The 243,793-nt window shown below is 41.1% G+C and overlaps 2 protein-coding genes across 2 annotated transcripts; one reads left to right on the top strand and one right to left on the bottom strand.

Annotated features, from left to right (window-relative positions):
- Positions 1-463: 463 nt before the first annotated feature.
- Positions 464-157,571, bottom strand: LOC124716820. Its single transcript, XM_047243371.1, has 19 exons — positions 157,498-157,571; positions 154,427-154,572; positions 153,880-154,093; positions 145,273-145,596; positions 135,331-135,894; positions 127,912-129,111; positions 120,059-122,774; positions 114,926-115,227; positions 93,254-93,427; positions 89,812-89,896; positions 88,260-88,553; positions 69,435-69,664; positions 63,254-63,564; positions 58,598-58,922; positions 50,209-50,500; positions 47,319-47,659; positions 32,773-33,125; positions 28,510-28,696; positions 464-3,966 (listed from the first exon to the last, which is right to left on the bottom strand). Exons 3-18 carry the CDS (start codon positions 154,063-154,065, stop codon positions 28,540-28,542), a joined length of 7,854 nt encoding a protein of 2,617 aa, XP_047099327.1. The 5' UTR covers positions 154,066-154,093; positions 154,427-154,572; positions 157,498-157,571; the 3' UTR covers positions 464-3,966; positions 28,510-28,539.
- A 19-nt stretch (positions 157,572-157,590) lies between these two features.
- Positions 157,591-159,970, top strand: LOC124716922 (probable 39S ribosomal protein L49, mitochondrial). The gene is made up of 4 exons (XM_047243495.1): positions 157,591-157,751; positions 157,929-158,112; positions 158,789-158,916; positions 159,615-159,970. The coding sequence occupies exons 1-4, from the start codon at positions 157,626-157,628 to the stop codon at positions 159,759-159,761; spliced, it is 585 nt and encodes a 194-aa protein (XP_047099451.1). The 5' UTR covers positions 157,591-157,625; the 3' UTR covers positions 159,762-159,970.
- Positions 159,971-243,793: the final 83,823 nt, after the last annotated feature.

The raw sequence follows: 243,793 nt of genomic DNA, 5'->3' as shown, positions 1-243,793 counted from the left end.
ACTACATGCAAAAATATAATTCTTTTTACAGGCATTTCGAAACAAGTGCACTTTTCATTGAACATAATTCTTAAGATGGTCAAAAAACTTTAAAAATAAAATAGGTATTTTCGGTTCATTTAACATCTGCCTGCAATAGCAATGGAACAACATGTGCAAATATTAATAAGTGATTATGCAGTCCTGGTACGTGGTACAAATAACAATGGTAAAAAAAAAGAAACATTATTTTAACTACCGGCTTTATGGAAATGGTAACCAACAGTAAAAAAACATATAATGAAACACACATTTACAACCCAATCTATCAACAGTCAGCTGGTATCTAAAATTAAGATTACTTAGCTTGTAACCCAATTTACTGAACAAATTTCATTATATAGATAAAATATTCCATAAAATTCTTTTTCTCTTTAAAAAAAAAAAAAAAAAAAAAAAAAAAAAAAAAAAAAAAAAAAAAAACTGAAATATTGTTCCTGAAGCTCACCCTGTAGAGATCATAGCACTTTGCTGCACTTCTTATTTCCATGACTGAATGGAAAGGGCATTTAATGCCCACAGTTGCAATTAGAAACAGTTTCCTTCTCATAGGTAGATTGAGTTGTACCATGTCTGTATTAACGTAACAAACCAGGTACGTCAATGCAGGCTGAGATATGTGTTAGCACAACTCTGTTCCATAGTTTTTAAAATATTATTTTATTAAATACATAAGTTACTGGCTGTTCTAGTTGCTATGGATATTTACCACTTTCTGACTCCAAATACTGCGGATTACAAGTAATGTATTGACTTGCCATATATTAGTAATTGCATGCTTCATCATATCGGTTTACTGTTAGGTACTTATTTTTAACTTCAAAGAAATTTTATATGAAATCTTCCTAAGCCTTCATAAATCTGTTTTAAATATGGACACAATAAGTGCTTTAGAAGGCTTTAACACACTTGTGTGTAAACAAAATTCACAAGGCACTTGCCTTAAGGAAGATACTTTGGAGATTATATACATATCATGGTAAGTTGTCACAAAAATATAAATACAGAATTTCCAGAACTATCAGTGTTTGGAGCCAAATGGCATTTCAGGCTGTCCTGGTCTTTAAAGCTGCCAGATAAACAAAGTCTTAGATGTTTGTGCTGACAACATCTATACTGAATAATTTCATTGGAAAATTCACACTGGAAGCCAGCTTAATAATACAAGTTTTGGACTGTATTCAGTGAGAGGACAATTTCAGTTAACAGTGCTTCCAATGGAAGGCTTCTGCTGTCTGCAAAGATGTACAAGTGAGATGGTGAGTACTCACACAAGTAAAGACTCAAAAGTTCTATGTGCACACATTTGCTCATAATATTCTAAAATGACTGATAATACAAATTTAGATTAACACAATATATTTTACACAGTAAAGTGAAGAAGTATTGGTATTATTAGCTGAAGGGCATCACTGTAAAAGGGGGAAACTACTTAGCAAAACCACTTCATCTCACATAGTAGTGTAATTTGATTCCTGTAGTAACTATTAACACTAGAAATTTCTGGTACGGCATGGTACTCCAACAGGATAGAAAGTCTGGTGACAACCTGATGCTATTACACAAAGTAACAAACATATACAGACTGACAAAATTTAAAGGAAGAGAAATGAAGTGGGGAGAAACACTTAACTGAAAATGACTTTCACTAACAAAGAGGTTTTACAAAGTGGAATTATGAAATATTAGAGAGATAAATAAATATGAAGCTTTTTAATTGCTTGTAACATTTCAAAATTCTACCACATTCCAGCAGCTTTACAGCCCAAAATGCCGACCTAGTTAAGACAAGATTTCAATGAATACCATTTCCCACAGGTCAAAAATAATGGTGCTACTACTCGACCGCAAATGCGGTTGGTGTATACGTACATATTTATATATTTACAAATCATTTTCATTGAAATGTATTTGATACTGCTCTTTAAAAAAAGTAAAGAGCTATTAACATTACCATTCTAATTCTTATACTGTATTTACATAACTCAGGATGATTTTTAACTATTGCTTGTTTGTTTTTACACACATTACTCCTCCTTATTGATACAAATTACAAAAACTGATGAATTAATCTTTTCTTGCCTTACTGAGTCTCATAGATTCCCAAAGATATGGGAGGAAATCTCAAATGTAGCACTACTTCACTGAGAAACAAGACACTGAAAAGAATCAATAGATTAGGAGTGACACTATGAGCTTACTTACTAAACAACTTTTTTTCTTTTTACAAGGAAACAGTACACACATCTGATGCTAACAAAATACAGATTCTTGAAAAACTGTTAAGAACAATCTTTGTAAGCCAAGAAAATACTTATTCATTAGTTTTACAATGTAATTACATCTGCCACTTTTATGAAAAGCTTTTTATTATTCAGACAGGACAAATGTAACATTTGAGCAAGCTACGTTTATAACTACAGCTCTCACATGTGACAAAAATATTTTCAGGCACAATGAAGACAAAGTGTTCTTCCAAAAAGACCTGACCCAAGATTTTTTTTTCCCTAGCCATCTGAAACAAGCATTAAAACAAGATTTCTCAGAAATTGTATTACTCACTGAAAAAATTAACTGCTCAAGGAGTCTGCCCAGAAGGAAAAAACTTTTAAATGATTTGTGTGTGACAGTGCTAAAATGTCACCAACTGTACGCATAAATAACTGTAGCCATGTTGTCAGTGATTTTCAGATTACAAGGAAAATGAATATGAAACTTTATTACAAGCAAGCTACAAATAATGCTTAAAATGTTTTCTTTTTGATTACACCAAAACTGTCTAGTACACAAACAAAACAGCATTAAAAAAAAAACGCATGGAATCTTTCCTGATTAATATCAACTTCTTGTATTCGACATTGGTTGAGAACCAAGCAAATGACACATATTTCAGTCTAAAATTACTTTCCTCTCATTTTAAAACAGTCTCTGCTATGACAACAAACAAACATATACAAGATATCAACAAATGTAAAAAATATCTTTTAGGAATCACAGCAACAAAATGCACCAACATCAATTAAATCTGTTGCAACCCCAATTCACAGCTGGAACCTTTGTATCCATATATGACGAGAAAAGGATTTTAAACATATGACAATTCACATTACTGACAAATATATTCACCAGTAGCAGCAGATCCAAAAAGACGGGCTGTAACTTTCCAGACACCTTCAAGAATCACGAAATTGAAGCAAATTCGAAGGAAATATTCACTAAAACTGATACCACAGTTCAAACAATGTCACAATTTAACATATCCTAGTTTGTTTATCACTTTTTGACTATATCAATACCTATGCGAGATTTTGCACATGTGCACACACTTAAGTACATCACTTTCTGCAATGCCCATGAGAATCATGGGCATCCACTGTACATGAAGAGACATTCTCTATACACACAAATTTCCTAAAACTGAATCAAATATTAACATCAGTCCATTCCACAGATATAAGTGAGTGAACAAGTTCTGTGATAAACCTCCTATGACAGTTTTAAAAAGCTAAAATGAATTGTCTCTATCAGAAATATCACATATAACAATGGTATCTTGTTATCTACCTGTAGTTACTTCAGTGCTTACAAACTGGCAATAATTCATAAAAATAATCTTACTCCACACCACTACAGGGCAAAATTTCAATAACAAGTCTTTACAGATATTGTCAAATACATGACAGGAAATAAAGGCACAAATGTGCCCACGACAGGTGAAAAGTGTATGAAGCATTTAAGCTCTGACAGAGCAACAGTTTACTAAATACCAGTGGATGAAAATCGGAGGCAAAGTGAGCAATGCTTTGCACAATTTTCATAAAACCATTTCACGCCAGTGCCTATGTTGTTGACAATCAGCTTCCATCTGATGTGTACGTTGGAACCAAGACTGCTGTAACGTAATAGCACTTTGATGTCATTGGTCACCTAGGATAAAAAGCAAATTTGGAGATGAGTTAGTTACACATTTTATACATCATGTGCATGTCATAAGTTAATGCTTAACACTAAATGTTTACATATTTGTGTGTGTGTGTGTGTGTGTGTGTGTGTGTGTGTGTGTGTGAGAGAGAGAGAGAGAGAGAGAGAGAGAGAGAGATTAATGACACAAATAGGGCAAATTACCTGACAACAGTAACTGTTACTAGTGACTTGAAATATTTGTTGTGACCAGATGTGTTGCATTTTTATCACAAACACCCTTATGAATAAACAAATTTTTGCAAATAAAGTGACCCCTACACGATACAAACAAGGATGGATGTTGAATATTGACTAATTTCAGGCTCTGCCCATTTCTGTACGTCACATATTTTGTATTTGGGGTATACTTGGTGTTGGCAGTTCTATTTATGTCATCACACTTCAGGTGTAGCTCAGATCTTCATTATCCAGCATGATCAGATTCATGTGAGTCATACTGGCTTATTTTATTGTAGGTGTTACAAATTTGGCAAATGTGTCCCAAATACAAAATATGAGGCTTGTGAAAATGGACAAAGCCAGAAACCAGTCAGCCAATATTTAAATAGAAAATTACATGCAAACAATATAAAAAATATGTTTTCTTCAATATGAGGGCTCCAAGACACGGCACCCTGAAAACTTTTATAAGGATGTGCGAAATATTTTCATAAGTTGGTGCTCTTTTCTGAGCTCATAATTGCTCGCTATAAATATTTGCAGAGGCTTCCAAATTGTGAGGGGCAATGACATGTAGTGTGAAGCTGGTGGCAAACTTACTATAATTGTGGGGCACACAACTGTGAATGTGGCCATCGCCTTCACTGATTCCGAGGGTTTCCCAACAGCCAGTGTAGAAGAAATGGTTACATGCAGCTTCCTTGCTGACAGTTAATATTTAATGGATGTTCTTACATTGTGAAAAACATTCAACTCGGTATCAGACAGGGAATATACGACCTGGGACAACTGGCAGATTTGGGAAAAACCTGGAAATTTTTTCATTTGGGAGAAAACCAGGAATTTTTTAGAATCCCAGGATTTTTTTGTTTTAGTTTTCAGTTAAATTTTCGTAATTTTGAGTGGTAAGAAATAATACTCAAAAAAGGATATTACTGTGTCCCGCTACTGCAGAATAATACTGTAGCAATTTAAAAAAAAATTAAGTTGCAAAGGAAATGTGTCAGATACAACAACAAAGAAACAGTACTCATACAAGTGTTTGCCAGCAGCAAAATGTGTCAAAGCCTTTAGGAAGACTATGCAATACTTCATAACAACAAATTGCCTCCGATGAGTATGACATCACAACTTTTTACATTAAATTTGTGCGTGCAGTTGCGAGCGGGCCCAAGCGCACGCGCTGTTGATCATTCATGTGTGGTATCTTCTCCTGCTTCGAGCTAGTGAATGTGGTTGTTAGCTGTATAAGCAGTAGCAGCAAGCAGCAAGATGCTTCCCAGAAAAATTTTACTGGCACGCACAAGCTGCCATATCCACTGGGAGCAAACCGAGGTATCTGCACCAGGCGGCAATTTCAGTCAAGCTTAATTGTCTTGCAGAATAATTAAGTTACTTTTGTCAATTTGCTAAAGTGATACGGTTTTTATTAATCTTTTCCGATAAGGCTGTCAATTTATTTGAAACGAAGTATTTAATTCAACACTACTGGCTAGTTTCAACTGTTCGCTGCATTTCAAAAGATCATGTTTTCATCTTCTAGCAAGTATGGCATTATACCAAATATTAGATAATACTGTATGGTACTCCAAGAAAATTTACAACCAAATCTGGACATACGAATGTGCACTTTAAGCTGAATTATGCATTTTAGCATGGTTCACGAAATTCCGATGCTCTTGGAATATCCTCTGATGTCTTGTTTCTTTTATGACATAATGTAAGATCTAATAATGTTTTACTCATATGAACCTAAGGGCTTCCTGCGTTATCATAGCTGCACAAGGGCGGTGATGCCTGTTATCTGGTGCTCTCTGGCAACTGCTAAAAGGAACTTCTTTCTAACTGGTCGCAGGAAAATATTGTGAATGATTGATTGAAAAGCGTTACTTTCAAAGTAAATTTCCTTTTACACAAGATGAACTGTGTGCGATGAATTTCTAAACTCTCAGAGCATTTGTCTCTCATTTAAAAATCAACTCTTCGAGGATGACCATTTAGAAAAATTTCGAACCCAGAAAATCGGACATTTATGTTGTTATTCAAATTTCACTGGCACATCTGTGTGATGTATCTTACAGTGTAACATGCGCAAAAAAGATCAATATTACACGTGAAAGTTTAGCTTCTCTTGCAGCTTATCAATCGTCGATAACAATATTATATGTGAAAGCTTTGCTTTTCTTGTAGCATCACTATGTATATTAATTTAAACCATTCACTTTTCCTATTTGAGTGTATGTACTACTTAACAGTGATAATGCTATTGGCTGACTACACCACGTGTCCTATGCTCTGAATATCTGCTGTATCGGGTGGCGAGATCATGTGACTTGAGGTATGACTGGCTTACAAAAGCACATCGCAATCTCTATTTAAATGCTTCGGAAAGTAACAGCATGTTTGGTGGAATCCAAATTTATACTTTTGTAATACGAAAATATGCAGCGGACACGTTGCTGCACATCAAAGATCTTTCCAAGAGTTGCAACCATAACCATTCAAAAGATTGACAAGTTTTACATTTCTGAGGAAAAGTATACTGTCACTTAACATGGAAAAAGTGTATTTTTAACCGGGAATTCGGTAATTTTCTTTCATTGTCCATTTATACACCCTGATCAGAGTTTGATGTATTAAACTGTTTCTGCACAGTTATGTAACTACACTCCTGGAAATGGAAAAAAGAACACATTGACACCGGTGTGTCAGACCCACCATACTTGCTCCGGACACTGCGAGAGGGCTGTACAAGCAATGATCACACGCACAGCACAGCGGACACACCAGGAACCGCGGTGTTGGCCGTCGAATGGCGCTAGCTGCGCAGCATTTGTGCACCGCCGCCGTCAGTGTCTGCCAGTTTGCCGTGGCATACGGAGCTCCATCGCAGTCTTTAACACTGGTAGCATGCCGCGACAGTGTGGACGTGAACCGTATGTGCAGTTGACGGACTTTGAGTGAGGGCGTATAGTGGGCATGCGGGAGGCCGGGTGGACGTACCGCCGAATTGCTCAACACGTGGGGCGTGAGGTCTCCACAGTACATCGATGTTGTCGCCAGTTGTCGGCGGAAGGTGCACGTGCCCGTCGACCTGGGACCGGACCGCAGCGATGCACGGATGCACGCCAAGACCGTAGGATCCTACGCAGTGCCGTAGGGGACCGCACCGCCACTTCCCAGCAAATTAGGGACACTGTTGCTCCTGGGGTATCGGCGAGGACCATTCGCAACCATCTCCATGAAGCTGGGCTACGGTCCCGCACACCGTTAGGCCGTCTTCCGCTCACGCCCCAACATCGTGCAGCCCGCCTCCAGTGGTGTCGCGACAGGCGTGAATGGAGGGACGAATGGAGACGTGTCGTCTTCAGCGATGAGAGTCGCTTCTGCCTTGGTGCCAATGATGGTCGTATGCGTGTTTGGCGCCGTGCAGGTGAGCGCCACAATCAGGACTGCATACGACCGAGGCACACAGGGCCAACACCCGGCATCATGGTGTGGGGAGCGATCTCCTACACTGGCCGTACACCACTGGTGATCGTCGAGGGGACACTGAATAGTGCACGGTACATCCAAACCGTCATCGAACCCATCGTTCTACCATTCCTAGATCGGCAAGGGAACTTGCTGTTCCAACAGGACAATGCACGTCCGCATGTATCCCGTGCCACCCAACGTGCTCTAGAAGGTGTAAGTCAACTACCCTGGCCAGCAAGATCTCCGGATCTGTCCCCCATTGAGCATGTTTGGGACTGGATGAAGCGTCGTCTCACGCGGTCTGCACGTCCAGCACGAACGCTGGTCCAACTGAGGCGCCAGGTGGAAATGGCATGGCAAGCCGTTCCACAGGACTACATCCAGCATCTCTACGATCGTCTCCATGGGAGAATAGCAGCCTGCATTGCTGCGAAAGGTGGATATACACTGTACTAGTGCCGACATTGTGCATGCTCTGTTGCCTGTGTCTATTTGCCTGTGGTTCTGTCAGTGTGATCATGTGATGTATCTGACTCCAGGAATGTGTCAATAAAGTTTCCCCTTCCTGGGACAATGAATTCACGGTGTTCTTATTTCAATTTCCAGGAGTGTATAATCTACTGTAGATACCTCAAACAAAAAACCATGCCCCATGGTTGCAAGAAAGCAAAGGTCACACCTGTCTACAAGAAGGGTAGCAGAAGTGATCCACAAAACTACATTCTAGTAACCTTGACATCCGTTTGTTGCAGAATCTTACAAAGAGAGGCCCCCAGTAATGGAATCATGGAATCACCTTTTGAAATCATCTATACAGTTATGTAGGTTATGGTCCAAGGTTCACACCCTGTAGCCATTCATTCTGATGGGCCCTCATTTGTGAGTAATCAACAAAACATTTTTTTTAGAATTCTGCATGATGCTCTGTAGCTTTAAAAAATAGAAACATTAAACAGACTGGTTGCAGAGCATAACAGTTAAAGGTAAATTCCTCACATGCTAAATGTTGTGGTTTGTATCTCTTCACATGCTTTGAAATTTGTTATCTCTAAATCTTTATCAAAATGAGGCTGATCGTTATTTTTATTCAGTTAATTGATGTTAATGTAATTTTTTTGTTTCTATTTGTTTGTCAGCTTTTATTTTTCTTCCTTTCGTTTATTTCCCACTTTTAATCTTTGGTCACATGATTTTAATTACTGTTATGTAATAACTTCACTTCAATTTACTCCATTTCATCATCTTATATTTTTGTCCATGTTACTGCATTCATGATGTTTTTCCTCATTTTACTGGGAATTCCTTTCTTTCATTTAACCCTTCTACATTATTTTGTCCATGGTACAATGAGAATTTATGTTTTAAATGTCTGTGTGAAGATTACCATAAAAATGTATATCTTGTGATGAGAAATACATATTTGGCACCATTGCAAGATCAATGTGAATACATTATTTCATCTTCTGTTTTTAACAGCTAGATCAGCATTTTCAAATGTTTAAATGTTATGAAAGATACATAAAAATAATTAAATTTGCAGGCACAAATATCACAAGTTAAAAGAAGAATAACAGGGAGAAAAAATGAGACCAAATTAAAAAGTTAATACAATGATTAATATGATGTGACAAAGGAATAGAAATAAAAAACCAATTAATTGAATAAAAATAATGATCAGTCATTTAAATAAAGTTTTTAAAACAGAAAATTTACAAATGCCTGAAGAGATGTGAACCCACAACCTTTCACATGTGAGGACTTCGTACCGTAACTGTTATATTACACAACCAGTCTGTTTAATGTTCTTATTTTTAAAGCTGTAGCGCATTACACAAAATTCTGAATTTTTTCTTCTTCCCACTGATTAAAAGCAAATGAGGGCTCACAAGTGTGAACGGGTGCAGGGTATGATACCTTGGACCCTAACCTACATCAACATATAGATGATTTAAAAAGAAAAGTCAGTTCCACTGATATGGCTGTCTCTTTGTAAGAACATATTCTGAACTTTCACATAATTAGGTATCTCGAGCAGACTGACTTCCTCCATGCCAACCAGCATGGATTCTGGAAACATCAATCGTATGAAACCCAACTCACCCTTTTCTCACATAACATACTGAAAGCCATGGATCAATGCAGCAGTTAGATGCAGTATTCCTCAATTTCTGTAAAACATTTGACCTGGTACAGCATCTACGCTTATTATCAAAAGTATGATCATATAGGGTACCAAGCAAAATTTGTGTCTAGGGAGAGCACAGCATGTCACCTGGGATGGGGAGTCATTGACAGGTGTAGAAGTAATTTCGGGTGTGCCTCTGGGAAGTATTTTGGAACCCCTACTGTTTATATTGTATATTAATGACTATATGGGCAATATTAATAGTAACTTCAGACTTTTCAGAGATGATGTATTGATCTGTAGTGAAATACTGATAGAAAGAAGCAACACAAATATTCAATTGGATTGTGATAAGATTTCAATGTTGTACAAAGATTTATGACTTGTTTTAAATATTCAGAAATTTAAAACTGTACACTTCAGAAAATGAGAAAACATTCTAGGACTACAATATCGATAATTCACAGGTGGAATTGGTCAATTCATATACATACCTATCTGTAACAATTAGTAGGAATATGAAAAGGTATGGTCAGAAAGTCTCGGTTGCTGGTAAAGTAGGTGGCAGACTGTGGTTCACTGGCACAATACTAGGGAAGGGAAGGCAGTCTGAAAAGGAGACTGCATGTCAAACACTCTTGAGACTCATCCTAGAACATTACTCAAGTGTGTAGGACCTGTACTAAATAGGACTAACAGGAGATACGGAATGTATACATGTAAGGGCAGCACGACTGGTCAAAAGTTAGTTTGACCATGGGAGAGTGTCATACGGATGGTGAAGAAACTGATCTGGCAGACTCTTTAAGACAGATGTAAACTATTCCAAGAAACCTATTCACAAAGTTTCAAGAACCAGATTTAAATAACAACTCTAGGAATATATTGTGTTGTCTTCAGCCAGGAGACTGGTTGGATGCAGCTCTCCACATTAGTCTATCCTGTGCAAGTCTTATCTCTGTGTAACTACCACAACTTATATCCATTTGAACCTGCTTACTGTACTCAGGCTTTAGTTCCCCATTATATTTTTTATCCCTTTCAAACAACAAATTGACAATGACTTAATGCTAAACCACGTGTCCTATTAACCAATCCCTTCTTTTGGTCAAGGTATGACATAAATTTCTCTTCTCTCCCATTCGATTCAGTACCTTCTCATTTGTTACTTAATCTACCCATCTGTTCTTCAGCATTCTTCTATATCACTGTATGTCAAATGCTTTTATTCTCTTCTTGTCTTAACTGCCTACTGACCACATTTCACCTCCATACAAGGCTGCACTCGAGAAAAATAACTTTCGAAAAGACTACAGCTGAATTTATATGAGATATTAAGAAATTCCTTTTTTCAGAAATGGTTTACTTGTTATTGCCAGTCTGCATTTTATATCTTCCCTACTTTGGCCATCATCAGTTATTTTGTTGCCCAAATAGCATAATGCAACTACTACTTTTAGTGTCTCCTTTCCTAATCTAAACTCCTTCGGCACTGACTGGTTAATTCACTTACATTCCATTAACGTAGTTTTATTTATGGTCATCTCATAGTCTCCTTTCAACACATCATCCATTACATTCTACTACTCTTCCAAGCCCTTAGCCATCTTTGACAGAATTAAAATGTCATCAGTAAACCAGAAAGTTTGTACTTCTGTTCCCTGAAATCTCAAATTTCCCCTGGTTTTCTTCACAAGTGGTTCAATGTGCAGACTGAATAACATTGGTGATAGGCTACAGCCCGGTATCACTCCCTTCTCAACTTCTGCTTTCCTTTCACTTCCTTTGACTCTTAAAACTGCAGTCTGGTTTCTGTGCAAATTGTACATAACCTTTAGGTATAAGTATTTAATCCCTGCTATCTTCAAAATTTCAGACAGTGTCATAAGCTTTCTCCACATCTCTAAATGTTATGAGTGTAGTTCTGCATTTCTTCAACCTATTTTCTAAGGTAAGTCTAAGGCTTGGTATTGCCTCACCTCTAGTTACATTTCTTCAGAATCCAAACTGATCATCCCAAAGGTCATATTATACCAGTTTTCTCCTATTCATAATGTGTGTCATTATTTTGCAACCCTGACTTATTAAACTGATGATTCCACAGTTTTCGTACCTGCAGCACTTCCCTGCTTAGGAAATAGAATTACTACATTTTCCCAAAGTTTGAGGTATTTTGCCCATCTTGAGGGATCTTGTTTCCACTTAGGTCTTTCTGTGCTCTATCAAATTATTGATGCAGTATCATTTCACCCATCTCACCTTCACCTACTTCCTCTTTCTATAACACTGTCATCAAGTTTGTTCCCTTTATATAGATGCTCTATTTCTTCCACCTTTCCATCTGAGCTCCTAATACTCAAACAGCTTCTTCTTTTATCTCTAACTACACTACAATAAACTAAACTAAATTCCACTGGGACAGGCCTTGGAAGGCCCAATAATACAAATCAATTACAGTGTCATTGGATGTGGATATGGAGGGGCGTGTATTCAGGACGCTCTCCTGACTGTTGCCAGCTTTCATGACCGGAGCCACTACTTCTCAATCAAGTAGCTCCTCAGCTGGTCTTAGAAGGGCTGAGTGGACCCTGCTTGTCAACAGAGTTGAGCAGACCCGGACAGTGCTGTCCGAGTGCTAGCCAAGCCCAACAGTATTCAACTTCGGTGATCTGATAGAAACCACTCTAACCATCGGTGCAAGGCCGTTGGTTTCTTATCTACATAGGCCTCCTTAATTTCCCTATATGTAGGATCTGCTTTTCCTCTAGCTATGCATGCTTCTAGGGGCTTGCATTTGTCCTTTAGTCTCTTCCAAAAATGATAGCCAAGGTCTTTGTGGCATGCTTCTTTTGATTTGTTGAGCAAGGTGATCTAATGCCACAGCATTGCCTGCTATTCTGTCCTCATTTTTGGGTCAGATATGGATATCTCATCACTCATCACAATTTTCTTCAGCTGACTATCTCCTGTCACATCGAACTCAAAACATTCTCTTAAATGTTGTAAACAGTTATGTCATCAACTAACAAAGACAACAAACATTTCTTTGCAAAACAGTGTCATACTTCAAATGAATGTCGAGCGTCTAGTGAAAACACTTCAGCTACAAAGGATTTGCAAGTAAAGAAATTCATCACAGAAATGTAAATGACTATTGCACCATCGGATTCTTCCGATGTAGATGATCCATAGGATGTAGGTAGGCTTCATGAAAATGATTTTAGAGTATTATTGGTTGTTTCAGCATTAAAAACTTTAGTGTAATTTTTGCATTAAAACACATTTCAGAAAGATGATAATGGTTATTTTTTGTAAAACTACTAAGAAACTCTGCTATTTTAAACTTAATATGTGAGTAAACATGAACCTACTCCCACTTTTTCATATAAAATGATTGTCCGCACAAATTTCACACACATGGCGATTCCACAGAGCGTAACTATCATCTGTAGCATGATTTACTTGTATGAAGAAAACCAGTGTGTCACTCCGTAATGTACCCTTGTAATCACTGTAACTTTAATTTTACAGTTTTCCTTATTTTACAATAAAATAATCATAATCCACACAAGCGGGTAAGTGCTGAAAGAGATCACTGATGTATTTAAATATTTTACGTCCTGCAATGTGAGGATGTGTTGGTTCGGCATGTGAGAAAGGAGAGGTAAGGGGGAGAAAGTGGCAAATTTTGCACAATGGATTCTTGGATGTCAATCACATGGCATAGGGCCATATGTAACGACTGGAAAATGTAACATTTTTGGTGAAACTCGCATCTCTTTTTGGGAAAATAAACATCTAATCTTTTGTGTTTTTACTTGATTAAGCATGCATATTAAAAGGTTGAGCATTGGGAAGCTTTCTGGCTGGAACGTTTGCTTTTGCAAAAACTTTAAGTATTTTATTTTATTTTTTAAAAATTGTCTTTGCTTGTTTTCTTCTTTTGGCTCTATTTAAGCTGTCAACAAGTGAGTGTTTCTGTTGAGTCCCTGCCCTGCAGTGTTTTCCTGCCACCAAACAGAGTGCTTCTCTTATTCAAGGTGTTTCTCAACATTATTTTGTATTTCCCACCCTATTCTATAATTACAAAACCTGCAGAATACTGCTTTAGATCTTTCGTGTGCATTATAGCCGTGCAACCCATACCTGATAATACTACATATAGAACAGACAGAAGGTACTTAGTGCAGAAGTAGGACCGGAATGGAAAATAACTGCATTCACACTTTTGGAGCAGACTTTCTGTCTGGTCGAAATGCAATGATGGGTTTCGTTTTCTGGTCACAATAGTGCAGGGTGTGGACACTAAACTTGCAGTGTGCTGTGAGCCTAAGCAAACTAAATTATGACCACCATAGGGGAGAGGAGTGGCGTGGGGAAGGTAGACCTGTCTCCCTCTCACAGGGCACACTGGTGTGCTGTGTTTCTGCAAAATCAGAACCAACACACTGTCACAGGGATAGCAAACTCGTGGTTTTTTGTAGGTTAACTGAACTCTGTTCTGGACCAGAGTGAATCTCTTCACTCATTTCGAAAAAAGAAAAGAAAACAATGAGCAACACAAAACACAAGATATCTGGTAATGACTATCACAAAACTGCTTGCTGAGGCTGGCAGTGTCATACACAATGTAGCTCAGGCCAGACCTCTACCCGTATTTGATGCAATCACAGTTCAAAACAGGCACCACTGGATACTGCCAGATTCAAGTGTCCCCACTGTATAAACTTTTGAACTTTAGCTAGCGGACAAACATACATGTTTCACTGTTGTAGAACGCTAAGTCCCATGGTTGAGTCCTACCTTGTACTGCTAATAAAGACAGTGTTCAAGCACCAACCATTAGTATGGCACCAGGGCATCAAGAGCACTGGTACATCATTGGGTTCATGCAATTTTTATTTTGCAAACAGGTTTTTGTGGAGCTTACCTTTACAAACCGGGGTTCATCAAATGAGATGATGTGCAATACCATACCCAAAAACTGGTTACATTTTCAATATTTATATGCAGAAAATAAAGCACTTTCAAATTGTGTCTGATAAAATAGTTCACCTGGATACAACTTGCTATGAAATAGCATTTATTAGGTATCTTGAGGCAGAATTTGCAGCTATATTTGCATTTAGTGCAGCAAATGCAATTCTTTTCTCATTGAAAGAAAAGATCAGTTGGTGGGACACACCCTGAGGCACCAGGGAATTATCAATTTGGTAATGGAGGGAAGTGTGGGGGTAAAAATTGTAGAGGGAGACATCGGCTAAGCAGGTTCAGATAGAAGTAGGTTGCTCTAGCTATGTAGAAATGGAGAGGCCTGGACAGGATAGACAAGTACAGGGAAATGCATCAAACCAATCTTCCTACTGAAGACCACAGCACTAACAGAGTCAACACTATTATTGATGTTTATGATTTTTTTCATTTCACACATCTGTATCAAATTTTAATCTTCGCGCAACCAGTAATTGAAAATAGCTTTTAATAAAAACAACATTTTAAGATTCAATAATTCTTAAATAGCATTTCCACTTGTTAATATGGAAAGCAATTAAAAAAAGAACAAGACTGAAGCTGTAAAATAAAAACTGCTGAAGGGATTGTGATGTCACTGCCTAAAGTGCAGTGCCTATAACAGCATTGAGGAACATGGGAACACACCCATGTGATGACAGAGTCAGTACATCACTGAAAATAGTGTAATGCAGGCTTCAAAAGAAGAGTAATAGAGCATAGTACACTTTCAGACTTCGGAAGGACTGCAGGGAATGAAAATTCATTAAAAAATAGCAAATGTATGAAGAGCATTGCATGTCTGTTGCAAGCGACAAGGCTCAGAACAAGTGATTCAAGGAAGGACAGATGTCGCTGACCGACAGAGCATGACCTGGAGTACTACACCTCAATACTGATGCCACTGTCGAGCAGTTAGATGCACTTGATAATAAAGACCAGTGAGTCACAGTGGCAGCTGTTGCGCCAGGGGTCAGACTGAGTTTTGAATTGCAATGGACACATAATGCTCTCCGTACATCTGTGTCTTTCTTCAGTGAATTTCTGTTCCCTGAACTTCTTCCGGAGTAACATCCCTTTGCTCTTAACAGAAGGTCCATTTATCTGTTTTCAGCACTACCGAGTCCAGTGGGTCAACACGTGCACGTGGTCGTTAATTGTCGAATGGGTGTGGCCATGTCCCTCTAGTGGCAAGTTTGAGGCCTCAGTGCTCTTATAGAGATGACACCTTTTTCTGTAGGCAACAGAATTACGCTTCACTTAGTGTTTTTCATTTTATGACCTCCAGCTTGTTGATTTTTCACAACAGCTAACTTCATTAAAATAATAATAATAATAATAATAACGTATAAGATCATGTCAAGAATACTATACAACCGCTGTAAAGATCAACTAGAACTGGAACTGGGAGAATATCAAGGAGGATTTAGATCCTGGAGAAGCTGCCCAGAACAGATAATCACCTTGATGTTAGTTATGGATGTCTACAAAAGAAGGCAAAAACAACTAGTCATAACCTTTGTAGATTTCAAAAAGGCGTATGATTGCATCCATAGATCTTCAATGATGAAAATATTAAGGAATTTTGGACTTCATCCTAAATTAATAAAAATGATACAGTTAACCTTAACAAACACCAAATCCAAAGTAAAATTTAGAGGAGAAATATCTGAACCATTTACGATTAAAACAGGGTTGAGACAGGGAGATTGTTTATCACCATTGCTATTCAATTGTGCTCTTGAATATGTAATGAGAGAATGGTACAAGGAAAATCCTATGAATATTAAAATTGGAACTAAGAAAGATAAAATAAACCTAAATTGCTTGGGATTTGCTGATGACCTAGCATTACTAGCTAATAATATTCAGGAAGCCACGAAACAAATAACAAGCTTACAAAATATAGCACAAAAATTAGGACTCCAGATATCATTTGAAAAGACTGAAATAATGGTAACGGATCCACTTGTAATAGATCACATCACAGTGAACAATAGGGAAATTAAAATAGTGAAACAATTTAAATACCTGGGTGAAATTATAACACATAAATTGGACGAGAAACCTGCATGGTGAGCAAGAACTAATAAAATGATAAAAGCTCAAAAACTAACATGGTCTACGTACAATAAAAAATGTCTATCAATTAAAACAAAATTAAAACATTACAAGACGGTGGTTCAACCAGAGGTTACATACGGAAGTGAAACTCTTTTTAAAGTCACCCAGAAAAACAGAATTGACAAAATTTTAAAAGTAGAGAGAAGAATTGCTAGAACATGCATAAATAAGAAATATCAAAAAGCTGGGCAATGGCGGATAGTTCCAAATGAAGTGGTATACAGAGAACTGGAGCCCATCACTGATACTATACGAAAGAAAAGGATCTCTTTTTGTGGTCACATTCTGAGGACACCAGAAACCAGATTATCAAGGAAAATTATTGAAAAACTCTGGAATTTGAAACAACAAGGAGGATGGCTTAAGGAAATAAGAGAGGATATGGAAGAACTGGAAATAACTCTGGATGATTTGCAGAACAAAACACCAAATTTAAAGAAGTTGAGGGACACAGAAATAAGATTTAAACCAAAAATTGACAAACGACATACAATGAAAAGGGTATTTACAGATAAGGAACGACGAAAAGCATCGGAACGAATGAAGAGATACTGGGCCACTCGGAAGGAGAAAATACCAAAGAAGAGGACCAGAAATGATTGACTGAAGTGGTCCAATGAGGCCGTAAAAGCAGAATAATAATAATAATAGTAATAATAATTAATAATAATAATAATACACACGAGCAGAGTGGTTGGCTATCCACATCCAATTCATGATTTGTTGTGTTAACGTAACGTATCATGAATTGGATGTGGATAGCCAACCACACTGCTCATTTGTAATTTCTTATGATTTGCAAATGAAGTTAGCTGGTATTGTGTTTCACTCCCAGCAATTCAAACTCAAGTATTAGCTTCCAGCCTAACCATAACATTGGAAATCGTGATACACTTGTAAAATAACAGCAAAATATTTGTGACAGATTGCATTATAAGACTAAACGATTCTCACAGGCTACCATATACTGTCATCCACTCAGCTGCGAACAATGATACTGAATCACCAACAGCAGCATGCAATGGAAAAGCTACAAACACTGTAAGTGTACTTTGGCCATGAAGAAAATCAACAAGAGCAAGTCTTCACAGTCCCCTTGCTAGACCATTCCAAATACTACAGTCTTCAGATATACATGGACATGCATATTTTCTGCTGTTAAGTGCCCACTTCCCATTAGGCAGTTGTCTCCAGATCCAACCACCTCCATTTAATTTTCATTATGGCCATAATTATGTATTCCACTGAAGTCCTGTCTGTCTGTTTTCCTGTCTCTCCCAGTAAATCCCAACACGCACATCTCTGCCGCTTGCTGGGCAGCCCACAGCTTTGTAATATTCTTTTTTGGATTAAAAATGTGTGTCAGACTGATTTAAACTGACACACTGCCTGGAAACTTTCCTCTTTGCACAGATCAGAAACTCAAGTTTTGAAAATCCAAATTTGTTTACCAAACGCACTCCAGGCCTGCTTATTCTTTATACCCCCCCGCCTCCCAAGTCCTTGGCTAACTTCCCTACAGACAAAAACTCGTCAACAGGTCCCAGTACTTAGTTGTTAACTCATACTAGATTCTTTTCAATGTACTGATAACACATTATTTTAGTCATATAATAACTGATTAACAAGCCTATTTTCAAACTCATTTTATGGAGTTCTTCCATTTGTAGTTGAACTTTTATATTGAGCTCAAGGACTTGGAACCATCAGTGTACAAAAATATGCTATTGGCAAGTTGTGAGCGAAGTTCGAGAAATTTGCAGCGATAGGTCAGCTTGAGAATTGAATCCTTCGGAAACGAGCTAAGGCCAAAATGAACAAAAACCTGTGCCTGAAGCTAAGGTGGTGAAGGGCTCTCACCTATTCAGAAAGAAGCAGGTGACGAAAGCGGACGCCGGAAGGCCGCAGAGAAGAAACGTACATGTCGTATTGGTGGTCAAGAATGTCATAAAAAAAAGGGTCAAAGGTGGGTGAGCTGTGCGTGGCTCGTGTTCATGTCATCTCTTATTAACATCCTGTTTTTGTTGTACTGCCACTATGTTATGTTAGTTTCAGTTACTTCTGTCACTGAGTTGCTGCCTTGCCTGTAAATGAGCGGCAGCAGTAGCGCTTATTCATATAAGCCCTGCCGTATTATCTTTGCTGGACTGCTATTACTTCCCGACCGTCGTGTGTCAACGAGTAGGTTGGAACGTGCCAGCAGTTAGTTTGGGCGTGGCAGCAGTGAGGTCCGGACTGCACTGACTCGCCCGACAGTTGCCGACACACATCATTTGAGTGGGACGATTTTGGTTGGTCGTCAGTTGGTCATCTTGTAGGACGATGTGTCTTTGGCCGGCGATCGCTTATGGTTTTGCTGTGTGTGCCGACTTGTGATTCGTCGCTGTTATTGTACTGTCTCGTCTAGGAGTACAATGTTATCAGCAAATTGAAAGTGGCTCAACTATCTGTTATTAATCTGTACTAGATCTTAGTTTTTACAGATCAATGTTTTGAAACATTTCTCTTGATCTGCAGGGGGTAATTTTTGTGATTTGGAATCTTTTGTGATTTGGAATCTCCCTGTCCAGCTCCTTTTTCAATTTTGAATTTCTCACTATCCCAAAGAAGTCTTATGAAACCTGTAGCCTCGGTGTTAGCACAGTCGACAAAAAAATTAGTCCTCTACAGGAGATATTGTGCTAATACTGTGTATAATAGCATTTAGCTTCAAGAATGGCCGTAAGTTTCTTCGGTCTACCATAATCAGCTAATGATTTCACTCTGTAGAGCTACAGTCTGTAAACCGACGAGTGAGCAACACTTGGTGGGGGACGTAGCCTTTCCCAGAAGAATGCTTTACCCGACATACAGGATGGCTAACAATCAGTTTCCAGCTAGCAGTACAGTGCAACAGTGGTGATTTACACAGATACTGATGATGAGTGTTTCTTGCTTTAGTTGTATCAGTTGCTAATTTCGGTATCCCAAATATACTGTTAGCACATTTAGTGGAAAATAAACATTCCTATGTATGCATAAGGATTTCGTTGTCATTCACTTCCACACTGTGGAAAGTCCAGTGTAACATTAGAAATCAGCCTGTAGTTTTTTTTTTCATTATTTTTGTGACTTAGCTGGGTACAGAGAGTGGGGACTGACTCGCTCCCATGTCAGTTTACCGAAGAACTGTACCAAACTGTGGGGATGTTGACTGCTACGTTTCACCTGCTGCTCATTCAGTTACAGACATTTTTTTATGGGGTTTAAGATAGGATGATTTAGCAGGCCAGTCAATGTGTGACAGGATGCACTGGTGTGGCCCTACGATCACAGCTGCTGTCGTCTTTGAAGACAGCAGTGTGCACAGCACTTCTCATGAGGGTGTGGAAGAAATGGCAATACTTGGTCAGTGGGAATGGTGAAACAAGCATCCTGGCTCATGCTCCACAGAAATATCAGTGATTGGGCCTAAGCTGCAGTAAGAAAAATATCGGCACAACTTCAAAGAAAAGCCCGTGATGATACACCAACAAACTGAAGAACTTCATTCACAATTTTGTCATGTGTTCCACCACAGAGCCCACTCTGACACCACCCTCTTCATCTTTGTGTACCCACAAACTAACTACAGCTGGGCCTCTCTCATTCTGGGGTCCGAGTGACTTGCCTTCCTTTTTAATCCTTCCCAACTTTTATCTGTCTCCTTCCTGAGGAAGGAAATATTAGTTTCAAAAACTAGGATGAGATGTAACTTTCATTTTCGTGTGTGCCTACTGGCAGTACTACACATTTCGCCTACTTAAGATAGGTAGTGAACAGTAATTCTGTCTCAAAAATAATTAGTATTCTCAACTGAACTTTCCTCTAATACAATCAAAGCCTATATTGTGCACCATAAACTCTCACATGGGGGGAGTAGAGTGGGAGGGGGAACATTCCCAGAGTTTCACGCTAAACAATTACTTGAATCGGTGTAGCTCATAGAATTTGTAGCCAAGGAACAAACACTTGAATAAAGTGTTACACTCTCTTCAGTTAAAACTTCCGGGCTGAGAGGCCATGGTTGATGTACAAAACTGCTTCCTGACTTGCCTCCAATTTTATGAGCCATCTTCTAAGGTAAAAAGGCTACTCCCACTAGGGTTTGAGGGCTCTTGCATTTATAGAGCACACAGAGAGCTCTGCCATATGTCACGTGATGCCAATTGTGCGACTGTCTCTGCATGGCATCATCATTCTCTATTAAAAATAATCGAGTGTCATTCTATTGGCGCAAAGTTTATGTCCATATTTTATCTAATTTAAAACCACCTCCTTTTATATTAAAATTATTAACAGTCATTTTTTGTTATGTCCCTAATGACAGTTCCTTTTGTATTTGGCTACAAAGGTGCTTTTCGTGGTTCCAATGTACATTTGTTCACAACTGCACAGAATTTTATATATCCAGATGTTGCTGGGGGTGCTGTGCACCTTTTGCCATTCTTAAATGTTCACTAATCTTCCTGGTGGGTCTACAGATCATTTCAGTCCCATGCTTGGCCAAAACTTTCATGATGTGATCCATAATTCTATTAATGGACAGGAGAAAAACTTTTCCAGATGATTGCCACTGTTGCCCGGTACTGCCGGCTTCTTCTCTTCTTAGATGGAGTGCTCAATCAATCTCCTTGCTAGCATATCCATTTTTATTGAAGACCAACTGTAAATGATTTAATTTATCCTGCACAGATGCACACAAAAGGATCTGTTGTTTGGGACATAACATAAATTGGTTGTAGCAGAACATGTTATGGAGATGGGAACCACAAAATAAAATTCAGTGAGATGAGTGTTTTGGTAAGGACACTGCATTATCATGTATGCTTGTATAGAGAAGCAATAGTAATTCATAAACACCAAAATACTTTTAACAGAAAAGAAGAATGTTTGAAGTTAGATAAAATATTGATGTTGAGTTTGTGCCAACAGAATGACAGTCAATCACTTTCAACTGAGGATCATGATGTGATGCAGAGATAGTCATACAGTCAGCACCACATGATATATGATGGAGCCCTCCATATGCTCTCTAAATGTGAGCGCTAGCGCTACAAGTAGCCAAATGATGAAACGTGTGAAATGTGAATTGACAAAGGTGTGAAGAAGATCACAACAATCATGAAATTATGCACGTGCAGTATGGTGTTTGGAATGGTTGTGATTGGTCATGATATTCCCATCAGCCACCACACCAAGTGGAGCTTGGCAGTGGTGGGAAGTACAACACGAGTTGCTCCAACTTTTACACGTTTACTGGTTGAACTCCGGCACCTTGGTGCCACGAAACTTAACCACATACCATATGTAAACACTGCTTGATGTCCAACATCATACCAGTGTCACTTTATGTCACTTTTTTCTTCACAAACATCTTTTTATAAAGCATAAATTGCGGGAAAATTATATAAATATGCTGACGCAAAATTGGGTGTGAATTAAGATTGTGGACGTAGGAAAGTTGATGGGAGTGATAAAAAATGTTGTAAATGGCGGGAAAACTTTAATTCCAGGAACATAAAAGTGGGGTTATACTGTACTCAGTTGCTGACTTTCTAATTGTAATCTGCGCATTTGCTGGCCGAACATTCATTTAAACCACTCATGCAAATGGTTCTAGGTTATTGCATGTGTGTGGGTCCCCTACCAAATAGGACTAACAGGGTATATTGAATCTTCTGCCAGAAGAAGGAGCCAATGGATCCAAATGCTTGCATACATAATACCTTTTATAAGTGTGTCTCCTACCATTGCTTGATGAGCAGATTGTTTTACCTGTCCAATTACATTGGGTTTCCAAAATCTCAAATTAATGTTATTAATTCAAAGTGTCTAATAATTAAACAGTACATTCTATCTTGGTACAGTCTCACTATGTCCCAGAAAGAATGAAAAATAAAATTAAGAGTACATAATCTAGAACTCATTAGTAAAAAATGCCGCTGTAAGCCATTTAGAGAAGCAAGATGTGAATTTGTATTCAAATTATCAGGGTAAAAAATCACAAAAAGTGTAAAACAATGGTTTCATTCAGAACACATGTAAAACATTTTTAGATGTGACAAAATTAAAGCTACAAATGACATAATATTCTGTAACATTGACAAAATCTTCTCGAGTGATCACCCAAATTATGGTGTCATCTTGTCACAATGTTTCAACGACTTTTGTACCAATCATCTGTGCGTGAAGTGTTGGACTATGCAATGCCAAGAGGCTCAAGAGGTGATACAAACATGGCGGCACAATGGCAGTGGCATCTGCAGATAGACTGGAGAAACACCAGGACGTGATGCCCGCACCAGGACCGTGTCCCCTGACCACCAGTGTGTCACCCTCTTCTTTTGGTGCACGAATGGCATGCCCACTGAAGAGGTCAGCAGTCCACCGGCTATACAGATATGCTGTACACAGCATCCTGATACTTCACCTGACAATGATGGGTATGAAACTCATCGAAACATTGCGATAAGACGACGACAGCACTAGGCTGATCACGTGATAAGATTTTGGAATATGCTCAGAAGGCCTGAAATCACATACTATTCAACATTCTTAATACACTTGATGCTTAAAAATATTTATGGATAAAAGTAGAATGAACATGAAGAAGCACATGCAAACTGAAGTTATAAAATTATGCAACTGAAAATGAATATTGTTTGTATAGATACCATATTTCAAGATACTAACATACATATTGTTCTTGAGTTTACAGCTGAATAATGTTGCTAAAAGTGCAGCTAGGACTTCTCTGTTACTGTAGATAAAAATGCAGTAGCAGAATTCCATCTATCCACCATGTACAAATTTATGTTAATTCCTTGTATGTCAGAACATTACTGTCTCTTTGCCATAAATGCAAGACTGCTTTATACACTCTTAAGATCTTTCATTCTTTGACATTATAGATGAAACTAGTAAAATGCTATCATCTGAGAAACACTTAGCCCAAATTAATAATGAAACAATAAATCTTTTTTAAACTGTGACTGCTTATAGTACTTTTTCTGTGTGTTACATCTCAAGGGCTTCATTTTCTTTTTGCAGTGTCTGACTACTGAATTGATTTTTTGATGAAATATTGCACACTTTTACCATTATTATTTGACTGAAAACCCGAAAAAAAATGTAATAAATTACTGAATTAAGGAAGTCTTAAGCCTACAAGAGAGGTTATGACTTACAAGGGAAGTCTATGACAAAAATTGGTGTTTCAAAGTGTGTGGAAAAAAGGGCATTTCTCGCCAGGTGTTTATTAAACTATTAAGTGGTCATTTAGGTGAACAAGAAAGTGTAAAAACATTTTTTCCATAGGATCTGTAGTTTATTTAACAAACTGCGTGTTTTGCAACTGCTGTGTCACCGGTGTTAACTTATTGATAAGATATGTGAGTCACACAGGGAGTGACTGCTCCCCCCCCCCCCCCCCCTTCCTAGTGGAAGGTAGCACGACGACTAAAACAAGCTAATACGATGCACCAGTCAGAGTATTTTATTATAAAATAAGGAAAACATATAATACATATGGATGACATTACTATTATTATTATTGCTGCAGCTCTCCACACTGGTCTCTCCTGTGTAAGCCTCTCCACCCACTTCAACACGCTTGCAAAATTTGAATCTGTCTCCCTGTATAATTTTATCCCCCCACCCTCACCCCAAAGAAAAATACACTTCCTTCCATAATAAAACTCATGATCCTTTTTTTCTGAGGATGGGACCTATCAGTCAATTCCTTCTTTTAGTCAGGATGTGCCATAAATTTCCTTTTTTCCCAAACTCAATTCAGCACTTGCTCATTAGTTATTGAGTCAGTCTACCTAATTACAATGTCACCACCAACCCTACAATGATTTATTTTTGTTTCACAAACTTTAATTCTCTTTCTAAATTTCTCCTTTGTTTCCTTCAAAGCTTGTGCAATGTTCAGTTTGAATAACATCAGGGAGAGCTACAACCCTGTCTCACTTCCTTCTCAACTACTGACTCTTTCTCATGTGCTTTGACTTTTACAATTGCAGTCTGATTTCTGTACAAGTTAATACTTCCTTGCAGATTAAAGCTGTGTGCTGGACCAGGACTCTAACTCGAGACAGCAGCCTTTCCCTGGCAACTGGTCCACCGACTGAGCTACCCAAGCAAGGCTCATGACCTGTCCTCACACCTTTACTTCTGCCAGTACCTCATCTCCTAATCTCTAAAGAAGTTTTAGAGCAGCACACATACTCCAGGCAAAGTGAAAATCTCATTTTCTGTACAAGTTGTACATAAACTTCAGATATCTGTATTTTACCCTTTGTACCTTCAGAATTCCAAAGACTGAATGCTAGTCAGCAATGTCAAAAGCTTTCCGTAACTCTCCAAATGTTATACACACAGGTCCTATGGTCAGTATTGCCTCATGTGTTCCTACATTTCTCTAGACCCCAAATTGATCTCCCTCAATATCAACTTCTACTAGTTTTTCCTTTCTTCTGTACATAATTTGAGTCAGTGTCTTGCAAAAATGACTTATTAAACCAATAGTTTGGTAGTGCTCTCACCTGTCAGCACCTGCCATTGCTGGAATTACAATTATGTTGTTTTGTGTCTCTCAAACACACCAGATGGAGTAGTTTTGTCATGACTGGCTCTGCCAAGAATCTCAATAATTCAGAGGGAATGCCATTTAATCCAAGTGTTTTGATCCAGTTTTGGTTTCTCAATGCTCTGCCAAATTCTTCTGGCAGTACTGTCCTCATCTTCACCTACTTGCTCTTTTTTTCTACAATTGTGTCCTCAAGCTCGTTTCCATTTTACAGCACTTCAATAGGTACTTTCTATCTATCAGCTTTCTCCTTTTGTTTACACATTTTCACTGCTATATGGCTCTGAGCACTATGGGACTTAACATCTATTGTCATCAGTCCCCTAGAACTTAGAACTACTTAAACCTAACCAACCTAAGGACATCACACAACACCCAGTCATCACGAGGCAGAGAAAATCCCTGACCCCGCTGGGAATCGAACCCGGGAACCCGAGCGTGGGAAGCGAGAATGCTACCGTACGACCACGAGCTGCGGACGTTCACTGCTATAGACATGCTCCCTCCATTCTGCACTGAGGGAGGTTTTGTTACGGGCCGTATTGCTCATCAAATACTGGTTACTGAGCAGAGAGAGAGCGTTCTGGCCAATATGAAATATTTATTAACTGATTTTCGAAAACTATTAAGTGAAAAAACTTTATTTTTGCACATCTTACAGTCTGATATTGTCACTTGATGTAGGACTGGATTTCTTTTTGTTACATGGGACAGTTACTGTGCTGCATCATGGTAAGTAAAACAAAGCGTGAAAATTTGAAGGTTTTGTAGAGGTAAAAACACATTGCATAAACTCTACATATAGTTGATTTTAGATCATACATTGCAGTAAATGAAATGTAGGTAATATGTCAAATATTATTTAAAATTAAGAGCAGGACGATATCTCATTTCGTTCTCGAGTTATTGGGTTTTGTATACGCCGAAAACCTAAGCGGCGCACATGTACACATCCACAGCAGCTGCGGAATGGCGCAGCAGGATTTGTACACACATCCACAGCAGTGAAAGAATTAACATAGGCTTGGAATATCACCTCTTTTTTCCATCTCTAATTTTGCTGTAAGTGACACCTGTCTTTTCCTTGGTCATGCATTTTTCTACAGCCTTGCATTTGTCCTCTAGCACATTTTGTACAATGTGTAAGTCTCATTTTTTAGTCACCAGTACGCCCTTTTACCTGCTGCAATTCTATATTTTCTCCTCACATCAGTTAAGTTCTATATCCTACATCTTGTCCAAGGATTTCTAATAGGCCTTGTCTGTTTACATACTTGATCCTATATTGCCTTCTCAGTAACATCTCTCACGGCTACAAATTTGTCTTCTGTTGTATTCCTTTCCCCCGTTTCAAACAGTCTTTGCCTAATGCTCCCTGTGTAACTCTCAAAAATGTCTGATTCTTTTAATTTAATCGAGTACTGTGTCCTCAACTCGTTTCAATACGAAGAACCACCAATAAGTTAAAGTCATAGTCCACTTCCGACCCTAGAAATATTTTGCAGTTTTAAAATTTAGTTTTGAAGTCTCTGTCTCACCATAAACTATTTATGTCTCTAGGCCTCTTCCACATGTACACCCTCCTTTAAAATTTAGTTTTGAAATCTCTCTCTCTCAGCATAACAATCTATGGGAAATCACATTGTGTCTCTACATCTCTTCCACATATACAACCCTCTCTCATGACTCTTAAACCAAGAGTTAGTAATACTATTATGATGCAATTGTTTTGTGTAAAAATAATATAACCTTACAGTTTACCCAAATCCTGTGCCTTTAATTTCTTCAGTTTTAATATGCAGTTCATAATCCATAAATTCTCATCTGCCCCAGTAAATGTTTTGCAGTTTAAGATTTGGTTTTAAAATCTCTGTCTTAGCGTTGTATAATCTGTCTGAAACCCTTCTTTTTCTCCAGTTCTCTCTCGTGTTTACAACCTCCTTTCATGATTCTTAAAGCAAATGTTGGCAATATTACCATAACGAAACTGTTCTATGTACAAATAATACAACCAAATAGAGGAGGAGGAGATTAGTGTTTAACGTCCCATCGACAACGAGGTCATTAGAGACGGAGCACAAGCTCGGGTTAGGGAAGGATGGGGAAGGAAATCGGCCGTGCCCTTTCAAAGGAACCATCCCGGCATTTGCCTGAAGTGATATAGGGAAATCACGGAAAACCTAAATCAGGATGGCCAGACGTGGGATTGAACTGTCGTCCTTCCGAATGCAAGTCCAGTGTGCTAACCACTGCGCCACCTCGCTCGGTACCAATTAGAGGCCATTAGGTGTGTCCATTGTTAACACAATGTGGTGACAAATTACACAACTTAATTTGGTAAACTAACTATCAATCCTAGACAAAAACATTATTGCACTTCTTTGTTCCTCTTGATGAACACTGCAAACACAAACATGTGTGTCTATGGCAAATTATAAACGTAAACCATTAAATATGTTTTGTAAACACACCATTATACTCCTGCCAGTTGTAGTCAACTACATGTGGTTTTCTTGCACACTTTGATACATGAGGTCCAATTTACAGACTTGCCTTGTTAGTCTTTCACATATATAAATCACTGAAGAGAGAAGGGAGCACAACTGAGACAGATGTGCTTTTAAGTTTAATTAAGGCATGCGCTAATAAGTTGAGTGAGAAAACAGAAAGTGGAATGTGCTTATAGGCACAGTGTTAATAGAGAAATAGACTGAATAGGAAATATAAGAGAATACACAAGCTATTTTAAATGCACTATCTGTTAAAATTTTGAAGCAGCCAACAGTTATGGTGGGAAAATAGAAAGCCAAATATCAGAAACATCCTGCAGTTAGAATAGAGTTCTGATGAACAAAGACTCTGAGGTACAGATTTTCAGGTTCACCCACAGTCCGCAGCCAGTGTCAGACAAGAAGAGCGACAAGAGAGTTATACACACATGCTGTTACACAATCTCTATTCTATCACTGACAATTACCTGAAAGTATAAACACACTTTTTTTTTTTTTTACTGCGGGGACACAGGTGACATGGTGACATCTAAGTTACGGCTCAGCACGATGCCAGTGGGTGTCACTATGGTGCTTGGTTTTGGACCAGGGACAGAACCTTTTGGCAAAGAGGTGCTTGTTGTACCACTCTTGGGCACAACTGTCACCGATAGCCTGTGGGCAAAGTCACTACAGTACAATCTAATGCTCACATTCTGGAACACTGACAACCACAACCCAAAATTACACAAAATTTTAATCTCCAAGTTCATATTACTATAATAAGTATCTGGCTGAACAACTTTTACACCCTGCACAATTTGTGAAAAAGGGTGCCCCCAATAAGAATGCAAAATTTAATTTTTGAATGAAGCACATTAGCTACTTGGAATGTTTTTATTTTAAGTTCATTAATGTACAAGGCACTTACATGTGGAAAATGACATCACACAAATGTCTGCAGAAACTTTGTTCAAAAATTCTCAAGTATTCTCGTTATCATAAATGTGACACTTCACTTCAGTGATGTAACCGTCCAGTTGGAAATGTACGTAACTGTTCACGCCGACATTCCTCACAAACATGACTTCACATAAAACCACGCAACGTGTTGCAAGCTCTCGGTGGCCAATTTCAGTCTCTGTTGGGTGAGTTAACACAAAAAATTTCTCTTGCAACAACGTGCACAATTCACATGCAGTGTAACAGGTGATGCCATCTTGCTGGAGCCACGAGTTTTTGCGGACTGCCCCGCCCCCCTAAACTGGGGAGGGCCAAGAAACTCATGTTGTGCCAAAATACAGCATCACCTGCAGCATTTCATTTGCTCAAAATCAGCACCAGACAGTGGCTCATTGCAGATGTACCAGTTGTCGAAGTGTTAGTCTAGGATTATTGTCATCTCAAATGTGATATTTATGCCTGTTGGTGAAGCTGTCCAGCTGGGAAAGTGCCATAATGATGACATTCCTTCCCAAATTGTGATCCACATTTTGGTTTTCCAACACCCAATTGGCAAATTCACTCTGATGCAAATGGTCAGCTGGCAGTAGTAAGTGCATCAGCTGATCCTTGTAGCTGTGTAGATGAATATAATTACTTAGAATTAACTGCACAAGTCTCCTTGAAATGTTCAGTTCTTGTGATCAATGGAGAATCGTGGTTCGATCACTGAGTTACACTCTGATTTGCTGAAGTAACATTTTCAGCATATTTGTTAGTTCGTCATTTTTGTAGCTTATCATCAGGAACTAAAGAATTTCTTTAAACTTTTCAATTACTAGTCAACTTGTCAAGAAACTGAAAACGCAATTTGCAGAGTGTCACAGAAGAACTTTCCCCATGTTTATAATACATTTTGACAGTGACCGTGTGTCGTTTGAGAGCAATTAAATTCATTTTCGTCATCTGCAATGTTTCTAGCTGACAAGTGAGCAATATCAAGCATTGCCAATTGATCAGAAAAAAAAAGGTTTGTAATTTAAATTGTGCATTCTTATTGGGCCACATTACCATATTTATTTTTTTGTGGGGTTTCACTGCCTCTTATGACAATCTCATAAGACGTGGTACACTAGTTTAACTGAATACAGATGGATTAAAGGAATATTGCAGTAGGAACTATTCCAGTATCAATCTGAAGGATAACGACCAACATGATGTAAGATGACTACAAATTACTGGACAAAGAGAAAACTGTATACTTTCACTAAGACTGAACATAAATACGTGATCTTACCACCATCTTAAAGACAGAACTTTTAATTTCTCACAGTGACGTGAGCCTTTTGCATAAAATGTCAAGACATTCCAAAGGAAATTCCATTTTCACAGAACCCTATCACATAGGTTTAGTGTCCCTCCCCCCCACAAGTAGCATCAGTTAACCGAAAGTGTTCCAGATGGCAAAATCAAATTTGCATGCGTACCACGTAGAAGTTCTCCTGCTGGCCAGTTCGATGATTTCCCCTGCCCTGCCAACTGTCATTGTTTCTGTTGTATGTTAACCACTGAATCCTTGCTTGTGACATATCATCCTGTTGTCATGCTGTTCACAATGCCAACAAAACATGAATGTGTTATTATTTGAGATTCTGATAAAGCAACAGACCAGTTGAAGAAAGGTGTTTGTGGATGAAGCTCAGCTCGAGAATATGGAGTTGGAAAAGAAGCAACCACATGCCTTACAAAGAGCACTGATAACATTGCAAAATTTGTGATTGTAGTTGACAATAAGATGGAAATTTGCACAGAAAAATAAGAAAATGGCAGGAAATGGGATTTAAGCACTGTATATATCTTCGAATACTTCCTTACTTTAGTTGGGTCTATTTTTGCACCTGAAGAACTATCAATGAATCAATTTTTATTTGAACTGACCAGTATGATTCTAAAATCTTGAGGATTTGAAGACTGTGAATGGGAAAATATTCAAGACTGGGTGGACTGTGGTGATGACAATAACTATCAATAACTGACAAATGATGAAACAGTTGCCATTGTCAATGATGAGCCAGTGAGGAAGCCTTTCACTAACTAGAGATGACAATGAAGTGCTTGCAACAACAAGAAAAATGTGGCATCCAACTGATGCCTTTAAAATGCTTGCAAAATCTAAGTAAAAGAAAAAAAACATATCTCAGCTCTCAATCAAAAAGAAATTTTGGCCTACTTTAATGGCCATTTTGAACTCTTCAAACAAGGATATGTAGTCAGTTTTTTTCTTTATAAGAAATGCGGTACAAAACATGAACCTACAGTTTTTTGTTTAATTTAGTGTTTATTTGTGTCATATTCTATGTACAGTTGAGAGGGAAGACATGCAATCTTGAGGTTTGCTGATGACATAGTTACTCTCTGTGAGACAGCAAAGGATTTGGATTGGTTGGGAGGAGGTGACCAACCAGTGAGGTCATCAGTCCCATCGGATTAGGGAAGAATGAGGAAGGAAGTCTGCCATGCCCTTTCAAAGGAACCATCCTGGCATTTGCCTATAACAGGGCAGCTGGACGTGGGTTTGAACAGTCGTCCTCCCGAATACGAGTCCACTGTGCTAGCCACTGTGCCACCTCGCTCTGTAGTGGATTTGGAAGAACAGTTGAATGAATTGGATAATGTCTTCAAGCTGTTATGAGAGGAACATCAACAAAAGTAAACCAAGGGTAAGGAAATGAAATGGATTAAATTAGGCGATGCAGACAGAATTAGACTAGGGAATAAGACACTTAAGCTAGTAGGTGTATTCTGCCATTTGGGCAGAAGAATAAGTGATGACTGCCTAACTAGATAGAAAATAAAATGCAGGCTGGCAATGCAAGAAAAGCATTTCTGAAAAACATAAATAAAAATTTAAATGTCAGGAAGAATTTTCTGAAGGTATTTCTATGGAGTGAAGTCTTACACACAACTGAAACACCAACAATAAATAACACAGAATGGAAGAATTTTAAATGTGGTGCTCCAGAAGAACAGTGAAAATTGGATGGGTGCAATGAGTAACTAATGATGAGGTGCTGGACTGAATTGTGAAAAAAGAAATTTATGGCACAGCTTGAGTAAAACACTGGATCAGTTGATATGAAACATCCTGCTGCTTCAATGAACAGTCAGTTTGGTTTAGGGTAACAGCTGTAGAGACTGACCAAAGCTTCAGTACTGTAAGCAGATTCAACTGGATTAGGTTGCACTAGTTATGCGGTGATGAAGGGGCTAGCAATGAGAAGACTAACATGCACCAAATCATTCTTTGGAATGAAGACCACCGCAACAAAAACAACAACAACAACAACAGCAACAACAACAATATTCCTAGGACCACTGGTACAATACATTTTCCGAAATGATCAGTTACGTGAAAAACCATTTACCTGAATGAGCAGCCCCACTGCAGTTGTTTCGGATAGTTGATGCTCTACTGTAACATCACTTTTGCTTCTTCAGTATGCGCTTAATAGAAAAATGTCAAGGACCAACAGTTTTATTTTGATGGGTCACATTTGAATACTACCATTCAAACAAAACAAGTTTCATGCAATGAAACCTACCAAAGTTCTCCAATAATATAACATTATATTTGTGCACTTAAATTAACTACATAACAGCAAAAAAATCTATTGTGTGAAATATGAAAAGAAGAACAACTAGCTTGTCTACATTTACAAATAAAACAATATTCACGAGTGCTAAGAAGCAGATACAAAAAGAAACCAAGATGACTCACAGAGACATTTTGGTACAGTGGACAGAATTACCTGGGCTGCGAAGACTTTGTCGTTACAGTCGTGGTGGCACTACTGCTGCTACTGCTTGAACCAGCCGCCCTGTCCCAGGCCCGTGGAGCTAGTGACCGCACACTGCTTATACGCGGGACAATTGGACTGCTGGCAGGGACGCTCGGAGATGTAACCAGCCGACCAGTAGAAGCTGCTGTCGCTGGAGCGGAGGCAGTGACTGCTACCCGCCGCGCGTTGCTCGCAGACGGGGGCGTGTACAAGTATGTCCTCCCACCCACTTGCATGACACTAGTCGGTACGAGCACGCCACCGCGGCCCATTGACAGCATGTAACCACCTGTGGGACTCGTAACCTTACCATCCAAGATAACCTGGAAAGAGTTAGGACAGCAACCTTAATTACTTGTTCTCTACTTAGAAACTACACAGGCTCACTGTGTGTGTATGCGCGCGCGCACACGCGTGCGTGTTTCAAGTTGACATAAATACAAACACAAATATGTTTTCTGGGAGCAGGTGTTGCACACCTACATTTCACAGTTTTTCTTTTTTGCTTCTAGAGTTGCTTAATGGTTCCAGTCCATTCTAAAATGCTTGTTGTACATGCAAACTACCCAACCGATTTCAGTCTAATGAGTGGTCCTTCTGCAGTGGCCCTCATCAGTATTTTTCATACATGTAAAATTGTAAAATTTGAAAGTCAGTGGCCAGCCACACAGAGGGTGGGGCAGAGAGAGAGAGAGAGAGAGAGAGAGAGAGAGAGAGAGAGAGAGAGAGAGAATGTGTTCAAAAAATCAATTTTTAAAAATATGATTTTTTTAGCTACACACTTTAATCGAAGTTGTATGTGAATCTTATTGTGATAGCAGCTTTAGAAATGCCTTTAAATTGTTTAACTTATTAACTCTGCACTGGCGGCCAATCCCACCTTTTCCGACATTTGGAAAACTGCTTGCTACAGCGGAATTTTTGTCAGTGTGAAGGCTATCTTCTTTCGATATCTTTGGCCGACATCTATGTCTTTGCCTGAAAACTTTCTTGCAGTGGTTTATTTACGTTTCAAGAATACTAATACATATTAGTAGGTTGAAGGTTGAATTCGCAAACCTTTATGTTGAAGTCAAGATTTATGCATAATGGGCGGTGGAAAAACAGTGTTTAGGAAACAGGGTTTCATGAAAATCAGTTTGCCAACAAAAAGGAGGAAGTAGCTTGAAATGAAGAACATAAGCATCGAAACGTGGGACAGGAGAATTGTACAGGTGCTTGAATGCTGTTGATATAGATTCCACTGAATTCAGACTTATTGATTTAGAGCTTCTCTGCCAGGCTATAAAGTTTTCATGTTCACGTGTTAGTTGTAAGAATACGGAATGGGTGATTGTTGTTGAAGAAAGAAGAGTGGGAACAGCTTGCGGTCTTAAAATAATTTGTAATTTGTGGGGCTATGAATTTTCACTTTCCTCCTAAAAAAAAAAAAAAAAAAAAAACACTGACTATGGTAGCCTATGAAAGCAATTTTAGGTTAACATATGTTTTGATATGCCTTGCAAACCTTGTGTAAGGTTTGAAAAAATAAATAAAGAAATGTCTGATGCTGTTCGCGATACTGTCGAAGTTTCTATGAAGAAAGCAGTGGAGGAATTGGTGGAAACAAACCAAAAAGAAATAGATCCTGGGGTAGATATTCATGACAGTGAATCTCCTACAAATGTTACTGACGTACGTGTGTGTGTGTGTGTGTGTGTGTGTGTGTGTGTAGATAGGACCTGAATGAAAAGGGGTCACATATCTCTGTATGGAGTTGCATCTGTTATTGGTGTTGACTCAGGTAAAGTTTTAGATGTAGAAATTATGTCTAAATACTGCCACCAGTGTGCAACAAGGAAAATGTCCAACAATGAAGACAGTGAGAAACTGTGGCAAGAAAAGCGTGCCGTAGCATGCTCTAAAAATTATTAGTGGCTCAAGTGGAGGCATGGAGGCTGCTGCAGTTGTGAGGATGTTCTCCAGATCCAAGGACCAGTATGGTGTTAGATATACTAAATACGTTGGTGATGGGAACTCCTCTTTGTTCAAAGATAAAGATCTGTACAATACAACAATAGAAAAGTTGGAATGTGTTGGCCACATCCAAAAGAGGCTTGGTGGTAGGCTTTATCGCTTGCTGAAGGAGAAGAAAGATGAAGTACCTGAGGATGGAAAACCACTAGGACAAAAAGACAGGTTTACTCTGAAAGAAACTGATTCTCTTCAGTTATTTTATGGGAGAGCTATCACGAAAAACACACACAATTTAGAGGCAATGAGGCATGCTGTTTTTCCACGAACTATCCACTGATCAAACACCAATGCACAATCTGTGTCCGAAAGACGGTTGGTGTAAGTTCAACAACGGAAATGAGACATAATCATATAAACACCCATTACCAGAAACTGTTATGAATGCGATGAAGCCCACATTCAGGTTTCTTACAAACTCTGATTTATTGATAAAGTGTCTTCATGGAAAGACACAAAATGAAATGAAAGCCTCTATAATTTAATTTGGATTAGATGCTCAAAAAGGACATTCTGTGGACTTTAAGTACTCAAAATAGGTGTCTATGATGCAGTTTTACAATAACGGAAATAATGGCAGAATTGAAGTGCTGAAGAGAGCTGGTATAGATCCTGGTGCGTGTACAACAAAAGCATTTTACACCATCAACAAGAGCAGGGTCAAGAAAGCTAACAGATCAATGTCTTACCTGCAAATACAGGCCAGGCAGATTCAAAGAGGAGAGAAGAGAAACCTGGAGGATGAAGAGTGCCAGTATGGAGGATTTTAAAATTGAGGTAAGCTTAGTACATGTAGGACTATGAGAAGCAAATCTTTGAACCTCATTTTTCCTGTTCTACATTTTTTATGTTATTAGTAGACTTTTCTCATGAAGTATATGCACTAATGCTATGAAATTTTCATGAACTGTTCGCAGAGTGTTGCTATCTCCCTGGAACTAAAAAATATGAGATTCTGCACTTACATTCTGATTTTTATATGATTGAATGTAGGAAACAAAAAGTTAATTCTGGATGTGCAAAATTAAAAACTCTGTTAATGATACAATTCGTACCACAAATTAATAACTATAGTTCAGTGGTCTTATAATCTTCTCAGGACACTACAATAATATTTTCAGATTAACTGCATGACTAGAATTTGAGTTATGGCTTCTTATAAAAAAGACAATTTAAAAATAATAATTCAAATTTCTGGCAAAATATTAATCCTGCATATTTTATTATATTTTTCTGTTAAAACACAGCTCTTTTGCTTTACACATGTAAAATTTTAGATTTGTACATTAATAAATATGCCTGTAATGATTCTTTAAATAAATGTTTATATTTTCCATTACATCCCCCCTTAAGCACAAAAAATTGCTCTCGTTTTACAAGATTCACTGGGACCTGAGCGCATTGCATGTAAGTCTTATAAATACAAGTTTGCTGGTTCGGTTCTTGTTACACATTTTTATTTTTATTTAAATTCTACATTTTGTATCAGAAGGAAATTTTTATTAACAAATACTGAATAATAATTTTATAACAAAAATATTTTTATTTTTGATTATTAATCATATGAAAACAAAATTTCTGCTACTTTTTTTTATTTTTAAATGATGAGTCAATATTTGTAACTAACATTTCTATTTGACAACATAAATAGAATCTATATAAAAGTAAAAAAATTGCCCTAGCTAGGTTCGAACCAGGGACCTCGTTGTTACACGACTTTTGCAGTATGCACTTGTCTGCCAGTAAGTTTGGTGAAGTAGTCTAAATGTTGATGTTGCACTTAACAGCTCCAGGATCATATATGAATGTGATTTTTTGGGTATTTTCTGAGAACTGAACCGTACTGCTTTAGAAACTTGACATCTGGACACGGACCTCCACACCCCAGAAGTATGGAGAAAATTGAGGAGTGCCTGTCCATAAAGTCCTGCTGTAAGTATGGCCAGTGCCACTACCAGCTTGTCTAATTACAAGAATGAGAGGTTAAGGAATGGGACTGTGCCCCCGGAACTAGTCACAAATACATATATACTTCATCAAAGCATTGTTCACAGTGTGCAGAACTGAGTGTGTGCACAGTGTGTTGTGTGCGTGTGGTATGAAGCTTGGCCTGTCCTGGTACTACTCGGTACATCTCGGCTTTGCTCAGTCCTCCTCTGAAGTACTTAGTTCAGCATGACATTGCATTTAGCAGACTTTTGTGGCATTTTTCAGTCAGCACAACATTCTTCAGTTGGCAGAATTGTGGTGTCATTGCTCTTTACCCTACAAAAGCAAGTTCACAGGTCCAGCTGCTCTTTGCATAAAAAGAGCAGTCTTGCGCTCAATTGCATATGCCTTTAACAATGAATGAGAATGACAGAAGAGAACAATCGGAATTCTCAATCTCTATTACGCTATTGCGTAACTCATATGTACCACAAATTTGCTATGGAAGGATATTACAAACCTGTGCAGAAAGATTTTAAAAAATTTTTTGGTGATGAAAGAACAAAAAATTACAATAATTGACAGACAATTTGTATGGGGTTCGTTGTTCTGTACATCTACAAGCACTTTGTGCTAAATTTGCAGGCATGGAGCACATGATGAAACTGGGTGTAGGAGTAGTAAATTTTCTCAAGTTGGACACATTATTACACCGCCATTTGCAAAATTTCTGATGGAACTGAATGGAGAGTATGTAGACTATACACAGGGTGAAACATCTAAAACTTGCACCGCAAATGCTGTGGAAATGGAAAGTGCCACTTATGTGCAGTTTTCACAGAATAGATTGGTGGTCAAGGGCTCTATTGTTAACAAATCAACAGATTCTAATAATACTTAGGAAGTGTGTATATTGTGAAAACATACTTTTTTAAATGGAACAATGCCTATTGATGTTGACAAAGTAAAAGTAGGGTAAATTAGAATGTCACTGGCATTTGTTGCAGGACTGTAGTGTGTCATTTATGAGATATATTTTATAAGTTCCAACACTTGTACAGAACCAATGATAGCACACAATAAAGAACAGCAAAAGTGCAGACACTAGTTATGTGGATTCTGACAAGTAACAGGACAGCTGACCATCGCGGGTTGTGTTCAAAATGGCCGACAGCAGTGGAAGCAATCATGCTTCCTGTCTGGTATGGAACAACTGCTGCACATGTGCTAGCATTTCAGCGATGATATCCAAGCATGCTGCAGTAACATACTGTTGCATATCATCGGGTGTAGTTGGTTATGTCCTTTTAGACAGTGTGTTTCAGCTTTCCCTAGTCTACAGATGTCAAATCTGGGGACTGAACTGTCCAAGATACAGGTCCCTTGCATTGAATCCAACAATTTGGAAACATTTTGTGAAGACATGCTGTAGTACTTTGTGCACTATAGGCTGGGCAGCCATAATGTTGGTACCACACATTCCTCCAAGTCTGCAGAGGAACGTCTTCTAGTGTCCATGGAAGGTGATCTGTTAGGAGGCTGTGATACTTGTGGGCGTTCAGTGTTCCATCTATGAAACACGGGCCTATGTGCTTGTTGTTCACAATCCCACACGCCATGGGCACAGACATTCCACCTGACGAAGGCAATGGGGATTGTCAACAGACCAATAATGCATGTTTTCGTAGTTTACCTGGCTGTGATTGGTAAATGTGGCTTCATCATTAAACAAGGTACGCGATACATCTGGAGTATACTGTCTTAATGCCCATGTACATAAGTTTACACGATTCTCATAATTTAAGGTTGATGTCTATTGGGATATCTTGCTGCATACACCGTACATGAACAAACTGCATTCTTCCTAAACTCTCCATAGACCATGAGCAGGTTGGCTTTTTCTGTGATGGTAATTCCCATCGTCCACTCACGACCTACTGCTCGGAATGTAACACACTAACTGAGTAGCAAGTCACAATGCACTCAAGGGACACACAGGGACACTGTAAGCAAATGTAACAACATCATAGCCAGCAACTACACAGGTTGAATGGTGCACACAAGTGCTGGTGTGAAACGTTTTCAAAATACAACACCTCGTAAACAACTTGCACAAGAATCCTGCAAGAAACACCGCTAACATTCTAATGTATCCTACTTTTAGTTTGTTAATGTCAACAGGCATTGTTCTCTGTTGACCCGGTCTGACAATTTGGACAACCCGGAAGAAGGCATGGATGTAGATGATAGCCACTAGGTGGCACCCCTATAATCTGTGAACGCTGCTGTCACTGCCACAGTGCTGTGCGTGGGCCACGCATGCCACGCCAGCCTCTCGGCACTCACGGGGGCCTATAAAGCCAGCAGCACAGGGGCTGCTCAGAAGTCAGTTGTGTTCTGACTGCATTCTATATCCTACGGCGAATCCATCATTGTTTGGTTCCTTGGACTTGCAAATTCTGCCGTATCCATCCATAACTGCTGTTGTCGTCTTCATTGTTATCCTTCTGTAGTTTTTGATGACTCACCATCAATGCCCTCGAGCAATTGGCCTGCACTGCCTGGTGGTGTTGGATTCCAGTTACAAGATGCTCCATTAAAAAGTGTATGTTTGCACAAAAAACACACTTTAAGTATTATTATTATTATTATTATTACAGTCTGTTTATTTCCTAACAACACGAGCTCCTGACTACCATTACAGTCTGAAAGCTGCACATTAGTAGCAATTTCCATTTCTACAACATATGCGGTGCATGTTTTAAGGGATTCACCCTGCATATTACTGCAGAGTACATTGGTCAAGTACAGGGGAACACCTGGATTGATTTTTCAATTTAAAACCAGCTATAGTTGAATTTATGTAGGAAGAAGCGAAGCAGGAATGGAAATTACAACATAGGGAACAGACTGTAGACCTCGCATTTTAAGTAGACTTGACTGCACACTGTGTGCAGTAAGACAATGCAAAGTAAGGAAAAATTAATTTCTGATTTGAAATTTAAAAAGAAAATGGGATTGTCAGGGAAAAATTGAAATGAGAGAGAGAGAGAGAGAGAGAGAGAGAGAGAGAGGATTGGGGGGGGGGGGGGGGGAGGCGGACAAACAAAGAACATCAGTCTTAAAGAAAATGTGAATTTTAAAGAATTCATTGTGGCACTGAAAGAATTTTCTAAACTTTTGCAGTCACTGACAACTTTTCCATCTGTTTTGAGACTATTTGCTGTTTCAGTTGAAAGTGCTCCTGCACATGTGCAAATGAAACTGATCAATCTGCAAATTCTTTTACCCGGAAACTGTCTAGGACAGTTTTCCTTGATAAGAGTTTCCACCTCCCCATAATGAGGTTGAAAATGTGATACTTTACTTCCATCCACATGTTTGTGTGGAAGGTTATTTTTATTATGAAATTAAATAAGTCATGATTACCTTAGTAATGAAAATGTGCAAAACTGTCTGTATCTGCCCATATGGTGACAGTTGGTACCAGATGAAAACTTTATTATATCTCCAGTACACCACAACTAATTAAATAATACCGAAAATTCGTTTTCTTTATAGTTTTGTGCTGTTGAGCATTGAAATATGAAACAAAGCCACTGCAAGCCGTTCACAGTTGCACCCCTCCCCATCAGACAGCATGGTGTGATAGTGGGGGAAGAGTGCACAGGTGTGCAGAATTCTTGGCCATCCCTCCATTATCACTTAATGACCCACAAACTAAATTCTCTTCCTAAAATATGCAGATCATGAAATGCACACAAATAGGCAATATGTGATGTTAATACAACACACATTAAAAAAAAAGTTTTGCATTATCCCAGTTCCCAGAACTCCTGAAGATAGACGTGGATATTGTATCACAGACACAGATCCTTTGATTATTCAGAGATCTAAACAACCATGCACGAGCAGCGCCTATTAGACGGAGAGGGTCCAACAGCTGATCAGTTCATCATTCCACCAGGAAAGAGGTACATGGCTCATGTTGTCTGTAAGTTCAACCATGCCTAGATGGTCAATATCGTTGTTCGACTGCATTCGCATTATTACTTTGTGCCAGGAAGGGCTCTCACCAAGGGAAGTGTCCAGGCGTCTCAGAGTGAAGCAAAGCAATGTTGTTCAGACATGGAGGAGATACAGAGAGACAGGAACTGTTGATGACATACCTCGCTCAGGCCGCCTAAAGGCTACTACTGCAATGGATGACCGGTACCTATGGATTATTGCTCGGAGGAACCCTGACAGCAACGCCACCATGTTGAGTAATGCTTTTCGTGCAGCCACAGGACGTCTTGTTATGATTCAAACTGTGCACAATAGGCTGCATGACGCTGATGCACAACTTTACTTCCGATGTCCATGGCGAGGTCTATCTTTGCAACCACAACACCATGCAGTGCAGTATAGATGGGCATCATGTTCTCTTCACCAATGAGTGTCGCATATGCTTCCAACCAGACAATCGTCATAGACGTGTTAGGAGGCAACCAGGTCAGGCTGAACGCCTTCACATGCTGTCCAGCGAGTGCAGCAAGGTGGAGGTACCCTGCTGTTTCGGAGTGGCATTATGTGGGGCCGACATACACCGCTGGTGGTCATGGAAGGGGCCGTAACAGCTGAACGATATGTGAATGCCATCCTCCGACCAATAGTGCGATCATATTGGTGAGGCATTCATCTTCATGGATGAGAAGTCACACCCCCACCATGCACATCTTGTGAACGACTTCCTTCAGGATAATGACATCGCTCGACTCAAGTGGCCAGCATGTTCTCCAGACGTGAAACTTATCAAACATGCCTGGGACAGATTGAAAAGGGCTGTTTATGGCCTACGTGACCCACCAACAACTCTGAGGGATCTACGCCGAATCACTGCTGAGGAGTGGGACAATCTGGACCAACAGTGCCCGATGAATTTATGTATAGTATGCCACGATGAATACAGGCACGCATCAATGCAAGAGGACATGCTACTGGGTATTAGAGGTACTGGTGTGTACAGCAATCTGGATCACCACCGCTGAAGGTCTCATGTATGGTGGTACAACATGCAATGTGTGGTTTTCGTGAGCAATAAAAAGGTTGGACATGATGTTTATGTTGATCTTTATTCCAATTTTCTGTACAGGTTCCGGAACTCTCAGAACAAAGGTGATGGAAAACTTTTTTTGATGTGTGTATTTTCTGCATGGGCTTGTAACAGTGTGTACAACCTTTTTTTGCGGGTAGAATGCTTTGCTTCCAGGCAGCCGGCCTTCAGACAAGAAGAAACATATACCTCACCTGTTGTTGTTGTTGTTGTGGTCTTCAGTCGTGAGACTGGTTTGATGCAGCTCTCCATGCTACTCTATCCTGTGCAAGCTTTTTCATCTCCCAGTACCTACTGCAACCTACATCCTTCTGAATCTGCTTAGTGTATTCATCTCTCGGTCTCCCTCTACGATTTTTACCCTCCACGCTGCCCTCCAATACTAAATTGGTGATCCCTTGATGCCTCAGAACATGTCCTACCAACCGATCCCTTCTTCTGGTCAAGTTGTGCCACAAACTTCTCTTCTCCCCAATCCTATTCAATACTTCCTCATTAGTTATGTGATCTACCCATCTAATCTTCAGCATTCTTCTGTAGCACCACATTTCGAAAGCTTCTATTCTCTTCTTGTCCAAACTATTTATCGTCCATGTTTCACTTCCATACATGGCTACACTCCATACGAATACTTTCAGAAATGACTTCCTGACACTTAAATCAATACTGGATGTTAACAAATTTCTCTTCTTCAGAAACGCTTTCCTTGCCATTGCCAGCCTACATTTTATATCCTCTCTACTTCGACCATCATCAGTTATTTTGCTCCCCAAATAGCAAAACTCCTTTACTACTTTAAGTGCCTCATTTCCTAATCTAATTCCCTCAGCATCACCCGAATTAATTAGACTACATTCCATTATCCTTGTTTTGCTTTTGTTGATGTTCATCTTATATCCTCCTTTCAAGACACTGTCCATTCCATTCAACTGCTCTTCCAAGTCCTTTGCTGTCTCTGACAGAATTACAATGTCATCGGCGAACCTCAAAGTTTTTACTTCTTCTCCATGAATTTTAATACCTACTCCGAATTTTTCTTTTGTTTCCTTTACTGCTTGCTCAATATACAGATTGAACAACATCGGGGAGAGGCTACAACCCTGTCTTACTCCCTTCCCAACCACTGCTTCCCTTTCATGTCCCTCGACTCTTGTAACTGCCATCTGGTTTCTGTACAAATTGTAAATAGCCTTTCGCTCCCTGTATTTTACCCCTGCCACCTTTAGAATTTGAAAGAGAGTATTCCAGTCAACATTGTCAAAAGCTTTCTCTAAGTCTACAAATGCTAGAAACGTAGGTTTGCCTTTCCTTAATCTTTCTTCTAAGATAAGTCGTAAGGTCAGTATTGCCTCACGTGTTCCAGTGTTTCTACGGAATCCAAACTGATCTTCCCCGAGGTTGGTTTCTACTAGTTTTTCCATTCGTCTGTAAAGAATTCGTGTTAGTATTTTGCAGCTGTGACTTATTAAGCTGATAGTTCGGTAATTTTCACATCTGTCAACACCTGCTTTCTTTGGGATTGGAATTATTATATTCTTCTTGAAGTCTGAGGGTATTTCGCCTGTTTCATACATCTTGCTCACCAGATGGTAGAGTTTTGTCAGGACTGGCTCTCCCACGGCCGTCAGTAGTTCCAATGGAATATTGTCTACTCCGGGAGCCTTGTTTCGACTCAGGTCTTTCAGTGCTCTGTCAAACTCTTCACGCAGTATCATATCTCCCATTTCATCTTCATCTACATCCTCTTCCATTTCCATAATATTGTCCTCAAGTACATCGCCCTTGTATAGACCCTCTATATACTCCTTCCACCTTTCTGCTTTCCCTTCTTTGGTTAGAACTGGGTTTCCACCTGAGCTCTTGATATTCATACAAGTCGTTCTCTTATCTCCGAAGGTCTCTTTAATTTTCCTGTAGGCGGTATCTATCTTACCCCTAGTGAGATAGGCCTCTACATCCTTACATTTGTCCTCTAGCCATCCCTGCTTAGCCATTTTGCACTTCCTGTCGATCTCATTTTTGAGACGTTTGTATTCCTTTTTGCCTGTTTCACTTACTGCATTTTTATATTTTCTCCTTTCATCAATTAAATTCAATATTTCTTCTGTTACCCAAGGATTACTACTAGCCCTCGTCTTTTTACCTACTTGATCCTCTGCTGCCTTCACTACTTCATCCCTCAAAGCTACCCATTCTTCTTCTACTGTATTTATTTCCCCCATTCCTGTCAATTGCTCCCTTATGCTCTCCCTGAATCTCTGTACAACCTCTGGTCCTTTTAGTTTATCCAGGTCCCATCTCCTTAAATTCCCACCTTTTTGCAGTTTCTTCAGTTTTAATCTACAGGTCATAACCAATAGATTGTGGTCAGAGTCCACATCTGCCCCTGGAAATGTCTTACAATTTAAAACCTGGTTCCTAAATCTCTGTCTTACCATTATATAATCTATCTGATACCTTTTAGTATCTCCAGGGTTCTTCCATGTATACAACCTTCTTTTATGGTTCTTAAACCAAGTATTAGCAATGATTAAGTTATGCTCTGCGCAGAATTCTACCAGGCGGCTTCCTCTTTCATTTCTTAGCCCCAATCCATATTCGCCTACTATGTTTGCTTCTCTCCTTTTTCCTACTGATGAGTTCCAGTCACCCATGACTATTAAATTTTCGTCTCCCTTCACAATCTGAATAATTTCTTTTATTTCATCATACATTTCTTCAATTTCTTCGTCATCTGCAGAGCTAGTTGGCATATAAACTTGTACTACTGTAGTAGGCGTGGGCTTCGTATCTATCTTGGCCACAATAATGCGTTCACTATGCTGTTTGTAGTAGCTTACCCGCATTCCTATTTTCCTATTCATTATTAAACCTACTCCTGCATTACCCCTATTTGATTTTGTGTTTATAACCCTGTAGTCACCTGACCAGAAGTCTTGTTCCTCCTGCCACCGAACTTCACTAATTCCCACTATATCTAACTTCAACCTATCCATTTCCCTTTTTAAATTTTCTAACCTACCTGCCCGATTAAGGGATCTGACATTCCACGCTCCGATCCGTAGAACGCCAGTTTTCTTTCTCCTGATAACGACATCCTCTTGAGTAGTCCCCGCCCGGAGATCCGAATGGGGGACTATTTTACCTCCGGAATATTTTACCCAAGAGGACGCCATCATCATGTAATCATACAGTAAAGCTGCATGCCCTCACCTGTATTAATTGTATATTGCTGAATTTTTTAGAACATTCTACCAATGTTGCTAACTTTTGAACAATGAATACTCCTCACTGAACGTACACTCTGTGGCATGGTGAACAAGAAAAGAAAGTAAAAGGTCAGCTTGTTGTCGGACTTCCAGACACCCCTGTTTCAAATCGGCAAGGGGTTAGAACATTAATCAAAAATTTTCAGGAAATGGTAACTGTATTGGTTGCCAGGAAAAGTAGTTGCCACTAGTACGTAATAATGATATACTTCAACATATACCAGGAATATAGCATCCAACAAGGACCTGGTATAAAATGGGAAAAGAATGAAACATTGCTGTAAAAACTGTATGAACAGCTGTTTGACGGAGACAAAGGTGTTTCTTTGTTTTTGTGAAGTTACGAGCAATTCAACAGTTATGGTGTTACATTCTCCTGCTTTTCCTTTGTCTGACAGTAAGTGTGCTGCATACATTGCCATACTTGGTCTGACATTATCCACAGGTTGTATAGTTCTGAACGGCAGTCAGACATCTTCCACAAATTCATGGAATGCTAATCAAGGACGAAAAAGCAATAATGTTTGGATTCTGCTGTACAAGATTCCTGGAAGTCATTACATGCAAAAGGGACTACCATCCTTTCCTCCTCAAGATTCAATCTTAATTTTAAAAAAATCAACAGAATGCTTATCACGGTGAAACTGAGAAATTTGAAATTGTATTCCAGATTTCACAGGGGATATTCCACACAAGAATATTCTTTGAGGGCCTTAGAGGAAAAAAATTCAGGGGAAATATTTACAACCACCACTAAAATGGAAAGTCAAAATTATTACTTCTTTTTGTGCTTGTACATGATGACTGTACTATCTCATCATCTACGTATTTGGCAGCATCAAACTTGAACATTCCCCTTTCCATTTTTCGCCGTAGGTGTAACTTCACCATACTGGTTAACTACTTCTGTTCCATTTATATTGAAATTAACTCTGTTGCCTTTTGTCATGAATTTGCTAAATGCTGCAATAAAGGAAGTCACTACTTAAGTGAGAAGAAATTAGTGTTGTTTGTAGTGAGAAACTTATGTTTCTGGTTCTCTCAGCATCGCCAGCTCTCCATGTAGAAAGCACAGGTTGTTCCTTCTGAGTTTTGTCTCAACTGAATTCTTTAACCCCACTGCTTAGAATTTTCAGTGCAAATGATTGGTCTGGCATGAAGATATTGCTGCAACTGATGCTCAGTGCTAACCTTTCACAGCCAATTCTAACACATGATTACTGTCGATCCAAACAATTATAGTTTTTTTTCCATACAGACTGATGAGCTGTAATAAATTATCTATACAACAGCAGTTTGTTGAGTTTAACATGAAGTTTAGAGAAAAGAGGAGGCAGCATCCTGACAGAGATAATTTTACCTAGTATACATCTACTATCGGCCTAAACATTTGAAAAGTCATTTCTAAGGTAAAGCTGCCATTAACCCAAACACTTATTTAGCACAATAGTGCTTTATTAGACGCTGTCCTTTTGTAGCTGATATGCCCTTTCCATTATCTGACTTACCAAGCTAGTTAAAGGGGACTACAGTAAATGAGAACTCTGAAGCAAAGAGCAACTTGACATATTTAACACTGATAAACACTGCCAGAGATAAAGGAAAGGCTAAGTGACAAATAAAAAACACTAGTCTTGACTGTGAATCGAAGCCGAGGCTTTTGGGTTGTAGTCTGGACAATAGTTCAAAATCTTCTATTTTGTTCTTGTCTGAATTGCTTATCATTCACATTAAACTTCCATATGAGGCACCACCCCAAACAAATTTTTCACAATAAACTTCCTATCACTTAAATTCAAATTGATATGAATAAGTGTGTCCTTTTTCAGAAATTCCTTTTGCTACTGATAGTCTGCATAGCAAAACTCGTGTACCGTGTCTCTAATCTCCCCCCCCATCCTCCCAGCACTGCTTAATTTGTTTTGAGTACATTCCATTACCCCAATTTTACATTTTTTTTCCATCGTATTATCTCTTTTCAAGACTCTACTCGTTGAAATCATATGCTGTTCCAAATCCTCTGCATTCTCTGACAGAATTACTGTGCTGTTGGAAAACCTCAAAGTTTTATTTCTTCTCCCTAAGCTTTAACTGTGTTCCCAAATTTCTTCCTGGCACCCTTTGTTGCTAGCTCAATGTACAGACTAAGGTCTATAACTACTGTACAACAAAACTACATGTCATAATACGATCAAAGAAGAAGCAATTACCTTGCGCATACCGCCGTTGGTGCCGGGGGATCGACTGACTATGTGCTGTCCCTGGACAGCTAATGGACTGGCTGTCGCAGGTGGTGAACGGAGTGGTAACTCTAAGACGTGGGGCTCTGGTTCACCGGACACTCCCACTGGAATAACCGAGACTGAGTTGGTTTCCGTTACCATCCCTCTGCGAGCCGCATCGGAAGCACTAGGCGACGATGTCATGGGCTTCTGCTGGGGACGACTGTTATTCTGAAGAGGATTGTAGTCGAAGGCACGGAGACGATGTTGGACGCTGGACACGTATGTAGCTGCTCGATGAGAAGCGCGCGGTGACAGGACCAGATCACCTGCAAAAAACAACACAATGATCAGCAAGATATTTCACAGGTGTGTATGAATACACTGTATTTGTCAGAGAGTAAGATCACCATGAAAATAAGACAACCATCTTTTTCAAGACACTCCCTCACAAAAAAAATTATTTTTTAACATATTCTTTCTAATCAAAATTATGAACTTTTATTGATGTAAGAGAACTGCCTAAAAAGTTAATGTTACACCTATTCTAAACTTATGCCATTTATTGGCTGTCCCCCATTCTGATAATACATGAAGAAATAAAACAAACAAAAATAATTGTTAACATTAATTTTTTATCTTCATTGCCTTTGTTTGTTTACTTATCCTGCCATCTGTGGTATCACTTGCTTATTCGAGGCATGCTGCCATGGAATGGTACGGCCACAACTGAGGAAACTGGATAACTTTTTAATTTCATCCGTCTCAATTGCACTGATTCAGCTGTAGTGGTTAGCAGTTTCAGGCTGACAAGCCCAGTCTCAAAACACACACCTTGCTATTAACCACAATTATTCACACAAGCTGGTGCCAAAAGGTACAGCAAACTATATAGTGGACAATAAGTATCCTCACTGATCTTAGTCTATGCGTATGTTGGTGGCGTCACTATTTGTAATCATCATCATCACCATCCTCAGAAGGCAGCTGCGAAACTTACCTTGTGTTGTCACAAATATTTGTCTGGTTAGAGATGGAACTGAGAACACAGCCTGTGGAAGAGCCCATAGGGGTAAGATCTGGAAAGTATGGAGGATGAGGCAGCACAGTGATTTTGTTTTTTGTTCAATAGTCATGCACCAACAGGGATGAATATGCAGGTGCGTAATTGTGATGCAAGAGCCATGAATTGTCTTGCCACATTTCAGGCTGTTTCCTTCTCACATTTTCTCGCAGGGGTCACAACATGGCCCTCAAAGTCAAAGAAAACTATCAGTATGGCTCTGAAATCTGACCTAACCGGATGAGCTTTTTTTGGTCTTGGAGACCCTCTCCCGACCCACTGTGAAGACAGTATGGCTTTGAAATCTGACCTAACTGGATGAGCTTTTTTTGGTCTTAGAGACCCTTTCCCGACCCACTGTGAAGACTGTACCTTGGTCTCAACATCTTAACCGTAGACCCACATTTCATCACTGGGCGAATCTCTTAAGGAACATTACATTCTCATCTGTGCGACCCGGAAGTTCTTCATATTTTGCTAGTTGAAGGTCTTTCTTCTCTTGACTCACGAGTCGTGGGATGAACTTGGCGGCAACACAATGTATTCCAAGATGCTGTGTCAGGATTTCATGACGTGATCCAACTGAAATACTACGTTCTTCTGCAATCTCTCTGACAGTCAGTCTTTGATTTGCAGGCAAAATTTCACTGACGTTCCTGAAATGAGCGTCTTCGGTAGATGTCAAAGGCCGTCCTGAACGAGGGTCATCTTTTATGTCCATCTAGCCATTTTTAAACTGCGTGACCATTCGTAACACTCGTCACCACACGTTTCCTGTGTCATTTGGTGTGCCCCTATAAACATTTTCTTGAGTTTCACAAAATATTTAATGCTGACACATTGTTCTTCTAACTCTTCCATCTCGAAATACACAAAGTGCATGACTCAGCATTCTACTCAATACAGCATTGAACAATAACTAACAGACACTGACAATTAAATTTTCAGCAGTTATACATTAAACACAGGTGTGTGCAGGGATGCCAACCACATTTTGCTCCAACATGTCACTGGCAGGAAGTTATGAATGTTCTGTAATTTTTTGAACAGACCTCATACAACAGGCTGACAGCAAGATCAACAGACACAGTAGCTTCTCTCCCAGTAAATTGTGAGACCCAACACTCAGCATTGGCTGAGAGCGACTGCTGTGCACAAAGAGGGCAGCAGAAGCACTGAGTGATGGGTTCACACTCGGCACTCAGCAACCACATCTCTTCCTACCACCACTCTATCTGGCATGCAGGTGGCTGGATAGTGAAGGAAGGGATTGGGGGAGGGGAGGGGGAAGGAGAGAAAGAGAAGTTTGAAGCAGGTGCTTCTCGCCATACAGTGGCGACACTGAGTCACAGATAGGCACAACAAAGAGACTGCTAAATCAGTAAGCTTTCGGCCTACTTACTAATTTAGTGGTCTACCTGTGACTCAACATCTCCACTATATGGTGAGAAGCTATCTATCTTTTCATAATATTGTCATTATTCGATACTGGATTTTTCGCTGTTTGATTTTGTATAAATAATTTTATATGAAGGAAGTGTGATGTAGCAAAGACGGTAGAAGCACTAAGCGACTGCGTTTCATGCAAGGCATTCTGTGGTCTTGTCCCCCTATCACTCTACCCAACACAACATGTGGCCAGGTAGTGAATAACGGGACGATGACTGAAGAGAGTATAAAGGAGTAGTGCTTTGGCAAAGACGCTCAATCTACAGGTATTACCTGAAGATGGAGGGTGCACTGTCAAAATATCAACTGCATCAGTTTGGATGCCTGAGAGGAATAAAAACAAATATAGCAATTGTCGACGGTCACCTTGTCGCCAGTATTTTTCCAAGAGTAGCAGGTGGCGCATGAAACTGGAGTGCGAGCCGTAGGGCCGCTGGAGAGTCTGGAAAAGGCGCTTGGTGTCAGCCGTGAACTGCAGGGATGCAGTGCACTGCTCCCACTCCCCACCTCCCCGTGGCGCACCGCCCGCACCATGGAACTCGAAGCTGGCCTGGACAGGTGGCGGCTGGTCCTCGTCGCCGGCATGGTGACTGCTACTCGCACCGGAGGACTGTCGTCTCCCACCGACTGGCCCGGTAGACGCAGGTATGGGGGTGACCTAAAAAAATATTTGTCTCCCTTGAATATTTTTTAAATGAGAAATGCAGCATTACTTGGCAATACAAACTGTGGTCCTGACTGAAGTAGGAACTAACTTTGTCACATGGTTAAACACAGTCACATTTTAGTTTCAAGCATTCAGTGGTGTTATCCAATAGCACAAAAACGAAAGTAATTATAGAGACTGTCCCGGCGAACCGGGACAGTGGCCTACTATTAATGCTTCAAGCCGGGAACCTCAGTATGTACTCAACAGCTGCGAGTGCCTGGTGATAATCCGGCGAAGTACTTGTATATTGTCACAAAATTGACACGGACATTCATATCCCTATCACTGGTCCTATCACTTGTAATGTCACATTTAGCTATGATTTGTAAGTTTACCGTAAAGTTTATAGATACAGTGTCTTCATGGAATTTTTATTTAATATGTTTAATTTTTCCTTCACAGAGATTTAGTTCTTACTTATTATTTACTTATTTTATCTGAGGTGAGTCAGCACTATCTTTACGAAGAAGAACCTTCAAGATGTGAAACGTAGAGAAAATGTACATTGTTACAACACAAGAAGCATCAAACACATATACACGCCTTACCACAGACTATCAAAATCAATAAATAGCTATGAAGTCACAGGGCACAAGCTATTTAATAAGCTGCCACATGCCATACAGGATCTTCCTGAACATACATTCAAAGAAAGACTGCATGAATGGTTTATTGCCCACCCATTCTATGATATCAATGAATTCTTCAACTGTAAAATGCAGTAATCTAACAGATGACCCACTGTACATTGATTGTAATATAAGCTAAAATATTTCAGTAGTCAATACCTTATCACACTGTATTATAAATTGTAACTTCATTTGACGTTGTCAATTGCTGTAATGGCCTAAAGACAATAAAATCTTTATTATTATTATTATTATTACTGTTGTGCCTGCAGTGCAGGCCAAAGACACTGAGAGGATGAATTCCATGACACTGCATGGACACCTTTCTTTTTTTAACAATAATTTATACCCTCCTTTCAAGACACTGTCCATTCCGTTCAACTGTTCTTCAAAGTCCTTTGCTGTCTCTGACTGAATTACAAAGTCATCAGCGAACCTCAAAGTTTTTATTTCACCTCCATGGATTTTAATACCTACTCCAAACTGTTCTTTTGTTTCCTTTACTGCTTGCTCAATATACAGACTGAATAACATCGGGGAGAGGCTACAACCCTGTCTCACTCCCTTCCCAACCACTGCTTCCCTTTCATGCCCCTCGACTCTTATAACTGCCATCTGGTTTCTGTACTAATTGTAAATAGCCTTTCGCTCCCTGTATTTTACCCCGGCCACCTTCAGAATCTGAAAGAGAGCATTCCAGGCAACATTGTCAAAAGCTTTCTCTAAGTCTACAAATGCTAGAAACATACGTTTGCCTTTCCTTAACCTATTTTCAAAGGTAAGTCGTATGGTCAGTATTGCCTCACGTGTTCCGACATCAACAAAAGCAAAACGAGGATAATGGAATGTAGTCGAATTAAGTCGCGTGACGCTGAGGGAATTAGATTAGGAAATGAGACACTTAAAGTAGTACAGGAGTTTTGCTATTTGGGGAGCAAAATAACTGATGATGGTCGAAGTAGAGAGGATATAAAATGTGGAATGGCTATGGCAAGGAAAGCGTTTCTGAAGAAGAAAAATTTGTTAACATCGGGTATAGATTTAAGTGTCAGGAAGTCGTTTCTGAAAGTATGTGTATATTTGTATGGAGTGTAGTCATGTATGGACATGAAACATGGACGATAAAAAGTTTGGACAAGAAGAGAATAGAAGCTTTCGAAATGTGGTGCTACAGAAGAATGCTGAAGATTAGATGGATAGATCACAGAACTAATGAGCAGGTATTGAATAGAATTGGGGAGAAGATGACTTTGTGGCACAACTTGACTAGAAGAAGGGATCGGTTGGTAGGACATGTTCTGAGGCATCAAGGGATCACCAATTTAGTATTAGAGGGCAGCGTGGAGGGTAAAAATCGAAGAGGGAGACCAAGAGATGAATACACTAAGCAGATTCAGAAGGATGTAGGCTGCAGTAGGTACTGGGAGATGAAGCAGCTTGCAGTCTCAGGACTGAAAACCACAACAACAACACTGTCAATTGTTTTTTTTTTCTTGTCTTATTGGGAGATGTTTTGTTAGTAGGGTATAGGGATATGTAAATTAACTTTGTTGAGCAGTAACATAGAAGAAGGAAATGTATTTATAACTAGTGAAAAACTTGACTGTATTTTATGATAGCTGTGAAAAATGAACTACAATTAAATTATTTTTCAAGTTAGCTTCCTGTTAGAAGGAAATAAAACTGTCACTGAACCTACTAGTTGGGGACAGTTACAGAGAGAGAGAGAGAGAGAGAGAGAGAGAGAGAGAGAGCGCATTACTGTACTTGCCAGCTGGTGTCTCACTGGTAAATTTGGTCCTCTGCCATGAGCAACACTACTTTGTTAATTAAGTGAGGCGTATCTGTGCTGATGGGCAATCTTTGCCAGGAAGTGAGGAAAACAGAAGAAATTGTGCAGTACAAATAGTTCTCGTTGAAAGAACAAACACATTTAAAGTGTTAGACGGAAATATTTAGAATGCTACTGAATATTTCAGAGCGGCAAAGAAATATGCACTTACAAAATTCCAGGCTGCAGCTCTTAACAGAACTGTGGAAAAATCACATGAGAAGACCAACTCAGTACTCTCTTTCTAAGAGTATACTACACTAAGTTCATTTTAAGTGATTGTGTGTGTTTTAAATGCAGTAATTGATGATTGTTAACAATTTCTGGAAGAATCATTAATTTTTAACAACTACCTTTTGTGTTAGAGTAATTTAAATAACATGCTGCATGGCTATAACAGAATGCTGTGTAAACAACCACCAGTCAGCAAGGAGCTATCACAAAAGCTACTGGTTTGAAGGGTTAATGTCATTAAATTTATTGACAGTAAGAAGTAAATAAAAGTAAACATGATATTAAATGCACATTCACAATAACAAGAAAAGCTTTACCACATAAGAAAAATCTGATGACATTCAACAGAAATTTAGCTGTTAGGAAATCTTTTCACGAAGTATTTTTTTTGTAGTGTAGCCTCATACACAAGTGAATTCAGATGAGAAGCGAACAAAAGCTTTTGAAACACGGTAGCGAAGAAGAATGCTGTCAATTGAATGAGTAGATCGAGAAACTAATGAGGAAGGGATTCACTGAATTGTGGAGACAAGAGCTTTTTGTCATAAAATAACTAAAAGACAGTATCAAACAATACACAATGAAATAATGACAATGTGAAAAGGATAGATTGCTACTCAACACAAAGAGGAGGCCCTGGGTTACTGGCAGGCACTGACTTTTTTGTCCAATAACTTAGACGTTTAAAAACCTCCTTCAATGTGCCTTCTGTGTCTCAACGTTTACTCTATGTGGTGAGCAGCAATTTATCCTTTTCATCTGAAAGAAAGTATTGGTTGAGAAGGCAAAAAGGAAAGTCAGTTTAGTAATGGAGGGAAGTGTGATGGTAAAAATTATAGAGGAAGACTGAGACCAGATACAGTAAGCAAGTTTATGTCGTGTGGACCACGGTACTCATGTAGAGATGAAGAGGCTTGCACAGAATACACCAGAGTTGCATCAAACAAGTGTTCAGACTGAAGACCACAAAAACATGCACAAAAGACCCACAGCACTAAGAGACAATGTAATTAGATTCCGAAAGACTGAAGTTGAATACTCTGGCAATGTATTTATTAGAGGAGGAGGAGGAGGACAAGGTACATAATGTCGAAGTGAGTAGGCTTTCAGGTCTCACTCTGAAAGAAAAGGAAGCAACATGTTCACAGAATTTTGTTAACAATATAGGTAAATGGGAGAATAAAAAACCCTTGCACAACCTTCACAGCTATTTATGGACACAACTATACATCTGATCGAGTGTTTACTATTTCTATTTGATGATGTGTAGCTACAATAAAATCTATGATATGATCTGAGGGAAGGACATTAGCATCTCTCTTCCTTTTTAAATATGTATCAGTGTTTTGTTTATGAGATTTTCTCCAACTTTCATGCTCTCCTTTGCACAGATCTATATGGAACCTACCTGCCAAAGAAACATTCAGAAAAAAATTATTCTACCTAGAGTAGAGGTTCCCAATCTTTCTGAGAACACTGTTCCCCAAGAACTACCAGATATTAGGTAATACCTGATGTCTACCTGATCATAGAAAAAGAATTTTCTTCAAACACTTGTTTCTAAAATGGTGAAATATAAATGACATTTAGCTTTTGTTTATTAAACAACAAACTAACGAGTCAATGACACAATTGGTACGGCTTATTATAACTAGTTTCTTTATAGAATGATGAAACAATTTTCAATGCATCACGAGTATTACCTACACTCCTCAGCAAAGAAAGCAAACTATACACACTTGATACAAAATACGCTTTCTCTGCACTACTCCTTCCCCATTGCAATACTTTGTTCACCCACAACCTGCACTCCCAATTAAAATCTACCAAATTAAGATGTGTCTGCAGCTCGTGGTCTCGTGGTAGTGTTCTCGCTTCCCGAGCACAGGTTCCCGGGTTCGATTCCCGGCGGGGTCAGGGATTTTCCCTGCCTCGATATGACTGGGTGCCGTCGTGTCGTCTTCATCATGATCATTCATCCCCATTATGGTCGGAGGAAGGCAATGGCAAACCACCTCCACTAGGACCTTGCCTAGTAAGGCGACGCGGGTCTCCCGCGTCGCTCCCCTACGCTTTGTAAAGGAGTATGGGACTCATCATCATCATCATCATCATCATCATCATCATCATCACACTATATTTATTGTCTGTAGATCACATAGTTGCTGGACTCCTTGCTCCTGAACTGGCAGGAAATGAAAAGACTTCACACTGCCAATGCTCTGTCTCTGGCCATCACCACCACCACCACCACCACCACCACCACCAACAACAACAACAACACTGAAGGTCCTGCAGCAGTGTATTAGCCATTACATAGTTACTGCTGTGTTATGCTGCGATGTCAATTAGTTTACTTGTTGTTGTGAAGTTAATAATGAAGCAGTTTCTGATCTATAGCATGAACAACCTACAACCCAGAGAAGACATTTTCATGAGACATATAAGCATATGTGATGTATCATATTTACGCGAGTGTAAGACAGCAACACCGTTTTTTAAGAGGCTCCTTGACAAAAATATTTTTTTAACGTATTCAGACTAATCAAAATTACAAACTCTCTTAATGAAAAAATATCTGCCTAAAAAGTTAACATTATTATATATATAGTACATCAGACAAATGTCTGCTTGTGTCTGTGTACGTGCGGTTGGATATGGGTGTGTGTGCGAATGTATACCTGTCCTTTTTTCCCCCTAAGGTAAGTCTTTCCGCTCCTGAGATTGGAATGACTCCTTACCCTCTCCCTTAAAACCCACATCCTTTCGTCTTTGCCTCTCCTTCCCTCTTTCCTGATGAAGCAACCGTTGGTTGCGAAAGCTTGAATTTTGTGTGGATGTTTGTGTTTGTTTGTGTGTCTATCGAACTGCCAGCGCTTTCGTTTGGTAAGTCTCATCATCTTAAACAAAGATTCCATGACTTACCAAACGGGAAAGCGCTGGTAGATAGACACAATAAAAAAACACACAAACACACACACAAAATTTCAAGCTTTCGCAACCAACGGTTGCTTCGTCAGGAAAGAGGGAAGGAGAGGGAAAGACGAAAGGATGTGGGTTTTAAGGGAGAGGGTAAGGAGTCATTCCAATCCCGGGAGCAGAAAGACTTACCTTAGGGGGAAAAAAGGACAGGTATACACTCGTGCACACACACACACACACACACACACACACACACACACACACACACACACACACACACATATAATCTGAACTTATGCCATCCATTGATTGTCTATATTCTGATAATACAAGGACAAATAAAAAGAAAAGGTTTATAATACTGTTTACCTTCATTACCGTTTTGCTTACTAAGGCTGTCGCCTGTGGTATCACTATTCTGAGTCACCACCACCATCATCCCAATAGCACAGCTGCAAAATTTATATTTCTGTTGCCACAAATATTTGGCCATTTCTTTCGAAAATGCTGCAACTTCTCAAAGTTGGGACCTGAGAACACAACTGTTTCTCTACCACCTCAGCTCCCATATACATAGTAGATTTCACTTCTATGCTGACATAAGAATGTAACAATGTCTCTCACTTCCAAACATATTGTATGCCTGCTGCACTCTCATTGGCCGCATAGAACCAGCTGCTGACAACCCCTTTTGTTCCCATCGTACCTCATGGCAATTGTTGATAACATTGCTGCACAAAACAGGTAAGTTTGGAACAGGCCCCTATCTAGAATTTTACCATATCCTGCAGAAATGTACACTATTGTTGAGTATTTGTGCAATTTTAAAGTAATTCAATTCTGACTACAAATGGATTCAGTTAAACTGCGGTTTAAGCATGGTAGAAGTCCATAAAAAACTGAAGTATGTGGCAAAGATTCCCACAGTTCTTAATTTCTCATGTATCCCTTGCACTAGTACCGTTCCAGTCAACTGTAACATAACTGTACCAGCACTGTCGATACCATATGAAGCACTTCACTTCACTGTATCTCGAACCCATTCAAATTTGAGTGTAATTTGCCCAGCTCTACCTTCCTGAATTTTTCAAAATAAATCTGCATGTGATCTCAATAGCGAAAGCTACGTCTGTAAATTTATGCCAACCCCAAAGCTTTATTTGTTAATTTAAGATGGACCCCATTTTATTAGTCTATTAAACAATTAAGAACATGGACTTCAGCAGCAGTAGTTTAATTTGTGAATATAAGACGACAATGTATTTTTCTGAATTTGGGAAAAAAATTCATTTTATAATAGGGTAAACACATGATGTGTCTCAATTTTCTTATCGTAAGATGCACGGTATGAAGTATGTGTGTAGTGGGGTGACAAAGTGAGGAAGATGATGTTCACACTTTCATCCCACAGGTTGTCAAACTCCACTACATTGTGTCATGCATTAAGGCTACTTTCTTTTTCAGCGAGGCACGCAGGGAGGAGGTGAGGCGGGAGGGGGGGGGGGGGGGGGGTTGTGTGTCTAATTATTGGTAACTTACATATTCAACATTACAATCTCACAAAAGTATTGTTAATAGTAATGATCTTTTGAAAATAATTTAGTTTTGTGACCAAAACACCATTGCACTTTGACTTTTACTTACTCAGAACGACAAGGAAGGCCAGGAATTTTTGAACTGCACTGTTACTGGTGATGAGACCTGGGCTTCCCTTTAAAATTTAGAAAGAAAAAGCCAGTAAACGAAGTGGCATCAGTCACAAAATGATGATGCCTCTGTGCTTTGAGATTGAAAGTGCCTCCTACTCATCGACTTTATGCCTGACGGAGAAATAGGCCTACTGTCAGACCCTTCACCAACTGTCGTGTACCATTAAAAAGAAAGTTTTTTCACAACATTCACTCACTTTATGCTGCGTTGATAAAGTATTTGCCTCCACAGTTTAAATGGGAAGTTTTTGAACATTTACCTTATAGCCAGGATTTGGCCCCAAGTTATTATGATCTTTATCTGATATTGGAGGATTTTTTGGGCACAAAGCCCTCTGGAAATGACAACGATATGACAGAGGACGTTGGTGAGTAATTTGATAACTATGCACCAACTTTGGAGGCAGAGGGCATTGGAAAGCTTGAGGAAGCCAAGATAAACTTTTAAATTTGAACAATGACTGCATGGGAAAAACAGTATGCTGTAAAACAAGTTATATTTCATTATTAGGAGAAACAAACCTTATTTAATTTTAGAATGACTCTCATATTTTCATCTCGTGTGCACAAGTCTGTGTGTATCTTTTTATTACAGCTCTATATTTTACACCAATCTGCTACTTTGTGTTTCAGCAGGATAGTTAACTACCATAAGTGGCATAATGGAAAGCACTCACTGGTATCAGGACAACATGAAGCTGCAATTTGTGTCGCCACTTACAGTGAGGTTGTTTCCAAACGTGGCCAGATTGCTGTAATCCATCATCACAGCCCCACTGCCTTGCTGGGCCGTACCATCCGTGATTCCATCACTGTCATCTAATCGTGTACTGTTGTTAGCTGTCGAATCTCCACTCTTCGGTGCAGTTTCCTGGGTCTCCTTCGTTGTCGAGCTGTCTGCCTTGGTGCGCCTGCGCTTTGGCTTTGGCTGGCCTGTCGACGAGGACTGTTGCTGCGCATTTTGCCCGCTTGATTCCTTAGATTGCTGAGGCCCCTCTTCATTTTCCGAGCCAGACGGCACCTCAATGTCGTGATACTGCAGTATCCTGTGTAAGAGATGAGTGATGTGTAGCTCGCTCAAATATGGCACCCTCATAAATACATATTAGAATTCAGCTGTTACCATGTAAAGCAACAAAAGCATAGTTTGGTATAAAAATTGTGAATTTAAGAATTTCCCTACAAAAAGCAGTTCAAAGTTCATTATTGTTGCTTGATAATCAGTATAATCTGAGGATTGGAATCTCTGAAATAAGTACAGACGTGAAAAGTAATAAGGGATGCACGAGCCTTCTTATATTCAGAGCTGAAAAGTATCTTATTCACCATTGCTTTCTCAACTGAAAACATAACAAGCAGGAGCAAATGTGCTGGATAAAGCACAAAAACATTATTTACTGATTCATTATTTATTTGGTTAACAATGCCACTGAATAAGTAGCATCTTTTGGAACAGAATTTTATTCTTTTATAACTAAAACAGTCAATATTCATCCAATGGTGAAGTAACTGCACAAAAGTGGTGTCTGGGCTGTAGAGACTCCTTTACATCATAATTATATGATATTTCTGTGCCTGGGTTGTTCAGAATTATGATGCCAAGTTCCTTTGGGACTACAATGACTACAGCCATTATGAAATATAGTATGACCCCTCTTTTATGTTCTCAGAATTAATGTTCCCCTGGATTTAAGACATTTCTTATGTTCAATCAAATTTCCTCTGTTCACAAAATTAACTTGCACCCAAGTTTACGTTAACAGATTGTAATTTTCCTGCTGTTTATACTTCATGAAAAAATGTTCATGGAGAAAAGAAAAGACATAACTGACGGCACTGGCCATAAAGCGGCGTTTACAAACATTATGTGGTTAAGTTTCTTGACACCAGCATGTTCTACTTGACAGATCTGAACCGGTAACTGGGTAAAAGTCTGAACAATTCACGTTTTATTTCCTGCTGCAAGTAACTGCCACTCAGCTTGGTGGCTGGTGGGAGTAATTAGGTTTGTTTGAATAAAGGTATCAGGACCCACCACAGTCATTTCCAAACTGTCTCTACAGCACATATGCATTTTCATGATTGTTGTCAACATCATGACACTTTTGTATTATTCGAATCATATTAGTGTGTTTTGTAGTTTGGCCACTTGTAGTGCTAGCTGACACCTTTGCTCACACTGCATTGTCAAGTTTTTGGTTTAAACACAGCATCAGTAATGTATTTGTTTGTACTCAGCATGATGTGTTTTGAGATTTTATTCTCGCTGTTGTGTGTGAATATTTACACATGTATTTTTTGCAATGTTTGACAAACAAGCAACATGATGATAGTTTGTGTGTGCATGGTTTTCTAGATAACTGAGGAAGCACAGTACCCGATAGCCTCAAAATGATGCAGAGCAACTCATATGCAAACACCAAACAAAATACTTGTGAAAATATTTGCACTTGACAACAAGAATAAATTCTTGAAATTTGTTGTGCTAAGCATGGGAAGAAAAAAAAAATTATAAGCAAGACCTTGACAAGTATTTTGATTCCTATTATGTACATATGTCATACATAAAGTGCGAAACTGCAAGGGGGGGGGGGGGGGGGATCCCATACATAGCTTTTACAGCTTAAACATTATTTCCCACATTTACATCATTTTTTCGAGTCTCTTGAAAGGTGTAAAAGTGGGATTTCATTGGAGATAAAAAAATATTTGCAGTTGTGAATATGGACAATCATCAGCCGTCTAATGGGATTATAACAATGAAAATGTGTGTCGGATCGTGACACGAGTCTAGATTTCCCACTTATTGTGGGTTTGAGCCCTGGTCTGGCACAAATTTTAACTGTCATCACCCATTATACAGCAGATCGTTGTCAATATTCACAACTGTGAATACACTTTTCATGTATTTTACGTAACAACTCTTCCGTTACTGTGTAGAGTTGATAACCTAACATCTTGCAGAAGCTTCTTCAGGGACTTAGGGACTCTTGTACTTTCATGTCAGTACATATACTCCCTAAAGGTATTTGTGGATAATAACAAGAGTTAATTTAGGATGAACTCGGCAATTCACAAACACAATACAAGAAGTGGAAATCATCTTCACAGTTAGTAAGCATCTCTGTCTATGATTCAGAATGGAGTCTTTAATATTCCAGGGCAAAAGTCTATAATAGGTTGCTGGTGGAAGTCAAGCACGAAACTGAAAACCCCAAATATTTAAAAACAAAGTAAATGTATGGTTCATTAGTCAGTCTTCCAATATATACAATCCATCCAAACAGTTCGAAGACTGATGTTATTCCCGGCATATGAGTGACATAAGCACAGTTACTACAGTGACAGCTTGAACTAAGAAGTGTGAAAAAGAAATGCGTATTCGACCACGCAGTGATGTGTGGCCGTAGCACGTCGTCGTAGTGTTGACATCTCTAAATCAAGTGTTCCAGACATTCTTCAGAATGTTTTGAAGAAAGTAAAAATCTGTGGAGTGGAATGTTTGTCGCACACACATCACCTCCTGAACAAAAACAATGGCCGTGGATGCCTGCGCAGCTCAACTGAAACGCAAAATGTGTACAATACTTTCCTGGCAAAAATCATTATGGTTAATAAGACTTGGTGCTGACAATGTAGACCTACCACAAAATGACGATGTGCAGAAATGCACATGGAGGATCAACATTTTGATGAAATAACCAACAGGAGAGTTGAACAATATTACGAAGCACTTTTCTGACATTTTAACATTGTTGTACGAATGATTTGTGTGTTGTATTCAAGTGGTGGGAGGCTATGTAGATCATATGACACATTAAAACCATTATTTTAATTTTTCTCCACTTTTTAATTGACCCTTTGACTGCTACAGATGTGCTCTCTACATTCTGTGATGAGCACGGCTTTTTTGTAATTGTTCTGCCTGCCTAATGCTGCTTTTTTGTAATTGTTCTGCCTGCCTAATGCTGTTACCTGTGCTGAGATGATGACGTTCTGGCTGCTATGAAATACTTGTCATTGGATTTTAAGAAAACTATTTGGTGAAAAGATTTGTGTTTTGTGCATCGTACAGTTCGATACCTTCACTCAATAAGGAACAAACTTATTTTCATTAGCATTGTGTATGACTAATTCTACCTTATACACTGCTGTGTATGAGATGTAGATAAGATGTAGAAATTTTATTTAAAATTGAGACCAGAACTACACATTTCAATCTCAAGTTACTGGTTTTTATATCCAGCAGATGTTCGAGCACAGTGCACCCAATTCCATTGCTGTGCATTGGGAATCATATGGTCATAACAACTGTCATATTTCGTAAACAGTTCAACATAATAAAAAGAGATTTTTGCAAATTGTAGCACTCAAAGAGGCACGTATGTTGCATGATAAATATTCAAAACTTTTTTATTCGCTGAGATACAGAATATCTCATCCATCGCAGTGAGACTGTTGGCGGAATGGAATGGGTAAACATGTCAAAACCACTTCAGGAAAACCTAGTGGCGACATTGGAACACGACCTCAGCAAGTGGGGAGCAGCAAAACATGACGAGTTAACCCATCCACAGTAGTCGTAATGTTAACTAATCTCTAAACTTCTTGGACTGGTGGCGTAGCTCAATATCTGGTCTCAGAATGTAAATTCTACCCAATTAATATTTATATCAGATAGATTCTGATTTTACCAGTATATAGAGAGCTGACAGTTGTCTATGTGAATAGAAAAAGGTTATTTGAAGTATGAGATGAAAAACAACAGATGAGAGGAGGAGGAGGAGGAGGAGGAGGAGGAGGAAGAGCAGTAGCTCATTCCAAAGTAGTTTTTTTTTCTCCTAATGTACTGATCTAGAAGTGTGAGTAGATTATCACTAGTCATATTTGTTGTTCGTGTACTTTACAGAAGCAGCCACCAGTTACTGCTTCTGCCTGTTAATGTGTAACTTCAGTTATTTCACATCCTCTTCAGGACAGGACTTACAGAAAATAATGAGTGAATGAATGAAATGAATGTATGGAGCTGTTTATTGTGCGGTAACTTGCTCCTTCATGAACAGAAACTACCCTCTGAATTAAAGAAAGATCTTATCTGCCAGATTTTGTTTGTTCTAAAATTCATAATAGTCTCATTAAGCAGAACATAAAATTGTGTAGCTTCTAAATTCCACTGGGGTAAGATTGGAAGGAGGGGGGCAACAAAGAAGAGCAAGCATACAGGAGGTAGAGGCATATACCATATACTGAAACTGAATTAGACGTAATTGTACTATCACGAAATTTCATATACATCTTAAAAAAAAACCTGAAATGCTCTTATCATAACTTCATGAATACACAATGAGAAAGAGAACAACAGAAAGCACACAATTACCTTTTCCTATAGCTATCGAAAAACATCTTTTGGTTGCCAGTGAGGTTACTTGGGTTACGACATTTGGCTCGCAGACTGGCATAGTACCGACACAGCTTGCACAGAAAGCGCTCTGAGCTGACACGCGCAGGAATGCCGTCTCGGGTCAGTGCCGCATTGAGTTCTCTGGCTTCCGCATTGCCCAAACCGTACATGTGAGCACGTACGAGCCTCCGATTGCAGATACCACACACCATGTAGAAGTCTACCCATGAGAAATGTTGCGAACAAAGTGCGAAGTGGGCCTGGGGCTTGTCCGTGTCAACAGGGACCTGTAGACAAATTATAACAAATCTTTATGGTACATATCTCCAATATCAGAAAATTTTACATCCAACTTATATCCAAACAGCACATGGGAATGCAGCCAACACAAAATAATCTTACCAGATGATATTTCAACAGGTAACCTCCATTATGGTTCTCAAAATGCTTAATGTAGTGTGACCTGACTGTGCTCTGCTATTTAAACCCAAATATATTCCCATAAACTATTTGAACAGTGTATATGATACGTAAAAAGTAGTTTTCACATTCTGCTTCTATTCATGAGAAAAGTGATAGGTACATGTAAAAGACTGAGGTGTCCAACTTTCATACTTCTCGATAGGGATTAGTAGCTATACTGATTGGTTAGTATTCTAGGTTTGGCTGTCCACCACTCGCAGTAATATTTTCTAGATGAATGTTGGTACAACTCAAGCCACAGTATGTTTTTTAAAAACACAAAGACAGCACTCTCATGACATATGAAAAACCATAAAAATAATAAATATCCTTCCTATAATTAACTATATGAAATCTGTACTGACACACATTAGCTAAAAGCTGTAATACATACATTAAGAAACTTCTATATTTACTAATAAATGGAAATGTTGATTAAATACTGAATCACTTTTTTAAATAAAAATAATGTTTATAATTTTCATTATCAGTCACTTGAAAAAGAGAGTATTTACATTAAATTATCATTGGGACAAAGATGAGAAATGTTATATAGAAAAGGAAATACTCTTTTGTATATTTCTTGTGTATGCTGTTCTGCAGCCTTAAGAAATTGTATGAATTGCATAGTATTGTAAATATTAATCCACCAGAGCTGCTTTTCTATATTTTATTTACTGCCATCAGTTTCGAGCAATAACTCATTCTCAAGTGTTCCTTTTGTCCTGAATTATCTGTCACCAATAAGAATTTTGTCTAAGTGCACAATACATTTTTTATTTCTAAGTTCTCTCTGCTCATTGAACATGTTATTCAGATTTCTTGTTAAATGTGTGTAGAGTTCTAGATGCTCACATACTGATCGTGCACTTTTACTTGGCCCCTGCCCAGAGGATGCCAGGAGCGGAAGCTTGTGATCAAATGGTTCAAATGGCTCTGAGCACTATGCGACTTAACTTCTGAGGTCATCAGTCGCTTAGAACTTAGAACTAATTAAACCTAACTAACCTAAGGACATCACACACATCCATGCCCGAGGCATGATTCGAACCTGCGACCGTAGCGGTCGCTCGGTTCCAGACTGTAGCGCCTAGAACCGCACGGCCACTCCGGCGGGCGCTTGTGATCAGCTCGTAGCACATTGGCTGCTGAGACAAGCCCTACCTCCCCCTCCCACAGTATGTAATGGGTTAATGTGTTATGGAAATGACACGAAAGTCACTAGAGGGACCAAGTACGGCTTCTTTGCTCATTTCATGTAAATAATATTAACTATCACAACATCGCAAAACACGGATCAACACTGTATCCACAATGGTTACTTATTGTTATGTTGCACAATTCTGTTACATAGCTGAGGCTGGCAACAAGCTTAAACATTCTGGAATGGAGGAGCAGAGTAAAAGTGTGCAACCAGTAGCTTCCTCCTTCAGGGCTCTATGAAGGATGGAAAGATTGACATACACTCCTGGAAATTGAAATAAGAACACCGTGAATTCATTGTCCCAGGAAGGGGAAACTTTATTGAGACATTCCTGGGGTCAGATACATCACATGATCACACTGACAGAACCACAGGCACATAGACACAGGCAACAGAGCATGCACAATGTCGGCACTAGTACAGTGTATATCCACCTTTCGCAGCAATGCAGGCTGCTATTCTCCCATGGAGACGATCGTAGAGATGCTGGATGTAGTCCTGTGGAGCGGCTTCCCATGCCATTTCCACCTGGCGCCTCAGTTGGACCAGCGTTCGGGCTGGACGTGCAGACCGCGTGAGACGACGCTTCATCCAGTCCCAAACATGCTCAATGGGGGACTGATCCGGAGATCTTGCTGGCCAGGGTAGTTGACTTACACCTTCTAGAGCACGTTGGGTGGCACGGGATACATGCGGATGTGCATTGTCCTGTTGGAACAGCAAGTTCCCTTGCCGGTCTAGGAATGGTAGAACGATGGGTTCGATGACGGTTTGGATGTACCGTGCACTATTCAGTGTCCCCTCGACGATCACCAGTGGTGTACGGCCAGTGTAGGAGATCGCTCCCCACACCATGATGCCGGGTGTTGGCCCTGTGTGCCTCGGTCGTATGCAGTCCTGATTGTGGCGCTCACCTGCACGGCGCCAAACACGCATACGACCATCATTGGCACCAAGGCAGAAGCGACTCTCATCGCTGAAGACGACACGTCTCCATTCGTCCCTCCATTCACGCCTGTCGCGACACCACTGGAGGCGGGCTGCACGATGTTGGGGCGTGAGCGGAAGACGGCCTAACGGTGTGCGGGACCGTAGCCCAGCTTCATGGAGACGGTTGCGAATGGTCCTCGCCGATACCCCAGGAGCAACAGTGTCCCTAATTTGCTGGGAAGTGGCGGTGCAGTCCCCTACGGCACTGCGTAGGATCCTACGGTCTTGGCGTGCATCCGTGCGTCGCTGCGGTCCGGTCCCAGGTCGACGGGCACGTGCACCTTCCGCCGACCACTGGCGACAACATCGATGTACTGTGGAGACCTCACGCCCCACGTGTTGAGCAATTCGGCGGTACGTCCACCCGGCCTCCCGCATGCCCACTATACGCCCTCGCTCAAAGTCCGTCAACTGCACATACGGTTCACGTCCACGCTGTCACGGCATGCTACCAGTGTTAAAGACTGCGATGGAGCTCCGTATGCCACGGCAAACTGGCTGACACTGACGGTGGCGGTGCACAAATGCTGCGCAGCTAGCGCCATTCGACGGCCAACACCGCGGTTCCTGGTGTGTCCGCTGTGCCGTGCGTGTGATCATTGCTTGTACAGCCCTCTCGCAGTGTCCGGATCAAGTATGGTGGGTCTGACACACCGGTGTCAATGTGTTCTTTTTTCCATTTCCAGGAGTGTACAAACTTTTTTCCTGCAGTACTTGGTCAACTGTACATGTCAACTGATGCTTTTCCTAATCACAAGGATGCCCTCACGAAAGTGAATTTAAGATAAGACTTTTGAGCAAAACACAGTAAGAGGATGTAGTGATGTGACCTGAGAGAAACTTTAATGTTTTCTTCGTGTTCTATAGGCTTAAAAATTACGCCACAAGTCAACAGCAAATGAAAATAGAGAGAACATACTATGAAGTGTATCAACACTGCACAGAGTCTTCCTTAAGATACGAGAAACTTCAATTTGAAGTGTCACATATAATATCATCATTAACGAAAAAACAACCCAGACAACAGTATTTTGCACACATTTATATTTTTAACCATTCCATCAAAATGAGTTTCTGGAACCTCTCTACATTATTTGTGCTGACTTCACCCCCTCCCTTTTTTATTTTTTTTAGAATGACAGTGTGTTATGTTCCTCAAAAAACATTTTTTACTTGATAAGCTATAATTGGTATGCTCTGGGTCTGACTAGAATCGTTTGGTTACTAAACTAAAGAAGGAAAGAAAATCAAGAATTTAACATACCGTAGGTATATAGTCATGAGCACAAGCTAAGGGACAACAATGGAACAAGGGGATAGGAAATTGGTGGTGACCTTCTCATAAGAACCATCGTTGCATTTACCTTAAGTGATTCAGAAAAAGCACAGGAAACTTAAATCTAAACAGTCAAACAGATATTTCAACCCCAGCACTCCAGAAACTCTCTACTATTCCCTCAGATAACATCAGTTCTTGCATGATTATCTTTTAAGCTAAAAACCATTTAACAGGAACAAGAAATACTCTATAATATCCAAATTTCACATTTTCTTACACATAAATACAAAACTGTTGTGCCAAATGAAAAGGAAGAGCACAAGCATCCAGCAGATGTCCGAGTGCGTCATATATGGGGAGAACCAGAACTACTCTCAACTGAATTTCAGAGATTTGTCAGGAATATTTTCTGCGTATTTCGGTATGAGGAGCCTCAAGTCTCCAGTAGCTCATTTTGGATTAATAACGTAATTATGGCTTATTTGATTTGTTGCCCTAATTACTTACACTATCTGCTCAAAAGTACCTGCATACCTATTAGTGAACATTTATATGCGGTGGGTCCGAGCCTTTATGATGGCTTGAAATCTGCTGGGGACATTCTCAATGAGCTGTCTGAATGTTTGTGGAGGAATTGCAGCCCATTCTTCTTGAAGAGCAGAAAGCAGAGAAGTTAGTGATGGGGCATGGAGCAAAGTTGATGGTCTAACTCATCCCAATGGTGTTCCTTGCATTTGGGTGAGGGCTGAGCAGACCAGTCCATCTCACGAATATTACTGGCCACAAACCATTGTCTCACAGATGCTGCTTTGTGATACGGTACACTTTCACGAAGATGAAAGAACAACCACCATCTCTAAACTGTTCCTTTACCACACGCAGTATAAAATGCTTTGAAATGTGTTCCTATATTTCTACATTTAGCATTCTCTAAAGCACTATAAAGGGACCACATCTTCATCACAAAAAGGATCCCCATACCTTAACATCACCTCTACTTACTTCAGTGTCGGCACTGAACATGACGGCAGGTAACATTGTTCGGGCATTCACCGAACCCAAACCATTTCATCAGAATGGCACAGGATATAACGTGAGCCGTCACTAAAAATTACTAGTTTTCAGTCATCCGCTGTACATTGGCATCACTCTTTACACCAACTCGAGCGTCGACTAGCATAGAAAAGGTAAATGGCGTGGCTTATGAGGGGCTGCTCCACCACTGTACCCCAATCTCTGCAATTCCCTATGTACACTCACTGTGCTGCCTCAACTGCTGGTAGCACTTTGGAACTCTCAAGTGATTCTTTCCACTGATTTCGTGTGATTTTTTGCAACCACCCTTGCAATGCTCAATGGTCCCTGTTTACCAGTACACCAAGTCAACTTGGTCCTGGTTTAGCTGTGGTTGGATGAGCTCCAGAGCAAACTGTTCTGGTGTTACTGCTTCTCTACTGACACCATAATACTCTGTCTTTTTAAACTCGTGAGTCTGCTTCGTGTGACATCTAATTGTCAATTCCACATTATGTACAGGTGTTCAGATAGTTCTGATCAGATAGTTCTGATCAGATAGTTCTGATCAGATAGTTCTGATCAGATAGTTCTGATCAGATAGTTCTGATCAGATAGTTCTGATCAGATAGTGTATATTTCTGTGAAAATACCTTCACAACAGTGGAAAAGCCAGTAGTATGAAATCACCAAGATGGAAAACACAAAACAAAGGCTAATGCAAGAACTGTAAAGTGACTTGTCTCTGAGTGAACAGCTTGGCAGTGTCATAGTATCATTCTTCCACTGCACTCATTCAACTAATATGCGAGATGGATATTGCCGAACACTTCGTCAATAAACAAATCCGTACAGCTACATATCGCTGTTTCAGTGGAGTCCGAGTTTGCCCTGTGTAACAAAAATAGCGTTGCAAACTTCCAGCCATTACGGCGAGACATACTATTCTCGGATCAGCTCCAGTTTTACCAATAGGTACTGTGGTTTTTGTTCTGTGGTGAAGACTGTTTTAAGCAACAGGCTGCAGAATGGCTGAATCATGTTTAGCAATCCCATTCGACAGCAGTGAAAATGCAACACTTCACATTTAACATCACTGAGGGATCACATTCTTACCTTATAATGATGTACATATTACAACGGGCTAGGTGGTTGAGGAAGGATCGAACAAGTAAAAGTCTGCCTCTGTGTGTGCTAAGTGTCAGTACCTTGTTCATGATGCTCCTCTTCAGCTTCAGGAGCCACTTCCGACGGACATGGTGCGATGCAGTCTGGTCACAACCCTGGGCCGCGCACATTGCAGTCGCTCCTCCGAGCCCTCCGCCAGTGCGGTGGTAACGCTTGCGGTTGTCTTTGTACGACGGACAGTTCGCCTTGCGGTCCACATGACGATAGCAGGCATCGCAGAGACAGGACTCGGCCGTGAGGTGCGTCTCGACTGTGATCGAAAAGACAATGGGTAACATTTTAAGAGAGAGAGAGAGAGAGAGAGAGAGAGAGAGAGAGAGAGAGAGAGAGAGAGAGAGAATTACTGGATTTATAAATGAGTGCACACTTTGGTTTTATACTTTTCAAGTGCAGGCACACATTTTACTATGTTATCAACTGCGTATATGTACTCCAAAACGAAACGATATTGGAACTTCTCTTTTATTACTTAATTCTGTAAATATACAGATATAATTTCACCTTGTAATCAATAAGAAAATATCCTCTATAATTTTCTTCATATTTTATTTTGAAGCTCAGCACCTGGACATCAAATTCCTAATTACACTATCCAGGAGGTGGAGGAGGAGATGGGGGGGGGGGGATGTATTTGCAAATTTTTTAATAAAAGTGAAATATTCTATGTTTAGTTACTAACCACATGAATATTTGAGTGTGCACAATAAAATCAAAACTTGGTGAAAAAAAATGAGAAACACCAGTTAGAAAATGAAACGTATTTATTACTTTTAGAGACGGAACAGTATTATTGATGCCTGTAATTTTTTTCATTTAACAACATGACATTTAACATGTCCTTATCAATCTTTGTTTTCATAACACTAGTAATAAAAAATGGTATTTTTAATAAAAAGTCATGATAAAATATTTGTTTAATGGCAACTCCATTTGATAATAAATGTAAATTTAAATAGAGATTAAAAAAAAAAGTTTCTCACCACTGACTTTGTGTTTACGGGACTCATACAATTTGCATTAAGCTATCAGTAATTACATTCATTAGGATACCATTTTGAACTTAACAACAATGGACGACTTGTAATCGTCAAATATGATTCCTCCCCCCCCCCCTCCCCCAAGTTTTTTTCGAGAACCCCATTGAGTAAGAATTTCGAGCAAATTGGTATAGAACTTTTGAGGTTTTTGCTAACAATGTTTACCCCGTAAGTTATAAATATATGCTTATAATCCACATATATTAAAAATTATAGTCTATGCCCATCCAACTGTTTATTTGAGTACCGTACATAAGAATTTGCATTAAATCGATCACGAATTTTTCGAGATTTTTGTTAACAAACTTTCCTCACATATATAATTACAAAAAATATGTGGCAATGTCCTTCAAAACATTTCTAAGAGAACTGTGTAAAAATGTGAAGTAAATCGGCCAAGAACATTGAGATTTTTGGTAACAGCTTGTCTTTATACAGAAGAGCAGATTATCATTACCATTTGATGACAAATACAAAACAGAAACAAAACTCACCAAAATAATTGCTATTAGTAAGATTCGTATCACAGACATTATGATTACATAATTTTTACTCTATTTACTCAGCTACAAATACACGTTAAATTGCTGGAAATTATTTGCTCTTAACAGTGTTCAGGAATAATCCAACATTTGAAGGCGGCGGGCTACTTAAAGGATTTTATCTCACTGCTTTAGAAAATTGATATGTGAATGTCAGATTTCAAATCCTGTTAAGTATGAAGAAAATCAAAGAGGGCCAGTCCATAACGTACCCCTGTAAGATTAACTTCTCCTCACTGTCACATAACCCAATGCAAAATATATGAGATAGTGCAGGGCATATACTATATGTGCATGAAAACATTTAAAAGTCAACCAAAATATGCTAGTAATGGACTGCATTCGAAACAACATTCATGACAATATAACGTAACAAGTTGTTCAAGGCATACAAAGATCATATAAAACCTGCACAACAGTCAGTGAAAATTCGACACACACAGTGTGCCGCAAGCACTAACCGAATACAACAGCTATGCAACACACTATAACAGCCATTACGATAAAGGTGAAAACCTTCACATTAAAAGAATGAAGACAAAAATGTTTAAGGAAGACTTCTAATTATGCTCTAAAAAGTTCTGTGAAACAATGAGATTGTTAAACAAGCACCTTTAAAATTTTATGGCTGAGGCTTGCTCAGCATTCACTGCTTATAATTGAGAGTAGTGCTAGAAATACTTAACACTGCCTACATTACTGGATGCAAATATGGAGCAAGGAGTGAAAATTACAAAAACAGAGAAAATACATTAAACAACCCCCCAAAAAAATTGTGTGCACATATTTTTAGTAAAACAAATTTTATAGTCATAGGTTCATGAATGACACAGTTTTCCATTTTTGAGTGTTGTAAGGAAGAGACTATTCCATAATATGCACAATACTTTCAGTGCAAACTTAATTGTCTCTAGGCACTGCAATCAGTATACTTAGGTATGAAGAGAGAGTGTACACATAACTCTTCTAACAATAATTCTATTCACAATATACATAAATGACCTTGTGGATCACATCAGAAGTTCACTGAGGCTTTTTGCGGATGATGCTGTGGTCTATCGAGAGGTTGTAACAATGGAAAATTGTACTGAAATGCAGGAGGATCTGCAGCGAATTGACGCATGGTGCAGGGAATGGCAATTGAATCTCAATGTAGACAAGTGTAATGTGAAACTTCCTGGCAGATTAAAACTGTGTGCCAGAGCCAGACTCGAACTCGGGACCTTTGCCTTTCTCGGGCAAGTGCTCTACCAACTGAGCTACCCAAGCACGACTCACGCCCCGTCCTCACAGCTTTATTTCTGCCAGTACCTCGTCTCCTACCTTCCAAACTTAGCAGAAGCTCTCCTGCGAAAGGCAAAGGTCCCGAGTTCGAGGCTCGGTCCAGCACACAGTTTTAATCTGCCAGGAAGTTTCATATCAGCGCACACTCTGCTGCAGAGTGAAAATCTCATTCTGGAAGTGTAATGTGCTGCGAATACATAGAAAGAAAGATCCCTTATCATTTAGCTACAATATAGAAGGTCAGCAACTGGAAGCAGTTAATTCCATAAATTATCTGGGAGTACGCATTAGGAGTGATTTAAAATGGAATGATCATATAAAGCTGATCGTCGGTAAAGCAGATGCCAGACTGAGATTCATTGGAAGAATCCTAAGGAAATGCAATCCGAAAACAAAGGAAGTAGGTTACAGTATGCTTGTTCGCCCACTGCTTGAATATTGCTCAGCAGTGTGGGATCTGTACCAGATAGGGTTGATAGAAGAGATAGAGAAGATTCAACGGAGAGCAGTGCGCTTCGTTACTGATCATTTAATAATCACGAAAGCGTTACAGAGGTGATAGATAAACTCCAGTGGAAGACACTGCAGGAGAGACGCTCAGTAGCTCGGTATGGGCTTTTGTTGAAGCTTCGAGAACATACCTTCACCGAGGAGTCAAGCAGTATACTGCTCCCTCCTACGTATATCTCGCGAAGAGACCATGAGGATAAAATCAGAGAGATTAGAGCCCACACAGAGGCATACCGACAACCCTTCTTTCCACGAACAATACGAGACTGGAATAGAAGGGAGAACCGATAGAGGTACTCAAGGTACCCTCCGCCACACACCGTCAGGTGGCTTGCGGAGTATGGATGTAGATAATGAACCACAAACCGTTTTGAGCACTGGAGCACTGAAGGTATGGTATAATCACTGAGGATGGCTGCACTGCAGGTATATTCTCCTGATTCAAAAATATTTTTGATACTGGTTGAAATATCACCACACTTTTGTCAAATTCTTTGTGACACTAATAGGAGCAGAAGCAGAGAAAGCCAGCAGGACCCAACACACACATTACTGCAAGGTAACGAACTGTGTAAGGGGAACAAGAATCAGCTTTTAATTACAAATACAGCAGCAGCCTGATATACTGCGGATTCGGGTATAATGTGATGTAAAGGTTGTCCCACAAAATACAATATTATTTATGAACGATTTTTATACTTTCACTATATTTTATAAGATTGAAAAAATCTTATTACAGTCTGCATGAAGCCTTTCTGCAGAATAATTTACTGCTACAACCTCCAAGTCCTCTAAATAACAACTACAATAGCTAGACGTAATTAAACTCAACCTCTGGTTTGTCTTATCAACAAACCAGGACTGTTACTGAACATAAGCTTCGAATATACATCCATCTCACTGTTAACATCATGATGCAGTCAACAAAGTGACTATGCAATAATGCTTGACAATGATCAAAATGAGCACAACCAACATGTGGATCATAAATTATTTATTCGTTGTCTAGATTTGTGTGCTTGTTACAATGTCACAGAAATTCTGTGAGTGATAAACTAAAAATTATTGATCACGTGAAGAATGATGTGTGCGGTGTACCTCAAGGAACAATCTGGGGATGGGAGAAAGGAGAGAAGACAATTTTTAATAAAGAGAAGTGAGGTGTGCCACTTTCAGAGTCAATTATTAAGCACAAGCTAAAAATTTTTGCTTTGATTTACATGACAACAAAGATTTTATAGCTTCCAATGAATGGTTTTCAAGATGCCACCACAGAATTTTCCAAGCCACCACTGAAGGGGAAGCAATGGCTTGTAACAGTGAATCTGCCTCAGTAGCCTGAATTTCTACACAAAGTAATGGTAGATAAAAATTTAAAAGAGCATCAAGTGTATAATTGTGATAAAACTGTGCTTTCTTATCAATTGCTCCCAACCAGAACTCTTTATTAAAATAATAATAATAATAATAATAATAATAAAGTCAAGAAATGAGAGTCCGCCCAGGTAGCTGAGTGGTCAGCGTGACAGACTGTCAATCCAAAGGGCCCGGGTTCGATTCCCGGCTGGGTAGGAGATTTTCTCCGCTCAGGGACTGGGTGTTGTATTGTCCTAATCATCATCATTTCATCCCCATCGACGCGCAGGTCGCCGAAGTGGCGTCAAATCGAAAGACCTGCACCAGGCGAACGGTCTACCCGACGGGAGGCCACAGCCACTAGCCACACACAAGAAATGAGACAGATCTGAAAATGGAGACATAATAATCCCCCTTTTTGCCACAAATAAATCAGGCAGCCACAAGCTGAAACCACTTCGTATAGGGAAAAGTAATAGACAGATGTGTCAAGCATATAAACATATCATTACTATTCACTTATAGGCATTCAAATAATGGTTAGATGATGTGTGACATCTCTACCTATTGGTTTCAAGAAGAGTTTGTTCTGTCAGTGTGACAGCACCTACGATCATTTAAGCTGAGAGAAGCAGTTCTACTAATCCTTGATCACTGTCCAGTTCATCCACCTGCTGACGTATTGCAATCAGGATGTGGAAAAATAAAAACTTTGTTTTTTCAACAACAAAAAAAAAACCAACAACAACAACAACAACAACAACAACAACGACAGCATTAATTCAGCTGCTGGATCAGGGCATCATACAAGCATTTGAAGCTAATTATTACCATGGACGGCTCACTTCAATGGCAAATTCAGATAAGGAAATGGAAATGTTCTCGTAATGTGTAAATCTTAAGAGTTGTGTATTCAGTACATCTGGCAAGGCAAAGCACTGGTCACACCACTACTAGGATTTGCTGCAACACGTGTTCTGTTGAAGAAAATATAACAGATGGACACTTCACTGACTTAGATTTCAACTGCAGTGACATTCAGTCTGCATGTGATGTTCTACAGTGCAATATTGATCTTGCAGACTTGAGGTAGTTGTTGGCAAAGAAGAACCGATTTCAGAGATTACAGATGACAATGACATTATTGATTCTGTTCGAAATGAGAGGAGTCAAGCAATCGAGGATGAGGATGATGTTCCTTGTACATGTGAAAAGACTGGATAATACAAAGAAAGTGATTATGTAGATGGAGCGACAAACTGAAGCAAACGAAATTGAGTTGTTGCAACTGACGAGCATAAATCAATACGCACTAGAGGAACTGTGTGAAATGACCTGCCAAATGAATCTGAGATACTTCACTAAAGAAGTAGAAAAATGATGTACTATAGCTTGCAGGCAGTTTTGTAAATTACCACAGAGTATTTGAAAGTGTACTTTATATACCATACAGAAGCTAGTGTTATGGTTTGGGCGACATTTCAGAGTAGTTTGACAAATTGCTCTACACTATTTGGTAAGTTTCTGAAATGTACTCCTAATGCTCTTTCAATTTAAATGCAGAATGCATAATTTTACATTTTGTGTTCTTCCTAACTTTCCATGCATAATTTGTCATTACATGTCACTTTCGATATACCATGGGTATGTTATAACATGAGAGTAAAGCATTCCTCCCCCCGACAACCACGTTATATCGACTGCTACTGTAACTTCATAAAAAAATGCATTCCAGCAACACAGTATCTTTTTAAACTACAACAATAGAAATGTTTACTTCTTTGGGACATAGTTCCAACATTTGGGGATACTTTATTTCAACATAGCTACCGTCTCTGGCCATAGTAACAGAGTTCTTATAGGGGGGGGGGGGAAATATCCATACATAAGATATTCCACCTGATTCTTCCCAAAGTCTCAAGGACTCATGTCTGTAAGTAGGCAGAATGGGGAATCACTTTTCAAATGTATTCACGAATTTTTGGTTACAATATGTCAGACGAGCAAGTGAATACTGTCATGGAAATGACATATAACCTCGAGCAACTGAAGTCATATGAAACTTTAGCACCTCCTGGTGTATCAAATAACTTAGAGGAATGCAGCCAGATAACAAACTTGACAATTGCCAATATTTACACATGTGAACAACCAGTCATTTCCAAGGCACAAATGACATGAAAGATTGCTGTGCATGGTAAATTAAACCCTCATTGGGTGGGGCTGTGCCAACCAGGAAACTAAAAGAGGAAATATGCACAAAAACAACCGAAATTATAAGTTAGTGCCTGCTTGCAACTGAAAATGTCAGACACTGTGACACTGGAATATTAACGAACAACAAATGATCATATAGTACTAACTCCATCCCTCTGTTGTTTGAACAGGGAGAAAGCAGGATTCCAAGCAGAAGTCAAACACAGATACCTGTACGTATTTTTATGTCATTTGCTAATTTTAATCTCATTAGTTTCCTTCATAACACTATACTACAAACTGAAAGCGCTCACCAGTAGCAACACAGAGAGTGTTGTTAAAGAAGTGGCTGAGATCAAACTAGCAAGTGACCTTAAGCTGTGTCTGCCACGAGAGAGAGTACATGGTCTCACACACAGGGCCACGGCAAGGCCAGTCTCCAGCATAGCACAATATATGAGGGCGTGCTGAAAAATAATGTGTCTGAATTTTTTATGTGAAAACTCTTCATGCTTTTTACATAATACAAATGTTATTAATATTGTAGATCTTCATTTTTCAAGTTTACATATTTATTTCTCAACTTAGTCACCCAAGTGACTAACACATTTCTCCCAACGAGATTCCAGTCTGCTGGTACCATCACTGTACAAAATATTTGACTTAGTTGACAGAGCCACAACCCCACCTCTGCTTGCACTGCTTCATAACTATCAAAAGTGACGTCCTCAAATGTGACCTCTTGGAAATAAGTGAAAATCGAATGTTGGGACTGCATGGAGGATGACAGACGACAGTGAATCAAAGATGTCTGAGTGTTGTAGATGTCACAGCACTTGTCTGTGGTCTGGCATTGTCACCGTGAAGGAGAGGATGCTCTGTGGGAGGATGAACTCTTTGAACACAAAACTCCATTACAGTACACTCTCATGCACCAACGTTTACATTATAAATCACCATGTTACACATTACTATTCATAGCTCCTAGAGGTACAGACATAAAGAACAAAGATGTAATATATTAATAACATTTGTTTTATTTACAAAGCTTTAAGAGTTTTTTCAAAAAACTTTGGAGGCACTGCTTTTCAGCCAGGCCTTGTAGTTATGGTCAGACACTGAATGGGCACACAAAACACACGCTCTATCATGCTTCTGCCTGACATTATGCAAACTGTTTTCTAATGAACATTCACTCACCAAGTGCAGATATAAGAGTGTGTGTGTGTGTGTGTGTGTGTGTGTGTGTGTGTGTGTGTGTGTGTGTGTACTGTAACTGAAGACAGCACGAGGACTTATCTAGTTTCCTTGCTGGGACAGCCCAGGCGGACAGTCTACTAGTTACATTAGTTATTGTTCACTGGGGTCAGAACTATTCCAGTGTTCATAGTTATACAACTCCGAGTCAACTGTCAACTTTTAACCACATTGCCACACCTCATCTTAATACTAAAGTTGGTAATTTCTTCAAAAATTATTGTTAAGTTTAGTTAATGGATGTCCCAACTTCTGCCCAAGCCTAGCTGGCCCTGCAACAGAGCTGTTTAGTTGCTGTGTTCTAGCAAGCCACCTCTATAACAGCAACTACTTTCTGTGGTAAGGTGTTCTCTTCCTGTCACATTTATTTTAGTCGCCAAGTGTATTTGGTGAGCTCAGCACACACAGTTGGAGGTTTGTTTCTAAATTATACTTGGAATTCTGTCCTGTCCCTCATCAAAAAACAGAAGAATAGAGTTAGTGCTACTCGCTCATCTGTTTCAGATTAATATTTCACTATCAACAATGTCTGACTATAATGTTAATTGGGCAGTGTTGCTACTTGTTTATGACATGTAACGTATTTCTGCATATGCCCTCCTTTGGTTTTTTTGTTTAGGTGCAGCCCTTCCCACCAAGGGTTTAAATTGGCATACAACTCATCTGTCAATATATCTGTAGTTATTGAGGGTGTTAATTGGCTGCATTTATAAAAGTTATGTGAACAACTGAGGTCATGTTTTGAGCATTTACCTGTGCAGTTTTTGCATGATGTTATGGTGATAAATTGCAGTGATACTTGTTCAACGTGGAAAGAGAATTATCAACAACAATCTACATAAAATTTTCATTACTGTCATCTCATCCTCAGCACTGCCGACGTGGAACCTTCATTCTTTCTTGTAAAAGAATTCACCCTTTTACACTGGCATATAATTCAAGACAAATATCAGTAAACACTAGTATTATGGCAGTATTTCTCGTTAGGAGAAATAGGTTTATTACTGCTCTTGAGGGGTGCATTTCTCTCCTGTGTAACTCCTTTTATATTTGGTCTCAGCAATGCTCAACACTTGCCATATATGGCAACAATAAAACTGTTAAAAGAATATTCGACATCATTTAAGACAGCACTGAATTGCACATAGGTTGGATTTCATATTTTCTTTTACAACATTCTAGAAACCTCACAATAATAAAATAAAACTGATCTTCTTATGCAATGATAATTTATTCCTTTGAGACAATCTTTAACAACTAAGCAGTACAGAACATTCTGTTGCAGATACACATGTAAGTAAACGAATATAGCAAACATAACCACAAAGCTCTGAACAGACAATGGCAACACTAAATGCCACAGCATTAACAACAAACAGGCACACTGCAGCCGGGACAACTAAAAAGCAGTAGGTATTCTTCTTGTGAAGAGATGCTGACTGACAACAAACATTCTGACGTACACAGGCTAATCTGAACTTAAAAGTACTGTTTTACATGTACAAAATGAAAGAAAATACTGTCAATTCCGAAGTTCTGCATAATATAATATTTTTGTTCCACTTACTTTTTTATTTCCATGTTCGTGCAACAAGCTACAATATATAGACGTCCATAACAGAAACTAACAATATTACGAAAGATTGGTGCCAATGAGAAAATAAAGCTGTTTGCATAAGGAAGGGACAGAATGCCATTAACAAGGTGACCTTACACACTGCCTTTTCAATTTTTTTCATAATACAGTATTTGAAGCTCAGTGCCCAAAACATTTCCTAATGGCAAGCCACTATGACGAAAACCATTTTTGGAGATTAGAATATTTCTGAGCATTATTAAGAACAAAATATTTCGAGATTATTAGCTATGTTGTTGGTAGCTATATCCCTAGAGTTAAAGGCTTACAATGGTTCGAATCTTACTAGCATCAATTTTTAAAATTTTTATTAAATTTCCTTATTTATTAACTATGGAAATATTAATTAACAAATATCAAATCTGAATTTTTAATAGAAATGCTGTTGTTTTTAATTATTGATTACATGAAAATGTAAGTTGTCACAACACATCAAAATTTGGACAAAAATGAGAAACATTAAATAGGAAATAAAATACTTTTTATTTATGAAGATTCAGCAGTTATTATTGGCATATACAATTCTTTTTTGTTTAACAATAAGGTACTCTGTAGGCCTGTATCAGATTGTTGTTATTTTGATTTAACCAGAAATTCAAAATAAAGAGGCAGAGTTTTTATTAAGAAATTATAATTAAATATTTATTCATTGACAATTCCATTTGATAATAAATATAGAATACAAATAAAAGTAAAAAAAGTTGCTAATAACAAGTACTGAACCGGAGACTTCACGATTACAAGACTTTTCCTCTGTGCACACAGCTACTGACGACATTGTTAACAAATTAGAAATGTTTTGTACTTAACAGTGCCCAGAAATATTTTACTCTTCAAAGGTTTTTTTTAAGAATTATGTCATAATGCTTTAGGAGCATTGGTGTTCAAGCACTGGCTTTCAAATCCTATAAGCATGAAAGAATCGAAGGAGGCAAGCCTGTAAAAGTCTCCTTATAAGAACCTGTACATCACCACTGGAAATGCATACGAGCAGCAGATTTTTTTTTTCTTTTTTCTTTTTTTTTTCAAGAATATTAACATGCACACAGTAGAGTTGGAAAAGTAGTTCACCTAAGTACACATAAATACAAGAGCCAAAACCTATATACACATGTAAAAGGAATTACATCTGACAGTACAGGATAACCACACAACTTACCCCACTGAGCACCTGAGATCCATAATGTGTCCACAGACAGCAGCACAATTTAGGAAGATGTGCTGAATGTAGATTCAATAAAATACAAGTAGTGTAACTTAATCATTACTAGTTTTATAGTCTCCAAGGTTAACAAAACAATAATAAGTCTTAAAAAAGAAAAAAAAAATTATCGACAGCTCTCAAGAAATTTCAGGAAAGCTGAATAATCCTATGTTACAAAAGGACAACAGCCATGCAAGTCTGAATTCTCTTTATAATAAACAAAAGGGAAGACAACACCAAAGTAGATTTCACTTCAATAAAACAAATTCTGCCATGTGACAGAGCAAGCAGGCAGGGAAAGAAAATATGTACTGGGGTTACAGCTTGCAATGCATTTTCCATTTCCAGTTTGAAAACAGGAATTACACCTTCAATATAAGCAAACTATTTTATTAAATATTCTGGTGTTCTTGCCTTCTAAAATTAGAGTAAAAAACTGAGCTTAATATGATTACTTATATGGTCTCCATTAGGAGCCATTGACTGTCACATTATTTATTCATTCCAAGAGGACTCCTGACACTGTGTTTGATGGGAGAAGCTGAACTGATTGAAATTAAAGGACACTGACTGATGCTGATTGCTTTGTTGTCACTGACAGTGTTAGTGCACAACACTTGTTAGGGCATCTACGTCTGTGGAACGAGAAGTGACATGTGGAATTAATGACTGCTGAAAAGTTGCGAGTCATAGAGTGTGAAACTATCTATTCAATCAAAAGTTTTAACAGGACAAAAACAAGACTCTCTAGAAATTACACAATGAATTTTTGTTTGAATTTTCATAGCCAAACAAAGGGGCATCCAGTTGAGCAGCATGAGGTCTAGTTTTTCAAAATGAGGTTTAACTGCTTGAAAGTAAACAAAGCACTTAAGAATGTTCAACTAGAATTTTAAAGAGTTCTACAGGGGCTTTGTTTGGCAGAATTTCACTCAGTCGTCTCCTTAATATCACTAATGTAAGAGCATCACAGCTGTTGTATATGAATTCAAGCTTCATAAAAGGCATGATAAATGTTTCTTTAATTTATTTTATTTCCTACTTTCAGAACAACCATTTCACAATCAATTTTTACTTTGTATCATTGTTATTATTTTAATGACATATCACATACGTTAAACACTGTGTCATCTGCTAGCTGTAGTTGGTAGCATCCGAAAAGGACTCAGAATCAGTCAATGGATTTCAATTTCATACCTGCCAACTTTTGAAAAGGGCTGTCAATCAAAATCACACACAACAAAAAAATCAAACTATTTTCGACATACTCCAACTTGACAAAAATCATATCACTTCTGGGCTACAAAATATAATAATTCATGCTTTGAACAGGAGGTTTCAATGAAATTTCATCTACTTACATCATAAGCCAAAGATTTGTGGACGAACATAACAATCATGGAGAAATCCATTTTAAACAGCAGCAGGCTTGGTGAATATTGGTTTGGAGCATAATAACAAGACTTCTTTGGTATATTAAGCAGATATGTGATAATTGAAAAAGACTTTATGCAATAAAATTTGTTTAACACAACACAGGCAAGAAATAACACAACACACACCGCAAATCACATGCTAGTTTGACTTTAAAATCATAGTAGTGGCCTTTTTAGTTTCCTGCAAAAAGTCTTGAGAAAACATTTTGTCGTAACAGGGACCACAAATCCTGGTCTTCAAAACAGAAATAGACACTAGAAATTCACTGTACATGGATGATCTGAACTTTGTTCTACGAGGCTGAAAACATGTTCACATTCTGTATTGCTATGGGGTATGGTGAGATTCTAAGTACATTACTATAGAAATTTGGTAATTTTTATGTAGTCCATTAGCTCCATGAATTCTTGATATCTGTGCCCAATTGGAATCACTTGCAGCAACTTGATTTACAGCCAAAGTGTCATCTACCTGAAGAGCTGTGAACAGGCTCTGAAGCTCATTCATTACTTAATCTGTAGTTTCATCCTCTTCCTTGTATAACATGCCAGAAAACTTTTCCGAGAAAAAAAACAAATGAAAAGAAATCTGTGCAGCTTCAATTTTATCTAACCTAGAAACTTGAGCATGCTTTAACACATCATTCTTCAGTGAAACCTTGTTGATGATGTAGTCACAGGCAGTACAAAAGTAGATTCTCACTAATGAAAAGAGAAGGCATTCATCTGTATCTTGGAGATCATTCACTACGTTTGAAGTCTGAATGACAACAACTAACTTATCATCAATTCTTTGGTTTTGAATCAAGTTGCACTCAACTTCAAGCAATGAGGAGCTTTTGACAATTTTGGGCTTAACGAACTTGGTGAACAATTGCTTTAGTAAATCCATTAGAAGTGTGAACTTTGGGGGGAAGATGTCTGAAGGGCAACACTCAATTTGTCAAATGCAAGAATAGTCACATGAAGGGAAGTGCAAAATGCCTTGTTCAAGTTTAAAGACAGGAACATGAACAATTTTTCCTCTCATGTTGTAGCAGAAATCTAACTTTTTAGAATGGGTTTGTCACATTTATTCTTTTAGGGGCATGTGTAGTAGCAGAACCAAGAATTATCTTCTTCTGATACTCTTTGGATCCACTTCATTAAACTCTAGGTATTCTGAAAGATGTTCACAGCTCGTGGTCTTGCGGTAGTGTTCTTGTTTCCCATGCATGGGGTCCCGGTGATGGCACATGTGTGCGGGCGTACACTGTCTTGATGGAAGATGACTTTCTTCCTTGCTAAGCCTGGCCTTTTTTTGCGTATCTTTTGTTGCAATTTGTCCAGAAGGTTAGCATAGTACTCTACAGCAATTGTTTGCCCAGTGGGGAGATAATCTACAAACAGAATCCCCTTCGCATCCCACTAAACACTAATGCCATGGCCTTTCCTGCCAAAGGAATTGTCTTTGCTTTCTTTGGTGGCGGAGAATCAGCATGTTTCCACTGCTTTGCCTGTTGTTTTGTCTCTGGGATATAAGAGTGCACCCAAGATCTTTTTGCTCCGGTTTGTGACCATATACCCTTTCAGACGACATCTGGCAAACGTGAGAAATTCCATGCACTTTCAATCGGCAATCCTCCATGACCATTCTGTGCACTTTTGAAATGATTTCTCGAGCAGTGACACATCTTGGCTGACCACTGAGTAGATCATTATCTAAGCTCTTCCAACCAAATTTAAATTCATTTGTCCACTTGGCAACAGTTGAATATGAAGGAGCACAGTCCCCCCAGTGTACTCTGGAAATCAGCATGAATGTCCTTTGTTTTCATACCTTTCTTTATGAAGTACTTAATCACTGAGCGAATCTCAATTTTTTCCATCTTTGCAAATCACTACGTGGGAACAACAACATAGCCATGTCACCGCCACAGCTCTCTTCCAAGACCACTGACGTGGCACATGTTTACAGACAACAGTCCAATGAATATCACAGGAACAATTTGTTGTGCTATTGCTGACCTCTCGTGGTGATTCTGATAACTTTTCAAACCACCCTCGTGTGAGGCACAAAATTGATAGAAATTTTTGAAGTAACAATGCCTGCATTTGGTGGTGGTGATTCATGGAAATTTCTGAAGACCAAGATATAGATGGTCTGATGAAACAGGGCCCTAAAATACTTGTTAGCATGATTAGGAGATACACAATGACCCAAATTCATACAATAGCAAGTGCTGATTTTTGCAGGCAAATTTCATGAGATTTAATGTGTGCAAGAAGGGATACCAAACTACTAACTTTTATTTTAAATGTGACTGTTATGAGCAAGGTTCACTTAGGATACAAAATTTTCACACTTTGCTTCATAGAAGTAAAAACTATACAGTATAAACTCATTTTTGCATTTCCAGAATTAATGTGTTCCCACTGTTTAACAACACGCATTTATTGGCTCCTTCAAATTTCCTACATTAACTATCTTAATTTGCACCAGCTTCAACATTAACATAATCATAAACTGCACAATGGGAAAAAAGGTTATGAAACAAAAGAAACCCCTGTGTAATTGACCTTTTAGGCACTGGCCTGGTGCTGATGTTCATATAGTGCTTATAAACATCCACCAGCAATGCAGGTGCCGTATATGCAGCCAATGCCAGGTCCGAATCGGTATGGTACTTCTCCAATTTTGTGGATAACCATACCCACATACAGGGCGTTATTATGATGGGGTCGCCATTTGCAAAGGCATTTTAAAAGCTACTGCCAGCTCCACTCCTTCCCACACCCCAGGAATCTATGTACTACTCCTGTCTGTATTCAATGTGTATCGCACAAGCAGATGTGATATCATTTCCCAAAGTGTTTGTGCATTGTGGAACTGAGCAGAACATGGGAACAGGCCCAGTCATTAGAGGTCATTACAAGTCTAAACACTTCATGATGCTAATGCTTTGTCTCATAACACTGTCACCCTAGTAATAACTAGGTTCTGCGTAGTCCCGTTCATAGCCGTTATGTTAGTGAATTAAGTGTTGTGTTTCGTTAAATTTCAGTATAACTCAGAACAGAAAGAAATTTGGTGGCAATTAACAAGAGCTACTACGGTGATATCTCTTCTCGAGAACACGTGAACTAGTTTCGAACTGTCGCAGATGTGGAGCCCCGTTTGGAAAATGTATCCGCTACAATGGATTTGTTGGAATATTATTTTGTTAAAAAAATGTACTACATTTGATTTTTGTGGAGCACTATCAAATTGTGGATTGAGTATGTTTTATATTTTTGAATATGTAAAATTTGACAAGGTGGTGTTTGGGTTGGCACCTACAGCACAGCTTATTGCTACTACTTCTGCCAGCCACTGTGGCCAAGCGGTTCTAGGCGCTTCAGTCCAGAACTGCGCTGCTGCTGCGGTCGCAGGTTCGAATCTTGCCTCGGGCATGGCTGTGTGTGATGTCCTTAGGTTATTTGGGTTGAAGTAGTTCAAAGTCTAGGGCACTGATGACCTCAGATGTTAAGTCCCATAGTGCTTAGAGCCATTTGAACATTTTTTTTTTTACTACTTACACAAATTGCACAGATATTTAGTTATTACTGTCACACCATTTCAGTGGTTCATTCAGAATGCAGGCAATTTCGAGGTGGTGTTTATTTTGGGACATGACAGCACAATTAAAATGTATCTGTGCATTTTACTCTACTTCATGCTCAAAGGAATTATATTTTGTTCTTCATAAAAGTAACAAAATGATTATGTTCATGGAAAGCTATTTTCTCATTCAGTCTGCTGTCTTACATAATAAGTCAGTTTCAGGTATTGTCACCTGTCACTCCACATCTTGCTCATTTTTCTCAGAAGTTTTTTAGATTTAGCTGTATCAGATGTTATAGTTTGAAGTAATGGGTATGCTCCTTGCCTACATGTTGGTAGCATATATTTGTAACAAATGTTCAGGTCTTGTAATCACTTTGAGAATTCTCCTAAAATTTTACCAAATGCAGTAGTGAATACAATAAAGAAACACACAGGGTGACACAGAATAACGGGAATGTTTGAAATGAGTAGTGGCAGCCATGGGCAGGTGGCAGCACTGCGGGTTCGTGACAGCGAGTAAATAGTCTGCCATTTTAGTAATCCTGGATCAGTGGTGGATAACAGTGTGCATTAGCCATAAAATTGTTTTATAAAAACAGTGATAGTTTGGTAGCGCCGCAGAGGGGTTTTCGACGTTTTTGTAATTTAGGATGCCATGATCCCATTCTGTTGAAACACACGATAAAAGTGTTGGAGTTTGAAGAGACTGGATCTGCCCTCAAGAAGAAACCAACAGGACAACTAAGAAGCGTGCATTCTCCAGTGAACATTGATGACATACGCGAGTCTGCCTTACAGAGCTCACGGCGTTAGATTTGTAAGCAAGTAGCAGTGGCTGGAATGTCCCGGGAGAGTGTTCGCACAATTGTTCATCTTGATTTAAAATTTCATCCATACAAATTACAGATGGTGCAACTACTGAAGGACAAGGTTAGGATTCTTGTCAACAAACGCTAACAAAAATAAACAATGACAATGAATATCTAAACAAGTTGCGGGCGTCAGATGAGGCACATTTTCATCTCACAGGTTATGTGAATAAACAGAACTACCGTTACTGACAAATAAGATTCTTAATGAGATTCATGAGCACCCTTTACACACTAGTAAAGTGACAGTATGGTGTGGTGTTTCATCACATGTGATTATCAGACCTTATTTTTCTGCAAATGAACTGAGAAACACAATAACTGTCAACGCAGATAGTTACGTGGAGATGTTACCAACTTTCGTTACACCTGCATTGAACAACTTTCCAAACATACAAGAAGCCTGGTTTCAACAGGATGGAGTGACGTCACACACTGCACAGCATCAATGGCATACGTGCGAGAATTGTTTGGCAACTGTGTGATCTCACAATTCGGTAACATTCCCTGGCACCCTAGATTGCCAGATTTATCTGTTTGTGATATTTTATTGTGGGATTATCTCAAGAGCAAAGTCTACATGACTTGACCAAGAACCTTAGACGAGTTAAAACAGAGAATTTGGGATGCAATTCACAGTATCCCAGCTGAGATGTTGCAGCTGTCAATGAGGAATCTCAACAGCAGATTTCACAAAATTAATCATACATGACGACGCTATCTAAAGGACGTAATCTTTAAGAAATGATAAATGCCATCAATGTTTCATAAATGGCATGGCAAAGTTGTAAGGTTTTGATTACTATGAATGTTATTTCTTTCCTTCATCACTTCTAGCTTTATTGGATTGTGGAAACAATCCTGTTTTTCCTATGTCACCCTGTACTTCTGCTGCATCACACCTTTTGAACCACATAACCAGATAGAAAAGATCTACCAGAAGGCATTGAAACAGACTGCAATTCTGAAGTTTTTGATAGACTAGCAGGAACTACAAATGTGCTCCTGAAATGTTTAACCTATGTAAAACCATGGGTCTCAAATTAAAGGTAAGAGCATTGAATGAATGGGCTCACTGGTGCTCTATCAAGTATGTGCATGAAAAGTAATTTTCACTATTTACATAATTTTTTAAAAGTCCCCTGAAAAGCATGGAAGCCACATTTCACTGTAGTCCATAAACAAAGCCTTCCTAGAAGGTAGGTCATAACGTTCAAGTCACCCAGAGGTTACTCAAGTACAGAGGAGATGCAACACAGCCAGTGATACATCTGCACCATGGAAAGTATGATGGCTGTTTTTATAACAGTGGGCTGTAGACACTTTTTTTTTCCTTTTTGCCCCAGAACACACAGTATCATATTACGAATAAATGTCAGTTTGAAATCCTTACTCCAAGAGTTTGCACAACACAATTATTAGCTCCCAGTCTTCGTTTCAAACAATTCCAGAAATGTAAATTTTTGACACCTTTGACGCTAAGGGGGATCCAAATATTTTACAAATATATTTAACATGGCATTCGTAATCTACTAAAATTGCTGCAAGATGATACTGCCATGGCACAATTAAAATTTTATTTGGTATAAAGTAACTACTGTTATCATGCACTAGTTGCAGTTATAGAATTTTAGAGTGATCAAATATAATTGTCAGTTGAGTAACTGAACCACTGTCCACAATCACATGATCAAGTAACAAAGAAAAAAATAGACACGAATAAATGGGTGTACGCACATTCACAGCAAAATGTATGCTTCCACAGATGTGTCACTGCATAATTTGTGATAATGAATTAATGTAGTTTGGTACAGTTTCAGTGCAAACAAGCAGGCATGTACAACACACACACACACACACACACACACACACACACACACACACACAAAGAAAAATCACACAGTAAATGAAAGCACTGTAGATAATACTCACTTTCCAGAACCTTCCGCTGTCGTTCAGCAGTTTTAAGCTGGGCTATGTGGCATGGGGTGTCCAGAGAACCAAACTTCCCAAAACAATATGAGCAGACATCTGAACAAAGTCGGCCAGGATGTATAGAAAATGATGCACTCTTCTCAGGTATGATGAGGTCTACTGGCGGCTTTGCAACATCATCCTTTCCTGGGGCTGCTCCATTTGACACCCCTTCAATACTACTGGTGCCCAGTGCAGCTGCTGGGGCCTCATCCTTGCCACCTGCGACATATGGTGAATTTGTACTGAGTTCTGGAAGAGAAAAAAATAGTATGTGTGATGATCAACATTTAATAAATGTTATGAACATTTTCAAAGTAAACACCACAAAAATGACTACCAATTAAGAAAACAAAGTTGAATAGGTTGCTATAACAGAGGTGATACAGGTTCAGTACATCACCTCTGTGATGGCAATGCACTCAGTGTTGTGCTTCATAAAAATTAGTGGTACAAATTGCTTGAGTTATCTGTAAATAGCCTAATTCAATGCCTGAAAGTAAGATAGCAGTTGATGATGTGAGGAGGAGAAATTATCTAATTGTTTATGTTCAATAATTCAAGATTCCTGTTAATAGCACAACAAAATAGCAATGCTCAGTGCAAACAAGCCAATACTCATAAAACTCTGAAATAGCTGGACCTCTGTAGTAAATATCAGTGTGTCATTTAAATATTGCACTAAAAACAGGACATAAGCATCAGTTATACAATTTGATTCAGGAAACAGTAGCTTTTTCCCCCAAAGTAATGCTTTTCCAGTTATTAATGTAGTTTTCTAACAACTATGTCATTTTTAAGGTATACCTCGACTTATTTCATGACTGTAAGGGTCAATGGGGATCTACGGAACATGATAAATGAATGAAACACAGGACAATTTGTTTAATGGGATTGAGAGACTATAAAATTGAATGAGCTGTAACAGAAATCAATTGACAGACTGGAGTTAGTTCAACCTCGGATTGAACTGCCAGCCAAGCCAAATGTTTATCCTCCCATTGTACACAGACTGTGGTAACATTTTCTAAACATAGAGCTACAGAGTGGTGCACAGTACAGTGTGAAAACCATGAGGGAATTGGATGACTGTAAAAGCATGAGACATTATTCCTTTCTGTCTTAACTGGTTGATAATGAGATATCCAGGCACTTGAAAAGAATTGATCATATAATGTAATTTGGAAATTAACACTGAATGCAGTTCATTTTAATTGCCAGTGTGAATATTTCCTTAAAAAAAAAAAAAAAAAAAATAACCAGCCTTTTAAATGCCATTTCAGGGCATGTTAGAAACGATTGTAATATTGCAACTTCTGAAGTAGTGTTCTGCAATTTATTGCCCGTACCTTTGTATGACAGTCAATTCACCACTTCTTTGATATTCCATAAATAACTTACAAAAACAGATATTTTCATGAAAATTACATTATTTCCATAGCTTCAATGATTTGGTAAATATTCACAGCTTTTAATAGAGAATATGACAGTTAAACAAATGAAATCTTACCATGAAAGGACTTATGGGATGAATTCTTAACCAGCTTCTTGTTATTCACACCAAAGTTGCTTGGGTCCCCAGTTAACAACTCATTCTGTAACACACAATAATTCGGTGTTATACGATGTTCTCACAGGAACCGCTAAGAAAATGATATATGAAACAACATTACTTTTATGTGAAATGATGACAGTTTTAAAAATTTTAGGTGCACTTAATTTCTTGTCAGAAATTACATGATGTGAAAAAAAAGAAGTTACACTTTTTTTCAACATAGTTACATCACTACTATGCACACATATTTAGGAAATCTGCACGTGCCTTTGTCTTTGCTCTAATGGGGCAATTGTGACCGACAGTGTGTTGTTTTAATAGCTCTCCCCCTTTCTTTGGGTGAATTTTACAATTCCATCAGCAGGCAATTTTAGCTTCATCAGTAAGTGTTATCCCAATAGATTACGCCAACACTGCTCTCTTTGAATAAAATTCTTTGGATATGCCATAATGCAAAATGATGAACTAATGTATTGTCCTATAATTCAAGTATGCAACACATAATGAAAGTTCAAAAACGGCCAACAGCAGATGATATGAAAAGAATAACACATGTGGATGATGTGATGATTTGGGAAGAAAATGAGCAGAAATTGGAAGTACAATTAAATACCTGACAGAGGGTAATTGAAGAAGCAGACATGGAAATAAGGTCAACAAAAAGTGATACAAAAATCATAACACATGCAGACAATGTGATGTTTGGGAAGAAAAGAGCAGAAATTGGAAGAACAACTAAATACCTGACAGAGTAGTTGATAAAGCAAGCATGGAAATAAGTTTAAAAAAAGAGAGGTAATGAAAATAAGCAGGAACAATGAAAAATGAAGGATGTAAGTTTTAATGGTACAAACATTAAAGCAGTAGATGTTTTCAAATTTCTAGGAAATTCGTCAACCAAGAAAGGAAACATCAATTATGAAATTTTGGAGATAATAGAAATTGTTCAAAATTTTATCATTGTGTATCAAAAATAATTAGAAAATACCTGCTACAGCAAAGAGTGTGGAGCACAAGTCATTATCTGCCAATTTTGACTTAAGGAGCATAATGTTGGACTTTGACAAAGAAACATCTGAGCAGAATACTAGCAAGAGATGCACTTACTACAAAGGATACTGGGTAAGACAGAAAGGGACAAGATAAAGACTGTGACAATATGAAGCACCCTTCAGATGAATCCCCTAAATGAAACTACGGAGAGAAATAGGCTTAAATGGGTTGACCAAGTTAAAAGAATGGGACAAGAAAGACTTCCAAGAAGAGCTTTAGCATGGACAGAATCTGGAAAAGACCAAATGGAAGGCCACAAATAAGATGGAGAGACTGTGTGAACTTAAGGCCATTGGAATGGGAGGAAATGCTAAAGTGCAGACCGTGGAAGAAAAGAGAAGCTTGGAAGTAACTCTGTGAATGACCTGCACAAGCAGAAACATTTCACAAAGAAGAAGAAGAAGAAGATTTTTCATAGTGACCACTTCACCAGATGATAGTCTGAAGAATTTTATGGAAGTGGTCTTTAGCTGTGAAAGCCTATGGACATATTACAAGATGATTAAAATTGAACATTCACTATTTGATACGATTCCCATGAAAAATGAGTGACTGTAGGACAATGAAACTTTGGGAAACATTTATAAGGACATACCAAAGAGAAATAAAAAATAAAACACTGAAAGAAGCACATTTTAATTCCCTCATGAGAGGGTAACATCTGCATATTTGCAGATCACGTGTGCTTTCCAGGTTACAAATGTTGCTCAATGTGAACACCACCTGCACCCACGACAGCCTGGAACTGCACTAGAGGTAGCTCTACCGTTGCCCGGAAAATCTCAGGTGAGATGTTGGCTACCTCCCTCAATATGCTCCTCTCAAACCTCCAATGTATGTGAGTGTCCCATTGATAAACCCTGCCTTTCAGGAGACCCAACCACACAGATTCAAATCTGGTGATCCTGGTGGCCATGCAGTTTGGAACTATTGGCCAACGATTCGGTTTTCTCCAAATGCGTTACAGTAACTGAAAGACCTCACGAGCAATGTGAGGTGGAGCTCCAACGTGCAGTTTGAAGAACCTCTCTCCGACAGTGTAGGGACCACATGTTGGTGATGCCGACCACAGTGACATGCACCATTGAAGCTCCACAACTTGGTCCCCAGGATCCGAGTTCCTCACAGAAAAATGGACAAAATATGAACTGTGCCGTGAAGCCACACCACACAGTGATGCATTCACTGTGCATGGGAACTTCACAAACAGTTGTTGACAGCAATTCCTAAATGTGACAATTGTGTGTGTTCACTGCCCACTGAGCACAAAGTGTGTTTCATCACTCTACAAAATGTTCGAAGGCCACACGTCGTGAACTTCAACATTCGAAAGAAATTTGAGTTGGCGAGTAATGTGAAGTTTGTACAAGTAACATTTCACCACTGTTAGCAGCATTTTTTGAAAGAATGTTCAGTTGTCGTAATACAGATCTTGCACTGCTTGTAGATCACATATTGCATCCGGCATTCTCAGTCATGGCAACAGAAACTTCAACAATTTGAGGCGCAATCAGCTATCCACACTGATGGTTATGTTTCAATCCTACATCGTCACACCAGTACCAGCGTCTAATGCCAAGCCATGACACTAACACTACTAACAACGCAATCCTGCAGCACACAGTCTGATCATTTCTATAAAATTGGTACCCATACTGTAAATAGTTTGCTGTCTACACAGGTTCATGTATGAGAAGTTTCATTATAACCACACTGTACACTAATCTTTTTTTGAAGAGGCCATTAACTCTTCCCTGCACTTGTAGAACTGTGTCTACATGGTCTTATTTAGTGTAATTAATTACTAGTTTGTCTTCCAGTACATGTTCACAAGTACTGGTACATAATGAAACAAAATGGCACAGTTCATTGATAACGTGGAGTACTGCGTGGTAATTCTTACAACATTTCCTCAAGCTCATATTGCCACATTTGTGAATATTGTAATTCATTTTTGGCAGCAGTGAAAATGTTGCCACTGTATCAGTTTAAATCAGACAGCTAAGAAATTCACATTTCTGCTGCCACCTAAAACAAATTACCGTCCATTTTATCAAATGACTGTACTCTTTTGTTTAGGGTCCTGCAGTGGTGTGTGACAGTGCTGGGGCAGAGGAATTCCAATATGTACCAGCATTGAAGATATGGACTCGTGAACAAACAAATAACTTTATTTTATAAGGCAATTATTAAAACTTTACAACCATACCTCATAATTATATTTTTACACCTAGAATGCAATAGCAACAAACAATATTCTATTTAGACATCATGGCTGCAAATTACAACCCGGAGGCATACCTATTAAATTAAAGGCCATGCAAGTATCTAGATATGAACACACCTCCTTGCAAATCCTGTATTCAACCTTCTCCTCCCCAGAGTCATGTCCTCCACCTTCACGCCTGCCGTTGGGTGCCGAGCCCTGCTTCAACACCATTTTCAGCGAACGGCGTCGTTTCTCTGGAGAAGTTCGCTGCACCTGCGGTTGCACAATATCATTGCAATTGGTACTTTCCTGTAGACAAGATTTCATCAAAAGTTTACAATTATTAATCACACTGGGGTACTAACTAAAATAGGCTTAGGAAAGAAGTCAATAAGAAAGGCTTTGTTTTAGATACAATTAAAATATGAAAGTAATCATTTCTCTCTCAAATGTGGAGGCACGATCCCATATTTGTCAATAAATACACACACACACACACACACACACACACACACACACTTCATTACGTTGACAAGGAAAGAAAAGTACAGGAAGACCTCAAGAACCTCACCATTAGTTTCTCTTCAGTTTACCTGATTGCTTTCAGACCAAGGGTTTATTTTTTATTGACAGGCAAACATGCTGCATCATGCCTTGTCTTTTACCTGCAATGGCATCTCCACAAAAAAATGTGTCACATTTACATAGTTAGTTGCAGTGTCTTAATTCCCCCCCCCCTCCCCCCCTTGCAAAATATGTACTCCTTAGTACCAAGGCAATTGTAAATGTGAATAGACACACAATGTCTACACAATGAGGGCGTACTGAAAAATAATGGCTCTGAATTTTTTAATGTGAAAACTAATTTTTTTTAACTTTCTATATCATTATTCTTAATGTCTACAAATTTATTTCTCAACATACTCAACCTGGCAACAAACACATGTCTTCCAAAAAGGCACTAGTTTGTTGACACTGTCGTTGTAAAAGTTTGACTTTGTTGGTGGAGCCACAGCTTCACCTCTGCTTGCACTGTTTCATAACTGTCAGAGTAAAGTTTTAAAAAATCTTGTTTAAGTATGCAAATGGATGAAAATCAGATAGGGCCAAGTCAGGACTTTATAAAAGGACGACTGATGATAGTGAACCCAAGGTATCAGACTGTTGCAGATGTAGCAGTGCTTGCATGGGGTCTGCATTGTCATGCTGAAGAAGAGGGTGCTCCATGTGTGGACAAACTCTTCAAATTCCAAAGTTGATTACACCATGTTGTTTCTCATACATCCACATCATTAAGTTACATGCTGGCATGTCACATGCTACAATCCAGAGCCCTCTAGCGGCGACTTGTGTCAGTGGAGAGGGAAAGTCAACCGAGTAATATGTGTAACATAAAATACCTCGACCAATATTTGGAAAAGAATAAGAAGATACTGAAACGTTACTTTTCAGCACACCATCGCACTGTTATCCAATATTTTATCAACAGCATACCATCAGAATGGTATGTAGTTGTTTCAGCTCACTTGTAACTTATATCAATGCACCCCCAGCACCTGTGCTTCTGAGCCTCCAATATTTAAACTAGCTTTCCAACACGTACTTTGCTACTTCCTGGTGTATTGAAACTGTGTCAGACCGGGACTTCTTTTTTTGAACCTGGGATCTTTGCCTTTTCTGAGCAAGTGTTCTACCAATTGAGCTATCTGATGATAACTCTCGACCAGCCCTCGGAGCTTTATTTTTGCCAGAAATGCTCTTGAGCAGGGTGGGGGGTTTGTCAGCCACGTTCAAAAACTTCAGTCAGTAGAGCACTTGCCGCCTGCAAAAGGCCAAGGTCCCAGATTAGAGCCCCACTCCAGCACACAGTTTTAGTCTGCCAGGAAGTTTCAAATCAGCATACGGACAGCTGCACTGTGAAATTCAGTCTGGATGTACTTTGCTCTTGCCAGCCCCGTCTCAAACCTCTTGACATTTCATCTATGCTCTTTCCACTATATCCGCAATCCCTTTCCTATTTACGGTCAGCATATTTACCACTCTCACACATTTTTCCAAACCGAAACAATACTTAAATTATCAACGTCTAAGCTCTTTTCGTTTATTTACTTTTTTGCCATGTGGTCTCACCACGCCATTAGTTACCGTTCATTTGCCTTTAGATCGGAAAGTGAGTATCTATGTCACCTATGGGAAGGAACTTTACTCAAAACCTAAGCTACTTTGCATTTTTTCTTCCACCCACTGCTTAATTTATTGGCTATTTGGCAAGTGGCTATTGTCATTTCCTATGAGTTGGGAAATTCAGAACTAGTGTAATAGTAGTAGTAGTAGTAGTAGGTGTGTGGTAATCAATGAAAGTAAATTGGTATGTCTGCATGCACAGCCTTGAAGTGGGAATCCCACATTACTATTTTGGATACAGTTCTTGAGGTGGTGGTTTGCTGTTGCCCCCATCTGGTCTGTTACAAATTGTAGGGGTGTACCTCCATCATGTGAATGACTAGTGAGTGCCATTATTATGGAGTACAGAAAAGAACGAAGGGGGAGAATCAAACCAGGTGACAATACTTAACCAATATCTCTATAATAGCTTAATGTTCTCATTAAATGGGATGAACCACCACAACAGTGAAATGTGATGTCATTCCTAAATATTCCATGCAAAAAATTTGGTTTTCACCTAGAATAGTCATAGTATGTCTGTTGGCCAGAAAATTATGCTATCAAGTCTGCCTCCTTCTATGACTGGGGAAGGAAATTGTCCTTTGCCTTAAGTGATTTAAGGAAATTGTGGAAAACCAAAATCTGAATCGGTAGACAGGGACTTTAACTGCCATTCTGCCAAATGTGAGTCCAATGTCTTAACTGCTGCACTTGGTGGAAACTACTCAACACAACAGTGAAACACACACAGTGGAGAAAGACAACCCAACAACACACTCTGAGAAGGTTACAGGAACTCAATTTGGGCAAAATTAGAAATGTGCTGTTGGGAGCTTAGGCTATAAACCTACAGCCAGTCACTGATGGGCGAGTGGAAGCACATTTATTCAAACTAACTCGTCCCTATTAACATATGTTATGCTGCAGAGCACAGTTAGTTATTCAATTAATTGAAGCGAATGGTTTCAGCTGAACAATCAAAGCAAGGGGTGGTTATATTAGGTGTAAATATTCATGGTTACATTGGATATAAATGCTAACAGCTACACTAGACATAAATACTCTGATGTTTACTGGATAAAGCTGGATTATTAAATACTAAATTAATTACATTAGAAATACCTTAGTTCCATTATTTTGTTAAGATAAAAGGCAGTACTGCACAATCAGCTCAGCAATAACATAGATGACATGTGATACTGCAGGGTGCAAAGTAGTTTAAATGAAATGTAAAGGGCACACATTTTAATTTTTGCTACTGAACAAAACACATGAATAAACTTTTAATCTAACAAGTGCAGTAGATTAGCAAGTGTAAACTACAACAAAGATGAAAAAGAAAACTGAAATTAAATTTAAAAAACTCTTATTTTTCTCAAATTAGCAAATCAAGTTAATTCCAGCCTCCAACATCACTATAAAGTTGGCATTGTCAAAGAAATAGCTGGCTTACCCTCTTGAAAAACTGCACTGCTGCACACATCCTAACACATTCGCTTACTGGAATAATTTCCATGCAATCATAGCTCCTTAACTGTGCATTTCTCGCTTAGGGTTTTACAGAAAATTCTGCTCGATTCAACGTCCTCTATTCCGTTCTGACCTTACTGTGTATGTTACGGCATGAAGTCCACATCGGCAAAAGTGGATACTTTTCAAATACACAGGTTTGGAAATACCATGTGATTATGGGCAATAAAGAAATACATTATAAAATGGCATTTTATTGTTTTCTAATGTTTATTAAACTGAAACCATACATTGGTAAATATAACTACAAAATTTTAAATTCCTCCAAATAGGCACCTTTTGCTTTAATCAGAGCCTTGCATACTCTCTGCATGCACAGGGTCGGTTTTCCCTGGGTTACAGTTGGAATTAGTCTCCATCCTCACTGCAGGACCTCCCACAGTAGTGTCCCATTCACGATTTCTTGTTTTCAAATCCTCTTTTCCAATCCATCTCCCACAGCACCTCGATTGGGGTACTACCTGGGACTGGGAAGGTCATTCCAACTTTTCAAAATTTTCTGAACCTCCAGAGACTTCACATAGTTCTGACACAAGCAAGATATATGTTTCAGGTCATTGTCATGCTGCGAAACAAACCCTTCCCCAACTAAATAAATCCCAGATGTCTTGGCATGTCACTGGAGAATGGCATGACAATCCTTGTGGTTCATGTTTCCACCTACTTCCATCAAATCACTGACTTTATTCCCTCCAAAAGATCCCCATACCACCACAGAATCCTCTCGATGCTTCACAGTTGGAATCACATATAAAGCTTCACAGGTTAAGTGCTGTACAAATTGATGACATTTATTCCGAAATATTTTGAACTTTGACTCGTCAGCGAGTAACACTTTTTCCCAACCTCCTGCTCTCCAATGTCAGTGTGTCATAGCCCACTGAAGTTCGCTCTTCTTCTTAACAGGGCACAACAATGGTTTCCTTCCTGCTACATAACCCTGGAAGCTGTTTTCTGCCAAGCGCCATCACACTGTTGACTCACTCACTTGTGTATCCCTAGTTGTGTTTAGTTGAGCAGTAATTCACGGACAGTTCTGAATCTATTATGCTTACTGGTCACTACCAAATACTTTTCCTGGCATCCATATTTTCCTGTGTGCTCCTGAGCAAAGACACCCATCACAGGAGCATGTACCTCCATGCTGGTGCATGGTCTTTACAACTCCTTTGATGAAACTTTACCAATTCTTTGATATTTCTTGGATACTATTGCCTTCTTGGTGCAAAGCGATTATCTTCATCTGTGAATCATAAGGAATCTGGCACTTTGGGAGCATTAGCAATTACTTTCACTGTGTGTACTACCTTCTTTCATGGCATATCATACCTTCATACAAATGGAAATACAACTGTCAGAACTGTCAAAAACGTACCTGTACATAGCTGTGCCATCAACTGGTGCAACCTGACATGTTTGTTGGAACTATTTGGACAGGTAAAGCCAGTTTATATAAAACTGAGGAATATCAATATTTACCAATATTTATGTGTATGTACAATTATCTGTATAATATGTGTCATTATTAATCATTATTTGAGCATACTACTCTGTATTCTAATTGGTAACTCACATAGATCTCTCCCATCTTGCTCTGTTGTAATGTGTAGCTTTGTTTTTCCAAACTTATGGAAGATAGTTTATCATCGTCTCATACAACCAAAATTACACATACCCATAATAGTTGCTGCGCATGAATGCTATATCAATTAATCTGGAACTAGGTGGTTCAAAACCTAATCACAGAAAAAAATGTTTGATTGCCAGTATTTTGGCAAGGGCAGGGAGGAGACATAGCGGCCTTTAAAGTTCCTGACAACTACACTTAACAGTTATGTTCTGGGTTGGATTACAATCTCTCCACAGTGCGGAAAGTGTGGTCTTCATTATTTATGACAATCAGTTTGACATGACTGTAAAACTCTGAGATTACGAAGTGCAGACCTGGAGCAGTAGACTGCCAGTCAGCAAGCAGATCACTAACTCCCCTCTTTTCAGTCACTACCCCTGAATAACAGCACAAACAAAACAAAACAAAACAATGCACTGCACAAGCTGTCATTACAATAATTCACACTTCACGAGTCTAACAAATGCAATTGTGAGGATCTAGTCCAGAACTGCATAACAAGATTCCCAAACTATTCCCACTGTTGACAAGCTGGGTGTTGGAACTGGCAAACTCTGACAGACAAACCTGCAATTCAGATTAATATGGTTCTGAGGGGAGTAGTGCAGCGCTTGTGGTTTAAACGAAAAAAACTGTTAAGGGAGCCCATCCATGACTAAACTGGATAACTCTTACATACTGAATAGTGACTTGCACAGTACAAATAAAGAGAGACAAACAACCATTAACATTACCATAAAAGAACAACAAAAACAAAACAAATTAAATTCTATAATTAACACCTGATCCTTAAACTTCAGATTAAAAAGTTTGGACCAACATTCTCAAGATACTAACCAGTGGTCTTTCAAACATCAGCTACACGATATACTGATGCCACTATCATCAAACATCTGTTTCTACAAATCTACAATTAAGTACAATTTTTCCCATATACAGACATTAGTCCATAAAACAGATGAACTGAACATACTTACATTTGAAGAACATCCAAAATGAGGAGCATGCAAGAAAAAAAGGTATTTTGCTAAATATAAAGTTTTGCTGTGAAAATTATTAACGTTAAGTTTAGTGCTATAACGTTACTTTAGTTCCAAAATAAACAAAAAATGCTGTTGATTTACATAATTGTATTTCATTTTTCCACACAGGACTAAGACTGATGTAAAAAAAGACAGACAGCTCCAATAATTAAGACAGTAATATATTGAAAAATGTTATTAAGTTGGCAACACATTAAAATGAAACAGTAACGTTAAGCGGTTGGTGATTACAATAACACAAGAGCAAACAGTAAAAATGGCGAAAGAATAGCAACATGTATGGGTAAAGAGTTGATGACTTGATGTTGCAGAACAACTGCATGAAAAAATGGGAGCTATCAACATTGCAGGCAAGTGGCATAAAGGAAAAGGTGAGTTGGTAGCGTTGGTGGTGGCAGGAATTGCAGAGTGGAAGAATTATGCTATCTGAAAGAAATATATTTCCTTCCCACACCATTTCAGCTCTGCAGCCTGGTGACACAGTTCTGTTTGTATCTGCCCACCCATGTCCTTATACTTTCTTTGCACTAATTTTGCAATTATAAGTTTTCTGTTTGTAATTTTTGATCTCCTCTAATACTGAGGAAAGGAAATCTATTTGAAATCAATATCAAATGTTGGCTTGTCTTCCTTATTGTGGTGTCACCGCCAGACACCACACTTGCTAGGTGGTAGCCTTTAAATCGGCCGCGGTCCGCTAGTATACGTCGGACCCGTGTGTCGCCACTGTCAGTGATTGCAGACCGAGCGCCGCCACACGGCAGGTCTAGAGAGACTTCCTAGCACTCGCCCCAGTTGTACAGCCGACTTTGCTAGCGATGGTTCACTGACAAATTACGCTCTCATTTGCCGAGACGATAGTTAGCATAGCCTTCAGCTATGTCATTTGCTACGACCTAGCAAGGCGCCATTATCATTTGCTATTTATCTTGTGATGCATGTACCATCAGACAGATGTTCACCAATTATTGATTAAAGTTAAGTATTCCAGAAGCTCCGTACTATTTTTGCTACTATAAAGACCTTGTCATTTTCCAGACCTCACACCAGCCTGCGTGAGCTTTAACGCGTGCCTTTCGGCTACCCGTCACAGTGGATTGGTTGTCTTGCCAGTCCACAAAACTTATCATTGTCATTGTCCTTGTCATTGTTGTTGTCGTCATTGTCATTGTCCATACCAGTTTTATTTTTCTGCTCTGACTCAAAACAGACAGGTCCAGTTTTTTTAGAGAGGTGCCGGCCTGTCTTAAACATCTGTCCAATAAAATTTCAGTATCATATTTTATGCATGTTTTGATGATTTTCTCAGATACTGGATCAACAGTTGCTACAAATTTTTGAATGACTGCTCCACGTCTGCAGCTAATGATTTTTATTTTATTTCTGTATTGTTGCAAAAGTAATAAGTAGCTGTAAAATAATATGATATTTTATTGTAACCTGTAGATTATATACTGGTAGAGCTGAAATGTCATTTAAGTTATTCACTCCATCATGTTCATAGGAAACATATTGAACATATGTGTTAGACACACATCTCATCTTTGTAAATACTGGGTGATTCAGCTGTCTCTACTGTGGCTGTTTTGTGCAACCCACACTTACATCTGGCCTTCAAAAACCATACAAGTGATTTTCACATTCTCGCTACATGCAAACTATTAATCCTAGAGAAAAAAATGAACAAGAATATGTTTTCAGTACAGGCTGTAGTTTTCAACTTACTCAAGGAAAACTTACAAAAGTGACCTTCAGACCCATCTCCACCCCCACACTCAGTATGTAATTCACGGCATTCCCTCCCAACATTGTACAAACATTTGCGAATGCGTAAATTACATCCTACAATGACTTTTTTTTCTTCACTGACTGGCCTTATTATGCCACCCACTCAGTCGAGCACTTACAAATTGTAAAACCGACAGTCATGTTTATTTCATCTACCAATTTTGTGAATTCTAGCAGCATAAAATAAACAATGGTGACTGGAATTCGATAGTAGGAAACGGGAGAGAAGGAAATGTAATAGGTGAATATGGATTGGGGGTAAGAAATGACAGAGGAAACTGCCTGGTAGAATTTTGCACAGAGCATAACTTAACCATAGCTAACATTTTGTTCAAGAATCATAAAAGAAGGTTGTATACATGGAAGAATTCTGGAGATACTATAAGGTATCAGATAGATAATATAATGGTAAGACAGAGATTTAGGAACCAGGTTTTAAATTGTAAGACATTTCCAGGGGTAGATGTGGACTCTGACCGCAATCTATTGGTTATGAACTGTAGATTAAAACTGAAGAAACTGCAAAAAGGTGGGAATTTAAGGAGACGGGATCTGGATAAACCGAAAGAACCAGAGGTAGCAGAGAGCTTCAGGGAAAGCATAAGGGAACAATTGACAGGAATGGGGGAAAGAAGTACAGTAGAAGAAAAATGGGTAGCTTTGAGGGATGAAGTAGTTAAGGCAGCAGAGGATCAAGTAGGTGAAAAGACGAGGGCTTGTAGAAATCCTTGGGTAACAGAAGAAATACTGAATTTAATTGATGAAAGGAGAAAATATAAAAATGCAGTAAATGAAGCAGGCAAAAAGGAATACAAACGTCTCAAAAATGAGATCGGCAGGAAGCGCAAAATGGCTAAGTAGGGATGGCTAAATGGACAAATATAAGGATGTAGAGGCTTATCTCACTAGGAGTAAGATAGATACTGCCTACAGGAAAATTAAAGAGACCTTCAGAGAAAAAAGAACCACTTTCATGAATATCAACAGCTCAGATGGAAACCCAGATGTAAGCAAAGAAGGGAAAGCAGAAAGGTGGAAGGAGTATATAGAGGGTCTATACACGGGCGATGTACTTGAGGACAATATTATGGGAATGGAAAAGGACATACATGAAGATAAAATGGGAGATATGTTACTGCATGAAGAGTCTGACAGAGTACTGAAAGACGTGAGTCGAAACAAGGCTCTGAGAGTAGACAACATTCCATTAGAATTACTGACAGCCTTGGGACAGCCAGTCCTGACAAAACTCTACCGTCTGGTGAGCAAGATGTATGAGACAGGCGAAATACCCTCAGACTTCAAGAAGAATATAATAATTCCAATCCCACAGAAAGCAGGTGTTGACAGATGTGAAAATTACCAAACTATCAGTTTAATAAGTCAACGCTGCAAAATACTAATGCCAATTCTTTACAGACGAATGGAAAGACTGGTAGAAGCCGACCAGAGGAAAGATCAGTTTGGACTACGTAGAAATATTGGAACACATGAGGCAATACTGACCCTATGGCTTATCTTCGAAAATAGATTAAGGAAAGGCAAACGTACGGTTCTAGCATTTGTAGACTTAAAGAAAGCTTTTGACAATGTTGACTAGAATACTCTCTTTCAAATTCTGAAGGTGGCAGGTGTAAAATACAGGGATCGAGAGGCTATTCACAATTTGCACAGAAACAAGATGGCAGTTATAAGAGTCGGGGGCATGAAAGGGAAGCAGTGGTTGGGAAGGGAGCGAGACAGGGTTGTAGCCTATCCCCGATGTTATTCAATCTGTATATTGAGCAAGCAGTAAAGGATACAAAAGAAAAATTCGGAGTAGGTATTAAAATCCATGGAGAAGGAATAAAAGCTCTGTGTTTCGCCAATGACATTGTAATTCTGTCAGAGACAGCAAAGAACTTGTAAGAGCAGTTGAACGGAATGGACAGTGTCTTGAAAGGAGGATATAAGACGAACATCAACAAAAGCAAAACGAGGATAATGGAATGTAGTCAAATTAAGTCGGGTGATGCTGTGGGAATTAGATTAGGAAATGAGACACTTCAAGTAGTAAGGGAGTTTTGCTATTTGGGGAGCAAAATAACTGATGATGGTCGAAGTGGAGAGGATATAAAATGTAGAATGGCTATGGCAAGGAAAGCGTTTCTGAAGAAGAGAAATTTGTTAACATCGAGTATAGATTTAAGTGTCAGGAAGTGTCGTGTCTGAAAGTATGTGTATATTTGTATGGAGTGTAGTCATGTATGGACATGAAACATGGACGATAAAAAGTTTGGACAAGAAGAGAATAGAAGCTTTCGAAATGTGGTGCTACAGAAGAATGCTGAAGATTAGATGGATAGATCACAGAACTAATGAGCAGGTATTGAATAGAATTGGGGAGAAGATGACTTTGTGGCACAACTTGACGAGAAGGAGGGATCGGTTGGTAGGACATGTTCTGTGGCATCAAGGGATCACCAATTTAGTACTGGAGGGCAGTGTGGAGGGTAAAAATCGTAGAGGGTGACCAAGAGATGAATACACTAAGCCGATTCAGAAGGATGTAGGCTGCAATAAGTACTGGGAGACGAAGAAGCTTGCATAGGCTAGAGTAGCATGGACAGCTGCATCAAACCAGTCTCATGACTGAAGACCACAACAACAACAACAACAACAACAAAATAAACAATTACAGCATTGTATTTTTCAAGTCTTCTCACTGCAAAACTACTGTGTGCGTAAGGGAAAGTTTGGACTGAATTGTAAATTTCATTAGTTTTAGTGTAGCGTTTACAAAAATCATCTCTTTCCTTATCCTCAGAGGCACATTTCAATTAATAGTGTTAATGAAAAGACTATGCTGGTGGCGTAACAGCCCCATCAAGAGAGACCAAAAATGGTCGAAAATCAGGACCAGTTAGTGAAGCTGGATATTTTGTAGAGTGGTAGGAGGGAATGCCACAAACAACATACTAGAAATCCTGACTGGTGAGGTATGAGTGTGGTAGTTGAGGTGCATTTGGAGGTCACTTTTGTATGTTTCTCTTGAGTAACGCAAAAACTGTGGCCTCTGTGAAAAAATATACCAGCACAAAATTTAACTATGTTACATTTCCTACAAAAACATCCTAGTCATTTTATCCTGCAGGACAACTAGTTTGCACACAGAGAGCAAAGAATACGAAAATCTTGGGTGTGGTTTTTGAAGGCGAGATATAATATTGTGGGTTTCATAAAACAACATTGGTAGGAGCAGCGGACGCATCCTGTACACAGTGTGAAGTTGGTGTAAGTTCTTTGTAACTTTCTGGTAACTTATATTCTATTTACTCACTGCTTTCCACTTTAACTTAAAGAACTCATGTGCTGAATATCTAATATACAAGGGGATTTTCAACAAGTAAAGCAACACCTTTTTTCTGGAAGCATTTCGGTGTTATACAGGATTCCCATAAACCATACTATTCTCCACTCTTTTGGCTAAAAAACTCTATTTGTCAACATAATGTCTGTTCAATGCGACGGCCTTTCACCACTTTATGGGAAGGCATGTATGCCCACATAGTACCATATCACTCTATGGTTGAAGTCGGAGGCAACATCTTGTTCTCCATCATCCACATACTGCTTCCTTCATTAGGCGAAATACTGCTTGCTGCAGAGTGCAACCTTCATTGGGCTAAAAGATGGTCCTTTGTTGCTCTTTATGGTCATCTGTTAGGCGGTGAGGAACCTAGTTGGCTAAAACCTTTGAGTATCTCAACCAGTGGACGAGAGTGAAAGCACTACCGACAGAGTCGTCCAGTTCACTGAGGGATTCGACTGATCTGTGTGGTTGACCAGCACACGTGTGTTCTTACAGGTTTGCACGACACTTGCAATAATGACAGACACCTTGCCCATTGATTCATTGTGCTTTTGTTGACTGCCAGGTCTCTGCAGAATACCTGCAATAATTTGGTTTGCCAGCAAATAAAACTCAATGACAGCACTTTGCTTGGAATGCACCTCCGTCACAGAAGCCATTTTGAAGGCTACATAAAGCAATGCCACTTATCAGAACTTTATGAAACTACAGAGGCTGAAGTGAGAGTATTCCACAATGTCCCACAACAAACCGTGCATTTGTTTTCCACCCGAAATTGACCGAGGAAAGAAATGTGTTGCATTACTTATTGAATGCCCCTTGTAGTTTCATATAAAGCTTTTAGAAGGGTATTTGAAAATTGCCCAAGGCCAAAACTGTATAACAGTGTGGAAATAAAATGAAAATTAACACCTGCAGGCATCAAGTATTAAAGAAATAAAAAAGTTGTGTGTATTGTTTCTCATCTGTTAACATTATGGGCATAAATATTCCTAAACACACATTAAAATCAAATGCAATGACATTATCAATCATAGTGAGATCTAGATTTCCCCGCAAACAGTCAACTGTCAGAGAAGAACCAATTTAAATGCTTAACAACTGTAAGGTAAAATTGCAAGATTTTGCTGCTGAGTTTGGAACTTTATAAACTTAACAGGCTGACAAGTCTGCCATAGCCTGAGTACAAATTTTGTCAATTTTCTATTAGAAATGAAATGTTATATGTACTGCTGCAGTAGGTTCTGTGTGACATGACGCCAGACAGTTTCTGTATGGTGGGCACAGCTGCTTCACGTCTACAATACGATTTTGTAAATGTCTCTATGGCACGTCTCTTTGTAGGTCTGTAGATGGTTATTGTTTTTGCCTACAGTCATTTGCACTTCACAGTTGAAAGCTCTCAAAAGTGCTGCGAGGTGCAGGGGATTTCCCTAAGCTGACAACTGTAGGAGTGTCTTTGCAGCAAAGAATAAATGTGTTACAACTTCACGCAAAATATGGTAGTTTTTCATGCATCCCACTGATTATGACCTCAAATCCCCCTAACTATGTTAAGTAGGTGTTTCTTACCCCCAGAGTGACTATTGCCTGGCAGTAAGGGATGTGTGTACCAAGTTTGGTTGACATCAGTCCAGTGGTTTGGGAGGAGATGTGAAACATCCATAGACACATACTTATATACATCCATTTTTATAACAAATATGGATTTTAGAATGATGATGATGATTCACAGTGCAACTAACTATGGGTCAAGAAATGGGCTGCCTAGGAAGGGAAACATATTTATTTCCCAGTTTACATACTATGTCTGTTTTCCATTTCTGTGTAGCAGATTTTTGAAGCACGAAGCAGGATTGTCACACTTCACTAAAATTATAGAGCAGCAATTTGTCATTGTGTTAAAGGTAGCAATGCTTGAACATTATTCCAGCATAAGAGCTTTACTGTGTCTAGCAGATTTATACATAATTCTAAGTCGGTGTCTATTTACCGAAAACATTTGGGTGGTCTCTCATATTTTGGCGGTAGTCAGATGTGAATTGCTCCAATGGGGTGAGGTGCTTCCATGATATCCACTCCAAATATACTTTTTGCCTTGATTCCGGGACTCTCCGAAGGAGCAATATTCAAGATAACTGACAATCCCTTCTTCAAGTTACCACAGACAAAGACTGCAGCAGTCTAACAAATATGAGCACACAGAGTATACTACAAATATGAGAAACATAATGGGACATGTGAGACAAGCACAGTACATGAAAGAATTGTCTGAAATGAAACTAGAAACAAAGACAGAAAAAAAAATTCCAGTCAAAACACAGCAGCAGCAGATCGAGAGAGGAAGGTTTCATGTTATCTATCTCTGTATCAGCCTACCTGGTTTGTGTCCCTTTGTTCATTATCCATAAATGTCCAACTCACCCCAAAACTCTCCTCTCCCTTTTTCCAGATAGGGATACGATGTGAGACAGATATATATACGGTGAATGAATTTTTTTGCAGCAACTGCTAGTGCTATTACTATTTGATGAAATTTGTTCGATAGCCTGATTTGCTGAGACAGGCAGCATCCAGTTTGAACACGTTCTGACTTGGTCACTTAGCTTCCAGAGACATCAGAGTGAGTTGGTGTTTACCATGTCTGTTGTGCATAATGGATTTTGAACACTGCTTGAACATTAAATTCTGTTTCAAGTTGCAAAATGTGCCAAAGAAACTCATAAAATGTAGAAATTGGTCTATGGTGATAACTAAAGACTGGATTATATGCATTTACATATTTGGTCCATTTCCACCGGTTATTACACATTTTAACTAAAAACTAGTTACGATGCATATTTTTGCTCTATGTTTACAATATTTTAAAAAATTAGATGGGTGGTCTCTAGCTCAATCTAATTTGGGTGTCTCACAGTTTGATGACAACCTAGAACTGCATGCAATCGCTAACCGAGAGGCCACTTCCTAGCGAAATTATTACAGAAGAGGAATAGGAATTGGCAGACAGAGCCCCCAGTTAATCCCCTCTGCTGTCACACCATATGCGGCAGCAACAATTAAATTAAACTATGCAAGCTTTCAGTCGCACATCCATTGTTTCAGTTTAGCTTTCAATTTACATGTACAGAGTTGAACGTGTTTACGACGTTTAGTGTGTTAACGTGTTGTGTGTAATGCCACCCGAAAAAATAAAAGTCATTTCGTGGATAGCTGATCATCCTGGAACATTTACATATGACACAATTGTTTTACATTGTCGATTTTGCGAGAAAAACGTTTCATGCAAAAAAAGTTTCAAATAGTCCAAAATGTCAAGACAAGTCTTCATATAGCAGGAATGTAGAAGAAAGGACCACGACAACAACAGACAAGAGCAAGTTGCAGTAGCAGGGATTTGTCCAAAGGTAACCAAAAAGTGAATTTAAAAATGGATCTCTGTGAAGCATTAATTGCAAGCAATATTCCTCTTCAGAAACTTACAAGCCCTATCCTCAAAGGCTTCCTGTGCAAATATTGCTAAAATACATCAGATGAACCAACACCGCGAAAATTACATACCGACGATTTATGTAAATGTTCTGGAAGAAATATGCAAAGAACTCAAGGACAGCACTATCTCAATTTCTGTTGGCGAAACTCCAGACACTTGTGGCCATTACATTGCAAATTTAATTGTTGGTGCTTTTAAAGAACAGCTTTCTCCTACCTATTCAGCAGTCTGCAAAGAACTTGAAAAAGTAAATCATTCTATGATTGCCAGATTTGTGAATGAGGGTATTAGAAAAATATATCCAGAATTTTCTGCAGATGAAAGGGTGTTTGTGTTTATTTCAGATGCTGCTGCGTATATGATCAAAGCAGGAAGAGCCATCCGAGTATTTTATCCCATTTTGATTTATGTGACATGCTTTGTTCATGGAGTACATCTCCTTGCTGAAGAAGTACATTCCACTTTTGTGAATGTAAATAAAATGACTTCGTCCACAAAGAAAGTGTTTCTAAAGGCTCCTGCTCACATCAGGACTTACAAAGAAAAACTATCGAATGTGCCTTTAGCTTCCGAACCAGTGGTAACTCGGGGTATGTGGGTCGAAGACGTGTCGTTTTACAATGAACATTTCGAGGCCATTAGAGGGAGAGTAAACGACTTCGATAGTGCAGAGGCTTTGGCAGTTTACCAGTGCAAGGAAGCTTTTAATGATTCCAGTATTAAAAAAGACATTGCTGTGATTAGCACTCATTTTTCCCACATACCTGCAAGTGTTAACAAGCTTGAAGCTCCATGTTTGGCATTGAATGAATCTATTCAGTTAATGAATAAAATTATTCCAGTGAATTCCTTATTGGCAGAGGTATTCCCAAGAAAACTTGAAGAAAAGCTTGAAAACATTTTAAACAATAACCCAAGCTCCGAACCCTTGTGCCAAATTGATAATTAATGGGACGGGTAAACTTTTACCAGAAACAATAAGTGCCAACATAGCACCCAAATTCAAATACTGCCCAGTTACCTCAGTTGATGTAGAATAGTGCTTTTCTGTTTATAAAAATGTGTTGAGTGATGGAAGACACAATCTTACTACTGAACATTTGGAACTGTACTTGGTCGTTTATGTTTACAATAGCAGAAAAATGTAAAATAAATTATACATGATGCTTTGGTCCAATAGCATTAATTAAAAGTTTACACTGTTCAAAAAAATTCATGATTGTATGTTGAAGCTTCCTAGCAGATTAAAACTGCGTGCCAGACCGAGACTCGAACTCGGGACCTTTGCCTTCACAGGAGAGCTTCTGTAAAGTCTGGAAGGTAGGAGATGAGGTACTGGCAGAAGTGAAGCTGTGAGGAGGGGGCGTGAGTCGTGCTTGGGTAGCTCAGTTGGTAAAGCATTTGCCCGCGTAAGGCAAAGGTCCCAAGGTTGGTCCGGCACACAGTTTTAATCTGGCAGGAAGTTTCATATCAGTGCACACTCCGCTGCAGAGTGAAAATCTCATTCATGATTGTATGTTGTTTTTTAAATAAAATATTATGCAGTTTTTGAGCGTGCCCCTAAAGTGCGTGCGATATTTCTCAAATTTGCTCCTGTACATATAGACTGCGGCTCACCCGCATCACATCGGCTTGTTACTGACAACAATAGCAAAGAAGGAACAATTCTTGAAACACGGTATGTATCCCCAATTTCCAACTTTTTAGACAATAATCCCAGAAAGCCCCCCTTCCTAACCTCTATCAGAAAGTATTCAGAAAATATCAGTGTTCTAAATGCACCGATTTTTTGTATGGCTGGTGCTCATCCTCATAATTGATAAGTACAGGTTCAACTTTCAGATATAATGCACGCAGCAACTACTATATTTTTTAATTATTTGATCTAGCATATTTCAACACTTTTCATGCATTTTAAAGTATTTTTCATGCATATTTTAAGGTTTTTATGATGCACATAATGCAGTCTCTAGTGATAATGCTGTAATTCTAAATATTATTAACAAGTAGTATGAGCAATTAAAAGTGGAAATGAGTTTCTAGAGGATGGGCAATATTAGGGACTTCATTGACCTCAAAAAACAGAAGAAAATTGGTAAAAACTGTTCATACAAGGCTGTGAAAAGCATTTTAACCAATAATTTGCAAATGAGATAAGTGCGTGCAAAATTTGTTTCCAGACTTTTGAGTGATGAACAGAAGGAGAAATCTTATGTCACTGTGCATGGATCTGAACGATCATCTCCATTCAGATCCAGGCTTCATGTCCAAAATCACAACTGGAGATGAAACTTGGGCCTGTGAATTCAATCCTGATACGAAAATTCAGAGTTCCCATGAAAAACTAGTGAATCTCACTGGCCTAAAAAGGCCCATCAGTCAAAATTGAATATCAAGGTCGTGCTCATTGATTTTTCCAATGCTGAGGGTATAATGGAATCAGAGTTTGTTCCAAGGGGAACAACTGTAAAGGCTGAATTTTACAAGGGCATACTACAATGTTTGTGAAACGATGTACGAAGGAAGAGACCAGAAAAATCGGGAAACAGCTTTCTTCTTCATCACGATAACAAGTCGTATCACATCTTGCTTTTCATTTGTAAATTTTTGGCTGGAAAAAGTGTTCCTGGCTATCAATGTACATCTTACTCAACAGATTTAACACCATGTGACTTCTGGTTCTTCCCAAAAACTAAAACCACACTTAAAGGAAAATGTTTGGATGCCATTCCTGACACTAAGAGGGCCAGGACAGAGCAGCTGAATGTCCTTCCAGCAAAAGCCTTCCAGAAATATTTTCAGTCATAGATTCAATGTTGGGATAATTGTATTGCAGGCCAAGGACAGTACTTTGAAGGAGATTCAATCAAATTCCATGTAAGCTTATTATTCTGTTTCTAACAACACCATTCACGGTATTTTTTTTATCACACCTTGTATGACACATCATAGAAGTTTATGAGACTTACACTGTTCTGGATGTAGATTTGCTGCAACATTTGAGTCCAAATTTTCCTCTATCTTTATTTGCTTACAAGGTAGCAACTAGACGATGGCATTACGCTGTAATGTAGAAACTTCAGTGATTGATATAGTCTAACTGTCTGAATAGTGCAGTCTAGAATACAATTTTATTTATTTTTGATGGCCAATTCCAGCCAGTATAGGCCCTTCACATCTACATACAACTATGGATGACCAACAAAATTTTTGGTACAGGGTGCAAGATTTAAAAAATTGCCAGTTTTGAAATAACTGATCCGGCTAGTTTGAAACTGAGCTTTGGTCCAAAAAGTAAACCAGACAAGAAGTATGCAAAGCTGTTTGTATCTCCAAGTGATTGTCAGTTATCCAATTGGTATATTTAAGGTAGAGCACATGTGATACTCAAAACAGTATGTATTTCTATAGCAGCCTACATACAAAGTACATCTTTTTGTGTTATTAAAATGAATATGCATGGGATCTTTTTGAAACAAACCATCGGAAATTACAACCTCATATGATTAAATCCAGGTATGCAAAAAGTTATTAAATAAAATTTGAAAATGTTCACAAACACTCCCTTAATGTTGGGTTGAAACTGAAAATTAAAAATCTGAAATAGGAGAAAAATACTGACAATTCAGAATTGTTGGATATCTCAAAATGGAGAAACAGGGAACACACATTTAAAAACAGTCTTACTCAACTTAATGCCACCTAAAAACTGCTTCTTACAGAATTTCACATCAGAGCACATTAATCGTTACTGTATTACTTTTACACTTTCTATACTTTTATTTTACGTTTCTCGCCACAGAGGAGGCACTGAGCTGTTATTCCATCCCGAACTTTCTCTTGTTTTATTTTATGTTTAATTGCGTCCTCAGTCCTGCACCATTTTAATGCTGACTGGCACAGCTGAAGTTGAAAATCAATTTGTTCTGAAAGAACATTTTTTGGGTTCGTTAACTAAACTGTAGCCCAGGGCCAATATACGACAAGATGAACATGGGATGTCTCCCAAAATTGCCCTTAAATTGGCCAGCATAACTGGCTTAATAGATTATGACTGAAGTAAGGTGGTCCTCGTCTCTCTAGCTTGACAAATTATTGTGCAGCTATGCCAACAGGGATGCATAATTCTTCGTTCTATGACTGCATACTGTACTGTATTACACGTCCCAAAGAGTTGTGAAAGCCCAAATTCATGGAGGAATATCTTTACAACTCTGAAATTTTACTGTGTTTACCCCTCTCTTCTAGTGCATAGAACGGCATTTTCTTTTAGTGATTGATTCATTTGGGGTCTTAGAATAAGTATAACTGTAGATATCTACATGGATGTATCTACAACATCTATTAAAACAGCTCTGATGGGTAATACTAAATGTAGAATGGGCAAGTCATGATAGACCTCGTTCATTCACAGAACCAGTAGAGCACTGTTGTGATTCCGTTGTGAAGCAAGGGGAGGGGACATCCTCAAGGGAATTGTGGAATGTTGATGGGCACATGTACTGCTGCCATTTTGTGAAGTGCTGGGAATCAGTATGTGAGTGTTTCGGATCAGTCCTTCCTGCAACTCAATAAGAGCAGTATGAGGAAGCCACAGAGAAAAGATTGAGGGCTTTACTTCATCACTATTCCATAAAGGATCACTTCCGTCTTGAAACTGCAGTCACACCAATGAATCTACATAATTTCCCATGAACTGTGTAACAACCAGAAAAAAAATAAACATATATAGTAATTGCACAAGCCACATTATTTCCTGTCATGTTCAACTACATTAAATTTACAGTTTTTGAGTAACAATCATTTCCAGAAATTCTTTAGTCAGTAAGAAGCCTGTATTCAGATACCAGGAGGGGGCAAAGTTTTCGTGTAACATGAGATTCTTCCAGATAGTGTGTTTCACTATTATTCTCTTAGGCCAACAAAAGATGTTTGTGTGAGTTGAAGACTTATTTTTAGGTAGTTAGTAAAGCGAGACCATCCCACTGTATGTGCTTTTGCTGAAATACGTGAAAAGATGATGAAAGAAGCGTGGGCACTGGGCACTGACAAAGCATGATGGTGATCAAGCATCTCCACCTGCTGTGCTTCAGCGTCATGGCTTGGCGCTGTTTTGGCAAGCAGAACAAGACACGGTCTACAGTGTCGACAGCAAAAAAGGCAACTGATATGTTCAGGTCTTAAATGTCTTTTCAATACATTCTCATACATGATGTTACGAAAGTCACTTGGTTTATGTTGTTCTGGCTTACGAAAGATCTTACGGGTCTCAACTTTCTGCGGAAGGAAATGATGTCTACGTGGCCAGGAAGAGAGGCAGGTTCACATCATCAAGAAATCTAGAAGAAGGTGACCATGAACATTGAAGAAGGTGGAGGGGACAGTTGCTGCAAAGAGTTTTTAGATCTGAAGGTGGTCTATACCAGCTGAAAAGCTTCATCGAAAATAAATGAAGTTTTGATTTAGACTGTGTTATTCAATCAAAGTAACAACTCTTCTTTACAATAGTAAATAGACATTTTAATACTTTTTAGGTGACACACACAGCACCCCTTCAGAAGGTGCGGATTCTACTGTCAAAAAATTGTCCAAACTAAGTATTAATTCACTGTGCTGCTATGGAGTACGTGCAAAGTAACAAGATATCAGGACAGATACTTGTTGGTAGCCTTTTTCTTCTTTTCTGGAGCACTGATATTTTACAAGGATATCCGTTTATAGATGTGATCTATGGATGAATATAGTATTTTGATGCAAACAAACAAAATACTGAGTTTCAACATAAAACATTTTTGTGGCTTCCTAGCTTTATACCCAAGGCTATAAAAATAAGAGAATTGTACATTTAAATTAATATAATATGTACAAAAATAGATGGACAACATAGTTAGCCTGATGGGCAATGAAGAATCTACTGCAATAAAATTTTCAAGAGCTATTTGCTGTACGTCCATGACATTTTGGAAAGCATGTGCCCACCTCCGGATTTCTGCTAATGCCTTCCAGAGGATGTAAGGAGAGTGTATGCCATATGAAATGATCAGAGCACACTACAAATTTTTGGCTAAGGGCATGCAAAAATTTTATTGTATTAATGTTTTGCAAAAACCTTCATCTGTATATAAAAGATCAATGACTATACTATGAAGCTTTTTTTAGTGCACAAAGCATCATGAACAGTACAACTGATCATTGCCAACAGTAACACATTGTGTGAATTCACAGCCATTTTTATATGTATGGCACGCTGTTTTGAGCAGATACACAACAACGGCTCTTTAAGTGAACAGTAGTTGTTCGACTTAGAAAAGATCTTCATAAATACAGCCCTAGTGGAAATGTGCCATCACTCAGTAAATTTACTGTTCCTCATAGAGTTATATTTTCATCACACACTTCATGCAAAAGCTAATAATGCTGTTTATTATGGTTTTAGCTGTCTGTTACGGTTATGTAAAATGCAGCTGCATGAGTGGTTGCCTATCTCCCCCGCTGTTCTTGTTACTGAAACTATACTGTTGCTCGATTTCACTCACATGTACACTACTTAATAAAATTAAATCGTTCAGAAATTGCCACACAATTCCACTGTCACATTTTTACATGCACCATAAACATGGTGCATACACAAAGAAAAAAGCAAAGCCAGGAGAAGTGAAGCACAAGGTGATTAACAGATAAGCAACGGACAATATCACAGTACATAAATACGCAGATACAATCAACAACACTCACTGAAAATGTAATTTATAAGGATGATCAAAAATAAACTTCACGAGGCACAACGTCTACAATCAGTACTCACTTTGATGACAGTCTTGAGCGTGCCAGTGTAAGGTGCCGACTTGGGCACTGGGGGTGGCGGGGGAACGGCGTGGCGCATCGTCAGGCCCAGTGCCCACAGGATAGACACTTTTTCTGCCTGCTCCTCTGGCGTCGCCTCAGGGAGCTTCACCGGTTCAGATACTTCGGGCGTGACAGTGGGTGTGTCCTCACTGATGGTAGCTGCCAAGTCTTCATCATTAGTAATTCCTCCAGATTCCTTTTTAGCAATGCGGTCCAGAATTTCTTCCAAGACGCACTTCACATCTGAGGAGAGCTGCTGTTCTGCTGATAAAAGATCCACGAGATGGCTTTAGGAATAAGAAATTCTAATAAGCTTTTACAGTTACTTTGTACACAACAGTATACATTTTGATTAATCATTTATTTATATTGGAAGATACTACTTCTTCCTTCGAGAAACTATATTTTGCAGAACATGTGCTGTGTTGGATGAGTGATAACTGAGTTTATTGCTTCCCCAAAATTTTCGTATTGTAACTGTGGGACATTAACTGTTATAAAATCTATCAGAGGATGTGTGAAGTTATTTGCTCCTACAATCAATCATGCCTAGTTCAAGCTCATTCAGTTCTCTCTACTGACTTATTCTGACAGAAAGCAAGTTTATGGTATTTTTATTCCTGTGTGTGTGTGTGTGTGTGTGTGTGTGTGTGTGTGTGTGTGTTTGCTCTAAGGAATTAGGAACTCTTGAGGCTTTTCCACAGTGTGATGAAAGGAGCTGCAGTTTTTAGTCCTAAAAAAATAAAATAAATAAAAATAAAAATAAATTAAAAAAAAAAAATCCAATCCAATATGCAGCTACTAAAAGTATTTAAGATGCAGACTTTTGAAAGCATCAGAACTTCATTTTCAATGCAAAACAAGAGGGGTACAGCTTGATCCTACGAGGAGAGTAATGAAGAAGTGCCCTTGAAAAATGCCAAACAATAATTCCATAGTGTGGTAAACTACACTTATCACTGCCTGTCACTCCACGCTGGCCACACAAGCAACTTGTTGCGCTGGCATGCCACAGACATTATTTCATGCCCTGAGCTAATGCTCGCTAGCCGTGGATGTGAGGACCGACACCAGACACTCCACCATCGGCCTACAGCTCTATCTACGACACCAACTAGCTGTGCCGACTCAAAACTAGTGCTGTCAATTCCAATGACATCTACGATTGTCTCCATCTAGGCTGACGTGAGCCTCCAGAAATCAGCCTACACCATATCATTAACTGTTAGCTATCAAGCAACCTCGAAGTTTGGACATGTTGTTATGCTACAGACTGTATCACTTCTCATTGTACTTCCATGTTATGCCATCATGCATTGTATCAAATAAACAAATTCAAAAGTAATTGTTTGTTTGTGTGGTCTGCCACAATACAGAGTGTCATCTGGTGTTCAAGTATGGTCATTTAATGTGCTTACTTCTTAAGTTTGTCACTGGCCATAAATGATTTTTCATATATTGGTATTATGTTGAATCATCACTTGCTATTTTAGAAGGATGCTATTCATGCCATTTTTCCGCTTTACCTCGGAGGATGTCTCCCACAGTCAGAGACAAAACGTCAGGGGAGAATTTTATTTATCAACCACAGCCTATCAGCCCTCAAGTTTTAAGTCAAGACCATAATGGCTGTGAAAGCCTACACTGTATGATCAATTACTGTGTAAGTCTATCCACCAATGGAAGATGCAAATGATGAAGACAAGGATGCTTTTTACGAGCAGTTGCACGATTTATTTGATGAAACAACCAGTCATGATGTTACACTTCTTATGAGTGATATGAAAGCATTACTTAGCAATGTTCGTAAAAGCATTCAATATGTTGGACCCTTTGCAACAGCACAATGCATTTATGATAACGGTTAATGTTTCAGATTAATCTATACCCTTCTGAGGTTCTGTATAGAACATAAAATGATACATAAGATAACCTGGCTTCACCTGACGGAGACACTTTAAATGAATTTGATTATATTTATATAAATAGTCAATCGACATCATCTTTGTGAGATAAATGAATCTACCATGCCGCAGATGTGGAGTCAGACCATTTCTTGGCCTGAGCAGACTTTAAACTGAAGTTCAAATCGCAGCAATGCTGGGTGTGTGTAATTCTGTTGTTAGTTTGCAATGAGTAATATCTTTTATTTGTCGAGACTAAGTTTCTGGCAACATCCATTATCAAACTTTGTGTCCGAAACTAATCATCGCAAATGAAGGATATTTCTTATTGCAACTTCGACAGTGCCACATGTGGTGTCACCGCCAGACACCACACTTGCTAGGTTGTAGTTTTAAATCGGCCGCGGTCCATTAGTACATGTCGGACCCGCGTGTCGCCACTGTGTGATCGCAGACCGAGCGCCACCACAAGGCAGGTCTCGAGATACGGACTAGCACTCGCCCCAGTTGTACGGACGACTTTGCTGGCGACTACATGGACGAAGCATTGCTCATTAGCCGAGCCAATAGTTAGAATAGCCTTCAGCTGAGTCCATGGCTACGACCTAGCAAGGCGCCATTAGTAACATTGCATGTATCTAAAGAGTCTCACTTGTATCGCCTGAATCTCCAGATGTACCAAAAGGATGGATTAAAGTTGAGTATTACAGAAGCTACGTACTTTTCTTTATAGCATTCATTACGTATCCTGTTTCAGACCTCATGCCATCCTGCTTTAACTTAGCGCGTGCCTTTCGGCTTCCTCTCATTGTGTCTAGGCTGTCTTGTCCAGCCACAACACCACAAATAGTAGTTTCTGCAAAATAAATTTCTGATCCGTTTCTCCTGCATCATGCTGGAGGTTCATAAACTGAAGTGACACTTTTAATGCAGCAAAGCCAAAAGACATGAAAGTAGAAAATTCATTCGTAATCTGCCTTAAAAATTGATTCCGGGCATTTCAAGATCTGACATCAAAATGGAATGTTTTAAATTCAAGAACTCTGTGAGATCATGTGCTGAAAAAACAATTGGATGACGAAGGGCAATGAAGATAGAGCAAAGGATTCAAAACAGAACTGGACATCTAATAGCAGAAAGAAAGATGGTAAAGCAACACTGTGAACAAGCAAAGATGAAGAAGAGCTTCAAATAGCTAAATGAAAATATACCAAAATAGACCACTGAGACAAAAGCGGTTGTAGAGCTGAGCAAGAGAGAGAGAGAGAGAGAGAGAGAGAGAGAGAGAGAGAGAGAGAGAGAGAGGTGGAGGGTGGGGGTTGAACAGAAAGGTAGAGGGACACAAAATGCGGCATCTCAAAATGACACCAGGAGGACATTCTATTGTATGAGATCACTGCTGGAAGAAGCCTGACGGTTGAAGCATTGTTCCAGATTGAAGAATCCCTGAATCGGCACTGTTGTGGAAACCAATGGATGGCTTCAAAAATAGATTAAGGCCTTGTAAAACCTGAAAAACTATTGCAAAGATCTTCAATGGAAGGACATCAACTGGACAGAAGCTGAAAAATTTTGCCTAGTATGCTACCCAGCACTGGAGGAACTAACTCCAAGTCTAGTGTGGTTTACACTTTTCGAATGATCACAGGTGAGTTTTTTGCTATAAAACCAGTTTACAAAAAATAAATTAAATAAATAAATAAATACTAATGGTACGTGCATAATGAGATTTTGATTTCCTTACCCAATTATGGTAGGATCAGTAAGCTGATTGTTGGCACACCAAGTAAAATATAGCCGTTAAAATTGTCTTATTTTTGAATATTACCCTTAAAAAGGTATGCTTTCAAACAGTAATTAATTTTGTCAGAATGATGTATTCAATTTAATAACTGGTCACGTGTAACAGAAATACCACCACATGTAAAGTTTTTGTTACTACATCACTGTAGTGCCATTTGACACTTCACACCATGAATAATATTGTGGCCAGCAACCAAAGACGTTGACAAGGGGATAATTTCATAACAAAATTGCAACCGAGGTTTGAGGAAGGCCGGCATGTACCAGATTCCGTGTCAATGTGGCAAGTCGTATATTGGTCAGACGATGCGTACCGTCGAGGATCGATGCCGTGAACACCAGAGGCACACTCGACTGATGTATCCGAGCAAGTCGGCGGTCGCTGAACATTGTTTGTTGGAAAATCACGCTATGGAGTATGACTGCACGAGGATTCTGGTACAGACGTCGAGATACTGGGACAGCGTTGTTTGAGAGGTCATCGAAATTCGCACATATGACGACCTCATAAACCGTGACTGTGGCTATAATCTTAGCAAGGCTTGGGAACCAGCGATTGGGTTAATCAAGAGTAAATCGAACAAACGTATAGTTGCGACGACCACGGCAGACAGAGCCATCACACCGACGTCATCTCAGACGCCGTCGCAATCTGTTCCACTGCGCGACCGTGGCGCGGGGCGCGGACGGCGGGTATTTAAATCGGCCGCCGCGACCGAACCCAGTTCCCTCTGAGCATCCATAGCGTACGGATCTCCGTGCCGGCACGTTCACCTGATGATGGCGACATGTATGATCGCCGAAATATTGTGCCCGTTGGGCACTATAGACCGGCAGCACACCCGTGGATATTTTGATTACGATACATTTAGTTTGTCCAGCATTTAATATTTGATTAATTGTCTCGATTGTTTTATCTTAATGTTGAAGTCATGTTTTCAAACAAGTGAATAGGGATTGAATTCTCATTTGCAACCTGTTTAGTCAATCATTACCGTCTCTCACGAGCAAATAAAACATTATACTGGGTTCAGTCAACTGACATTTTTTGAAGAATAACGTATCCCACTTTGCCTGTTACCTTGACTTAAAAATCAGCATAAATGTTTATACATACATATCAGTATTGTATGAGAACTCTTCTTGCAAATTGTTCAAACATGCACTAACAGTGGCACAAAAGTGCAGTAGTAGACACACATGACTGACATGTGCTATAACATCAGAATCAACTGTTATGTGAAACATTCAATCATATCATCAATTTTTTAAAAAAGGTTGCTGAAATGACTAGCTGAATACCAGAAACCCATCTAATATCAGCAAAATAACTGACTTTACAACAGTTCTGAGAATTGTTTTTATGATTGTAGAACACATTTTACCTTGCTCCGTTCCAGGTTCCGTGGTCGGTGCTGCGTTGCAAGTTACGGAACCAAAAGAAGCCAGCTCACCAGTTCGACACGATGACAGGGCCTCTATGTCCATAAACAGATCATCCGTCTTTACTGCCTCATCTCGCAATGTACTTTCTGCAGGAAGCTCCATGGACACATCCTCTGCAATGCTGTCTTCCACACACGCTGCACTCATGAGTGTCGCAGGTTCCACCGATTCACTTTCTGGAATACTCTTTTCCTCGACCACATCCATTCCTACCTTCCCTACAGTGTCCGAGGCACTTTCCGCACAGCTAGCATCTTGCTGCCCACATTTGCCAAAGGAAAAGGCATTATTAATTTCAACTTCAGACGGAGTCAAATCCGAGACCTGTCCCTCTACTGATGTGAGCGAGTTTTCTGTGTCTGTGATACTGTCTGTTATGTCCCCACAACCTTCCACACCAACCATATCACTTGTAACTGTATTTGCAAAGGTATCCATCGATTCTTCGATAACTTCAGGTGGGTCACTTCCCGGCCCCGGAACGACAGCTTCATCTCTGCTGGCAATTGAGGCCTCGTCTCCACTTTCTTTACTGCCCGAGGACTCATTAGCTGCCAAATCTGCAGTAGTGGTAGCTCTCACCTGATCAAATTCTACTTCCACTTCTGCAGGTACAGCTTCCGCACCGGATGTCGGTGTGGGATGTTCTATGATCTGAGCTGCTTGTACAGGCTCTTTTTTACTAGGAACAGGCACATCACTATCTGCTATCAGGTAGTTAGTTATACACATGTTTGCAACAGGAAAGTCTCCCTGTACTCTGCTCGCACTGCCGTGAGCAACCTTGTCGCCAGATTCGGCCCAGACACCAGTAGCTTTTCTACTGGTCGAATTGACCGCCGGTGATTTTTGCACCTTCTGAAGCAGTCGCAACCTCGCCCCTTCACTGAGGCTTCGCTTCCTGTGCAGTCTCATTTGTCCCAACCTGTCCTTGTACAGCAGCCTCTGTTTATTACAAGGATCCAAACTGCGCCGCCGATTAATACGCTTAACTGCCGCTCGATTTTGAAACCTGGAATGCTGAGTAAATTTCACAAAACTATTAGCAGGTCTCACAAGGACAGTACTAGCTGGTAGGGAAGTTCCTTTCGCAGTCACATCATCTACTGCCCTCACAACAGTACTACTGACTGGTACAGTAGGTAGCATACAGGAGATTTTGTTTTCTGTTGAGACAGTTTTAGCATTTTCCCCAGTAGTAGCCAGTAGGATGGTTCCTTTGGTCATCACATCATCTACTATCCTCACAACAGTGCTACTGACTGGTATAGCAGGTGGCACACTGGAGACTTTGCTTTCTTTCGGCACTGTTCTAACATTTTCCGCACTGTCACTTTCAGTCCTGTCACACGCCGATTCCAAATTAGACCCCTTCGAAACAGGGCCACTTGCCCCGACATCACATTTAGTTGCGGTCGGTGCAACTGCACTATCAAAATTACATTTGGCAGGGCTCGAACTTATCCTTTCTGATTTGAGATTCTGTTTTACTTCTGGAGTTTTCAAAGCTGCACCTTCATTAGTGTCAATACTTTTCTTCTCCACTATTGCCACAACAGTTTCACTTTGTACTGTCTCACCTTTATCATTAGTTGACTGTGTTGTCTGAGCATTATTGGCAGAATCAGCATTGGAGATTGGTGGGAGTTCAGTACATGCCATGTTCGTGACTGGAGGAAGTTCAGTACTGGAAGAATCTTTGGTATCATTAGCACAAGACGACACTCCTACGCTGTCACACACACTCTCACTACTTGCAGTCTTAATAGGTGAGTCTATAACATTATTATTCACAGGAGAATTTTCACAATTACTCTTTTCAGTCTCTTTCACCTCCATCTTTGGGGAGTGATCACACAGCACATCCATTCTTTCAACCTCCATCTTTTGGGAGTTATCACATACCACATCCATATTTACACAGTCTTCTCTAACATCACTCACTAAAGGCACATCAGCTTCTTTCATTACAATGTCCTCCACTTCTTTCATTACTACATCTTCCTTTTCTTTTACCACTACAGCTTCCACATCTTTGGTTGCAGCACCAGCCTCAGCCGCTGAATTTGCACAGCTTCTCTCGCTGTCATCTTTGGTATCAGTAACTTTATTACAAAACACAGTCTCTTTCTTCTCCAATTTTAAGGAACTTTCATCAGTAGCATATTTGGCTTCTTTACTGCAAGGCAACTTGCAGTCACACAACTCTTTGGCAGTAGCATTAACTTTTTTCACTAGCAATTTCCCGGTATCTAGCGAGTCCTCCAGTTTTACTTTACACGAGTCGGCATGCAGCTTGCTCGGTTTGCATTCATCCTTAAGGCACAGGTGATCAGACTCTTTAGAACTCTTCAGACTAACATGACTCTGATCTTCAACATCATTAACCAAGTTTTTAAGTTTGTATTTTGAGCCAGTGTCATCCTTTAGTTCTTTAATGTCAGCTTTGCTCTCCTTCGAAAGCTTCGATAGCTTATTCTTCAACTGATCTATCAGCGGTTTTCCTGGTGATAAATCACCATTTACGAGTTTTTCACTTTTGGTTTCCAACACACTGTCTGGAAGGTCTGTTTTTAGTTTGACACCTGTCTTTGGCATTGGCTTGCTATCAGCAGCCTCCTCAGCCTTCTTCACTGTAGTTCCGCTCTCCAGTTTCTGAAATGTGGGAAGATAAACGAATTAGCACTGATAAGTTAAATATTGCAATATGCTATTTTACCTCTCCACCGATTACAAAAGGCTTTTAATCCCCCGTTATGTAAAAATGTGTGTCTGTAGCATTAAGGCAATGATTTATACATAAAGTTACCAATAAAGTATTATAACAAGAGCAGAGTTCAAATAAAACTGCAAAGGTTAGCACAAAAATTTGCACCAAAATGCAACTTCAGCAACAATTTTTGTAACTCTAAAATACACAATTAGCAAACGAAGCTGGTAGGGTGAAGGAATAACAGCACCAAAGAACCTAAATTTTCCATGACTCCCAGGTGACATCTTTACAGATAGTTCAAGTAACAATATATTCTCACATATTATAGGTTCACTATGATTAATATTTTTGCTCAGGAATTAGAACATAGCTATTACTGTGGATACTTGTTACATTAAGCCAAAGATGTCCCGCGAATATAAACACATTACTGCACATAAACAAAAACTGAAGGCTATTGTATCCCTCGTATGGAACTGTAAAACTAAAATAATGTGCATACAAAATTTATAGTGTAAAATATTTCACATAGAGAAAATTCAAGAATGTAAGTTGCTATTTATTTGCACTTTACTGCTGTCAACTCTAATATTGTTGAACTACATATAATATGCTACTGCATACAGTTTATAGAACAAATGGCTTTCGGTTAGACTTTCAGAATGGTCGTAGCAACACATCATAGATTATAATAATGGAATTCCTAAACAAAGCAGTGTGGAAAATAAGGAAAGACAAGGCTATAGCTGAGTGGTTGCCTTTTCCTATTTCATGTATGTACATGTATACACATTAATAAATTAAAGTCTGCTGCAACATATTTCTGTTGGTATGTGGAGGCTCACTTCAGGAATTATTGTAGGGATTTTGTTATGGTTTTCACTAACAGATAATACTGTTTCTCAAGGAAGGTCTGCGTACATAATATATATGCAATGCCAAACATGTCACCCGGCAGTAGATACTTAGTGATACCCATGTGAAGCCAGAGTAGGTTGCTAGTAACACGTAAAGATATTACTAACTGCAATCATAGCGTAACCACAGGGGCTGAAAAATGGGAACACTGTGAGAAATGTCTGAACATAAATGCAGATGGTAACCAAGCCTGCAGGTTGCGCTGTTGGACCTGAATGTGAATGCTACCCTTGCGATGTACTCAATATGTTGCAAGTGTCAGTCATGATCAGAACACTGTTCTGTGTAGTTGCAAGTGCAATATATTGGAGCTAAGTCAACTTGAACATGGGTAAATTGCTGGCGCTCGTATGGTGGGTGCTTCCATAATCAAAGTAGCTGAAGTGTTTTATGCTTCAAGAGGCACCATACTGAAGATTTATACGGCTCACAGGGAAAGCAGAAAAACATCATCTGTTATGTGACAATGTGGAAGGAAGTGCATGTGGAGTGAGTGGAATGGATGACCACTGAAGAGGATTATGATTAAAACTAAGAGGATGACAACTGTTGAAGTCACCACAGAACTGAACGTCACACTCGTGAACCATCTCAGCACCAAAATGACACAAAGGGAACTCAATAAGTACGGCATTGCGAGGCGAGCTGTAATTCCAAAACCACTCAGCAGCTATGTAAATTCCTGTAACAGGAAAATGTGGTGCCACACCAAAAAAAATCTGGACTTTGGGGCAATGGAAGGAAGTAACTTGGTCAGATTGGTCACGATTCACACTGTTTCCAACTTTTGGTTGAGTTTACATTCGAAAAGTGAAAAATATGGTGGGAGTTACTGATGATTTGGCCAGCCACATCATGGTATTCCATGGGTCTCAAAGTTACTCTACAAGGTTGCATTACCACTACAGGTTATGTGACTATTTTGAATGATCAGGCGAAAGGCTGAAGATCGGAGTATCTGAAAAAGATCTATATGCAAAACTGCTGTAGCGAAGATCTTGGAGAATGTAAATACTATAGGATTATGAAAGACCACTTACTGAAAAGCAGAAGCATTGAGTTGTCAACAGGCACACACAAAAGAAGGCAAACTTGCTGGCTCTTAGAGTTATCTTTTGATGAGCTGGAGCGTGCGCACACACACGCATGCATGTACAAGTATGCTCCTACGTAGTATCACACGCACAAGTATGCCCCTACACAATATGGCTAGACTGGCAGTGCCATTGTTATTTTGCGGCAGATGTACTGGTTGTGGTGGGGGTAGTGTTGGGGGGGGGGGGGGGGGGGGAAGAGAGGGAAGCAGGGAGAGGGACTGTGGGTGGATGGCTTGTGGCTTGGAGGGAATCCTGTTTGCAGCCTAGGAATGCAGGAGGGAGGGGATGCAGGTATAGTTTTAGCAGCAGGTGGGAAGAAGCACACACTTAAGGTGACATGAATTGCAAGGAAGTGATGGGATGGAGGAAGGGGAAAGCTAATGGGAACAGTTGGTTACTTGAGATTGAGGCCAGGATGATTAAGAGAGTGGAACCTGTGTTTTAAGGATAACTCCCACATGTGCAGTTCAGAGAAACTCGTAGTGGAGGGAAGGATCCAGATGGCTCAATCTGTGAAGCAGCCATTGAAATTGAGCATGTTGTGCAACTATGTGGTCAACTTTGTTTTTGAAAACAGTTCAGCAGTGGCCAATCATCCTGCTGTACAGCTGGGTGGTAGTCATACCAACATAAAAGACTGTGCAGTGTTTGCAGCAGAGTTGGTATACGATATGGCTGCTTTCACAGGTGACCTGGCCTCTGTTGTGATAGGGTAAGCCTGTGACAGGACCGGCCTTCTAGAGGGAACCTTCCTAGCCCCCTGAAACTCCCAAGTCTAGTTCAGGTTCACTGATGATATCTTCATGATATGGACTCAGGCCCACGACACCCTATCCACATTAATTTACAACCTCAACACCTTTTCTCCGATCAGCTTCGCCAGGTTCTCCTCCACCCAAGATGCCACCTTCCTGGATATTGCCCTCCACTTCGCTGATGGCTCCACCCACACCTCTGTCCACATTAAACCCACTAACTACCAACATTAGCTGCATTTCGACAGATGCTATCTCCCTACCACATCAAAAAATCCCTCCCGTACAGCCTAGTCACCCGCAGATGATGTATCTGCAGTGATGAAAACTCCCTTGCCCAGTATGCTGAATTTCTCACAAAGGCCTTAACAGACACGCAATACCCTCCAAACCTAGTCCTCACATGCCCCAAAACCCTCCCACCACCCTCTAGAATCTGCTACAAAGGAGTGCCCCCCTTGTCATCTAATATCACCCTGGACTGGAACAACTGAACCATATCCTTCGCCCAGGTTATTATTCACTCCCATCCTGCACTGGTATGACAGACATCCCACCCAAGATTCTTCCTGACCCTCCTAACAACCTGCACAACATTTTAGCCTGTCCCTATGCCACTTCCACTCCCAACCCTTTGCCACATGGAGCATACCCCTGTGGTAGACCAAAGTGCCAGACTTGCCCAATCCATGCACCCAGTACCTTCTACTCCAGTCCTGTCACAGGCTTATTCCATCCCATCAGAGGCTGGGCCACCTATGAGAGCAGCCATGTCATATACCAACTCTGTTGCAAACAGTGCACAGCCTTTTATGTTGGTATAACTACCACCCAGCTGTCCAACAAGATGACTCATCACCAGACTGTTTCCAAGAACAAAGTCAAGGTGCAGCTGTGTACAATATGCTCAATTTCAATGGCTGCTTCACAATCTGAGCCATCTGGATCCCTCCCTCCACCACCATCTCTGAACTACACAGATGGGCGTTATCCTTACAACACGTCCTCCACTCCCATAATCATCTTGTCCTCAATCTTAGGTAATCTACTCTCCCTGCACCGTTTCCCCTTCCTTCATCCTGTAACCCCTTGCCAATTCATGGCCTCACATCACCTTCATAGTGTGTCACTTCCCACCGGCCACTACAACTACACCTGCACCTGCACCCCTACCTCCCTCCCGCATTCCTAGCCAGAAAATTGGCCTCCCTCTGAGCTGCTAGCCACTCACCTCCAGTCCCTCTTCCTGTCTCCCACTTCCTTCACCCTATCAGACACTACCCCCCACCACAACCAACCCACCTGCCATAAAATAACATTCGCACTGCTAGTCTAGCCAGCATCACATGGGGTACAGGTGTGTGTGTGTGTGTGTGTGTGTGTGTGTGTGTGTGTGTGTGTCCATGCACAATAGTGCATGCGCACTCACTGACTTTGGTTCGTAATCAAGCACTAGTTTCTGAAGGACAATATCTTTAACTTTGAATGTTACCTTTACTCAAAAAGCAGATGTATGTATACGGCACCCATACTTGCATGAGAACTATTATTGCAAACCTTTTCAAATACAACAAAAGTTTTTGAGTGATATAATTTATCGCTACAGTATTTCCCCGTGTTTCATAAAAATGCCAATTTTTTAGCAGAGCATCAGAATGTTGCAGTGGCTAGTTCATAGTTTCTCGAGTATCCCTTGCACTAGTGCCATGAGTCGACTGTCGCACGATTGTGTAAGGCCAATACTGTATCGAACACATCGGGAAATCTCAAGCCTACTGAAATAAAGCATTGTCTTCTAAGCCCTACCCTTCCAAATTCTTCAAGATAAATTGTTACAAAAACTCAACAGCCAAAACGTCATCTGTAAATGTAAGATGCCCCTGATATTAATCCACGAAACAATGTAAAAACATTGACCTCAGCAGCAATAGTTTAATCTGCGAACATAGTACGAACCCATATTATTCAAATGACGAATTTGGGAAAAAATCTCATCTTATAATCTGGTACATATGGTATATATCACATGTTCAGTTCAAACTTGGTAAGCATATTACATTCCAATTAAAATAACTCTGTGACTGACAGACATTTGTGGTGGGAAACTGAGTCGCTGATCCATGACATATTGCATGACTGACAGATGGTGTATTGTGACAACTATGTTAAATTTTTCTACTTTTACGTGTGCCTAGAGGCCATACTAGAATTTTGCATCCAGGTAGGCTCTGGCCAGCCATTAATTTTAAGTTCACATTTAAAAAAAGCTTTGAATACATCTACAAAAGATTACTGGAATATTAACTGACCTCTGGAGAAGTACTGGGGGTCCGCCTGACTGCCCGCATAGGTGTGGCAGCTCGGACGAATGGCCGGCCGCGAGCCCTCTTGATGACTGCTGATAGCCCTGTCCTCTTGATTACGCCCGACGGACCTGCTCTCACAAGCCGCTGCCTGCTGAGCCCACCCATCGCGGCGGCTGACACTGAAGACATCCGCTTCCTCTTGGCCACCCTCTCCCCGATCTCTAGGCCACCTGTCTTGCTGGCCTTCTTCTTTCGTGTTAAGCGCGAACCAAGTGGCACGGCAGTACCACCGAGAGGAACTCCCAGACCCTCTGAGACTTCCAGCCGCCGGATGGCCAGCTTCTTTGTCGGCTCCACGTGGCTCCGTGAGAATTTTGGCCGTGGGGTGTCCGGTCGGGGCATGCCTGGCCGTACGCGCCCCTCAGGCGGGAAGCTCGGCTCGCCTGGCTCCCCTTCCGTGTCTGTATCCTGGACGCTCTCCGTCTTCCCACTTCCCGAGATGGCTTTCGTACTGGGGCTGCGCGATTTCACGGGTGAAATCGGTTTCATAGTGCTTGCGAACACGGGAGTGTTTTCCTTCTGTTTGCAGTTCACTGTAGGACTTGCAGTCTTCACATTAGTTGCTGATGACACACTTTTGAGAGGCTGTGGTTTCACTTCCTTTACTGCCACCGGTGTCTTTGGAACATCTTTACCTTCTGTTTTAGCACTTGTTTCCTTTATTGCCATTGGTGACTTTGAAACATTTCTACTTTCTGTTTTAACATTTGCTTCCTTTACTGCCACCACTTTCTTTGGAACACCTTTACTCTCCATTTTAGCACTCGCTTCCTTCACTACCATTGGGGTCTTTGGAACATCTTTACCTTCTGCTTTAACACTTGCTTCTTTTACTGCTACCGTTGTCTTTGAAACACTTTTACCTTCTGCTCTAGCACTTGCTTCCTTTACTGTCACCAGAGTCTTTGAAATGCTTCTACCTTCTGATTTAGCACTTTCTTCCTTTGCTATCACTGGTGTCCTTGAAACATTTTTACCTTCTGTATTAGGAGGCACTTCTTTTACTGTAGTTGGTGTCTTTGGAACATCTTTACTTTCTGTTTTAGAGCTCACTTCCTTTACTGCCACTGGTGTCTTTGAAACATTTTTACCTTCCGTTTTAGCACTTGACTTCTGGTCCACCAAATTTGAAGTTTTCTGCCCCTGCAAAAAGAAAAAAAAATGTCGGTGCCTAATGCATTTCTGTTAACTTCTTGCAATGTGCATCCACAGCCTCTACAAATTCTTTACATGATGTCATGTTTGCACCTTCTGCTGTAATTATTTTTATATTGCTACTGCAATTTCAGCTTATGCATCATAGTCAAGCATCTACAAATACAGAATGAAAGTATGTTCATCAAATTTTCAGTATGTTACATTCACGTACTTACAACACTCAGTGCATATTATGATACAGAAACTTAGCTTATTTTCATCTGCTTATGACATATGACACTATATTCGGGAGTAGCTCCTTGAAGTCACAAAGGATATTTTTGACTCTGAAATAGACAGTTCAAGCAATATGCAGAGCAGGAGTCTGGGAATTCCGAAATTGGCCTCTCAATGTATATTTTCTTTGGTGTAATTTGTTGAGCTTATCACAGGAATTGGCAGCTTTGTCTCAGTTAATACTAGGCAGAGTCCAATCTGCATTTGGATCACACCTCCTTGACTCTTGTGCAAAAAGATCTATGACATTCCTCTGCATCCATTTTCAATAAGCTACCACAAAAATTGGAAAGAAAAAAAAATAAATAATCATGTTACTTATGACATTAGTAACAGCACTGACTAGTACCATCAAGGGTAATGCTGTCTTATAAGGACCTATAGCCATAGCGTAATATGACACAGAATTTTGGAAGAATATGAATGTGACAGAAAATCTCTTGTACACACTGTTGTTCTGCTATTACATCTTTCACAGTACACTGTGTTGTATCTGGGTAAATACTAGAGACTGGCACCTAAGCCGAAACTGCAACTGCATGCTGTCTGCTTCTCCACACAACAGTGAATGGGACATGTGAAATTAACAACACACAAAACCAAACTCTGCAAAGCGAAGACAACACAATGCTGGCAATGGCAATGCACACTGAAGTGTATACTGTGCTTAAGGATGTTAGTGACATGAACCAAGTGAATACAAGCCCAAAGTCATACTCCATCCTGTGACTTCTGCTGGTTCTACTATTATGTGGGCACTCAACCTGACAGGCTTAGATTGGAAGCATTTTGAAATTTAGTTGTGTAAGTTAAAAGAGATACGATACTGCGTGAAGAGTTTGACAGAGCACTGAAAGACCTAAGTCGAAACAAGGCCCCCATGACTAGACAACATTCCATTAGAACTACTGACGGCCTTGGGAGAGCCAGTCCTGACAAAACTCTACCATCTGGTGAGCAAGATGCATGAGACAAGCGAAATACCCTCAGACTTCAAGAAGAATATAATAATTCCAATCCCAAAGAAAACAGGTGTTGACAGACGTGAAAATTACCAAACTATCAGTTTAATAAGCCACGGCTGCAAAATACTAACGCGAATTCTTTACAAACGAATGGAAAAACTGGTAGAAGCCAACCTCGGGGAAGATCAGTTTGGATTCCTTAGAAATGTTGGAACACTTGAGGCAATACTTACCATACGACTTATCTTAGAAAATAGATTAAGGAAGGGCAAACCTACGTTTCTAGCATTTGTAGACTTGGAGGAAGCTTTTGACAATGTTGACTGGAATATTCTCTTTCAAATTCTGAATCTGGCAGGGATAAAACACAGGGAGCGAAAGGGTATTTACAATTTGTACAGAAACCAGATGGCAGTTATAAGAGTCGAGAGGCATGAAAGGGAATCAGTGGTTGGGAAGGGAGTGAGATCCTGTGGCTAAACATGCCTTGGTGCATGGCCAGCACATCTTGGCACAGTGTTACACCGTCCGGGTTATCTGGATACTTCCCACTAACACCAACCTATCCGAACTCCGGAGATGGGAACTTGCTCTTCAATATATCCTCTCTTCCCGTTACCCACCAGGCCTCAATCTCCGCTAATTTCAAGTTGCCGCCACTCATACCTCACCTGTCATTCAACAACATCTTTGCCTCTGCACTTCCGCATCGACTGACATCTCTGCCCAAACTCTTTATCTTTAAATATGTCTGCTTGTGTCTGTATATGTGTGGATGAATGTGTGTGTGTGTGTGTGTGTGTGTGTGTGTGTGCGAGTGTATACCTGTCCTTTTTTCCCCCTAAGGTAAGTCTTTCCGCTCCCGGGATTGGAATGACTCCTTACCCTCTCCCTTAAAACCCACATCCTTTCGTCTTTCCCTCTCCTTCCCTCTTTCCTGGTGAGGCAACAGTTTGTTGCAAAAGCTTGAATTTTGTGTGTTTGTTTGTGTTAGTTTGTGTGTCTATCGACCTGCCAGCACTTCGTTTGGTAAGTCATGGAATCTCTGTTTTTAATATATTTTTCCCATGTGGAATGTTTCTTTATATATATAAAAACAAAGAGATGTGACTTGCCAAACGAAAGCGCTGGCACGTCGATAGACACACAAACAAACACAGACATACACACAAAATTCTAGCTTTCGCAACCAACGGTTGCCTCGTCAGGAAAGAGGGAAGGAGAGGGAAAGACGAGAGGATTTGGGTTTCAAGGGAGAGGGTGAGTAGTCATTCCAATCCCGGGAGCGGAAAGACTTACCTTAGGGGGAAAAAAGGACGGGTATACACTTGTGCGCGCGCGCGCACACACACACACACACACACACACACACACACATACAGACACAAGCAGACATATTTAAAGACAAAGAGTTTGGGCAGAGATGTCAGTCGAGGCGGAAGTGAAGAGGCAAAGATGATGTTGAATGACAGGTGAGGTATGAGTGGCGGCAACTTGAAATTAGCGGAGATTGAGGCCTGGTGGGTAACGGGAAGAGAGGATATATTGAAGAGCAAGTTCCCATCTCTGGAGTTCGGATAGGTTGGTGTTGGTGGGAAGTATCCAGATAACCCGGATGGTGTAACACTGTGCCAAGATGTGCTGGCCGTGCACCAAGGCATGTTTAGCCACAGGGTGATCCTCATTACCGACAAACACTGTCTGCCTGTGTCCATTCATGCGAATGGACAGTTTGTTGCTGGTCATTCCCACATAGAATGCATCACAGTGTAGGCAGGTCAGTTGGTAAATCACGTGGGTGCTTTCACATGTGGCTCTGCCTTTGATCGTGTACACCTTCCGGGTTACAGGACTGGAGTAGGTGGTGGTGGTGGGAGGGTTCATGGGACAGGTTTTACACCGGGGCGGTTACAAGGATAGGAGCCAGAGGGTAGGGAAGGTGGTTTGGGGATTTCATAGGGATGAACTAACAGGTTACAAAGGTTAGGTGGACGGCGGAAAGACACTCTTGGTGAAGTGGGGAGGATTTCATGAAGGATGGATCTCATTTCAGGGCAGGATTTGAGGAAGTCGTATCCCTGCTGGAGAGCCACATTCAGAGTCTGGTCCAGTCCCGGAAAGTATCCTGTCACAAGTGGGGCACTTTTGTGGTTCTTCTGTGGGGGATTCTGGGTTCGAGGGGATGAGGAAGTAGCTCTGGTTATTTGCTTCTGTACCAGGTCGGGAGGATAGTTGCGAGATGCGAAAGCTGTTGTCAGGTTGTTGGTGTAATGGTTCAGGGATTCCGGACTGGAGTAGATTCATTTGCCACAAAGACCTAGGCTGTAGGGAAGGGACCGTTTGATGTGGAATGGGTGGCAGCTGTCATAATGGAGCTTGTTGGTGGGTTTGATGTGGACGGACGTGTGAAGCTGGCCATTGGACAGATGGAGGTCAACGTCAAGGAAAGTGGCGTGGGATTTGGAGTACGACCAGGTGAATCTGATGGAACCAAAGGAGTTGAGGTTGGAGAGGAAATTCTGGAGTTGTTCTTCACTGTGAGTCCAGATCATGATGTCATCAATAAATCTGTACCAAACTTTGGGTTGGCAGGCCTGGGTAACCAAGAAGGCTTCCTCTAGGCGACCCATGAATAGGTTGGCGTACGAGGGGGCCATCCTGGTACCCATGGCTGTTCCCTTTAATTGTTGGTATGTCTGGCCTTCAAAAGTGAAGAAGTTGTGGGTCAGGATGAAGCTGGCTAAGGTAATGAGGAAAGAGGTTTTAGGTAGGGTGGCAGGTGATCGGCATGAGAGGAAATGCTCCATCGCAGCGAGGCCCTGGACGTGCGGAATATTTGTGTATAAGGAAGTGGCATCAATGGTTACAAGGATGGTTTCCAGGGGTAACAGATTGGGTAAGGATTCCAGGCGTTCGAGAAAGTGGTTGGTATCTTTGATGAAGGATGGGAGACTGCATGTAATGGGTTGAAGGTGTTGATCTACGTAGGCAGAGATACGTTCTGTGGGGGCTTGGTAACCAGCTACAATGGGGCGGCCGGGATGATTGGGTTTGTGAATTTTAGGAAGAAGGTAGAAGGTAGGGGTGCGGGGTGTCGGTGGGGTCATGAGGTTGATGGAGTCAGGTGAAAGGTTTTGCAGGGGGCCTATGGTTCTGAGGATTCCTTGAAGCTCCGCCTGGACATCGGGAATGGGGTTACCTTGGCAAACTTTGTATGTGGTGTTGTCTGAAAGCCGACGCAGTCCCTCAGCCACATACTCCCGACGATCAAGTACCACGGTCGTGGAACCCTTGTCCGCCGGAAGAATGACGATGGACCGGTCAGCCTTCAGATCACGGATAGCCTGGGCTTCAGCAGTGGTGATGTTGGGAGTAGGATTAAGGTTTTTTAAGAAGGATTGAGATGCAAGGCTGGAAGTCAGAAATTCCTGGAAGGTTTGGAGAGGGTGATTTTGAAGAAGAGGAGGTGGGTCCCGCTGTGACGGAGGACGGAACTGTTCCAGGCAGGGTTCAATTTGGATAGTGTCCTGGGGAGTTGGATCATTAGGAGTAGGATTAGGATCATTTTTCTTTGTGGCAAAGTGATATTTCCAGCAGAGAGTACGAGAGTAGGACAGTAAATCTTTGACGAGGGCTGTTTCGTTGAATCTGGGAGTGGGGCTGAAGGTGAGGCCTTTGGTTAGGACAGAGGTTTCGGGTTGGGAGAGAGGTTTGGAGGAAAGGTTAACTACTGAATTAGGGTGTTGTGGTTCCAGATTGTGTTGATTGGAATTTTGAGGTTTTGGAGGGAGTGGAGCTGGAAGTGGGAGATTGAGTAGATGGGAGAGACTGGGTTTGTGTGCAATGAGAGGAGGTTGAGGTTTGCTGGAAAAGTTGTGGAGGGTGAGTGAGTTGCCTTTCCTAGTTACAAAGCACTATGTTACAAGAAGTGGAATTAGTTCTGGTCTATGAAGACCATTTTCAAGACATGCTAAAAAACACCTTTTCCATCACATCCTGCCAACATATTTATTTATTTTATTTTATGCATCTAGTTTTATAGGACCAAACTGAGCAAATCTCCAAAGTCATGGAATGAGGTACATGAGATTAACATCTGACAAGTAATAACTGAGCAAATAAAATATGTAACACGAATCCTATGCAGACAAGCTGAGAGTATATAACAGCAGAATAAACAATATAACCCAGGAATTCGCTTAATTTTTTCCCAGGAACCCCTAACAGAATAAAAGGAGAGTGCCATAAGGAAATTTTTCAGTTTGAGGATTACTGCTAAGATTTTTTTAAAAAATTATTGCAGTAGCTAATTGAAAACGGATGCAGGAGAATACTGCACACCTTTCTGCACAACAGTCAAGGAGGTTTGATCCAAATGCAGATTAGATTTCTCCCTAATATTACATGAGTGAAAGCTGTTAATTCTTTGAATAAGCTCATATTATTCATACCGCATTAAAGAAAATCTATATTGAGAGGTTGATGTCAGAAGTCTCAGACTGCTGATTACGAGTCAACAAGAGGTTCATGAACTTCCACCACATGTTGCGTTTATGCCAGGTATCACATATGTAAGAAGGTACAGTCAGAAAATAATAACCCATGAAAGATTTTTTTGTTTCACGTAAAATTTTAAGTACCACATACAACAAAATTGAGCATTTGTATAGGTGCAACACACCTGTTCAGATTTGTTGTATGTGGTACTTACAACAGTACACAAAACAATGAATATTTTCTGGCTTATTATTTTCTGACTGCCCTATACTTAGATACATTGGATGGATGTGGTAGAAAAAGTGTTTTTACTCATGTCAGAGATGGTCATCACAGACTGAAAATAATTTCCTGTTGTACAAGATTATGGTTCGCAACTGGAATAAGACGTAAACACTTTCCTAGATCTCTGTGATATTTGCTGTGATTATGTCACAACTCATCAAATTGACAGTGTACTACTTACCTCACTTACAGTCTTTTTGGCAATTGTGCCACGGGACACAGGAGAAATGTTTTTATTGGGAGAGTCCTCCTTCACTTTGACATTGTCGGTACACAGGTTGGAATTTGTGTCCACCGGCTTGTTGCAGCTGCAGCCGCCAGCCTTTGCTTGCAGCTGCGTGGCAGCGGCCTCGGCCGCTTTGCGCTCGGCCCGCATCTCACTGAACTTCTGCAGGATGGCGGTGGCCTTGCTGCGCTTGATCAGTGCCGTGATCTTGCTCGAGATGGCGCGCCCCAGCACAGGGTCTGGCCCGTCCACCTCCACCCCGTCAGTACCTTCGGTGCCGCCCGGGCTGCTGGCGGAGCCGCCTCCCACACTGTCGCTGTTGCGCCGCAGAAACTGGGATGGGGAATCGAACGATATCAGGGGTTGTGTCTTGGGCAGTTCAGTCAAGAGGAGGCGCGGCCGACTCTGCTGCGGCGGCTCCGAGTTTGGAGCACTTTTCACCACTGGTGTTCCCGGCGGAGTCTGCGATGGTGTGGTATTTGCAGAAGTCGGTACGCTGGCACTTGATGTAGGACCGACCTAGAACAGTAGAAGTACAGTTTGCTTTTACTTCGATAATAACATAAGAAAAAATGAAATTAAAAGTTCTCTGGAAGAAAGGAAAACTTTGAGTGGCATTGTAACTCTGTCAGAGACAGTAAAAGACTTGGGAGAGGGAAGCTGAGGGGCACTACAGATGATTGACAAACAGAGTAATTAATGGTAAGAAGTAAAGCTGTCAACAAACCAAACCTTGATACCATATTGAACACATGTTCAATACGGTATGTTTACGACAACTTCACACACACACACACACACACACACACACACACACACACACACACACACAGAGAGAGAGAGAGAGAGAGAGAGAGAGAGAGAGAGAGAGAGAGAGAGAGAGAGATGTCAAGCTAGAAAGCAGCAAGTTGGAAAGCTGGAGCACTCTTACGAGGACACAGGCAGCCAACAATGTGGTGGATCCTCTCACCTCAAGATGAGGCCATGAATTTACCATTTATTGTCAAAAAATAGTCGGCAAAGGACATGCACAACTCACATGCACTAGTGCGTGATGAAGGATTCCTCGAAAAAGCTGACGTTTTCCAAAATGTCTATTTTTAAATGTGCCTTTCTGTCACTACAACCTCTATGTAACGAGCAGCAGTCTAACATAAATTATATTTTTAGGTATTCAGATTACTGATAGCAAATGTAAAATCAAATGAAACTACTAAACAGAGGAAACATGACAGAGGAACTGATAAAATACCTGCACAAATTGATAGAGATCAGGCAAAAGCAACTTGCTCCCTTTCTAGCAGCAGTGCTAGACCAACAAAAAGTTTCAAGCATTTTGAGAAAGGAACTAATCACTACAATTTTCAAGGAAAGCACTCAGACAACGCACATAACTAAAGACCTATAGAATTACAGCAATCTGGTGTAGAATTATGGAAGACAGTTTATTCTCACAGAGAACAACCTTTTAAGAGCATTAAAATCTTCTCTGTTGGAATAAACATGGGTTTTACAGATGCTGTCACCTGGATCAATATCATTTCCCTCGGCCTCAGGAGCGAGTTCAGTAGAGTCTTCTACGTTACCTAGTGAACAAAGCAAAAGCTTATGGAACCTAAGATCAGCTTTGCCACTGGACTGAATACTCCCTAAACAGCAGATCATTGCATGTCGCTTTAGTAGGGAGAAATTGTCAGAAGTGAAAGTAACTGTGGATGTGCCTTAAGGGAGCGCTATGGGCACATTCCGATCCATTAAATGTTTAAATGAGCTGGCAGATAATGCCGAAAGATTCATGAAGCTGTTCACAGTTGATGCTGCTGTGTATAGTGAAACTGAAGCACCAGAAAAATGGAAAAATGTTCTAGTATGTGTGAAGACCTGCTGAGGACTGACAATTGATGCAGGGACTCTGAAGTACTGCAATGTGCAATGATCAAACAAAATTAGTAGTAGAACAGTCAGATTACTGACAAATCATTGGGAGAATCCTAAGGAAAGTTAACTCATCCACAATAGTGGGAGCATACAAAAACTTTATTTGGTAAATTCTACGAGTGTTGGATTGGAGTGTGGGATCCTTCTGAGGTAGGATTAATTGAGGAAGCACGGAAGATCTAAGTAAATGGTGTTTCATCAAGGAGATAGTTAAAATGAGAGCTGCACACAACAGAGATGTTAATGTTAAAATCCTGACAGTCTGCTCCAAAAAAGGAGTCTCTGAACGTATTACATCCTCTCATACAAACCTCATGAACAGACTGAAGCTATGAAATCAGAGAAATTCAAGATTATATAGAGGATTATCAATGGTCATTCTTCTGACACACCAAAGTGAACTGAATAGTCAAGTGATGAAATTATAGCATTACATGAGGTACCCTCTGTCACACACCTTGAGATTCTTCGAGGACTACAAACCTACATTGCCCAATTATATAGAGCAGAGTCCACCACCCAGTACTTACAGAAATACAGGACGCATTCACAAAGAAATGAGCCAGAAGCTCTAAAATGAAAACCGCTGAAAGGATTGTGATGTCACTGCCTACGAAAGAAAGTGCAGTCCCTGTAAAAGTGTTGATATCTCAAAGTTGCTGGTAGAGGGATACGGTCATACACCCACATAATGACAGAGCGAGCATGTGAACTTGTCAACTGTCCACTGAATTCAAGCTATGTTGGAAACAGTGAAATGGAGGCTTCAGCACAAGTACAATGAGATTTAGTGCATTTGCTGACAGTGGAAGGTGAGCAGAAAATGAAAATTTGTTAAAGAATGGCACAAATGTACAGAGAATACTGCAAGTCCACCGCACGTGTCAAGGTGTGGCGCAACTGATTCATGGAAGGACGGTTGTCATTTGCTGATGATGCACAATGTGGAATGCCACACTGCATTACCGGTGTCATTATCCAGCAGGTGGATGCCATCATTATTAAGGACTGGTGAGTTCCGGTAGCAGAGCCTATTTATGCAGAGGCTGAACTAAGTGTCAGAAGTGTTAACACCAGAAAGTGTGCAAAGCATGTTCCCAATGGCTGCCTCAGTCTTCAGCCAGCACAGGAATGAGACTCTCGTCAACAAAATGCCTCTGCCTCTGTAGCACTGTAACGGAAAGGAATGAGTTCTTATCACGAGTAGTCACTGGAGATGACACACGGTGTCGTCACTTCGAACCTGAGTCATGACACCTTAGTCTTCAATGGAAGCGTGCGAGGTCACCACCACCCAAAACTATGGAAGCATGCAAGATCACTGCCACCCAAAAATCTAAGGGAATCTACATAACTGTGGGAAAGGTTAGGCTCACCTCGTGCTCTAATAAAAATACCACCTTCTTATTGAATCAATGGTGAATGTGCAGTGATACAGATCTTGACCATCCTTCATATAGCAATCAACTCTAAATGACCAGAGCACCTGGTCATTTTGCTCCATGACAATGCAAGGCCCCAGACAGAAAATGCAGTAACGAAGCTCTTGCAGACATTCAAACGGGAGGTCATCAGTCACCCTCCACACAGTTCAGACCTGTCTGCCTGTAATTATGCTACTTCAGTGAGCTAAAGAAGGCTCTAAGAGGCAAAACAATTCACACTGGATGAGGATATCAAGCAGTACATTCAGAACTGCTTCACAATGCAGCCCCAGGAATTTTACAAGACAGCCATCCACAACCTCGTGTCACAGTGGGTCAAGTGTCTCACCTGTGCTGGGCCATACTTTTGATAAAGGTGCAAGTTTCTGTTTACTGGTCTCCAGTTCTTTTTTCTTAATGGCCCTCAGATAACGGAACGGTATAGAGTACACGCTGGATAGATTTGATTTGTGAGTAATCAACAGCAGTCTATTTATCAAGAACTCGCCAGCCATCATACCCACCAGAACTGGGAAACACTGACAGACTGTGCATTTAATAGAATATATGCAAGGGCTCTGGAAAACAAAGGAACATCAAAGGGCACAGTAGCTGCCGCAGGTTGAACTCTGCTGTAAACAGCGGTGTGAGACCATCAGTAGTTCATAGTCTGGTCAGAGTCGAGGCAGTGAGTACACACAACAGCACAACTTACAGCACCAAATGATGACTATTCAATTTGCTCTTCAAAATGCCGCCCACAAAATGGAAACAACAACTCTGCTGCATACCAGGGAGCACACCATTAACAGCACAACTGTCCCCAGTTTTTGGAGACAAAAATAAGGAAAGGAGTGAAGCAGGTTTGCTTACTATCAACACTGACTGATATTTGCTCTGTATGTAAAGGAAGCAATGAGGGACGGAAAGAGTTATACCACTGTGTGAGTGTTGGAACTTGCAGACAGAAAATCAGCATGCAACGTTTCGCAAGTGACAAGTCAGCAGTCATAGAAAGTGAACAAGAATCACGCCATATGTCTACTGAACTGGACCACATGTTAGCTGATGGCTGTAATATGCATTCAAACAGAAAGAAAACTACAGTAATGTGGTGTGAAACAGGCGGACATGACAGATGGCGAGATATTAAACTACGTCTGCATCAGGGTAACAAAGTGACTGACAGCTAGTTGTCTACAGAACAACTTCCACAGTAATAGTCAATCAGAGCATGTCTCTGGTCATACCTTTTGTCCTGTGCACAGTTGTTCTGCTGGTTGCCATCCAGATGCGGATGACAATTGCGGCGTGTAACGTAACAGTTGTAATTTGTTATTATACTGCTCTGCAAAACTTATGGATGAGAAAAATAATGTAAGATAATACATCAAATAATTGGTGGAAACAAATGAAAGTGTGGGAGCATGTTGCCAGAGGTCTCCCAAACATGCACAGAAAGCTGGAGGTCATTTGGCTTGAGGTCAGGTGATACAGCACCAAATGAGGCTGACTCCAAAACACAAGGCAGCTGAAGGAATGGGAAAAGAAAGTTTGTGTCCTTCAGTGAACAGTTATGCTGCCTTATGATTACAACATTGCCTGGAGACAATATTTGTATGGTTTCACATGGAGACGAATCGTGGGGAAATGGGAAGAACGATGTATTGTGACAAGTGAAGCCCAGAAGTTTGTTATTGCTTACAGCACTGTTTCACGTGTACGTGGAGCATTCTGAGCTGTGGGCACTTCTGCCTGAAGGAGAGATGGTAATCAATCACTGTCAACTACAGCAGCAGATAACCACTAAACTGTGAAACATAAAAGAAGTGAACCATATCAAACAGAATGTACAGGGTTATTCTAAACAAGCTTTATACCAATGAAAGGAAGTAGCTTCAAAGTTTTTGATGGGCAGATGGTAATGGCTTCAGACACAGCCAGTAGTGTTTGCGCACCAGTAGGGCCATCATTCCGTTTCACTGTCAGTTGTGTGTGAGATGGTGACTGGACCACAAGGTTTTCTGCAAGGTTTGTGAAAAGCAAGTCGCAAATTGCAGTGTAGCAGACATTTTGTACCAAGTTCCGTATTCAACCACCAACTTGCAAAAGCACTAGCCGTCGGTTTAAGCAATTTAAACAGACTGGGAGTGCATGCAAAGGATAAAGCACAAGCTGACCGTGTGTGTCAGAGGACAATGTCAGACAGATTCAAGAAAGTTGTTTGTGCAGTTCCAGCAAGTCTACAACAGAGCCAGTTTGCACAGGCTCCCAAAACTACGACAAAGAGAAGCATCTTGGATTTTGTGGTTATGTGTGGGCAAAAATGGAGGATGACGCATTTCTACAGTGTGTAATTTTTAGCAATGAAGCGACATTCCACCTTTGTGGAAAAGTCAACAGACACAATATTCGCATATGGGGTTTGGACAATCCACATTCACCATTGTAACACAAAAGAGACTCACCGAAGATCAACGTGTTCTGTGCCATATTCCATACAAAGTTTTATGGGCCATTTTTCTTTGCAGAATGAACTGTAATGGGAATCATGTGTCTGGAAATGTTGGAACAATATTCCCTCAAGTTATGGAAGATTGCCAGGAGTTCATTTTCCAACAAGATGGAGCTCCACCATCTTGGCACCGTGATGGACGAGGCTTCTTGAATGACTCCCTTCCTCAGTGCTGGATTGGTCGCAGGGGACTTGAGAACCTGGCTTTGCACTTCTGGCCACCGAGATCTCCCGATCTCACACTCTGCGACTATTTCTTATAGGGCTATGTGAAGGAAGCTGTTTATGTCCCACCTCTACTAACCACTCCGAATGATTCATGGATCAGATCACTGCTGCTGTGCACTTGGTAACAGCAGATATGCTTTTGCGTGTGTGGGGCGAGTTTGGCTACTGCGTCAATGTTTACCGTGCAGCCAATGGTGGCCACACTGTACATTTATAACACTTATCACATTTCTAATTATTAAATAATGATTAAAAATTAATTACAAATTATTAAATTGACATCAAACATTATGAAAAAAACTTTAAAACTACTTCTTTTTGTTTGTAAAAGCTAGTTCATTTTGGATTTGAACTTGGATAAATGCAAAGTTTTGAAAATGGGTCCCATCATTTAGAATATTTGTCTACAATTACAGCCACATTTAACAGCACTTCAAAGAACACAATCTCACGCTCCACAGTGACTTCATGGCAGTGGTCTCACCAGTATGTTGAGTTCCGCTGACACCCACACATTGGTGTCACGGTTTGCCATGGTGCTAAGATCATAAGGACTGGACTAACGAGGAGAGGGGTTGCATGCTCTTCTCAAATGAGAGCATATTCAGCCTTGAGTAGTGATTCTGGACATACTATCATATAGTGAGAGGTGGGAGAAATAATGCTCCCATGAGCATTATCAAACATGATCGTTTTGGTGGTCCAGATGTTATGGTGTGTAGAAGTATATTGTTGTAAGGGAGTACTGACCCCCAAATCTTTGAACACAGTACATTAAGTGGTCGATGTTATTGTACTCCTTCCTCCTGTGTCTCTTTTCAGGGGTGCATTGTGTCCTGACTTCATTTCTTGGATGACACTGTGCTACCACATCAAACAGTACAGGTGGAGGAACTCTTGGAATGAGAGGATATTCAGTGAATGTACTGGTCTGCTTGTTCTGCCCTCCCCCAGGTTAAAGTCCACTGAGCATGTGTGGGATGCATTGGGGTGACGTATTGCAGGAGCAAGAAAATTCCCCACCGCAAGAACTCGTTACCAACCTTGTGGCCAGCATGGAACCACATCGCAAAGCAAGCACTGCTGTATGTGGTGCTCACACACCCTATTAAGAAACATATCCCAACTTTCGTAATGCCTAGGGGACCATCATAAATCGTGGTGACTTCAGTGTAACTGTCGTCTTTGAATATAGTGTCATTACTGTGCATCTCATGATGTATTTCTTTTGGTTACTTTCCTGTACGAAACTGTAGCAGTTCTTTTATGTATAGTCCAAGTTTCATCGAGATATGTTACTTGACTGTGACTCTTCCTGAAAGTTACTTCTGTCTTTTAAGTTCCCGACCTAGTGTACATGCTTTGTCTCTCTGTATGGAAGGTCTCTTTTATGGAATATGAGAAACTAACTGTGAAACAAGTTAGGAACAATGCTGTGATGTTCAACTTTGGGGAGGCATTCGATACAGTTCTGTGCTGCTGCCTAATGAACAAAATATGAGTGTACAGAGTATCACACCAGCTGTGAGATGGAACTGAAGTGTTTCTAGCAAATATAACACAACATTTTATACCAAACAGAAAGAAATCTTCAGGTTTAAAAGTAACTTTGGACGTACTCCAACAGTGCGTTATAGGACCAATACTGTTCACCATATACTGTGTATTAATGACCTAGTGGATTTCTGAAGTTCCCAAGGATTTTTGAGGATGATGCTGTTGTACACAGAGGAGTAGCAAAGTTCAAAAATTATTGTTAAATGCAGGAAGACCTGCAAATTGTAAGCATACTAATTTAATGTACTGCACATAAACAGGCAAAAAGACCCATTATCGTGAGATTACACAACTGCAAAACAATAAAAAAAAATGTGTGAAATATTATGGGACTCATCAGTCCCTAAGCTTACACACTACTTAACCTAAATTATCCTGAACCTCCGCCAGGACCAGCCGCACAGTCCGTGACTGTAGCACCTTAGAGCGCTCGGATAACCCCACGCGGCCGCAAAACAATCACTGAAGCAATTGTGTCCATAAAATATTTAGGAGTATTTATACAGAGTGATTTAAAGTAGAACGACCACATAAATCTAATTGCAGGTAAGGCAGATGCCAGACAGATTCATTGGAAAAATCATCAGGAAATGTAGACCACCCATAAAGGAGGTAGCTCACAAAACCCTTGTTCGACTAATATTTGAATACTGTTCACCAGTTTGCAGTTTACACCAGCAAGGACTGATGGAGGAAATGGAGAAGATCTAAAGAGCAGTATAGTGCATTTCGTTACAGACACGTTAATAGGTGCAAAAGCGTAATGGAGATGATCGGACAACTTTTGTGGCACACACTATAAGAGAGGTATATGCATCACAGATTAGTTCACTATTAAAATTTCAAGGAAGTTTCTGGTTAGACTGTCAACCAATATAGTGCTTTCTCTGACATTTATCTCGTGTAAAGGCAATGAAAGTCAAATTAGGGATATTTGAGCTCACCCGAAGGCTTATCACAGCTCATTCTTCCCACAAACCATTTACAACTGGAACAGGGAAAGGGGACAGTGACAATGTTACACGAAGTACACTCTGCTATACACCACAATGTAGCTAGTGGAGTACAGATGTAGAAGAAGAGTGTGACTAAACTATTAGGGTTATGTGCACATTAATGGGGAACTTACAAAAGTATTCATTATGGATATGCACAGGTGTTGCTACAAGCCATATTGCCCTTGCGTGTAATGGCAAACTGACAACATCCCCCTTGCTGTGCTCAACTGTTAATTCCTCTGTTATTCTGATCCAAGTAAACGACAAGAGCTATTGAAAGAAGGCATTTTCTTGTGTAGGCTATTTTTAAAATTGAAATAAACAATGTGTTCTGTGTATAGAGTGAATTACTGTCTACACTTCAAGTAGTCAATAGCACGCTACGGATGGAAAAGATTTTATTCCATTTCAAAACATCAACATCATCTCCAAATCTACCAATATAATGTGTTTTCTACTTTTTCCTGAATCTGCTCACTATTACTAGCCGCAGTACTAAAGTACTGTCTCGCATGACACTGCTCTTTCTAATATGAGACCAGTCCTCTGCTAATCTACTTTCAGTTTTTCCACCTAATCTTTGATGAAGCACTCATGAGAGTTTTTGATGCTTGTTATGATGGACAGACTACGTTGTAGTTTTGGTACCTACCACCTTTATACACAATTATTGAACAGTACATGCAATGGCACCAGTAAGATACAAACAGTGAAAATATGATTTTTATGAAATGAAATTATCGAACAGCATTATTGCCAAGGAGATCCTGCCTGCACTTGTTTGACCGCTTTGACTTCAGCGACTTGGGTGTCTTTGTGATGAAGATGGAATGTAATGATTCTGATAACACAAACACCCAGTCCCAAAATCTCTGACCCGACCAAGAATCAAATCCCGGACTCCGCGATCAGAAAGCAGCAGTGACACTGACTACTAGATCGAGAGCTGCACACAAGATTTTTCAGGAAAGTTAAAGAATGCTCAAGGTTACACAGAACACACATGGAGAGGTGAGACCAGAACTTACTATCTGTAATGCTGGGGGGCAACATATTAACAGAATGAATGAAGATAGATTGCAAAACAGATAAGGTTCTATAAGCCACAAAAGGAGGAAATATTGAAAGACCTGGGGAAATATGGAAGCAGACATTTAGCCTACACCATTAAGTGGTGGCGAGGAAGAAGAAGAAGAAGAAGAAGAAGAAGAAATGTTACACACAATTTCAGACCTACCGTTATGCGTCGTTTCTTGAGACTGTATTCGAGTGGCCGTTCGCCAAATTCTATAAGTCCTTTCCCATCTCGACGCTTTCCACTACGCAGCCCTTTGGAATCAGATCGCATCCCATATGGCGATTTATAGGTAACACCATTGGTCACCAGAGAGTCGGCACGAATTCGCGTGATCTTATTGCCACCAATGCCAGATTTCTTAGCAACTACCCTGGGGTTAATCTTCGAAGAACTTGTCAGCAAATTCTTTGAATTCAATGTTCCGACCCCTGGCTCCGAAGCTGCAACAGAGGCGACAGAGTTTTTCCTCCGCCGTACAAATGCCTGAAACAAGTAAAAGCTAATTAAAAGAAGAGCATGTTCTGATTACTGCAACACAAAAATCTATTTCAAAAAACTTTGAGGGAATATAAACAATGGAAGGAAAGAAATACCAACTCACCATATAGTTGATCAAAGGGATGTCAATAATGACAGAAACGAGACTGAGAATGTTACTGATTTTTTGGATAAATCATGCTGCAGAGCTAACAGAATACATATCTGGATCCTTTCCCCCAACGCCAGCTCCACCAAATTGTGTATTGTAATACACTGTTGTATCCCAAAATCCTCCTGGTGTCAATCCTGTTAGTCCTGTCCCAAACCAACCTCTTCGCCACCCCACTTTGCTCATTCTACACTCGCACTATCCTCTCCAGTATCTGCATTTTTCTCCATTCTATCTTCCCCATTCAGACCATCCCTCAACATCATCAAGCAATACGCACAGCTCCATCTAGCCTTCCCAGAGTGACCTTACTGGTGCCACATTAACATACTGTGCACTTTCTGTTCCTCCCTCCTCGTCTTCTATCCTCCCTCCTGCTGCATGCCCTCCCCCTCCACTTGCTCGGTCCCCTCGATAAAACCCTTAAACCCAGTTAAGCTGCAGTGTCGGCGTAATGTAGCCACGCAAGTGAATACGTATTCTGTTAGCTCAGAAGGATTCATATGAAAACTCATCCTTATTCTCATTCTGGTTTGTGCACTTATTGATGACTCAATGCATCAACTACACAGTGAATTGTTACCTTTACTCCTTCCATAACACTTTTTTCTTAATCTTTTTTAAGTCATCAGTCTTAGACTGGTTTGATGTAACCTACCACCTATAATAACCAATAAAAATAAAAGACACTTAACACTCTTAAAGTGAAGAGTACATGCAAATTAATGCAAAAAATGTAAATCAATAACACGGTGACTGCATTAAAAACACATTTAAGCATGTAAGGAATCTTAAACTATAAAAACTGAGAGTGCAAAGATGTGGGAGCCAGGATTTGAGCCTCAGATTTAATAAATATGAACTAAACCAGTCTTTTTCTAGTCTTGATTTATTTGCAAATTGGCTCCCAACTTCACAGCTCTAGAATAAAATTGTGTTTCATTGACCAAAAAGCCAAATCTCCTCCAACACCAAATCCCTCAACATTTATACAAACCACCATTTTCTGATTTTCCTCTCCCACAAATTGTCCACAAACTAATCTCCTGTGCAGCACCCTACTCGCACACTCCAGCAAATACCTCTATCACATCCAAAAAACTCAGTAGCAGCTATCTTCCCTGCCCTGCTTATCACAACCCTGTACCAACCAGGCCTCTAATGCTTTAATATGTAAATTGCCAAGGCTAAGGTTTTCTCAAGTCAAGCCCTAAAATGCAGGCAGGAAAGAGATCAAGGTCTGCACTTTGAAATCTGCTTAAGTCCTCGCTTCTATTGGGATCCACAAAGTTTAGGTTCTGCAGGAGAGGAATTCAAACTGTCATCCTATACAGAGCAGAGACCTGGACTGACACAAAAGATAGGAAACTCCTGACATTTGAGAATGCTGTTCCAAGACAGATTTTTGGGCAACGATGGAGACCACTAGAGAAAAAAAACCATGAATTGCAGGAGTTGTGCAAAATGCTGGCCATTGTGGCTGTGACTAGAGAGATGAGACTGACATGGTACGGGTATATAATGCATCAAAAAGACCAGATAACAGGCAAGTCGTGGAGGGACATCAAAGGCAACAGACGGAGAGGAAGACCACTACTGAGACTGCCTGACATGCTCAGGGATGATACGAGTGTTGGGACTAGCTGGAGAAGAATACTTGGACCAAGGAAGGTAGAGGCGGCTAAGTGGTAAGGACCAAGACTAACTGTGATTTGTATGGCCAACCTAGGAAGCAACAAGAACACCCTGATATGCTTCCCACACCACCTACTAGCACCTTCCTAATCTCCTTGTCTACAACATCACACTCCCAAGGCTTCTATCGTTGAAACTGAAGTGTCCTCTGGGGCAACAACCTAACTGAAATTCATATCAGTCTGTAATTCTTACATATTACTCTACCACATCATATATTCTTAAACTACAAGATTTTGTTTATATTTGACTGAAATTTAGTCCACGTAGATGAGTTTTAAATGAATGATAAATCTATTTAAAATGTTTGATGCACTGTACCCTAATTTCGATATATTTAAGTCAGTTCCAAAGAATGCCCCAATCATTCCTGCTGTACAACAGTTTTAAATACCCACCCTCTACTAGTTACTTAATAAATCCTAGTCTTGATAAATCTTACATCGGAAGGAGAGCAACATGTTAAACTATATACTTTTACAAACAAATGTGTGTTCATTGCACTACTTTTTTCCTAGTGGTAAAATGTCATTATTTGCTCAGTTCCTTATCATCATCATTATTTCCATAACCCTCCAATATCTTAGCTGCAGTATTCTTTCCACTCTTCCTCCCAAAGCCACCTATTCTTCTCAGTTGGCTCTATCAGTTCTACATTGAAGCTGGCACAGTGCTTACCAGTGTACTGTCTTCAATCTATTGCTCTCTGACACCTACCCTTTCATCTTCGTTTCCCTTCACAAACGGAATGTTCTCCACAATCTAACCTGTATTAAGTACCAAAGAATGCGGAGCAACAATGTAGTTGTCTGTAGCCGAGTATATAGTGTACAAGTTTTTGAAGGAACACTTCTTTTTTCTTTAATTTAAATTCTTTATACATATTAACAAATGGAAATTTTAATTAATAAACACTGAATTACAATTCCCAGAGGATGGAACTAGAGATGGGGAACAGTCCCAAAGGAATGGTTCACTAAACTGAATGAAAGGACCGAGGAAAGACTTCTGAATAGCAGTCATTCCCTGTCTCTTTAGGTCAATCTTGTTCCCACTTAAATACTTTCCTTTTTTGGGTCCCCACTTGTTACTCATTCCTCATTCTTTCTTCAGTTATGGTTCCTTTTGTTCACAGTGTTCACCTGTCCTTGTTCAATTTCAAATCTTTCTCAAATTCTCTACATCTAGTCCTCTCCGTAAGCCAGTAATTTAGAACTTTATTACAATTTTCTATTAAAATTAACACAAAAGTTCCTATTCACTGAAACTTATTTTTTTTTATTAGCTAGTGTACATTTGAAAACAAACAAACAAACAAACAAACAAACAAACAAACAAACACACACACACACACACACACACACACACACAAACTGATTGGTTTGCAAGAAGGAACCCATATCCAGAAACAAATGGCTTGGATGCTGGAGAGTATGAAAGTATAAGAATGAATGGTTGTGACAGTTTGTTCCAATTTGCTTTACTGCCTAAATACTGAAGGTATGCAACCCTTTAGCATCTATGTACTTCGAATGGATGACCTGGACCTAATAACATTCCTATGCATGTGCTACCTTCCTCCACACAGCCCTTGTGTGCATCCCACTGCAGACGTTGTGTGGTCTGCCAGTGCAGTAACGTTAACATCAACACGATATGTACCAGTACAAAGTTGTGGAAATGTTTGATATGGTGTCTGCATACGGCACAGAGAACAGCAATGGGAGAGTTACTTCTACTGCAAGGTTGTATGCAGAATGTTTTCCAAACAGATGTACCCTATTTCATTTCACATTCGCTGTCACCTCAGACAAGCCGGAAAGTTGCACTTAAGTATTTTCTGCATGGGGTGTATCCGATGTACAGTAAAGTAGTAGCACTTTGTGCTGGGCACTTGCGAATACTACCCCCAGTCTACTGTTGTCCTGTGCTAGGTGTTTAAACATGATACGGGTTGTCCACACTCTTCTTGAACACTACAGTTGGAGGAGCACATGCTGACAATGTTCGAAGAAAACCCAGCCTCCAGCAGTTGGCATGTGGCATAAGCACTGCACATGGGTAAAAGTGCTGTGTGGCACGATACCCATGAACACTGGCTCCAGCCATACCATCTGCACACAGTCCAGTCATTGAGGGAGGAGGACTATCCACAAAGGGTACAGTTTGCACAGTGGTATTTACAACAATGCACAGTCCACCCACAGTTCCTGAGCTTCAAGCTATTCCCATGTGAAGGGGCATTTTAAACTTGCACAACATGTAAATTTGGGCGGATGAAAATCCGGGTGCACAAGTGATACAAAATTACCAACACAGGGTCCATATTAACATCTGGCTGGGATAATTGTTGACCATTATCATTGGGCAATATCTACTGCCAAACAGATTAACTGGACCAATCTATTTCACATTTATTAAAGCTGTTTTACCTACCCTATTGGATGTAGTGCGACTAAATGTTCGGGTGGACATGCGACTGCAACACAACCGAGCTCCAGCACCCACTGATGTGGGTGTGTGGAACCACATCCCAGCTGATTGACTGGTAGATGTGGACCAGTTCCAGGACGGCAGATCTGACATCTATGAAGAGCACGTTGCACTGCAGCCCAGTAACATCAGTGGTGCACCTTATCACTCGAGTTTATGAAGCAATTGAAATACTTCAAAGACAACAGCATGTACTAGCTCATGTGCTCAGCAATGACATAGGAGGTAAACAGCTCGCAGCTCGTTTGTAATGTAAACTGGTCAATGTACTACTTAAGTTGCATTTATTGACGTAATGTGGAATGCAAATCAACTCAGAATTCATCACTTTTTAGTGCCCAAGCTATGCGTTTCTGGATTCAGGTTCCTTCTTGAAAACTGGTCAGTGTGCCTTTCTGCACATCATAAGCGTTGTTGGCATTTTTCTGGGACATCATGTATATAATACAAGTTTTTACAGAATATAATTTTAAACTGATATTAACTGAATTTATTAAAATAGTTCTCTGTACCACTTTCACCTATCAGTTTCTAAGGTACAGTTGGTAAGCCATTGAAGGGAGTAGAAGACAGTCTTACTGCCTGAAGTCCATTCTAATCTATTTTGTCTACTCACATCGCTGGTCTTTTTAGTTTGAATTTTGGAAATTTATGCTCCTACATGAGTCTGATGTACAATGGTATGAGATATTTACGAAACAAGGGGACCTAACAGACTGCTCTGCCCTCCTCACTTACAGGATTTGAAGATCAGTGATGCCGATCAATTTCCTAAAGCAGTACAATGCAATTCTAAAAAAAATACTTTATGGATTGTTCGAATGTTTAACTGTATTAAATACTAAAGAATGTGGAGCAAGAATGTAGTTGTCTGTAGCCGAGTGTATAGTGTACAAGTTTTTGTAGGAACACTTCTTTTTTCTTTTATTTAAATTCTTTATACATCTTAACAAATGGAAATATTAATTAATAAACACTGAATTACAATTTTTAATAAAAATTGTCTTTATTCTTAATTAGTGGTTATATGACAATTAATTAAAATTTATAACACACATACAGTATAATGTAATTAGACAAGAAAGAAGAATGGTGAACAAATATAAATGAATGGATGTTCATTTAAGTGTTCCTGTCAGTAGAACTAGGAATTTCACCTCATTCAGATGCGTACTGGTCAGCCACAGTCAACTGTAATTTAACAGCTTTCTTGGTTGAATTTTCCTTTTGATACAATTTACATCAAATCTGTTAAAGTGCTGCCAAAACTATGTATGTACACTGTAGAATCGAAAGCTTAGAATGACAACTATATTTCCTGGCATACAATATTATATTTTACTAGTAATTTCAAATTCCAAAGCACATCTTGATCATCAGGCCTTCAGTCAACTACTGAAGACCTTTACTGAGATAGCATACTTTAACAGCAAATATTTTACACTCCTACTCACACTCTATGGGTCAAAGTCAACACTAATGTTTAATCGGCAAGTAAGCTAACGACAGCTCAGTACTCTACACCATTTTTAAATTGCTTTTATACTTACATAGTCCATAGCAAACTGTGCATTAACTTAAAACTAAAAAAAAAAAGTGGATATGAAAGAGATAAAGAAATGTAATGAATACCAGTTTATTTCTGATCGAAATTATACTTCTCACTAGATATTAAAGAGAGCTTCAGAACTTTGAATCAATGCATCATAAAATTACTTAAATAGGATACAAATAGAGCACCAAATATTAACTTATCATTCTCCATCGTTTTCTGTGCCACCTGCCTACTTATATCTCTGGGTGTTACTGACTAACTTTTCATCTGATTAAATTTCATTTTCACTCTTTTCTTAGTAATTTTCCAATTTATCTTATAATCTTTCAATATTATTCCAACTTCTCAAGTATTAACTGTAACTGTACCATTTAACTTTGTTATTTCCTTCCAATTTCATCCCCCTTGCCCTTTGTTGTGTTTCTGTGTGTTCTGGCTTTCAACACATCCCCTCATCTCAGGCATTTGCTCCCTCAATTATTCTTATTTGCCAATTTCTCCTCACTGTTTTCTGTCTTTTGCTACCTATCACGTATTTGTCTCATTGAGTTTTTGTTTTCTTCCCCAAAAACTCCACTACCACACAGGCTTTCAGACTTTTCAAAACTTACACAATACCTCTAATTAGCATTGCCTAGAACAACCTTTCACCATCTGCTTGCATATTTTTTCTCCCACTTTCTACCAATGCCAAACTACAAATTATGTTCGTACAATTCTTTAACTGATTAAATTCAAATACGTTGCAGAATAATACCACCTAAGGAGCTAAGTAAATATTGTAAGAGTGAGATGAAGTTCATCTTATACAGCTATCAATATTTTTCCTCAGGCAATTTGTATTGTTTCTCTCCTTCTCACTCGTCCCTTACTACATTCTTTTGACATTTAGTCTCTGCCACCCCCATGTGTTCTAAAATGGAGTTACATTAATAAAGTAAGATACAACAGTTACTCCTTAAGTAATTAAAAACATCACAGTCTAAAAAGTTTGCTAGATTATCAAGATGTTCTCCTGGGAGTCTTTTTTTTCCCCAAAAAATCAGTACCTATACATATACTGCTTGGGCACTTTTGTATCAATCATGTGTCAGTAGGTAATCTTTTGGAAAATAGTAAGAACACATTAAAAGAGGCATGCTCTTCCAGGAACTTAACAACTGAGGTTTACCTAAAAATTTATTAAATGTTATAAGAAGTATGTATGAAGAGTCATATCTACTGCAGGCAAAAATAATCAAAACAGAGAGAGTATGAACCTAGGTTTACTGAGGATGCAGTTTATCACCCATGCTTTTTAATTAAGATCTACATAAAGCAAATGTTTTTGAAAAGGATAAATGAACTAACGTCTTACTCTTTCAACTTTGAACAACCAGACTACATACTGACAATGTCATCAGCAGATCACTGAGTAAATAATTACTAACAGTGGGAATAACCTACTAAGAGCAGTATCTTAACTACAAGGGATCTGATCTTCATGCAACTTACAGACACCTGCTTTTTTTAAAAAAAAAAAAAAAAAAAAAAAAAAAAAAAAAAAAAAAAAAAAAAAAAAAAAAAAAAAAAGGCAATAGTTTTTATGGAAGAAACAAAATTAGATCCAAATGGGAAAATAGGACAGCAAGTAAATTTAAACACTTGGGATGCAATGTATCACATAAAGATGAAATTTTTTTGAGCATAAGATAGAAAAATTTTAACTTAATGGTAGTACTACATGAACCTTGCAAAGAAAAGTAAGAAAAGAGAGAATTCTGAAATTTTACGAAACACAGTCATTCCTAGTTGTAATGTACAGAAGCGAAAAAAAAAAAAAAAAAAAAAAAAAAAAAAAAAAAAAAAAAAAAAAAAAAAAAAAAAAAACCACTAAAAATCCGGAGTATGGAAATGAGACTTTTCAGGCATGTAGCAACATACATGACAGACTTCAAAAAATACTTTACAAATACAAACCGACAGGATGAAGAGACCCAAAGCCAGATGGAAGGACTTGGACTAATCTCTCTAAGTCGATGTAGTAACAGGCAAAGCCTAAAACGTGCAGGAGGAGATGGTGATGACGTAAGACGTCCAATGAAACAGAAGATTATTAGCTAAACTTTTTTTCAGTGCATAAATCTGCAATTTCTAGTAATTAACAAAATAAATGTACTTATAACTAATCAGGAACCCAGGAAAGTCTCCACAGAGCTTATTGCAAATGACAGTTTTTGAGTGAAAAAAAAAAAAAAAAAACAGATTTCTGAAACTTTTCCACTTCTTGCATTACTAGATGTGCATTTTGACTTGTTTTATATACTTAAGCTTAGCTATGTAAGATACCAAAACATAAATCTGCAAGAGTTATTCACAATAATGACATGCTTACTCCAGGTATTGGTTTCTTTGTGGCTGAAGCTACATCCTCCGATAGCTTCAGCAGGTCCTTCTTTGCATCAGCCAAACTATTAAATTTCTTAATAGTCGAAACTGTCAACGAAGCTTTGCTACTGTCAGCATCTCTACGGTTTCCCAACTGTTTGCTTGCAGCTGGCTTTTTTTCACGTGCTGCCATCTCCCCTGTCAGTCATTAGCATAGACACCTGAAACAGTGTGAACAATCTTGAGTAATCACATCAGGCACGTACAATGAAGTGAACACACATTATTCAGCTCTGAATCGACACAGTTACTCCGCAAATAAGCATCTGTTTCAATGACAGGAAAACCCTGTGTAAGTGGACCCATTATACCAAAGTTTTCTTACATAATATGAAAGCAATCTTAAACTGATGTACTGAACCTATACCTCACATGTACATGAATTATGGGTGTGTCAAGGCACTACTGAAAACATTAAAACTTATATTGCTGTGTCACACGACTGCCTTATAGCTACAGTTGGAGTACAAGATCTCTCCTGCTACACGACTCACCAAGCTGTTAAGCGACCCCTGCTCAGCTATTGTCACAAGTGTGTGAGTGAAAGCGTTGTTCTTTAAGGGGACATAGACAAGAACACTATCATTTACTAACTGTCACTGGTTCTGTTCTGCTGCAAAAGGCTGGGTAATTAAGTGACCTACAAAAAGAGAAAAACGTAATCTTTAATATTACATTAATTGATGCAATTCCTGGGAAACTGCCTGCAATGTACAAGCTCATTATTCTTCTAGAGTAATTTTAGTGAACAGCTGACAATAGTTCCAAATTATTATATCAAAATGCTTAAGAAGGGTGGAGAGTGGTAGTCTATAAGCACACGAACCATCACAACAATTAAGAAAGCTAGTAGAATGAATTTTGTTATAGTTTGGGGTCAAGGCACAAAACTAAACAGTTACAAAGATCATGTACGGAACTGATGGAGAATATTAAGTGGGAGCACCTCAATATAAATACTCTTACACAACACTAGTTTTGAATTCTGGTTTTCTAAAGAACCAAATGTCAGTACTTGGGGAACAACGTTGCTTGTATACACATTATCTTAACTGTTGTATAGGAAGCTCTGAAGATAACAATCATTACTAGGACAAGGAAAAAATAATTCTTTGTCAACAAGAAAGAACACTTATGTTGCTTTTATCATATAAGTTACACTGAACACATAATATACTCATTTCAAGAAAGAAGGGAAGCTTTTGGATTTTACAAGATCAGAATATGTAAACCAAGATGACAGCCTAACGTTTTTGTCAAATATTCATACAGAATGCATCATGTGTTTTAGGAGCACACATCACTCCTGCGGTAAGCATATGTAGTACACAAATGAAGACTACATCCACCATGCTGAACATGTGATCGTATTTACATAATAGCTACAGTTATTAAGCCAGGTTTGATAAAAGAGCATTTTCATGGAAATAAATTTTTTTTCTGTGGTTTTATTATTCCACAATTTCAATAGTTGTATTAAAAGGAACACATTTTTGAATAAACTGATTCCCTCTTTAACACAAATGAAACATTGATTTAATAATAACAAGGGTGAGGATTTTTGAGCTAGCACAGTCTCAAATATTAAAGGGGAGATAATATGCGCAAACTGACCGATGAACCAAAGAATTCAAGTTCCAACTTGGAGTTGTACGGGAATATTTGAGAAGAGGTTCACTGCTTTGAGCCATTAACATTTCTGCACAGGAGTTTACATAAAATATAAAATATCTGTAACATACGAAACAAAAAGAGTCTGCATGATAGGATGGAAGCATAGATTAATTCCTAATACATAGAAAGAACATCTATAATTTATGTTTGGCAGTACTGAATCATAATTAATCATAATGGGAGCTACATGACAGTAAATAGTGCAAGGGCAACCTCTTATCATAAAACAAAAAATTCCAGAAAGATCCTTTTGACAGCATCTGCGAAAAAATTCTGAAGTTAAAGGCTTCATTTAACTGAATTCTTGGTGGCGTCCATACATAATAATGGTAGATTATACATTACCTGATACATTTCAATGACACTGCACTACTCTCATATGTTGTTAGAGTTCACAACAAGTTTCAGAGTCTAGAAAGGGCTCCAAACATGGCTGAGTGTTTTTAAACTACCATATGTGTTTTCAACTTTTTAATTTATTATTATCAATATGGATGTGCACAGTTCCCCTTTTGGTTTTGCTTTCTCACTATATAATGTTTGTCAAAGAGGTCTGTCTATATATGCACAACATAGCAGCATATTGGCTGGCCTACAAAATATGAAAAAGAAAAATCTGATACCTGGAAATACTTTGAATATTAAAAGCTTAAAAGTAATATTACAACTAAGTCTGAAAAAAAGTTTAGCCAATTCAGGATTTTAAATGAAGCTCAACTAGAAAAAAAGTTGCAGGGTTTCTGTCAAACTGCAGAAAAACCAAGCTACAAAACTGCAGAAAATGCAACTACCACTACTATAATATTGCATGCATACAATTAATCGCCAAAACACAGTATCAGTGCAAGAATAAATAGGTTAGATGACATTCTCAGGTCCAATGACGAGAAAAATAAAAATATCTACAGTTTTAACTAAGCAGCTGTTTCTCACACAGCGAAAATTCCGAAACGCCAAACTTCAGAAGAAATAGGACACCGAGCAAGCGAGATGACAAGATTTACAATAATTTACAATAATTTGCAATTACTGTACAGGGCACTTTTAGAAAAGCATAATTTTTATGGGAAGAATAGAGTTTCGTTTAGCCACGACATTAAACAGAAGGAGACAAATTATGTGACGGAAGAAAGATATGATAAGTCTGTAAATTATATTCTAAAAAAATGTAAAAAAACATTATACCCGCGCGAAGAACAGCCAGAGGGATTTCCTACTGTTTCATTCGACGGTTTTATAAATTTTCTGTATTATCAATTTTAAAAAAAATGGTCGTCGATACATACTACAGTTTATTGTCAAGCCACTAATTTTCCGCGTTACAACTACGAAAGTGCTAAATATGCATGCAGGGCAATTCGTCAAGCAACTAATCGTTAATAATGTACAACTTTTTAATTTAGTTTTATTGTTTCATAGTGATCCAAGCTTTACTCCCGCAGCACAAGTAGTCAATGACAAAGACACCTTAAAGGGTAAGGCAACACAAAAACTTTACTAATTGACAAACAAAACACGAACGCAAAGTCCCGAATTTCACTAATTTTTGAAGTATGTTTTCGTGCATTTCACTGCTGCGAAGTCTCAAATTGTTCATTTCAGTAGAATGTACATACCTCTTTTTGCATTCGAAACATTAAAATTCAAGTGCCTATTTCATATACTTCACGAAAAAACGTTTTGAAATATAGGCATAGGGAACACACACCGCTATCACCTTCCCTGTTTCATGTTATTTAGCGCCACCTATGCGAAGAAAATCACGTAGCTTGCGAGAGACATATATTATCAGGAATTTCACTGTACTACATAAAGTTACACACTCTGTCGGATGATTATAATCCGCATGCTAGACTAAAGTTCACAATAAACACAAAAATCAATGTATTACTTGAGATTTAGGGGATTTAAACGAAACATTAGCGCGTACGATGCTGCACTGTGCACTTGCGCCCTACATCCATGTTGGACTAAAGCAAAAAGAATGACGACGCTAAGCGTAACACCCCTAACACGAATATGGCAGCCCTCAGAGTGGGTATTAGGAGCTGTACTACGCTATTTACGCCAAACTCGTGTTTGTGCGGGCATTATGGTCTTTACCGAGATGTCAGTCGCCTTAAAACGTCACCCTCCCTTCGCATGGTAATACATTACTTTCTTTCCGAAGTCTTTATGTTTTAAATACAATAATATTGCTATATTTACATATGAATTGCAGATTGATCACCGATACAACTGTCATAAATATGTTAAGACATCTCAGATTTAACTTGGATTAACGCAGAGGCATGTTTTGTGAAAAAAAATCTTATTTCGTAGGTCCTATTTAGAAATTCCTCGTATAGATCTAGTTCCGAGGAAGGCCCCAAGGAATTGTATACGGGCTTTGAAATCTCCAGCTCACCCGAGGAATGGCAATGGGTAGAAAGACTTTTGGGGCCAAAAGTTGTACCGCAGCCAAAGCCGAAGGCAGATTATCCATCTGGCTGGAAACCACCTTCAGGTAAATTTTAATACAGAGCCGAGCAAGGAACTGTGACATACGTATTTTAGGAATGATAATAGAAAGCGTACGGCAAATGTGATCAAGTGACTGTTTGACGCGAAGAAATGTTATATTGTAACAGTGTCATAACCATTTTTCGAAAACTGCTTTTGTACAAAGCCCCATGATTACTATAAAATACAAAGCGAGCTCAATCTGTGTGATCTGTGTATGCTACTTGACAGCAAAAGCAGGCTTCTTATTCTGTGTCATTGATTCAGTTGAGGATCGGATTTGACTGAAATGTGAAAGCTATCAGCTGTCAGTAACGTTCGTGTACTTCGTTATAACGCTGCAGCAATGTTCTGTGTATCGCATATAATTATTTAAGTTTCTGCTAGGTAGTTAGAAATGTAAATATTTACTTTTGCTTGCACAAAGACAACAAACGAGAAATATGTGCATTTTTACATTTTTTGTCACTGTCCAGTCAGAAGAGTATCAGTAGTTTAGTTTTCGTCAACAGAGATGCAGTAATGCACCAGATGGTTGTAGCAGTGACATAGGCCCCTAACTGTTTTGTAACAGAATGATGTACATATGTTGTCAGATGAACTCTGAATTATAAACAATTTTTGTCATTTGTAGTATACATTGAACATTGTTAGTTGGTCTAATATGACTTTTTGTTTAGATGCTGCTTTATCACTACCATATTTTGTAAAACGGAATAAGAACTACATGCTGCCAGTGTATCTGAATATTCAGTTCAGAGGACAGCGGCGTATAACTGTAGTTCGCAATATCCAAGGCGACATATGGGTATGTATCTGTTGTATTTTATTCACTGACAAGTATAAATATTTTTAATTGTTTTACATCTGACATAAGTCATTGTTGTACTTCGTACCATAACAAAAGTGCAGTAGTATTTTATGTAAAATTCAGTTCTTCCGTTAATAACATTTGTATTACATTCCTGTACTGTGTAAAAAGAGTTTGTGGGTGAAAGTAGCAGCCAGAGGGAATTTTCTGTCCACGTACCTACTGTGTCACAAACAGGATTGCTCTTTGTTCTAGAAGCGAAAATTTTTAATCGCAATCCACTGTTTTTTTGTCAAAGGCAAACTTAGTTCACATAGGATACATGCTGTTTAAAGTCATAGATCTGTTGAATAACCAATGGCATGATTTTGTATGTCTTTCTTGTGTTTACATTACAAGAAATATTTTGATGTGTAATGCAATTTTTTTTTAAACTAATATTTGGTGCAAGAGCTGTTAAAATACAGCAGGAACTGTAGACACACACATAAAAAAAGTTCTTTTTTAATCTCTCTTTTTTTATAAAACCTATTTTATTATTTAGTTTGGTGGTTTGAGGAAAGAACAAAAAAGCATTATTTCATTGCATACATCTTTTATTAATAATTGCTTTATGCCTTTGATTAGTTACGTTATTAATATTGCATAGGAACAACATTAATTTTATGTTCATGAATGTTTATATCCTGTTTCAGCTGATGGAACGTGAATTGAGAGAGCATCTGGAATCTGTTGTAAAGAAACCTGTTATTACAATGGTCCATGAGGTCTGCTGCTTAATAAAAATCAAAGGAGATGTTTATTTACCTGTGGAGCAGTGGCTTTATCAAAAGGGCTTCTAGTGTGTAGTGCAACTAGAAAACAACATGGTTCAAGTAATTTTGTACATTTAATTTCATCCATGCATGAATAACATTGGAAGGGTGATTTTAATTATGAGTTCAGTATACATTGTGGACTGAAGTTTGCAGTACATCATGCATAAATTCAAACCCAGAAATCTAGACATTTGTGTCCTGTCATAATTCCATGAGGCAAATTTGTAAATAAAGATGGAGGTATATAATCTAAGCTACTAGTAAAGTAATTCAGATTAAAATGATTTAACAAACTGTTTTTGTGCTCAATAGTTTTTGACACACAGTTTTTGGGTATAATGAAAAAAAATCAGTTTTTGAATTGTAAATGAGATATTACTATGTAACTTTTTGAAAACTATTACGCAATTGATGTTTAGCAGGTAGAAACAATCCTAAATAGGAGTAAAATGTGACTTTAATTTGTAATAAATGTCTGATGTTGTGATATTTGATAATAAATATTCTTGTTTGTATAAAAGCAGATCGTAATCTTTAAAGGTCATGACATACTGTTTTATAGGATAATGAGGAACAGAAAGACAGAGGGGGGTGGGAGAGAGAGAGAGAGAGAGAGAGAGAGAGAGAGAGAGAGAGAGAGAGAGAGAGAGAGAGAGAGGGGGGGGGGGGGCAAACTGCTCAGTAAGTGTGGACATCTATTTAGGTCTGTATGTCTTTGTTAATGTTTTCCCCATGTGTAGTAAACTGCTACCATCTGCAGGAGAATTAGTGAAAGTGAAAAGAATATCCCTGGCAGTGGCAGTACGCTTGGTGCAGCTTCTTTGCACCTCTACCACAATCACTCACGTAAAACGATTTGGTATATATTTCCATGACAACACATCAGTGTTGCGATCTCTCTGTAGGCAGCTATTGTTTTTGTTTGCACTTTACAGTGGAAAGCTCGCAACAGTGCTGCCGGCTATTGGGATTGTCTTTCACCGACTGGGCTATGGTATGTGTTAACTCATTTGCTTGCTATGTAGTTAACACCAAAACTGCATTCATTAATATGCGCGGAAAGTTGTGGGGAGAAAAAGTCTTCTGTCATCAGTAAACTGAGGATACTTTGGTATTGATTTGCAGCTGCTCTTAAAGTCATTCTCTGAGCTTTTATCCATTAGCAACATGGTGTAGCTTTCTTGGAGATCCAAGAAGTTCATAAGTAACACGGGATAAATCACTTCTATTCATTCTTATTCCAACTAGCAGTGGGACACCAGTGCGAGTAGAGAAATAAGGTGAAAGATTGGCCAACTACAGACTTACAATGTAAGCTTCTTGGCCTTTCTTTTTCTCTCTTTCCAGAAACTCTTCATTCTTTCATTTCTTTTGTTTCTGTCCTCCTTGGAAACATAATATATGGATCTCTTGTATAGCAATTTCTCTTTAAACAATTTTATGCTGTTGATTTTGTTTCTGAATTCTTCCTTGTTTTGGAATATCTAGTGCAAGGGTAGTCAATCTTTTTTTACCTACTGCCCACTTTCGTATCTCCGCTAGTAGTGAAATTTTCTAATCGTCCATTGGTTCCACAGAAATGGTGACTGATAGGATAGATAAATAACTTTATAAAATTCGTAAAGCAGAGTTACAGCAAATGATAGCATAAAATAATAATTACTTACTAAAATCTTTGTAGAAATCTTTTGAAAGCGGAATTCTCACCAGAAGGTCACTGGGACCAGGTTGACTACCACTGACCTATTGCGATATTGTGCATTCTACCCACTTAGAGGTGGATTTAATGCTATGATGTAACTGAAGATTTTATTATTATTATTTTTTAATTGCACAGTTGATTTTTGTCTATTCTTTTTTGATGTTGGCAAAATTTCACCTGTTTCCACATTGGTCCATGATCTTTTCAGTGTACTTACAGAGCTCCTTGTTTTCCCTATTTTTTCAAGTCCCATCAGTAATCTTAAGAGTCCGGGATCCATTTATGTTCTTGAGAATCTTCCTTTCCCTCTTTTGAAATTCTTTCAGCAGTCCCTTTTTATTTACCTTGTATGATATCGCTCGTGTGTCATCCCTGTCCTGTGTTAGTTTGTAAGCAAGGTCTAAATTTCTCTCTGTAACTTTGACTGCTTCTTTATCTAGTCCACTGAGTTAGACCCATTCTTCGAAGTATTTATATGTCCTGTTTATCTTCCCATATTTTACCTCCAAGTATTTCCTGTGATTTCATGCAAGACCTCCAGCATTTGTGTGCATCCTTCCAGTTTCCAGCTAAAAGCTAAATGTCTTAATTCCAAAGGTGTATCTCACTCGTTCCTTCCAACTTTAGAGCTTCTTTCCAGGTGTTCATTGTTGTGAACTGTTGTGTTATATATTAATAATTCTATGTTCACATTCTATTATGAACACCACCTTGTACACTACTTGATTAAGTGATACTTTAAATTTCAGAGTGGAGCTTAATTTCTGCCAGTAACTCTTCCCTAACTTTGCAGAAGCTCTCTAGCATGTAGCTGCAGTGGCAAATACAGAAAGAAGATTATCACAGAGAAATTGCTTCTGGCCTAGGGAATTATTTTCAGAATGTGCCTTTCACCCTGCATTGAAGTGCACACTGTTTTGAAACTTCTCGATTTAATGAGAGATTTATTCTGGAAACAATTCCCTAGGGACTGACTCCGTAGCTGAGTAGTTAGTGCCACTGTCTTCAGTGTGGAAGGACTCTAATTCGATTACTGATATCACCTTGGATTTTTCTGAGGTAGGGATGTCCACACAGTCTTGGAGGCCAGATGAGGAGCTCCTCGAGTAAAGGAGCGGTGGCTTCATCACGAATCATCTACTGGTAATAGTGACTAGAGGGATTTGTCCAGCACATCACTTCAATGTGTCTCGGAGTTTGAGACTTAAGTTAAGATTCCACATAAACCCTTGTCACTGTTCTCAAAACAAGTGCGATTTGAGTCTAGAATAATTTGTACTAAGTCCTTCACAGGACATTTGATATTGTTCAGTAGTACATTTTTTTATAGGATTGAAAACTGTCCATGCGATATGGTAGACTTAGCAGCAGCATAGGCTGAGTACTGGAAGTGATTGAGGCTTGTGAGGGTGTACATGTTTATCACAATCCACAATTTATTAACAGCAGAATCACCAAGAGAATTCCAGACAAATGATAAAATTTATTAAAATGTGCACAGTAATGGTAGAACCTCAACAGACAATCTTTAAATAACAGACAATGAATACAGCAAATCTTTTAATCAGAGAAAACCCTGTGCCTAAGATACAAGAACAGCATCTAAAGACTTGCTAAATGAAAGCAAAATACAACTAACAGAGTTCAGTGCCTACGATAGGTCCACCTTCAGCACAGGTAACACTATAAATTCCGGAGAGGAGGCAATGAGCTCTCACATCTTGTTCAGTCACATCCCAGATGATATCAGTTGGGTACAGAGCTGGGGGGCCAGCACATCAATTTGAATTTGCCACTCTATTCCTTGAAGCACTCCATCACAGTTCTGGCTTTATGGCATGGTGCATTATCTTGCTGAAAAATGCTACTGCTGTTGGGAAATCTGATCGCGGTGTGTGTGATCTGCAACCAGTGTTAAGATACCCCTTAGCTGTTGTGGTGCCTTGCATGAGCTCCACTGGACCCATGAATGTCCATGCGAATGTCCCCCATAGCATAAGGAGCATAATGCCAGGTTGTGTTCATTCCACGGTATAGGTGTCAAGGAGCTGTTCCCCTGAAAGATGGATTCACACCCTCCCACTGGTATGATGAAGAAGTAATTTTTGGGAATTAGACTTATACACGATTTAATCAAACTTTAACTTACGCTAAGGAAAAAAACACACACACACACACACACACACACACACACACACACACACACACACACACAGAAGCGCGCGCGTGAGGGTTGACTCGATCCTCCGAGGGGGGGGGGGCAAGCTGCGTGAACCATGACAAGGTGCCTCAGACTGCGCGGATATGAAGTCGTTGGGATTCATCAGACCATGCAATACTTCGCCACTGCGTCAACATCCAGAGCCGATGGTCACATGCCCATTTCAGTTGTATTTCGTGATGTTATGGTGTTAGCATTGGCACATGCACGGGTCATTGGCTGTGGAGGCCCATCATTAGGAGTGTTTGGTGCACTGTGTGTTAACATACACCAGCATTAAAGTCTGATGTCACTTCCACCACAGTTCGCTGCCTGTTCCGTTTTACCGATCTGTCCAACCTATTGTATCGGACGTCTGTAATGTGGGGTGGTCGCCCATCCCCATGACGTCTGGACGTGCTTTCACTTTGATGTCACCATGGGTTGAAGACACTCACCACAGCTCTCCTCAAACACCCAACAAGTTGTACAGTTTCCTAAATGATCATTCCTGTGTCTGACTAGCAGTCATTCCTCACTAGGTGATGCTGATTTGTGTGTGTGTGTGTGTGTGTGTGTGTGTGTGTGTGTGTGTGTGTGTGTGTGTGTGTGTGTGTGTGATGTGCAAACTCCTGTGGGAATCCATGTGAACTGCCAGCAGGAGAAGAATAGACATGGATGCTGCTTGTATACAACAAGATAGGAATTGATATGATATGAAGTGGCTCAGGATAGCCAAGGCAGTCAAGATGACAATGCACGTTAAGGAGGAAATCCGGGTTTGAATCGCAATCTGGGACAAATTTTCACCTGTCTTCTTCGTAAATACAGGATCAACAATGATATCAAAATGGTTGAATTAATTTACACTATGTCCTAGACAAAAGAAATCTAGCTGTAGTACAATGTGCTCAAAACTCTCCAGAGACAAAATGGAATAATAAAATAGTAACTTGAATCAGTAGCATATTTATCTTTACTCAACAACCAAGCAGAGCCATCTTTACATAGAACAGCTGAAGACAGTAATGATACATGGTCAACTTGTAAGGACTTGCTGTCCACGCGAGTTCCATTGCACTAGTGCCTGTTCTATTTCCTGTTAGTACACAGTCAGCCATACAGTTTCGGAGAAAATAACACTCGTACTGACCCTTGGGAGGCTATGTATGCAAGAGACAACACAGCACAAGGTGCTATCCCTGTCTGTGCACTTCAGGAACAGACTTCTGTGAAACAAAGATAACGCTGACACATCTTTCCTCCTGTCTCAGTCGTGTTGTCAGCTGCCATCTGTAACTTGGCTCCAGGGGCAAACACCTCAAAGTCCAGTCAGTTCTGCTGCTCCTTGACAGACTGACTTCCATTTACTGTGGACATTAGCTCGATGATTTCAAGCGGTGCCGGTGTGGTCTCTGCCCTCAATACCTTTGCCCTCTCAGATAGGCAAAAACAGCTGTAGCTTTGGCACCGCCTACAGCGTGGGGTGCAATTGGCTTTCTGCCAGGAAATGACAGAACACTTGTTATCTCATTTTCCATGCTAAATCCCTTAGTAGTTTTGTCAGAACCAACTTTGGGCTAGTTTCCTGCATCGAAGTAATTACACTTATATTGTAGATGAATATTGTGTGTCAAAGACAAAGGCTTGAAACAAGGGTACATTTCAGATGTTACACTTGAATGAGCTGCATTTCACAATAGCTGTGCACACAAACTGTACATTCTTGTTTTTAATATTCTGTGCATGGCACTGCATAGTACATCATGTAGAATATAATTCTAAGTATGGAAACACCATTAATTCCTTTCAAGCTGCCCGCACAAAACTAACGATCTCCAGTCAAATGAGTTTGTAGCAGAGTTAATATTGTCATTTCACACAAGAATTCGACAACATTGCTAGCTGTCTTCTACAGGCTGTCCAGAGAGGATCAGAGTTACTAGCTGTCTAAGAGTCTGCAACAAACAGTCAGCTTCACTGTTAATTCCAGTCTCATCTGAGAGGATATACAGGGCACCTGATTTGCACAGGAACTCTGTGACAGTCTCAGATTATTTAGCAATAATGAATGCTATAAATAAGTCACACACATATTCACTAATCATATGGTACAAGTGTCAAACAATACCCAAGTGGCAGAGCAGTTATGTCAAGTTGATGGCTTGAAATGATTGTTGCCTTCTGTTGGGAGAGATGTTGATGGATTGTATCACGTGGCGAAATGTATCTAAATTAGTTAAGATACTGCCAGTACGGTGAAGAGCTGCAACTTTACAAATACCCTGATCCCTACCATTGAAGATGTTCACACTTGGTGACAATATCTTTTTTAATGATGGCTTAAAACCTGCATCCATTTCAAATGGCATTTGTAGGGCATTAATCTTCCATCTTCAAAACCTGCATTACAACAGCCATTAAATGATATATAAATATGTGAAACGCAGCAAAGGAAAAAAATCGCTCTAGAAAACTAATAAACTGTGGGGCAGACTTGCTGTCCAGTCCTTGCTTCCATGAGACAAAATATGCAGTAATACCAACAGACACACATAAAAGAATCAGTTCCACAGTATTCTGGCAGGCCAAATAACTTTTATTGGTTGCTGGACTACTCTTCAAAGTGTCTCAGGTACATGTCAGTGTTTTTAACACTGTCACCAAACCTCTGTCGGAACGTTCCACCAGTCTTTCAATTCCTTGGCGACACAAATTGGCTTGTCAGTCATGAACCATTTGAGAACCAATGTGATTCTAATCATCATTGGAAAATGTTTTTCACCCAAGATGTCCTTTCAGTATGCCGGAAAGGTGTAAATTGCACAGTCCAAGATCTGGACTCGTTGGCCAAAATCACACATCTGTGTGGCCTCGGTCATCTTTTTCCAGCTACTATTAATTATCTTTTGATGCGTCCTCTGCAGTTTTTCAGACATTTATTTTGCATATATTTTGTATATGTGCGGCGTCTCAAGCTTCAAACAGCCTCTTCTTTACTGAACCTATTTTGGCCTAGTTTGAGATTTGATTAAAAATTGTGTGATCGAGGCCCTCGAGATTGGAGGCCCCCCAGGACCAGAGGCCGAGGGTGGGCTGATATTTCCGTCCCACCCCTCTCCTACCCACTCTTAGTCCTTCATTGGTCATATCTCCCGAAAAGTGTGTCGTACAATGATACAATTTTGCAAGTATGTTCAGTGGCTGTGAATAGAGTTATTAGTAAAGAAGTAATAAATCAAAACGGCATGCTTGGTGCTGACGTTTTATTGGATGAACATCGATAGCGTAGTTAAGTGATAAAATTTTTTTCCTTTCGTCATTTTGTGGGGTGTGAGCATCGTGAATTATACTGTCTCGTGACAGGTGTATTACCCTGATCAGCGAAATCATTATGACCGCTGCCCACCGCGACATTGGATGCCTGCAGGTGGCGCTCCGGGCACGTTACGCGGTAACAAAAGTACCGGGTGATCAAAAAGTCAGTATAAATTTGAAAACTTAACAAACCACGGAATAATGTAGATAGAGAGGTAAAAATTGACACACATGCTTGGAATGACATGGGGTTTCATTAGAACAACAACAAAAAAAAAAACAAAGTTCACAAAATGTCCTACAGATGGCGCTGGACAGCAAAACGTCAGTGACTGCGCATGACAATCGTGTATGAGAGGAGCTGTAATGAGAGAGAGAATCAAATGCGCCAGCAGTCGCAGCATGTTGACGTTTCCTGAAAAGGCGCTTTTAGTGAAGCTGTATTATCAGAATGGGGAATGTGCTAGTTCAGCGTCACGATCCTATCGCCATAGGAAGGGGATTCGAACGGGTAAAGGTCCGTTGACAAATGCAGCTGTGGCGAGAATGATTTAGAAGTTTGAAGCCACGGGTTCTTTAGACGATAGACCCCGTAGTGGCCGACCGAGTACAAGGCGTAATGCTGCTGAGACAGTTCAGGACGAAACGGAGACTAGAGGGTTCGTCTATGCACGGGGACGTCGGCGCTAGTGCAGTCGCACGTCGGACCGGCATTCCATTACACTACTGTTTGCTTGGCACTTAGGCGTACCCTCAAATCCATCGGCATCATGAACTGTTACCTAGCGATTTAATGAAGCGGAGAGCATTTGCGGTGTGGGCGTTTCAAAAGATGGCGGAAGATGACGATTGGTTAAGTAACGTGTTGTGGACCGACGAAGCTTCCGAGGGTCTGTCAACGCCCACAACTGCAGAATTTGGGCTACCGATCATCCTAGAACTGTCGTGGAAACTCCATTGCACGACGAGAAAGTTACGGTATGGGTTGGATTTTCCACATCTACCGTTATCGGGCCTATTTTCTTCGAGGAAATGCGTGATTCTGGTTTTGTAACTGCTACCTGACGGGTGAGACGTACGCCGATATGTTACAGAATCGCACCATCCCCAGCCTGGCTGATAAACACCCGCTGGAACGTACGATGTTTATGCAGGATGGCGCTCCACCCCATATTGCTAGACGCGTGAAAGATCTCTTGTGCGCGTCGTTTGGTGATGATCGTGTGCTCAGCCGCCACTTTCGTCAAGCTTGGCCCCCCAGGTCTCCAGACCTCAGTCCGTGCGATTATTGGCTTTGGGGTTACCTGAAGTCGCAAGTGTATCGTGATCGACCGACATCTCTAGGGATGCTGAAAGACAACATCCGACGCCAGTGCCTCACCATAACTCCGGACATGCTTACAGTGCTGTTCACAACATTATTCCTCGACTACAGCTACTGTTCAGGAATGATGGTGGACATATTGAGCATTTTCTGTAAAGAACATCATCTTTGTTTTGTCTTACTTTGTTATGCTAATTATTGCTATTCTGATCATATGAAGCGCCATCTGTCTGACATTTTTTGAACGTTTGTGTTTTTTGGTTCTAATAAAACCCCATGTAATTCCAAGCATGGGTGTCAATTTGTACCTCTCTGTCTACATTATTCCGTGATTTATTAAGTTTTCTAATTTATACTGACTTTTTGATCACTCGGTATATAAGCGGAGCAGACACGGACGGTGGATCACCCTAGCGAACATATGGGCTGCAAATGGGGAAATCCAGTGATATAAGCGACTTTGACAAGAGGCAGATTATTTTCACGCGGAGTCTGCGAACGATTATCTCGGAAACGGCGAAGCTCATCGAATGTTCGCGTGTTAATGTCGTGAGCATCTACAGAAAGAGGTAGAAAGCCAGTGAAACTACCACTAGGCGCTAAATGGTTAGACGTCCACGGCTCTTCACAGAACGTGGGGTTCGGAGGCTTCTCTGCCCTGTAAAGCAGGATAGATGGTGATCTGTGGCATCTCTGCCGAAAGAGCACAATGCTGTTGCACATACAAGTGTTTCGTGGCACATCGTTCATGGTACATTGTTGATAATGGAGCCCAACAGCAGACTCCCCCTTCGTGTCCACATGTTGACCCAACGACATCGTAAATTATGATTGCAGTGGGCAAAGGACCATCGGGATTCGACCGTCGATCAATGGCAACAAGCCGGCTCTTCGAGTGAATCAAATTTTTGCTACACTAGGTCGATGGTCGTCTCCACAATGCCGACATCGAGGTCCTACTCTAAATCCTCGCACAAACGAAAAAATGGCTGACATCGAATAGAAAAGCATCTGAAATCACTGAACAGAGGAAAGTCCACTGGACCTGACGGGATACCAATTCGATTCTACACAGAGTACGCGAAAGAACTTGCCCCTCTTCTAACAGCCGTGTACCGCAAGTCTCTAGAGGAACGGAAGGTTCCAAATGATTCGAAAAGAGCACAGGTAGTCCCAGTCTTCAAGAAGGGTCATCGAGCAGATGCGCAAAACTATAGACCTGTATCTCTGACATCGATCTGTTGTAGAATTTTAGAACATGTTTTTTTGCTCGCGTATCATGTCATTTCTGGAAACCCAGAATCTACTCTGTAGGAATCAACATGGATTCCGGAAACAGCGATCGTGTGAGATCCTACTCGCTTTATTTGTTCATGAGACCCAGAAAATATTAGATACAGGCTCCCAGGTAGATGCCATTTTCCTTGACTTCCGGAAGGCGTTCGATACAGTTCCGCACTGTCGCCTGATAAACAAAGTAAGAGCCTACGGAATATCAGACCAGCTGTGTGGCTGGATTGAAGAGTTTTTAGCAAACAGAACACTGCATGTTGTTCTCAATGGAGAGACGTCTACAGACGTTAAAGTAACCTCTGGCGTGCCACAGGGGAGTGTTATGGGACCATTGTTTTTCACAACATATATAAATGAGCTAATAGATAGTGTCGGAAGTTCCATGCGGCTTTTCGCGGATGATGCTGTAGTATACAGAGGAGTTGCAGCATTAGAAAATTGCAGCGAAATGCAGGAAGCTCTGCAGCGAATATCCACTTGGTGCAGGGAGTGGCAACTGACCCTTAACATAGACAAATGTAATGTATTGCGAATACATAGAAAGAAGGATCTTTTATTGTATGATTATATGATAGCGGAACAAACACTGGTAGCAGTTACTTCTGTAAAATATCTGGGAGTATACGTGCGGAACGATTTGAAGTGGAATGATCGTATAAAATTAATTGTTGGTAAGGCGAGTGCCAGGTTGAGATTCATTGGGAGAGTCCTTAGAAAATGTAGTCCATCAACAAAGGAGGTGGCTTACAAAACACTCGTTCGACCTGTACTCCAGTATTGCTCATCAGTGTGGGATCCGTACCAGGTCGGGTTGACAGAGGAGATAGAGAAGATCCAAAGAAGAGCGGCGCGTTTCGTCACAGGGTTATTTGGTTAGCGTGATAGCGTTAAGGAGATGTTTAGCAAACTCAAGTGGCAGACTCTGCAAGAGAGGCGCTCTGCATCGCGGTGTAGCTTGCTCGCCAGGTTTCGAGAGGGTGCGTTTCTGGATATATCGAATATATTGCTTCCCCCTACTTATACCTCCCGAGGAGATCACGAATGTAAAATTAGAGAGATTCGAGCGCGCACGGAGGCTTTCCGGCAGTCGTTTTTCCCGCGAACCGTACGCGACTGGAACAGGAAAGGGAGGTAATAACAGTGGCACGTAAAGTGCCTTCCGCCACACACCGTTGGGTGGCTTGCGGAGTATAAATGTAGATGTAGATGAACGGCGGCTCGAAACGTGCAACGCGCCACGGATCGGGTCTGGTGGGGGTATATGCTATGGGAGACGTTCTCGTGCGTTTGCGACCTTTGGTAGTAACATAAGACAAGCTGACCGCTGCAAACCACCTGGATCCCCTATGCTTTATGTCTTCCACGACGGCGATGACGTCTTTGAGCAGTATAAGCGTTCTTGTCTCGGAGGCAAAACCGTGGTTTGAGGCGCACTGTAGTGAATTGGCGTTGATGTCTCGGCGAACAGCTTCGCCTGATGTAGGTTCTATGGAACTCATCTGGGTAGCTATCGGGCGCCATCGTCGCGTAACAAATCTGCAGATCGTTATTTACGTGAATTATATGACATTTGCGTAGACATCTGATGCCACATACCTCCACAAACTTTACAGAAAACTGTCGGATCCTTGATACGCAGAATCTGTGATGTATTTTGTTCCAAATACGGACAAATACGGTATTAAGCAGATAGTCACAATATTTGGCTCATTAGTGTTTCTTTCCTTTTTTTGTTTTTTTTGTAGAATTTAAAGTAGGCTTTATCACTTTTTTTCGTTTCTACAACATTTACAAGTTGAAATGGCCCTTTCAAGGGCTTTCCTTTCTTTCTTTTTCTTTTTTTCTTCTTTCTTTTCTTTTTTCCCCCTTTTGTTTAATAGACGGTTTCCATCTATTATAATTGTCATACTGTGCTAAAACTGTAACATAAGATTATAACTTACATCTTTAGGGGTAGTTTATCATAGCATTTAAAATTTTTTAATTCGGTCAATAATTATATTGTTGTTCCTGTAAGTCACAAGATAGACAGCGTGTTAGTAGGACTGTGCAAGTTTTAGAGGTTTAGTAATGTGGGTAGCTGGCCCGAGGACAGTGTTCTGTTAAAAAGAAATAACTCAGTTCATAGTGAGCTATCATTTGGAAATGGCGTAATAGATCGATATCGCGATCGTGGTGAATAAAGATGTCTCACTGAAAAATGTTTTTATTGGTAAAAAAATTGCAGAACTGTGGACACAATTATACAGAAAATAATGGACTCCGCATCTGTTTCCTTTGCTATGGTAGAGACGTGACGCAGGAGTCAGAGATCCACAAACAGTTCCTTGAGCCATGGGCTCTGCGATGTTCGCAGTCACAGGCTATGGCTTTGGAACAATGAAATTTGCGATTATCTGAATGAGACGCGTATTGGCAACGGGGATCAGATATAATAAATAACTGGCGCCGTCCATGAAAACATTAATATAGTTGATAGGAAGACCTTTCATTCCCGAACAGGAAGGAGAGCGTAAATCTGCGTGTACACATATGGCTGGCTTTGAGCACTATGGGACTCAACATCTGAGGTCATCAGTCCCTTAGAATTTAGAACTACTTAAAGCTAACTAACCTAAGGACATCACACATATCCATGCTCGAGGCAGGATTCGAACCTGCGACTGTAGTGGTCGCGCGGTTCCAGACTGAAGCGCCTAGAACTGCTCGGCCACACCGGCCGGTGCGTGTATACATATATTTCTTATGAAAGCCAAGATCGCTTGATTGTAAAACCTTTATTCCAATTACTAGTTTCGACAGACTCGTGCTGTCATCTTCAGGTTGGCAATACACTTTGCGCATATGTTCACATACATGTCTCGTCGACATTTTGAGACGTAACTGTAGAACTGTTCCTCCTCCGTTTTAAAATCTTGGCAATGTAACGCTCTGAAGTCAGCTTCCGATGCAAGAAGATGGGACCAATAAGGCGACGTGCAGGCACTGCACACCACATCCTAACCTTCTCATCATGCAATGGGGTTTCGTGGAAGTTATGCGGATTCTCCACTGCCCAGACCCCGTTAGGTTAGGTTAGGTTTGACTCGGTGCCCCACTGCAGACTCCTAACTAAGGTACGAGCATATAGGATTTGTTCCCAAGTATGTGAGTGACTCGAAGACTTCTTAAGTAATAGAACCCAGTACGTTGTCCTCGATGGTGAGTGTTCATCAGAGGTGAGGGTATCATCTGAAGTGCCCCAGGGAAGTGTGGTAGGTCCGCTGTTGTTTTCTATCTACATAAATGATCTTTTGGATACGGTGGATAGCAATGTGCGGCTGTTTGCTGATGATGCTGTGGTGTACGGGAAGGTGTCGTCGTAGAGTGACTGTAGGATACAAGATGACTTGGACAGGATTTGTGATTGGTGTAAAGAATGGCAGCTGACTCTAAATATAGATAAATGTAAATTAATGCAAATGAATAGAAAAAAGAATCCTGTAACGTTTGAATACTCCATTCGTAGTGTAGCGCTTGACACAGTCACGTCGATTAAATATTTGGGCGTAACATTGCAGAGCGATATGAACTGGGACAAGCATGTAATGGCAGTTGTGGGGAAGGCGGATAGTCGTCTTCGGTTCGTTGGCAGAATTTTGGGAAGATGTCGTTCATCTGTGAAGGAGACCGCTTATAAAACACTATTCTTGAGTACTGCTCGAGCGTTTGGGATCCCTATCAGGTCGGATTGAGGAAGGACATAGAAGCAATTCAGAGGCGGGCTGCTAGATTTGTTACTGGTAGGTTTGATCATCACGCGAGTGTTACGGAAATGCTTCAGGAACTCGGGTGGGAGTCTCTAGAGGAAAGGAGGCGTTCTTTTCGTGAATCGCTACTGAGGAAATTTAGAGAACCAGCGAAAAGACCATAAAGATAAGATAAGAGAGACTAGGGCTTGTACAGAGGCATATAGGCAGTAATTTTTTCCTCGTTCTGTTTGGGAGTGGAACAGGGAGAGAAGATGCTAGTTGTGGTACGAGGTACCCTCCGCCACGCACCGTATGGGTGATTGCGGAGTATGTATGTAGATGTAGATGTAGATTCTGTGAGTTGACATAACTACTGAGGTGAATCTAGGCTTCATCAGGCATAAAGAACAGATCCATGTACAGGCCATTCGTTGTTATCTCAGTGAACAGCCACTCACTAACCTTCAGGCGCTGGGGAGCATCTGTCGCGGTTTTCGGACTAAGCGCTGCACGGCACTCTTTGCTAGCGCTCTGAAACCGATAAACTTCTCAGCAAACAACAGACCACGCCGTCTGCACGACTATGTTGTCACGTAACTTTCCACAACGAACACCCGCTGCTGCACTGTGAGCACCATCATCCCATTTGCACTACTCCACTCACATTAACGCAGCCCGCACTACACTCTAAACCGGTGTGCATATCGTGGCGGGCGTACACGCGGTGTGCGTGGCACGGGGTGTGATTATAGGCCTACATTCACGTCCAATCGTATACGCTAGTCCGACCTACATTTATTTGCCCCATCCCGTATATTGCTTTCACAATAAGTTTTGAATAAATTGGCAAACGCCGGCCGCGGTGGTCTAGCGGTTCTAGGCGCTCAGTCCGGAGCCGCGCGACTGCTACGGTCACAGGTTCGAATCCTGCCTCGGGCATGGATGTGTGTGATGTCCTTAGGTTAGTTAGGTTTAAGTAGTTCTAAGTTCTAGGGGACTGATGACCATAGCTGTTAAGTCCCATAGTGCTCAGAGCCATTTGAACCATTTGAGCCACTCACCCTCGTGATGCCAACTGAGGAGCTACTCGACCGAATAGTAGCGGCTTCGGTCTAAGAAAACCATCATAACGACCGGGAGAGCGGTGTGCTGACCACACGCCCCTTCTGTCCGCATTCTCAGCTGAGGATGACACGGCGGTAGGATGGTCCCGATGGGCCACTTGTGGCCTGATGAAGGAGTGCTGTGCTTCTTCCAGCAGTGTAAAATATAACAGTAGTACCTAAAATTGTTCATTTAAAATCTGATCGGGCAGCGTTCTAGATAGATGTGACGCTGACAAAGCAAGCTAGTTAACTGCATCGTCATACGACTTCCGGATACGCACCTGCAGAGACCATTATACCAAGAACAAATGATGGAAAATTATAGCTGAGTCATCAAATAACGAGTATTACATTTGAGTTTGGCAAAGCAGTGGAGCGGAAATGGCAAGAACAGATCTAAATGCAACGACATGGCGACTGTGAAATAAAACTGTTTCTCTAGGCGTTCTGTTGCAGCAATGGCCTAATCAGGGCCGAATGCACAACTGAAAAGATTCACTTGGGGAATAAGTACAGCGTCACAACAACATTGACCTGCGAGTGTACCGTGTTCACATCTGGAAGTCAGTACGCCCACTCAACATTTATTGTCTCCTGGTTAGGAGCACGTTGCCCGCGAAATTTGAAAAGTCAACTGACTTTTTGAACAGCCCTCGTATAGTATAATTGCGAAACTTCGTGCGTGAGTGAGTGTTTGTTACTCCTTTTACGCTGAAACGCCTGGCCGGATTTTGAAGAAATATGCAATGGGATTAGCTAATGCCGTGAATTAACACAAAGGCTACTTTTAAAAGTGTGCAGTACAAAATATTTATTGAATCGAGGAATATAATATGAAATGTGCACCAGGACTTAAACTCAGAAAAAAGTGTAATATTTGTAAAAATGTTTTTATTTTTTACTATGTCCTGCCTAATACGATTCAATGTAACGAATACAATGCTTATACATTCCTCAAAGCGTATAATCGATACCTCCATACAGGCCCGTTTCATTTTGGCCGCTGAGAGTCAGGTGTATCTTACAGCTTCTGAGACGCTCGAAGACTCACAACAACGGCGTCATGTAAATACTGTAAGAAGGAGAGAAATCGTGCTGAAAACAACGCCGTTCATTCTGTTAGCGACTGTCGAAGAAGAACGGAGAAAATCGCGAAGAAGATGCGTCGCTGGCTTGAACAACGAATTGCTGGCGCAGCAACGCTGCACAGGGCTGAACAACAATCCTGAGATACACACCATTGGAAGTTATTAGTTAACTCAACTGAATCTCCATTTCACTTCTGGTTTTAAACTGAATATAGTTAAGGTATACCGTCTAACATCAGTTTGCGCGTGCATAACGGCCATGTTCTCGATGTTGCGTTGACTACCAACACTCTGAAATAACGTACTTCATCACATAAATTTCAACATCGAAACTCGTTTCGTAATTTCATTCGAATGGAAGAGAATATTTTTTTTTGAAACTGCTCACCGTCATTGACAAAGATATTTACCAGCAAGATACAAACTTGAGCCAGTCAGTTAACCTATACATATACAGGGCTATTACAAATGATTGAAGCGATTTCATAAATTCACTGTAGCTCCATTCATTGACATATGGTCACGATACACTACAGATACGTAGAAAAACTTATAAAGTTTTGTTCGGCTGAAGCCGCACTTCAGGTTTCTGCCGCCAGAGCGCTCGAGAGCGCAGTGAGACAAAATGGCGACAGGAGCTGAGAAAGCGTATGTCGTGCTTGAAATGCACTCACATCAGTCAGTCATAACAGTGCAACGACACTTCTGGACGAAGTTCAACAAAGATCCACCAACTGCTAACTCCATTCGGCGACGGTATGCACAGTTTAAAGCTTCTGGATGCCTCTGTAAGGGGAAATCAACGGGTCGGCGTGCAGTGAGCGAAGAAACGGTTGAAAGCGTGCGGGCAAGTTTCACGCGTAGCCCGCGGAAGACGACGAATAAAGCAAGCAGGGAGCTAAACGTACCACAGCCGACGGTTTGGAAAATCTTACAGAAGAGGCTAAAGCAGAAGCCTTACCGTTTACAATTGCTACAAGCCCTGACACCCGATGACAAAGTCAAACGCTTTGAATTTTCGGCGCGGTTGCAACAGCTCATGGAAGAGGATGCGTTCAGTGCGAAACTTGTTTTCAGTGATGAAGCAACATTTTTTCTTAATGGTGAAGTGAACAGACACAATGTGCCAATCTGGGCGGTAGAGAATCCTCACGCATTCGTGCAGCAAATTCGCAATTCACCAAAAGTTAACGTGTTTTGTGCAATCTCACGGTTTAAAGTTTACGGCCCCATTTTCTTCTGCGAAAAAAACGTTACAGGACACGTGTATCTGGACATGCTGGAAAATTGGCTCATGCCACAACTGGAGACCGACAGCGCCGACTTCACCTTCAACAGGATGGTGCTCCACCGCACTTCCATCATAATGTTCGGCATTTCTTAAACAGGAGATTGGAAAACCGATGGATCGGTCGTGGTGGAGATTATGATCAGCAATTCATGTCATGGCCTCCACGCTCTCCTGACTTAACCCCATGCGATTTCTTTTTGTGGGGTTATGTGAAAGATTCAGTGTTTAAACCTCCTCTACCAAGAAACGTGCCAGATCTGCGAGCTCGCGTCAACGATGTTTTCGAACTCATTGACGGGGATATGCTGCGCCGAGTGTCGGAGGAACTTGATTATTGGCTTGATTTCTGCCGAATCACCAAAGGGGCACATATCGAACATTTGCGAATGCCTAAAAAAACTTTTTGAGTTTTTGTATATGTGTGCAAAGCATTGTGAAAATATCTCAAATAATAAAGTTATTGTAGAGCTGTGAAATCGCTTCAGTCATTTGTAATAATCCTGTACATATTACAGAAAGTTTCATAGCCACAAATTATTTTCGGACATAGACTGGCAGTCAGTCACCTTAAGATTACTGGCCACTGGGGTCACATTCCTGTTAATGGCCTTTGCAACAGGAATTCCAGCATATATATTATTTGTAATAAATAACACCAACTTTTGAGATCATACTGCTGCTAAGTGAATAATAAAGATTCAAAATCTCGTCGAAAAGAAACGAGGAAAATAATTTTGGAGTAGGTGGATGCAAATCCGCTACCTTTCTCTTTCCAACCATGAAATTCTCGACGCTATCAACAATGCTACAGCTATGTATGGAAAGCAGATGTAAAGTCTGTAAATAGTGGAAGTTTAATATTAAATCTTGCATATAATTTGACTGTTCTTAAATTAGAATCGTTGAAATGAATAATTTAATTTTTGACGATACTCGGTTGTAATAGCCAAGTAACTAGCTACTGTGTGAATGATGGATTTAATGAAAGCAGATGTAAGTATCAAACCTGTAAATATTAGAAGTTTAATTTTAATTCATGTACATAATTGTACTGTTTATTGACTGAGGATCATTAAAATTAATGAAACTCAACTTTTTCTAATTACATTTTTGTAATGTGTTTATCTGTCATGTTCCACACCCCTCTTTTTTTGGGTCTATGGAATGAATAATTAATCTTATCTAATCTAGCCATAGCAACCGTCGTCCGGACATGGAATAGGCTGTGTAAAAACTGTATCTACAAACGTAATTATTTGATATTTAATATATACATTGCAGCACCAAAACGACGCCCTCACTCTGCCGTAGCTCTGAAACAGTATACTCTCGTAGTACACAAGTAATAACACTAAAAACATCACCTACAGGAAGCCATTACCTGCCGATATGTAGATTCCAGTAAATTAATAATAACAAATCGCATCTAAAACGACGCGTTTTCGTGAGATCTTCAGCTTGCTGATGCTTTGAAACAGGTTATATTCATTCAACATACTCTATGAAAAAGAAGACCCACTAAACACGATGTTTAACGCCGTACAATATGGCGGCTCCTAGCTCTGCTTATAACGTAAAACTATGTTGCATCTCACTGCTCACATTACACCGCACGAGGCGAAGATATGACATGCCATATTCTTTATGCTATCCTCCGCATTGTAGATGAATGTGGCACTCCCCGCTAGAGCTCCTATATATTAATCGTCCGTCACGTTTTCCCCAACTCTGAGGATTCGGCAATCCCTTGTGGGTGGTTAACCTGTTCACGTGACTGTATACAATATTTCTTATAAAATATTCGATATTGCATGTATGAAGTGTACCGAATAGTACTCACTGAGTATAGACATATTTAGAATGCCCCTTTTCACATAACAGAAAAACTGAAATGTAATATAGCCGGCCGCTGTGGCCGAACGGTTCTAGGCGCTTCAGTCCGGAAACGCGCAACTGCTACGGTCGCAGGTTCGAATTCTGCCTCGGTCATGAATGTGTGAGATGTCCTTAGGTTAGTTATGTTTAAGTAGTTCTAAGTTCTAGGGGACTGATGACCTCAGATGTTTAAGTCCCATAGTGCTCAGAGCCATGAAATGTAATATTACATGGCTGTGGAAATATAGGCTCGGAACTTAAGTGGTAGTTTGTAAATATTAAATGTAATGAGCTAAGAACTCGGTACCATTGTGTGCAAATATGGATGTTACGCAGTGACAACCTGCGCCTATTTATTAATTTTTGCCTTTATATGGGTACTTGTAAAAGTGGTATTTTTTAATCATACGTAGGTACTTTAAGAAATGTTGCATTTTCATTGTGCAGAAGGGGGAAGTATAATTTCAAGTTACAGTGAAATGAATTTTTATTAATCATTTAATCTATCATTTAACCAGTATTCGTTTTGTGTTATTCATGACAGGTTTGTTGCTTGCTGAGTTGAGGTAAAAACTTTACTCTTTGAAGGTTGCGTTACTTGTGAGAGTTTCCTTAAAATGATCAGTCCATTATAAAAATATCTTAATTATCACTCGTCCTGCGCTACTGATATGAGCTATGGGGTTAAGTATTATTCAGTTTGTGTGTGTATGTCTATGATAAATGCGTCACAAATATTCCTCTCCTCTTTGGAAATTGCGAAAATATCTCAAGAAGCGAAAAATTTTCAGGCGAATTGCTTCATTATACTTTTTGACTGCGGGAAGAAACGCAATTGTATAAATTGTTTTCATGTTTATAACTATTTTTATTAACGTGTATTTACAATATACAATTGAGCGCTACATCCTGGTTAGCAGTTATCTCTCCGACAATTTATGACCTATCTTTTCCTTCATTCCGGGTCACTTGGAAATCTAAACACGCGAAAACTATTTTTGTAATGGCTAGTGCAGTTAACAGCTGAGCTGCCACATGTATTTAAGAAAAATTCTTCAATACGTTTGATTAGAAATCTCCACTCTCGTCGTGACTCGTATTTAAACAAGTATGAATATCATATGCTTTGGGGAAAACACGGCGGATAGTCCAGCTCAGATTATAGGAGTCTTATTCCACGCTATGACGTCAACAGGTCTCCCTTCAAGTGTGTTTCCACATTCCGTGAGAGGATGGCTTTAGGGTGCTTTCGACCAGTCAGGCCAAGCTGTTTTCACACGCCCTGTTTTCTTCACCGCTTTCTTAGTCGCCCATGTACTCAGTATTTCTTTCTCGCGTAGCAGGTACCAACGAGGTCGTGTTGAAAATTAATCCGCCGCATTTTTTTCGAAGTATTAAACATTTTAAAATAAAACAAACTTTATTGACGTTCTACATCTTTATTCTTCGTGTCTACATACTTATTTCTCAACACATTCACCCCAGAGGCGAACACATTTCTCCAAACTAGAGACCAGTTTGGTAGCACCGTTACCATGGAATGTTTGACTTTACTGACGGAGCTGCAACCTCAGCACTTCACCGCTGTCGAAGTGAAGTCCCCGAAGGTGTTCTTTAAATTTGGGAAACAGATGAAAATCGGATGTGGTGAAACCAGGACTTTATGGATGATGATCGATGACGGTCGAGACTTGTTTATGTTCGTTTTAAAGTACTACGAAAAACCGTTGTTCATCGTGAGAAATGTTCTCAAAAATTATCAGTAGTGTTCCTCGAAAAGAACATCGCCGCACTGTTGCAGATGTCGCTGTCATGTCGTCAGAAGAATGCAGTGCCAAAGCAAGGTTGGCACCTCGGAATGAAAGCACAGAAGAGTATGGTCACTGCACGCCGCACTGACAAAAGAGGAATACCGACTTAGCTACGCCTCATAGAGCTTCGCTACGCCACTGCAATCGATGGTCTACTTATGGCTGAGCACAGGAAAGCTCGGCCCACTTCGCAGTCAATGATTAAGACGACAGCATCGTCTTAGATACGCCGCCAGTGTATTAAATGCCTTACACATTTATCCTACAAGTGGAAGAGTCTTGTAAATTAGTCACTACGCAAAGATACTTTATCAAAGACAGTTGCAAATACTCATAACATTCCAGTGGAAAAAGATTATACAAAGTTAAGTAAATCCTTACATCTATATTGTAATCTACATCTACATGGATACTCTGCAAATCTCAATTAAGTGCCTGGCAGAGGGTTCATCGAACCACCTTCACAATTCTCTATTATTCCAATCTCGTATAGCGCGCGGAAAGAACGAACACCTGTCTTTCCGTACGAGCTTTGATTTCCCTTATTTTATCTTGGTGATCGTTCCTCCCTATGTGTGTCGGTGTCTACAAAATATTTTCGCATTCGGAGGAGAAAGTTGGTGATTGGAATTTCGTGAGAAGATTCCGTCGCAACGAATGATGTCCAGTCCAAATCCTGTATCATTTCTGTGACACACTCTCCCATATTTCGCTATAATACAAAACGTGCTGCCTTTCTTTGAACTTTTTCGATGTACTCCGTCAGTCCTATCTGGCAAGGATCCCACACGCCGCGCAGGACGGACAAGCGTAGTGTAGGCAGCACCGTTACCATAGAATGTTTGACTTTACTCACGGAGGTGCAACCTCAGCACTTCACCGCTGTCGAAGTGAAGTCCCCGAAGGTGTTCTTTAAATTTTGGAAACAGATGACCTTAGTAGGTCTGTTACATTTTCTAAGTGTCCTGCCAATAAAAGGCAATCTTTGGTTAGCCTTCCCCAAAACATTTTCTGTGTGTTCCTTCCAGTTTAAGTTGTTCGTAATTGTAATATCTAGGCATTTAGTTGAATTTACGGCTGTTAGATTCAACTGATTTATCGTGCAACCGAAGTTTAACGAGGTCCTTTTAGCGCTCATGTGGATGACCTCACACTTTTCGTTATTTAGGGTCAACTGCCAATTTTCGCACCATTCAGATATCTTTTCTAAATCGTTTTGCAGTTTGTTTTGGTCTTCTGATGACTTTATTAGTCGATAAACGACAGCGTCATATGCAAACAACTTAAGACGGCTGCTCAGATTGTCTCCCAAATCATTTATATAGATAAGGAACAGCAAAGGGCCTATAACACTACCTTGGGGAACGGCAGAAATCACTTCTGTTTTAGTCGGTGACCTTCCGCCAATTTCTACGAACCGACAGGAAATCACAAATCCAGTCACATAACTGAGACGATATTCCATAAGCACGCAATTTCACTACAAGCCGCTTGTGTGGTACCGTGTCAAAAACCTTCCGGAAATCCAGGAATACGGAATCGTTCTGAAATCCCTTGTCAATAGCACTCAACACTTCATGTGAATAAAGAGCTCGTTACGTTTCACAGGAACGATGTTTTCCAAACCCATGTTGACTGTGTGTCAATAGACAGTTTTCTTCGAGGTAGTTCATAATGTTCGAACACAATATATGTTCGAAAATCCTGCTGCATATCGACGTTAACGATATGGGCCTGTAATTTAGTGGATTTCTCCTACTGCCTTTCTTGAATATTGGTGCGACCTGTGCAACTTTCCAGTCTTTGGGTACGGATCTTTCGTCGAGCGAACAGTTGTATACAATTGTAAAGTATGGAGCTAATGCATCAGCATACTCCGAAAGGAACCTAATTGGTATACAGTCTGGACCAGAAGACTTGCTTTATTTAAGATGCTTCACTACTCCGAGGATATTTACTTCTACGTTACTCATGTTGGCAGCTGTTCTCGATTCGATTTCTGGAATATTTACTTCGTCTTCTGCTGTGAAGGCATTTCGGAAGGCTGTGTTTAGTAAATCTGATTTGGCAGCACTGTCTTCGATAGTATCTCCATTGATATCGTGAAGAGAAGGCATTGATTGTTTCTTGCCGCTAACATACTTCACATACGACCAGAATCTGTTTGGATTTTCTGCCAGGTTTCGAGACAAAGTTTCGTTGTGGAAACTGTTACAGGCATCTCGCACTGAAGTCCGCGCTAAATTTCGAGCTTCTGTAAAGGATCGCCAATCTTGAGGATTTTGCATATGTTTAAATTTGGCATGTTTGTTTCGTTGTTTCTGCAACAATAGTAATAATGTGATCCAATATTTTGTGTGTTAAAGTTCCGCGCGATCTTCTCACGGAGCAAACGAAAGAACCCATTGTTGTGTCGCCGCTTGCTTCCATTATCAACCGCAATGTCAGAATTGCCTCTCTGGCGGCTTTACCTTTTCTAAATCCATACTGATCGTCATCTAGCACATCATTAATTTTCTTTTCCATTCTTCTGTTTATTATTCTTGTCAGCAACTTGAAGGCTTGAGCTGTTAGGATGATCTTGCGATAATTTTCGCACTTGTCAGATCTTGCAGTCTTCGGAATTGTGTGGATGAGATTTTTCCGAAGTCAGATGGTATGTCACCAGGCTCATACAATCTACACACCAACGTGAATAGTAATTTTGTTGCCACTCCCCCCCCCTCCCCCCCCTATCCAGTTAATAAGTACTTTAAAACAAATATAATTTTATTTGTAATAAGATAAAACGAAAAGGGTGTCTCTTATTCGTGATTAAGGAGTTAGTTTCGTAAAATATACGTATGAAGGTGGGCATTCATAATGCCCTTTTGCCTGTTGATAGTCCAAAGTTTCTTATACACTCCTGGAAATGGAAAAAAGAACACACTGACACCGGTGTGTCAGACCCACCATACTTGCTCCGGACACTGCGAGAGTGCTGTACAAGCAATGATCACACGCACGGCACAGCGGACACACCAGGAACCGCGGTGTTGGCCGTCGAATGGCGCTAGCTGCGCAGCATTTGTGCACCGCCGCCGTCAGTGTCAGCCAGTTTGCCGTGGCATACGGAGCTCCATCGCAGTCTTTAACACTGGTAGCATGCCGCGACAGCGTGGACGTGAACCGTATGTGCAGTTGACGGACTTTGAGCGAGGGCGTATAGTGGGCATGAGGGAGGCCGGGTGGACGTACCGCCGAATTGCTCAACACGTGGGGCGTGAGGTCTCCACAGTACATCGATGTTGTCGCCAGTGGTCGGCGGAAGGTGCACGTGCCCGTCGACCTGGGACCGGACCGCAGCGACGCACGGATGCACGCCAAGACCGTAGGATCCTACGCAGTGCCGTAGGGGACCGCACCGCCACTTCCCAGCAAATTAGGGACACTGTTGCTCCTGGGGTATCGGCGAGGACCATTCGCAACCGTCTCCATGAAGCTGGGCTACGGTCCCGCACACCGTTAGGCCGTCTTCCGCTCACGCCCCAACATCGTGCAGCCCGCCTCCAGTGGTGTCGCGACAGGCGTGAATGGAGGGACGAATGGAGACTGTCGTCTTCAGCGATGAGAGTCGCTTCTGCCTTGGTGCCAATGATGGTCGTATGCGTGTTTGGCGCCGTGCAGGTGAGCGCCACAATCAGGACTGCATACGACCGAGGCACACAGGGCCAACACCCGGCATCGTGGTGTGGGGAGCGATCTCCTACACTGGCCGTACACCACTGGTGATCGTCGAGGGGACACTGAATAGTGCACGGTACATCCAAACCGTCATCGAACCCATCGTTCTACCATTCCTAGACCGGCAAGGGAACTTGCTGTTCCAACAGGACAATGCACATCCGCATGTATCCCGTGCCACCCAACGTGCTCTAGAAGGTGTAAGTCAACTACCCTGGCCAGCAAGATCTCCGGATCTGTCCCCCATTGAGCATGTTTGGGACTGGATGAAGCGTCGTCTCACGCGGTCTGCACGTCCAGCACGAACGCTGGTCCAACTGAGGCGCCAGGTGGAAATGGCATGGCAAGCCGTTCCACAGGACTACATCCAGCATCTCTACGATCGTCTCCATGGGAGAATAGCAGCCTTCATTGCTGCGAAAGGTGGATATACACTGTACTAGTGCCGACATTGTGCATGCTCTGTTGCCTGTCTCTATGTGCCTGTGGTTCTGTCAGTGTGATCATGTGATGTATCTGACCCCAGGAATGTGTCAATAAAGTTTCCCCTTCCTGGGACAATGAATTCACGGTGTTCTTATTTCAATTTCCAGGAGTGTATGTTAAAATGTTCCACAAATAGTTTGTTTTAGCGCTAAATCGGTGTCCAATGTGAGAAGCCGGTTAAAAAATATTTCTTACGATCCCCCGTTCTTCTGTGTACGATTAGTATGTGTTGAGAAAAAGGTACGTTGACTTGCGAAGTGATACGTCGTTCATCTCTGTACGATTAGTATTTCTGTAACACCACATTTTGAAAGCTTCTATTCTCTTCTAGTTTCAACTGTTTATCGTACATGTTTCACTGCCATACATGGCTACACTCCATACAAATACTTTCAGAAACGACTTCCTGATACCTAAATCTATACTCAATGTTAAAAAAATTCTCTTCTTCACAAATGTTTTCCTTGCCATTATAGTCTACGTTTTATACGCTCCCTTCTTCGACTATCATCGGTTATTTTGCTCCCCAAATAGCAAAACTCATTTATTGCTTCAAATGTCTCATTTGATAATCTAATTCCATCAGCATCACCTGATTTAATTCGACTACATTCCATTATCCTCGTTTTGCTTTTGTTGATGTTCATCTTATATCCTCCTTTCAAGACACTGTCCATCACGTTCAACTGCTTTTCCAGGTTCTTTTTTGTCTCTGATAGCATTACAATATCGGCAAACCTCAAAGTTTTTGTTAATTCTCAATGAATTTTAATTACTACTCCAAATTTTTCTTTTGTTTCCTTTACTGCTTGCTGCATACAGAGATCGAATAACACCGGGGATAGGTTACAACCCTGACTCACTCCTTTCCCAACCACTGCTTCACTTTCATACCCTTCGACTCTTATAACTGCCATCTCGTTTCTGTACAAATTGTAAATAGCCTTTCGCTCCCTGTATTTGACCCCTGCCACCTTCGCAATTTGAACGAGAGTATTCCAGTCAACATTGTCAAAAGCTTTCTCTAAGTCTACAAATGCTAGAAACGTAGGTTTGCCTTTCTTTACCCTATCACCTAAGATAAGTCGTACGGTTAGTATAGCCTCGTGTGTTCCAACATTTCTACGGAATCCAAACTGATCTTCCCCGAGGTCTGCTTCTACCAGTTTTTCCATTCGTCCGTAAAGAATTCACGTTAGTATTTTGCAGCCGTGACTTATTGAAATGATAGTTCGGTATTTTTCAAACCTGTAAACACCTGCTTTCTTTGGGATTGGAATTATTATATCCTTCTTGAAGTCTGAGGGTATTTCGCCTGTCTCATACATCTTGCTCACCAGATGGTAGAGTTTCGTCAGGACTGGCTCTCCCAAGGCTGTCAGTAGTTCTAATGGAATGTTGTCTACTCCTGGGCCCTTGTTTCGACTTAGATCTTCCAGTGCTCTGTCAAATTCTTCACACAGTATCATATCTCCCATTTCATCTTCATCTACGTCCTCTACCATTCCCATAATATTGCCTTCAGGTACATCGCCCTTGTATAGACCCTTTTCCTTCTTTGCTTAGAACTTTCCATCTGAGCTCTTGATAATCGTACAGGTGATTATCTTTACTGCATAGGTCTCTGTTGTGGATTGGCAAGAGAGCCAACCCGGGTTTGAGAGGAAGCCGAAAGGCACGCGTTTTAGCTCACGCAGGCTGGCGTGAGGTCTGGAACAGGACAAGGAATTGAGACTAGCAAAAAAGGTACGTAGCTTCTGGAATACTTAACTTTAATCCATAAATGGTGAACATCGCTCGTGACGGTACATGTTTACAGCATCAATAGTAACTGGTAATGGCGCCTTGCTAGGTCGTAGCAAATGACGTAGCTGAAGGCTATGCTAACTATCGTCTCGGCAAATGAGAGCGTATTTTGTCAGTGAACCATCGCTAGCAAAGTCGGTTTTATCACTGGGGCGAGTGCTAGGAAGTCTCTCTAGACCTGCCGTGTGGCGGCGCTCGGTCTGCAATCACTGATAGTGGCGACACGCGGGTCCGACGTATGCTAACGGACCGCGCCGATTTAAAGGCTACCACCTAGCAATGTGTGGTGTCTGGCGGTGACACCACAGTCTCTTTAATTTTCCTGCATTTATCTTACCGCCTAGTGATACTTGCGTCTTCATCCTTAAATTGTCCTCTAGCGATCCCTGCTTAGCCTTTTTGCACTTCCTGTCTATCTCTTTTTTGAAACGTTTGTATTCCTTTGCTTGCGAAATGTGGTGCTACAGAAGAATGCTGAAGATTAGATGGGTAGATCACATAACTAATGAGGAAGTATTGAATAGGATTGGGGAGAGGAGAAGTTTGTGGCACAACTTGACCAGAAGAAGGGATCGGTTGGTAGGACATGTTCTGAGGCATCAAGGGATCACCAATTTAGTATTGGAGGGCAGCGTGGAGGGTAAAAATCGTAGAGGGAGACCAAGCAGATTCAGAAGGATGTAGGTTGCAGTAGGTACTGGGAGATGAAAAAGCTTGCACAGGATAGAGTCGCATGGAGAGCTGCATCAAACGAGTCTCAGGACTGAAGACCACAACAACAACAACGTATTCCTTTTTGGCTGCAAATTATGTCCCTCTCTTATTTACGCAGAATTTATCACTTACCTCCACAATCAGAGATGACAACTCGCAACAAATGGAATCGAAATTCACTGAACAACTCGCTACAATCACGTTTAATGCTCGCATTAGCTACCGTATTCACAGAAGGGCGCTCAGAACATACTGGACCTCATTGGCTGTCTGTGTGTGAGTGACGTAGGTGAGCAGAACAAGCCTAACGTCGACCGCCATCGTTAGTGACTCCAACTATAGTACCGGCAATACTTTGATACACGTCCCCAGACGGTCAACGTGTTGACGGTTTGACGACGTTATCGAACGTATGAGGGCCGCTTAAACGGCTTGGGAGTCTGTAGACATCGAGGTAGCTAATCACTGGCGTGGGCGAATCGAGCATTCACGCCGTACGGCAGGAAACTCCAGCCCGCCGCAAGCGCGGCTAGTGCGTCGCGGAGCGGCATGATACCGTAATGGCGGCCCGCCCAGCCAACACGCCAGGCTTTGGCAGCGATGGCGAGGCGTGGCGGCTACCCGCACGCGAAGCGCTCTGCGGGTTGCCGGCGTTCAAGGCGCTCCCGTCTGCCGGGCTAGGCGCCAACGCAAGCTCAAGACGTCGCCTCTTCGGTAGGGCCGGCGGTTAACGCCGAAACAACCGTTTTCCGGTCGAATCTTTCTTTTTCAACGCCAGTGAACGTGATTTATTTTCAAAGAATATTCTTAAGAATTAATTTTATTTACTAGCGATTCATCAAGAACATTAACACATTTAATCACACTATGCAAGCATGGAAGTAGTTGCCAGGGAGTAACTGATGAAATCATAACCAAATTCCTTTTAACAAAAGGGAATTTTATTCACTTTAATAGTGACTAAAAGCATTTTTTAAAGAAACAGATTTAAAACTGTAATCAGAACGCATCCTCTAAATATCAAAGTTACAATTTATTCAGAGGCAGAAAGAAACAAGTTTTGACTGTATGAGCTTTCGGGCAGAGGAACTTGCCGCTTCGTTTTGACACTGCCGTAGTTACGACCGCTCACAACAGCCTCTGAAAGACTACACTGGTGCAAATCTGCAACACACCAGATAACTTTAAACTAAGAGTTTTAACAATTTACACTAGCACACAAACTATGCACCCCCCTTAGGAGGGATGGAAATGGCACAAAACACTAACAATTAAAACAAGCACACAAACTATGCCTTAGGAGGGATGGAAATGGCACAAAACACTAAGAATTTAAACCTTAACCTTGCCACCAAAGCTGCAACTTGATTTTAACTTCTAAGGAAAGTCTTATGGTAAAAGGGTGGCAACTTTATATACTAAAACGATCATTTAAATAAAAGCCCATGAAATGCAATCTTATATAAAATTCTACAAGGTTGGCCAAACAATAGTTAAGATGCTCCACAGTACACAGATATCGCCTCTCAAGATCATAGGCAATAATATCAAAGATCAAAACATATTTCAGGTATTAGGCCGTTACACTCCAAGCAATAAATTCGTTAACACACCAGATCCGACAAACATGACAGAGGCAGCTACTAACGTACAGTAGATTGATAGGGAGATTACCGAACAACCCGAACCGCCGGTTGCTCTAACCCGTCCCTACTCCACAAGGGAAAAACGGACCACCCAATTTATAAACCACCACCTTCCCGCGGGTGGGCAAACGGAGATGAATGGTGGGGTGACCCCTAAGCAAAACGGCTGGTGACCTCACCAAGAAAACAAGTAGAATTTAACAAGAGTAAATCAAACAACACATCACCAATCACTTAACTTCTAATAAACTGCGATTCAGCCGGCCGGAGTGGCCGAGCGGTTCTAGGCGCTACAGACTGGAGCCGCGCGACCGCTAAGGTCGCAGGTTCGAATCTTGCCTCGGGCATGGATGTGTGTGCTGTCCTTAGGTTAGTTAGGTTTAAGTAGTTCTAAGTTCTAGGGGACTGATGACCTCAGAAGTTAAGTCCCATAGTGCTCAGAGCCATTTTTTTGAACTGCGATTCTTTAGAAGGCCTCGCGCAGCACCACCAAATCGATCTCCCGACCCGTCCGCTGCCAGCCGCTTCAACGGACGCAGGAAGGCGCGCCGATCTCCCGTCTCACGGCGTCGCAGCTCGCACCGGCCAGACTGATGTCGTGGGTTGACTCCTGTTGCTCTCGTGTCGACCGCGAAGTCACTACCCCTCGCTATACGGCGCGGCCCACTGGACTCACGTGGCGACCTCACATGCGCCGACGCTCAAGACGGACAAGTCATCTTGTGTCTCAGCGCGCGACCGACCAACCGATCGATCCAACAGCCAATGACCATTGCCTGAGCAAACTCGAGCAGACTGGCGGCCTAACGCGCAGACTCAGATGCAGGAACTAAGCCCCGACCGGGCGACCACTCGCTGAGTTCTCTTACTGGCGGAGTGGAAAGACTCTCACTTTGCCTGCTTTAAAGGTTGATCCGAACGACCGACATTCTAGCATTCCGAACGACAGACAGACGCTAACTGCCTAACAAATGCGGACAAGAGACACACTAGCAAGCTAGGGACGAGAGACTGGCCCAGACAGACTGACTGGCCAGCTGATAGCGCCCCTTAAATGCACGTGAACAGGCTAACTTTCCCCTTCCCCATCAGAGGGAGACACCATGTAAGTTTGCTACTTTAATTTTTGCTATGTAAGCGGTACTGCTAGACAATAAAAGCGGGTTAAAAGCTGTGAGCTGTCTGGGGAAGTTAACCTTGCATTACTGAGCAACTGTTTCATCAGGCATCCAGTCTAGCTTACCGAATTCCCAACCAGACTAACATTAATTATAATCTTTTAATAGTCATACGACAACCGGTGATTTATATATATATATATATATATATATATATATATATATATATATATATATATATAAAAGAGAATTTAAATAAAAAGAAATAAATCAGTTTATATTTGGAAATTTATTTTAAGATTGATCATTGAAATTTCAGCATATTAAATTTGATTCATAAATAAACTGGTGCCTTATTTAGGATTGTGAAAATGTGAGATTGCAATCTTACAGAACACATCAAATATGGAGGCAAGATCGGGAGACTGCATACAACACTGCATTCATAAAACAACACACAAAGAACATTGAAACATATGCAACAGAAAATTAACCACTACCAACAGATTCAAATTTTCGCCCAAAGAAATTACGTTCGTAGCACAATCCTGTCCATCATGTAATTACCACACACTGGTATACTAAATTCATGTTAACTCTTTGTGAAATCTTCGCGAAAAGAATAGCTGAGGGGTACTTTGATGATTACACCACATGCTTCCCGTGGTCAACTTGGTTTACACAAAGAGTGTAACACCACAATAATTTTGATAATTAAAATAAATTAGATCGAAAAGCAATACACAAAAGAAAAACCTCGAACTGGTTACTAACGTCTTATTGTTAACCTGACGGGTCAAACAGTTATATAAGCACGTGGTACTGGTCTCGCAAAGTACACCCCACGTGGGTTGAACATAAAGAAAAGTTGCTATGTTGAAAAATATTTTCAAGATGAGACGTTATAATCACACAAGCATTCGCATTTAAGATTGATCTTAGTTAGAGTTACTGATTAACACCTGGTTCCACTTTAGTCATAAAGTAGTGACAAAGCAACTACCGGAAAATAATCTGAACTTCACACGAGAATTACACTGCGCTGCAATTTAAGATAACATTAGATATTTTAGAGCTAAACCTGAAATAAAGGTGATTAAATTTTCAGTTAGGCTGAACTTAACAAATCCATTGTCCTACGGACTTAGCAGACACGCGCTTAGCCGGAGATCTTACCACTTCAGACGCTCGCCACCGATCGACTGACCTGCGCTCCTACCGAGCGTGCTTCCTGAGGGTGGCTCACAAATACCAACGGAAGTGGCCAGAGGGGGAGCTTCCTATACCAACATGACAAGGGACGGCCAGGTCCATGCTAAGAATGGAAACCTCTCTGCTTTTAGAAAGCTTAGCTACCTGTTCCGACGTTGGTCCTACTGTTCTCTAGCAGACAGGCTTGTCTGCTACCCTCAAGCATCCAACTAGAAATACGTTTGCTCATTCATGCTCTCACACAGAAGGGAAGGGGGATGACAGTATCTTATCATATACAGTATATAAAAGAAAGCGGATGTAAGTTCCGTATGAGACTGTGTGACATGAATTACATATAAACTGTGTTTTAAAGTGTAGTAGTGTGACAGATCGTTCTTGTTTATGTGTAAAAGTAACACGTTCCACTACTCAGTCTCCTCCCAGATAGTCAGAAACGCCACAGTAAATTTAGAAGAGGAATTTATTCCATAAATGACAACAGATTTAAGAAATCAAACATGAAAGGAATCCAACAGAGACCTTTCAACCAAAGGTGCGATTGCCATAGCTGTGCCACCGCCAGAAACTGAGGGCGACTGCTTCACACTACGCGCTGCGGCGCGCTCTTCAAAACAGCATTTTTACTACGGCTCAGCCAGTTTAACCCGAATGTTAAAACCGCTCAAAATAACCGGTTTCTAAAATGACCAATATTCGGTTTTTTATTCCTATTACACTTGGTTCAAGAATCATGAAAAAAAGGTTGTATACTTGGAAGAGGCCTGGAGACACTGGAAGGTTTCAGATAGGTTATATAATGGTAAGACAGCGATTTGGGGACCAGGTTTTAAATTGTACGACATTTCCAGGGGCAGATGTGGACTCTGAACACAATCTATTGGTTATGAACTATAGATTAAAACTGTAGAAACTGCAAAAAGGTGGGAATTTAAGGAGATGGTACCTGGATAAACTGAAAGAACCAGAGGTTGTAGAGAGTTTCAGAGAGAGGATTAGGGAACGATTGACAAGAACGGGGTAAAGAAATACAGTAGAAGAAGAATGGGTAGTTTTGAGAGATGAAATAGTGAAGGCAGCAGAGGATCAAGTCGGTAAAAAGAAGAGGGCTTGTAGAAATCCTTGGGTAACAGAAGATGTATTGATTTTAACTGATGAAAGGAGAAAATATAAAAATGCAGTAAATGAAGCAGGCAAAAAGGAGTACAAACGTCTCAAAAATGAGATCAACAGGAAGTGCAAAATGGCTAAGCAGTGATGGCTAGAGGACAAATGTAAATATGTAGAGGCATGTATCACCAGGGGTAAGACATATACTGCCTACAGGAAAATTAAAGAGATCTTAGGAGAAAAGAGAACGACTTGTATGCATATCAAGAGCTCAGATGGAAACATAGTTCTAAGCAAAGAAGGGGAAGCAGAAAGGTGGAAGGATTATATAGAGGGTCTATACAAGGGCGATGTACTTGAGGACAATATTATGGAAATCGAAGAGGACGTAGATGAAGATGAAATGGGAGGTATGATATTGCGTGAAGACACCTAAGTCGAAACAAGGCCCCGGGGGTAGACAACATTCCTTTAGAAATACTGATGACCTTGGGAGAGCCATCCCTGACAAAACTCTACCATCTGGTGAGCAAGATGTATGAGACAGGCGTAATACCCTCAGACTTCAAGAAGAATATAATAATTCCAATCCAGGTATTGACATGTCAAAATTACCGATCTATCAGTTTAATAAGTCACGGCTGCAAAATACTAACACGAATTCTATACAAACGAGTGGAAAAACTGGCAGAAGCCGACCTTGAGGGAGATCAGTTTGGATTCCGTAGAAATGTTGGAACACGTGAGGCAGTACTGACCCTACGACTTATCTTAGAAGAAAGATTAAGGAAAGGCAAACCTACGTTTCTAGCATTTGTAGACTTAGAGAAAGCTTTTGACAGTGTTCACTGTAATACTGTCTTTCACATTCTGAAGGTGGCAGGGGTAAAATACAGGGAGCGAAAGGCTATTTACAATTTGTACAGAAACCAGATGGCAGTTATAAGAGTCGAGGGGCATGAAAGGGAAGCAGTGGTTGGGAAAGGAGTGAGACAGGGTTGTAACCTCTCCCCGATGTTATTCAATCTGTACATTGAGCGAGCAGTAAAGGAAACGAAAAATTCGGAATGGGAATTAAAATCCATGGAGAAGAAATAAAACCTTTGAGGTTTGCCGATGACATTGTAATATAGAACTTGGAAGAGCAGTTCAACGGAATGGACAGTGTCTTGAAACGAGGATATAAGATGAATATCAACAAAGGCGAAAGGTGGGTAATGGCATGTAGTCGAATTAAATCAGGTGCCGCTGAGGGAATTAGATTAGGGGATGTGGCAGTTAAAGTGGTTATTGAGTTTTTGCTATTTGGGGAGCAAAAAAACTGATGATGGTCGATGTAGGGAGGATAAGAATGTAGACTGGCTATGGAAAGGAAAGAGTTTCTGAGGAAGAGAAATTTGTTAACATCGAGTATATATTTAAATGTCAGGAAGTCGTTTCTGAAAGTATTTGTATGGAGTGTAGCCATGTATGGAAGTGAAACATGGACGATAAATAGTTTGGACAAAAAGAGAATAGAAGCTTTCGAAATGTGGTGCTACAGAAGAACGCTGAAGATGGGTAGATCAGATAACTAATGAGGAGGTATTGAACAGAATTGTGGAGAAGAGGAGTTTGTGGCACAACTTGACTAGAAGAAGGGATCGGTTGGTCGGACATGTTCTGAGGTAATAAGGGATCACTACTTAAGCATTGGAGGGCAGCGTGGAGGGTAAAAATCGTAGAGGGAGACCAAGAGATGAATACCCTAAGTAGATTCAGAAAGACGTAGGATGCAGTAGGTACTGGGAGATGAAGAAGCTTGCACTGGATAGAGTAGCATGGAGAGCTGCATCAAACCAGTCTCTGGACCGAAGACAACAACAACATTCCTATTATTTCCTGTAGTAAGTATTAACTGAATTTTCTCGTTTTGAGAGGACTGAAGGGCAACCTGTCAATAGTTAAATCCCAGTCAACACACAGGATCGCATAAAACATATTTTTATTCAAGACAACTGGTTTCAACTAGCTATGCTGTCGTCTTCAGGTCTTAAAATCTTTTGTTGCGAAACATGTTCATTTTACGCTGATCTCATGCACAAGACGTCAAGTGGATAAAAGCAGCACATTATAAAAAGTTTTTCATCGCTCAAATATTTGAAAACATAAAGCACTTTGTGCACAGACTATGTCCATAAGCATATAGCTCACAGTTGCTTGTTGCATCATACAATACACGTACACAATAGCACAACTGTTTCCATATGCTGGACATATTCTGAACAGTGCGAATTCAGTTTAAAGTGAAAAAAGTACCGTGTTTGTATGATGCAACAATCAAATTTGAGTAATCTGTGTGTGAACATAGCCTGTTGCACAAGGTGATTTATATTTTTAAATTTTTTAGCGAGGACAAACCTTTTGACATTTTGTGCGTCAGGTCAGCGTGTAATGGTAACACCGGTCGCCTTAGACGGCAATCGATGCTAAAGTTATACCTACCTCTGCGAGGAATTTTTAAGAAGATATGACCTTGACATAATATAATGGAAACAGAACAATCAAGCTGGGATTCGTTTCCGAAACACTCCAGTAGGGTATAATCAACAATAAACAGGTGGGTCAGAACAGACGTTCTCCCAGCACAAAAGCAAGTTGTAACATTACATATTAAATGCGGTCGCCAGCCTAATTTGGCATTCTTGTGTCAAGCAATATAATGAAGCAGAAGGCAGACTAAGGCTGACCTAACCTTCCTTGACACACACACACACACACACACACACACACACACACACACACACACACACACACACTAAACTCTTTCCTTATATCTGTTCATACTACCACATAGTAACCTAACCATGCATATAAATGTGCTACTAACTAATAAGTCAGAAAAACAAGTGGCCAGTGAGATACTTAACAGTAACATATGCCTCTCAACAACACATACATTAAATGAACTAGATGCAGCAGTTTAATAGAATCAATCACCAACACACATTAAACTAGTAGCAAACTCAACAGGGGATTCTGATTTAAATCGGAGGGGCTGTTAATGATTATACTTTATACACCATTGCTTCAATTTACATTACAATAGCCAATACAGTAAATATTTCTTTCTTAAACTCGGCTTGAAACAAACAGAATGCAAATCTGACTACACTGGCTCTGAAGGAGCCTTTGCATTGAAGAACCATGCTCATCAACAAAAATACACAAGTATGTATGAAAAAGGGTAAGTATCCTCAACAATGATTATCAATTACGTAAAGCACAACAAAGTATAACTCTTTAAATAACAAATGTGCTTTGATAATCAGTCTTTTGACCCACTCCACAATATAATTGGCTGTGCAGATGACACAACACTAAATTCAAATCCAACCACTTTCTCATAATAAATTAGGACACTCGGAATTAAATCCCTAGGATAGGATTCCTGTCCAGGTTTGTGATTTGGGATAATCACGGGCGTAAGACTGAGTTTTTAGTAACACCACAGTTATCATTAAAATCAACCAAATTTCACGAATTCGTGTTCCATTTACAGAGTGCCAAATATAAACAATTTAGTGAAACGCTGGTGGTACTGATGACGTAATTTGCAGTAGCGGTTAACATGGCGGCGATGCAGTCATGGCAGTACTGTTGGCCTAGCCTTGTTATAGATCTTCTTCGCATCGGAATTATAATTTTATAGGACCAAAAAACTATTTCATGATAATATTATCACCAAATACAGTATCCGAGGCCCATAAATACTGCTGTTAAGCTCTTCTGGCCTCGACACTCCAAGAATATGAGCCACATAGATCCGCTACTGTTAGCGAGGTGTTAACCACAGCACTGCTCAGCCCAGACTCCTTACCCGTCACAAAGGACGAGCTGCCACTTGCGCGCCAACAACACGGTTTCCACTCCACCAAGCTACTTCCGTAGCTGCGGGGCTTCCCCACATCTTTTACATTCAACCCTACTTTACGTAACTATGGACCAAGCCATTTACAGTACATTATATAATAAACGTTCCAGTAGTTATTTAAATCCACAAGCATAATTTAAACAATATCATTCAAAAGTTCACATAATTGAATACGTCATAGTCAAAGTATTTCTATGATAGATACAACATTCTATATAAGCAACACTACAAACATAGAAATATCGATACAGATACAAAATAGGTAAGCGTAAAATGAAAATGTTTTACAACAAAAGATTTTAAGACCTGAAGATAACAGCATAGCCTGTTGAAACAGGTTGTCTTAAATAAAAAAAAAAAAAAATTTATGCGACCTTGGCTATTAAATGTTTAACAAATAAATCTAGAAATCGAAAAAAGATTGAAAAATTTTTACTCGTTCAATTTCAAGAAACATAGAACCGAAGTACTAAATTAAATAGGCAAATAAAAGAAAAACCCAGTCCACAGTTCAGGGCTTTCCCCGAAAAGTGACAGGTAATTGAATATTACAAAAAATTACTCCTTTGAAATCTTGCTCAAAAATCATGTTGTAATCAAGGATCATATCAGTATTTGGGCATCACTAATAGTGTTAAAGCGTGAAAACTGAGGTCGAAGAACTCTATTTTTCGTGTTAATTTGTCCGTTTTCAAAAGGCGCAAGCAGATAAAGGCGTATTATTTAGACACGGGCAACAGGTCAGCTGCTTTCTATTTTTATTGTAAACTATGAAAGAAATGTTAAGTTATAAGTTTTCTTCTTATATGATGTGGCAAGTTGGACTTGCTTCCTACAGTTCTTAATCGTTTAAAGCAAATGGAGCACTGTACTTCATTGATACCGCACATCATAGAATACTTCCAAACTAGGCGTGGTGCCGTTCTGTAATACAACTAATGTCCAGTGACAACAGCGAGAAACTACCATACAGGTAAGATGGAGCCAGTCTGACACTCTACATGTACACGCGTAGGCCACACCACACGGTGACACGTACATTACTGTCTCAGCAATGTTGTAGTATCTCATCACGATGATACACACACCAAAAAAAGTTTTCCATCACCTCGGTTCCGAGAGTTCCGGAACCAGTACAGAAAATTGGAATAGAAATCAAGATAAACATCATTTCCGCCCTTTTTATTGCACATGAAAACTACACATTGCATGTTGTACCATCATACAGCGAGACTTTCAGGGGTGGTGGTCCAGATTGCTGTACACACCGGCACCTCTGATACCCAGTAGCACGTCCTCTTGCATTGATGCATGCCTGTATTCGTCGTGGTATACTATCCACAAGTTAATCAAGCCGCTGTTGGTCCAGATTGTCCCACTCCTCAACGGAGATTCGGCGTAGATCCCTCAGAGTGGTTGGTGGGTCACGTCGTCCATAAACAGCCCTTTTCAATCTATCCCTGGCACGTTCAATAGCGTTCATGTCTGGACAACATGCTGCCCACTCTAGTCGAGCGATGTTGTTATTCTGACGGAAGTCATTCACTAGATGTGTACGATGGGGGCGCAAATTATAGTCCATGAAGACGAATGCATCGCCAATATGCTGCCGATATGGTTGCACTATCGGTCGGAGGATGGCATTCACGTATCTTACAACCATTACAGCGCCTTCCATGACCGCCAGCGGCGTACGTCGACCCCACGTAATGCCACCCCAAAACATCAGGGAACCTCCACCTTGCTGCACTCGCTGGACACTCAGCCTGACCAGAAACACGTCTCCGATTATTGTCTAGTTTAAGGCACGTGCGACACTCAGCGGTGAAGAGAACGTGATGCCAATCCCGAGCGGTCCATGCGGCATGTTGTTGGGCCGATCTGTACCGCGCTGCATGCTGTCATGGTTGCAAAGATGGACCTCGACATGGATGTCAGGAGTGAAGTTGCGCATCATGCAGCCTATTGCGCACAGTCTGAGTCTTAACGCGACGTCTTGAGGCTGCACGAAAAGCATTATTCAACATGGTGGCGTTGCTGTCAGGGTTCCTCCGAGCCATGATCCGTAACTAACGGTCATCCACTGCAGTTGCAGCCCTTGAGCGGCCTGAGCGAAGCATGTCATCGACAGTTCCTGTCTCTCTGCATCTCCTCCATTTCCGAACAACATCGCTTTGGTCACTCCGAGACACCTGGACACTTCCCTTGATGAAAGCCTTTCCTGGCACAAAGTAACAATGTGGACGCGATCGAACCGCGATATTGACCGTCTAGGCATGGTTGAACTACAGACGACACGAGTCGTGTACCTCCTTCCTGGTGGAATGACTGGAACTGATCGGCTGTCGGACCCCCTCCGTCTCATAGGCGCTGCTCATGCATGGTTGTTTACATCCTTGGGCGGGTTTAGTGACATCTCTGAACAGTGAAAGGGACTGTGTCTGTGATACAATATCCACAGTCGACGTATATCCTCAGTAGTTCTGGGAAGTGGGGTGATGCAAAACTTTTTTTGATGAGTGTATTATTGCACTTGGCCTCCCGCAGCCATTATCGGAAACATTCGGTGACGTTACAGTAAACAAGTACTTTGAATAAGGAAAATGCATCGCACTGCCAATAGTTTCAAGACACTTGTACATATACTATCAGATGGTTCAGCGAGTCGTCCTGAAACATCACGATAAAAACACGACGAGCAGACCTATGTGGCCACAATCCCAGGTGCAATACGACTGTGGTCGACTAATACAAATTCTTAGGCTATGTATTTGTTGCTCGTTTCTGACATTGTATGACAAGTTGAAAAAGAGAGAGCGTTATATATACGTGCGTATGATAAAGCCCTTCCATCGAAAATTTCTCTTCTTTATACTATTCTGCTGGTTATTAAAACTTCTTGTTAGCCTGCTATTGAGGGACGCTTTTACAAGAAATATTGTGATTACACTGTTTAGTTTTTCTAGTATTAATAACAGAAGTTTATCGTTTTTGCTTACTACTTCCGAACGCAGCAGCCAATCGCGGAAGAGGACCACCATTTAGGCGGTTTTCCCCCCGATACTCGTACCGAACAAAGCTTCTGTCATCGGTACCTCATACCACATTACGTCATCTTACCACTGTTGCCTTCTCAGCTGCTCTAAGAAGAGCTTCCTGTAGCCGAATATGATGACGGAAATATTAACATTGTTATTAAAATAGCACTGACCGCTTTTCCGATTTTCTCTGATAAAGGAATATTTCAAAGCAATGGAAGTTTTACTAATCTAAAAGCAAAAAATTTAAGCACTGCTGCTATGACTAAGATGGCTCTGCGACGGTATCGGATGCGAATTTCTGGACCTCCGCTATCGGGTGTAGAATTGTACGGTTCCCCTTAATAGGTCAGGCGCGCACTACAAGCAGGAAGCGGATACTAGGGTAGCGGAGTACGTGTGGCGTGCAAATGGGGCTTTTTCAGGTTAGAGAACCCCTTCCTTGGGGCCAATGGCGATTTGCCTGTTAAATCAGCCACAGCGACCTCAGAGAATCTTTATCCTTGCAGATGAGAGACAGAAAAGATTAATGCGATTTTAGTAAACTGCAGGAGCATACAAGGAAAGGCCTCAGAATTAGTATCGCTTACTGAAGGTTATAATGCACAGATGGTCTTGGGAACAGAAAGATGGTTGAAACCAGACGTCAATGACAACGAAATCCTAAGTTCAGACTGGAATGTTTATCGTAAGGGTGGGTTAGTCGTCATTGGTGCCGGTGTATTTATTGCAATAAGAAATTCGATAAAATCTAGCGAGGTTATCACGGATTCCGAATGTGAAATAATCTGGGTGAAATGGTGATCGGATGGTTTTATAGACCACCTGGCTCAGGATCTGTAGTTGTAGAGCGCTTCAGACAGAACTTGCAGAATATCATTAGTAATTTTCCTGATCATGCAGTTGTTTTAGGTGGTGACCAACTTGCCAGCTATAGATTGGGATTGTTATGCCCTCAAAACTGGTGCCAGAGACAGGGAATCGTGTGTCCTAGAAGGCATGTTAAGAAAGGTAGGAAGACATATTTGCTCAGGATACAAATTTCAGAATATCTCATCAGTCAGCATCAAATATTCGACGATGAGGACGAAGACGTGAAGAACAAATGGAAATAACTGAAAGGCATCGTTCAATATGCCCTAGACAAGTATGTTCCGAGTAAGGTTTTAAGGGATGGGAAAGATCCACCATGGTTTAATAGCCGTGTTAGAAAAGCGCTACGTAAACAAAGAGCACTTCATCTCAGATTCAAGAGAAGTAAAAACCTAGCTGACGAACAAAAGCTGAACGAACCGAAGATGAGCGTTAGGAGAGCAATGAGAGAAGCGTCCAATGATTTTGAAAGTAAGACGTTGTCTATCGACCTGAGTCGAAACCCTAAGAGATTTTGGTCGTATGTAAAATCAGTAAGTCGGTAAAAATCATATTTTCATTCTCTCAGCGACCACACCGAAACGCCGGCCGGAGTGGCCGTGCGGTTCTAGACGCTACAGTCTGGAGCCGAGCGACCGCTGCGGTCGCAGGTTCGAATCCTGCCTCGGGCATGGATGTGTGTGATGTCCTTAGGTTAGTTAGGTTTAGTTAGTTCTAAGTTCTAGGCGACTGATGACCTCAGAAGTTAAGTCGCATAGTGCTCAGAGCCATTTTGAACCACACCGAAACGGAAGATAACAGAGAGAAGGCCGAAATACTGAATTCGGTCTTCCGAAGTTGTTTAGTTGTTTCACGGCGGGAGATCGTAACAGCGTCCCTCTTTTCAATCGTTGTGCGAATGTCGAAATGGCAGATATTGAGATAAGCGATCGCGGAATTGAAAAGCAGCTACAACCGCTTAGTAATGGAAAGGCTTCAGGACCAGGTGAGAAACCTATAAGATTCTATAAGATTCTATAAGATTAGGCGAAAGAACTTGCTCCTTCTAGCAGTAATTTATCGTAGATCGCTTGAGCAACGAACGGTACCTAACGACTGAAAAATAGCGGAGGTCATTCCCGTTTTTAAGAAAGGCCGTAAGTCAGATCCACACAATTATAGACCCATATCGTCGACGTCAATCTGTTGTAGAATTATGAAACATGTTTTATGCTCAAGAATTAAAGAATTATGACGTTCTTGGAAAGTGAACATCTTGTAACGCCGGAAATGCATATCTTCCTATTTCCATCTATTGTACTATAAATTTTTTCCTTATTTTGTTACCTGAAGATATGTCTTTATATATTGTTATTGTTTTACAGTTATATATATATATATATATGAATGTATAATTGGTTTGTGTTGCAAATATTATTTGTATTTTTACGCTGGGTCTTGCCTAGGGAAAACTATACTATCGAACGATGTGGGTAGCCAAAGTATTTAGGATCTTGGGTAGTGTTAACTCTGCTGCGTGGAGCGCGGGCAGAGCAGAGTCTGGCTGGCGTAGGGCGGTGGAGCAGGTGTGTTGTGTGACGCTCCCGCGAGTTGCCGCGCTTTCGGGGTTTGGCAGCATGTAATTGCGCTCGACTGGCTATGATAGTTTCTGGCACGGTGTTGCGGACGGGAAACATTAGCTGGGACACATCAAGAGCCCGCTTCGCCTGGTGACCGTGTCGTGTCTGAGGATGTTCCTGTAACCTAAACAGACTCAGAATCTCCTCTACAAAAATCAACAGATTCCGCAAACAGAGCCGGCCGGTGTGGCCGTGCGGTTCTAGGCGCTTCAGTCTGGAACCGCGTGACCGCTACGGTCGCAGGTTCGAATCCTGCCTCGGGCATGGATTTGTGTGATGTCCTTATGTTAGTTAGGTTGAAGTAGTTCTAAGTTCTAGCGGACTGATGACCTCAGATGTTAAGTCCGATAGTGCTCAGAGCCATTTGAACCATTTTTGCACCGCAAACAGAGATTCTGTGAAACTCAGCTCGCTTTGTTCCTCCATGAGATCCACAGCGCAGTGGACAAACGGCGCTCAGGCTAATGCCGTGTTCCTCGATTTCAGTAAGGCGTTTGACACCGTCCCGCATTGCCGTTTAATGAAAAAAATACGAGCTTGCGGAGTACCGGATCAGATCTGCGATTGGATTTAAGACTTTCTTGCAGATAGAACTCAGCACGTCGCTCTTAACGGAACTAAATCGACAGATGTAAAGGTAATATCCAGAGTACCACAGGTAAGTGTGATAGGACAGTTGCTGTTCACAATATGTATAAATGATCTAATAGAAAGCGTCGGGTGCTCTTTAAGGCTATTCGCAGATGATGCAATTGTCTGTACTAAAGTAGGAACGCCAGAAGTCGGTAAGAATTTGCACAAAGACCTGCAGAGAATTAATGAATGGTGTAGACTCTGGCAGTTGACCCTGAATGAAAATAAATGTAACATACTGCGCATACATAGGAAAAGAAATCCACTACTGTACAGCTGCACTATTGACGACAAACAGCTGGAGACAGCATCTGCCGTAAAATATCTAGGCGTAACTACGCATAGCGACCTTAAGTGGAATGACCATATAAAACTGATATTGGGAAAGCAGATACCAGACTCAGATTACACGGAAGAATCTTAAGAAAATGTAATTCATCCACGAAAGAAGTGGCTTATAAGGCTCTTGTTCGCCCGATTCTTGAGTACTGTTCATCTATCCGGGATCAAAATGGCCCCGAGCACTATGGAACTTCTGAGGTCATCAGTCCCCTACAACTTAGAACTACTTAAACCTAACTAACCTAAGGACATCACACACATCTATGCCCGAGGCAGGATTCGAACCTGCGACCGTAGCGGTCGCGCGGTTTCCGACTGTCGCGCCTAGAACCGCTCGGCCACCGCGGCCGGCTATCCTGGATCGCTATCGGGTAGGACTGATAGAGGATATAGAGAAGATCCAACGAAGAGCGGCGCCTTTCGTCACGGGATCGTTTAGCTGGCGAGAGAGCGTTACGGAGATGCTAAACAAACTGTAATGGCAGACGTTACAAGAGAGGCGTTGCGCATCACGCAGAGATTTGCTATTGAAATTTCGGGACAGCACTTTTCAGGTGTCGGACAACATATTACTTCCCCCCACATACATCTCGCGTATTGATCACGATGAGAAAATTCGGGAAATTAGAGCCAATACAAAGGCTTACCGACAATCACTCTTCCCACGCACTATTCGCGAGTGGAATGGGTTTGGAGGGATCAGATAGTGGTACCGAAAGTACCCTCCGCCGCACCCCATTAGGTGGCTTGCGGAGTATGATGTACATGTAGTTTTAGATGATATTTCGGTATTTTTACCCGGTTGTTAGAAAAAATAGAAAATAATGTTACAACCGAGACCAAACAAATACCGAAAACTACCGATTTTTCACAACTAAAATGCCGGTATCGGTGTTAAACTGCCGGTTTTATCCATCCCTAGTCTTCTAATAGGCGGCCTTCAGCAGCCTTCCACGCAGAAAGTAGCCGAGGTCGCTAAGCGCCGAACCGACGGTGTGGTGAGATAGGTGGTTCAGGTAGTGTACTGCAGCCAAACTACAGCAGCAGAGGTTGAAAATACCGCTTCAGTTGTAAATTACTTTATTTTCACACGACCGGTTTCGGACTGTTATAAGCCCATCCTCAGGAGTCGTAGCTGTGCTGTGGTCCCCGAGCGCCGCGCGGTGTGCTGCCTATGAGCGCAGAACAGGGAGTCTGACTCCGAAACCGGTCATGTGAAAATAAGGTGATTTACAACTGAAGCGTTATTTTCAACCTCTGCTACAATGCTCAGTTACGGATGTTCTGCCAACGGGATTGTAGTAATGCTGTGGCTTAACACAGGGTGTAGCAAAAAGGTATGGCCAGACATTCAGGAAAGAATGCATTACAAACCACCATCTGTGCCACCAAAACTTTATTCCTCAACCAGTTTCGGTTCTAAAAACCGTCATCACTGGACGGCTTTAACGACGCAGTAAAAACGATGTAAAAGGAATGGACAGACATTCAGGAAATAATGCACTATAAACCAGCAAACTGGATACCAATTAGGTTCCTTTCAGAGTACGCTGACGCAATAGTTCCATACTTAACAATCACATACAACTGCTCGCTCGACGAAAGATCCATAACCAAAGACTAAAAAGTTGCACAGGTCACACCAATGTTTAAGAAATGCAGTAGAAGCAATCCACTAAATTACAGGCCCATGTTACTCGTATTAGCGTCGGCACGCAGTATGATTTTGGAACACATTGTGTTCGAATATTATGAACTACCTCGAAGAGAGGTGTCTTTTCACACACTCAACGCAGATTCAGAAAACATCGTTCTTGTGAAACACAACTAGCTGTTTACTCACACGAAGTGCTGAGTGGTATTGGCAAGGAATTTAAAATTGATTCCGCTTTTCTAGATTTCCAGATGGCTTTTGACACCGTACTTCATAAGCGGCTTGTAGTGAAATGCGTGCTTATGGAATATGTGACTGCACTCGTGATTTCCTGTCAGGGAGGTCACAGTTCGTAGTAACTGTCGGGAAGTCATCGAATAGAACAGAATTGACTTCTAGCGTTCCCCAAGTTAGTGTTATAGGCTCTCTGCTGTTACTTGTCTATATAAATGATTTAGGAGAAAATCTAGGCCGTCATTTTAGGTTGTTTGCAGATGATGCTGTCATTTATCGTCTAGTAAAGTCATCAGAAAACCAAAACACATTGCAAAATAATTTAGAAAAGATATCTGTGTGGTGCAAAAGTAGGCACTTGACCCTAAGTAATGAAGAGCGTCAGGTCATCCATGTGAGTGCTAAAAGGAATCCGTTAAACTTCGGTTACTCGATAAACCAGTCAAGTCTAAAGACGGTAAATTCAACAGAAGACCTAGGGATTACAATTACGAACGACTTAAATTGGAAAGAGCACACAGAAAATGTTGTGGGGAAGGCAAACCAAAGACTGAATTTTTTGGCAGGGGACTTAGAACCTGTAACAGATCTACCAAAGAGATTGCCTGTACTACACTTGTCAATCCTCTTTTGGAGTAGGCCTACTGCTGCGCGGTCTGGCAACCTTACCAAGTACATCGAGAAAGACTAAAGAAGAGGAGCACGTTTTGTATTATCGCGAAATAGGGGAGAGAGAGTCAGTGACATTATAATTTGGAGTGGACATCATTAAAACAAAGGCGTTTTTCGCTGAATTGTTACGAAATTTCAATCACCAACTTTCTCCTCCGAATGCGAAAATATTTTCTTGATACCGACCTACATAGGGAGAAACGATCATCATAATAAAATTAGGGAATAAAATTAGGGAAATCAGAGCTCGTACGGAAAGATAGAGATTTTCGTTTTTTCGAGATTGCAGTTATTGTGAAGGTGGTTCGATGAACCCTCTGCTAGGCACTTGAGTGTGATTTATGCAGACAAATGCAGGATGTTCTGAAAACATAGTCGTAAGGTTAGTTACAAAGCTGGACCTTGATGATTCACAGGCACACACACACACACACACACACACACACACACACACACACACATCAGTACAGTGCCATCTCACTATAAACTTGCCTCTTTCTTGGCTCACACAATATTTGCTAATCATTACAGCAACTTATGACAGAACATCACGATCAAAAAGCTGAACTTGTTTTCACACACATCGAATAAAATAAAAGTTGCAGTCCAAAATCTGTGTTTCAGAAAATTGATAGCTGGTGGGACAACAGAAGTTTTGAAGTCCATAATGCGAGAAGCAAGGTTCCACCCGCGCATGCTGGTTTTAATAGTTACATAAAAACATCCTATGTTTTTCCATTTTGTTCGATAGTGAAACCTGGACGATTGGAATAGTGTTTTTTTCCTTCACATAACTTGTAAGATATTTGTGAAATACAAATAGCTGTGCGAAACATTTGTTCGAACTTTTGAACGTTTCATCCACAAAAAATGATTGGCTGATTGATGATAATGATTTTCCCTTTTCTCCGACAGACACCAAAATTCTTTCATTCGGTCCCCTGTTGTCATCGATAAATAAAAATTTGCCGTCATCACTCAACAGCAAATTATTTTCTTGAAAGAATATTCCTCCAGGACCGCTCGGATCCTACTTAGGTCTCATGTATTTTATCCTAATGCTACGCAGTTGTTGGTCACTTCCATGTGATGGTAATGATGTCAGTAAGTCTTTGTGTCGATTGAAGCCCTACTTCAACATAAACTGATGAAATTGTAGTATCTGTTTCTTTTGAACGCTTTTTTGCACTTAAAAATATTTTTGCAACTCGCTCGCTGCTTCACCTAGAAGCCAAACGCAGCTACCTTCACCTACAACTGTATTATTTTTACAAGATAGTTTTCCTATATATGTTTATTTTTTATAACATTTACACAACGTCAGAAAGTTACATCTCCTTTGGTAATATAGTCCACTGTATAAAGTGTTTATTTTAACTTGGGGCAACTAAATGTCACGAGAAGTATGCATCGTATGAAAAAAGTGTTCTAGGTAAAAAGTTAATATAAGTGAAGGTGACATCTGCCTTTGCTACAATGGGTCCCTTCCTAACCACGCTTCCTACGTGGGTGGGGTCAACTTCGTATTCTCTAATGGGAACCCCCACTTTTATTGCATATTCGGATTCTACTCCAAACAGATACGCACGGTTTACTCAAACCATTGTTTTCCATTCGTGGTGATGTCACTGTAATCGGCAAATATCAAGTGTGCCTGTTTTTGCAATTAAGAATCGACGCATTTTATTCTACATTTAATGTAGGATGTAAATGTGAATCTCTGTGTTCTAACAGTTGACATTTGCAAACTGACATGTTGCAAATATGACTGTACAGTACAATATGGTTAGCTGTTTCAGTGTCTGGCTAGAAAGTAACTTGAGTGTGATCCAAGAACAATGTCGTGGATAACTGTTCTCATTGGGATGCTCGATTTCGGCGAGCCCTTGCCTCTCACCATTCTGTAATTCACAATAAATGCTCAAACTGACAACTTTCCATTTCGGTACATTAATTAATTCGTGCACGTAAATTTCAGATTGATGAAAGGCAAGGGGATTCAACGAAATCAAGCAGTCCAATGGTGAGAGGCAAGGGATTCACCAAAATCAAGAAACCAAGCTGCGAGAGGGAAGGGATTCACCGAAATCAAGCATCCCTATGGTGAACGGCAATGGGATTCACCGATCTCAAGCATCCTCATGGCAACAGAAAACTGTTAACCCCTTAGCTTACAATGTCGTGTGAGAAACGTAGCGTGCCGACCTGACCAAGCATCACATAGACGTATCAGAGACGTGTTACGTTTACCTCGCCGAACAAGCGCATGTGTTGTGAGAGACATCGTCCGCCATCCGCGCCAAATGTAAACAGAACATCTGTGACACGTTGCGGAGCTGATAGAGTACACGCGGCATACACGAGGTGTTCTTCGCCGCATTCAGACCTGCAGACATTACAAAAATACTTTCACAATGTTCCCGACGTGTAGCGAACGTGTTCACGAGGAAAGGGAGATTTCTGCATCTAGCGAATAACAGTTTAGCCAACAACTCAGATAAGCTGTACAAACTAAGGCCAGTCATAGATACGTTCAATCGAAAATTTAAGGAAGTGTACACAAAGCAAGACAATATTGCCACTGATGAATCATTAATGAAATTTAAGGGGTGCTCATCCTAAAAACAGATCAAAAAGAGCGAGGTTTGGTATTAAAATGTATAAATTGTGTGAGCCATGTTCAGGATACTGCTACGATTTTAAGATACTCACGGGTAGTAACAACGTGAGGCTAGTGGCAGTGCCTCTGAAAGTGTAGTTCTAGAACTATCACAGTCGATATTACACAGAGGGCATATAATATATTTAGATAACTGGTTTTCTTCATCGAAACTTTTCAAAACTCTCCTTACCAATAAAACTAATGTGATTGGAACAGTGCGCTCAAACAGACAAAATATGCCCACAGACTTCCTGAAGGCAAAATTAAAGAAGGGAGAATATACAGAGAGGAGTTGTAATGGAATGTTGGCACTTAAATGGAAAGATAAACGAGACGCTCACAAGCTTTCCACAAAACATTCAACAGCAGAAATGATTGCCACGGTCACACCTCTCCGCAATGCGTCTTGGAAACCAAAATGTGTCGTCGAATACAATAGAGGCATGATTGGAGTTAATCGCCAAGACCAGATTCTCGCATGCTTCCCTGTGATGAGAAAATGTGTGAAAGAATACCGCAAGATTTTCTTTTACCTATTTAATATTGCTTTATTTAACACGTACATTTTGTATTACAAAATACATTGCGGCAAACGACAGAGCTACGCAGAATACAGGATTCACATTGCAAAATCATTGTTGAAAACTACACCTTTACCGGAATATAATCGGAAGGGACGATTAGCATCTGGCGATATACCAGAAAGACTGCACGCGCAACATGGGCGCATTTTCCCAAATACACCATAAATGCAACACCCTGAAGGAAGCATCCGAATCGAGTGAAATTTACACCATGAGTTTGCAGCGATGAGATATGCAACTGATTAGAATTTCAGCGCAGACGCACATCACGCGCGCCTGTGGCGCCACCTCATAGCGCCATTTAAGGCTTGGCGATTTCGACGAGTGTACGTTCGGCACGTGTGTTTACCTTGTGGTTGTTTCACAAGACGATCAGTTATGCCTCGTAGACAACAGCGACCTTCTTTTGATCAAGTATCCGAGTTCGACAGAGGAAGGATAGTGGCTTACTGAGATTGTGGATTATCATACAGAGAAATCGCTAGTCGTGTTGGACGAAACCAAACAACTGTAATGCGGATATGTGACCGTTGGGTGCAGGAGGGTACGACGGACCGACGTGGTCGATCGCATTCACCTCGGTGCACCACTGCACGTGCTGATAGGCAAATTGTGCGCATGGCAGTGACGGATCGCTCAGTGACATCCCGAACCATAGCACAGCACATTGCGTCTGTAACGCATCATCCGGTGTCTGCGCGTACCACTCGACGCCGTTTACAGCAGCGTGGTCTGTCCGCAAGACGTCCATTGCTTCGTCTACCATTGACGCAGAACCACAGACGTCTCCGTCGCCAATGGTGTGATGACAGACGGATGTGGACGGCAGAATGGAATGACGTTGTCTTTACTGACGAGGCACGCTTCTGTCTGCAGCACCACGATGGTCGGATTCGAGTGTGGAGACACCCTGGAGAGAGGATGCTGGACAGCTGCATTATGCACCGCCACACTGGTCTTGCACCGGGTATTATGGTATGGGCGGTATTGGACATTACTCTCGCACGCCTCTAGTACACATTGGCGGTACTTTAAATAGCCGGCGCTACATATCCGAGGTGCTGGAGCCAGTTGTCCTTCCTTACCTTCAGGGCTCGGCCACAGCCATATTTCAACAGGATAATGCGCGACCACACGTGGCACGCATTGTCCAAAGGTTCTTCGTCAATAACCAGATTGAATTGCTTCCCTGGCCGGCTCGCTCTCCGGATCTTTCGCCGATAGAAAACATGTGGTCCATGGTTGCTCAACGAGTGACCCAGATTACATCCCCAGCTGCCACACCAGATGATCTTTGGCAACGTGTGGAAGCTGCTTGGGCTGCTGTACCCCAGGAACACATCAAACGTCTCTTTGACTCAATGCCGAGACGTGTGGCAGCGGTGATCTCCAACAATGGCGGCTACTCTGGCTACTGATTCTGGCAGGAACCACATGCCACAGACGTCTGTAAACGTAATCATTTGATACTTGGTCAACATGTTATCTACAAAATAAATTTTGTTGTGCTACCTCTTGTCTTTCTTGGTGTTGCATTTACGGTGGCCAGCAGTGTATATTGATCCAACACCATCAAAAGTAAATCCTGCCAGAGTTTGTGTAGTGCGCAGAAAGCATAAACGACGCAGCGAAACAACGTGGGAATACAAAAAGTACAGGGTTGCATTACATGTGCCAGATTGTTTTGAACGATATCATACAATCGAAGACTATTAAATTCGTGTACATGTCACTGTGAAGACGTTGCGTTTGAAAATACACTCCTGGAAATGGAAAAAAGAACACATTGACACCGGTGTGTCAGACCCACCATACTTGCTCCGGATACTGCGAGAGGGCTGTACAAGCAATGATCACACGCACGGCACAGCGGACACACCAGGAACCGCGGTGTTGGCCGTCGAATGGCGCTAGCTGCGCAGCATTTGTGCACCGCCGCCGTCAGTGTCAGCCAGTTTGCCGTGGCATACGGAGCTCCATCGCAGTCTTTAACACTGGTAGCATGCCGCGACAGCGTGGACGTGAACCGTATGTGCAGTTGACGGACTTTGAGCGAGGGCGTATAGTGGGCATGCGGGAGGCCGGGTGGACGTACCGCCGAATTGCTCAACACGTGGGGCGTGAGGTCTCCACAGTACATCGATGTTGTCGCCAGTGGTCGGCGGAAGGTGCACGTGCCCGTCGACCTGGGACCGGACCGCAGCGACGCACGGATGCACGCCAAGACCGTAGGATCCTACGCAGTGCCGTAGGGGACCGCACCGCCACTTCCCAGCAAATTAGGGACACTGTTGCTCCTGGGGTATCGGCGAGGACCATTCGCAACCGTCTCCATGAAGCTGGGCTACGGTCCCGCACACCGTTAGGCCGTCTTCCGCTCACGCCCCAACATCGTGCAGCCCGCCTCCAGTGGTGTCGCGACAGGCGTGAATGGAGGGACGAATGGAGACGTGTCATCTTCAGCGATGAGAGTCGCTTCTGCCTTGGTGCCAATGATGGTCGTATGCGTGTTTGGCGCCGTGCAGGTGAGCGCCACAATCAGGACTGCATACGACCGAGGCACACAGGGCCAACACCCGGCATCATGGTGTGGGGAGCGATCTCCTACACTGGCCGTACACCACTGGTGATCGTCGAGGGGACACTGAATAGCGCACGGTACATCCAAACCGTCATCGAACCCATCGTTCTACCATTCCTAGACCGGCAAGGGAACTTGCTGTTCCAACAGGACAATGCACGTCCGCATGTATTCCGTGCCACCCAACGTGCTCTAGAAGGTGTAAGTCAACTACCCTGGCCAGCAAGATCTCCGGATCTGTCCCCCATTGAGCATGTTTGGGACTGGATGAAGCGTCGTCTCACGCGGTCTGCACGTCCAGCACGAACGCTGGTCCAACTGAGGCGCCAGGTGGAAATGGCATGGCAAGCCGTTCCACAGGACTACGTCCAGCATCTCTACGATCGTCTCCATGGGAGAATAGCAGCCTGCATTGCTGCGAAAGGTGGATATACACTGTACTAGTGCCGACATTGTGCATGCTCTGTTGCCTGTGTCTATGTGCCTGTGGTTCTGTCAGTGTGATCATGTGATGTATCTGACCCCAGGAATGTGTCAATAAAGTTTCCCCTTCCTGGGACAATGAATTCACGGTGTTCTTATTTCAATTTCCAGGAGTGTATGTTTGCCAACGTACTAACGTTTTGAACAAAATATTATACAGTCTTAGGCCATTGTATTGTTGTGAATATTATTATTAAGATGTATTTCATCAATGTATGTTTGGTTATAAAGGGAAAGAAAACGTTTGTGAATATATCGTTCCGTTTGAGACAATGAATGTTTCGTTTCCAATGGGCAGCTAATCGTTATTATTTGTGATACCTGTAGAAATGTCACGTTACTGGTATCTCACACACGTACTTACAAATCCCGAGGGCGTCTGCACGACTTCGGACGCCACCAGCCGTGCTGCACCGCAGCCTTAGCGTCTGCAAGCGCCGGGAATCGTAAGGCGCATCCGTACCTTGCAGCCACTTACGGCTCACGCTAACCGAACTTAAATCCTAAGGCAAAGGGTTAATCCACGTCGTTGTTTCTGAATCACGCTAAACGTAGTTTCCAACCAGATACTAAAACAGCTGTACAATCAAATTTGCAACATTAAAGTAAATTTCAAACTTAAATTACCAACAAAGATTTACACTCTCACCGTTAGCGTAATGTAGAATCAGGAGCATCGGTTCTCAATAGTAAAAACACGCACTCTTGATATTTGTGGATTACAGTGCCATCTACCACGAATGGAAAACAATGGTTTGAGTAAACCGTACGTATTAACGACGTAGAATCCAAATTTGCAAAAAAATGGGGGCTTCCCATTTGCAAATACGAAACTAACGCCACCCACGCAGGAGGGGTGGTTAGGAGGCGGGCAGTTGTAAGACAAACAGATGTCCTCTTTACTACTATTAACATTTCACCTGGAACATTTTTTTCGTACGACGCGGCGATTCGAGATGTTTAGTTGCCAGATGTCGTTGCGAGTTCATCGCTTCCATTGTGAGTCCGCCATTTCAGTTTGCCGTGATGGCGGACAAAGGACGGTTGACCGTCGCACGAAAGACGAAGTTTGAGTTACTGTTCGCGGCGACGAACAGGCGTTACATTGTCACAGAGAAAGTTTCGTGCTCTTTTCGGCACACGGTGTGCTCCCAGCCCACAGAAAATACGCAGATTGCATCAAAAATTTGAAGGTACTGGATCTGTTTGGGAGTGTCAGCAGCCACATTCATGTGCCGTATGTTCGCCGCTGAACATTGGAGCAGTTCGAGTGGATTTGACTCGTAGTCAGAGTAAATCAACAAGAAGATCAGTGCCGAATTGGGAATTTCACGCCAATTATTCAATCCGACCTTCGCTTGTATCCATACAAGATGACTGTGGCGCTTAAGCTTACTGCGAGAGATAAGGAGCACAGACTGCAGTTTGCAAAGTGGGCAAACGAGCAAGACCGAGAGACAACGCTACACAGCACATGGTTTTCTGACGAAGCTTATTTTTACGTGAACGGTGTTTTGAACAAACAGAACATTCGTTTCTGGGCACGTGAACCTCTGCGAATAATCCACGTGAAAGACACATACAGGGTGCGTGTGGGTCACGATGTCAAGCCATGGAGTCATCGGTCCATTCTTCTTCCATGCTACAGTAACTGGTGAACGCTATTTACACATGCTGCGTAACCAGTTCTTTGCCATGTGCGGTAGCCGTGCGGTCTTAGGCACCTTGCCAAGGGTCGCCTGGCTTCCCCTGTTGGAGGTTCAAGTCCTCCCTCAGGCATGGGTGAGTGTGTTGTCCTAAGCATAAGTTAGATTAAGTACCGTGTAAGCCTAGAGACCGATCACCTCAGCAGTTTGGTCCCATAGGAACTTACCACAAATTTCCAAAATTTCCAGACCAGTTCTTTCCTCAACTCATGGTCTCATGTCTTTAATTGCAGACACAATGGTTCATGCAGGATGGAGCACGCCCCCATACTGCCAACGTTGTGCTTGATTTCCTACACGAAAGACTTGGCCTTAGAGTATTGTCCAACAGATTTCGAGAATGTTACGCTGGAGGAGGGATGTCGCTGCCCCACAGCACGGACCTTAACACGTGTGACTTCTTCAATTTGGGGTTTCTTAAAGAGAAAGTGTACTACACAAAACCGGAAAATTCAGTGCAACTTACGGCCATCATTGTGGAGTTATACCGCGCCATTCCCCAATATTGGTGCCGGAGAGTCGTCACAAATGCACGTGTGCAATTTGAAGAAGTTGTAAACCAAAACGGCAGTCGTATTGAACATGTGATTAATTAGGTTGTATTTCCAAGCTGTATTCTTTACTTCTACATCATTAAATTACAAATCTTGTCAGCAAGTGTGTTATTTATGAAACAAATCAGGCGATTTGTTGGTCTGGTCCAAGTCTTTCTATTGGACGCCACTTCGGCGAATTGCGTCTCCCTAACCTCCCCTACTTATCCAATCGGGGAAAGGGGATCTACAGTTTAACGTTGAATCCGAACCATATGTTGTTTTTGGTGGCTGCTCACATTGTTGAGAGGTGGAGGCCAGATTAAAACGCAGACATTTGAGTTTCCAGCCACAGGCTTTGTTGTTAGACCACCAAGCATGACATGAATATAGGTAGTTTGTACTGTAGTTTACGATGGAGCAGTTTGCGAGTATCAAAATATGTGATACATATGGCTGTATCTTCCGACTGCATTTATTTAGAATTTTAAATTATTTCCAAAGTCAAGGGACCATAGAGGTTAGTAATTGGTATAAATTTAAAATTTTTACCTCTACTCGTTCTTGAGAAAAAGGGGCAATCTTGATTGCATTGACTTAGAAGCCTAGATTTTTTTATACCGCCAATGGACCGTAGACTTAAATATTTGACATAAATGTCGATTTGATATCTCTGTACTCTTGAGGAAAAGTGGTCTTAACAGACAGACAACAAATAACAAGAAGTATTTTTTTATGCGATATACACTCCTGGAAATGGAAAAAAGAACACATTGACACCGGTGTGTCAGACCCACCATACTTGCTCCGGACACTGCGAGAGGGCTGTACAAGCAATGATCACACGCACGGCACAGCGGACACACCAGGAACCGCGGTGTTGGCCGTCGAATGGCGCTAGCTGCGCAGCATTTGTGCACCGCCGCCGTCAGTGTCAGCCAGTTTGCCGTGGCATACGGAGCTCCATCGCAGTCTTTAACACTGGTAGCATGCCGCGACAGCGTGGACGTGAACCGTATGTGCAGTTGACGGACTTTGAGCGAGGGCGTATAGTGGGCATGCGGGAGGCCGGGTGGACGTACCGCCGAATTGCTCAACACGTGGGGCGTGAGGTCTCCACAGTACATCGATGTTGTCGCCAGTGGTCGGCGGAAGGTGCACGTGCCCGTCGACCTGGGACCGGACCGCAGCGACGCACGGATGCACGCCAAGACCGTAGGATCCTACGCAGTGCCGTAGGGGACCGCACCGCCACTTCCCAGCAAATTAGGGACACTGTTGCTCCTGGGGTATTGGCGAGGACCATTCGCAACCGTCTCCATGAAGCTGGGCTACGGTCCCGCACACCGTTAGGTCGTCTTCCGCTCACGCCCCAACATCGTGCAGCCCGCCTCCAGTGGTGTCGCGACAGGCGTGAATAGAGGGACGAATGGAGACGTGTCGACTTCAGCGATGAGAGTCGCTTCTGCCTTGGTGCCAATGATGGTCGTATGCGTGTTTGGCGCCGTGCAGGTGAGCGCCACAATCAGGACTGCATACGACCGAGGCACACAGGGCCAACACCCGGCATCATGGTGTGGGGAGCGATCTCCTACACTGGCCGTACACCACTGGTGATCGTCGAGGGGACACGGAATAGTGCACGGTACATCCAAACCGTCATCGAACCCATCGTTCTACCATTCCTAGACCGGCAAGGGAACTTGCTGTTCCAACAGGACAATGCACGTCCGCATGTATCCCGTGCCACCCAACGTGCTCTAGAAGGTGTAAGTCAACTACCCTGGCCAGCAAGATCTCCGGATCTGCCCCCCATTGAGCATGTTTGGGACTGGATGAAGCGTCGTCTCACGCGGTCTGCACGTCCAGCACGAACGCTGGTCCAACTGAGGCGCCAGGTGGAAATGGCATGGCAAGCCATTCCACAGGACTACATCCAGCATCTCTACGATCGTCTCCATGGGAGAATAGCAGCCTGCATTGCTGCGAAAGGTGGATATACACTGTACTAGTGCCGACATTGTGCATGCTCTGTTGCCTGTGTCTATTTGCCTGTGGTTCTGTCAGTGTGATAATGTGATGTATCTGACCCCAGGAATGTGTCAATAAAGTTTCCCCTTCCTGGGACAATGAATTCACGGTGTTCTTATTTCAATTTCCAGGAGTGTAATTTCAAATTAATTATTTTCGGATTTTTCAATTTACTTGTACTGTGGAACCTTGTTTCTTCCAAATTTCCTGATTCTGGGTCAACGAAAAGTACCCTAAAGTTTTAATGAGTGAGTTTGCAAGTATCAAAATCTGTACATAATGTGAAGGACAATCAAACAATTTAAAATGGGTGGTGGTAAAATAATCCATATTAAACTGAGTGACCGTGCAAATCCGCAACAGCTGTTTATTGTGTTTTCACTGTATGACGACAGGTTTCATATCTTGGAGGTATATCTTCAGGTCATATAAAACTAATACTTCACGTGTCACGACTTCCAAGGTGCAAGTAGGCATAAAAGCATGTCAGTCCTTGGTGAAACCATGGATGAAGCGGCAGATGTGCATCCGATCCGAACTGTGCATGGTCAGAAAAACCTGATTCTGGAAACAACATTCAACTTTCGACTCAATCCTAACGATTTCCAGCAGCATAACGATCAGAATGATCAGGAGCCACCGCTCCCTCGCGCTTATAATCTTGTTTCTCCCACCAAAATCCATAGCGTACTTCTACCCAAAATTACGGAAAATGGAACACCATTTGGAAAACAACCAGATAACAAATTTCACATATGGCTGAAATAAAAGCTTCTTTTATATCACTTCCATTAAGACCAAATACATTTTTCTGTATATGATAGTTTAAGCATAATTAATGGTTCAAATGGTTCAGATGGCTCTGAGCACTATGGGACTTAACATCTGAGGTCATCAGTGCCCTAGAACTTAGAACTACTTAAACCTAACTAACCTAAGATCATCACACATATCCATGCCCGAGGCAGGATTCGAACCTGTGACCGTAGCAGTCGCACGGTTCCGTACTGAAGCGCCAAGAACCGTTCGGCCACCGCAGCCGGCAGAGTAATTAATGAAAACACGAATTTTGGGCTTGCGTGCTTACAGCAAATAACAAAGAAATTCGAGTAGTTGTTAAAGATACAAAAAAAAACCTTCTCCTGCTCAATAGATCCATCCTTTTATGCTCTGCCTATTGGTAGTATCAAATATTACAAACCATTTATCACTTTTAATTTGCGAATGTTTTTAAAACTGAATTAATTTTTAATCAAATAAATTAGAAATCAAATAGTACGCGTCACCGCCGGCCGCGGTGGTCTCGCGGTTCTAGGCGCGCAGTCCGGAACCGCGCGCCTGCTACGGTCGCAGGTTCGAATCCTGCCTCGGGCATGGATGTGTGTGCTGTCCTTAGATTAGTTAGGTTTAAGTAGTTCTAAGTTCTAGGGGACTGATGACCACAGCTGTTAAGTCCCATAGTGCTCAGAGCCATTTTGAGCCAGCCAGTATGCGTCACCTGGTTAAGTAGGAAGAGGTGCAGGAAATGCCATACTGCATTTCCTGTGTAAATGTGGAGAATACAATGCTATGACACACTTGTATAATAAAGAAGATATACCATCGTAATCAACAAATAAAATATGTATAAATGTGTGACTTTCAGGGATGATAGCTGAAGTCCTAAGCGATCACCCAATACCTTGTTTGTTAAGATCTCATGAATCGGTTTCCACTGTAACATTATAAGAAAGGCGACGAAGATCAACCGGAATATGACAAGAGAAGAAGGCAAGGCAGAGAAGCTTCCGCTAGTGTACTTACCACATACGAAGAGCGTCAGAGCACGGCTAGGCAATGTTTGTCTCAACAGATACCCCTCCGTTGTGGTTGCACCTACGGTACGGCTATCTGTATCGCTGAGGCACGCAAGCCTCCCCACCAACGGCAAGGTCCATGGTTCATGGGGGGGAAATTTCACATATGGCTTAAATAAAAGCTTCTTTTACATCACTTCCACTAAACCAAACACATTTTTCTGTACAAGATAGTTAAGCATAATTAATGAAAACATGAATTTTGCGCTTCCATGCTTACAACAACTAACGAAAAATTCGAGTAGTTGTTAAAAGATGGAAAACTATAAACTTCGCCTGCTCAATAGATCCATCGTTTTATGCTCTGCCTATTGGTAGTATCACATTTTACAAACCATTTATCACTTTTAATTTGCGAACGTTTTTAAAACTGAATTAATTTTTCATCAAATAAATTAGAAATCAAATAGTAACCTAGATAGGCATCACTTTGTTAAGTAGGAATAGATGTAGGAAGTGTCATACTGCGTCATTTCCTGTGTAAATATGGAGAATACAATGCTATGATACATTTATGTAATTAACAGCCGGCCGGAGTGGCCGAGCGGTTCTAGGCGCTGCAGTCTGGAACCGCGCGACCGTTACGGTCGCAGGTTCGAATCCTGCCTCGGGCATGGATGTGTGTGATGTCCTCAGGTTAGTTAGCTTTAAGTAGTTCTAAGTTCTAGGGGACTGATGACCTCAGGTGTTAAGTCCCATAGTGCTTAGAGCCATTTGAACCATTTTTTTAATTAAAAAGATATAAAATCGTAATCAACAAAATATGAACAAATGTGTGACTTTCAGGGATGATATCTGAAGGCGTAAGCTAACGCGCAATACCTTGTTTTGTTAAGATCTCATGATTCGATTTTGACCGCAACATTATATGAAATGCGACAAAGAACAACCGAAATAAGACAAGAGAAGAAGGCAAGGCAGAGAAGCTTCCGATAGTGCATTTACCACATACGAAGACCGTCAGAGCACGGCTAGGCAATGTTCTCCACCGACGATGTTTCAAACCGATTTTCCGCCGCAGGCACGGGATCCACAACGTGATAGGTTCCACCAAGGAAGCGGTCAACAAACGAAAACACTGCACGAGTGTGTAAACTACGTTGTGAATGCGGAGCAGCCTACGTAGGATAGACAGAGGGGGTGGGGGGGCAGTAACAGCAGAACACGAACGCTATGTGCGATTGCCACATCATAATAAATCGGCGAGAGCGGAAAACCAATGCGACTGTGCACAGCTTATCTTGTTCCAGGAAGAACCAGTCGTCCACGTGCCACCGTAAAATTTGAGAGACGACTGAAATTATTAAAGCGGCCTGACAACATCAATAGAGAGAACGGCTACATACTTCCAGGCGTCCTCTTTGCCAGCTATCCAAGTCCGACGGAGCGCTAGCGTTCGCGTGGCGGAAGCCTCTCCGAGCACGGACGCAACAGCCTAAACAAACAGCTATAGAGGGACTGTCAGTGCATTTCCGCCCCACACCGGGAAACAAACGTGCGTGCCCGCCAGAGGCCAAGCGCTGATTTGCAGACTGTCACCAATCAATGACGAGCCGGAAAGACCATCAATAGCCTCTTTCCTAACCTCTCCCGTCCCTCATAACTGGCCTATTACGAGGGTCACTCCAAAAGAAATTCACACAATTTTTTTTTAAATCCATCTTTTATTCTACATGTTTGAAAGTTTAACAGTGTGCACATACATTCCTTAGGAACAATATTTTCATTTCTCCACATAATTTCCATCCCTCTCAACTGCCTTACGCCATCTTCGAACCAGCGCCTGTATACCCGCACGGTAAAATCCTGGACCAACCTGTTGGAGCCACTGTTTGGCAAAGTGCACAAGGGAGCCATCATCTTCAAACATTGTAGCACGAAGAGAGTCTTTCAGTTTCCTAAATCACATGGAGCCAGCTCAGGACAGTAAGGCGGGTGTTCCAGTGTTGTCTATCCGAGTTTTGTGATCGCTTCCATGGTTTTCTGACTGACATGTGGCCGTGCATTGTCGTGCAACAGCAAAACATCCTGCTTTTGCCGATGTGGACGAACAAGACTCAGTCGAGCTTGAGGTTTCTTCAGTGTCGTCACATATGCATCAGAATTTATGGTGGTTCCACTTGGCATGATGTCCACAAGCAAGAGTCCTTCGGAATCGAAAAACACCGTAGCCATAACTTTTCCAGCAGAAGGTGTGGTTTTGAATTTTTTTTTCTTGGGTGAATTTGCATGATGCCACTCCATTGATTGCCTCTTCGTCTCTGGTGAAAAATGTGGAGCAATGTTTCATCACCTGTCATTAATTCTTCCAAGAAATTCATCTCCACCATTCTCGTACTGTTCCAAAAGTTCGCTGCATACCGTTTATCTTGTTTCTTTGTGAGCCACTGTCGACATCCTGGGAACCCACCGGGCAGAAACCTTTTTTAACGCCAACACTTCCAGTGTTCTACAAACACTTCCTTCCCCTGTCCCAACGTAGCGTGACAATTCGTTCACTGTGATGCGTCACCAATTCGTTAACTCTCTGCGCATTGTGTGGAGTGTGTGCAGTACGAGGCCTGCCGCTGCGAGGACAATCCTCAATATTGCCGTGCCCGCTTTCATCGCGTAACCTGCTTGCCTACCGACTAACTGTACTGCGATACACAACAGCATCTCCGTACACCTTTTTCAACCTCTTGTGGATGATTCCCACTGTCTCCTTTTCACAGCACAGGAATTCTATGACAGCGCGCTGCTTCTGACGAACGTCAAGTGTAGCAGCCATCTTGAAGACATGCTGTCATGGCGCCACTCACGGGAACAGGTTGAACTAAGGTTGAAAACAAGAGGGAAGGATGTATCTACACACTGTAAAACTTTCACACATACAGAATGAGAACTGTATTTTTACAAAAATAGTGTGCATTTCTTTTGGAGTGACCCTCGTATGTTTTGGGGCCGATAAACGTTTTTACAAATATGACGTACTGACACTGTTCGTCTGCAAGAAATGGACGCACTTTTCTTCCAGCAAACCCTGATCCGTCCTCTTGTTGTGGACAGCTCCCGTCTAGTGATACGCAGCTCCTACACGACTGCGCCGCCTGCAGATCTTACAGGACAAAGCGCTACGCATCATTAGCAACGCTCCACGCTACAGTGGCACCACGGATCTTCACAGTGAATACCGTCTTCAAGCCCTCAAGGAAGTATTCAAAAAACTCACCACACCACTGTACAGGAACTCGAGGCACTCGAAGAATCCTTTCATCCCTACTGTGGAGAATTATGATCACAGCCATAGGAGAAAGCATAAGCGACCAAACACAGTGCGAGATAGGGCATTATCTCTTATGGCGAGCTAACACACACTCACAAACGACAACATCGCCGAGCCCCCGCACATCAGCAATACTGACTGGATATGTCAGCTGCTTCGAGGCGTGTTTTTTTTAAAGTAAGTACCGTTTTGAAATTAAAAGAAGACGTGCTAAGATATCTCAATAATTTTATTTTTACAAGAAAGCCTGTACCTTAATCTACTTTTATACATGATTTCCGTCAATATTGAGGCACTTGTCATAACGTTGTGCCAGTTTTTGAACACCCTCCTCATAGAAGTCTGCCTCCTGACTTGTTAACCACCGTATCACCACTGTTTTGAATTCGTCATCGTCTTAAAGACGCTGACCGCCCAGGTGTTTCTTCAAGTGCAGGAACAATTGGTAGTCACTGGGCGCAAGATCGGGGCTGTACGGAGGATGATCTAGAGTTTCCCATCGAAAAGATGTGATCTTTGGTCTGATTCGCCACATGCGGACGGGCATTGTCTTGCAGCAAAACGATGCCCTTGCTCAAGTTGCCACGTCTTTTGTTATGAATTGAACGGCGCAGATTGTGCAATGCCATACAGTAAGCTGCTGCATTGATTGTTTCATTACGAGGCATGAATTCCACACGCAATACTCCTTTTCTGTGCACATGATTTTCCGGGCAGAAATTGTTTGCTTAAACTTCACTTTTCTGGGTGAATCTGACCTCCGTACAGCCCCGATCTTGCGCCCAGTGACTACCATCTGTTCCTGCACTTGAAGAAACACCTGGGCGATCAGCGTCTTCAAGACGATGACGAATTCAAAACAGTGGTGATACGGTGGTTAACAAGTCAGGCGGCAGACTTCTGTGAGTAGGGTATTCAAAAACTGGTACAACGTTATGACAAGTGCCTCAATATTGACGGAAATTATGTAGAAAAGTAGTTTAAGGTACAGGCTTTCATGTAAAAATAAAATTATTGAGATATCTTAGCACGTTTTTTTTTAATTTCAAAACGGTACTTACTTAATAAACACGCCTCGTATTAAAGCCAACAGGCAACAGCTGGGAAGCCGACAAGCTCGCACACTAACGCACAAAAAAACCTGCAAACGCTGCTACACAGTGTGAATCCGGTATACCACCTATAGGACACTAACTGATGACGAATCCGACTGTTATAGGTATGATGATGTTGACCGAGAAGTCAAAGCCGGTACCCAGCTGCAGCCGCCGAGTAACAACGACGCACAACGTCAAAGACATCCGCCTTTATAATCCTCACTGCTAACTTGCCTAACCCCTGCATGATCTGTCGCAGATACGAGGGTCACTCCAAAAGAAATGCACACTATTTCTGTAAAAATGCCGCGCGGGATTAGCCGAGCGGCCTAGGGCGCTGCAGTCACGGACTGTGCGGCTGGTCCCGGCGGAGGTTCGAGTCATCCCTCGGGCATGGGTGTGTGTCTTCGTCCTTAGGATAATTTAGGTTAGGTAGTGTGTAAGCTTAGGGACTGATGACCTTAGCAGTTCAGTCCCATAAGATTTCACACACACTTGAACATTTTTTTCTGTAAAAATACAGTTTTCATTCTCCATGTGTGAAAGTTTTACAGTGTGCAGATACATCCTTCCCGCTTGTTTTCAAACTTAGTTCAACCTGTTGCCGTGAGTGGCGCCGACACAGCATGTCTTCAAGATGGCTGCCACACTTGACGTTCGTCAGAACCAACGTGCTGTCATAGAATTCCTGTGCTGTGAAAACGAGACAGTGGGAAACATCCACAAGAGGTTGAAAAAGGTGTATGGAGGAGCTGCTGCCGATCGCAGCACAGTTAGTCGGTGGGCAAGCAGGTTACGTCATGAAAGCGGACACGGCAATATTGAGGATTGTCCTCGCAGCGGCAGGCCTCGTACTGCACACACTCCAGACAATGTGCAGAGAGTCAACGAATTGGTGACTGCTGACAGACGCATCACAGTGAACGAATTGTTACGCTACGTTGGGATAGGGGAAGGAAATGTTTGCAGAATACTGAAAGTGTTGGCGTTGAAAAATGTTTGGGCCACGCAGGTTCCCAGGATGTTGACAGTGGCTCACAAAGAAACAAGAAAAACGGTATGCAGCGAACTTTTGGAACAGTACGAGAATGATGGAGATGAATTTCTTGGAAGAATTGTGAGAGGTGATGAAACATTGCTCCATCATTTTTCACCAGAGACGAAGAGACAATCAATGGAGTGGCATCATGCAAATTCACCCAAGAAAAAAAATACAAAACCACACCTTCTGCTGGAAAAGTTATGGCTACCGTGTTTTTCGATTCCGAAGGACTCTTGCTTGTGGACAACATGCCAAGTGGAACCACCCTAAATTCTGATGCATATGTGACGACACTGAAGAAACCTCAAGCTCGAATGAGTCGTGTTCGACCACATCGGCAAAAGTAGGATGTTTTGCTGATGCACGACAACGCACGGCCACATGTCAGTCAAAAAACCATGGAAGCGATCACAAAACTCGGATGGACAACACTGAAACACCCGCCTTACAGTCCTGACCTGGCTCCATGTGACTATCATCTCTTTGGGAAACTGAAAGACTCTCTTCGTGGAATAAGTTTTGAAGATGATGACTCCCTTGTGCACGTTGCCAAACAGTGGCTCCAACAGGTTGGTCCAGAATTTTACCGTGCGGGTATGCAGGCGCTGGTTCTAAGCTAGCGTAAGGCAGATGAGAGAAATGGAAATTATGTGGAGAAATGAATATTGTTCTTAAAGGATGTATCTACACAGTGTAAAACTTTTAAACATATAGAATAAAAGATGGATTTAAAAAAAATAGTTTGCATTTCTTTTGGAGTGACCCTCATAGCAAGCAGTCCGCTACTGTCCTTACTACCCAACTCAGACTATCGGAGATGGTTTCTTTCCCTTCGCCCTTACTTTTTTCCCTATGCCCTTCAAACCGCTACCTGTTCTTCAGCTGACAACTCAATCAATCTACAGATGAATCCCTATTAATGGTTAATCATAACCGGACATACGCAAAATATTGCAGTACCCACATTTTGCGAACACCTCACTCAGTGACCTGTTATGTTGGCCATCATGCCGGTGTGGGCATGGAGGGGCTCCATCTTTATTTAAAAAAGCCACCAAAACCAGTCTCGCCCTGCGGAAGGCCGTTGGAATATGGTTTATAATTAGGGTATTTTACACAGTGACGCGGTACAACACCTAGAAGAGTTTTAATCATCAGAATAATGGTCGTAGAAGCCGATGTAGACATATCGCATGAAGCGCTTAGCATTTATTAATTTTTGAAGGTAAAATGGAAATGCCGTGTGGCTAGGGCCTCCCGTCGGGTAGACGGTTCGCCTGGTGCAAGTCTTTCGAGTTGTCGCCACTTCGGTGACTTGCGTGTCGATGGGGGTGAAATGATGATGATAAGGTTAACAGAACACCCAGTCTCTGAGCGGAGAAAATCTCCGACTCAGCCGGGAATTGAACCCGGGCCGTTAGGTATGACATTCCGTCACGCTGACCACTCAGCTACCAGGGGCGGACACTTTCAAAGGTTATTTTGTAAGAAGCAATGGTGGAAACAAAGGAAAGGTTCAGGAGTGGAATTAAAATTCAAGGTGAGAGGATACCAATGGTACGATCCGCTGATGTCATTGCTATCCTGAGTGAAAGTGAAGATATGCTGAATGGAATGAACAGTCTAATGAGTACAGAATCTAGGTTGAGAGAAAATCGAAGAAAGACGAAAGTAATGAGACGCAGCAGAAATGAGAACAGCGAGTAACTTAACATCAGGATTGATGGTCACGAAGTAGATGAAGTTAAGGAATTCTGCTGTCTAGGCATCAAAATAACCAATGACGGAAGGAGCAAGGAGGACATCAAAATCAGACTAGCACTGGCAGAAAGGGCATTCCTGGCCAAGAGAAGCCTACTAGCATCAAACATAGGCCTTAATTTGAGGAAGTAATTTCTGAGAATGTAGGTTTGGAGCACAGCACTGTTTGGTAGCGAAACAAGGACTGTGCGAAAACTGTAGCAGAAGAGAATCGAAGCATTTGAGATGTGGTGCTACAGGAGAATGTTGAAAATTTGATGGACTAATCAGGTAAGGAATGAGGAGGTTGTGCGTAGAATTAGAGAGGAAAGCAATATGTGGAAAACACCGATAAGAAGAAGGAAGAAGATGATAGGACATCTGTTAAGACATCAAGGAATGACAGAGACTGGAATATATCCAGCAAATAATTGAGGATGTAGGTTGCAAGTGCTACTCTGAGATGGAGAGGTTGGTCACAGGAGAGGAATTTGTGGCGGGCTGCATCAAACCAGTCAAAAGACTAATGATCCAAAAAAACCGCTTTTTTGTAAGAATATTCATTTACTGTGAATACCCAACCTTTTGTAGTTTATGTGGTATTTGTAATACTAATTTCTCATTTGATACACCTCAGCGCCTTGAGCACACAGATATGGTTGGATTTGCGGTGTCATAAAATTGCTACTGAGTTTCGAAGTACAGGGTATTTCAAAAACAATATGCGTATTACAAAGTATTCTTTTGTCCAAACTGTCGATCGCTGCGCCTCGGATCTGCTATTGGAGAAACGAATACATAGTCCAGTTTATACTAATAGCCGCTAGATATCAGTTGTCTTCTGTTTTGCTTGGTAATCGTCATATGTTTAAAACGGCTACTCTGCAGCAGAACTCGTTTTGTGTTCTCGAGTTTACGAAGTACAATTCCGCGATTACATTGCAAAGACGTTTCAGGTTGAGGTACCAAATTGATCCTCCCAATGGGTGGAATATCCGCAGATGGTATCGACAGTTTCTAGATACAAGATGTGTATGTAAAGGAAAGAGTCCAGGCAGCCATCGTCTTCCTGAAGAATTGCACAAATTCAAACTGCTTTCCAGCGTATCCTTTCAAATTCAACTCATCGTGACAGTCGGGAATTACAACTGCCCCAACACCAATTTTTTTTAAGACGTCTGTTGGTTATGAAGCCGTACAGGTTACAGCTGTTACAAGCCCTGAATCCTGATGACAAACGCAAACGTGTGGCATTTTGTAACGAGATTCTTGATGCTATTGACAATGATATCACTTTCGCACAAAGCATCGTGTTCAGTGATGAAGCGACTTTCCAGGTTAGTTGTCAGGTAAACAAACACAATGTTCGAATTTGAGGCCTACAGAACCGACATGCAGCCATTGAAAATGTACAAGATGTGTTTTGTGCGATATCCCGATCATCTGTTTACGGCCCATTCTCTATTGATGGAAACACAGTTAACGGTCAGCAGGATCTCGCTATGTTACAAAACTGGTTGTTTTCGAGGCTGCACGAAGACAACTTCATTTTTCAAGACGGGGCACCCTCTGACTGGAGTTGCCAAGTGCATGAATATCTGAATGAAACTCTACATCTACATACATACTCTACAAGCCACCTGACGGTGTGTGTCGGAGGGTACCTTGAGTACCTCTATCGGTTCCCTCTTCTATTCCAGTCTCGTATTGTTCGTGGAAAGAAAGATTGTCGGTATGCCTCTGTGTGGGCTCTAATCTCTCTGATTTTATCCTCATGGTCTCTTCGCGAGATATACGTAGGAAGGAGCAATATACCGCTTTACTTCTCGGTGAAGGTATGTTCTCGAAACTTTAACAAAAGCCCGTACCGAGCTACTGAGCGTCTCTCCTGCAGAGTCTTCCACTGGAGTTTATCTATCATCTCCGTAACGCTTTCGCAATTACTAAATGATACTGTAACGAAGCGCGCTGCTCTCCGTTGTATCTTCTCTATTTCTTCTATCAACCCTATGTGGTACGGATCCCACACCGGTGAGCAGTATTCAAGCAGTGGGGAAACAAATGTACTGTAGCCTACTTCCTTTGTTTTCGGACTGCATTTCCTTAGGATTCTTCCAATGAATCTCAGTCTGGCATCTGCTTTACCGGCGATTAATTTTATACAGTCATTCCATTTTAAATCACTCCTAATGCCTACTCCCAGATAATTTATGGAATTAACTGCTTCCAGTTGCTGACCTGCTATATTGTAGCTAAATGATAAAGGATCTATCTTTCTGTGTATTCGCAGCACATTACACTTGTCTACATTGAGATTCAATTGCCATACCCTGCACCATGCGTCAATTCGTTGCTGATCCTCCTGCATTTCAGTACAATTTTCCATTGTTACAACCTCTCGATATACTACAGCATCATCTGCAAAAAGCCTCAGTGAACTTCCGATGTTATCCACAAAGTCATTTATATATATATATATATATATATATATATACGTTGGATTGGTCGTCATGGAGCTGGCGACTTAGCATGTCTCAACTGGACGCCATGGTTAGCGGATTTGACACCCTCTGACTCACAAATGGCTCTGAGCACTATGGGACTTAACATCTGAGGTCATCAGTCCCCTAGAACTTAGAACTACTTAAACCTAACTAACCTAAGGACATCACACACATCCATGCCCGAGGCAGGATTCGAACCTGCGACCGTAGCGGTCGCGCGGTTCCAGACTGAAGTGCCTAGAACCGCTCGGCCACACCGGCCGGCCCTCTGACTTACACCTGTGGGGTTTCGTTAAAGATAACATTTATGTACCACTACTCCCACAGAACTACTCCCACAGAACTTTAACAAAATGTAGCGCTTCAGCAACCGTGAATTGTTGAGACAATAAGAAATTCAGCCTTCAGTTGGAAGGTAATTTTTTTTTTAGTTTACCTAGGTTTTATTGCCAATAATGGTATCATCTTTAGAACAAAAATTAAATTATTTTGAGGCCAAAAGCTGACCATGTCACAGAGTAAAACTAATACAGAAACTCCTTGTTGCTTACATGTGACCCTTATTCCTGGTCCGGCGTAGCTCCGTCTACGTTTTTCTTATTGTTTTTAGTATTGACAGATATAATCTTATGATAATGCGTCTTTATTTTGTATTAGTTTTACTCTGTGACATGGCCAATGTTTGGCCCGCAAAATAATTTAATTTTTGTTCTGAAGAAGATACCGTTATTGGCACCGAAACCTAGGTAAACTAAAAAACATTACCTTTCAACTGAAGGCTGAATTTCTTATTGACTCCCACAGAATCTGGCAGAGTTGAAGATCCGGATCCATACTGCCATAACATCAGTGACAAAGGACATGCTTGCCCGAGTATGGGAGGAATTTGAGTATAGATGCGATATTGTCCGTGTCGCTGATGGAGACCATATTGAACATGTGTAATCTGAATTTAAGAGGTTCTTAAATATGTGTGTTAAGTTTCATATTCGTATGTCTTAAAGTTAAATAAATATATGCATTCGAAATACGTATAGCCGGCCGTTGTGGCCGAGAGGTTCTAGGCACTTCAATCCGGAATAGCGCGACCGCTACGGTCGCACGTTCGAATCCTGCTTCGGGCATGGATGTGTGTGATGACCTTAGGTTAGTTAGGTTTAAGTAGTTCTAAGTTCTAGGGGACTGATGACGTCAGATGTTAAGTCCCATAGTGCTCAGAGCCAATTGAACCATTTTTGAAGTACGTATATTGTTTTTTAAACACCCTGTATTTCAAAGTGGCCCTCTTCTGTCTCACTGTGAACGCCGCCCTCTTGCACGAGCTGGATCCGACAGCAACCGCCCTCACGTCATTTCATTCCACTGGACTCTGGTCAGCTTCCGTCCCCCTAACATGCTGGTCAGGGCGGACACACTGAGCTTGCAGCGGTTCCCCGCCAACGACGTCGGTCCATCCCCATGCTCTACCTCGACCAACGCTTAAAACTCAGATCATTTCAATGACTTTAGGTGTCTGATAGCTCGCCAGCCTATACTGTATGTTGCGTTACAACTTTCCAAGAGTAGATGTGGACCCTGACCACAATTAATTGTTTATGAACTGTGGATTGAAACTGAAGAACCTGCAAAATGACAGGAAATTAAGCTGATGGGACCTGAATAAGTTGAAAGACCAGAGGCTGTCGTGAGCTTCAGAGGGAGCGTTGGGCGGCAATTGACTGGAACAGGGGAAAGGAGAGATGAAATGGTGAATGCAGCAGAGGATCAAATATGTAAAAAGACAAGGCCTAGTATAAATCCTTCAATTTCACGAGAGATATTAAATGCCGAAACGAGAAAATATAAAACTGTCCCAAATGAACAAGCGAACGGGAAAAGAAATGTTTAAAAAATGAGATCAGCAGGATGTGCAAAATGGCTAAGCACAAATGTCTAGATGAGAAATGTAAGGATTTAGAAGAATATTTCACAAGGGGAAGGACAGATACCGCCTACAGGAAAATTAAAGAGACATTAGCAGGAAACAGAAGCAGCTCTATGAATATCAAGAGCTCAGAGGCAAAACCAGTACTAATCAAAGAAGGAAAAACTGAAGGATGGAAGAAGAATGTAGAGAGCCTGTACAAGGGAGATGGAGGGAATGTTATCGAAGGGGAAGAGGAAGTCGATAAAGCTGAGATGGGAGATACTGGGAGATATGATACTGCAAGAAGAATATGACAAAGCACTGAAAGACCTAAGGCCCCTGGAGTCGACGATATTCCGTCAGAATTACTTATAGCCTCAAGAGAGCCAGAAATGACGAAAGCAATCCATCTGGTGGGCAAGATGTATGAGATAGGCGGAATACCCTCCGACTTCAAGAAGACTGTTACAATTCCAATTGCCGACCACAGTGGCCGAGTGGTTCTAGGCGCTGCAGTCTGGAACCAAGCGACCGCTACGGTTGCAGATTCGAATCCTGCTTCGGGCATGGATGTGTGTGATGTCCTTAGGTTAGTTAGGTTTAAGTAGTTCTAAGTACTAGGGGACTGATGACCTCACATGTTAAGTCCCATAGTGCTCAGAGCCATTTGAACAATTCCAGTTAGAAAGAAAGCAGATGCTGGCAGATATGAAGACTGCCGAACTATCAATTAATAATTCATGGTTGCAAAATACCGACACCATTTTTTTTAAATTCTTTATTCTAGCCAATTGTTTCATACATCATAACCCACCACCTTATACATTAGTGGGTCTTAAATCTACATTACATTTTATTAGTGTCAGCAGCATTTTTACTTCTATTTCTAGGTGTTAGTGAGCTTACTTGCTAAAGGAAATGATGAGTTAGTTTCTTAATGGGTAAGATCTAATGTCTAGTCTTAACTAACTAATCTAAGGGCTACTTCCTGCAGCGTTACAGGCGTGCCAGTTGTTGTATGTAAACCTACTATGTGGCCGAGCCCACTGAGCTAATCCCAGTGGCCATGCCCCTGGCACCGGGCTGGCCTTTTTGAAGATCGCTGCAGGTTCTGTTTGGGGTGTTCTTTCTACTATCTACTTGAAAAGTTAAATAACTACTAGGTCACTATCTGTACGCAGTTGTCAAATTCGGGTGTTGGCGCCCCCTCCCCCTGTTCCAGGGCGTGGCGGATTCCTACCGTCACGGTGATTGGCCAGTCCACGCCCCGGCGGAATGGGATGGGTCGCCTTAAGTCATGTCATATTTGGGTGGTTCATGTATTTTCCCTTCGATATTCTCGCAGGACCTTTGCTGATACCTCGCTGGCAAGGCGGTTTATTATGTCGAATGTGGTAGGGTCTCTGATTAACTGATATGTGTCGTTGTTTGGCAGCTGGTTTCTTAGATCACTGGCTACGTCATCGAAGATAGGGCACTCGTGGATCACGTGATCCGGAGTACGCTGTTCGGCTCCGCAGTCACACGAGGGGGCAGCCCTTTTCCCGAACCGGCAAAGATATGCCGGATACGGTCCATGACCGGTGAGGAAGTGCAGCAGTCCCTTACTCGGTTGGAAATGCGAAAGTTGGAGGCGTTCTTTGATGTTTGGGAGCAGTTGGTAAGTCCTTCGGCCTGTTGCCTCTGCGTCCCAGAGTCCTTGCCATAGCTCTTCTCCTCTCCTCTTGATTGCAAACTTGTCCCCCGCCTGCACTCCCAAGATGCTCTCAGTCTTTTCTACATTTCCCCTTTTCACCCAATACCAGGCTGCCTGTTCCCGGATTTTAATGTCCAGGGGACACTCCCCCATGAGTGTTAGTAGTGCCCCTCCCGGAGATGTTCTGTATGCTCCAGTGGAGCGTAGAAGCATGTTGCGTTGCACCCTCCTCACAGCCATAGCGGGCACGCCTGTGTGCCCACACTCCAGATACGTAACCCACGATGGAAGCAAGAATGGTATTATGCTACAACTTTATGAGTTCTGGTGTAAGATGAAATCTGCTGTGTCCTATCATGATCAAACTATTTAGGGCTTCTAATTATCTTTGTGTTGCCGTTTCAATATATTTGGCAAAGTTCCACCTTTCATCAGTTATCACTCCTAGATACCGGGCCTCACGACGCCGAATCACCGGTGAGCCCTCGATTCTTACAGTTGGATTTCTGGCCAATTGGCCTTTCAGTAATAGATATGTCGACTTGTTAAGCGCAATAGTCATTCTCGTGTTCTGGCACCACTGTGTGAGAATTGTTAGTGTCCTATTGATTTTGTGTTCAAGGTCTTCGCGACTCCGGCAGCCAACCAGCAGAAGGAGGTCGTCTGCGTAAGCTATCGCCTCTAGCACATCCACACTGTTCTCCAAGCTCTCCAGGAGAAGCTCCATATTTATATCCCAAAAGAGTGGCCCCAGGACAGAGCCCAGTGGACACCCCTTCGTGATTTTCTTACCAATTCGCCCGCTAGGGGACGATAGCCAGACCTCTCTTTCCATGCAATAGCTCCTAAGCCGTATAGCGGCCCTGGACACTCCTTCTCCCGCAGGCAGGAAAAGAGCGAAGGCCACCACATGTTGTCGAAGGCGCCACTGATTTCCACCATGATGCCAACTATGTACTTGTGCGGAGACGACCCACAGACCTCGGCCGCGAGGGCAATTGCGTCACACGCAGATCGCCCCTGCCGAAAACCGAATTGTCTGTCACTCATCCCGCACAACATTCGGTGGGCCGTCAGTCTGTCAGCTAGTAACCTCTCCAGTAATTTGCCTAACAGGTCCAACAGACAGATAGGTCTATAGGACTTTACTTCTTTCGGATCTTTGACCTGCCCTTTTTTGGTAATTACGACGTTGGCCTATTTCCAGATTGTGGGGAATGTTCTGAGGCGCAGGGCCTCATTGTAAATTCTTGCTAAAGGTGTCACCAGTTGAGGAGCGAGGTATTGCACCACCTCCGCGATGATGCCGTCTGGTCCTGGGGCCTTTCCTTTCTTTAGTGATTTTATGTGTGCTGCCACTCCCTCTTCTGAGAAAGGGTAGGTCATGGTGTTATTCTGGTATTCTGCCTGCTTAGCCTGCCTAATTAGGCGTTCTTCTTTTGTGTCCTCTTCCACTTTGTCACCAGGGAGGAGGGAGTGGAGGTGGACCTCAGCAGTTTCCTGCCAAGGCCCAGTCATCCGGTTTCCATCCCTGACAGTGGAGAGCACCATTGGCGACCTGATTTTTTCCCTTACTATTTTGTAAGGAGTGCCCCAGGGATCCATAGCCAATTGGCTGACACCATTTACGAGTATTTACACATCAGAGGAATAACTGGTAGAATTCTACCTTGGGGAAGATAAGATTCGATTCCGGAGGAATATAGGGACACGCGAGGTAATATTGACCCTACGACTTCTCTCAAAAGACATGTTAACGAAAGGAAAACTTATGTTTACAGGATTTGTATACTTAGAAGAAGCCTTTGTTGACTGGAATACGCCCTTTGAAATTCTGAAGGTGGCAGGGATAAAATAAAGGGAGCAAAAGGCTCTTTACAAAGTAAAGCAGACGGCAGTTAAAAGATTCGAGGGACATGAAAGGGAAGCAGTGGCTGAGAAGTGAGTGAGACAGGGTTGTAGCCTGTCCCCGATGTTATTTAATCTGTACCTTGAGCAAGCAATAAAGATAAGAGAAAACGTTTTTGAATAGGATTTAAACTTCAGGGAGAAGAAATAAAAGCTCTGAGATTTGCCGATGACATTGTAATTCTGCCAAAGACAACAAAGGACTTGGAACGGCAGTTGAACGAAATGGACAGTGTCTTGAAAGCACAATATACACTACTGGGCATTAAAATTGCTACACCACGAAGATGACGTGCTATAGACGCGAAATTTAAGCGACAGGATGAAAATGCTGTGATATGCAAATGATTAGGTTTTCAGAGCATTCACACAAGGTTGGCACCGGTGGCGACACCTACAACGTGCTGACATGAGGAACGTTTCTGACCGATTTCTCATACACAAACAACAGTTGACCAGAGTTGCCTGGTGTAACGTTGTTGTGATGCCTCGTGTAAGGAGGAGAAATGCGTACCATCACGTTTGCGGCTTTGATAAAGGTCGGATTGTAGCCTATCGCGATTGCGGTTTATCGTATCGTGACATTGCTGCTCGCGTTAGTCGAGATCCAATGACTGTTAGCAGAATATGGAATCGTTGGGTACAGGAGGGCAATACGAAACGCCGTGCTGGATCTCAACGGCCTCGTATCACTAGCAGTCGAGATGACAGGCATCTTATCCGCATGGCTGTAACGGATCGTGTCCCCACGTCTCGATCCCTGAGTCAACAGATGGGGACGTTTGCAAGACAACAACCATATGCACGAACAGTTCGACGACGTTTGCAGTAGCATGGATTACCAGCTCGGAGACCATGGCTGCGGTTACCCTTGACGCTACATCACAGACAGGATGAACCTGGGCGCACGAATGGCAAAATGTCATTTTTTCGGATGAATCCAGGTTATGTTTACAGCACCATGATGGTCGCATCCGTGTTTGGCGACATCGCGGTGAACGCACATTAGAAGCGTGTATTCGTCATCGCCATACTGGCGTATCACCCGACGTGATGGTATGGGGTGCCATTGGTTACATGTCTCGGTCACCTCTTGTTCGCATTGACGGCACTTTGAACAGTGGACGTTACATTTCAGATGTGTTACGACCCGTGGCTCTACCCTGTATTCGATCCCTGCGAAACCCTACATTTCAGCTTTTCTGGATACAGAAAATATTCGACTGCTGCCCTGGCCAGCACATTCTGCAGATCTCTCACCAACTGAAAACGTCTGGTCAATGGTGGCCTAGAAACTGGCTCGTCACAATACGCCAGTCACTACTCTTGATGAACTGTGGGCAGCTGTACCTGTACATGCCATCCAAGCTCTTTTTGACTCAATGCCCAGGCATATCAAGGCCGTCATTACGGCCAGAGGTGGTTGTTCTGGGCACTGATTCCTCAGGATCTATGCATCCAAATTGCGTGAAAATGTAATCACATGTTAGTTGTAGTATAATATATTTGTCCAATGAATACCCGTGTATCATCTGCATTTCTTCTTGGTGTAGCAATTTTAATGGCCAGTAGTGTAATAACAACAAAAGGATAATGACATGTAGTTGCATTAAATACAGCCGTGAAGAGAGAATTAGATTAGGAAAAGAGACACTTAAAGTAAAAGATGAGTTTTGGTGTTTGGGCAACAACTTAACTGTTGACGGTCGACGTAGAGGGGTGATAAAATGTAGACTGGCAACGGCAAGAAAAGTGTTTCTGAAAAAGAGGGATTTGGTAACACCGAATGTAAATTTAAGTGTTCGGAAGTCTTTCCTGTAGATATTTGTATGGAGTGTAGTCACGTATGGAAGTGAAACGTGGACGATAAACAGTTTGCACAAGAAGGGAAGAGTGTCTTTCGAAATGTGGTGCTACGGAAGAATGCTGAACGTTAGACGATTAGATTGCGTAATTGAAGAGGACGTACTGAATACAATTACGGAGGAAAGGAATTTGGGTCACAACTAAATTAGAAGAAGGGATCAGTTAATAGGACACATTCTGAGACATCAAGGGGTCATCAATTTAGTGCTGAAGGGAAGTGTGGGGAATAAAAATCGCAGAGGGAGACCAAGAGATGAATACAGTAAGCATATTCAGAAGGATGTAGGTTCCAGTAGTTACTCGGAGATGTAGAGCTTGTACAGGATAGAGTAGATTGAGAGCTGCATCAAAACAGTCATAGGACTAAAGGCCACAACAATATTTCACTTCTTTTTTATCCTCGATGACTTCCCGTGTATTACTACGTACTGTGACCTTTCTGATATGAAATCACGGTTCCAGTCGCACAACTGAGATAATACTGAAAATCTACAAAATATGAACTCTGCCAGCGAAAGGGAAAGGTCCCGAGTTCGAGTCTCGGTCCGGCACACAGTTTTAATCTCTCAGGAAGTTTCATATCCGTGCACACTCCGCTGCAGAGTGAAAATCTCATTCTGGGAATATGAACTCTGGTTTTCTCTGTTTTAGACCACCTATCGATAGCATTCGTTGAACCCGAATTCCTAAAAGGAGTTTTGTCAGTCTCAAAATACACGATAAATAGCTACGTCTACATTGTAGCGCAGGAATCTTTCTTTGTAGAGGACACTTATTGGACAATGCTGAGCTGGAGCGTTTCTGGAGCCAGTTGACATCGATTCTCATTTTCATCTTTGAGTCGACTTCGATGTTGATTGCTCTTCTTCATATCTTTGGCGGCGGGCATTTAACGGCAGCGCGTGCGTTCTGCTGGGTCTCTTGTGTAAGTAGCGCCGGTGTGAGGTGCAGTGACGGGGGACTGCGTACGTAGGCAGCACGCGGAGATGCCGAGTCGGCACGACGAAGGAGCGTGGCCAGCCGCTACGGCGTGTTGAATCGTGCAACGCCGATCCAGTGCCAATGGTGATCTGGTTTTCCTAGAGATTGGAAGGACAAGTTCCTTCGAGTCTCCAGAATGAGAATTTCACTCTGCAGCGGAGTGTGCGCTGATATGAAACTTCCTGGCAGATTAAAACTGTGTGCCGGACCGAGACTCGAACTCGGGACCTTTGCCTTTCGCGGGCAAGTGCTCTACCAACTTAGCTACCCAAGCACGACTCACGCCCCGCCCTCACAGCTTTAATTCCACCAGTACCTCGCCTCCTACCTTCCAAACTTCGCAGAAGTTCTCCTGCGAACCTTGCAGAACTAGCACTCCTGAAAGAAACGATGTAGCGGAGACATGGCTTATCCACAGCCTGGGGGATGTTTCCAGGCTGAGAATTTCACTCTGCAGCGGAGTGTGCGCTGATATGAAACTTCCTGGCACTCGAACTTGGGACCTTTGCCTTTCCCGGGTTCGATTCCCGGCGGGGTCAGGGATTTTCTCTGCCTCGTGATGACTGTGTGTGATGTCCTTAGTTAGGTTTAAGTAGTTCTAAGTTCAAGGGGACTGATGACCATAGATGTAAGTCCCATAGTGCTCAGAACCATTTGAACCATTTTTGAACCTTTGCCTTTCGAGGGCAAGTGCTCTACCATCTGAGCTATCCAAGCACGACTCACGCGCCGTCCCCACAGCTTTACTTCTGCCAGTACCTCGCCTCCTACCTTCCAAACTGGAAACATTACCTAGGCTGTGGCTAAGCCATGTCTCCGCAATATCCTTTCTTTCAGGAGTGCTAGTTCTGCAAGGTTCCCAGGAGAGCTTCTGTATAGTTTGGAAGGTAGGAGGCGAGGTACTGGCAGAAGTAAAGCTATGGGGAAGGGGCGTGAGTCGTGCTTGGATAGTTCAGATGGTAGAGCACTTGCCCGCGAAAGGCAAAGGTCCCGAGTTCGAGTCTCGGTCCGGCACACAGTTTTAATCTGCCAGAAAGTTCCTTCGAGTCTGTTACAAGCTGCACAGGCCGAGTGACTCTGAGTCGCCGAGTTGCTTCGGTGGGTTGCGTGCATCTTGACTGAACATGCCAATGTACTAAAAACAATTTGGAGTTGTTCTAGTTGTGCAACTCGATGTCGTCACTTGATACTTGACGGCAGTTAAGGAAGTGTGGCTACGTCCAACAAACCGACATGAAGCATGGCTAAATACGTAGCTATAAGTGCAACGAGCAGGGCGCAAGTCGGTGTCTGGCGTTCCAAGCCACGCCGAGATATTTCTTCCATTCTACCTTGTAGTTCATTACTGTGCTTTGTCGTTTAAACGTGTGCCGAGATAATTCTTGTCATTCTAACTTTAGGACATTATTTTAGTGGTCCTTTTGGGAATTGGTTAATCACATTTTAAGGGCCGTGACTGGCTAAATAATTCACGGAGGCTGATTTCATTGAAAATATTGATCACCTGTTTTCTAGACTATGTACGTATCTCGTGACTCAGAATATTGTCCGCCGCTGATGTGTTTTGTGTTGCAGATAATTGGCAGTGGTCGACGCGAGCGAACTGGGAGCAGAGTACCACGGCGGCAGAGTGATATTTAAGGCCCTGTCCCCGCCCCCCCCCCCTTTACATCTCGGGTCACGTTGTTACTGTCTTGTTCAAAAAATGCCTCTAAGCACTATGGGACTTAACATCTGGGGTCATCCGTCCCCTACACTTAGAACTACTTAAACCTAACTAACCTAAGGACTTCGCACACAACCATGCCCGAGGCAGCAGTCGAACCTGCGACCGTAGCAGCAGCGCGGTTCCGGACTGCAGCGCCTAGAACGGCTCAGCCACAACGGCCGGCTACTGTCTTTTGATTTCATCCTTTCCGTGTAGAGTTATGGTGTCTGAAATCCAATTGCAGTGCAAAGTTGAGTACATTTCTATTTCATTTGCTGTCTCGTGGATCTCTTGTATTGATTAAAGTCCTTTGGGGTGCTCGCGTCAATCACTAATTCACACGCAGTATTGAAGCGGCCTCATTTTGGGGGCTATTCTCATATGGTCATGTAGTAGTAGGAATGATTTTAACAACATTGTTGATTAATCTAATGAGTTAGTTGTTTAGTCAAATTAAAGCACCTCCTTAGTCGTGGAAGTGATTTTATTGTAATAAAGCTTTCAGGAATAGTGTTTTATTTAGGAAAGTTGGCTAGCCAAATCTTACAAGATGTATGTTCTGTCACTTAATGTATTCTTTAGCTGATTGGAAGTAATTAGAGTTCTGATAGAAATCGTGTGGATATTAGTTCCATCTAAGTGATGAAGTTTAACTGAGTTAATTTAACTAGTTATATTCAGTTTTCAAGTTTTTATGGGTCTTGTTGTAGTTAAAGAAATTTGTTCGTCATTTATCCAAGTGGTCTGGCTTTATAAGGCAATCAAATGGTTCAAATGGCTCTGAGCACTATAGGACTTAACTTCTGAGGTCATCAGTCCCCTAGAACTTAGAACTACTTAAACCTAACTAACCTAAGGACATCACACACATCCATGCCCGAGGCAGGATTCGAACCTGCGACTATAAGGCAATCGCCTTTATTATTGTGATTGTGATTTGATAATTCTTTGTGAGTGAATAAAGTGTGTAGCAACTACAACGGATTACTATTGTGATTTCGGTGTGTCCTTAGGGCCCACACCTCAAATGCTTCGATCTTCGAGAGACTTAAGCATCATCGAGGGGAGACACAAAAAGCCCGGGAGATATCGAACGCGCACTCATGGAAACAGAAGCGCTGAATTCGGATGTCTGAAAAACACGAACTCTTCACTTATAAAGCGTTTCGCCGCCCGTGGTAGCGACGGGAAGATATGCGAGAAGGATCATATAACGACCCCAAGGAGAACTGCTTATGTAGACTACTCAACAAATTATGACTCAAATACCATTTGATGATGTGTGAAACCAAAACTCAACAAAAAAGCATTTTAACGAAAGACTGTTGAAAGCTTAACTCAAACGGAACCATATGCAGACGATGTGTTTGAAAGAGTTGTTATTATTACGCAGTCTAAAGTTTTCTAGTGATTCGACGTCGCAGTGCAACAATTTGCCACCTGCGGTCACTTCTGACTTGTTTCCACATCGCGCGTTGTCTAAGTGGCTATAATAAAATAGATTCGAATGTATTGACTGGCGTGGATATGATTTTTAAACATCTCTTCTTGCACATTCTTTTCCATTTCTTTACGAGCCCACTGACATCCATTAGGAAATTGTATACTTACTTCGTTAACAATATTATGATAGCACTGATGATAACCGGTATTTGACAGAGATAGCACAATCGAGCGAAAACCTTTCCGCGCTTGAAAGTGATAGCATTAAAATTTTTAATTTGGAACTGCTTATCTTTATGAAGTGAGATATAACTAAAGAACACAAGAGGCTTTAGATAAATATCTGACCGATCAGAGATGGAAGGGAGCCGCTAATACGACACTGGACACGAAATAAACTGCTAGAAAAGGTGTAGCACCAGCCGCATATCCGCGAGCGAGTATGTTCAAATGGCTCTAAGCACTATGGAAATTAATATCTGAGGTCATCAGTCCCCTAGACTTAGAACTGTTTAACCTAACTAACATAAGGACATCACACACATCCATGCCCGAGGCAAGATTCGACTGTAGCAGCAGCGCGGTTCCAGACTGAAGCGCCTAGAACCGCTCGGTCACAACTGCCGGCTGAGCGAGTATGTACCTCCATTCAATAGGAGTAGGGAATGACAAAATAACCAAGTCTACCAACAAAACGAAACGCTATTAAAGTTATTACTCTCTCATAGCTGTGATTACTTTAAGTTGAAGATATCTTACATTTTACAGTAGTAGCTGAGTAGCCGGCGTTGCCCAGGTAAGTATTTATTCCAGTCATCTCCATCTCCCCCCTCTCTCCTCCATCCATTAGCTCTCCCACTCCCTCCTCCTTCTCCCTCATTTTGTCCACCTTGTCCAATTTCCACACACTACCTCTCTCTCTCTCTCTCTCTCTCTCTCTCTCTCTCACTCCATCTCCTCCTACCCCATCTCTCTGCCCGCCCATCGCCCCCACCACACTAAGACGTTGTTGGTCCTTACCTCCACAGTATTCCTTTCTAGATAGTAAGTGACATCTATAACAGGTTCAAATGAAATCGACACAGAGAGTCAGGAGTGGCTTTTTATCCGTGGATTCACCCGTGCGCACACATGTCACAAATATTTAACATATTTCACACATACACTATGTGATCAAAAGTATCCGGACACCTCTAAAAACATATGTTTTTCATATTAGATGCATTGTGCTGTCATTTACTGCCAGGAACTCCATAACAGCGACCTCAGTAGTCATTAGACATCGTGAAAGAGCAGAATGGGGCGCTCCGCGGAACTCACGGACTTCGAACGTGGTCAGGTGATTGGGTGTCATAGGTCTGTATACGACATTTCCACACTCGTAAACATCCCTAGGTCCACTATTTCCGATGTGATAGTGAAGTGGAAACGGGAAGGGGCACGCATAGCACAAAAGCGTACAGGCCGTCTATGGTCTCGTCTGTTGACTGACAGGGACCGCCGACAGTTGAACAGGGTCGTAATGTGTAATAGGCAGACATCTATCCAGACCATCACACAGGAATTCCAAACTGAATCACGATCCAATGCAAGAACTATGGCAGTTAGGCGGGAGGTGAGAAAACTTGGGTTTCATGGTCGAACGGCTGCTCTTAAGCCACACAACACGCCAATAAATGCCAAACGACGCCGTGCTTGGTGTAAGGAGTGTAGACACTGGACGATTAAATAGCAGAAAAACGTTGTGTGGAGTGACGAATCACGGTACACAATGTGGCCATCCGATGGCAGGGTGTGGCTATGGCGGATGCCCGGTGGACGTCATCTGCCAGCGTTGTAGTGTCAAATGTAAAATTCGGGGGCGGTGGTGTTATGGTGTGGTTGTGTTTTTCATGGAGGTGACTTGCACCCCTTGGTTTTTTGCGTGGCACTATCACAGTACAGGCCTACATTGATGTTTTAAGCACCTTCTTCCTTCCCACTGTCGAAGAGCAATTCGGGGATGGCGATTGCATCTTTCAACACGATCGAGCACTTGTTCATTAATGCACGGCCTGTGGGGAGTGGTTACACGACAATAACGTCTCTGTAATGGACTGGCCTACACAGATTCCTGACCTGAATCCTACAGAACACCTCCGGGTACGTTTTGCAATGCCGACGTCGTGCCATGCATCACCGACCGACATCGATACCTCTCCTCAGTGCAGCACTCCGTGAAAAATGGGCTGCCATTCCCCAACAAATCTTCCAGCACCTGATTGAACGTATGCTTGCGAGAGTGGAAGCTGTCATCAAGGCTGAAGGAGGCCAACACCATATTGAATTCCACCATTACCGATGGAGGGCACCACGAACTTGTAAGTCATTTCCAGCCAGGTGTCCTGTTACTTTCCATCGCATTGTGTATGTGTACACATTTTTCCGCTAAATCTCTATCAGATTTCGTCCTGCACTTTCGTTTTCAAGCAGCTCAATGTTTATGACGTCGTATCTAGACCATGTGTCGTACAACGATATAATTTTGCAGGTACATTTAGCGGCATGTGTGATAACTGTCTGAGAAATGTGTTGCGAATAGAATTAGTAGGAAAGAAGTAATAAATTTAAGCGTATTGCATTATGCGGTAGTTCTCCACGCATCTCACAGTTTGTCACGTCATATCTCCTGAACTGTATGTCGTACAGTGATATAATTTTACACGTACATTCAGCGGTATATGTTGAATACTGTCTGCAAAACGTGTCGCGAATAGAGTCAGTGGCAAAGAAGTAATAAGTTAAAACGGCATACTTGATGCGGCAATTTTACTGCACGAACAACAAAAATGTAGTAAGCGATAAACTTTTTTTCCTTTCATCATTTTGTGACGGTTGTCAGGGCGAAAGGTTTCGAAAAGGCTTGAAATTACGTGTGAAATGTGTTGTAAGATTTTAAGTGCACTCATTCTCAATTATTAGTTGAATGAAGTCTGGACATTCGTGTGAGCTGGAGTACACCACTTTTTCATCCCCAACCCTTTGCTAGGCAGGTGATTCAAGACAGTAAGTCTGGATGAAATCTATCCACTTTAAAGTTCCACGTCTATGGTTATGCTGTGTGCATACACAAACTCTTAATGTCAGATATTATTGTGGCGAGCTAGCAGTATCGATGTTTAAACCACGTCTTTCGGCTTACAGATTTGGAAATTTATGGTACGTTCCTATGCGACCAAACTGCTGAGGTCATCACTCCCTAGCCTTACACACTACTTAAACTAACTTGAACTAACTTACGCTAAGGGCGACACACCCACACCCATGCCCGAGGGAGGACTCGAACTTCTGACGGGGGCTGCCGCGCGAACCATGACAGGCGCCTAAGACAGCGCGCTTTCGCTTACAAATATACACTACTGGCCATTAAAATTGCTACACCACGAAGATAACGTGCTACAGACGCGAAATTTAACCGACTGGAAGAAGATGCTGTGATATGCAAATGATTAGCTTTCCAGAGCATTCACACAAGGTCGGCGCCGGTGCTGACATGAGGAAAGTCTCCAACCGATTTCTCATACACAAGCAGCAGTTAACCGGCTTTGCCTGGTGAAGCGTTGTTGTGATGCCTCGTGGAAGGAGGAGAAATGCCTACCATCACGTTTCCGACTTTGATAAAGGTCGGATTGTAGACTATTGCGATTGCGGTTTATCGTATCGCGACACTGCATTGGTCGAGATTCAATGACTATTAGAAGAATATGGAATCGGTGGGTTCAGGATGGTAATACGGAACACCGTGCTGGATCCCAACGGCCTCGTATCACTAGCAGTCAAGATGACAGGACCGAGCGAGGTGGCGCAGTGGTTAGCACACTGGACTCGCATTCGGGAGGACGACGGTTCAATCCCGTCTCCGGCCATCCTGATTTAGGTTTTCCGTGATTTCCCTAAATCGCTTCAGGCAAATGCCGGGATGGTTCCTTTGAAAGGGCACGGCCGACTTCCTTCCCCATCCTTCCCTCATCCGAGCTTGTGCTCCGTCTCTAATGACCTCGTTATCGACGGGACGTTAAACACTAATATCCTCCTCCTCTGTATGGCTGTAACGGATCGTGCAGCCACGTCTCGATCCCTGAGTCAACAGATGGGGACGTTTGCAAGACAACAACCACTTCGACGACGTTTGCAGCAGCATGGACTATCAGCTCGGAGACCATGGCTGCAGTTATCCTTGACGCTGCATCACAGACAGGAGCGCCTGCGATGGTGTACTCAACGACGAATGCGGGTGCACGAATGGCAAAACGTCATTTTTTCGGATGAATCCAGGTTCTGTTTACAGCATCATGATGGTCGCATCCGTATTTGGAGACATCGCGGTGAACGCACATCGAAAGCGTGTATTCGTGATCGCCATGCTGGCGTATGGACCGGGGTGATGGTATGGGGTGCTATTGGTTCCGCGTCTCGGTCACCTCTTGTTCGCATTGACGGCACTTTGAACGGTGGACGTTACATTTCAGATGTGTTACTCAGCAGGATAATGCACGACCGCATGTTGCAGGTCCTGTACGGGTCTTTCTGGATAAAGAAAATGTTCGACTGCTGCCCTGGCCAGCACATTCTCCAGATCTCTCACCAATTGAAAACGTCTGGTCAATTGAGGCCGAGCAACTCGCTCGTCACAATACGCCAGTCACTACTCTTGATGAACTGTGGTATCGTGTTTGAAGGTGCATGGGCAGCTGTACCTGTACACGCCATCCAAGCTGTGTTTGACTCAATGCCCAGGCGTGTCAAGGCCGTTATTACGGCCAGAGGTGGTTAGGTGGTTGTTCTGGTTACTGATTTCTCAGGATCTATGCATCCAAATTGCGCGAAAATATAATCACATGTCAGTTCTAGTATAATATATTTGTGCAATGAATACCCGTTTATCATCTGCAT

Source organism: Schistocerca piceifrons, chromosome 9 (assembly GCF_021461385.2).
Source record: "Schistocerca piceifrons isolate TAMUIC-IGC-003096 chromosome 9, iqSchPice1.1, whole genome shotgun sequence".
Classification (NCBI taxonomy): Eukaryota; Metazoa; Arthropoda; class Insecta; order Orthoptera; family Acrididae; genus Schistocerca; species Schistocerca piceifrons.
The sequence above is the reverse complement of the archived record's forward strand: the minus strand, read 5'-3'. Positions and strand labels throughout refer to the sequence as shown.

Bases quoted from the DNA above. Each gene is read 5' to 3' on its own strand.
- LOC124716820 (XM_047243371.1), bottom strand. From the start codon at position 154,065: ATGGCAGCACGTGAAAAAAAGCCAGCTGCAAGCAAACAGTTGGGAAAC. The intron at 129,112-135,330 runs GTAAGTAGTACA...TTCTTTTTGCAG, and splicing joins CCAAAAAGACTGTAAGTGAG to GGGCAGAAAACTTCAAATTT. The intron at 88,554-89,811 runs GTAAGATTTCAT...TTTCTCTTCCAG, and splicing joins ATCCCATAAGTCCTTTCATG to AACTCAGTACAAATTCACCA.
- LOC124716922 (XM_047243495.1), top strand. From the start codon at position 157,626: ATGGCAGCCCTCAGAGTGGGTATTAGGAGCTGTACTACGCTATTTACG. The intron at 157,752-157,928 runs GTAATACATTAC...CTTATTTCGTAG, and splicing joins CGTCACCCTCCCTTCGCATG to GTCCTATTTAGAAATTCCTC. The intron at 158,917-159,614 runs GTATGTATCTGT...ATCCTGTTTCAG, and splicing joins ATATCCAAGGCGACATATGG to CTGATGGAACGTGAATTGAG.